Raw genomic sequence first — 288,358 nt, forward strand, 5'->3', positions numbered from 1 at the left:
TTATATCATTTTGACAGTAAGGGTAGTTTACACCCCTAAAAATAATCAACGCCCTTGAGCATGATGTAGAATATGAAGTACAGGGTAAGATAATCCTAACCCCAAATTTTTATGTAAATTGATGCAAGCCGAAATTATTCTTTTATAATAAGTAAACTTTTCATATATAGCTCCAACAAGGGTGGTTTTAAGTGTTGAAATATTGTGATATTATATCTTAAAGCACAAAACAATCATTATGTAACTAATAAGAAGCAAATGTTGACAATATTAAAGTTTAAAATCTTATTTTATTATTTTTTACAATTAGGGGTGGTTTTCACCCTTAAAACAATAAAAGCGTACAACACCTTAATACAGAAAATGAACTAGAGGGTGAAATGAGCCTAATCCCAAATCTTTGTACAAATTGATGCTGGACGAAAAAATTGCGAGGTTTTGCCATTTTTTCAGCTTCATTTCCTCGACTATAAAGAGTATCAGACGCGATCGCAAAGGAAAAAATAATATCAGAAAATAATTATTATTGACAGATTCTTCTTCTTTTAGTGCCCATTCGTTTCGAATATTGGCGATTATTCTGGCTATAATTATTTTATTAACTGATGCTTTAAATATATTAGTTGTTGTTGTGGAGAACCATTTCCTTGGGTTCTTTAACCTAAAGGACAGAGATACCACAATGAAATAAAATTAAAAGGGGCAGAAGAAAAATTCAAAAACAAAGAGGTGAGGTCATTCTGTCAAGTAGTTAAGAAGATGGCAAAAGGTTACCAAAGTCACTGTAGTTATAATATGAAACGCAAAGAGGTAAATTTAATTAGTAATCCGATAGAACAAATGACGGAGTGGAAAAAACACTTCGAAGAGTTATTTAGTGGTTAGGTGGAGCGCTAAAAAGTAGTTGACTGGGCAGTTGAAGAAGATGAGATAGTTAAAAGACAGTCTACGTGATAACAGCGTGATTGTTTGTGTTTGTGGTAAAAGAAATGAAAATAACAGAAGTCCTGGGAAAAATTACATGGGCATAGAAATGGCATGGGCATAGTATGGAAAAATGAGATAATGCCAACTGATTGGTATGAGGCCCACATATGCTTGCTGCATAAAGAAGGAGACAAACTGAAGTGAAACAACTATAGAGATATAGCCTTTATACACTACATTTTTCACCTTACTGTTAGATGCTGATACTTATATGCATGGCGTTTGCTAATGATCTAACGATTTTAGCAAGAACCGCGAAAGAATTGAGAAAAATGGTGAAGAAAATTATTGAAGAACAACAGAAATCAGAATTCTAAATGAAGACAAAACCAAATATACGATCATGGGAAGAAGAGAAGAAACAAAAAAGAAAATTTTAGTGTAAGGTCTGTAAGTTGTAACGGTTATACACAGTTTTAAAAGTTAGTTTACACAACTCAATTCAAAACAGGTTTCTACACAAGGCAAACTTTAAATATATAAAATAGTAATTAGAACCACAGTACGATATATATGCAAGGGATGTACATTAAATAAAAAGGAAGATAATATCCTGGAAATAATAGAAAGGAAAATCTTGAGACCTATACTCGGAGGAAGAAAGACAGAAGATGAGTGGGAGAGAAGTATCAATAACGAATTACTGGCTTTGTATAAAAAACCTATTATCACCGGGTTGGGCAAGTCGCAAAGAATCAGATGATTGGGATGTGCAGAAAAAATGGCAGCGAATAGAGATAAACTAGTTATGACCAGAAAACTAATCAATCCTAAAAGAAAAGTTAGACTTAGAACGAGGTTTGTGTCTCATAGTCTCATAGTCTCAAGTCTTCATATCTTCAAAGTAAAAAAGCGTGGTTATTTTCTATAGAATGCTTGACTAAGGCTGTAGTGTCATCCAAGCATTCTATAGAAAATAACTATACTTTTGACTTTTAAAATGGTCAGATTTTGGAAAAAGATCAGAACTACAACAAAAGATGTATATTGGAGATTATTCACATAAAGAAAGATCAAAATTGTATCATTTACAAGACCAATATCAAGGATATCTCCAATATATATCACAATTTGTTAAAATTAGTTTTCTAAATGCACAATTGATAGATATTTTAAATACGATCCTGAACCGGCAATATTTTGAAGCACCTTTCATGTGGCTTTAAGGTTAAATATCAAAGAGTGCAAACATAAATATAAAATGTATTATGTAATGTTTATTTAAGTGCTTATTGAAGATACCATATAGCGAAACGTTTATACTATTATGTATCACTTTATCAATCAAAGATAGAGTAAAAATTTTAATTTTTAATTATACCGCGGGCACATAAATTTGATACACCCTGTATATTGATTTGTAACTATTTAGTAGAAGGTAGCTTTTACTCAGTGGGTTTCTCCTTAATGAGTTTTTCCCTGAAGACTTAAAGACATTTGTAAATACAGTGAAGTGAAATGACAATTTATTTCGGATTACAATTTAAAAATATTGTTTGTTACGGGAAAGGTAAGATCCACAGGTAGCTATAATTATTAGTTTTTAGGAAAATAAAGGTAGAGAGATTTGGAATTTTAACTCTGTTTATTAAGCACAAGAATATTTGTATAATTTCCGGAAAGTGATTAGGATGAGTAGAAGTATTGTTTGAAAGAATGCCTGGGTTTTTCGAATGAAAAGAGAGGAATGTGGAAAGAGAAATGTTTCTGATTGGCTTGGCAATTTAGAATGGGGAAAGGGAAGTTTGAATGTTGAGACAGTTTGGAAACGAAAAATTATTGTGTGGTTGGCATCCGAGAAAGGCAGTCGAAAGTTTTCGCGTATAGTTCAGAAGCAAGTACTAGTGGATGTTTGATAGTGGAGAGTAGCTGAAAAGTGGCACGAGAGACAAATCAAATTGAGAAGAAAGAACCTCTTTGATTCTGTAAAGTCCAAGAGAGTAAGTTACAAGAACTAAAGTTATTAAAATTAATTATGACACCAAGTAAAAAAAAAGATACTTGGGGCTCAGGAAATTATTATTTAGAGAAAGAGAGGAGAGAGTTTTGGAGTTTATTGAACGAGTACTGGCTTGTGTTTTGGAGAAATAGTTGCTGGTATGCTGCTGGATTGATGCTGAGAACGGAGAGGGCTTTGATTGGTAGCCTAACATAATCAACAAGGAGGAGCTGTTTGGGTCAAGAGGAGACATCATTGTGTGTGAATTAAAAAGGTCAGTCAATAACTTATGTGATAGATATTTTTTATAATCAGAAGTTAAAATATTTGCGTAAAAGCATATGAATAAGGATTCCAACATTTCAATAATTTAATGGGAAGTATAAGTAGTTTTGCAAATACCTAAATTTGTTTGTTTAGTTTATTTTATAAATGGTATCAGGAACAAAGCGATAAATATTTGTTTAAATTAGATTAATTATATGGTAAAAGTTTCATTTGGACAATTATGTCCACAGGATTTAATTGATAGATTTTCAGAGCATTGCTTTTGATAATAAAGGTATTTGTATGTGCTTATTTATGATTTTTCTATTTATTTCCTTTTCCTATTTTATCCCGATAAGGATCAACTAAGAGATACTGAAGCCACGAGAAAGAATAAGTATAACCTAGGATAATTTTATTTAATTTTTATGACAAAAAGGAACCCTGAGATTTTTTATTAATTGTTTATGTATGATTTGCGTCAATTCAATAATTAATTAAATAAATACTAATTAATATAAAAGTAGTAGACAGCAGATCATAACAATACATAACAAACATAATTGGAAAAGTTAATCAAACTGTTTGTATTTGAACGGTTACATTCAAAACCTCAATTCCTAACAAATAACCGTGCTACAAAAAATACTTATAGAAAAAATAAATTTAATAATTGGGAACTCTTACTACGAAATGTTTCCCTAAATTTTACAGCAAAACGGTCCAAACTCTAAGGAATAGAGTTTCCTCTGCTAAAACTCTAGAGCCGGGACTGTTTGTAAAAGGCCAAAGAAGACAACACTTCCTACTCGCGATTTATTGATATTTACGTTAAGAAAAACGTCAAATATATTCTAATTCAGTATACGCTGCAAATGCTTTGTGTTCTACTCTTACGAATTCCTGAGACGACCTAATGTTTCAGTGAAAGGAGCCGTCAACATTGAAGACAAAGAATAGCATCTAATGGGTATTGCAGAGAATTTTCTTACGCTCATTAGTTTGTCGAGTAACGAGCAGAAATAAGAGGTATATTGAATATCCAAGATATTTAGTTGTATTTGTATTTTATCTTTGGCTCTTTGTGTTATCCGTTAATAAAAGAGATAATTTATTTAAAGGAACAATTTTACAGAAATTTATATCTAAGTAGGTAATATTGGTAATGAGTATCAATTACATAAAAACTAGTACTTTTGTCATAACTGTCTGAACAGAACTTTCTTAACCTGGGATCGGTTGCGCTGTTAGAAAAAATATAACATTTTATGAGACAACTTGATGAAAAATTTCGCAACACAGCTTTCCACTCGTCATTGCCTCGAGGAAGACTGTAGCAATCCACATGTAGAAGAATACCGGACAGTATAACTAAATATGAGTAGAATAATTGACTTTTGTTAGATAAAATCTGACAAGACTGATAACTTAGGTCAAAATTATAAAGTATACCTACTCTTCCAGTATAATTTCCTATTATTGTCACTAAGAGTCTTTGTGTACTGAGATATTTTCTTCTTTGCGTGCCATCTCCGCGACGAAGGTTGACAATCATCATCGCTATTCTAACTTTTGACACTACAGCCCGAAAAAGTTCAGTTGAGCTGCATCCAAACCATTCTCTGAGATTTCTCAGCCAGGACATTTTCCTTCTACCTACGCTGCGCCTTCCTTGAATCTTTCCCTGTATTTTTCCTATTATAGCACCATCTATCCATAACACAATTCGAAACAATGTGTGTTCAATTTTCACATGTCAAAAATATTATTATATTTTTTACCTTGTTAAAATTCTAATTACATCCCTTAACTTTAAAAAAGTACCAGACCAACCCTGCTCTGTCCAGCACCACCTAGTTCATCCACCCTAATGCCATCCCTTCCAATAGACAATATTTGGACAATTTGCGATTGAGAAAAATTCCCTTCTCCTACACCCGTCGAAGGGTGAGGTTCTCTCTCGTACCTCTCGCCACACGTTTTTTCTCTACGACCTTTCGAAAGGGTCATCTCGGGTACCGCTCATCTCCTGACGGTACAGCCTTTCTTTTGGGCTGAAACGAACAATAAAAATCGTACACGAACAGTTAATTCGGGAGTGACGCCATACACGATCTGGGACGTGGCACGGTGACCGGGAACAGTCAACTCGTGTGTGACCGGCTTCAGTGTTCTGGACAAGTGCCCGATTTCACTAACGATACCTAAACAGTTGCCTTCTTAAATAATTCTTATCGATAGAAACTTCCTAAGTCAATACTTAAAAACAATAGCGTTTCATAACTAAAAGGACTGCTTATCTCGGAAATTCTTTCCTAGGTATTAATTCGGGTACGTTTGAACTATTTTTGATAAATAAAAAGAAGAATAAGATGACATTTCCTTACTTTTTCGATTATTTGTCATTATTGTTTGTTTGCCAATTTGGCTTTATTCAGTTTTGTACTGTTATAGTTATTTTATTTAGTAGTTAATTATTTGTGAGTTAAGTTTGTATATAATAAATATAGTCTTGTATGTTATTTGTATATTTACAATGAAATGGAGGAAAAGAAAAGCGTCGTAAATTTCACATATGACGAAAAATTAAAGTTAGTTGGATTGTCAATAATGAAATAATTTTAAAATAAGTAATATGTTGAAAATTGCTTTTTATTATTAATTTTTAATGACACACTTTTAGTAATACCATGAATGGGTTTTTGAAACACAACACTAGTTTGTTAGGTAGTAGGTAGACTACATAATTTTGTCAATAGACCTGTAAAAAACTCCAAATGATTTTCGGTATTTTCCAACACATACTATATTATTAATATAAAAGATAATATAAAATTACAACTAATATACTAAGGGCCGGTTGTTCGAACGCTAATCAAAAATGATCATTATCAAATATTTAATTACTGTCACAACTGTCAATGTCAACTTTGATTTTGTTGCTGAAAACATAATTATTGATTACAATTATGAAATTAGTTAATCAATTATGTTAATAATTGTTATGTTAATTGATTAACTAATCTCATAATCATAATCAATTATGTTTTGAGCAACCCAACCAAAGTTGACATTGACAGTTGTGACAGTAATTAAATATTTGATAGTGATCATTGTTGATTAGCGTTCGAACAACAGGCCCCTAATATTACAGAATAACAGAAAAGTTAAGGTAAGAAGCAAATTATTGACAAACGTCACAAGTACATTAGTCAAAATTGTAAAAATATAACCTGACTGTCAACGATAAGTAATACCTAAAGTTTAGGGAGATCGAAAACCGTATCCTAACGTAAGGTAATGCTTAAGCGGTTTAGGCAATTCTTATCGTATGGTGAAATCCGTTTTAGAGTTAGGAAGTATCTAAACCCACTTAGGTAATTCTTAAATATTTAGGTATCGTTGCTGAAATCGGGCAAAGTCTCACAGCTTGGTAAGAGTCTTTATCTACATATTAATATTGTCTGTATAAAACCTTTATACTCCCACTTGAACCAGTAAACTAGCAATCCTAACTACAGTCCACAATCATACCCTCTGAGAATATATTCATAATCTCACATATGTACAAGTTATCGTACCTACAATGTGTGTGTGTGTCGGATATTAGTCCATTGAGTCACGGTTTTTGCTCCAAATTTTAATGATCCGCCTGGATATTGTGCCGATGTGTGCTTTTGTCCAGGGGTGAGTTTCATCCCTTCTCAGGGTGAAAAAAATTACGCCCAAAGTAAGGCCGGAATTTGATAAAATGACTAATTATAAGCAACTTTGGTTCTATCGAATGTTTTCACTAATTTAATACTATTCGAGTTATTTGCGAGCAAAAACGTTAATTTTTCAACAAAAAAGCCACGTTTTTAAACGGTTTTTCGCAAATAACGTAGAAAGTATTTCATCGAAAAAATAACATTCTTAACAAAAATATAGCATATAAAAAATTATGTATGAAGGAGAGCTCTAGATGCAGTAGAAGCAGTCAAATTCGACAAATTCCAAATCGAATATTTCAACGCGAAATAACCAAAAAATGAAGCACTTTTTGGGGAAAACTCATTGCAAGTTTTATTTTTATTTTTAAAGAAGCTTTATTTTTGTTTTTCAAAAAAGTTTGTAGCATTAAAATTAAACAAGTTACGCTCAAAATAAAGTTGGTCCCTTTTTTTGGTAAAGAAAAATCGGGAAATCATTCCCTACTTAGCATCTCAAACAAAATTGATCGTTACTGCTTCACAAGTTGCATTACATACCTATGTTTTATTTTTATGATTTGTACGTTTTATCGATTCAAAGTGCTTATTTTGAAAAATTATTGGTTTTGAAATAAATTTTTTTTCAAACTTTTTCTTCAAAATATCTAAAAAAATTTTAGTGATACCAAAAGTCTCAAAGAGTAAAAAAAATTTAGGTTTTGCTTTTCTGAATATATTGGTTTTTTGTTTTGCTGTAAGACAAAAATTGGTTAAGATATAGCTGTTCAAACTTTGCATACACTCGTGATTAGTGACTAGGTTAAGCCCTTTCAACTACAGCCCTTTCAAATATAAGCACTTTGAACCGATGAAACTTACAAATCATATAAACAATACATACACGAGTAAAGCAACTTGTGGAGCGGTAACGATTAACTTCATTTAGGATGCTAATTTGGGGGTAATTTTCACGATTGTTTTATCAAAAAAAAGGGACCAACTTTATTTTGAGCGTAGCTTACTTACTTTGATGATAGAATATTTTTTTAAAAATAGAAATAAAACTTTTTTTAAACACTTTAAAAAAGTCGTAATAAGCTTTTTCCAGAAAGTGCTTTGTTTTTTGGTTATTTCACGTTGAAATATTCGATTTGGAAATTGACGAATATGAACCTATTTTCCATTAGCTGCAGCTCTGCTTCTACTGCGTCAAGAGACCTCATAGATACACCATTTTTTATATTTTTTTATATAATATATTTTTGCGAAAAATGTTTGTTTATATAAAATATTTGCACAGGTGGGCACAATGGTCACAGACCAACTGAACTGGCAAGTACCTAGCATTTTCGAGCAGGGAACCATGTTGCCCTTTGAGCATGTGTTCTATTATATCTAACAACATCGACTTGTAGCTCTATTAAAATAAGATATTTATACCATATATTATGGGGTTACCACTTTAAATAGTGTGCTAGTTTCAACCTACCCAACAGAATGCACTGAAGATGTTCTGAGTTAGAACGAAAACGTTTTGCAATCCATTTGGATGACTTTTTAGATAGTTTTTTAATAAACGATTTTATACCAGAATACAAGTTGAAGTTTTTACTTCTGTATGAGTTTTTTAAACTATGATATACAGCCAACTATTGGGTTTTCCCATTGATTTTAAATAAAATATTCGTTCTTCTCGAGATACAGAGTGCTTTAATACAAATATTCTAAATTGATTTTAGCCCATTGTGTTAACACCTTCCAATATTTTTTGCTAAAAGTTGATTAACAGTTTACACATGTTAGGATACTTTAACTAGCTTTGAAAGATAGATTTTAGCTGTTACCAGAGACTTGCTATAACGATATACACTTTCTTCTTCTCGCTTTTTTCCCTCACAATCTACGCCACTGTCTTAATAATCATTTCAGCATGTTTTTTTTTATTCTTCGTTACCTTTTACGTAAATATTATCCTCTTGTCTCAGTACCATAGAGCAGTTATTGCGTATTTTTCAAGTTATTTGCATTGCAGAACATTTTTTTTCTAAATGCATTAAAAGATAGGCAAAAGACATAATAAGATACAGCAAGAAATAAATTTTTACAGGTTAAAAAATTTTGCAATTAAGAAAAATTGGTAAGTTTTCACAAATTGTTATTTAGTTAGCAAGTGAACAGTTAATTAACAAACTTAAATAAAATATCTACACTATCAAGATAATATATTCTTTACTTCTTGTATTAGCCCTGGTCATAAATAGATTTTTGTAAAAACTATTTATTTGTTTATTACACTGTTTTAAAAGATATATACAATGCATCAAACATCGGCAGAATAATACTATGAATTTACAGTGTTCTTTAAATAAATAGCCTTTTTGGTCAATTTGCTAAGTGCACAAGATTAAGTGAAGCTATATCTTTTACTACTAATTGCTTTTTGCTTTCAACGAAAATAACTCTTGAGTTATAATGAAGTTTATGACAGTTCTTGGCAATTCTTATTGCGTGTGCCTTATTTTATTCATCTAGGTAAAAAAAAAAAATAAGGATATTATTTATCGTGAGTGATGTCCGACGATCCAATTAAATGGTCGTTATGTTATCACGAAACCAGAAACCAAAAGTCGATTAATAAGTAAGTTTTTACTTTTATTTTTATTAAAAATAAAGGAACAATTATTATTTTAAAATGTTTCCTAATCAGACTCCAACTGAGTCAATATTAGTCCAGGAAAAGAACGTTTTATTTTCAGAAAATGCACAACGTTCGAAAAATGAACAAGCATTATATAATGCATGGGTTCAATCAGAAAATAATGTCAAAAACTTAATATAGATAATCAGCGCCTAAATCAAATAATTATCACAATGGAGCAAAGATTAGCAAAGCTTGAGAATACCCAACAAGATATAGGGTCAACAGCAAGCGCCGATAAAACAAAAACCAAAACAGACAAATCTGAATATTTTACCGATGAAGAAGATTTAGCCAACGAAACGGAGTGGATAAGACAAGAGAACAGGAGGACCAAAAAACGCAAAATGGATATTTCATTATCTCCTCCCTCTCCAGAGAAAGCAACAGCTGTAAAGCAAATTCAAAAGCCAAAACTGCCACCTCCGGTTGTAGTAGAAGGTTTCGAAGATGCTGCCAACTTAAGTAAGACTCTAGTCGATGCTAGTATTAAATTCACCATGAAAATAATAAACAGTGAAGTCATAAAAATCAATACACCCGACAGTAATGAGTATAGAAAACTAATAAACAGTTTAAACACGAGTAAACTTTCCTATCACACATATGAAAATAAACAAGAAAGACCAATCAGAGTAATGGTTAAGAAACTACATCATTCCTATCAGCTTAATGACATAGTAAATGAGCTACAAAGAAGAGGATATAAAGCTATACAAGCTGATAAAAAATTGAAGTGGAGAACTAAAAATCCTCTTGATATGTTCATCCTGACGTTCAGACAAGATGAAGATATAAACAAAATCTTTGGAATAACTGACATTTTGAGCATGAGAGTAGAAATTGAACCACTAAGGAGCTTGAAGCTGGTACCACAGTGCAAAAGATGCCAGGCCTATGGTCATACCTGGAAATATTGTAATAAGGAACCAAGATGTGTTAAATGCATCGGTAAGCACCTTACCAAAGATTGTCAGAAACCACTAAAAGAGGAACCAAAGTGTATCCATTGTGGTGAAAATCATCCTGCAAGCTACCGAGGATGTTATGTAGCCAAAAAAATACAAAAGCTGAGAAATCAGAGAACAAATAAGGCCAGTCTACCAAAACCACCACAAAGGGTCAATGAGAAGGAAAAGCCAAAAGCACAAAACGTCACTGCAAATAGAAAATACAGTGATGTAGTTAATAATGTAAAACAAACGGACCAAGAATTGGAAACCGAGAATACATTGAAAATAATATTAGAAAAACTCATCAAGATAGATGACAAAATAACACAAATAGATATACGCGTTACTAGGTTGGAACATAGCGCTAAAGGAGCTATACCGAAAATTCGAAATGGCTAAGCAACTACGAATCATGGAATGGAATGCCAATGGGCTTCTACAACATAAAAATGAACTGCAAACTATCCTAGATACAGAAGAAGTTAATTTATGTCTCATAGCTGAAACACATTTCACGAAACAATCTTTTATAAAGCTTAGAGGATACAGGGTATACCACACTATACATCCTGACAATGCAGCCAAAGGAGGCAGCGCACTAATAATAAAAGATAACATTGAACATTATGAGGAGCTAAAATATGAAACAGAACACATACAAGCAACTACGGTATGTGTCAAACTCAAAACTAATTGCGAAGTTAATGTAAGCTCAATTTATAGCCCCCCTAGGCATTCCATTAAAAAAGAACATTATGTAGAATACTTGAAAAGTTTGCGAAAAAGATATATCATTGGAGGTGACTTTAATGCAAAGCACACCCAATGGGGATCAAGATTAACAACAACTAAAGGAAAAGAGTTACTGGCAGCCATAAAAGAACAGAAATGTGAAGTAATATCAACAGGTAGACCGACTTATTGGCCAACAGATACAAACAAAATACCGGACTTAATTGATTTCTTTGTTATTAAAAATATTTCATCCAACTATGTAGATATTAATGAAGGTTGGGATATGAATTCAGATCATTCACCCATAATACTCACTGTGAGTGACACGATTATCAGAAAGGATTGTAACCCAATACTAACAAATAAACTAACAGACTGGGAAAGTTTTAGATCAATCCTTGAAGATAGAATTGAACTAGCAGTACCATTAAAAAAACCTGAACAACTAGATGAGGAAGTTGAGTTGCTTGTACAAAATATACAAAAATCAGCATGGGAAAGTACTTCTACTATAAGATCAAACGTCAAAGGAAACAACTATCCGAAAGAAATTAAAAAGTTAATTAAAGAGAAAAGAAAACTTAGAAGGAAGTGGCAACAAACCAGAGCACCCCAAGATAAAACAAATTTAAACAATGCTAGTCAAAAACTTAAAAGAGAGATTCAAAATATAAAAAATGAGTCAATCAGTTATTACCTGAGAGAGCTGACGGATAATAGTAGCACAGAGTACTCTCTATGGAAAGCTACAAAAAGGCTAAAAAGACCAGTAACCCATTCTCCACCCATTAAACTAGAAGATGGTAGCTGGGCTAGAAGTAATGAGCAAAAGGCAGAGAGATTTGCCACATATTTAGAAAATACATTTAAACCGCATGATGACCAAAATAATGATCAAATATCGATAGAGCCTAATCAGACAGAGGAGAGAATCAGACCAACATCCCCGAAGGAAGTAGCTGATGAAATAAAAGACAATATAAATCCTAAGAAGGCACCAGGATATGATCTAATTACTGGAGAATTACTAAAAAACCTGCCTCGTAAAGCCATAGTCAAATTGACCAACATCATCAATGCTGCATTTAGATTGAGATATGTTCCAAATTTATGGAAAATAGCTGAGGTTATAATGATACCAAAACCAGGAAAATCACCAAATGAAGTGTCTTCATATAGACCATTATCACTTTTATCAGTGATGTCGAAGCTTTTTTAGAAACTTCTGCTAAAAAGAATAAAACCAATAATAGAAGAGAAAAAAATGATTCCAAACCACCAATTTGGCTTCAGAAATAAACATTCTACGATTGATCAGGTACACAGAATGACTAACATAATTGAGAAATCATTAGAAGAAAAGAAAGTCTGTTCTACAATCTTTTTAGACGTAGCTAAGGCCTTCGACAAAGTTTGGCATGAAGGTTTAGTCTACAAACTCAAAATTCTTATGCCTAAACAATATTCAGAAATTTTACAATCATATATATCTGACAGATATTTCAGAATTAAGCAAGAAGACGTGTACACTGATCTAAAAGAAATCAGAGCAGGAGTCCCTCAAGGAAGCGTATTAGGTCCTGTTCTCTACCTGTTATACACATACGATATACCTGAAATGGAAAATGATACTATAGCCACATTTGCAGATGACACCGCTATCTTAGCAGTAGCTGATACCAGCGAAGAAGCAGCAGAAAAATTACAGTTGGCAATCAATAAAATACACAACTGGACTAAAAAATGGAAAATCAAATTAAATGAATCTAAATCTATTCATATCAATTTTACAAATAAAAAAATCGAAAACATTCCAATTAGAATAAATGATGCCCAAATACCATATGCATCTTCTGCAAAATATTTAGGTATCACACTTGATGCAAGGCTTCGCTGGAAAGTCCACATTAAAAAGGAAAGGGAAGAATTAGGTATCCGTTACAAAAAAATGTATTGGCTGATGGGAAGAAACTCTGCATTGTCCACATATAACAAAATACTTTTATACAAACAAATACTTAGACCAGTATGGATGTATGGTTGCCAACTCTGGGGCTGTGCCAATTCAAGTAATATTCAGATTATCCAGAGATTCCAGAATAAAGTATTACGGAACATCGTTGATGCTCCTTGGTATATCCGAAATGTCGACCTCCACAAGGATCTTGAGATGGAAGATGTAGACAAAGTTATCAAGAAGATGGCAGGTAGTCACGAACAACGGCTCCATAGTCCTGTAAACATCGAGGCCATCCAGCTCCTCGATAATACTGGGCTAGAAAGAAGACTCAAACGAAGAAAACCATTTGAGTTAGTGTAAAGTGTTAGTGTAAAAGCAGAGCATAGTGTTGTATTGTGTGTTATTTTTAGTTTAAAAATTTCATACTTGTTAAAAAAATAAGAGGACACCATAGGGTTAAGATCTTAGATTATGTATCATTTAGTAATATAAGTTAAAGAAGAACTGATAATTGGTCAACTGATGACCAGATTTCAGTAGTCTAAACACAGCTTGTGTTTAATAAAAAAAAAAAAAAAAAAAAATCTAGGTAAAATAGAAACACCTTTGCTTTCAAACATTTTTTTCATGGAAAATCAAGTATGTCTTGTTTACAGGGTGTTATTTTTTCTATGAACACAACGAACTTATTTTTTAAATCCGAACATGAGTTTTCTGGTTTGAATAAATTCGTCGATTAGTGGTAGTAGTTTAACGTTTTTGTCCAAAATATGAGACATATTTAACTTACCTACGCGCTACGGCTCAAAAGTTAGGACGAATAGAAATTACAGTCAAAATGTACCGGGTGTCCCAATAAGAATGGCTCTCGGCCATATCTCAGGAACCGTTTACACTACAGCTTTGGGAAAAAAAATTTTATAACAAAAGTTGCCCCGAGAAAAGCCTGGAAATTATTTTCATAATTGTAGGTCCACCGCTAGAGGGCGTAATTGGATATCAAAAATTAAAAAATCGAAATTTTACAAAATTTACCTAATTAAAGGGCACTGGAAATCCAATCATCGTATTCTTCATACAATTCTGTGCATATTATATTTCACAAGTTTAAGTCATCATCATCATTCTCTTTGCCTTATCCCTATGCGGGGTCGGCTTCCCTAATTGCATTTCTCCACACAATTCTGTCTTGGGTCATATCAATGTTAATCCCCTTTACCAACATGTCCTGCCTTATCGTCTCCCCCCAGGTCTTCTTTGGTCTTCCTCTCCTACTCCTTCCAGGAATCTGCACTTCAGCTATTCTTCGTATTGGGTGATTAACGTCTCGACGTTGAACATGACCGAACCATCTTAACCTATGTCTCTCATTTTGGCATCAATTGGTGCCACACCTAGACTTCCCCTAATATACTCATTTCTAATTTTATCCTTCTTTGTCAATCCACTCATCCATCTAAGCATTCTCATTTCCGCCACATGCATTCGTTGTTCCTCTTTCTTTTTCACTGCCCAACATTCAGTTCCGTACATCATAGCCGGTCTTATGGCTGTTTTATAGAATTTTCCCTTCAGCTTCATTGGAATTTTTCTGTCACACAACACACCACTCGCTTCTTTCCACTTCATCCATCCAGCCCTAATTCTACTGCATGCATCTCCATCTATTTCTCCATTACTCTGTAATACCGATCCTAGGTACTTAAAACTATTGCTTTTCACAATCATTTCGCCATCCAAAGATACCATTTTATTTGTAGTAGCTCCATCTTTAAATGAACATTCCAAATACTCTGTTTTTGTCCTACTAAGTTTTAAACCTTTTTCCTCCAGAGCTTGTCTCCACTGTTCCAGTTTTTGTTCTAAGTCTCTTTCACTATTTCCTACTAACACGACATCATCAGCATACATTAAGCACCATGGAATGTTACCCTGTAGTTTCGCTGTTATCTGGTCCAAAACTAATGAGAATAAATACGGACTAAGCACAGAGCCTTGGTGCAATCCTACTTTCACATGAAATTTATCAGTCTCTCCCACACCTGTCCTAACACTAGTCGTTACTCCCTCATACATATCCCTCACAATCTTTACATATTCACCAGGGACTCCTTTCTTATTGAGTGCCCACCACAGAATCTCTCGAGGAACTCTATCATATGCTTTCTCAAGATCAATGAATACCATATGAGCGTTTGTTTCTTTACTCCTGTATTTTTCCATCAACTGCCTTATAATGAAAATTGCATCTGTTGTTGATCTACCCTGCATAAAGCCAAATTGATTCTCGGATATTTCGGTCTCTTCACGTATCCGTCTGTCAATTACTCTTTCCCATATTTTCATGGTGTGGCTAAGCAGTTTTATAGCCCTGTAGTTTGTACATTGTTGTATATCTCCCTTGTTTTTGTAAACAGGTACCAGTATACTGCTTCTCCATTCGTCTGGCATTGGTCCGACTTCCATAATTCTATTAAATAGACCTGCTAGCCACCTTGTTCCTGTCTCTCCCAATGCTCTCCATACTTCCCCAGGAATATCATCTGGTCCTACCGCTTTTCCTTTCTTTATTTTTTGAAGCGCTTGAGCCACTTCCTCGTTGGTTATTTTGGTGACCATTGCTGCTACTGTCTCCGTTGACTCTACAGGCTGTCTGTCAAATTCTTCATTTAATAAGCTGTCAAAGTACTTTCTCCATCTCTTTTTGACTTCCCTTTCGTGAACTAGTATTTTATTATTTTCATCTCGGATACATCTAATCTGATTAAAATCTTTTGCTTTCCTTGCTCTCTGTTTGGCTATTTTATATATCTTCGTTTCGCCTTCCCTGGTATCAAGTTGATCATATAGGTTTGAATACGCTTCTGCTTTGGCTTTTGCTACTGCTACTTTCGCTTCCTTTTTCGCCACCATATAGTTTTGAAGATCTGTGTCGGATCTGGTTTCTTGCCACTTTTTATATAATTTTCTCTTCTCTTTTATTTTTCCTTGTACTTCGTTTGACCACCACCAAGTCTCTTTATCCTCAAACTTTTTTCCTGACGTTTTCCCAAGTATTTCAATAGCAGTCTCTCTAATACTACTGGCCATTTTTCTCCAAATTGTATTAGGGCTTCCTTTCATGTTCCAACATATTTTTTCTACTATTCTTCTCCTGAATAGACCTTCTTTCTCATCTTTCAGCAGCCACCATTTGATTTTTTGTGGTCCTCTCCGATATTTTTGTTTAGTTTCGCTTTTTACTTCGATGTCCAGAACAAGCAGCTTATGTTGTTGGCTTACTGTCTCACTCACTATTACCTTGCAGTCCTTGCATTCACGTATGTCTTCTTTCCTTATCATGAAGTAGTCTATTTGGGATTGATGTTGTCCACTTTTGTAGGTAATAAGTTGAGTTTCTCTTTTTATAAAGAATGTGTTAACAATCGCCATATCCAATGCTGTTGCTAATTCAAGCATGTCATCTCCAGCTTCATTTCTAGTTCCAAAGCCTAATCCCCCATGTATTGTTTCATATCCTGTCTTGGTTTGGCCCACATGTGCATTGAAATCACCTCCTATTATAACTTTCTCCTCTGCTGGAATATCACTCAGTACGTCTCCTAATTGATCATAGAAAGCTCTTCTTTCATTCTCACCCAGACCTGTTTGGGGAGCATACACACAAACAACATTCAATACCTCTTTATCAATTACAAATTTCACTGACATCATTCTATCACTCGTTCTTACAACTTCTACTACGTTACCTTTCATTTCACTATCAGCAATTATACCAACTCCATTTCTAGTGTTACTACTCCCTACATACCACAATTTGTATCCTTCACCTAGTTCTTTCGCCCTTTGTCCTTTCCACCTAGTTTCTTGAATACAAGCAATTTGAACTCTTCTTCGTTTGAGCGCATCCACTAACTCCAGACTCTTACCTGTAAGACTACCAAGATTCCAAGACCCTATCCTGATTTTTCTAACCTGCAATGGTGTTCCCCCTGAGATAGTCCTCACCCGGAGATCCGAACGGAGGCTCATTTTACTTCCGGAACATTTTACCTCAGGAGATGCCATCATTTCAGTATAAGTTTTTACTGCGTTTGGAGAAGGTCTTTTCATTATTATGGCCTGAAAAGATTTTTGGATATTTGATGCCTGAATGCCTTTTCTATCAGCACCATACCCTGCCCTGCACGTTTAGCCAATACACCACCAATGCAACCAAAGTGCAGTATTACCCCACACCCGCCTGCATTTTTCTGTATAGGCCAGGATCCCTACTGTAAGGACTGCCCTATAAGCCAATGTATTGTTGCCCGTATCCCGCCGCTAGGAGGCACGTACTTTGGTTATTTCGGGATACATTTCACAAGTTTAAGTCTACCTGTGAAAATAAGAGGTGGGGGTGAGTGGGAACCTTGTTATGAAAAAATCGCTGTAAGTCCGGTTCTGCTTAATCGTTTTTTACAAGCTTGGCTTGTTGAAAACAGCTCTTTTTCGTCAATGTAATAGTTATAATTTGGAAACAGCCTATTACGTAATATGCCGGCTAGAAGGCACTATTTATTTTTTTTTTTAGAAATCTAGTTTTCTTTGGAAAATATTAAATACGAGTATGTATTTTTTTCTTGTATTACAAAATTAGACCAAATTATCAACAGAATACCGAGAACCGCATGTCGATAATTTTTCTCGAGATATCTTAAGAAACGTGTAAATTTTAAACATAACTGTTGCTGTCATATAAGTGGAAATATATAGAAGCACGTAGTGCGCTATGGAAAAAAACAATGGAACATTGTCCAGATGTCACCGTATATAATGAATCAAAACAACAATAAAACAAATAACACTGTAAAATACAACAAAAAACGAGTGTATATACTTTGTATGCGAGTAAGAAGTTATACTTCTATTATTATGATTTTAACGAAATAAATATATTTTAAACAGTTTAATTTTATTTTTATTTAAATATTACACTAATTTTAATACTTAAAATAATACCAAAAAATAGAGTTAATATGTAAATTTTTATGAATTGTTGCCTCCGCGCATTTGCTTTTCTCTCAATGAATCATAGAAAATGTAAAAATATCAGATTATCTACACAAATTTTTAAGTTTTATTTCATTATATTTTAATATCAATTATCCTATTCAAAACTAAGATAAATACATAACTTTTATTGTCACCGGTAAACTAAGTTAAGGAAGTCAAAGTGGAAACAAGTAGTGTGCTATGGAAAAAAATAGAACTATTAGAAGTATTAACTTCAAAAATTAATCATGTATCAAATTATGTGTCAAATCAGTAAAACATGAAAATTGGTTCATTGATGGTTTGTTGCGGTCTGTTTCTATTAATTTTTTTTGCATAAGAAATGCAACTGTTGCGGCTAGAATATATGCAATGAAATATCCCCAAAGACGTCACCCCAGTAGTAGAGTTTTTCATATTTTGTTTTGATTTATTATATACGGTGTAATGATAGGCTGACGCTCCGACCAAAAATCGACACTCGGAACCGTGCGATTCTCTCAAATCGCGCAGGTGCCCCCACTAAGTTCCACCTCTCCGAACCAACGCCGCCAGAGGGATATTTAAGAGCATCGCAAGCGACGATCCGGCAGTCCTGAACGACCGTTCTGGGCTCCATAACCAGCCAAGCGAAGTGAGCGAGGCCGGCCAACCTGAATCGCGACGTGCACCGTTCGTGAGGTGAACTCAGGCAGGCCAACTCGAGACGAGACGCACGGTGTACCGAAGTGAGGTAATGTGCGACTGGTAATTCAACGGAGGCAAGCGTAGTGAGCGAGCCCCGATAGATATAATATATTTGAATACCGCCGTTAATTTTGTTCTTCTGTTACAGACGCCCATCCGGAGGAGGACTTCGCTGGGACGAGATTGAATATTAAATTATTATTTTGCGTTATATTGTTTATAATTTAGAATTAATAGATTTGCTTTGTTTTCAACCTGTGTTTTACTGAGTCTGTCGTCCTGAAAGAACTACCCGTTACAACGGTAACAACTGGAAAATGTTTGCTTGTTTTTTTCCATAGCACACTACTTGCTTCTATATATTTTTACTTATATGACAGCAACAGTTATGTTTAAAATTTACACGTTTCTTAAGATATCTCGAGATAGAAAAAAGGTATAATGCGGTTTTCGGTATTCTGTTGCTAATTTAGTCTAATTTTGTAATACAGGAAAAAAATACATACTTGTATTTAATATTTTCCAAAGAAAACTAGATTTCTAAAAAGAAAATAAATAGCGCCTCCTAGCGGCATATTACGTAATAGGCTGTTTCTAAATTATAACTATTACATTGACGAAAAAGATCTGTTTTCAATAAGACCAAGTTTCCGAAAATCGATTAAGCAGAACCGGACTTACAGCGATTTTTTCATAACAAGGTTCCCACTCACCCCCACCTCTTATTTGCATAGATAGACTTAAACTTGTGAAATAAAATATGCGCAGAATTTTATGAAGAATACGATAATAGGATTTCCAGTGCCCTTTCATTAGGCAAATTTTGTAAAATTTCGATTTTTTAATTTTTGATATTCAATTACGCCCTCTAGCGGTGGACTTACAATTATGAAAATAATTTCCAGGCTTTTCTCGAGGCAACTTTTGTTATATTTTTTTTTTCCCAAAACTGTACTGTAAACTGTTCCTGAGATATGGCCGAGCGCCATCCTTATTGGGACACCCGGTACATGTCGCGCTGTATAAAGGCTTCTCATATGCTTTTCTGCCAAGGATTCTGCGGAAACTTAAAACAGTTGCAATTATCACTTTTTCTTCTTCTTCTTCTTCTTATTTTTCTTCTTCTTCCTCTTCTTATTGCGCCATTTCCTTTCGAAGGTTGGCGATCCAAATGGCAATTGTAGCTTTGGAAACTGCTGCACGAAAAATTGCTGCGGATGAGCGGTGAGGCCAGGTCTTTCGGCCACGAGTTCTGACTTCTTTCTACTGATCTGTTGCCCTGTACTTTACCTTCCAATTAGCCCAGTCGGGATAGCATTTGACCTTGCATTCCGAGCTGCCCAAATTTTATTTTTCTATTCTTTAGGTGGGATTAATAGTAGTATAAATTTAAAATCTCGACTGATGGCGGCTAACTCCGTTGCGTTAGCCGCCATCTTGAGTTTAAACGAGAACTATTTTTGCTCAATATCTCCGCCATTTTAAACTTTTTGACAAAAAGTGTAAAAACTTAAATTGTTGAAAATGCGATTTTCTATAATTTCGTTTATTATAATTTTTTTCGTGCGGTCGATATTTTCCGAGTTATGGGGAAAAAACAGTGACAGTTAAAGCATAATTATTGATTTATTGAATTATCTCGTTTATTGTTAGTTTTACAACAAATTTGAACCAATAAAAAAATGAAGAGTATTAAATTTTATACAATTTTGATCTCTTTCATTTTTTTGACAAAGTCGATATTTAAGGTAGTATGTATGCGATAAAGGCTCCAGCGTAAAACTACCTGATTGATTTTATAGCAATGGTTTTTGTTCAATATCTCGCCATTTTCAACTTTTCAACAAAAACTGTAATGACCGAAATTGTTGCAATTACAATTTACTACAATTTTTTTAGAAAACCAGTGGCGGGTCTACGAGTGGGAGGGAATGGGAAAATATTCCCCAACAGGGTCCAAAATTTAAAAAAAATTGTTGAAATATTAAAATATGTTAGCTGACATGAAACCTAATTATCGATAGACAAATTCAACCAATAAAACCCGCTAGTTAACACGTTCGCTAGAAAGATCTTAAAATTTTGGACATTGAGGGACCACACTTTTTTTTATTATTTTGAAATAAAATTATTTTAATTGTGCTGTGAATCAATGTAGTAAATATCAGTTGCAGAAAAAAGACATTTGAAAGGATTTTTGAACCCGACTCATATATGAGACATTGGTCTATTATATAAATTTTTCTTTGATAGACCATGTGTCTCACTTATGAGCTACTCCAAAAATACTAATTTCGACTGATTTTTTTTTATTTTTAATTTCTGTCGTTACAAAACGAGCATACATAATGTTAAAAAGAAATTAGATCTTCGATTCGTGATATTCACGAAAACAAGGGTCTACACAAAGTCCAACAGTTTCTCCATATTTGTCCTTTTACAGTCTGCACAAAAAATACCTTTGAGTTCCCTTCTTTTTTGAAGAGCAAACAAGATTATATTTTCCTCTTCTCCACCTTCTTTGGATAATGTGGCTTTTCCGTATATGTCGGTTTTTTTAATAATGGAGCACGTGTGTTTGTGTTTGCTTTTAAATATTGAAATACAAGCAACTCTCTAAATTTCAAATAAGTAATTTTTTCTTTGCACTTTATTATACAGGTACGTGCTATTCCAAATGCAAACATCCAATAAGTGGAAAAACACTTTCAGGTACCAACGGACTGTTTTCCGGGGCGTTGTGTAGTACGACACCATTTGGTCACTTCGATCTATGCCCGACATATTTATGTTATAGTCTAGTATGACATTATAATCAACATGTATCAATACCAAAACAGCGATTTAAATCAATAAAATGTGTTAAAATAGCAAAACATAGCAGAGCAGCAAAACACGTGTTGTTTGTCGGCAGTTACAAATGAAATTGGTTAGTGACTGAGAGACCATCCGACACAATCACGAGCCAGACCTTACTATAGACCACTGAAAAATATGAAACCTTTACAGTAGACGGGTACAACTGAAGTCGAATAAAATAGTAATATTGCTAATGGCTCATATTTGAGACGGCAGTCCAGCAGAAAATTGTGAGTGGCTCTTATATGGGACGCTTGGTAGCGAACGAGTTAATAAAATTAAATGAACTTCATGCATATAAGTTATCATTTATGCCTTTTATGTAATTAGTTTGGTTGGTGTTTCATTGCAAGTTTCAAAATTTGTATAAAATATTATTCTCTTTATTTTTTGTTTATGTACAATTATTGTTGTTCTGAAGCTATTTCCATATTTCCCATTTAAAATAATTCATTATGTACAATTATGTCGTAAAGTTAATAATAAATGAGACAATTCAATAATTATGCTTCCCCTCCGCTTCCACTATTCTCCCCCCTAACTCGGAGAATATTGATCGCATAAAAAATTGCGGAAAAGAAATTGTATTAAATTGCGATTCCAACAATTTTAGTTTCTACCGTTTTTGTCGAAAAGTTGAAAATGGCGGATATATTGAACGGTATTTACACTACTATTGACCTCCTGTAAAGATTAGAAAAATAAAATTTGGGGCAGCTCCTAATGCAAGGTTAGGCCTGTTATTCGTCTAACCCGACTGGACTAAATATGATTTGAACTAGGTCATATTTTTCCCCTCTCAACACATGGCCGAAGAATTGTATTTTTCTTTCTTGGATTATATTTAGTAATTCTTTTTGTTTGTTAATGCGCTAAAGTACCTCATTGTTAGAAATTGTTTGTACCCGTGGATTTAACTTTAGTGTAACATCATCATCATTAGCAGTTTTAAGTCCACTGCTGAACATAGGTCTCTCGTAAATAATTTCATTTTATCCAATATTGAGATCGTGAATCCAGTTGTGCTTCTTCTTCTTCTTAAAGTGCCGTCTCCTCAATGGAGGTTGGCTACTACAATTGCAAACTCTTCTCTGTCTTTAGCTGTTATTATTAGCTGTTGAAAATTTAGCCCTGTCCATTGTAGGATATTTCTGAGCCACGATAGTCTTTTCCTTCCTAGTCCTCCCCTTTCCTCGATTTTTCCTTTCACTATAAGTTGAGCATATTGGTACTTATTATTTCTCAGTATGTGGCCCAGTTATGATGTTTTTCTGACTTTCACTGCGTTGAAAAGTTCTCTTGCCTTGCCTATTCTATGCAGAACTTCTTCGTTTGAGGTATGCGATGTCCACGAAATTTTAAGAATTCTCCGGTAGATCCACATTTCAAAGGCCTCTGACTTATTTATGGTTGATGTTTTAAGGGTCCATGTCTCAACTTCATAGAGAAGAGTCAACCAGACGTAGCATTTGGATAAACGTAGTCGAATTTCGAGATTTATTCGGGAATCACAAAGCAGTTTTTTGATTTTTTCGAAAGATTTTCGGGCCTGTTCTATTCTCGATCTTATTTCTAGATCAGGATTTAAGCTGCTATCGATCCAACATCCCAAGTACTTAAATCTATTGACTTATTCTAAAATGTGCCCATTTATTGTGCAAGGTTGAGGTACGTTTTGGTTTTTTCGGATTGACATCACTTTGGTTTTTTTAATGCTTATTTTCATACCAAACTGCTCACAGGTCAAGTTGGTCTTGTCGATGAGTCGTTGTAGACCCAAGTCGGAATCCGCGATCAACACCGTATCATCGGCGTATCTGATGCTGTTGATATTTAAGCCATTCACCTTGACTCCATCCTTTGAGTCCTCCAGTGCCTTTTTAATTGAAAATCGGAGTAAAGATTTAACAGCAGAGGCGACAGAACACATCCCTGTCTAACTCCCCTCCTAATTTCTACTTCTGCGGATGTGGAACCCTTGATCCTAACTCTGGCGTTTTGGTTTCAGTACAAGTTCTTCAGTAAATTGATATCTTTTCCATCTAACCCGACGTCTTGCAAACGTTCTAATAGTAGGTCGTGTCTTAATCTATCAAATGCTTTTTCGAGGTCTATAAAGCATATAAATATATCTTTCTGTTGGTCGTAGCATTTTTGCGCGAGAACTAGTAAATTGAAGAGGGCGTCTCTCGTTCCCATGCAGGCTCTGAATCCAAACTGATCGTCTCCGATGATTGTTTCGCACTTTCTATAGATACGATTATGTACGACTTTTAACAGGACTTTTACTGCATGACTCATAAGGCTTATCAGACGGAACTCATTGCAGTGTTGTGGATTTGGCTTTTTTGGTAGTGGGATGAATATTGACTCTAGCCAGTCTTGGGGTATTTTACCTGTATTATAAATGCCATTGAATAAAAGGACAAATATTTCGATATGTTCTTCACTGATTAGTTTCAACGTTTCTGGGTATATTCCATCTGGACCTGGGCTTTTATTTGTTTTGAGTTGGTTAATTGCATTTATAATTTCAGATTTCAGAATTGCTGGCCTTCGTTGTTATTTTCCAATATTGGTTCTTCTCGTATGTCATGAAAAAGAATTTTAATAGAGTTTTCCCACTCTTTCAGTTTATCTTCCGTTGATTCTAGCAGATTGCCTTCCGTGTTCAGCATGGTGTGAAAAGTTGATTGCTTGGTAGTTGATGTAAATTCTTTTACCTTTTTATGTAAATTAAAAAAATCGTGCTTTTGTTGCAGTTCTTCTATTTCGACGCATTTTGTTTCCAGCCACTTTTCTTTTGCTGTGGTTACTTTTCTTCGAATTATTCTATTTAGTCTTTTGTATTCTCCATCCTGATAATCTTTTCCTTTAGATTCTCTTCGTTTGTCCATTAATATTGTAAAATCTCATCTGTCATCCATTTCTGTTTGTTATTTCTGGATGATATTTTAGATGTTTTTCTATTGCATTTTTCATTAATTTGTTCTTTAATAGTTTTCCAAAGAACGTTTATGTCATCGGACTCGGTAATTCTGTGGTGGTCAATATTTCCTAAATTTTTATTCAATTCTTTATGTACTGAGTGTTGTATAGTGTCGTTTTTCAATAATCGGATGTCTCGTTTGTGTTGAGGTTTTTGTTTCTTTATTATTTTCCATCTTGCGCGCAATTTTACAACAACAGGATTGTGATCAGAATTGATGTCAGCTCCAGGATATATTTTTGCATTGATGATAGCGTTGTGATATCTTTTGTTGACCAATATGTAACCTATTTGGTTACGGATTATTCTGTTTTCATTGTGTTGTAGTGAAGTCCAAGTGTTTAATCTGCGAGGATGTAATTTAAACCACGTATTTGTCACTACCATGTTGTGTTGTTGGCAGAATTCGGTCATTCTATCTCCCCTGTCGTTCCGCACTCCAAGTTCGAAATCTCCAATCAATCCAGACACCTTTCCTCTACCTAACTTAGCGTTAAAGTCACCTAAGATAAATGTTAGGTCTCGTTTTTTGGTCATCTTTATAAGTTTTTCTACATCAGCATACCACGCATCTAGCTCTTCCATGGGTTTATCTGTCGTAGGGGCATAATTCTGAATGATGTTAATATTTACTGGCTTTCCGGATAGCTGAATAAGTAGACATCGGTCCGAAAATAGCACAAAGTTTGTGACGGCATGGTTGTATTTGTCTTCTAAAATTATTCCAACCGGATCATTATTACCAGAGTAATAGAAAGTTTTGTTCATGGTTTTAACTTTACCTGAACCTGACCATCTAACTTCACTCAAACCCAATATCTGCAATCCTAAACGTTTCATCTCTTGGCATGCATTTGCGAGTTTTCCTGTTTCGAACAGACTTCTAACGTTCCATGTTGCAATCTTAAAATTTGTATTCAAAATATTTAAATTATTCCTCCCGGGGATTCTTCGCACCCCTTGATCATCTAAGAATTGCCGGGGACTAGGGACCATTTCTGTTTGTGCTTTCATTGTAGTTTTCTTGGGAAATATATACCAGAGTGGTTTCTTGTCGCCTTCTCTGGTTTGTATTTTAGCCGATCCTCTGGATACAGACGCTATTTGCAGCCGTCCACTCTGGGTCAGACGCTGCGTGCTAGTTGATTTCATACAACCCCTAAAATCAATGGGTTGCCACTTTTGCCATCCATGTCGTACCAAAGGTGTCCTTCTCCGCCATAGGTGCCGTTGTGGTCTTCATCCGTAACCCTGGACAAGGGACCCTAAACAGGTACTAGTTTCCCGGGTCAGGAAACCCCTGGAATCTACGGGAGTTAGGGGTTGATTCATTTTCCCTGGTAGGACTATCCAAAGGAGTTCCTACCCGCTACCCGTTGTACTTGATGCGCTTAATGTTCAACCAGCTTGAATCATGTGTCATATGGGCAATTTATCGATCTAGTGTCCTATTTTTCGTTATGTATGAGCCAAGGTATTTAAATTCTCATACTCATCCTAATTTTTCTCCAAACAATTTTACGTCACTAACTATTCCTGTTATTTCCAACCATGTATACCCCTTTTTCAAACTGCTAACCTTAAGTCCTCCTTGTTCAATGACCCTTCTTCAACCATCCAACTTCTCCTTTAATATCTCTTTGCTCTCCTCTACTAATACGATATCATCAGTAAACAGCGTTGACCAAGGAACCTCCGTCCTTACCTTCTCTCTCAGTATATCCATAACAAGATTAAAGGGGTAGGAACTCAGTACTCATTCCATCTTTGCTTTATTTCAACTTCGGTTCTTAACACACTTCCATCTACACACTAAATTAATCTGCCGTGTATAAGTCTTTACCAGATGCTTTCTTAGCACTTCCTCTTCCACTTGTGTCACAACTTTGCTGTTGCTTTCCCACCAGTCATTGACCGTATCTTTTCCTCAAGCTCTTCCACCACTCTACTATTAAACACTTTTGCCTTATCTTTTATGTTCCACCACATTATTTTCTGGTGTCCTACATGCTTTTCTTTTTGCCTCGCTGTTATCTCCATATCCATTATCACTGGGCGGTGTCGACTAGCTACACACTCACCCTTTATAACTTTACAGTTTGTAACCTCTTTTGCTGACTTCATCTACACAACACAAAATCTATCTGACTTTCCTTTCCCTAGCTGCTATAGGTAACATACTGTTCTTCAGTCTTTATAAAGACAGTAGTAAGCACAGGCAAATTCCATGTCACTGCAAAGTCAGTCACGCTATTTACTTCATCATTTCTTTTTCCTGCCCACCGTATGAACCACCAAACATATCCAAAAACCGCCATAAGAACTATTATTCTTCCCGCTATCTCAACAATATATGTCCATTCTAATCACGTCAAATAAAATACTTTTCTTCTACGTCTACGGGAATCTCGACCATCTCGCAATCAAGGACATTTCAAAATTTTTCCTTTTTCTTTTCTTCAAACCCTACCACCTCAGGGGCACATGATTTTAACGTTGGGGTTAAATGCATTCAGTTGGACACTCATTATTCTATTATTTTTTCTGCTGGTTACCCTTACACGATATTCCTTTCCCTAGTTGTTCAGAATAATACCTACTCCATTTCTGCCATGAACGTTCGAACTACTATGTATTAACTTGTATTCGTCTCCAAAACCTCTCGACTTATTACCTTTCCAATGAATTTCTTGCACACAGAGTAGACCAATCCTTTTCCTCGGTATAAAATCGGCGAGATTTTTGGTCTGGGGCTCGTACACCAAAGCAATATCCAAACGCAATATGAAACACTCAACGTCCCATAAATTTCAGCGGTTATTATGTATCCAGGCCTATGTCAGATTATGCGTTTTGACCGCATGCGTCTCCGCCGCATCCGGTCAAAACGCATAGTGTGACAGATCGGTCCGGTTGCATTGGAAACGGATGCGGTGGAAACGCTCCGGTTCGATGGGATGATGACAACTCATGTCATGAGACTTGTTACACTATACGTTCTTGCCGCATCCACCGGACATCGCCGCAACTACCTGAGGCGACACCCACAGACCAGAAGACCGAAATGCATCGACAACACAAGCATTCTTATGAAAGCAGTCGGCAGTTTTACCAGATCTCCTGTTTTAGAAGGAGATCTACTGTTTTCATACTTCTCCTGTTCTCCTGTTTTCAATCTCAAATCTTCTGTTATATTTTCCACTAGAATACGGTATGTTGGTATTACATTTGAGAGATTATTTAGCGTTATCAGACAACAAGTTTAAACATTTGTGAAACCTGAATTTAAGCTTTGTTCGTGGAGACAGTCCATCACTGGTTTCTGACTGATTCGCATGCGCAGTTCCGTTTTCAAGCTCGTGAAAACGGAACTGCGCATGCGAATCAGTTAGAAACTAGTCATGTACTGTCTTGTTTCACTTCTATTAATTACTGCTTAATTAATTAAATAATTAATTACTTAATTAATGGCCTTGAAAAATAGTTACTTGGTTCAATTTAACTATATTTTATTGTTTTATTTGAAATTACTAAAAATCTCCTTTTTTCTACTGTTTTTTTATGTCCTATTCTACTGTTACGAGAAATTTTCATCTGGCAACACTGGCAGTCGGACTGTGCGGTTCAAAGGAAGCGGTAGGAATAATATAGTGAAAATGTTCGGCACCGATAAATTTATTACTTTCATTCAAGAGTAGCCAGCACTTTGGGATAAAAGTGCAAAAGAATATAGTGACAAGAATGCAAAGCGTGGATAGAAGTTGGCTTAACCTATTCATCCGGGGCCATTTTCTTATCATATTGTCCCTCATAATTCCCAGCTATTACTAAGATTGTGAATTCCAAAATTCCAACCCTTTTATGAATCACGGTATTCAAGGTAGCCTGATTTGCATATTTTGATTATAGTCCTTTTGTTTTGAAAAATCCTTTATGAAATGAAATACCTACAGAAATTTACCAATAAAGTTTATTAACAGAGAACTACATACATAGACATACTGGTAGAATAACTATTCACCGAAATTTACTATAGATAGGTACCGGGAAAAATCCGAAAGAATTGCTAATACTTATCTGATGCATGGAATGGCTTTGAACACAAAAAAAATCATGATTGTCAGTAAGAACAAAATTGAAGACGAAACAATCTAACTTAATTAAAAAAAACATAGGAGAAAGTACCCAGATAAAATTATTTGGGATGTGAGCTAAATGAACAATGGCACCGCAGCCTTGAAATACAACGATGCATTGAGATGAACAGAAGCCAAATAAAAAGCTCTTTCAATAAAATTAGTTCAGTGCATATTATGTAATGAAAAACTGTGTGTCGAAATTAGAACTAGAATATTGAGAGGTTACGATGTAATGTTATTGAAGAATGTGGAAAATATCATGGACACAACACGTAACAAACAGGGAAACACTAATCATGAAATTTCAAACAACTTTTCATAATATGTAATAGTTTTCAATTGTTTCAAACTTTCTTTCGTAAAATTAATAATAAACAAGTTTCCCATATGTGTCTTAAGTCTAACTTAAGTAGACACGATGTATATCGACTGATTTCTACGTACCTGAGTGTTACTGTCAATCTTTCCTCTGCACTTATGGAGTTTCTAAATGTAGTACATATTTTCTGTCGATATGTGAGGTTGTAAGATTTCCACCAACTCCCTAATTTCCTCCGTATGAAGGAAATAAAAATGAGTTACTTTGGTCACATACTAAGACATGAAATTTCAAACAACTTTTCATAATATGTAATAGTTTTTAATTGTTTCAAATTTTCTTTCGTAAAATTAATAATAAAGAAGTTTCCCATATGTGTCTAACTTAAGTAGACACGATGTATATCGACTGATTTCTACGTACCTGAGTGTTACTCTCAATCTTTCCTCTGCATTTATGGAGTTTTTAAATTTAGTACATATTTTCTGTCGATATGTGAGGTTGTAAGATTTCCACCAACTCCCTAATTTCCTCCGTATGAAGGAAATAAAAATGAGTTACTTTGGTCACATACTAAGACATGAAATTTCAAACAACTTTTCATAATATGTAATAGTTTTTAATTGTTTCAAACTTTCTTTCGTAAAATTAATAATAAAGAAGTTTCCCATATGCGTCTAACTTAAGTAGACACGATGTATATCGACTGATTTCTACGTATCTGAGTGTTACTGTCAATCTTTCCTTTGCACTTATGGAGTTTCTAAATTTAGTACATATTTTCTGTCGATATGTGAGGTTGTAAGATTTCCACCAACTCCCTAATTTCCTCCGTGTGAAGGAAATAAAAATGAGTTACTTTGGTCACATACTAAGACATGAAATTTCAAACAACTTTTCATAATATGTAATAGTTTTTAATTGTTTCAAACTTTCTTTCGTAAAATTAATAATAAAGAAGTTTCCCATATGTGTCTAACTTAAGTAAACACGATGTATATCGACTGATTTCTACGTACCTGAGTGTTACTGTCAATCCTTCCTCTGCATTTATAGAGTTTCTAAATTTAGTACATATTTTCTTTCGATATGTGAGTTTGTAAGATTTTACCAACTCCCTAATTCCCTCCGTAAGATTTCCTCCGCGTCCAATACAGAAATTGCTAACAATTTATTTTTCACAATGTTTCGAGACATCGTTACGCGCTTACAAACTGCAAGAGACCAAACGCATAGTGTGACAGGTCAGTCCGGTTGCGTTGGATACGCATCCGATTCCACCGCATCCGGTCAAAACGCATAATGTGACATCGGCCGGTTTTTAACCGTTAACGCACTTAAAAACTACCTAGGATTCCTAGAACTTCATTCACCGACGCAACGGGGATAAGGATCGTCCACCGAAAACCAGATGCAACTCTCGCAGTGCATGTGCATATCTTTCCGCAATATATTATATCTTTCTGTAGGATATTGCTGTATTTCTGTAGCGATTTCTGTAGGATATTGCTTTGGTGTACGAGTCTGCATATATGATCGTTTCAATCCTCGTGACTAGCTTCTTTAGCCCGGTTAATTCTCTAAGGGGTGGCCCCAGCCTATTTTTGCATTCGAAATGCAACAATAAGCTAATTCAGCCAAAAAAGTAATTTTAAATATTGCAATAAAACAAAATTGCTGTGACTAATAGTACAAATAAATTTTAATATAAAACAGTAAAACAGTAAATTAGTTTTGTTATTACCGTTGAAGTAAATTATATATTTGACATTAAATTAAAATAATTGAATTTGAATAATTAGATAAAATATTCGAAATATGAGAAAGTACCTCTTTTTATCTCCCAAATAATTTAATTACTAGTGACATTTATTTCAATATTTATAATATTTTATTATAACCAAATTTATTAAAAAAATGGATTTTAATTTTGCCCCAAAAGATATTTACATTAAAGTTAGGAACATAATTATTTAATTTGCAGTTATTCAAGCGTTATGGGGACTTATTGGGTTGTGAAGAGTGGGTTTAAAACCAAAAAAAGTTAAGTAAAGTTTTCTATTTAAGTGGGGACTTTCCATTGTTTAATATAATTTTCCGTTTTCAACAATCTTTTTTTTTATTATAGCGCCATCTATCCATTATTCGAAAAATATCTCGAATAAAAGTTGCTTATTTTCACGTACAGAATTCAAATCTGCAATAAAAATTGGGGTATTTTATTTAAAATTTTAAAGTAACCCCTCACCCCTCCTCGGTGGGGGGTCGTGTTTGGTGCCATTAATATCGCGGGGTTCGTATTTTAAATTTTAAATTTACCCCCCACTCCTCTTTGTGAGGGGTTGTGTTTGGTATCATTCGATAAATTTTTGAAAAATATTGAACACATATTTTTTAGTTTTTCGATCTGACGTTCATTTCGCCCATTTCCTTACCCCCGCTCTAATCGTCAGAGTTTTGAAATTTACACTCTTTTTCATATTGTTACTTACCTTATCTTAATCTGACGATTTCGAATCTTTCTAAGGTTTTTCTAAGCATAGATTTTTTTTTCGGACCCCCCTTAACGAACTTTCTTACATTAAGAGGCATATGGTAGAGCTCCATTTACAGGGTGCAAGGTTTCTCCCAATGTGATAATCTGACGCGCTCGAGTAACTGAAAAATCCCCGCTTGGGCTCTCCTACCATAATGTTTTCAAAGCATTTCAGCTTACTTACTGTTTTCTCATGTATATTGGAGACTTCCATAATCACCACTACTGAGGAAAATATTGGAAAACCGATCAAAATGGGAAATTTCTTCGTGTAGGGGAGAGCGGGTAGGATTTGTACAAGTTTAGTCTTAGCCGTATAAAAGAAAAGCCTTAGAAAGGAAAACCCAATTATTGCAAAATAACTTACAGGTCTGGATCCCGCGTATGAAAAAAAGTTGATTAATAGCAAGCTGAAAATTTTTTAATAGCTTAAGGGTGTCTAGTCGGATAAACTTTGGTATATGGGAACACTTTAACACGGGCAGTTTTAACTGTGGAACAGGTTAAAAATTTGGAACGGTCAGACCACGAAAACTGCACATTTATTTTGTCAGACAGAACAGACTTAAACTCTCCGAACAGAGATTAAACTCTCATTCAAAAATCAGACTGTTATTTATCACCTGTCATTTGACATATTCTACATGTTCCACTCATTAAAACGCCCATTTGGTGATAAATAGCAGTCTGATTTTTGCATGAAAGTTTAACCTCTGTTCGGAGAGTTTAAGTCTGTTCTGTCGGACAAAATACATGTGCCGTTTTCGTGGTCTGACCGTTCCAAATTTTTAACCTGTTCCACAATTAAAACTTCCCCTGTTCCAGTGTTCCCATATATCAAAGTTTGTCCGACTAGACACCCTTAAGCTATTATTAAATTTTCAGCTTGCCATTAATCAACTTTTTTTTCATGCGCGGGATCCAGACCTATTAAATATTGTAAATGAAATAAAGAAACACAGACGTACTCATAATCATTTAATTTACTTCGAGATCGGTTTCGATCTCTACAATATACTGTTATGCCCTACTTTTTCTATTTATTTAGATTAATTAGCAAATTCTTAATTTAATTGATTATTCAATTATTTTATTTCTTGCCTATGTAAAAACACAACTAAATTCCAATTAAATTTTCCAATCAATTTTATTCTCAGGGCTAATCTTGTATTTGATACAATACCTGTGATCTGTGGCTTCTAGTATTTCTGGTTGCTTTCTTCTTCCAGGGTAGAAACAGGGAAATTGAAAACACTCAAAATCATATAAATGTAATCTATTGTTTTTATTAAATAAGCCGTGTACATAAGATTCAAAAAATATTAAAATTTACCTTTGTTACAACAATCTCTAACTTAACAAACTCTAACTCTGATATCTCCTTGTTTTGAAAAAATATTTATTTGATTAATTTCTTATTTACTCATACTAAATTGAATGAATTTTACTTTTCTTCTTTTGAATTGATATCTCAAATTTGAAATGACTAACTGCGTTAAAAAATTTGTTCAATAAACAAATAAACAAATATGGTTTTGATATAAATAAATTTTCTTAATTCCGACAAATGATTTGACTAACCTTTTATTCTTCACTCCCTCGTTTTCTGGATTGCGCCGTTTTTGATTCTCCCAACACGTACTCTCTGGATGTTGCGAAAAAGTCCCTCTCGTCCAAACTGCTTCCAAGAAAAACACACAGGACTTGCTCGAATATCTTGTGCAGAAACGGATAATAATCAGCTACTCGTTCTAGACAAAACAAAGGAATCTCCCTCGGACCAGGAAAATTAACTCTTCAACCGGTCGACGATTTGGTTTTAACTTGATTCTGCTCGCAAAGGCCGATCACACCACTCTACACTGATTCTACACTTTATAAAAAAATGGACTGCTCTCTCCCGATGTCAATTACACAGTGTCTTTATTTTTCTCTCAAATCCATACTCTCACAATCATTATCCCTTCTCCTGATATTTTCCATCCAATAAACAAGAACCTCTCTCAAACCATTTATTTCTTAAGAAACCAAATATCCTTCCATATAACTTTCCCAATTTGTCAAATTTCAAAGAATATCATAATTAGTTTTTTACTACTTTCTACTTTTACAACTAAAAACTAATACAGATTGTTTACTACATTAAAATGCCTTCCCGGAAGGATCTTAAAGCCGTCTTTGTTTTCGTCAACGATGTCCAACTCTCTAATCACCGAATTATTTTGTTCATGTCCCGTGCATTTCGTCGAATCATTAGTCGTTTTACTTTTTCCCAAAACATTAGCTTAATAGCAAATTAAATTCTAAACAATTTTGGTGATAACTGTTAATAATTTGACAATTTGTCATTTAACTTAATGAAGTTAAGTGAGTTGAGTGACAAGAGTGGATTACTTAATTTTTGCGTTACCTTCCATAAAAATAAAAACAGATGTAAGACAAAAGTTCTGTATCGGAAACAGATTAAATATAATAAACGATAATACTTTTACTTTTCGGACCAGACTTTTGCTAAACAATTTACCAGTACATAAAATGTATTGAATATTACAATACAGACAATATTTACCTCAAAGTTTGTATAAAGGTACAGAGAAAGCAAGAGAAACCAAGAGAAGGCTTAAATGTATGAATCCATTATAAATGAATTCAAACGAACAGCTCTAAATCCTGGGCAGTTATTTTCTGACCTTATGGAGCTTTATAAATAAAAGATACGGTCTACTCAACATCAAGTTAAAATGTCGGATACCTGAAGGAAAAATTGTAGTGGGATGCCTCAGGATAAATGACTAACTCCCAAAACGTGACATTTGGGCACGGTGGTAGCTTCGGTTAGCAGATAATTATGTAAAACAATTTCAAAGGCAACCGCGTTTTAAATGTGAGCAGTGCTGTTTTAGATGCATGCAAGGGAAGTCTGTTTGTAAAACAACTTCAATATGATATTTAATTTTTATAAAATTAAATTAAAAGTTATGTAATACAAATTATGCTAGTTTTTTTCTTTATCAAAAGCAGAATTCTCAAAATATTTTTCACTTGGTACTTCTTGCACTGAATATTTGATACCTGGAAATAATCCACAATTAACAAGCTATTGGGCTTCGTAAATCCTAGGTTTTCACCCAACATGACCGGAACTAGAAGACCATATTTGAACTCTTCTTATAACTTCGCCTCGATTGATATACGATTGCATTAGGAAATACGCATACACGAGGAAATAATCCAGGAAGCACGAGAAGAACTAACTACGGGAATAAAAGTAAATGGTCGACCAGTCAATCATATACGATTTGGCGACGACACTATTTTATTAGTGGAATGTCTTGAAGATTTACAATAAATGGTTGACAGAGTGGTAGATGTCAGCGAAGGAACGGACTGTCCCTAAACAGAAAAAAGACACAATTTATGATAATAACAAAAGCCTAACAGCGCCAAGAAAGCACAACAATATATGGAGAGCAAATTAAAATAGTTGAAAAATATTAATATCTGGGAACAATAATTAATGAAAATAATGAACACACAGAAGATATTAAAGCAAGAATGAGACAGGCAAGAAATGCCTTCAACAAACTGAAAAAAAGAATGTGTGTGTATTTTGTACACACGTAAGGAGTTATACTTCTATTATATGATTTCAACGAAATCAATATACTTTAAACAGTTTATTTATATTTTATTTAAATATTAAACTAATTTTAATACTCACTACTTTCCAAAATTTTTTATTAAAACAACACCAAAAGTTAAAAAAATAAAACACACGCAAGCACATTGAAAAATTAAACAAAGAAATGATTTCTGAACAATAATTGTTGATAAAAATTTTAACTAAATACGTATTTTCTGAAAAAAAAATACAATGAATATACTTACAATCATAAAATGTATAAAAAAAATAAAAAATAAAAATGTGCATTGGAAATTGAACCTGCGTCTATAAGGTTGTTAGATCTTGAACTCACCGCACGCAGAACTTAACTAGCGAGACATTTGAATGATGTGGGAAGATATAGCAACTAAACGTTTTAAACTTTTTTGACAGTTACTTATTCTCTTTGTTTAATTAAATAAGTTTGATTCTTGCGGAATTAAAAAAAAAAATAAAATACAACAAAATATAGACTAAAAAAGCAATTTATTGGATATGAAGATTGGTAGACATTGTATTGTTAATCAAATAGCTAGGTAGTAGGTAAATACTAGCTAGGTACCTACATTTTCCAAATAGGTATGTAGGTCCTAATATTTTATTACAATATTTAAACATTTAAAATTACGTACCTGTTGCTTTTAAAAACTATTTAAAAAGTCACTACAATTATAAACATGCTTTTTGTGTCTGTGCTCACAACAATAAAAACTAATATACTACATACAATTTGTTTACCCATAACCATTGACGTATTAATAAAATAACCGACATGTTGAACAATTGTTGACAGGTCATTATAATTACCCAATCAGAGGACGTATAACGTTTAAGCTGCGCCGGGTACCAATATTTTGATGATTTAGAGCACATATAAATTTACTCCCAACGCGCCTAAACAAGTATAACTTCAAAAAGTATTCTGTAGCAGGAATGTTACAATTTCTTTAAGATAAGACTTCTGAGATGCTACGTGTTCTCCGAATTAATTATTCGGTTGGAGGCTTGGGCATTAATAAAAGATGTTTCGGACAGATTAGAAGCCTTCGAGTTATGGGCCTACTGAAAGGTATTAAGAATAAGTTGGTTGGATAGAGTCACGAATGTCGAGGTGTTGAGAAGAACGAGAAAATGAAGAGAGGTTTTAAATACCATTAAAGTTAGAAAACTGCACGATCTGGAACATGTCATGAGGGGTGATCGTTATAACTTGTTGCAGGTAATAATAGAAGGAAGAATACAGGGTAGAAGGAGTCGTGGAAGAAGACGGATCTCCTGGTTAAACTATTGAGAACTTGGTTTAACTGCACTTCTGCTGACCTTTTTGGAGCAGCGGTATCGAAAGTGCGAATTGTCATGATGGTTGCCAACCTTTTTAGAGGAGACGGCACATGAAAAAGAAGAAGACCGTCTGAAGGTGCGCACCGCGTGCAGCTACAATAAAGATAAGTGCGCATTTCACCGAATCGGCCGGCCACGGAACGCACCATTACAGCCCGGAACTAAATGCCGTAACGCGCATTTATCGGCAAAATCACGTCAGAAGTCAGTGGTTTTACACATTTCATGGAAGATGAATAATTAAAAAACTAGTATTGTTAATTTATAGTGCGAGCAAAATGAACAATAAAATAAATTTACAAAATGGAAGCTTAATAAAGGGATGCATGAAAGTCGTAAAAAGCGAAATACGGAAAGTGAACTTATTAGTTTACTTCCTGATTTAATTGATCATCAAGGAAAATTTGATCAGTACTTTAGAATGAGGTAGGAAAAATATCCAGAACCCTTATCTATTGTAAAAACTGATGTCACAAACACAAAATACAACATTTATATACTCTATTTATATTTGAGGCGTCTAACAGCCAATGGGTATATGTGCAATTTTGGTCAAGTTGGACATAATTACAGTAATATACAGTCAATCTCCATTTTAATGCTGTGGACAAAGGATACAAGTGAATTTAAAAATCAGTAGTGACATCTATAAGATGCCTAGACGTTAATCAAGAAGTACATGCATGTTTTATCGATTTTGAAAAAGCGTTTGACAGAGTACGCCACGACAGGCTAAGAGACATTCTTGAAAGAAAAGACATAGATAATAAAGATCTGCGAATAATTCTCAACTTATATTGGAATCAGAAAGCTAACATCAAAATAGAAAAGCATCAAAAGCAATAGAAATACGTAGAGGAGTAAGACAGGGATGCATTTTGTCACCACTGCTATTTAATGTATATAGTGAAAGCATCTGTCAGGAAGCCCTTTTGCAAGCAAATGAAGGAATCGTAATCAATGGAGAGGTTGTAAATAATATTCGATACGCAGACGACACTGTACTAGTTGCAAGAACAGTAGAAGAATTACAACGATTACTTACAAACATAAATATTGCTTGCAACAATTATGGCATAAACATTAATATCAAAAAAACCAAGTATATGGTATTCAGTAAAATCATGACACAACCAGCACATATTAGTATAAACGGCATTCAAATTGAAAAAGTATCAAGTTATAAATACTTGGGAACTTTAATAAACGAAACTGGAGACCAAAACAATGAAATAAAAAGACGTATCGAAATTGCCAGGGCCACCTTCATAAAGATGAGAAAATTCTTCTGCAACAGAGATATAAGCATCCCTCTGCGATTAAGAATGCTAAGTGGCTACGTATTTAACACGCTATTATACGGTGTAGAGTCCTGGACTCTCAAACAGAACAACATAAAAAATATTGAAAGTTTCGAGATGTGGTGCTACCGTCGAATGCTGAAGATAAGTTGGGTTGAAAGAATCACAAATCTTGAAGTAATACGAAGGATAGGAAGAGACCCAGAAATTTTATTAACGATAAAACGAAGAAAACTCGAGTATTTGAGTCACCTGATGAGAGGTCATAAATACGCATTACTTCAAAATATAATGCAAGGAAAAATAGAAGGAAAACGGAATCCAGGCCGTAGAAGAATGTCGTGGATGCGGAATTTGAGAGAGTGGTTTGGCTGCACCACTAATGAACTTTTTAGGTCAGCTGTAAACAAAGTCAGGGTAGCCTTGATGATTTCCAATCTCCGATAGGAGTGGCACAAGAAGAAGAAGAGTGACATCTATGGATATTTCACTTATATCCTGAAATTAGTTTGTTTATCGCAATAAAACAATTAGTAAGATTGAAATAAAGCAATAAACAATATTTTAACTCCAAGTCTTTTCGTCGAAAGAAACTGCTTTCTGGTTACATCCTGAATCTCTAGTTTAGGGACTGCATAGCTAAACTGATGAAGCGTAAGATGCAGAAATAACTATCTGTAGATTGTGGTCCAACTCTGAGTCAAATTAAAACAAAACTGCCTTTTCCGCTTGTTCTTCTTTACTCAGAGTTTTAAGTACTCGAAACTGCCTTTCGGCACTTTTTCCTAGACAAAAAGGGGGTAGATACGTGACCGTTTTCCTTTCTACTTTCTTCTTATATTCTTCGTCTCCGTGCTTATAAAGCCGGAGATTCAGGATGTAACCAGAAAGCAGTTTCTTTCGACGAAAAGTGTTGGATTTAAAGTATTGTTTATTGTTTTATTTCAATTATTTTAATTGTTTTATTACAGTAAACTTTGCATCTGTCTTTTCGTCGTCTTCCTAGTTTTACTAGATATGTAGCTGTTTTGCATCTCAAAGGTGGAATTACTGCATCGCGGTGATTTCCCTTAAAAGGCAGGCTTGTTGATTTTTGTTTCAGAGTTGGGACTGCATAGCTACACTGATGAAGCATAAGATGCAGAAATAGCTATCTATGAGTACGCTTATATCCCTTGGCCTCCAAACAAGTGTTAGTTATATCGTTTGCAACTAACTCGTTAATACTTGTTAGTAATTGTCTTGTAATTCTAGACTAAATCTATTGTCTATAATACCTATCTAGAGTAATTTTAGTAATTATGTTTTTGCGAAGTTAGTTACATTTTAGACGTGGCTGGAAATTACTGCACAACCAAGCACACCTGTTCATAACCAAAATTAAGAGTAAACAAACTTACCAAAAATCTTACTTTGATTAATAATATAATATATAAAGATCATCCTGATACATTGTTTCTCAAGAATAGTGTAGGGACTGAATCTCTTTTCGAAAATTTGAGCATGAAACCGAATCATCGGGGAAAACCTCAAATATTACAAAATAATTTACCACGTGAAACTAGAAAGCCATTATTAAAACAGGCAACATATGGTAATCTTATGAAATTAGTGCAGTTTGTACCTCCCATCCATCTCAACTTCTACAGAAATTTGCCTTACCAACAACGGGAAAGACAACAAATCCGAGATCAAGGTACTCAGGATAATATTCAGGAATAACCCGACGAGCCAGATAACTTCTTTGAATGCGATCATGACTAGTTAAGTTTATTTCTAGTGTGTTTCCTACTTTTTTACATTTTATATGGCAATTGTTCACTTTTTTACAAAAATTCGGTGTTTCGTTAATTAAATTGTATTTAAAAGAATAAAGGTACAAGTACCTACAGTCCAAGTATTTAATTGGAAGACAATGGGTATAAGTGCTGTTTCTTATTGTAAAATTTCGTATAAAATTCTAAGTTTGTTTAATCTGATATAAATAAATATACTACTACATAAAAGATTTTAAAGTTAAAAAGACCAGCCAATCACTAACTATTTTGAAAATCAAGCGGTAGAATTTAGGAAAGGTGTTAAACTTCAAACTTTATTTTCTCAAATGTACCAAAAATGCACTTCCCTTGGCTTCTACACGCCTTATTTATAAACTATATTCCATTTCCAGTTTTCGACGCGTTTCGACGTGAATCGATGTGTTTCATTTCCGTAAAGTGCTCGCTGATTCATTTGAATACACGAAGATATTAAATTCCGATCGTCGTAGTGCGTGTCGTTGCATGCTGGTCCGGACAAGTGCACGCTTACCTTAAAAGAGCGCATCCATTATTTATTTTATTAACTACTATACAGACGCTATGAATGGTTTAACGCTGTACGCGGATTAAGGCGTTTATTGGCGACCACCGCCGCATTACATTAATAACATTTTCTGCACACGTGTGCTTCTAAAAGAGTAAATTTAACTATTCTGATGTCAAATTTGACATTTCTGTTCCGATGTAGCAACACTAATAGCTTAATTAGTACGCGTTGAACCTTTTGCATGTTTGGAAATATTTTGAAATGTTTACTGTTTTATTCTTTCTTCTAATTAGACTCACGTATGTACAATTTAAATATTTCTCTCTGTTTTATATTTTCTGTGAACATTCATGGGCGATGTACGTTAATTTTTAAAACTATGTATGTTCAAAAGATAGAGTTTTTTATCAATCTAAATCTATTTATTTTCTCTATTGTTCCGGGACAAAGCATATTCTCGCCGTCTCTCCCGTGTTTTCTTTTCAATTTATTGTATATTCCTGACGCTCCAGGTTTAAACTTTTTATTTGTCTGTTTGACTTCCGACTAAAAATAACTGGAAGAAAAAGCGTCGACATCACAATCCCCTGTGACACGGACACGTTCCAGATTATTGATAAGGTTCTATACAACTTCGGCCGGATCCGATCGGATCGGATCAGTTATGGAATGTGCCTAAAATGGTGCTAACGGAAGGTATTTATTTATTGCTAAGATTCGTGAAATAAATATAAATGCGGATGGGGAACTGGGTCAGGCCGTTTAGTGTCGGAAGTTACAGCTGTTGAAATCTCTTATCGTTCTTTATAGTTGTCAGAAGTTGGGGTTCATGTTATGTTTTTGCTCGAGGATATTTGTGATATCAATCGGAATTTGTTTTTGGGTTTTTGCGACAAAAAACAAAATAAACAAAGAAAAAACAAGAACAAATAATATCCACTTTTATGTTACATAATATTTATTTATATACATATTTGTGTGCCCACAAAATTCAGAAAAGTCGAAATAGAATGTCGCAAAGATAAAAACTTATAGGATATAATATTTATTATATTATATAAATATTATGTATAATATATAAATATATGTATATGTTACCGGTCAAACCCAATTTGAGAACAAACTAGTTTGGCGTAGGCCAAATTAGTTTTATTATTATATTATAGATTATTATTATTATTATAGATTATTTCATGAATAAAACTGTATTAATTTATAAATAATTTAAACTAATATTTTATTGATATCTTTGTCTGAATCTTTGTAAACTGTGCTGGTCATTTTGACAAGTTGAAAAATGTGTCTCATATTAATCGTGATAAATGTCAATGAATGTTTATTTACCAAGACTTGAATTTTGTGTGTAAGTGTTAAAAATTATCCGTCGAATATCACACGACAGCAAGAATAAATAAGAAAATAATGCTCCAATTTGTGTCTCAAACTTGTTTCCATTCGTCTATTGCCAGGCAACAAGTTCAAAAAGTTGTGGAATTTTTGTCAATTTATTCTCACTCTCTTATGATATTAATGTTGATAGTATTACCTAATAATGTTTTATTTTAGGTATTACCTCGTAATAGCTAATTTCTTTAAATGCTCTGAGAGAAAGGTGGAACTATTCCCATTTAGGTTCAACGTATTTCTGAAATGATGAAGTATTGTCTAATATATAACTGTTCATGGAATTATACATAAGTGATCCAAACTTCTAAGTGGTATAACAACCCTCATCAAAAAGTCTATAGTTTCGCAGCAACTTTCCAACAATTATCCTTGTGTTGCGTATTAAATTGTTTGCTATCCAATAATACAGGATAAAGTGGATTAGGCATAAATAAAATTGAGAAATGCCACAAGTAATTATAACTAAGTTTTGAAATACGGCGTGGGGTGTAGTTTAATGACGCGACTAAATTTTGGAAACAAAAACTTGAGTGGGAGATTGTAAATTATTTGGGTAGAAGTTGATCATGCCATATGAGTTGCTTTTGAAATAACCTCAAAACAATGCTATATTGGGTATGTTTTTTTATTATTTTTAAAAGAACATAAAATAATGGTAGATCTCTAAAAATAGTCAATGTTTTGAAAAATGTTAAATATCGTTTTCTCAGGTTGACCATTTATGACTTGTTCCCTTTTTCACGCCCAACAGCGATAAGATTAATCCATTCTCTTTTGCTTCGAAAAATATTTGTTCTCATGAGCCGACAAAAGGAACTTAAAATGTAGTTTACCATAAAGATAATCTGTTTTAAATGTCAAGCGATATTTCGGATAAACATTTCTTGGAAAGTTATGTTTACATAATAGATTTTGATCACACACTCACACTTTGGCGAAATTGATAATCATGAAAAGAAGTTTAAACCAACGTGCTTTGCTCAGTTGCAAAGTGTGGATGAAATTTGTAATGCGACAATGGTTCAGTGGTGTGTATCTGAATGTGATTGGCTGGACTAAATGTTTCGTCGTCTGTTTGGGGGAAATATTCAGTTACATATAGAGGAGTGCATTTAGATTTTTACTTCGGAAAAATCAGACAAGATAAAACTTCTTGTAATTTCATTAAGAAATATTTAATAAACAACATATTATATCAAAAAGTTATACTCGAGAATTGGGTGCTTCATTGTTTATTAAACAAATAAACTGCGGAATTAGATGTTTTTAAATAACTCTACATGTAGTTTCCATAATTTTTTATTTATAACGCTAAAGTCACCCTCCTCACAAACATTGGCGCACTGTAAACTAGCGTTCGTCGAAGTGCACGGTTAAGTTATTTTAATGTAATTCTTTAACTAATGGATCAAATGAAATTTTACAAAATTGGACATGAAAGAAAAACAATTTAGCTATCTTATGGTTATAATAAAAAGAAATAAAATGTATAGGGATATGTACGGTGCGGGCGGAAATTGAAACTTACAAAGTGAGTTTATTAACTAATTCTTTATACTCATTTATGTAAACTGTAGGTATATTATATTCTCCCAATATTTCTTTTGCAAACCAGCAACGCAACAGCCGCCATGTCAGCAGCATTTAAAAGCAGTGTCAATAGCCGTTAGTATATGGGCATGTATAGCCACTACAAAAGCTAGCTGGTTTCAAAACTCTGATGTCCTAATCTGTTAGTATTTTTGTAAATGTATTGTTTTTCCAATCCCCAACTTATTTCATCACCCTGCGTGTCAACACACGCTAGCATCTGTAAATGTACTGTTTTTCCAAACCCTAACTGATTTCAACACCCTTGTGTCTACACACGCAAGCATCTGTAAATATACAACCTAGTTCATTGAGATGTTACATTTAGGGTTGAATTTCTTAGAGGAGTCAATTTTTTTAATCTGTAGGGGGGGTTCAGTAGAAGCTTAAGTTTAAGTTTTTGGGGTCGCGACTCTTGTCCCCAGCCGCCCTCTTGGAAAAGGGGGTGCAAAGGGCTTTTGCTCTGTATCCCCTAAATTACACTTAAAATGTAGTAAATTAAATTTTCTACAATTTTATATCTATCACTTTTTATCGTCACAAAAAAGTTATAAACAAAAATAAGAAAAAATTTTGTAAGAACTTTCCTTTTGGAGGTTATAACTTTTTTTACGTTCATTACATAATAAAATAACGTCATAGCGATTTTGTAGAGAATTTTTCGACGAATAATTTCCACTTTAAAGTTGTTTAATTTTATTTATTTATCTAGGTTTTACAGCGCTCCAAACTTGACCAGGTTCTCGAATTCTCATAGGAATACGATAAAAACCAAACCTCGGGCTTAGGTACTTTTCTATATATATATTTATTTATTATAATTTTAACATTCCTATGTTATTGTTAAGCTATCTTTGACCCTTTTCCCCGCCGCCTATAAGGTAAAGTCTGGAGGCGCGTTTTTTGTGGTATCCCAAACAAGCCTCTCACAATATATCCACGGACAATTTCTAGAGAAAATAATATAATTTACTATTACATCTTGAAAAAGATCTATCGTAGTTATTATTTTTTCATTTTTTTTTTCGATTGTCCAGGCTGAGAGTCAAGATCTGAATCAGAATCCGAGGTGAATTTTTTTGGTATAATGAGAGTTAGAGTTGGCGTCATTGTCGGTAATTCATCTTCCAATTCATTTTCTTCAATAATTAATGTTGATATGTCCACGATGTTGCTGCAACTTTCAGCACCACAATGGAGGCACACTGCTTAACATTTGAGGTCTGCTTTTTGGCAACCACATGCACTTCCAATTTCCATGGCATCTGTAAAAGACGAATTTATTAAGCTCAGGGGTACTGGAGGCTTGAAAGTTTGAATTATTATTCAAAATTTTTCATGCTTTTTCCAGCCCCAATCTTCTGGATATCAATGTTTACCAAGTCATAACTGAATCTGGTGATACACTCGGAGTCTGAATCTGGTGATTAAATGTATTTTTTGTCACTGTTTTAGTGAATCGTCCATATGTCAGAGTTTCCAGAGAATCGTCTTTATTTCCGCCATATAAAGAGACGAAAAACGTTCGCCCACAACAGTAAGTAAAGATGGCTCGAATTTCCCACTGACAAATAAATATCCCCAGAAGTTTCTTAAAAACAAAATAACCACAATTCATCATACGTGATTACAAAACACACAAAATGCATATCTAATCACAAAAATATAAATTTTACCCACAAGACTCTCAATAGTATTATCTATAAAACTCAAAATTATTTTCATAAGTTTTAATACGACTTCACGCGGCCAAATAGGTAGCACAACTGTAGTAAGAATAAGTAGAGGGGAACCAACTGCTGTGCCACCTAGGATAAATTATAATAATAAAAGTGATAGTTACAGTTAAGAGTTATTCAGTCCGGTACCGAAGAATAATGACGTAACTTCAAATTTTGTCAATTCCTGTTTATTGCGAAATAACTTCTAAAATATTATGTACAGACGAAACAAAAACGACCGAACTCTAAAAATGTACTGAGCCACTATAGGGCAATTGCGTCGTTACTGAAATACTCACTACGTTAGACCTTGTTTCAGATGCATAATGACGCAACTGTAGATAGGGTTGAAAATGCGGCGAATAAATTAAGATAATGAAATTCGCACCAATATCGATGAAAATAAAAGCCATCGTTGTAAAGAAACAAACGCCATATCGATGCTCCTGGACGATTACTCTTAATTTGGTCCCTATTTTAAATATTCAGAAATCATTTTTCTCTTCTGAAGAATTTAGCATTTGTCGGTTGCGTCATTCATCTTCTGGACCGGCGAATTTGTCCTCAAACAACTTCTTGTGCCTTTTCTATATATGCTTAGGGTTTAAAGTTTCATAGTGGAGAGAAAGGTCAAAAATATATAAATAATAGCATTTTCCTTCTTGTAGTTCCTTCTCCTATCGGAGGTTGGCTATCATCACAGCTATCCGTACTTTATTGGTGGCTGCACTGAAATGATCTACTGAGCTGCAACTATAACACTCTCGTAAGTTTCTCAGCCAGGAAATTCTTGTTCTTCCTATAGATCTTTTATTCTTTATTTTACCTTGCACTATGAGCCCTAATATCTGATATTTCGCACCTCTACTAATGTGGCCTAAATATGCTAGCTTTCTTGTTTTGATGTTCTTTATCACCTCGCAATCCTTTTGCAGCCTTCTTAACATTTCTGCATTTGTAATTCGTTGGATCTATGGTATTTTCAAAATCCTTCTATAGCACCACATCTCAAGGGCTTCCAACTTCTTTATATTTCCTACTTTTAGTGTCCAGCTTTCCACTCCATACAACAAATAATAGCATAGGAATGTTAAAATCATAATCAATTGTATGAATAAAAACTATATAAATAGAAAAGTAAGCCTAACGTTTTATTTTTATTGTATCCCTATGAGCATTCGAGAATCTGGTCAAGTTTGGAGCGCTGTAAAACCTCGAAAAATAAATAGAATTAAACAATTTTATAGTGGAAATTGTTCGATAAAAAAACCTCTACAAAATTGGTATAATGGCATTTTATTGAAAAACAATTATAACCTCCAAAAGGAAACTTGTTAAAATTTTTTTACTTATTTTTGTTTATATCTGTTTTGTTGGTCACTTGACAATAAAAAGTAATAGAAACAAAATTGTAGAAAAATTAATTTGCAATATTTTATATTTTATTAGATTTCCAGCAGGGTTGATAGTTTACGAGATATAGCGCGAACTCCCTTTGCATTCCTTTTCCAAGATGGCGGCAGGGGGACAAGGGTGGCCACCCCAAAAACTTGAACTTAAGCTTCTACTCATCTCCTCTACACAGTAAAAAAAAGAATGTGTGTGTACTTTGTACGCACGTAAGGAGTTATACTTCTATTATATGATTATATGATTATAAACGAAATTAATATACTTTTTATTTATATTTTATTTAAATATTAAACTAATTTATACTTACTACTTCTCAAACATTTTTATTAAAACAGTGCCAAAAATTAAAATAATAAAAGAATAAAATACACACACAAACACATTAAAAATGCCACAAATAATTTCTGAACATTAATTGTCCAAAAAATTTTTAACTAAAGACGTATTTTCTGAAAATAAAATTATATAATAAATATACTTACAATCATACAATGTATAAAAAAATTAAAAAAATTAAAGATTTCTATTGGGATTCGAACCAACTTACCAGCGCGGCTGGTATTGGCGTTGTATTGGGGTTCACTCGCATTAAACGCTTCGCCACGGAGACAGTGTGTCATTATGTGCGAAGATCGACTAACTAAACGGATTAAACTTTTGACATTTTTGAATTATGTAAATCAAATTATTTTGATTTTGAATTGAAATAATTTAGAATTGAAAAAATACAACAAAACATAGAGTAAGAAAACAATATATTAGGTGAATATTGATAGAAATTTTGATGGTAATAAAATTATGTAAATAAACGTATTACATACTATGTACTTTGGTAGGTTCAAATAGGTAGGTACCTATGATACATTTACAATTAGTACGTACCTGTTGCTTTAAAAACTGTTTAAAAATCACTACAATTATAAACTTATTTGTTTCTCTCCTCACAACAATAAAACTAATATATTATACATTTGTTTACCTTCATATTGAACAATTATTTATTATTGACAGATCATTTCACCACCCAATCAGAGCCCGTATAACGACTAATAAATTTCGCAATCACTTGCATCGTTCAAAGTGGCTATGTTCAAATATCATTACAAAATTTGATCAACTATTTTTAAAACACTTACCAGTGTAAGATTCTTTAGCTTTGAATAAGCGAGATCGTAGATCGTCCCGGTTGATTGTTGTTATCCACAGTTCTCTACGCGTTCGAGCTAATAGGTTTTTTATCAGTAATTTTGCGGCACTCATACTAGTCACAGTTTGATGGGCTTTCACATTGGCATGCAACAATCACCTCTTCTATGTTAATAAGTCCAAAAATATAAAAAATGAATAACCATTTTCATTCTGGTGGGATATGTTATGTGCCATTAGAGTGAAAACTTAGTCTTTTCCAAAAATATAATATGAAAACTATTTAAAAAGGCAGTATAACCATTAACTAACTTTTTGTTTGTTGTTTCTGGTAGGGGAGCAAAGTATGCTAAATGTGCAGTCACTCGAGCGCTTTGGTGACCTATTGGATTGTGAAGAGTAGGTCCTAAAACCAAAAAAAGTTAAGAAAAGTTTTCCATTTTAGTGGGCGCTTGCCATTTTTTAACTTAATTTTCCATTTCCAACAATCGTTTTTTCCGATTATAACGCCATCTATCCATAACTCGAAAAAATGTTTCTAATAAAAGTTACTTATTTTTACGTAAGAAATCCAAATCTGCAATAAAAATGAGGGTCCCCACTTAAGATTTTAAAGTAACCCCCTACCCCACCTCCGTGGGGGGTCGTGTTTGATGCCATTCGATAGATTTTTTAAAAATATTGAATAAGTGTATTTTACAGTTTTTCGATCTGGTGTTCATTTCGCGAAATATCGTGGGATTCGTATTTAAAATATTAAATTTACCCCCCCCCCGTGGGAATTCGTGTTTGGTATCAATCGAAAGGTTTTTAAAAAATATTGAGTACATACTTTTTAGTTTTTCGATCTGTCATTCATTTCGCGAAATATTCTCTTTTTTCTTGTGAAACTTTGGGACCCGCCCATCTCCTTACGCCCGGCTCAAATCGTCAGATTTTTGAAATATACACTCTTTTGCATGTACTTAACTTACCTTATCTTAATCTGACAATTTCGAGTTTTTTTAAGGATAGATTTTTTTTCGGGCCCCCCTTAGCGAACTCCCCTGTGTTAAGAGCCAATATATGGTAGAGGTACATCTACAGGGTACCAGGTTTCTCCCCATATGATAATCTGACGCGCTCGAGTAACTGCAAAAATCCCCGCTTGGGCTCCCCTACCATTCTCTTCCTACAAATTTTAAAACGCAACAACCATACATAACCAAACCACAGTCCCATAGCTGTGCCACAGCTGTCATATTGGATAATTTTTGTCATGTCATTTGAATATCTAATCAGAACAAAGTTGTAATGCGACTGCGCCGGGATCAAAGGTTTTAATCCTATTAAAATTCACCCTCATATCGCGCGTAAAGAAGTATAACTTCAAAAATAAAATTGACTCCTCTAACAAATGCAAGGTACGGCCTAAAAAATGTAACATTTTAATGGACTAACCCGGTATCCTGCGTTTTAAAAATCACCCGGAGCTGTAAATGTTAATTGTTCTTATAATTTCATCGAAAAGATTGCTAAGATTATGTTTATATGGATTATTCTAAAATTTTTATAACATGTTTTAATATTGCCTGCACTTTAACTTTTAATTTCCTTTTGTTAAATTTTGCTAACCTAGTTCTTTACATAAGAACATAAATTCTACTGCTAAAATATACCGCTTTTCTACAGCAAAGCTAACATTTATCTAAAATAAAGAAATTTTTTGCTAACATAAATTAACGGTATCCTGAGACTACAATGAAGATAATCATCTATAATTTATAAATCAAAAATTACCCGGCGAGAAATTTTCGCCTTCTGACACCTCTCCTGATTAACAAGACAGCACAGAGATCGCTTGAAGGCAATTAAACAAAAGTCGAATAATTATTTTAAATGATTTAGATTTAGCATCAAAATTATTTGAATAATTAATGCTTTACGAATAACAGACATAATGTGTTTTTGGTTGTTTCGGTTTACGTTGTTGTCTGGCATGACAGTAATAAATTTATACCTATTTGAAATATTCATTTTATAGAGTGACGTATAAATCTGACATCTGAAATCAGGTTTATCGCAAAATGGCTTTTGTTTTAAATGCATTTTGTTAATTAGTCTCATTGTTGTTCAATTATCCAAATATTTATTGAATTTTTAGACACTCTCTATGTAAAATTTTAACTCTTTTACTCTTTGGATTTTTGAATATGATTGATATAAATACAACAAATACCAGTCTGGTCTTAGGTCTAACAGACAAAGTTGAAGTACTGTTTTAAATCCGCCTAAATAATATAAGCGATATATTATTCGAATACCCTTAGCAAGGCGAAATGAAATATTATATAATTCGGGTATCATGTCTACATAATATATGGGTCCATCTGTTCATCCATAAATACAACTCCACCCTTAATAAAATAGATAGAATGACAAATAGTGACATGATGTCGAATAAAAGCCTACAACCCAAATATAATATTAAAGATGAGAAATTTGACCCTTACCCCTGCTACTAGAGTTGCAACCGTTTTAAAGTCGCCAAAATAGTACAAGCATATTATTCGACACGCCTTAACTACATACATCCGTTTTTGAAGTTATACTTCTTTACGCGCGATATGAGGGTGAATTTTAATAGGATTAAAACCTTTGATCCCGGCACAGTCGAATTATAACTTTGTTCTGATTGGATGTTCAAATGACATGACAAAAATTATCCAGTGAAAGCCCATCAAACTGTGACTAGTATGAGTGCCACAAAATTACTGATAAAAACCTATTAGCTCGAACGCGTAGAGAACTGTGGATAACAACAATCAACCGGGACGATCTACGATCTCGCTTATTCAAAGCTAAAGAATCTTACACTGGTAAGTGTTTTAAAAATAGTTGATCAAATTTTGTTATGATATTTGAACATAGCCACTTTGCACGATGCAAGTGATTGCGAAATTTATTAGTCGTAATACGGGCTCTGATTGGGTGTTGAAATGATCTGTCAATAATAAATAATTGTTCAATATGAAGGTAAACAAATGTATAATATATTAGTTTTATTGTTGTGAGGACAGAAACAAAAAAGTTTATAATTGTAGTGATTTTTAAATAGTTTTTAAAGCAACAGGTACGTAATAACTGTAAATGTATCATAGGTACCTATTTGAACCTACCAAAATACATAGTACGTAATACTTTTATTTGCATAATTTGATTACCATCAAAATTTTTATCAATATTCACCTAATATATTGTTTTCTTACTCTATGTTTTGTTGTATTTTTTCAATTCTAAATCATTTCAATTCAAAATCAAAATAATTTGATTTACATTGTTTACAAGTTTAGTTAGTCGATCTTCGCACATAATGACACACTGTCTCCGTGGCGAAGCGTTTAATGCGAGTAAACCCCAATACAACGCCAATACCAGCCGAGCTGGTAAGTTGGCTCGAATCCCAATAAAAACTTTAATTTTTTATTTTTTTTATACATTGTATGATTGTAAGTATATTTATTATATAATTTTATTTTCAGAAAATACGTAATTAGTTAAAAATATTTTCGACAATTAATGTTCAGAAATCATTTGTGGCATTTTTAATGTATTTGTGTGTGTATTTTATTCTTTTATTATTTTAATTTTTGGCACTGTTTTAATAAAAATGTTTGAGAAGTAGTAAGTATAAATTAGTTTAATATTTAAATAAAATATAAATAAAAAGTATATTAATTTCGTTTATAATCAATATAATCATATAATAGAAGTATAACTCCTTACGTGCGTACAAAGTACACACACATTCTTCTTTTATATCCTTTCCAGTTAAAGTGTTGATACCTATGTTGACCTGATACCTATATTAATTTACGCATACTGAAAAAACAAGCTCGAATATTTAATTCCGGTTTTGATCTCATTTCTGGTTAAAAAGTTATGACGGGAAGTTGGAAAAAATTACTCAAAATTAGTCAAATTATATTATCAATCGACACAAAGTTACACGAATACTTCAAATATAAACTTCAGGGTCACATTTGGTGAAAACGTAGGACTCACTAAATCCAATTGCTTTTTTAATCGTTTCTTCCCGGATAAATTACTTAGTTCAGGTACTTTCTGGTATTGGTACTGTTTTGATTGTTTAATATTCCTATGAGGTCAATTATAACCACTAAACAAATAACCACTAAAGATTGTACAAAAAATGTGAATTGAACATCAGTGATTCTCAGTTCGGGATTAGGCAAGGTTTAGGAACAAGAGAAGCAATATTAACAACACAGGTTCTGGTGCAAAATTGTTACGATCAGACGAAGGACTTGTGATTATGCTTTTCAGATTACGTAAAAGCATTTGATCACGTCCAATACCACAAGCAGATCCTCAGTAAACTTAATATAGACGAAAAATGCATAAGATTCAAACTTGTACTCGTACCAAATGGCACAATTAAAAATAGACAATTCTATATCCAAACCGATACATATACGAAGGGGTGTTCGACAGGAATGTGTGCATTCCCCTATTTTATTTAACATTGAATCGGAAGAAATATTTCAGAAATATTTGGAAGATGCAGGGATGGGAATTAAAGTGAATAGAGTATTGATACAAGATAGCAAGATAGAATTTTGAAACAAGAAAGCCGTTGGTCCCGACAACATACCTACAGAAATGTTAAAGCTCATAAATGAGGAAAACATTGGAATACTAGTCAAACTTTTCAATGATGTTTATTCGACTGGTGATATCCTTGAAGATTGGTTAAAGTGCGAATTCCTAACCCTACCAAAAAAACAACGTCCAAAAAACTGTAGCGATTATAGAATGATAAGCCTTATGAGCCACACCTTGAAAATCTTTCTACGTATCATCCACAGTAGAATCAGAGATAAATGTGAAGAAGACCAGGATGAAACACAATTTGGCTTCAGAAATGGACTGGGAACCCGAGACGCACTCTTTGCACTCAATGTGTTATTTCAGAAATGCCGAGATCAAAGGAAAGACGTCTTTGCTGTATTTATTGACTATGAGAAGGCCTTTGATCGAGTACAACATCACAAATTAATTAAAATATTAAAGGATAAAGGAGTTGATAGTCAAGATGTACGAATCATAAAAAAATTATACTGGCGTCAAACAGCGACAGTGATATGAATGGATTACAACACCTTTTAAATGCCATTGACACATTGGGAAGAGAGTTTGGCCTAAATATAAACTGCTCAAAAACAAAATACATGGTATTTAGCCGTTTAGCCCATCAAGATTCACGGTTATATGTTGATGGTCATATAATTCAAAGAGTACCCAGTTTTAAATATCTTGGTTGCCATATTACTGAACAACTAGATCCAGATAAAGAGATAAAATGTAGAATCGAGATAGCCCGCACGACATTTTTAAAAATGAGGTCATTCTTCTGTAATGATACCTTGCAATTTCAACTTCGAAAGCGCATGATTAAATGCTACATTTGGTCAGTCCTCTTGTATGGTGTCGAAGCATGGACATTAAAAATATCCACCATTAACCGTTTTAAGGCCTTTGAAATGTGGCTGCACAGACGTATTCTGAAAATACCATGGACGGCTATGCTGACAAATGTGGTATTAAATGCCTTAAGAGAGCAAATGCTACCCGCGAGCTGCATGATAACATCAAATATAGAAAGATGGCCTATTTTGGACACGTAGTGAGGAGAGACCGGTATAATATTCTTCAACTTATTATGATGGGTGAAATCGAAGGACGCAGAGGAATTGGTAGAAAGCAGGCCTCTTGGTTGAAGAATATCCGGGAGTGGACAGGAATAAAGAAAGCAGAACACCTATTTAGAGTAGCTCGAGACAGAGACAGTTTCGCCATGTTAATCGCCAACGTCAAGGGGACTTGATAGGGCACGTTAAGAAGAAGAAGAGTATTGATCAACAACATACGATGTGCTGATGATGGTGTCATCATACGTGACAATATAGTCGATCTTCAACAACTTTTCACTATAATCGGAAATTACAGTAAGCGAACGGGATTAGAGATTAATACCAAAAAAACCAAATTCATGATAATCTCCAGAAACTTGGATGAACTTGAAAACTCCACCATAACACTGAATACCAAGTCCACAGAAAGAGTGAGCAAATTTAAATATCTGGGACGTGCCTTTTTGAAGACTGGTCATCGGACACAGAAGTAAAATGTTGGAATGAGCAAGCTCGACAAGCGTTCGTAAAATTTGGGAAGGCACTCACCTGCTAAGGGTTCGATTTTCAACTGAGACTAAGGTTTACAAGTGCTACATGTGGTCAGTGTTAATATATGGCGTAGAGGGATGGACAGTATGGACACTCAAAACGAGGGATATAAACAGATTAAAAGCTTTCGTAATGTGGCTTTATCCCCATATCCTAAAGGGACCATGGACGGCAAAACTCACAAATTTAGATGTCCTTAAAAGAATCAACCAAGAACGCCAACTTTTCGAAACCATCGAGAACAGGAAAACTGCGTATCTGGGTCACATCATCTCTCTCGCGGACGTAAGAAAATGTCCTGACTACGAAACATATTAATAAGGCAATGGACAGGGATTAACGACATACAATATCTGATACATAATTTTAAGAAACAGAGAGTTAATGAAAAATGTAATCTGTAATATCCATTAGTGGACTTGCATCTGAAAAAGAAGAAACAAATATTTAAACGAAAAATGGTAGAAAATAAAGGGTGATTGCAACTTTCCTGCCTACCAGATTATTTATTTATTTAATAATTAAAAAAAAATTCAAATACAGATAAGTGTCAATCAAGTATCAAAAAGTAATATATATGCACCAAAATGAAATATTGGAATTCAAAAGTCAGCAAGAGTGATTTCAGTTTATTTGCATCCGCATAAAAAGTGTATTTCCATAAAAGCAGATTTGGATTTGCACCTGTAGCGGTAAAAAGGAAAGTTGATTTTTCCAGCGAAATAAAAATAATAGATCCAAAACGATCCCACAAAGAACACAGCTTATTTAAATCTACTCTCCAAAATAATAATAATCACAATTAAGTGCAAGAGATTAAAACAAAAATTATTTTAAAAATTTTTGATCTAAAAATGTACAGTATGGTGCGAATGAAAGGAACAAATTCGATATTTCGTAAACCGGCGATTTGAAGGAAAAATCCAAAAACAGGTCGATTATTTTTTTTTATTTTTTTTTCTAATGCCTCGACAACTATTGGCCATTCGCATGGTAGGTACGGTAAATTTTTGCAGTTAGGTACCTAGTATCATGTGTAGTGTGTGTGTTGAGTAAGTGTCTTGTTACTTTGCAAAGTCGACGTCATTGTCTTTGCAAAGAGACGCTAATTTTATCCGAACATCTGCGGTCCCTCCGGTGAGTACCGAGCCCACAAGGGCAGAAACTATTTTCATTTATTAATTTATAATAAACGAAAAATTTCTGACCCTGGTGAGATTCGAACTCACGACCATTCGGACCTTTCGATCCAAAGGTAGGCGCTCTTACCACTGAGCCACAGAGGGGGTTTGATTTTTTTTTAATTATAATATTTTGGCAAATACGTCGTATTAGGGACGTCATCTTTCTGGGTGTGATGACGTAATCGACGATTTTTTTAAATAGGAATAGGAGTCGTGTGCTAGCTCATTCGAAAGGCCATTCAATTATTTGTACAGGATGTTGGTTAGGTCAATATTTTCCTCTACTGCAATTTTACATTCATCGTCATACCATTCCGCATTTCTTCGTCTTTTGTCTTTTCAAAAAATGTTCTCTGCAAGATTCCATCTGTATTGAAATTATATCAACTAAACATAATAAATAGAGCCGTTAAAAGCTTATAGTAACGAGAGTATTTATTAACTCAAACGCTGCTACCTAGTTCTAGCAAACATCAATACTCGAACGTAATACTCACCCACACTATTTCCCTCATTAACGAACCAAAGATCCCTCAGAATTTCCAATCGAAACTTGTTCTAGTTCTGTTCCGAAACCGATTTCACCAACAACAGTTTATGTTTAATTGCCACACGATAGAAATTCATTGAACTAGCTTTGGTAATATTTCCATCTTTGTAGCTCTACTTGAACTATTATTCGCAAAGGTATTAAAAGTGAACGCCCCAAGTCGTTTGTTTATGAACTGAAATTGTATGAAATTGAAACAACGATTAAATCAAAGTAAGACTCAAGGACACAATTTACGAGTTTATTTAGGTATTTATCAAGGTATCAAATCGACTACAAAAGTTATTCCTATTACAAAAATGCCGTGACCAAAGAAAATATGTATTTGCATGTTTCGTGGATTTTGAAAAAGCATTCAATAAAATACTGCATGTAAAATTAATGCAAATACTGAAAAATATCATAATAGATGACAAGGATATTCGTGTCATTAATATTTTGTACTGGAATCAAACTGCTATCGTAAAAATTGGAGATAACTACACCGATGAAATCTTCATACAACGAGGAGTCGGACAAGGTGTATTTTGTCGCCAACATTGTTCAGTGTTTACTTGGACCAGCCATTTAAAAAAGGAACTTGCGAGACAGCTATATGGAATAAAAATCAACGGAGTACTACTTGTGATTAGATGAATGTGATTAGATATGCAGACGATACAGTAATTCTGTCAGATAATATTGAAAGTCTCCAAATTCTGCTTGATCGTATTCACGAGGTAGGAGAGCAAAAGGGCAATAAAATAAACTTAAACAAAACCAAATTTTTAGTGTTTAGTCGTGACCCACATCCCGATGCAAAGCTTCAATTAAACGGAGTCCATGCTCAGAAAGTTCACAAAATGACATATCGTCCGTGATGTGACAATACCTCCTATCTGTTTTTTCATAAGTTTTGTAAGAGATACCAAAACTTTATTTAGGGTCACCTCCTGTTTTTATATGATATTTTTTGACTTGTTTTGTAGTAAATTCAACTATCTATTTACAACAAAACAAGTCCAAACTTACATATAAAAACATGAGGTGACCCTCTAAAAAAGGTTTTCGTCTCTCATACAAAACTCATGAAGAAGCACATAGGAGGTATTGTCACACACCGACGATATTTGGAAACTGTGACAATGGACCAACTAGATCCAGACACATAAAACCTAGAATAGCAATGACTAAAATTACTTTTATGAAAATGAAGCCATTTCTTTGAAATAATCATTTCACATTAGAACTAAGACAAAGAATGGTTAAGTGCTATGTTTGGTCCGTACCTACTTTTGTGTAGTGTAGAAGTGTGGACGCTAAAAGTATCAATCATGAACAGAATTGAAGCATTGGAAATGTGGATTCATAGACGGATGCTGAAGATCCCTTGGACAGCAAGAAAAACTAATGAAGAACTACTAAGGAGGGTAAACAAAGACATAGAACTGCTAAAGACTGTTAAACATCGAAAAATGTCTTATCTGGGATATGTAGTGAGGGGAAAATATCGATGGCTTAGTGTGAAAACCTCGTATCTCAATAAAATACAATTTTACAGGAGAGGCAAAAAACTGATTTACTGCATATTATAACATAAAAACAAAAAACTATCTTTACATATTTTTAATTTGGACACATTTCGATAGTTACACATAAATTTTGCCCATATATTATTATTATTTAATTTTTTACCTGACCTAGAGGTATTCATTCTTAAGTTCTATATATACGTGGTTTTCATATTAGATATTTAAAATATACGAGTTTTTCATATTAATTATTGATTCATGTATATCTGTCTAACATAATTTTGAATACTAAAAGGGTTATATAAAAAAAATAAAAATAATTTATTTATTTAGTTTATTGACATATTTAACAAAATTAACATTAAACTACGAAATTATTATATATTGATTTTTGAAACAATAGAATCATTGACTTTTAATCTAAATAACAAACTCAATGCTGTAATAAAATGTATTAATTATCTCAGTCTTCTAATTATCTCTTAATTATGTCAGTCTGTACTTTGTTTGGAGTCCACTCTTACCTGAAGAATACAGGAGCACTCATTATTTTTGTTAGTCCTACATAGTTTTCCTCCGGACTTATGAGGTAGTGTGTCATAGAAAAGATGAACATCTCTGGGTATTACCGACTTCATTTCTTGAAGATGCTTGAACTTATTTGCTTCCAAAGGAATTCGGGCTTTGTAGAGAGAGGGAACAACTACTTCATCATCGGGTTTCCGTACTCTTCTCGGAAGATCAGTAAAGTTATCTTCAAATTCTAATTTCACTTGCAACGACCAGTCTGATTTATATTCGATGCAACGGAGATCTGTAACACCGGGGTCTCCTTTTTTTGTTCCTGGTCTGATCGATTCAATGAATTTGAGGCTGCTGTACTTTTTAAAGAAGTCATGGTAGATATATCGTACTTTGTATGGCTTAGGATGTAGTCTGGCTGATCTGATAGCTGCTTCGTAGCTTGAAGGAGAGTAGATTTCCCTATTTTTAAGGTTCCGTTCGATAGTTGCGTGCATGGAATCACACTCCATTTGAGTGTGTCCTTTGACCAAGAATTTTTGTGTAATAGTTATTCCGATTTTATGAGAAGCGAGCAGGAGGGCATTAGCTAGTATACAGTTCCGGTTTTGGTATGCTCAGCCATCACTGTATAAGATTACATGTTCGTAGGTATTTCTATGGATTTCAGTTGTTATGAAATTGTAGATAATGGTTGCAAACTCATCTGCGTTTAGACCGCCTTCACACTCATCCCACAAATAGCAGTGTCCATCCTGATTGGTGAGATTGAAGATCGTAAAATTGTGGACCTTTAGCTTTGTGCGATAGTACAACGCAGAAGCGTTTAAGTATGGACTTAGCAAAACTGATTGTAGGTCCATTGTACACACAGCCGTTTTGCTGTTGGTAGAGTTCGCATAATCTTTGTCTTTGTGTTTTTCTTGCCTAGCTTTTTTCTTCTGTTCAATGTGAGCGTTATACTTATCTTCGCTTAAATTTCCCGCTGTAAATGTGCAACAAATATCGCATTGATCTTTTTTTGGTTGAAATAAGCTCAGATTGCACTCATCAAACATTTCATAAAATAAACATATCGACGATAAAAAGTTAGCTTTATTTTGAGACTCACAGTATTCTTGGTACAACCGATACAAACGTGCCTTTGATTGCCACTTTGGTTCTAAATACATATTTTTGGTATCTTTTCTGCAGTAATGAGACTCAAGCTTAGGCAAAGTTTCAAAAAAGGATTTTAATAAATCTTTTTTAGCCTTATTTGCTGCACTTTTTCTTGTATCGATCAATTCTTGCTGTTCCTCCTTTAATTCTTCTTCATTATAATTTTCAACTTGGCCTTGGCTTTCTTTAAATTTACCCACCCAATTTGAAACTGACCATTCTCCAACCGATAAAGTGTTGAGAAACATTTTCTTACAAATTCTTACTTTTTGTAGACTGTTATGCGTAATCAGGTGATAAAATAACGATTGATTTCTCCTAGTTGTATCGTTATCCCCCGTTCTTTGAGCCACAGATTTTTTCCCAACTAAACTTTGCACAAAGAATTTTTTTTCTCCCCGTGATAAAGACCAAAACTGATCAAATACCTGTTTTCTAGATTCTTCAGTAACAGTGGCACATTGAAATACTGTTTTAGAGTTAGCTCTACAGGTACAACGTGGTTTCATTTTTTTCATTTCTTTTTTAATATCAAAAACAATTTTTCCCGCTTCAGTTTTTCTCCTGCCAAAGTATTCTTCCCCCTGTAGCCTTTTAATTTTGGTTTATTAGTTTTATTTTAGGTTTGGTTTATTTAGAACATTAGTTTTATTTTCTGTGGGTTCTACGTCAGAATCAGTAGAACTATATTCCACTAAGGGAACATAGTCAGTGTCAGTTTCGTTCGCTAAGCTCTCGTCGATGTTTTCAATTTCAATATTATTTGCGATGTCAAATTCCATTGTAATATTTTCAGGCTCACTTCTAGCGTTAGGTTCAATATTATCATTAAACAAGTCATCAACTTCGAAAGTAATGTCATTTGTTTCATTGACATTGCTGAATGTAATATCAGTTATTGCTATTGCTTGAAGGTCATTCTCGTCACATCCTACAAACTCTATTGATACGCCTTTTTGATTGTGGTATTCAGCTTCAGATGTTTTCTCCTGGAGACAGTTTCTATTTGCAGTTGAAGAAGCCTGGATTTGCATGGATTCCAATTCCTTATTATACAGATCCGGCAATTGATTTTCTTCGTCTGAAACAATTAAAAACTATAGTAATAATAATAAGGAATATAATTATTCAGTTAAGATGTAGCAAAATAGCCTATGATTTTTTTTTGATAACATCATACACATTTAGTGCATAAGTAGGCTTATTACTGGGCCTATTAGTTTGCAACTTACCTTGAGTAAACTTTTTGTTAACTGGAATATATTTAGAACTGCTACGAACACGATTTGCGTTAACTGTTTTCCCTTGGAGGGCAAGGTTTAACATTAAGCTTCCTCTTGACTTTATTACCTATAAGACAGGAATATTAGATTAGAGCATATAGATTTTTCTGATAACAAGTAACATACCTTCATAATATATTATTGCTTCCTCCTGAATCTAGGCTATAAATCAATCCAATTTCTGAACGAACAAAAGTCAACTGACACAGCTCCCGTATTCTTAATCAGGTCAGTTACCTACTGTCGACACTGAGATAAAGTTTGCGTTTTAAAAATATTCCAATGACTGTTAAATGGGATTATTGTGAAAAGGATGTTATTATAGGGTCGGAGATTTAGCTTAGGTATTGAATTATATCGAATTGGTGATGGTTTCTATATTACTGTATTATATTGAGTTTCCGGTTGTGCTTGAAGAATATAATTGTTTTGTCAACATCTGAACCATCCAAATTAAATTTTATTTCTTTCTGGTCGGTTAATTTTTAGTTACAATAAATGCATTTAAATTCCTAGGGTTTATTAGGTACCGTAAAAGCGGTTTATTACAGAAAAAATATTGTTATATTTTATGATCCGTTGTCAATTTCAGCTGCGCTTAGACCACTAGCGTTTATTAGGCGCTGTAAAAATTGGTCTATTGTAGATAATATTTTGTTACATGGTTCAAATATTGCGTTTAAAATGAAGACACAACTATCAACTATGAAAAACTCGTAATTTTTATCATTGCAGTGCATATAGACGTTGTTCAAGTAACTATGATAACCTCGTATATCTTGATATACGTGTTTTTTATAGATAGTTATGCTGTGTTCATGATTATTTACGAGGTTTTCATTTTTAATATCTTAGTGGACACCTCCAAATACTAGGTTAATACAAGATTAATCTTTTGAATTAAGATTAATAAAATGTTTCTACTTGCATGACAACTTATCATTGTTCACAAAAAACATTTCTCCAAGTCAAAACTCTCAAACAAACACTCCAAATTAAGTACCACATTCTTGATTATATACGTGGTATTCACACTAAATCAAGAAATCACCTGATATACGTGTTTTCTTTTTATGGCTCTAGAAAATAGCATGGTGTATTTGGATTTTTTCTAACAGCTGTAAACCGTGAGAGACAAAATTTTCAAACTAAAACAACAAAAATGTCATTTTCGAAAAAAAATTGAGATACGAGGTTTTCACACTAAGCCATCGATATAAAATATTACAACTGATCCTTAAAGGCAAAATAGAGGGCCGTAGAGGTGTACGAAGAAAACAAGTTTCTTGGTTAAAAAACATTCGTGAATGGACTCAGATATCAAATGCAGGACAACTATTCCATATTGCAGAAGATCGAGAAGTCTTCGCAATGGTGATCGCCAACGTCGGATAATTCTGATATGGCACGAGAAGAAGAAGAAGATCAAATCGAACGAACTAAAGTATGTAGGAAAAGACCTGACTAAACAACTATTAAAACTAATACAAAAATAATAGAACAAGACAGAATACCACAAGAATGGAGATCAAGCATTATAACATCTCTCTTCAAAAAGGAGACAAATCGGATCCGGAGAATTACATATGAATTAACTTATTAGTCACAACATTAAAATTAACAACCAAAGTGATAACAAACAAACTGAATGAAATTATAACACATGGCGAAGAAGGTTTTAGGTCGGTATGAGTAAGATTCATGCACCGACGCTATATTTATAATGAGTCAAGTATAAGAGAAACTTTGCAAACTTCCCACGCACCTGTTTCCTTTTGCTATTCGTAGATCTATTTCATTTTCTTCTTCGCATTTATTTGTCACAAGAACTCCCAGATACATGTCCCATCTCTTCAATTTCTATAATTTCTCTCCCTAATGCAATTTCCATCTTAAGTTTTCTCCTTTCCTTTTTCTGATTGTTTAGCTCCATGAATTTTGTTTTATTTATATTTATCTGTAGTCTCCGACTTTTTGCGGCCTCTAGACGATTCTTAGCTAGTTTTTCTAATTATTTTGTACTCTTAGCCAAAAGTACATCATCAGCATTGGCTGGACACTGGTGACTCTTATTAAATATTGTTCCTGTTCTATTTACATTGCTGTCTCTTATTGTCTCTTCAAGGGCCAAATTAAACAGTGCAGTGGACAAAGGATCACCTTGTCTTACACGTTTCTGAACTCTAAAGTATTGCCTCTTCTTTCCATTAATCTTAACTGCGCTTGTAGTGTTCTGAAGCGTCATATGTACCAGTCTGATTATCTTAGATGGGATTGTGAATTCCTGTAGTATCTTCATCAGTTTTGAGCTACCTACATAGACCAGAGCCCATCTGTAAAAATATTAGTACATTTGGACGTTGAGAGGTGACTCAAATTTTTTTGCAGAAATTGCTTGAAAATAAATCAAATAATAATATTTGAGTTATCCTCCCTCTCAAAAAGGTCCGGAACATTGTTTAAATAATCAAAATGTCAAAAAATTAAGGAAAAATTCGATTTTTTTCTTGGTTTTTTGATTATAACTTTAAAAGTATTCATTTCCGAGAAAAAGTTGTACTAACATAAAAGTTGCATAATTAAATTTCCTACAAGATAGAATTGGTTAAAAATTTAAAAAATAGTCACCCTTGTTGCAAAACAGCAATAATTGTGAAAAAAAATACAAAAACAAGTATTCGTATTTTACGTTTTTCAACCATTTATGCTACACTTAGGACCTTCATATTTCATCCTGAAAAACATTATGATACATTAAAACAATGCTGTAAATTTCATTAAGATCAGTTCAATAGATTTTGTAAAATACATTTTGCAATCCGTCTTTCGTAAAAAAAATTCATTTTTTCAAAATGTTACACGACTGAAAATAAAGCAGATAGCAAGTTGAAAATTTTTTTGCTTATAGAAGTGTACTGTACCTTTCATTTTCAATTTTGAAAAATTAAAATCGATTAACACCACGGCGTCAGGAATTTTTTTAAATAAACATTAATTATTGGTGCTACGCGCAGGACAGCGGATAGTTCGCTCTGATTGGGCATTCCAATGACCTTTTATAATGATTGATACATTTTAATTTTTTTACATTTCGATATAAATAAATAAATTTGTTTATTTCAAAATAAAAACACCTACTTTATCCTTTGAAATAACACTTTTATCAGCAAAAACTTTCTTTGCTCATATATTTTAACTTAAATAATAAAAGTTTATTATTTTTAAACATATGCAATTGTTTAAACAATATTTCACAAACAATAATAAAATTAGTTTGATTTTTGTGGAGTTAAAATATTAAAATACAACAAAATATAGAGTAAGAAAATAATATATTATATAAAGATTGGAAGAAATTTTGGTGGAAATCAACTTGTGTGAATCGAACACCGCTGTCCTGCGCGTAGCACCAAAATTATTTTTTATTTCAAAAATTTTCTGACGCCATGATAATTAATCGATTTTAATTTTGAAAATTGCAAACGAAAGGTATAGTAAACACCTATAAGCAAAAAAAAATTCAACTTGCTATCTGCTTTATTTTCAGTCCTGTAACATCTTGAAAAAATGAATTTTTTTTGCGAAAGCTGGATTGCAAAATTTATTTTGCAAAATCTACTCAACCGAACTTAAAGAAATTTACAGTATTGTTTTACTGCATCATAAAGTTTTTTTGGGTGAAATATGAAGGTCCTAAGTGTAGCATAAATGGTTGAAAAACGTAAAATGCGAATACTTGTTTTTGTATGGTTTTTTCGCAAATATTGCTATTTTGTAACTAGGGTGACTATTTTGAAAATTTTTAACCAATTCTATATTGTAGGAAATTTAATTACGCAACTTTTATGTTAGTACAAATTTTTTCGGAAATGAATACTTTTAAAGTTATAATGAAAAAATTAAGAAAAAAATCGAATTTTTCCTTAAATTTTTGATATTTTGATCATTTAAACAATGTTCCCGACCTTTTTGAGAGGGAGGATAACTCAAATATTATTATTTGATTTATTTTCAAGCAATTTCTGCAAAAAGATTTGAGCCACCTCTCAACGTCCATCTCAAAACAGATGCGCTCTGGACTAACATTGTCATGTCAATTGTCATTGTCAATTTTATTCAACTTTACACGACTTTCTAGTAATATATTTTATTGTATATGTTACTGTGTCCGAAATTGGTGGATGTCGACATTCACCGGTGAATGTCGACACACACCAAATTCCTTGGTGTAAGACCGAATATTTATAATTTTTTTTATAGTTTCGGACTATCACTGGTGTATGTCGACAACCGCAAAAGATTTTCGGTGAATGTCGGAAATAAGCGGTTGTAACTAGTTTTAAATATTGTAATATTGTTTTAAATATTTGTTAATAATAGGTATATATTGAAACTGAGGAACAGCTAGAGGCCTATTTGAATACTTTTCCAGAAAATCCTATTGGAACAGATCTGCAAACTAGTCCGCCTATATCTAAAGCTGTGTCTAAAGCATCGGCTGATTCGCAGGGTAGCACTTCTACATCTCAAGAAATAGTCAAGAAATATAGAAATAGTAACATAATAATATACAAATACATTGCAAATAAAAGAAAGTAGAGAGATTATAACTTTTTTCACCTACTTTTTGAAAGATCCTGATATTATAATAATGGTGAAAATATTATCTCTAATAATGTAATGTTTTGGCGCCAGTGGCGGTGGTATTACATCTCGTAGCAGTTAAGTAATAATGAAACTGTTGTGGAAATCAAGTAAACATAAGAACGGAACATGTCTGCATCGGAAGTGGCGTGAAATCCTAACGCGAGAACATAAAATAATGGATAGAATGGAGCCGAAATATCAGCTCCGAGTGGAAGTCGTAAAAGAGGCGGCACGTAACGAAATATCAGCTAGTACTTATCAAATGAAATTCCGAAAAACATGAAGATAAAATATTTGAATATCATGTAGCTTTTACGTTACAGTAGAAGTAAAAACTACAATAATGTAAACTAAAATGTGGGAGAAACTTATGGAGAGTTTTATCATTTATTTCACGACCTACTCAAAGATGACGAAAAGTTTTTCAAATATTTTCGAATGTCTAGTGTTAAATTTTATTAACTCGTTGAGCTTTTACCCCTTATAAAGCAGAACACAAACTTTCGAAAATCAATATCTCCTGAAGAAAGGCTAGCGTCCGCTCTAAATTATCCCAATTTTCATCTAAAATAAATTAGTCTGAACGATGTGAGGTCGAACTTCACGTAGCTATTTATCGGATAAAAATTATGGGATAATATGTAATTTAGCATGTAAACAATTACAAAAAACAAGGGGTGCCCGATCTAATGTTGATTTAACTATAATTAATTAGGTAATAATTAAATAATGACTTTTTTTTATAAATTCGATAAAAAAATACGACCCGGGCAGATATTGTTTCAGATTGTTTAGATCATTCTAAAGAAAAAAGGTCTGTTGTAATTTTTATTCAGAGTTTAACGTTTTCGAGTTATAAACAATTTAAAATTGAAAAAAGAAGGAAAGATGACGACTTTCAAGGCTCAAATCCATAAGCAAAAATATCATTTTTGAAATTACGATGTACCTAAATTCAAATTCAAACTTTATTCAATCAGTTCTTGGTCTCAGCATTAGGTAGGATCGAAAAAAACGTTTTTTCGAATTTGATAATGGCCCGGGTGGCAAAAGTTGCCATTCATAAAAGTAAGTTTTTTGCCAAAAAAATTTTTTTTTAAATCAACCCCTTCAGGTGCCCCAACCCCCTAAAAAAAAGTTTTTTTTTTGGAAAAATTTTTCGATACGGCCCTACGTGTAAACTCTTCTTGAATGTTTAAAAAGTGTGTGTTCAAAAATTGGAGGCACTCGGAACATTTTTGGAGGTGCCCCAGTTACGTAAAGAAATATGTGTTTTCATTTATTTTGACTTTCAAATATATTTTGGTTACTTTTCACATTATTTCGTTTTATTCAAGTTAATTAAATTTCTATAGTTAAAAATATTATAATAGTTGCTTTTGTTTCAGATACCAAACAAAGTAAAATGAGCGCAAGAACACCTACCAGGAAAACCACCCTTTGTCCTATCTTTGCAACCCTTGCCGAGATGTCCCAGCTAAGACTTCCCACGAATGCGGATATAATTCGACACTACTTGTTTGTCAGGAATGAGAAAAAAGGCATCATGGCAGGCAAAGATCCACCAGCTTCAATAATAGCAACAGAAACTGCAAACACTCTAGTGAACATCTGGAAGAAGTCATCGGTTCCAACAATTACATTTAAAAAAGTTACTGAGAAAGTAAAAAAATTGAATACTGACTATAGGACTCTACTCAAACCATATAAGGGCAGGCAGCAATCTGAAAGCTACACAAAGAAGCTTACAGATTTAAAACTTAGCTGGGAGGAAACTCTCTTTGATATTGCTAGTTGTAAATGTAAAGACCTCAACGATTGCCATTGCTCCAAAGAGAAGAAGATTCCAGCACAAGAAAGGGAATATGTAATAGATCAGCGAACTACCAGAAACCTAGTCATAGGATCAATTGATGTAGCATCATCCAGGAAATTAGCAAAAAGAAACCAAAGAATGATGGAACGATCTCAAGAACATGAAGAACAATTTGAAAAACGCCCAAAATTAAAGTCTAGAGGTACTGCATCTGAGCCAGGAGACTCTGAGAATGAGACTAGGACTGATCCTGGAAAGTTGTCTGACTCTGATCCCCAGCCCTGTTGTTCTTCCACATCTGAAAACGTTACAAATTTGCAAATGAGGGTAAATCTCACAGCTTTTGCTAGGGAGTGCGATCGTTACGGTGTTTCAGACAGAAGCGCTGCATCACTTTCTTCCGCTCTGTTACAAGATTTGGGCATCATTAATGAACAGGACACTTCCAAAATAATAGATCGAAATAAAGTTCGTCGGGAAAGGGAAAAGCACAGGAAAGAATTGCAAAATGGGAACATGGAGGTAGTAGAAGCATTATATTTTGATGGACGGAAGGATAAATCCCTGACACAAACTAAGAAGGGCGATAAGTATTACTACAGTATCATCACAGAGGAACATATATCCTTGGTAAAAGAGCCAGGTTCCATTTACCTCGGCCTTTAAGCCGTATCGTCTGGATCAGCTGTCGTCATCAAAGATGCAATATTGGATTTCTTTAATAGAAAAGAAGTATCGACTGAATCGTTAATAGCAGTTGGATGTGATGGCACCAATGTCAACACAGGGACAAACGCAGGAATAATAAGACTACTAGAAATTGCCCTAAATCGCCCTCTTCAGTGGTTTATTTGCATGTTACATCTAAACGAACTTCCGTTACGCCACCTTTTAATCCAACTTGATGGTGTTACTCAAGGTCCGAAAGCTTTCTCTGGTGCCATTGGAAAATCAATACAAGCTTGTGAAACCCTCCCTTTAGTCAGATTCTCGAAAATTGTGAGTAACACTATTCCTGATTTAGATAGAAAGATTTTGAGTACTGATCAGCAATATTTGTATGATATGTTGCATGCAGTATCATCTGGAGAATGCAGCGAAGACCTTGCGAGGATTAAACCAGGACCAGTCGTACATTCAAGATGGGTGACAACGGCGAGTAGAATCCTTCGGTTATATGTCGCATCGGAGCATCCCTCCGAAAATCTGGTACACTTAGCTAAATTTATCATGAAAGTATATGGTCTATTATGGTTCAGTATCAAATGTAAGCCATTGTGTACTGAAGGTCCACGACATTTGTGGAGATTGATTGCATATTCAATATATATGCCGACTGATTTAAGGAAGATAGTAGATGGGGTAATACAAAGGAATGGCTATTTTGGCCACTCAGAGAACCTGCTTCTAGCGATGTTGGCAGATACCAGAGAGCACATCAGCAAGTTAGCCGGCCGCAGAATAATTGCTTCTAGAAAAGAGAACAAAAATTCAACATCTGTCAGACAATTTCGCGTACCTCCTTTAAACATGCAGGCAGAGGATTATACAGATATAATTTACTGGTATGAAACAGATAGGTCAGAACCACCAATAATAAAGCACGTCTCCGACGAGGACCTGGAAAGTTTTGTATCTGGTCAAGAAACTGCAGCACCCTTTCTAGATTTGTCCAAGTTCCCCTGCCACACTCAGGCCACTAAAAGATGTGTACATTTAGTTACAGAGGCATCATCTAAAGTTTGTGGAGAGGAAAAACGAGATGGTTTCATAAAATCTCGAATCGAGTCCAGGAAGCTAATGAAATCATTTAATTCTAAGTCAGAATTTAAGTTTAAATAACCTTTTGTTCCTTTTAATAATAATGTGCGTTATAAGTTAAATATTTGTTAATAATAACATATTTTTTGTAAATCGGTACACGTTCCTTTTAAGGTAAATACGTTTTGGCAGCTTAAGTGTTTTGTTGAATTGTTAGTTTTATTTTTCTTACCTACATTATTGTTCCTACACTCACTTTTAATATTTAATATTACCTTATAGAAATGTAACGAGTCGTATTACCGTCAATAAATGTATTATTTCGTTAATTTGTTTAGATTTCAGCTAAAATTGTATTATCTACATGAAATAGGATTTTTTTATTTTCCGTTAGGTCTTTGGGGCACCTCCAAAAATGTTCCGAGAGCCTCCAAATTTTGAACACAGACTTTTTAAACATTCAAGACGAGTTTACATATAGGGCCGTATCGAAAAATTTTTCCAAAAAAAAAAATTTTTTTTAGGAGGGTGGGGCACCTGAAGGGGTTGATGTAAAAAAAAAATTTTTGGCAAAAAACTTACTTTTATGAATGGCAACTTTTGCCACAAGGGCCATTATCAAATTCGAAAAAAAGTTTTTTTCGATCCATCCTACTCAGCATAGGAAAACTCCCTAGTTAACAATTAATTTCTCATTAATTCCTCATTAACAATAATATTACATATTCCCGAACCAGAGTCAGGCAAATATGCAAGCTGAAAAGCAAGATATATGCGCATATACAGGGTGTCCAGAAACTCTACCGACAAACGAAGACAGGAGATTCCTCAGATAATTTTAAGATAATTTAACCCAATTCACCTAGTCCGAAAATGCTTCCTAAGGGAGCTAGAGCTCTTTGAAGATAGCGTCATGTAATTAGTTTTTCTTAAATACCTCCAGAAGGCTTCTATTTAGAAAAACGAAAATTGGTATACACATTTACTTTCCAGAAATGAATCGATTCCATCCATTGCTAATTTCTAGTACCGGTCATAGGCGTCCGTTTTTGGGTAGGGCAACGGTTATTTTATCGCCTAACTTTTTTGTCTTTAATTTTTAAGCATTTTTGACTCTGAATTATTTAATTGTGAGTTATTCTAGTACTAAAAGGTAATCTTAGTTTAAGTCGATAGGACACACCGTTTTCTAGAAAAATCGATTTGAAAATTTTTCGTTCCTTGAAATAAAAAAAAAAAGATTAAAAAAAACTATTTAGAAAGATGAAAACTGGTACATTTATTTATATTCCAGAGATTAATCGATTTCATTAATGGCTAATTTCTAGTACCGGCCATAGGCGTCCGTTTTGGGTAGGTTACCAGTTATTTTATAGCATACCTTTATTGTCTTTAATTTTTAAGTATTTTTGACACGAGATTATTCAATTATGAGATATTCGAGTACTAAAAGTTACTCTTGCTTTAAGTTGGTAAAATACATCGATTTTTTTTAAATTTTTTTTATCTTTATTTTTCAAATTCCCAAAACTAAAAACTTTCAAATAGATTTTTCTAGAAAACGGTGTATCCTATCGACTTAAAGTAAGATACCTTTTAGTACTAGAATACCTCACGATTTAATAATCCAGCATCAAAAACGCTTAAAAGTTGAAGACAAAAAAGTTATGCAATAAAATAACCGTTGCCCTACCCAAAACGTACGCCTATGACCGGTACTAGAAATTCGCAATGGATGGAATCGATTCATTTCAGGAAAGTAAATAAATATGTTAATTTTCGTTTTTCTAAATAGAAGCGTTCTGGAGGTATTTAAGAAAAACTAATTACATGGCGCCATCTTCAAAGAGCTCTAGCTCCCTTAGGAAGCATTTTCGGACTAGGTGAATTGGGTTAAATTGTCATAAAATCATTTGAGGAATCTTCTGTCTTTGTTTGTCGGTGGAGTTTCTGGACACCCTGTATATGCAAGTGAAGTTTCTAGGTCCAAGAACAACGTTTTTAAAAAGAACTTTATTGACAAGGGACTACTTACTACAGTTAAATGCAAAATAAGAGTGACGCTATACAATGCAAAAGTTTATTTATAAGCTCGGTGACGCCGAGGTGTGGTCGAGGTGAAGCTTGCTGACGCTGTCCTTTTATTATTGGTGATTTAGCAGTTCTGGTTTCTTAACTCCTCCGGGGCTAGATGAGAACTATGGGGTAGCATAGTTCGAAGAAATGGAAAATTTTCTGGTACCTTCTTTTCTTGTTCTGTGGATTCCTTTGGTGATTCTGGATTCGTATTTTTTCTGTATATTTGCCAAATGGTGTAGACAAGGAAGATGATTGCTATGACATATAAAATTATGGTATAAAAACTGACATGTTGAAAATGAATGGGAACTGTGTCTAGATTGTCTATTTTGTTTTCTTGATCTGCTAAAGCACTTTGAACATTATTTAATTCGTCTAATTTTATTGAGTCTATTTTTATTGTTTTAAAGTTTAGATCACTGACCGGGGTTTTTAGTAACACTTCTAAATTTGGCAGTTCCATTTTAACAAAGTTTGGAGTTTTTAGTTCAAATGATTTTAAAACGTAATTGTCTATATAAATTTCGCACGCACTATTGAGTTCGATTAAGTAACTACCGTTTAATGGAATATTGTCTGAATTTTTGTCGCATTTTTGAATACTAATCACTTTGTTTAGAGTTATTACGATCCACTTATTGTTTTCAAGTTTTTGAATTTTTATATTGTTAATTTCTGTTGGCACTGATTGACATTGATTTACAAATTTTGAGTACTGTATTAGTTGAACTTCGCAAGGGGCTGTTGGTGTTACTTCAATGGACTGGACATCGTGGCATAAATATTCTTCTTCTAACAATTTTTGACATTGAACGTTGGCAAGTGCATATTGGTATCGATTGGAAAGTAGGAACTTGGATTTTGGAATAATTGTTCTAAAATGAGTTTGGTATCGGGTCGGAAAGGAATAAAGATGATAATAATCATAGTCATTGATCTCAACAATGGGTAATTCAAGTACAAAAATTATTTGATTTGCTTTACTATAACTTTTTATTTTAATTATTTTTTCGAACAACAAAATATTTTGCAAAGATAATTCAAAAGGGAATTTGTTATTTTTAAGGAATTTACTAACGTTTAAAATTTCGAGAAATAGTTCATCTGGGTCGGCTATCGAATTATTAAATGTATTTAGTTTCGAAAAGCTGATAGCAACTTCGATTTTTTCTAGTAGATCATAAATAATTTGGAAACTAGTGTAAAATTGTGACACAAGTCTTTCTAGTGCAAAATAATGAAATGTCTCAACTTTTTCTATCTTTATATCTTTAATTAAGTTTTGAACTTCTGTTATGCGTGAACTTAAAATTAACTGGTTATGGGCTAAGATTTTTGTATTATTTTCAAAATTCTTTATTGAAGACCTTAATAAGGTGATTTGATTTTTAACTATAGTTTTAATATTATTTTGATTATTTGTTAGAGTTGATATAGCGCCGTCGTAACGTTTTGCATCGTTTTGGTCTAGGTTTCCGGTTATAAATTTTATTGCGGAACCTACACCATCAAATAGAGATCTTTTAGATCTGGTATTCCAAAAGGGATTTAATTGTCTTAATTTGAGATAAATTTTGTTTTCTAAAATTTGGATTAAATGATAGGAGTCTTGAAATTCTTTATTAAAGCTTAGAATTTGAGAAGTATTTGAAAGGGTTTTTATCATGGAATCATATTGACTTTGTAGAGTAAGGAAATTTGTAGTAATGTTTGTAATTTCATAGATATGTATAAAAGTCCAAACATCTGTCTGAATTCGGGCTGTGCCTAAATGAAGGGGTAAAAGTCCGGGATTGTCGTTTAAGTTATGGAATTTGGATGTGTCTCGTCTTGCGTCGACGTTTGTTGTCCAGAAGGTGAACCTGCAACGGGAGGTTTCTTTAGTTCTTTGATATGTATAATTTCTGTCTGGTTAATATCTTTTTTATATTTAATTTTTTGTCGTACAAGTTCTACTCGGTTTCTGTCAAGAATTTTGGTTATTTTGTAGGGACCTAAGTATGGTTGATGTTTTTTGTTTCGTTTTTGGGTATTAACTTTATAAACTACTTGTCCAGTTTTAAATTCTGAATTTATTTCTCCTTGATCATTTCTTTTATCAATTACTTTAGTTTTGTTTTGTGTTAGGTTTTCATGTACATTTTGGTAAACGTGTTTTAGTTTGTCTTTATGATTATTTATATATTCTGAATAGAAATTTTGAGAAAGAAATAGTTCGTTGGGGTTTCTAGGATCCGTATGTCCGAAAGTTAGTTCAAATGGGGTAAATTTTGTGGAACTATGAATAGAATTATTGTAAGCTATAAGAGCATAGTCCATTAGGTCATCTTCGTTAGGATACGTTTGTTTTAGAAGTCTTAAATGTTCGATTAGTGTAGAGTGTATTCGTTCAGCTATTGAATTTGATTCATGGTGGCCAGGAGTAGTAAAATGAACTTTGATTTTGTGAATTGCTAATAAATCTTTTATTACTTCATTATTAAATTCTCTACCTTTGTCTGCTACTATTAATTGGGGAATGCCGAAAGAAGTGAAGTATTTTATTAAGGATTTCGTAATGTGAATGGCGTTTTTACCTGGAATAGAATAAGCTTGAGCAAATTTAGTAAATGCGTCTGTGAGGGTCAAATATTTGTTACCGTCATATGTAAAAATATCTATATGAATAATTTGAAAAGGTTTGCTGGCGGTTTCCGTAAGCATTAGTGGGACATAAGGGGTGTGTCTACCATATTTATTTTTTTGGCAAATAGAACATTCGTTAATGTAATTAGTAATAGTTGTCTTCATATTTTTCCAGTAATAATTTTGACGTAATTTTTCAAATGTTTCGTTAATTCCTCTATGGTTAGTTTTTCCTTCGTGGTAGTTTTTTAATAAAATTATTTGTTCCTCTTCGTTTGCTACTGTATTAATTAATCTAGTGCATTTAATTAGTTTCGGACCATTTTCAGAAAAATGTTTTAGGTAATATTTATTAAAATCATTATACAGGTTGTCTTTACTGAAGTACAAATAAAATGTAGTGTTAAGGTCTGTGTATGCCATAAGAAATTCAAAAATATCTTTTTCATTATCAGTTTCAGGGATTTTTACTTTAATTATTTTATGGTTTTGATAAGTTTCATGAGTTATATCGGTTTTTGGGTAAACGTTAGGGTATACTAAGATTTGGTGAACTTTGTTATTTATTATTTCGTCTAAAATGGGTATTCCTTGATTCGTTGTTTCGTTTGCGGTTGTATGTTGTGTAGATTCGTCTGAGCTTTCGTCTTGTGTATTTATTTTGTCTGGAGGTATTCTTATATCAGAAATAATGTTAATTTTTCTTGAGTCGTTATTGTTACTTGTTGAAGGTTGTTGGTCTAATGGATTCTCTGCAAAATTTTGGAGGTACTTTAAAATATCTTCGTCTACGTCTCCAGGATTATTTACTATTGATTCATCTTCTAATGCGTTAATTGTAATTCGAGATAAACAGTCTGCGTTTGTATTATGTTTTCCTTTTTTATAAATAATTTTATGATCGTATTCTTCTAGTTTTAGACGCCAACGTATTAATTTTGAGTTTGGCTCCTTTAGACTAAAAAGCCAAGATAATGGTTTGTGATCCGTGTATATGAAAAATTTTCTTCCGTAAAGGTATGGTCTAAAATGTTTACAGGCCCATACAATTGCTAATAGCTCCTTTTCTATAGTTGAACAATTTGTCTCTGATTTATTTAGTGTTCTTGAGGCGTATGCGATGGGTCGATCATTTGGTACATTTCCTTGTGATAATACGGCTCCAATTGCATAATTGCTAGCATCTGTCGTTAATATAAATGGTTCGCTAAAATTTGGGTATTGTAAAATAGGGTCATTTGTTAATATTTGTTTACAAGTTTCAAAACAGTCAATAAAATCTTTATCGTGGTTTACTTTCGAACCTTTTTTCAAACATTTGGTCATTGGTTTATTAATTTTTGCAAAATCTTTTATAAATCGTCTATAGTAACCTAGTAATCCTAAAAAGCTTTTTATTTCAGTTTGGGTTTTTGGAATGGGAAATCTTTTTATAGCTGCGATTTTATCAGGGTTTGGTTTTACGCCTTGAGGGGTAATTACATGTCCTAAATACATAACTGTTTTTTGTAAAAATTCTGACTTGTCTAATTGTACCTTTAAATTACTTTTTCTAAGTCTTTCGAAAACCATTTTTAATTTTTCAAGGTGCTCTTGTAAAGATGTGCTATAAATTAAAATATCGTCTAAATATACTATACATGTTTCGTCTGTTAGTCCTCTTAAAACATTGTCTATTACTCTCTGAAAAGTTGAGGGTGCATTTTTCAAACCAAAAGGCATTCTTTTAAATTGAAAGTGACCTTGTGGGGTACTAAAGGCTGTTTTTTCAACATCTTGTGGGTCTACTTCTATTTGGTGGAAGCCACTTGCAAGATCTAGTGTCGAAAAATAATTTGCTCTTCCTAATTTATCTAAAATTTCTGTTATGTTTGGTAATGGGTATTTATCATCTACGGTTCTCTCGTTTAACTTTCTGTAATCTATTACTAGACGCCATTTTCTTTTTCCTGTAGCATCTTGTTTTTTCGGGACCACCCAAATGGGACTTGAAAACGCTGAATTGCTATCTTCTATTATACCTTCTGCTAACATCTTATTTATTTGGGATTTAACTTCTTCTCGGTGAACTTCCGGGAAACGATATGATTTTGTATATATTGCAGAATCATCAGTAACTTTAATTTTATGTTTAATACTATTAGTAAAACTTAAGGGTATGCCTTCACAATAAAATATGTCTCTATATTGGAAACAAAGATTTCTTAGTAATTCTTTTTCTTCTTTGTTGCAATGATTTATCCTTATATTTTTTAAATTCCTTTTTAACATATTATCATCATTAATAGACGTTTTTTCGTCAGTTTCCATCTTTCTTATAAAATTAGTATTTACTATATCTAATGGTTCTATATCTAAGGGTTCAATATTACTTAACGTTGTCTTATATTCGCTCATATTCGTAATAGTGGTTATAGCAAAATTATTTTTTACGTTAACTACTGCTTTAGGCATTTCGATTCCTTTACCGAAATTTTTATATTCTAGTATACCTAATCCTTCATTTAATTTTACCGGTATTTTGACTATTTGCTTAGTTCTAGGGGGAATAATTATTGTATGATTAAAAGTTGCTTTGGGATATAATATATTCTTTTTACTGGGTTCAAAAATTATGGTTATAGTTACATAAAGCGTTTTCATTTGTCTCGTGTTGACATTAACTGAAGCTTTTAATTTTTGTAATAAATCTATACCAATTAATCCATCAAAATTTTCGCTAAATTTAAAAACATAAAACTTATTATATTGGTTTACTTTAAAAATGTTAAAAGCTGGAATATTAATTATTTCATTGTGAATGGAAATTCCGTGAGCCGTCTGTATATTAAAATTTTCATAAGAAATAAAATTTTTATAATATTTATGCGCTAACTGTGGAGAGATTAAACTTTTGGAAGACCCTGTATCTAATAAAAATCTTGCATTGAGTTCTGGTATAATAATATGTGGTAAATCTGCTATCGTTGTATTTAAGTATATTATGTCGGATTGTAATTTTCTTGGGTCATGCAAAAATTTACGTTTTCAACATTTTGAGTTGGACTGTGATATGATCTTTCATTTGTGTTGTCTTGAGTTTGATAAGGACTGGATTGAGTTTCATAATTGTTCTCGTCAGGCGGTAATGAATAGGGTAATGAACTTTGAGTCGGATATTCGTAATCAGTGGGAATATTATTATTTTCAAAGGGATTTTCGAATTGTATTTGATCGTTATTTATTTGTTGATTAAATAATTGCGTGGAAGTAAAATGTGGTTTAGATCTTAAAGAAGTATTTCGTGAATTTGTATCCATCGGTTCTGGCTGGTATTGATTTTGATTTTGGGGTTGATTATTAACATTTCTTTGTTGAAAATTAGGATTATTATTATGGAAGTATCTTGGTCGAAAATTAGAATTATTATTGTCGAAATTTCTTGGGTTGAAGTTAGTATTATAATTATTGAAATTTCGGAAATGATTTTGGTGTGGTTGAAAAGTATTGTTAGGATTAAAATTATTATTCTGGTGTTGCGGTCTGATATTTTGATATTGGTAAGGTGGAAATCTCATATTAGGGCGATTTTGTTGAAAATTATTTCTAGGAATAAAAGTTTGATTAGTATTATTGTTTCTCATAGGAGTATGTCTCGATGAGGGTCTAAAAGAATTTTGTGAGTTTAAATTATTTCCGCGTTGTAACGAATATAGAAAATTCTCTTCTTCGATAACGAAGCACATAGCTTTCTCTAAACTGTCTGGGTTTCTCAATCTAATATTTGTTTGTAACGATAAGGGTAAGCCTCTAATGTAAGTTTTTATACATAAGTCATCGTAACTTTGTATTCTAATTAATTTTTCTGGTGCTTTAATATTAAGGGTATTTAATTTTTGTGCTACTAAACTACGTGTTTCTTGGCAACGCATGCCAAAATTATAAGGGGTTTCATTTTTAAAAGGCCTCAACGTTATCAGGTCTTGGATAAGGCAATCGAGATCTCTCTGATCTCCAAAACTAAGATTAAGGGCATCCTTTACAAGTTGCCATGTATTTAATTCTGTCCTAGAGCCTATTAACATTTGAGCTCTTCCATTTAATTTACCTAATATAGCTCGAAGTAAAAATGTATTCAAAGTGCCATCTGTTTGGCTAGCAAAATTAGTTATTAAATTTTCATAATTTTCTATAAATATAGTTAAAGTATGTGGATTACCATCATATGCTGGGATAGAGTCTAAGTATAGTTTTAACAATTGGTAGTTTGTTTGAGCCATTTCGTTATCTTTATTACTATTTGGTTCTAAAATTGAATTTAATTCTGCTACATCTAATTTACTATCAGTTTCACTCATTAAATAGTTATTCTTTTTATTCAGATACTATATCAACTTGCAATAAAATATAAAATATGTTTCAACTTCAAAATAATCAAATATTTTCAATATAATAATATAATATAGTAATAATAATATTTTTCTTATTTAAAATAAAAATCTTTGTAAAATCATAGAATCTTAAAAAAAATCATTTACTGTCGTTAACTCTCTGACTATAAGTATTCTCAAATATGTATAGGAAAATATAAAATGGAATAATAAAATGGAAAAAATAGGAAACACTTACATTAAAATGTAGAATTTCAACATTTCTGCCTATAGGATTCGACGATTTTGTTCTTCTCCCAGGTCTCGTTGAACTACTGCTTAAATCTACTGCCTCTAGGGTTCGACGATTCTTGTTCTCTCCCCAGGTCTTGGTGATACCTTGTCTAAAGCTGATCTTGGACACTTTCACAAAAAGTTCGGTTTTCCGGTAAATCGTTAAAACGAAAAACTACTCGCGAAATCGTTCGATTTTTGTAACGTAATTTTGCGACGTAATTCCCGAAAAATCCTACTGACTGCGCCAGTGAAGTTTCTAGGTCCAAGAACAACGTTTTTAAAAAGAAATTTATTGACAAGGGACTACTTACTACAGTTAAATGCAAAATAAGAGTGACGCTATACAATGCAAAAGTTTATTTATAAGCTCGGTGACGCCGAGGTGTGGTCGAGGTGAAGCTTGCTGACGCTGTCCTTTTATTATTGGTGATTTGGCAGTTCTGGTTTCTTAACTTGCATATTATTTGTGTGAAATATGCATGTATATGCATTTATTTATGTCAAATATGCATGCATATGCATGCATATGATGATAGTATAAAATAAAACAAAGCTTTTAAGCAATTAAAAAATCCACGAGGAAAATAAACTTCCTGTAGCTGGCTGTATACCATAAATCACAAAAATACTAGATTGGTTGTAAAAGGTATATTTTAAAATAGCCTTAGATTTTATTAGATTTAATTTAGATGAAGAAAACCCAAAACGTTTTGTCTTGTGACCCTTTTTTAGGCTATTTTAAAATATACCTTTTACAAAAAATCTAGTATTTTTTAAGCAATTACTTTAATTAGATAAATATATATACATACATGGTTATTTATTTAAAAAAACCATATGTGATATATTATTCAAAAATTTTGTAACAAAAAGTTATGTCGTCTATCTGTATAGATATGTTTATATATAGAAAAGCTCCGTTCTATATCCACCGAATTTATGAAAGAGTATTTAAAATTATTCTAAACTTTAGCCTCTACATTTAGTGTTTCATCAAACACCCCACTTAAAACATTTACAACCTTAAGCGGGCTCCACACTCTCGGCGAAGTTACTTCGCCAAAGTTGGCCGAAGTCCAAAGTACCTCTCTACACACTCGTTCTACTTAGCGAGGAACACATTTAAGCGGTGCGATACCGACAAAGCTCCCTTTGACTCGGAGGCTCCAGACCGACAGAGAACGGAAGTAGAATGAATCGAGGCAAAGTTGCACAAGGTTGCCGTCTACACCTTCGTACTTGTTGAACCTCGATCGACTTCGGTGAGAGTGTGGAGATCACATTAGATAGAAATATGAAACCAGTATTTTTATCGATGACTGAATAAAATTTTTTAAAATGTCTTTGCACCAATTTGACCCTTAACAATTTTTCAAGATAGTTCCAATTTTTTTATTAGTTTAACTGCTTCAATTAAAGATTAACTTGTATCCTGTAGCTAAAGGATACAACTTAGCACAAAATCATAATTTGATTTTATGTATGAAAAGTTGTGGTACCTACTATTTTATTTTCAACAATTATTTTGAAAGTGTAAGTGGTTCAGAAGAATCGTCAGCTAATTCCATTATTGATGGCTACAATCCAGCAAAATTTTCTGCATAAAACGTTACAGCCTCTAACCGAGTTCCCTACCTAGTAACAATATTCGCTAAACTGCTAAAGGACATCGCACACATCTTATGGAAAATATAATGTCACTCAAATTCAATAAAATGTATACCAATAGATTCGTTTTAAATTAACGATTAAATCTTATCATTGCGCCAACTCTCTATTTTCAAAAATAAGAGCAGAAATTGATATAAATAAATCTGAAATCAAATGGGTAGGTACATAAGTTAGAGAGAGAAAAAATATTTTAAAATACCCAGATTTTCGGTACTTCATAAATCAGCGGATTAGTTTCACTAATCCGCTTAAGCCCAGCGGGATTTAAGCTGTTGTGAATAGCACTCAGAGCAATAATGATTGTAAACTAACATTTTATGGACTCCAAAAATGTGATTTTGATAAACTTTAATTGCAATTTGCGCCGTAATTAATCATAATTAAGAGTTGGCGCAATGATAAGAATTGATCGTTATATTAAAACGAATCTAATCGTATATATTTTATTGAATTTGAGTGACATTATATTTTCCATAAGATGTGTGCGATGTCCTTTAAAATATTTAGGTTTACTCGTTAGTTGTAATTGTATTTACTTATAATTTTCCTGCATGGTGAGCAAAATACTTTTCCCATATCAATGGCTAATTCTGGATATGCCTTGATACACGCAGACACATTCGGTTCTTTTGATATTTTAATTACACTAGATAAAATTTTTATCATTCTGTACACTCCAAAATGCAAAAATAACTGCTCAAGTTCAATATATAAACTACATTGAAATTTTCCTTACCTAAGTTAATAAAAGGTCAATAAGAGGCCCCAATTGGCTAATTTTGGGAATGTTTACTTTCCATTTTAAGTAGGTACCTATTTAGAAATTTTTAACGGATTACGATAAGAATAATATTATTTTGGAAATATCAGATACGAAAGGTATTTGAACCATGAATCAACAAATAAATTCGTTTTGAAAACCTATTATATGCACTTTATTTATAAATATACCAATATATGCAAAATTCAAAAGAAAATACAAAAATATGTAAATGCATATGCATATGCACTCTTGCATATTTGCCTGACTTTGCCTAATATGTAATTTAGCATGTAAACAATTAGCATGTAAACAATTTCAGATTGTTTAGATCATTCTAAAGAAAAAGTCTGTTGTAATTTTTATTCAGAGTTGAATGTTTTCGAGTTATAAACAATTTAAAATTGAAAAAAGAACGAAAGATGACGACTTTCAAGGCTCACAACCATAAGTAAAAAATATCATTTTTGAAATTACGATGTACCTGAATTGAAATTAAAAAATTGTTTTTTAGTTGTAGTCCATTCTTTCACGGTTTTTGCTCTAAATTTTAAAGAACTGCTTGGATTGACATGAAATTTGGCATACGCATAACTTACATGTCAAAGAAAAAAAGTGATATTGTGCCAATGTGTGATTTTGCCCTGGGGGTGACTTTCACCCCCTCTTGTGGGTGAAAAAATATGATTGTAAAATAAGTCCGGAACTGGATAAATTGACTAATTTTAAGTAACTTTTTTTCTATAGAGCTTTTTCGCCAAGTCAACACTTTTCGAGTTATCTGCGATTGAATATGTTCATTTTTCAACAAAATAACTACATTTTTAGACGGTTTTTCGCAAATAACTCAAAAAGTAAGTATTTTGTCGAAAAAATGTTCTTAGCAAAAATATAGCCTGTAAAAAATTAAAAAAAAATGGTGTACACGTTAGGTCTCTGGGCCTCGTAAAACCAGAGTTATAGCCAATGAAAAATAGATTCATATTCACCAAATTTCAAATAGAATATTTCGAAGTGAAATATCCAAAATATTAATCACTTTTTGGGGAAAACCGTTAAAAGTGTTTGAAAAAAGCTTTATTTCTGTTTTTATAAAAAGTTTCTAGCATTAAATTTAAGCAAGTTACTTCAAATAGAATATTTCGAAGTGAAATATCCTAAATATTAATCACTTTTTGGGGAAAACCATTAAAAGTGTTTCAAAAAAGCTTTATTTCTGTTTTTATAAAAAGTTTCTAGCAATAAATTTAAGCAAGTTACGCTCAAAATAAAGTTGGTCGCTTTTGTTTTGGTAAAAAAAATCGGGAAGACCACCCAATAATTAGCAACTTAAATGAAATTAATCGTTACCGCTCCACAAATTATTTTACTTATGTTGTGTTTATATGATCTGTAAGTTTCATCGATTCAAAGTGCTTATTTTAGAAAAAATTTGGTTTTAAAATAAAATTTTTAAAAATTTTAATTTTGAAAAATATTCTTTTTTTTTCAAAATAACTTAAAAATTGTTAGAGATACCAAAAATCTCGAACAACAAAAAAAGTCAGCATTGCTTTTCTGAATATCATGTATTTTTTTGTTTTTCTGTTACACAAAAATTGATTGAGATTTGGTGTTTCTAAATTTGCATACATTCGTGATGAGTGACTCGTTCAACCCCTTTTAACTACAGCTCTTTCAAAACTAAGGACTTTAAACCGATGAAACTTACAGATCATATAAGCAATACATACACGGGTCAAGAAACTTGTGAAGTCGTAACGATTAAGTTCATTTGAGATACTAATTAGGGGGTGAATTTCCCGATTTTTTACCAAAAAAAGGGACTAACTTTGTTTTGAGCGTAACTTGTTTACTTTTGACGCTAGAAATTTTTTTTTATTAAACAGAAATGAAGCTTTTTTTAAACATTTTAAATAAGTTGTAATGAGTTTTCCTCGAAATGTGCTTTATTTTTGGTTATTTCACGTTAATTATTCCATTTGAAATTTGACGAATATGAACCTATTTTTAATTAGCTATATCTCTGCTTCTACTAGGTATAGAAACGTGATATATACACCATCTTTTTAAATTTTTTACAGGCTATATTTTTGCTTTGAATGTTTTTTCGACAAAATACGTACTATTTGAGTTATTTGCAAAAAACCTTATAAAAGTGTGGTTATTTTGTTGAAAAAATGAACATATTCACTGGCAAATAACTCGAAAAGTATTGACTTAGTGAAAAAACTCTATAGAACAAAACTTACTTAAAATTAGTCAGTGTATCAATTTCCGGACTTACTTTGGACGAATACTTTTTCACCCCAAGAGGGGGTGAAAAGCACCCCCGGGGCCAAAGCACATATCTGCACAATATCACTTTTTTTCTTTGACTTGTTAGCTATGCGTATGCCAAACTTCATGTCAATCCAAGCGGTTCTTTAAAATTTAGAGGTTTTGCAATATTTTACCGTTAAAGAACGGACTATTGTTAATACCCGTCTCAGCATAGGAAAACTTCCTGGTTAACAATTAATTTCTCATTAATTCCTCATTAACAATAATATTACATATTCCATAACATATTACATAACCCATAGTGCGTTTATTTAAAATCAGACGTGTACCTTTCAATGCATAACCTACTAATAAAAATCACAGCACACTCCCGCTACCTGCTAAAATACACAAAGGCATCGGAACGTTCGGCGGTTTTTGCGTCTGCTATCATTCTCCGCCGAAGCCGAAGCGATCTGACCGTTCCGAGTCGAACGTTCTTAGGCGGTGCGCGGTGGCTCATTTATTTCCATGTACAGCAAAATCTGCCAATTGCTCTTAGCCGAGCCGACCGGCCCGAACCGATTCAGTGCGCGGCCTCCTTAAGCCGCACTGTGGTGCCAAATGCCGAAAAGGTGGTCATGAACCTTTAAAAGCGTATATTGTTCATAAACTTCGGAAATATTTTCGTTCTTAAGGGTTTTGGCATCTCTGATTACGAATCTGACAATATTTTTTCTGAAAAACAAAATGGCGCACCGAACATGGCGGAAAGAAATTGAAAATATCAATCAAAAAGGAACATTTTTTGTCAAATTTGGTAGTTTAAGGTCACTGCTTACAAATCTATTAATTTTTCTTAAATCAAAATGGCAGATTCAATATGACCGAAAAAAATTCGAAAGTTTTATTTAAACGCATATTCGTTTAAAATTTTATATAATAAGGGACATTTGAAACTGCTGATTACCAATACATTTTCTTTATAAAGTACAATATTCATAGCCTTTTACTTACGTACAACCGCCCATACATACTCAACAATCGCCAGAATCATGTAATATGCGTCATTTCCCCCTTTTGTATTCAAACAACTGCCAGCAATGCATAGGCAGTTAAGGCTACTTTGCTAAACCACAGTGACTGTGTATCTTCTTACTATATATTTAAGGATTAATAAACATTAGTCGCAGAATTATGCAGAATTTTGTACTTTTTGAATGTATTGTGTATTTTCACTATTTATGCATTAACAAATTTAAGGCATTTATTGTTACTAAATCTTAAGTTAACGTACATCTTACATTACTAAATACTTAAAAAATAAGAATCTGCTTTACAGCGATAAAATTGATAAACTACAAAACGTTTTACAGCGTTTTCAATATACAAGTTCTTTTTCACTTTCTCTGCCGGCCAAAATAACCCCGGACAATGCCGGATATGTCTCACTTGTTCCTGAGCTATGAACCAGAATACATCCAGTCTGGTCCTTATACCTGCGTATTAGGACTCTACGACAGTATGAGAAAACCACTGTACACATGAAAATCCCTAGATATGGATATTTTTTTGCTTCATGACCACGTTTTCAGCATTTGGAACCACTGTGAGCCGGCGCGATGAACTAGAGATTGGCGGACCACTCTCGATTTTTCTATAAATACAGTATTGTAATATAAATAAGGACGCTGTTGTTAGTAGAGTTATTTAATAAGATAATTCCGAAGTGTAACCTTTCTAAAATAAATAGTTGTTATAGGAATTCGAAGTGCGAGTTTTATAATAATAATTAATATCTTTACAATACAACAATACAAACAAACTTATAATCTCTAATTGTGCTTTTAAAGATTAGTTTTCTCATAAACGTTAAAATGAGATTATTAGTCATATAAAAAAAAAGAAATAATTAGGTAGTTTACTTGCAAATAAACATGAGATTTTATGAACCTTAGATTTTATGACTCACTCAGTAATTAAATGATAAGAAGTATTTACAAGCAAAACTCCAACAAAGATTCACGTTCCTCCCTAATTCATTTGTTTTCCTTCTCGCTCTATCGAGTTATCTGAGCTAGTCTAATGGCTTTGTTCATTCTAAGTTCATAACTGCATTCGACATCAGCACGTTAATGCGCTACACCGCTTCCTTTGATTGAAACTGGTAGAGTAACTCCCATCCTGCCGTGTTTTGCAGATTACTGGTTCAATGGGTCTCCATGGCGTAACAATTAAACGTAAACAAAACTAGTGTGGCAGAAATCAAGTGGAAATAGGAATCTGCATTGGAAGTAGTGCGAAATCTTAATGGGAGAATTGTAGAGCGACAAACTTGGGAAATGGAGAGGAGAAGCGATACTACAGCGTTGTAAACGAACTATTAACTGTTTTGATTCACCAGCCAAGTATAAAATCAGGTGAATTCTTTTTTTTTATTATTTTATAATGGCTTTGGCTTAGCCTAGCCAGACTATTTGTTTTTTGTATGGTATTAAAATAACAATTAATTTAATCATCTAAGCCTACTTATAATATTTTACAGTGTGTTTTAATATTCATGGATACATTTTTCAATTTTGTGTGATATGTTTACAATTATTTTTAATTTTATTACCTAAGCCTAATTAAAATTTAAATTTACAAGACGTTACATATCTGTAAAGACATTTTAACGTCTGCTTATTATTTGAAAAAATAATTTCATTTAAATTAATAGGTTAAGGGCCATTTAGATCAACTAACTCTTCATACATTATTTTAATATTTTGTCTGTACTGTCCACACTCCAATATGAGGTGCTGTAGATCTCCAATTCCACCACAGGCAAAATGTGGGTTATCACTGATACCTATGCTATGTTTGTATGCTGGGGTTAGTGCGTGATTTGTTCTTATTCTATTTAATATTTTTATAAATAACCTATTGGACTCATTTTTAAACCATCTCTCATTGGGAATTAGTGGTTGGCAATTTCTAAAATTTATTCCCGTTGTACTTTGGTTGTACAAACGTTGCCAATTTTTTTTGCAATTGTTTTTACTGGTATTATCTATATCCGTTACGGGTAGAAGTATGTTGTTTATGTTTCGTGTTTCGTTTGGTTAATGCTGCAGATTTAGCTAATTTGTAGACTTCTTCATTTCCAAATATTTCAGAATGTCCTCTAACCCAACAAATAATAATTGAACTGCCCGAGGAAGTAAGATCATAATATAGGCTCTTAATTTCTATCTCAATGTGGTTTAGGTTTTTTGTCGACTGGATAGAGTGAGTTTGTCCACAATGCTTCTACAATCGGTGAAAATGATATAACTGTCCATACCAATAGAGGCTATATTATATTTTAACGCAAGTAATAAACCTGATAATTCGGCAGTATATATTGAAGCTTCATTGGGCAATCGGCATGATTCTTTGTATTCAGAATTCCAGTGATATATTACACATCCGGTTTTATTCTGAATTTTGGAGCCGTCAGTAAAAATATATTGAAACATAGGCCACCTGTCTTTAATTATTTTGTTGATAATACGGCCTGGAAGGTTTGAATCCATGTAATATGTTTGTATTACCTTGGAAAAGAGAGTTTCAGGAGGTTTAGTGTAAATTGGAGGTATTTTATTTTTGTACATTTGGTCTTCATACATTGTCAATTTCCTGTAGCTTTCAACATGTATAGGGGTTTTTTTAGTACACCAATATTTGTGGCTTAAATCTAATATATTCAAGTTACGAATAGGTCTTAAGTAGCTGACGTTTTTTGAGATAGCTCTAGCTACAAACTTATATGTACAGAACTGTCTGCGTAGAGTAAGTGGTGGTTCCTTAGCTTCAATTTCAATAATAGTAATAGGAGTAGATTTTAATTAACCAAGACAAAGTCTCAAACATTTTTTCCTTTGGATTTTAACTTTATTAAGATATCCTGTTGACGCAGACCCATATAAATGACAACTATAGTCGAAAATTGGTCGAATCATTGAGCGATAGGATAGCAATGCAATATTCGGGTCAGCTCCCCAACCGGTTCTACAAAAGGCTCTAATGAAATTCATAGAATTTTCTGATTTCTTTATAATAGAATGAATTTGATCCTTCCATAACAATTTACGATCCAAATACGTCCCAAGATATTTAACACAATTTTTGATCGGAAATTCTATTTTACCTAATTTGAAGGTGCTTTGAGGAATTTGGCGTTTTTTTGAGAAAAAACAAATTTCAGTCTTTGTGGTTGATATGGATAAACCTAGAGAATGGTAATCATTTTTTACACAATCTAATGTAAATTCAAATTGACGCCTACAAATGTCTAGGGAAGAATGGGTTATGTTAATGGAAGAACGCCTACAAATTCTTTTTTGAAACTAATATTATACGTGCACTACAAAAAGTAAAATAATTTACGCTTACGGACGATTTGAGCTCTGGGAATGGAAGGGAGTGAGTTTTTTAAAGCAAATCATAATTTATTATAATTTTTGGTAAAACTTCAAGTCCATAAAAATAATGGCAATTAGCAAACAATAAAAAGGTCTATAACTTTTGTATTTACCTTTTTTCCCGTAACCACAAAATGTATCTGAAAAAGTGTTTTGTTTTTTATTTTTATCTTCCTCAAAAAAAAATGTTTTTTCACAAAATTTGGAGGAAGTTTACTTTTTACACTAATCATTATTTATTTATCTAACATATTTATTTTTCCCTTATTTTGATTTTAATGTCGAAAACAATAATTTCCGACCTCATTTTCGGCCTTACGTCAAACTATCTGCTTTTTTAAAAAGTCGGTGTGATTTTCGTTAGCTGAAATTTCTACTTTCTAACAGATAAGGAAGTAATGCTTACTATGACGAATTTTTACAGAAAATGCAAATGCAAACGAAACAACTCGAATTCGATTTTGTTTCTATAACATTAGTATTGCTGTCGCCAGGAGGGGTACAACAACCACCTTTATTTAGATGGACTTAGTAGAAAGGATAGAGGAACACAAACGGCACGGCACCGTCAATGAACTGTCATGGCCCTTAGTCAAGACTGAAACCATATATGAAGTAATGACGTCACACTACCTTGTAGTTTTAATTTCAATACTTTTTAATTTTTCTTAACCGCGCAGTCTCGCACATTTTTTTTAATTATTAAAATTTTTAAATTAGGATCTGCATTACCGGCCAACACGCAACTTAGCATGGTTCAGAACCTTTTAGGTTTCGGTCTTGACTAAGGGAAATGACAGTTCATTGACGGTGCCGTGCCGTGCCGTTTGTGTCCCCCTATCCTTTCTACTGGACTTACCCAAGACTTTTTATGTATTTGTACCAGTAAAACACAAATTTTTTGGGTAACAGTTGGTCTGGATGTCGTTAAGACTGTTATAAACAAAAAACTTGCAAAATTACAAAAAAAAAAAGATTTTTCGCAAAACAAAACATTTTTTGTATTTTTGGGACATTCTGACAAAAAATATTTTTACAAGTTTTTTCGTATGATGCATAGTTTTCGATATAAACGTGGTTGAACTTTCAAAAAATGGAAAAATTGTAATTTTTCAACCCGAATAACTTTTTATTAAAAAATAAAATGACAATTCTGCTTGCAGAATTTGAAATTTAAAGTCACATAATTTGGCTTGAACTTTCATCAGTATAATTTTGATATTTGATTTTTCAGTATAATATTAATGTACTCGTTTTAATTATTGAAATTGCTAAAAATGAATTTTTTATCGTTAAACAAAGCTATAAATAAATAGCGATATATGTATTACGTGATAGAAAAATTCTAATGAAACTAAATTAAAAAGTTTATGACACTACCTTGAAATTATTTATGATGTAGAGAACTGAATTGTTGACCTATTAAAATGAAAGAGGAACTACAATTGCATATTATGCCAGACATGGAAATGTTTATAATATGCAATGTTGAGAAAATTTCGAGATTAGTCTCAAGGTGTTGTCCATTTGAGATCACTTTCGGTTTCGAGATCTGCTTTTCGAGACTTTAGTCTCGAGACCAAGACAATTCCGTGTTGACTAGAGAATCAACACACAACCCACTGTGTGACTTCATCGCGATTATACATAAATATATGTTATTTCCATTCTATAAAATGGATTCGCAAAATTTCATCATCGGTACTAAGTCACGCACTCATTTTTTTAATAAGTACCAATATTTACATTTTCACTAACCAACCCGAGACTAGTCTCAGCTCTTCTGGCATAGATATAAGACTGGAGATTACATCTTGAGATCATAAAAATAAGCATGTCCACTTGTGACAAGCGCAGTCTCGGCGACAAGTCACAGCTTGTTTCAGAGAGTTCTCTCAGACCAATATATACATTTGTGTGTGCAATGTCGAGAATATTCTCGAGATTATTTTGTGTCAAATGGACACTTAGCTTAGAAGTGAAATTATAAAAAAATGTAAAATTAAGAAGGTAAAAACATGTTAGGGAAAGTATAAGAATGATATTATATGATGCTAAATTAATATAAAATATTGATGGATTCGACCGTTATTTGATGGAAGTTCATATTATCTAACAATAAAACACTGAAAACTTCTGTTTTCGTTACTTCCACAAAATGTATTTTTAAAAACTACAGTGTTTTCAGTGTTTTATTGTTAAATAAAAATGTTGTTAAGATGGCAAAGATATGTTGAATAGAAAGACGCTAATCAACCAAAATGAAGAAATAACGCGTTGCAAATTTCTAGAAGGGGTAGGGAAGGACGACATATAAGAAGGTCTTGGAAAAGAAATATCTATGATATGGACTAATGTTTTTATTTCCCTCTACTATCTTCCCTCCTTAAGGAGCGTTGGGCGCTACTGCGTTTCTTTCTTAGCCAAAACTGAAAGATGGCTGATTGGCTGGATCAGGAGATCCTCTTCTGTTTCATTTATTTGAAATTTCCTCTACAAGTATTGTAGATAAAATGTTTTATTAATTTCTTCTCGATCTCTATTTGATCTATCTACATATCAGCCAATTCTTTCATGATCTCCTTTACAGTTCTTCTCCAGCTATTATTCTCTCTTCCTCTTCGTCTTCTTTCGTCTGGTTGGTATTCGATTATATTATTTTCGTCTTTCCTTAATTTGCTTTCAATCCATTTCCATTTTTAAATCTTGTTATTTTCAGAACCTTCCACATTTGCTCTCTGTTTATAGCATTGAAGGCCTGTTTTGAAGTCAATACACATTATATTTACATTTATTTATCATTCGCTAACATGTTCCAAGGTAATTCGTAGATTACAAAATGTGGTCGATAGTGGAGAGTTTAGCGCGAAAACCTGCTTGGCTGGTTTCTAATTTTGGACACTTAGCTGTATAGTCTAAGAGCTAGTGAACCCTCCGACTAACGGTCGTCCTGTAAGGCTAGAAATTTGTCTAGTGATAATTCATAGCACACCAAGGCTAAAAACCATGACGTTACAGGCATCAGCCGTGCACGTGTATCTACCAGGTGAATCGAAAAGTGCAAATTTAGGGGGTAAAATTAACTTTCTCCTGTAAAGTTTAAATTTAAGTATGTGCTTGAGTAAGTCATTTAGAAGAAATGTGTACAATGACAGGCGATTCTGAAGAGCATAAGACCTTGCCAGGCGAGGGAACAGATTATAGGTTTTTCCTAAAATTATTTTTTTTGCATCGAACAAAGTTTTTTAGGTTTTTTGAATTATTCAAAACAGAAAAGGTATTTGGAGATTTTTCTCGTAAGTTAATAATTTTTGTTATATAAGCGATTAAAAATTTTGAAAATTGCGAAATAGGCCATTTTTAACTCTAAATCGGATATTTAACTAAAAATTTCAATGTTGCCAAGGTTGGTAAATATTCTTTAAACATTGATTGATGAAATCCCGAAGATTTTTTTGCAATACAATATCGAAAATCTCTTTGTTTTTTAATTGATAATCAAGCGGGCGCGACACTGTAGTATAAATGAGGACGTTTGAGTTTGCATAAATTCATTATCTCGAGAATGGGCAAATTTGAAGAGAAATCCTCAGACAGGTCGATTTTTATTTTTAAATTAGGACTTTTTGGCATATATATATATATATATATATATATATATATATATATATATATATATTTATGCACAGATATCAAAGTGAGGTCCTGACATTACGCGCACTTAGTGAGGACCGGTAGAAAACGTAGACATAATCGTTTCAACTCTTCATAGTGACCTTGACAAGTAAATAGCAATTAAAAAATGACGAGTATACACAAAAAAGATTACGTATATGTGCCCCGTATTGTTCAAGTATATTGCCACCCAAGTGAGGCCATTACACGCAGCTATTAAAGTGAGACTGTATATACTTTTTCGTTATGCGCACAAAGTGAGGACAACTTTACGTGTATATTTCCTTACAGCTCATCAAGTGAGGACCATACAGTGTTGTCGATAAATATGAGATTAATCGTTTCTACTGCCTTTTTCTGTATAACACAGTAAGAATTATTATTGTTTCGTTGTTTCAGTCACTTGTAGTTATAAGAAGGATGTGGACTCTTTGTTCTTGCTCGTACTGTTTGTTAATTTTATAACATTTTAGTACCTCAGCATTAAATCACGGTAGCCTTATCGGAGACTAGCGTTAATAAAGAAATAGTTTTATATTTTTTAATAATTTACGTTAAAGATGGATAGGAAAGCAAGAATTTTGAAAATAGCGTTAGTTGAGAACAATAATAATCAAAATGGAGGATACAGTGATAGTTCAGTTATGTGAAATTTATATTGAACTTAACATATAAATATAAAAGCCCGACTTTTGATCTAAGGGGAACACAGTTTTTACGGTACATATATATCTGTCATTTTTCAACCCCCTCCCTTCCATTTCCACCACCCCTTATTTTTAAATAGGGAATAGGGGCGTGTGCTAGCTCATTTGAAAGGATATTCAATTCTCTATCCAGCATTATTAACATTGACGTAATTATCTATACAGAGTGTATTTAATATAGGTACTGTTGCCCCTGTCGATTTTCATTTTGAAACGACAATTTTCCAACCTTAATTTTAGTATACAAGATGATTTACTTAATTTAATTAAACTTAATGTACCTTTTTTACTGACTTAATTTTACAGTTATTCCACTAGATGGCAAATACAGTGAATATGATCATATGTTTTATTTCGAATAATCATTTTAAAATAGTTTTAGTTTTCTATTTTCTCTGAAAATTGTTGCAAGCTTCTTGTTCTTATACTTAAAATCATGTCACTACAAATTTATACGAGACTACATATTAAGAGTATAGAAAGTATTATAATATATGACATACATGCTTTTTTCCATTTATTGAAGATATTTCACCTTATCCTGAAACAATGCAATGTGAACAAGTGTCCTCAACTAAAAAAATATATCAGACTATTTTAATACTAAGTGTATAGTTTGTACTATAAACCGTATTGAAATATATTGCAACATGTGTGTGTGGTTGGGATATTGACTGCGAAACCTAAGGCTTCATTCGCCTAATCATATTTACCTTTGATTCTTATAACAATAAATAAAATTGATTAACATTTTATATCAATATTATTAGTGTTTTTAAACAATATCAGTATGATAAAGTCAAGATAAACAATACTATAATAGAAAGCTTTGAGGTCAAACAATGACTGCGGCAGGGTGATCCATTATCGTCTATAATGTTTAGCATATTACTAGAAAAGGTTATACAGGAAGCAAACATTAATAGAACAGGTCTGATCTACCACAAAAAACATCAGTGCTTGGCATTCGCAGACGATTTGGTAATCTTGGCTAGGAGCAAAATAGAACTTATAGAAACAGTCATGAAACTCGAGGAGAGGGCAGCAACCAAAGGATTGTATATAAATGAAGCAAAAACAAAGTATATGGAATGAACAAATAAGCAATTCGTTCGGGGGCAATACATAACAATGACAACAGCGAAGGGAACACAGTATAAATTCGAAGAAGTTTAGAGATTTGAGTACTTAGGAACTGTCTTCACAAGAGATCCTAACTGTGAAGAAGAAATACAAAAGAGAATTATGTCGGGCAACCGCGCTATATTTGCTTTTAATGGGTTGTTAAGAAGTAAACATATATCACGAAGAGCAAAACTAAGAACTTACAAGACCGTAATAAGGCCGATAGTAACGTATGCTTCTGAAACATGGGTCACAACAAAAAAACATCAAGAGTTGTTTTTCCACCCGGTGGGAAACTGAGCTCTATCAAGATCCTAACATACTAGCAGTAATTAAGGCGCAAATACTTAGATGGTTGGACCATGTGCAGAGGATGATTCCATCTAGAATTCCCAGAATGGTACTATCTAGTGCATTGGCAGAGAAAAGACGAAGAGGAAGACCGAGGTCACGATGGAGTAATGGAGTTAGAGAAGATATGAGAAGAGTTAACTTAAGGAACTGGGAAACAAAAGCGACTGACAAAAGGGAGTGGAAAAGAATAGTACATCAAGCCATGGGCCTACTAGGCTCGTACTGCTTACATATTATAATATCAGTTTTCTAATATTATCCAGTTCCATATCCAGTTCCGAATCCAGTGGTTATATTTCTTCCGTATTGTTTAGTTTCGCTTCCAGTGATTGTATTTTTTTTTCTTGTTTTTTTTTTTGAAATATTTATTTATTATTTTATTACTATATTTTTTTATTGTGCTCATAATAGATTGCAACATTGTCTACAGACATGAATGCAGTAACAATAAATAAAAAAATCGGAGATCCACACCCCGGATTTGAAATCGAAACCTCTGCTTTACGAATCCGAGATCCGAGGTCTACCCACTAGGTCACTAGGCTATCGCTCTTAAGACAATATTTTTTCCTGAAACGGGGAACTTCTAAAGCCGGGTCTAGACTATGTAACAAAACATGCTAATAACAAAGTTGTACAACAAATTTGTTGTACAACTTTGTTATGTAACTTGGTATAATATAGCATGAGTATCCAGACTATATAACAAAAAACAAAACAACAACATGCGCATAAATTTTGCAGCATTTTAGATGGATAGCTGGTAGGTTAGGTAGTATATAGAATTGCGTCATATAAGTATGGAGGATCTCTTCATAGCAACAGCAGCTTGTGTAATATTGTGGAGGCGACACCGGCGTGTTAAATTAATATTTTGGATGTGTCCTTCATTAGCAGCTCGAGCAAAATATAGGTAGTGGTACAGCTCTTTTAGCTGATCTGGAAAGAGATAACATAGACCCATCGACAGGAGACATTAAATGTGATGGCAGTTTTAAAAACTTCTTAAGAATAGAAATAGAAAGTTCTGATTTTGAATTTCTTATAAATGACATCGGCCATAAAATAGGCAGGAAAGACATTTCGAGATGCAATTCCAATAAGAGAAAGATTAACAGTTATATTATTAGCAAAGTATATTTTTTAAACTTTTTACTCATTGTTTCAGAGAGGAAGTATAACATTTGTGTAAAATTTAATTCCTCAGTATTATCGTCTTCACCTGTTCATGATTGAGTGTCACTGTCTGTTTGAATTGGTGTAGCTGGAGAAGTAGCGGATGTAGGTGTAGTGGACGGAATAGAAAGGCTCAGATATATTGTATGATTGAGTGCCTGTTTGAGTAGCTGATGAAGCAGTCTGCATCTGTGTAGCGAATGAAGTGAATGTTACAGGTTTTATGTCTGAACACTCTGCTCTGTAGAGAATAGTATTTATGTCAAATTTAGAGTTGATTTGCACCGATTTGCTGTTAAGGTTCCGCGTACTGCTTTTCTTTTGTTGGCTTGAGTTATAGGCGTACGTGCATTAGTTTTAACTACAGTTTCTGTATCTATTTTCACTTCTATTTCAGTCTATTCATCGTGTTTTTTATTTGTTTTTTAAATCAATAAATGTAGCTCATCCCATAGCAATCCCATAATACTCGTTACTTACGAAATAGCTCAATTAAATGAGTAGTCAGTTCTTTCGACAATTTCATCGCGTAAATGACCCTACGTGAACAGAGCAAAGAAAAATCTAGCACAATCACTCCAGAATGAACAAGGCGATATGACTCCAACGGTTGCTGCTCGCGTAGGTACTATGCCAGAGAATGTTTCAATAACATGTTTTTAGGTGTAGATCAGTCGCGGTGCGGTTTTATAACTTTCTTTGATGTTTACCGACATCTGTTGGATAACATAAAACATGCTATATAACCAGAAAAATGTTATACAACACTGTGTTTTAAAACTTGTTTTTTTAAAATTTTGTAACAAGTTACAAAACTTTGTTATTTAACATGTTTTGTTACATAGTCTGGACCCGGCTTAACGGTAACTGCTTATAGGTAATACACTACAATTTCTGAATATTTTTTCTGAAATCTATCGAATGGTACCAAACACGACCCCCACGGAGGTGGGGGGGGGGGTTACTTTAAAATCTTAAATAGGAACTCCTTTTTTTATTTCAGATTTGGATTCTTTGCGTAAAAATAAGCAACTTTTATTCGAAACGTTTTTTCTAATTACGGATAGGTGGCGCTATAATCGGAGAAAACGGGTGTTGGAAATGGAAAATTAAATTAAAATATGGAAAGTCCCCACTAAAATGGAAAATTTTACTTAAATTTTTTGGTTTTAGAACCTAATAATCACAACCCAATAGGTCCCCAAAGCGCTCGAGTGACTGCACATTTAGCATACTTTGCTCCCCTACTATATGTATTATAAATAATATGCGAAGTAATTATTAACCCAAACAACCATAATTCAACTTTTATTTACTAATAAAGAACTGGACGAAAGTGTCACATCAGCTTTTATGAATTACATAAAAAGGTATGTGATCTGCTTGAAATCGATATTCCCAAAATCATCTAAAAATTGTTTATACATGAGTACTTTGAGACTCTTGTATGAAATGTGAATACCGAAATACGATTAGGAATCTCCATTATGTAATTTTTAAATAATACATAATTCTTAGGAAATGAAAGGTATTATACAAACGTGTTAAAAAATACTACCTACTGAAATTTTTTGATGGCAATAAATGATGAATTGGTTTATCGAATTTATTTTGAAGGTGATACAGTAGCGATCAACAGGTAGCCAAAACGCTTTCCAAGATTGAGGCTGTAATTTTGAATATTTTTTCGAGATATTTGGCACACGTATTTATAATATAATAAAGAATGGCGGTACAGAGCCCAATTTGAAAAATATATTAATATGTGGAAATTACTCTGTAAATAAATACAATATTAAAGAAACGAGTCTGTACCGCCATTAAGAAGAACAAAAAAATACACTTTCTTCAAATAAACTTTTTTATCAGATGCCTAGATTTTGTGTCATTTTGGAACTACTAATGAAATAAAAAATTTTAGTAGTTCCAAAATGACACAAAATCTAGGCATCGGATAAAAAAGTTTATTTGAAGAAAGTGTATTTTTTTGTTCTTCTTAGTGGCGGTATAGGCTCGTTTTTTTAATATCTATTGTATTTAATTACAGAGTAATTTCCACATATTAATATATTTTTTAAATTGGGCTCTGTACCGCCATTCTTTATTATATTACGAATACGTGTGCCACATATCTCGAAAAAATATTCAAAATTACAGCCGCAATCTTGGAACGCGTTTTCGCTACCTGTTGATCGCTACTGTTTCCTCTTAAGTAAAATATGTCATTTGGATATTTTTTTAAACTCGATAGATCCTAGGGACATGTCGGTAGATCGGTAGGATCATCACTTTTGGGAGTTTTGGGAATATCCCAATTGACAACGCAATATACACCGACGCCGTCTACAACGAGCGACGAATCAGAGATGCCAGATTGGGGTACTTTCGCCCATTTTTAGGGTAATTTGAAAGCACATGGGAAAATTTTTATAGGTTGAATTGGTTGGGGAATTTTTCGGGAGGAAAATTGAGCAAACTGAATTGCAATATAAATGTATGTAACATATAACATTATATTAACATTATAACCTATCGAGTATATAAGAAGGAAGAGAGACAGACCCCGAAAATCTTTTAGAGATAAAATGGACGAAGCAATATTAGAAAAGAAACCTGCAGGACTGGAAAAACAGAAAGAACTGAAAATAACGGTCAAGTGAAATAATACAGGAAAAACTATGGAAATCCAGGGTGGTCAAGAAAAAACAGGATGTTTCTAAATAAATGCGACAAACTTTAAAGGGTAATTCTATATGAAAAAATAATGACAGTTTGCTCTATAAGCATATGTCAGCAAATACTTCGTTTCCGAGATATGAGGTGTTGACATTTTTCTTACAAACTGACGATTTCTTTATTGTTCTAAAACCGGTTCAGATATGCAAATGAAATTGGATGTGTTTTAAGAGGTAATTATTGCGCATTTTTTGACATAAAATTAATAATTTTATATCTACTGTTGAAATGGTGTGAATTTTTTTAAAGAAAAACATAGTACGCCACTGAGATATTTCAAATAACAAATCATTTTGGAATTACTCGTTCAATTTATGATATATACAAAAATCTATTATTCCTTTTTTTCATACGTCGTTCATGCCGTTTTTATGCAAAAAGTGAAACATCTTAACGCGTACAAAGTATTCGAAATAAATTTCTATACAGTAGAACCTCGATTATCCGTCAGGGCACCGGACCAAGGGTATGACGGATAATCGAAAAGACGGTTAACAGAACATTAAAAAAAGTTAATAATTGATAATACAACTCTCAAATTTTATTTGTTTGTTTTGTTTGATAATACAATAAGAGGAATATGTGTTTGTGTTAATATTGTCGGATTTGGTTTAAAATATTCTGAAATCTTTGTTTCGTTTTACTGATGCTTCACATTTTGCAAGGGCTGAATTTCTTAACCGGCTTAAGATCAAGCAATCTACTGTATTGGATTCTTTTTGTCGAGAATACCACTCGATGAATGGTTGCATGTGCGATGCAGCTTCTTTAGGCAAATCTTTGTCGGTTGCAAAGGCATCATCGACATCGCCCACCGTCAAATTCCAAGTTTGTGTCAGCTTCTGAAGCTGTTTCGTCAGCCTCTGTTTTGCCGTTTCAAAGATTCCATCATTTGTCAGCAATCGATAGTCGCTTGCGTCCTCATCACAAATTAACCATTGCTTAAAGTCATCTTTAGGCAACGAAAACAAAACAGTAGATTCAGCCATAACTTCATTTGTTACCGCATTGTACGTTTCAGCGAATTTCGTTTGGCTTATCGCAATGCTAAAAGAATAATTGATGACTCAAATTTTTTCTTATGTAGTCAATACAACTTATATACGGACCCTGACGGTTAACAGAAGTGACGGTTAATGGAGAGACGGATAATCGAGGTTCCACTGTATATTCATATTATGAAAAAGAACTTGTCAATTCTAATTCATATAGATATACCTGGTTTGTTTTTTTTTATTTCAAATTACACACCCACGGACACACGACAATGTTGATAAAGCAAAGTTTACAGAACAGGAAGACAAAACTATTTAACCATTGAGGCTATAATGACAAGCAGCAGTATAATAATATCACTGACTATTCATAAATTTGTTGATACTTCGTAAATCTGATCTTCGTGTATTTTAAGTATGTATGTATAACATTGTAATACCATAAAAGTGATAGGTATTACCTGACAAATGACCTTTAAAAGCCATAACAATTTTTAGGTTGCATTATTTTTATTAGAGAATTTTTGTGAGCTAGAAATAGTTTTCTTATTGTTACAATTATTTAATATTAATTGTCTTAGGAGTAATCTTAGCCCAAAGATAATCTATAAAGTCCAAAAAAATAATGAATGTAAAAAATATTATATTTTTTTTTTGTTTAGCTAGTGCCTCGACAACTAATGGCCATTGGCATGGTAGGTACGGTAATTTTGAACAGTTAGGTACCTAGTGTCATGTGTAAGTAGTGTGTGTTGAGTAAGCGCCTTGTTACTTTGCAATGTCGACGTCATTGTCTTTGCAAAGAGACGCTAATTGTATCCGAACGTCTGCGGTCCCTCCGGTGAGAACCGATCCCACGAGGACAAAAACTATATTCATTTATTAATTTATAATAAATGAAAAATTTCCGACCCTGGTGAGATTCGAACCCACAACCTTTCGGATTTTTTAGATCCACAGGCAGGCGCTCTTACCACTGAGCCACGGAGGGGGGCAAATATTATATTTATATATCAGCGTCTCTCAAAATTTGGCGCCCCCAAATTCTGGCGCCCCGGGCGGTCGCCCGGCTCGCCCGCCCCTTTATCCGGCGCTGCTTTAAGGCACTAGTGCTTTAAAATTTTTATGGCACTGCAATTCGTATTGATCGTATAGGCAATTTTGATGTAATGTCAAAAAAATATAAAAATGGAATGTCAGTCAAGTTCAAGTAAAAGTTTTTGTAGATATTGTCCTGTAATTACGTTTGTAGAAAAAATATTGCATGATATGTCTGTTAAAAAGTGCATTTTTAAGGCACTCATGTGAATTGCAGAACTCGCTGTCGCTCATTCTGCAAACTTTCACATGCGTGCCTTAAACGTGTACTTTTAACACTTATATCATAAATAACTATTGAAATACTGATTACAAAAATTTATAGTATTTTAAGCCTTTCTGAGAGCATATGCGCAAAAATTTCGCTCGAATTATTTTTAAATGCGTTCATTTTTTTCGAATACTGAGAAAACCTTAAGTATTTTTAAAAAATTTAAACGCAGAAAGAAATATTACTGTATTATCCATGGTCGAAAAGCCTTGAGAACTTCTATAAATATTTATTTTAATAAGTCACAGGGGTGAAAAAAAATAGTCTGATTTTTAATTTTAAATATATCATTCAAAAGAAACTTTTTGTTCATTATAAGGGACTTACTGCCCTCGGGAATAATGTAGTTTTCTATTTTGCGTTTAAATTTTTTTAAAATACCTATTAGTTATCTCAGGATTCGAAACAAATAAATGCGTTTAAAAAGAACTCGACCGAAATTTTGCGCCTAGGCTCTCAAAAAGGATTAAAGTATTAAACATTTTTGTACTGTTTGAATTTATGCGACGATTGACGATCCACTGTTTTAAAGATTGGTTGAACAGATGTTGCCAGTTGTATGGTCCTCACTATGTGTATCGTAAGTTATTCAACAGGGCATAGAATATACATGGTTAGAAAATATACGCCAAAGTCAGCGCCTCTATGCGGAAAATCTCTGAACTAAAAATTGATGTGGACCATACAAAGTGAGGTCCCACTTTTTTTTGTAAAAAAACAGTGTTTGCTATCAGTACATGTCTACGAAAAAGTCTTACATTGATTGACTAAGTGAGGTCCGTATACTGGACCTCACTTTGTACAGGACCTCACTTCAACCGCAGTTTCTTTTGATATGTGGCTCACTTCATACGCTGGGAGTAAATATATATATATATATATATATATATATATATATATATATATATATATATATATATATATACATCATACTATCAATTTGGCATCGATACATTATGCATTTACCATCGATTTGGCATCGTCTTGCAAAGTGGCATCTGTATATCGATGCCACTTTACACTACCTTAATAACTTTATTCCTGTACTTGCTACCAGAAGTCTAATCAGCTCGGTAGTTAGAGATTTGATTCCTTGATGTTACTTTAATATATCAGCTTTCCTTGTTTACCTCTTACTAAGTTATATAAGTTTATTCCATAAAATGTTTGAGTCCAAAATGATCGTACAGTGAAAATATTATATACATTTAGTTCAGTGTTTTACCGTTTTGTCGCTGCCGTTATATACATGAAAACGTATATCCCACTTTCATTATCAATCATTTTGGCATCAGAAATTTGGCATCACTGTTGAATACAATATTATTCACAACGAAAAATAGACAATTTGAGAATGTATATATTATTTTCATAAAGAAATCAGTCTGGCATCATGTTTTATTGTTTTCACCCAATTTTGAAAAAATGTGAAAACTTTGTATTATCCACGTCCGTCTGTCCGTCTGTCTGTAACCACAACTCCTCCGTCAATATACCAGCTAGAATGACAAATGAGGTATCAAATGAAAGCTGATAATCCAAGGATGGTACTAAAGGTGAGATATTTGACCTTGGCGGCCGGCCGTCGGTCTTTACGACCGCGAATATAACTCCTCCATCATTATACCAGGTAGAATGACAAATGAGGTGTCAAATGAAAGCATATAATCCAAGGATGGTACTAACGGTGAGATATTTGACCTAGGCTGTCTTTCCGTCGGTCCCTCCGACCGCAAATATAACTCCTCCGTCATTATACCAGGTAGAATGACAAATGAGGTGTCAAAAGAAAGCTTATAATACAAGGATGGTACTAAAGGTGAGATATTTGACTTAGGCGGTCTGTGACTCGGTCCCTCCGACCGCGAATATAACTTATCCGTCATTATACCAGGTAGAATGACAAATGAGGTGTCAAATGAAAGCTGATAATCCTAGGATGGTACTAAAGGTGAGATATTTGACCTAGGCTGTCTTTCCGTCGGTCCCTCCGACCGCGAATATAACTCCTCCGTCATTATACCAGGTAGAATGACAAATGAGGTGTCAAAAGAAAGCTTATAATACAAGGATGGTACTAAAGGTGAGATATTTAACTTAGGCGATCTGTGCGCCGGTCCCTCCGACCGCCAATATAACTCCTCCATCATTATACCAGGTAGAATGACAAATGAGGTGTCAAATGAAAGCTTATATTCCAAGGATGGTAATAAAGGTGAGATATTTGACCTAGGCTGTCTTTCCGACGGTCCGTACGACCGGGAATATAACTCCTCCGTCATTATACCATGTAGAATGAGAAATGAGGTGTCAAATGAAGGCTGATATTCCAAGGATGGTACTAAAGGTGAGATATTTGACCTACATGGTCTGTCCGTCGGTCCGTCCGACCGCGAGTATAACTCCTCAATCATTATACCAGGTAGAATGATAAATGAGGTGTCAAATGAAAGCTTATAATCCAAGGATGGTACTAAAGGTGAGATATTTGGCCTAGGCAATCTTTCTGTCGGTCCGTACGACCGCGAATATAACTTCTCCGTCATTATACCAGGTAGAATGACAAATGAGGTGTCAAATGAAAGCTTATATTCCAAGGATGGTACTAAAGGTGAGATATTTGACCCAGGCTGTCTTTCCGTCGGTCCGTACGACCGCGCATATAACCCCTCCGTCGTTATACCAGGTAGAATGACAAATGAGGTGTCAAATGAAAGCTGATAATCCAATGATAGTACTACAGGTGAGCGATTTGACCTAGGCTGTCTTTCCGCCGGTCCGTACGACCGCGACTATAACTTCTGCGTCTTTATACCAAGTAGAATGACAAATGAGGTGTCAAATGAAAGCTGATAATCCAATGATGGTACTACAGGTGAGCGATTTGACCTAAGCTGTCTTTCCGCCGGTCCGTACGACCGCGACTATAACTTCTGCGTCTTTATACCAAGTAGAATGATAAATAAGGTGTCAAATGAAAGCTTATAATCCAAGGATGGTACTAAAAGTGAGATATTTGGCCTAGACAATCTTTCTGTCGGTCCGTACGACCGCGAATATAACTTCTCCGTCATTATACCAGGTAGAATGACAAATAAGGTGTCAAATGTAAGCTGGTAATACAAGGATGGTACTAAAGGTGAGATATTTGACCTAGGCGGTCTGTCGGTGGGTCCGTCCGACCGCGAATGTAACTCCTCTATCATTATACCAGCTATAATAATAAATGAGGTGTCAAATGAAAGCTTATAATCCAAGGATGGTACTAAAGGTGAGATATTTGAGCTGGGTACTCTTTCTGTCGGTCCGTACGACCGCCAATATAACTCCTCCGCCATTATACCGGGTAGAATGACAAATGAGGTGTCAAATAAAAGCTTGTGGGTGAAAACCTAGGACTTACGAAGTCCAATTTAAAAATAGGGCATATCAGAGATATGCCTTAGACATCATAGAAGACAATGTCACAGAAAAATCAAACAAGCAATATGTCAAAAGGGCCTTAGTTATGTATCTTCGGTCCTGTTGGTCCAATCGTGATGTATAGCACCTCAAATGATAGGATGTGACAAACAGAATACAATGAGAGAAAAATCAAATACAACCTCATGTCAAAAGGGCCTTAGTCGCGTATCTTCGGTCCTATAAGACCAATCGTGACGTACGGCATCTCAAATAATAGGACTTGACAAATAAAATACAATGACACAGAAAAATCAAATACAGCAACAAGTCAAAAGGGCCCTAGTTATGTATATCTAGTCCTATTGGTCCAATTGTGACGTACAGCAGCTCAAATGGTAGGGTTTAATGAACAGAATACAATGACACAGAAAAATCAAATACAGCAATATGTCAAAAGGGCCTTATTTACGTATCTTCGCTCCTATTGGTCCAATCGTGGCGTACAGCACCTAAAATAACTGGATTTGACTAATATAATACAATGACGTATGAAAATCAATTACAGCATCATGTCAAAAGGGCCTTAGTCTTGTATCTACGGTTCTATTGGTTCAATCGTGACGTACAGCGTCTGAAATGATGGGATTTAACTGGCAGAATAAGATGGTGTAGACAAATGAAAATGACGGCATGTAATAACACTTTAAAATTGTAGAAATAAAATGGATTAACACACATGGTATGACATATTAGGTGAGAGTATTTAACAAATAGAATACGATTACATACGTCCAGTTTTTGACAAGCGACTTCTCTACATATGATAAACGCGAAAGGGCCCCAACGTTCACTGCTCGACATAGGCCTCCCGTTCACTGCATATACCCACTGCTTTCTGACGCTGTGACTTGAGAGGATAGGATTTAACGAATAGAACGACAAAGGAGACTAAACAAGGCAGCTCACGGGAAAAACACAACTGTCCGTTTTATACTCTACAGGGAAGCATCAAATATTCAACGTAAGAATATATTAGAGTATAACGGTATGATAAATCTTTTTCTTCTTTTTTTCATTTAGTGCATTCCGTACGTTTTTTAAACATAATCAGGAGAAGTTGTTGAATTTCTGAAGTCTATAAAAGAATTTCTTAACAAACCTTTTTTTAATTGTGTTATGGATTATTTTTAAGAATGTGTTTAAAAGGCAGTTCGCAGGCTTATTGTTCAATGGTCTTATCACTTTCAAGCGCCTGTCTTTTTTGTAGGACTATTAATTGTTACTTGTGATTTCAACCATTCTAGCGGGGCAATGCCTTTTCTATAACTGAAATGAATATTGTTATCCATTTAATTTTTTTCCTCAATTAATTGAATGCCTCCTACTGGTGTTTGGTCTAAGCTTACCGCTTTTCCCCATTTAAGCTAAACTGCTCGTCAAAAGTTAGGGATATAGAAAATTATGCTCATTTTCATAGCTAATTTTTTCGAGAACAGATTAACGGATTCCACTATTTTTTTTTAATATTTTAGATTTTTCTTTAGTATTTACACAGTTGTGCAAAGGTTTACACAAACTTCTTTTTTGTACTTATACCGAGTGGTAGGTATAAGTACAGAAAAGAAGTTTGAGTAAACCTCTTGATAGGTATTAGTTACGTATCTTCACTCCCATTGGTCCCAACGTGTCGTACGGCGGCTCAAATCATTGGAATCATCCAACATAATACAATGACTAGGGAGCGGATTTATATGCGATCAATTTTGATGAAATATTCGCATATATATGCGGTAAAAAATTACGAAATATGCGCAAGATATGCACAAAAATTCAAAAAATGCGCATTTCGGGAAACCACAAATTTTCTGTCTTATTTAGTAATCTTATTTATTATTTTTCAAATAAAATCATTTTTTATATATGCAATTTATTCACAGTTTTTACAAAAACTGCTACCAATAGTTACCTATTTAAAATAAAACAACAATATCACTATAAATATATCTTCGATTATAATTCACTACAATGTGTTTTTCCAAATTCTTTACGAGGAAACATATTCTTTGATCAGACAAAATATTTTTATAACTTGAAAAACTCCTTTCAACATCGATAATTGGTGCGTATTTAAAATAACTTGTTAATTTCCGTTAGAAAATCGTAAAACTTTGGCTAAAGGTGTAAATTCTCTTAACAATAGAGGATTTAAAAAATCACCAGAATTATAGGTAGGTACCTACCCTAATAGCACAAGGACGTCCAATGGACGTCCTTCACGGACTTTAGGGACGTCCATTGGACGTCCGTTTTCGTCCGAGGAACGTCCTTTATACGTCCTATTTTGGTCCAAATGTCGCGCTACCGAACGTCCATTGGACGTCCATCTAATGTCCGAGGGGACATATATTGGATCTTAATCGGACGTAAATTGGACCTTAATCGGACGTCCTAGGGGACGTAAATTGGACCCTAATCGGACGTAAATTGGACCTTAATCGGACGTAAATTGAACCTTAATCGGACGTAAATTGGACCTTAATCGGACGTAAATTGAACCTTAATCGGACGTAAATTGGACTTTAATCGGACGTAAATTGGACCTTAATCGGACGTAAATGGGACCTTAATTGGACGTAAATTGGACCTTAATCGGAGTAAATTGGATCTTAATCGGACGTCTTAGGGGACGTGAATTGGACCTTAACAGGACGTCCAATTTTGGTCCAAATTCCACGTTGCCAAACGCCCAATGGAGGTCCACCTAACGTCCGAAGGGACGTTCGGTGGACGTCAATTGGGCCTTCATAGGACGTCCCAGTTTGGTCCAATGTATTGCTGCCGATCATCCATCTAACGTCCTGGGAGGACGTTCGGTGGACGTCTAGAGACGATATTTATACCTGTGGAGAATGTATTGTGGGAAATAAAAAATATATTTTTTAAGGAACTTATATTACATCTTATATTAATTTACAATTATTGGATATTAGATTATTTACATTAAATTATAATTACATTTCTCCAAGAAATTAACGCACCACCTTAAAAATGTGCCATTTTTGATGTCTCGAATTTCCTAAAGCCATTGTCCCATCTAAGTGATTTTTTTAATAATATTATAGCCTAGGCTATATGGGCTACCTCCATAAGCTTGTCATGCACGGGGAGCTATACTGTAATAATATTATATCACATCGCTGAGGGAACTCTACATTACATATACTTTTCGAATCAAAACTTTTATTCTCTTAATATTATTACTTAAAAAATATATACTACATTCGTCTCGCTAAACTCGAAAAATAACTTATAAACCATAAAAATCTCCAAAAATATAAATGACATAAATGAGAATTGGCACAATTATTATTATGGTTTTAAGTTGATTTTTCGGATTTAACTACAATATTATACAAAAAATTATGTTATATCGCAGATTTAAAATGGGTTTATCTCGAAAACAGTTATATTAAGTTTAGCGAGATGATTGTAGTACACTTTTTTTAAGTAAAAATATTAAGAGAATAAAAGTAGACTGGTACGCAGTCTGATTTTTGCATAAGAGTTTAATGAAATGGTAACAAATCAATTGGAAGTTCTGTCCGACAAAATACATGGAACGTTTTCGGTAGTCTGATGTTCCAAGTTTTTAACCTGTTCCACAATTAAAACTTCCCCGGTTCCAGTATTCCCGTACATCAAAGTTTGTCCGACTAGACACCGTGAAGCTATTAACAAATTTTCAGCTTGCTGTTAATCAACTTTTTTTATTACGCGGGATCCAGGTCTGTAAATGAATACAATAAATAAGTAGGTAGGTACATATTATACACTTATTTATACGAGTACAATTAATAGTAGAGCTGGTTTTTGGGATGTTACAAGCAGCATTTGCATTTCCACAGAGATACTTATGACAGAAATAATAAAATACCGAGACGGACTATTATTATAATAATTTACAATAGGACCCGACGGCCGACGCTATAGGGACAGGTAAAATTTATGACTGAACAATGCACCGAGCATCGATACAAGCAATATGTACCGGTCGAAGGTTATTTTTTATTGTGCCAAATGGACGTATATAGTACCTACCGTTAAAAATCGAATACACAAATTAAAAGATATTTAACAACCATAAAGATTTGTCAAACTCTATCACCGACTTCATGAAAACAAGTATTACTACATTCTTTGATGGTTTTTGCTGTAAATTTTAAAGGATTGACATGAAATTTGGCATACGCATAGCTAACATGCCAAAGAAAAAAAGTGATATTGTGCCAATGTGTGCTATTGCCCTGGGGTGAGTTTCACTCTTTCTCTGGGGTGAAAAACGTTCAAAATAAGTCCGGACTTCGATAAACTGATTAATATTAAGCAACCTTTATTCCATACTTACAAAGTATGTGTACTTACAAATTAGTATGTGAATTTGGGGGGTGAGTTTCACCCCGAGGAGGGGTGATATACAAAATATAGATAGATACACAAAAGATATACAAAAATGTTTCAAAACATCGAAAAAATGTGGTAAAATGCAAATATACATATCATATTATGATAAAATTGCGATTTTGGCGATTTGCCTTTTTGGATAGAATGATGATGATGTTGATTAGGATAAAACTGCGAAGAATTTTTTTATCGAAATATAGTAAAAAATATGAAAAATATACCAAAAAGCTTGAAAAAATATGTAAGTATGTAAGGAAAAACATAAATAATTAAATAAACTTTTGACAACACAACACAAAAGTTTGAAACACTCACTATTTGGATTGGTTGTCCTGGCTTGTGATTTTCTTCTTTGCAGATGACGCTCACGGATCGATGTCAATGTCCAAAGGACGTTCATATTTATTCAACACGTAAGTACGTCCAACGTCGGACGTCCGAAGGACGTTCATTTATAGTCCATCCGCATTAGGACTAAAACTGGACCTATTTTGGGCACACGTACGCTCAACTTCAAAAAGATGCTCTCAATATTCATCTGTAGTAAGGATACATTGATAAAAATTATATTTTTGCTTATTAGAATTAACCACCAAACTTCTATCATCTTGGTAACGGGAATAATAAAACATTATAAAGTCCACTTTACATCAACAATAATTGAACAAGAAATTGACGACAAGTTATTCAAGGTCAAATTTGGCTTATACAAAACACAATTCTACTTCCAATTTTGCCGTGAATAAACAGAAAATAAAGAAATTTGACAAAATAAAACATATCCAATTGTTCTATTTCATCAAATTCCTTCATTTTCTTTTACAAATCATACATTTTGTACTCGTCAAATTTGGCCTTGAATAACTTAGTCAATTTCTTGTTCAATTTATTGTTGATGTAGAGTGGACATAACGAATAATTTACCGATCAGATTTTCACACTTTACATAAAAACAAAAACATGTATTAGATATTAAACTACATATACAGTTTTGAATTAAATATGATTTATAATCTTTTCCATTTAAACTATTTTATTAACATAATTAAGTTAATATTTTATTAAATAATTTTGCTGTTTAATCCCCTTATTGGTAGAATATGTCCAATATGGACGATTGGAAAAGGTCCGTATTTCGTCCGAGTACGGACGTCCAAAGGACGTTCATATTTATTCCACCCGAAGGACGTCCAACAGCGGACGTCCGAAGGACGTACATATTTAGTCCACCCGAAGGACGTCCAACGCCGGACGTCCAAAGGACGTACATATTTAGTCCACCTGAAGGACGTCCAACGCCGGACGTCCAACGCCGGACGTCCAAAGGACGTACATATTTAGTACACCCGAAGTACGTCCAGCGTCGGACGTCCAAAGGACGTCCGTTTATGGTCCATGGACGTTAGGACCAAAAATTGACCTATTTTGGACGTCCAAAGGACGTCGTGTGCTATTAGGGTATTAAATATAACAAAAGTATATAAAATTCGGATTTCCGGGTAAAACATCCTTCGTCATTTTAACATCCTACAATCATTTCATAACGGCGGCGTATTATCCTATAAGTACTTTGTGTAGAGATCGTTTATTTTCTAAGAAAAAATGAAAGGCGGTTAATGAGCTGTCTCTCTTGGTTCTCGAATTAATACAGACCACAGCCTGTGCGTGGAAATATTTTGTCGAATTAAAAAATTTAAATTTTGTTTTGGACTAATGAAATAAAACATTTTAGTAGTTCCAAAATGACACAAAATCTAGGCATCGGATAAAAAAGTTTATTTGAAGAAAGTGTATTTTTTGTTCTTCTTGATGGCGGTACAGGCTCGTTTTTTTAATATTGTATTTAATTTCAGAATAATTTTCAAATATTACCTAATATATTTTTCAAATTGGGCTCTGTACCGCCATTCTTTATTATATTACGGATACGTGTGCCAAATATCTTGAAAAAATATTCAAAATTACAGCCGCAATCTTGGAACGCGTTTTGGCTACCTGTTGATCGCTACTGTATCACCTTAAACAATTTTTTAAACAAATTCACAAAAATAATTTTTTCATTACGAACGATTTTTTAGATAAGTTGGGTTATTCTGAGCAAAAAAGGTATCTTGAGATTTTTCTCTAAAATTGATTTTTGTCGAGTTATATGGCCATTTTCGCATTTTTCAGGTTTTAAATCGCGTATAACTCGACAACAATCAATTTTAGAGAAAATTGACAAGAGACCTTTTTTGTTCAGAATGTCCAAAATTATCTAAAAAAAATTGTTCAAAGTGAAAAAATTATTTTTGTGGATTTGTTTAAAAAATTGTTTAAACAATTTTTCGACCACGGCACCTTGTGAATATGTTATAAGGACCTCTTTTTGAGTAAGTTTGTGCAAAAAAATCGAATCGGAATAATTTCACTAACAGGGGCGACGATAAATCCGGGACTATAGCGCTAATTATTAATAATTAAAAATAACAGCTTTGTAATAAAATAATGACAAAAATCTCTTAAGGACCTTGAAGCAAGGGTTTGAAACTTGATCTGCTCACTTTTTAATTTCATAATAATAACTTTTAATCGAGTTATTAAGACTTAAAAATGGCCATTTTCGCATTTTTCAAATTTTTAATCGCATATAACTCGACAACAATCAATTTTAAACAAAAATGGCAAGACACCTTTTTTGCCCAGAATGACACAAGTTATCTAAAAAAAATTGTTCGAAATGAAAAAGTTGTTTTTGTGAATTTGTTTCAAAAAAATTTTTTAAACAATTTTTCGACCAATGCACCGCCCGGCACCCTTTGGATATGTTATAAGGACCTCTTTTTGAGTAAGTTTGTGCAAAAAAATCGAATCGGAATAATTTCGCTAGCGGGGGCGACGATACTGCCCGGTCTACTTTTGATGCTGATGGTGATAGAATAGATACTTTTTATATAACAAAAATAAAACTTTTTTTAAACTCTTTAAAAAATTTGTGGCGGGTTTTCCCCGAAAAGTGCGTTATTTTTTGGACATTTTACGTTGAACTAGTCGATTTGGAATTTGACGAATAAGAACCAACTTTTGATTAGCTCCAACTCTGTTTTTATTGTGTGTCCAGACTTCATACATACATCATTTTTTTTACTGTTTTATAAGCTTTATATTTGCTAGGAATAGTTTTTCGATCAAATACTTACTTTTTGATTTATTTGCGAAAAACCATCTAAAAACAAAAGTTACAAGGAATTTAATTAGTTTATCCACTTACGGACTTATTTGGACCTATATTTTTTCACACTCGAGAAGGGGGTGGTACTCATCCCCAGAAAAAAAGCACACACTGGCACTCTGATGTTCATTTCGCGAAATATCGCAGGGTTCGTATTTAAAATTTTTAATTTACTCCTCACCCCTTTCCGTGGGGGTTCGTTTTTGGTATCATTCGATAGACTTTTGAAAAATATTGAACACGCATTTTTTAGTTTTTCGATCTGACGTTCATTTCGCGAAATATTCGCTTTTTTGTGAAACTTTGTGACTCGCCCATCATTTCTTCAGATTTGGGAACACTTAATAATCGGAGGGGGCCAAGTCAGGAGAGTAAGCCGCATGAGAAAGTAATTAGAACCCCAACTCGAATTTTTGCTACTGTCACAACGCTCTTGTGAGTCGATGTATTGTCTTAGGTCTTGAGAACACTTTTTTCTTCTGCTTATGGAGTCGTTTTTCATTCATCACATACCGGAACTCACCACATAAATTTTGAAGACCCTGACATCAAAACTGTATTAAATTATATGTGATCTAAGTAAGTTAATGAAAAGTCAGAATAGATAGAGTAGAACACTTATAAAAAAAATTGTAACAAGCAATTGGACATCGTAAGTTCTAATTTTTCATAAAAAGTGACCGGAAGTTGAACCGGCAGTCGAAATTTGAACCCTTCGTGTAACTTTTTGTCAGCTGATATGACGGATGAATTTTGTTCACCTACAGATATGGACGAACAGACAGGCATGAAACCGGAAGTATGTATTTGTTCTGGTCTTTCTTAGTCGTGTTGACCAATAGTTTGTACTATTTCGACGAATTTAAAACAGTACTTTCGGTTGCAACTCTGGAACAGGCAGTCCGAGGTCAAACTTCTCACATGTAATATCATATTTTGGTTATAGGCTTTCATTTGACACCTTATTTGTCATTCTTTCTGTCCTACTAATAGACGAGTTGTGTTTATTGACGGACAGACATGGATAATTCTAGGTTTTCACATTTAATGATAAAAACAATAATTATACAATTCAGTTAACCTGACTATATCATTGTGATAATGACTTCTTATCTAAAAGTGACAACGGCAATAATTGCCGTTGTAATAATTATTATTCCATTCACTCACGATAAAATATCGCAAAACCTCCAGATTTTAAAGAACCGCTTGGATTGACATAAAATTTGGCACACACGTAGCTAAAATGCCAAAGAAAAAAGTGAGATTATGCCGATATGTTCTCTTGTCCTGGATGTGACTTTCACCCCTTCTTGGAGGTGAAAAAACATACGTGCAAAATAAGTCCGGAAGTGGATAAACTGACTAATTCTAATTCTAAGCAAATTTTGTTCTATAAAAGTTTTAGGTCAATACTTTTCGAGGTATGTGCGAGTGAATATGTTTATTTTTCATAGAAAAACACGTTTTGGACGGATTTTCGCAAATAACTCAAAAAGTAAGTATGTACATATTTCATCGAAGAAAATATTCCTAGCAATAATATAGCTTATGAAAAAGAGGTGTCAGTATAAGGTCTGTAGACCCAGTAGAAGCAGGGTTGCAGCTAATGAAAAATAGGTTCTTATTCGTCAAATACCAAATCGAATATTTCAACGTAAAATAACCAAAAAAATAAAGCACTTTTCGGGAAACACTCATCATAACTCTTTTAAAGTGTTTAAAAAAAATTTTTTTTGGTGTTTTTAAAACAGTTTCTAGCGTGAAAAGTAAGCAAGTTACGCTGAAAATAAAATCGTTCCCTTTTTTTTGGCAAAAGAAAGTCATGAAAATTAATTGTTACCGCTTCACACGTTACTTTAGATAAATGTATTGTTTATACAGGGTGTCTCCGAAAATAGTGCGTTCCTTTAAGGTGTGGATATAATACACAATTTAGAACAAAAAGGTGTTGTAACATTTTTTCCTAAAGTTAACCGTTTCAACAAAAATTACGTTGTTCTCCATAAGAGTAAATTTTTATTTTCATAAATTTATATGACCTGGCAACATGGCGTAGAAGAACCTGTGACTGTGAAATTTAATCTAATGGGACCCCTTGTTTATTTACTAATTGAGTATCAATTTGCATATCAAAATGTATTTTCGTTTTTTGGTCAAACGGCTGAATTTAGAATAAAATGTTATAAGACTTTTTTGCTCTACATTGTGCTTTCTATCTATACCTTTAAGGAACGCACTATTTTCGGGGAAACTCTGTATATGATCTGTAAGTTGCATTGGTTCAAAATGCTTATTTTTGAAAGGGGTTTTGTTGAAAGGCCTCGAACGAATCACTAGTCACGAGTATGTATATGCAAATTTTGAACAGCCATATCTTAACCAATTTTTGTCTTCCAGAAAATCAAAAAATTCCAAATATTTAAAAAAGCAACACCTACATTTTTTACTCTTTAAGATATTTGGTATCACTAATAATTTTTAAGTTATTTTGACAAAAGTCTTTTTTTCAAAATTAAAGATTTAAAAAAATTTACTTTAAAACCGGAGTTCGAGTTTGGCAAGCGAGGCGAGAGGTCGTGTGGCAGGTGTATTGGCGATAAGGTAATTTCGAATTCGAAACCTATCACAATAAAAACACCGGTTTTTTAAAAGACCTATCGTTATCGATAATCGTTAAACTTAAAAAGCGTTCTTGTGCGAAATAAAAATAAACTTCTAAGTGTATAATAATAATATTTATATTAGTGCTGAGGTTAACATTTAATTTAAAATGGCCAGTGGCGGAACAGGAACAATCCGAAAGGAAACCTATAGAAAGAATGAAGAACTATCTGATAGTGGCGACGAAGAATCTAAGAAGAAAAAATATAAAGAAGATAAATTATATTTTGAAAAGAGTAACCTGACGAGACGAACACCGAATAAAAGCAACGACACAAATGAAGAGATGATAAAAATGATGCGGGAAGTTATGTGGAAAAATGATGAAATGATGGCAGAAATAAGAACCATACGGAAAGACCAAAAAGAAACGATGGAATATATTAAGGAGCTGAAAGAAAAAAACGAAAAATTGGAAGAAGGTTTAAAAATGGCAAACAATAGAATAGAACAATTGGAAAAAGATAGACGGAGAAATAATATAGTATTAAAAGGCCTAACACTAGATGCTACCGACGGAAAGCCTGTAAAGGAGTCAGTAGAACACTTCATAGGAAGAAATCTGAAATTAGAGGTCAGACTGAGAGGAGCGGTGAAGATCGGCGACCAAATCTTTGTAGCAGAAATGGAAAACCTAACGGATAAGATGAGTGTACTAAAAAACAAAGGAAAACTGAAAAATCTACAGGGACAAAAGGTGTATATAGAATCAGATTTAACAAGAAAGGAAAGGGAAATACAAGCAAAAATTAGGAAAATGGCAAAAGAAGAAAAAGACAAAGGTAATACTACGAAGATAGGATATATGAAACTGGAGATTAATGGAAAGGAGTGGAAATGGGACCATAATAAAGAGAAACTTATACTAACTCACAGAAATATCGGGGAAGGGACTTCAAAAAACTAAAAGAAAATAATGAGACCGGACCCACAACAATGACAACCAAGGCAATGAATGGGAAAAGCGATAGGGAAAAAGATGATGCAAAGGTAAACAAGGATGAAAATAGGAAAAAGGGGAAAGCTAGATTGCAGAAAAAAGGAGAGATAAAAATGGGAACATGGAATGTGAGAAGCATCAATGGAAAAGAGGAAGAACTGGTAGAAGATATGATAAGACAAAAAATAGAAATACTAGGAATAACAGAAACGAAGATGAAAGGAAAAGGTCTTAAGAAAATACACAAAGGATATTGGTTACTTTGGGTAGGAGCAGATACAAAAGAGAGAGCAAAAGAAGGAGTCGGGATAATAATTGCACCGAATAGACTACAACACGTTATAGAAGAAACATATGTTAACCAGAGAATATTATCGGTGAAAATTAAACTGATGGACGAAGAAATATGGACAATAATAACAGCCTACGGAGTAAATGAAGATGCAAGAAAGGAAGAGAAAGATAAATTTTTCGAGGAGCTCCAAATGCAAATTGATAATGGGGAAGAAAACATAATTGTAATGGGAGATCTAAACGGTAGAGTCGGAAACAACAACAGCGGAATAGAGGAGTGCATGGGAAAAGAAGGAGAAGAAATGCTAAACAGAAATGGTGAAAGAATAATAGAAATATGTATGGAGAATAAACTAGTTATAACAAATACAAAATTTAAACATAAAGAAGTACACAAATACACGAGAGTACAAGACAGCAGAAACGAAAAATCAATCATAGATTACTTTTTGGTAAGCAGCAACAAATGGAAAAGAGTACAGGATACGAAAGTGAAAAGAGGCTCGGAGATTGGCAGTGACCACCATCTAGTAATAATGAGAATGAGAACAACAGAGGAAAAAGAAGAAAAGAGAAGAAAGGTAGTAAATGAAAAAATAAAAAGTTACAAATTAAAAGAGGAAATATATAAGAAGAAATTCCAAGAAAACTTAGATAATACTTTGAAAGGTAGGGCAAAAAATACAAATATAGAAAAAAAATGGGAATATCTAAAAACCAGCATAATCAAAGCAGCTGAGGAAACTTGCGGGAAAGCAAAAATAGCAAACACTAACATGAGGAGAACAGAATGGTGGACGGAAGAAATACGAGAGAAAATAAAGAACAAAAAAGACAAATGGAAAAGATACCTAAGCACAAAACACCCGGAAGATTACGAAGCATATAAAGAAAAAAGGAAAGAGGTTAAAATAGCGGTGAAAGCAGGAAAGGAAAGGTCATGGGAGATATTTGGACAAAAAATGACAAAAAATTATAGGGAAAACCAAAAACTCTTCTACGGCGCATTAAAACAACTCAGACAAAAGAAAGAGCACACGATGCCGAATATAAAAGACAAGAATGGAAACGTACTAACAGAAGAAAAACAAATAATGGAAAGATGGAGAGAACATTTCAAAGAGCTAACTCATGTAGACAAGGACAACATAGGGGAGATACAAGAAAGGAATGAAGAACAACAAGTGGAATCCATAACAAGAGAGGAATTAGAGAAAGCAATAGAAAGAGTAAAACTGGGCAAAGCACCAGGCAAGGATCATATCACCCCGGAAATGATAAAATTCATGGGGACAGAGGGAATGGATAGCATGAAAGAACTAATGAATGATATCATAAATAGAGCAGAATTACCAAAGGACTGGAAGAAAGACATTATATTACCAATACACAAAAAGGGAGACAAGAGAAACTGTAATAATTACCGAGGTATCACCATATCAAGTATCCCTGGGAAGGTATTAGCAAGAATACTAGAGACAAGAATAAAAACACAAATAGAAACAACTATGGAAGACACACAGTGTGGATTCAGGAAGGACAGAAGCACGCAAGACCTAATATTCACATTAAGACAAGTAAGTGAGAAGGTAATCAAGAAAAATAGAGAGATACATATGTGCTTCATTGACCTGGAAAAGGCGTTTGACAGAATCCGAAGAAAGGACGTTTGGAAGACACTAACAGAAAGGGGAGTCGACAGACACATAATAGAAGTAATAAAGGATATGTACAAAAATAATACAAATACAGTAAGAACCAATAACGAGGAATCCAGAGAATTTTCTACAAGTCAAGGCGTCAAACAGGGATGCGTGCTGAGTCCACTGCTATTCTCAGTGGTACTGGATGAAGCGATAAAGAAAGCCAAGAGAAGAATGAGAAAACTAACATTAGGATACTGGCAAATGAAACAGACTCAACTATCGGAGCTACTATTTGCAGACGACATGGTATTGATAGCAGAAAACAGAGAAGACTTACAGAACAATCTTGAAATCCTAGAAGAAGAACTATCAAACATAAATATGAAAATTAATACAGAGAAAACAAAAACAATGATAATTTCAAATACGAGGAAGACACACGCAATAGAATTAGACGGGAAACAACTAGAGCAAGTGGAATATTTTAAATACCTAGGAGTAATAATCGAATCAAATGGTAAACAAGACATGGAAATAAACGAGAGAATGGGACGAACAGGAAGCTTATTTAACACTATGAAAACAACATTTTTTGGGAAAAAAGGGATACCGGAAAAAGTAAAAACGGCAGTCGTTAAATCAGTAGTTAGACCAACAATCATGTATAGCAGCGAGACATGGACATTGACGGGGAGACAAAAATCCAGAGTCAATGCTATGGAAATGAGGTTCCTGAGGAAAATAGCAAACAGAAAAAGGACAGACAAAATACGAAACGAAACAATTAGACAAAACCTAAAACTAGAACCAATCAATGAAAAAATAGTAGAAGGACAACTTAGATGGTTCGGGCACGTGTGTAGAATGTCGAACGAGAGGCTAACAAAACGAGTGTTCGAAACGAGAGTGCAGGGGAAAAACAAAAGAGGGAGACCAAGAGTTATGTGGGTAGATGAAATCAGGAAAGAAGTCGAGAAGAAGGGATTGACATTGGAAAGTGCAAGAAACCTAGCGCAAGATCGGAAAGCATGGAGACTACAATGCCAAACTCAACTCCACCAGCCTTACACCTAAAGGTAGAAAGGCTTAGGACTAAGTAAGTAAGTACTTTAAAACCAAATTTTTCCACAAATAAGCACTTTGAACTGATGAAACTTACAAACACAAACAATACATAAAGTTACTTGTGAAGTGGTAACGATTAATTCCATTTGGGCTGTTAATTAGAGGGAGTTTTTAGAATATTTTTAACCAAAAAAAAAGGAACAACTGTATTTTGAGCGTAACCTGCTTACTCTTGCTGCTGGAAACTTTAAAAAAAAATAAAAATAAACGTTTTCTTAAACACTTTAAGAAAGTTGTAATAAGTTTTCCCAGAAAAGTGTTTCATTTTTTTTATTTCACGTTAAAATATTCGATTTGGAATTTGAGATATAAGAGCTTATTTTTCACTATAGTCTGTTTTTAAACAAGAGGAGTCATTCAAATTTCCCGCGCCGTACACCTTGTTTGTAATTGGTACAACCTCAGGCAATTTTACTCATATCAAATTTTGACACTATTGGCATTTCATAGGTTAGTTTATTTATTTTATCAGCAATTTTTGTATTTTCTGCGTTCTTCCTTTTATTTTTAGATTTTTAGTCAAGATTACCGTCAAAGGCCGATATGATCAACCAAAAAAGAAGATTTATCTGATGATATTTCTAGTGACTTTCTTGGGTGTGAATCTGCCATTTAGTTTACCTACTCCTCTTGGTTTTAAAACAAAGCTTAGCAATAGCTCTGCTTCTACTGGGTCTACAGACCTGACACATATACCATTTTTTCACTTTTTTATAAGCTATATTTACTATTTGCTAATTTTTTTTCAATAAAGTACCTACTTTTTGAGTTATTTGCGAAAAACCGTATAAAAACGTTTTTTTTTTTTGTTGAAAAATGAACATATTCACTCGCAAATATCTCTAAAAGTATTGACTTAGTGAAAAACGCTATAAAATAGAAGTTGCTTAGAATTAGTCAGTTTATCCAATTCCGGACTTATTTGAACGTATTTGTTTTCATACCCTATAACCGACGAAACTCACCTCCAGATCAAAAGCACATATCGGCACAATATCACTTTTTTTCTTTAACATATTAGCTATAGGTACGTGTCCCAAATTTTATGTCAAACCAAGCGTTTCTTAAAAATTCTGACCAAAAACCCTAAGTAAATTAAACGAAAATATAAAATGAATTTTTCAAACAAATATTTTAAGTCGGTATGAGAAATTTTAATTTAACAGATGAAATCAAATAAACACAATTCAACTCGTAAAATATTTAGACCCTTGCTTGGTAATCCAGCTGAACAGGTAAAGAACCTACCTTTTATGTAGTTTATAATCTGAGAGGATGGAATATTTTACCAAAATATTCCATCCTCTAAGTTTACAATAGACCTTTTCTACCTGTCCTCAAAAGATCGGTATTTTTAACTCGTGGCAACGTCGAAAAGCGGCAAAATGATGGGAAATACACATTTTTATGTGGTGGAAGTCAAAATGGTTATGAAGTGTAAAAATTTTTGTATATAATTTAAATTTTTAAAATTAAAATTTTAGAAAACTGAGAACGATACAGGGCGTTAAAAAATGCGCTCAACAAACATACACGAATTAAAATTCGAAAATGATAGTATTTCTTGGTGATGCCAAATGACTGCAACATGAAAAGATGACATAATGATAGCGGGATGTATATATATATATATATATATATATATATATATATATATATATATATATATATATATATATATATATATATATATATAATACTAGTGACGTCATCCATCTGGGCGTGATGACGTAATCGATGATTTTTTTAAATGAGAGTAGAGGTTGTGTGTTAGCTCATTTGAAAGGTTATTTAATTCTCTATTCACTAATATAAACATTAACATAATTATTTATACAGGGTGTACAAAAAAATTTTTCTTCTTTTTGTCTAAATTTATTTACTAAAAAATTTTTTGTACACCCTGTATAAATAATTATGTTAATGTTTATATTAGTAAATAGAGAATTAAATAACCGTTCAAATAAGCAATCACACAAACCCTACTCTCATTTAAAAAAATCATCGAATACGTCATCACGCCCAGATGGATTACATCACTAGTATTATACATATGCCACAAAGTTCTAATTTAAAAATAAAAATCGACCTGTCTGAGGATTTTTCTTGAAATTTGCCCATTCTCGAGATAATGAATTTATGAAAACTCAAACGTCCTCATTTATACTACAGTGTCGCGCCCGCTTGATTATCAATTAAAAAACAAAGGGGTTTTCGATATTGTATTGCAAAAAACTCTTCGGAATTTCATCAATCAATGTTTAAAGAATATCTACCTAAATGGTAACATTGAAATTTTTAGTTAAATGTCCGATTTAGGGTTAAAATTGGCCGATTTCACAATTGTCAAAATTTTTAATCGCTTATATAATAATAACTGTTAACTTAAGAGAAAAGTCACTAAAGACCTTTTCTATTTGGAATGATTCAAAAAACCTAAAAAAAACTTTGTTCGATGCAAAAAAGATAATTTTAGGAAAAACCCTTAATCTTTACCCTCGCCTGGCAAGGTATTATGCTCCTCAGAATATCGCCTGTCATGTACAAATTTCTTTTAAATGACTTACTCAAACACATACCGAAATTTAAACTTTACAGGAGAAAGTTTATTTTACCCCCTAAATTTGCACTTTTCGATTCACCTGGTAGACACACGTGCACGGCTGATGCATGCCAGGTCATGGTTTTTAGCCTTGGTGTGGTATGAAGTATCACTAGACAAATTTCTAGCCTTACAGGGCGACCGTTAGTCGGAGGGTTCACTAGCTCTTAGACTAGTAGGGCTCAGCCCTGTTATTACATGCCAATTGTCGCATCTACTTAGATCGATCTTTTTGGTATTACAATGGTACTACACCCTCGTTCCATTCCTTTGGTAGCTGCTCGTCTGCCCTTAACTTATTAAAGAGTTTGTGTAACATTTCTGCTGATTCTTTTTGCATCGGCCTTTATTAACCCTTAAGTACTAACACCCCGTCTCTCAGACGGCATCGCTGGTCGAAAGTGGGATATTTCTCTTCCTAGAAAATTTTGAAGGTCACCCGTTTATGACTTTTTAAGTTGGGTTGTTCTTTAATAGTATTGAATTCGGCAATTTGCGGCAGATTGTTATTCGAAAGATATTTAGGCTCAAAATGTGATTTCCGTCTAATAGACGGGGTATTAGTGTTTGTGCCCAGTTCGTCATTACACACAATGTGCCCCAGTTCATCAAAAAACATCAAATAAGGAAATAGAGACCCTGATAAAACTCTTTTGAAATGGTTTGATGAGGTAGAAGATGATAGAAGACAACATAAGCGAAGTGGAATCAATTTGTGATGAAAATGTTGCCACTGACTACCATTGCTACACTGTTCTAACTATAGTACCTGTCAGTTTTTTTTGTTTTGACATTTTTTAAAAACCTTTTTTTTTCAGTTTTCTTACGCTTTGTATATCTCGATTATAATTTTTTAATAAGATTCTCTAATTCGTTTAATTTTTATCACAATTTTTTCAGGAGTAAAAAGGTACACAAACAATCCTTCCATTCTTATTATAATGTTTTTTATTTTAATAAACACAGAAAGACTAGATTAACTACGGTATTTTTTTTAGATAATCAATACTTTCAGTAAGTCATCGAGATTTTTTTTTCATTAAAATATTTAACAAAAACAAAAATTACGGCTGTCAGGCGGTTAGTTAGTGTTTACGTCATGGATTTAAGATGTTACTACTTAAGGGTTAAATCTATCATTGTGTTCTGTATTTTCTTCTTTCGTAATTACAACTGTACCAACGTTTCACTCCTATAAATATTTTATTTTCATTGTCTATATCTGGTGTTTTCAGTATACTTCTTCAAAGTGTTCTTTCCATATTTTTATATTTTTCTGATATTGGTAAAACCCAAGATACAATCTTGTCGATTAATATAATTAGTGAAGTCAACTGCACCTTTGAATAAAGCAAAAATAATAATGATGACGATGGATCGTGTAATCATAAACTACAGTCAATTAATACGTTATAGTAATTATTTTAGTAAATTCTGTAATTTATAATTGGTATTTGAATACATATTCCTTCCACATAAATATTAGTGTAGGAAACAGAAGTTGAACCTCGCAAAATGGACACAAGTCCAGTTTTATTATTTTTCTGGTATATCAAGCAATGCTTATTATGAGACTAATATTTTCTTAAAAAATTTCGCCCCGGAACCCCCCTTTTCATCCTTTTAATGGGGGTAATTTGCGGTTTGTGCGAAACGTAGCCCTTGCTGTAGTTGCGTTTTACAAAAAATTTACTTAATTGTAAAATGAAGAGGACTATATTTCCTACTATTTATTTCCCGACAGCATCATGCCTATCACCCACTGTTTAGCGGGGGTGACGCACCAAAGTTGACAAATTTTTAAAAAATATGTTTTTAAATTTTTTTTTTTCTAACTGTAATGAAAATTAAGAAGAAACGCTGCGACAATTATTCACAAATGAGTAGCTGATTTTTGGGGCAGATTGCAATTGCGCGCAGCGGTCAGGATTCTCAACAGGGTGTCTAAGCCAATAGTGCAATTGCGCGCACGTCTTTAAAAAGGTATGCTGTGATTGCGCGCAAAGTCCTAAATTATAGTAAACTGAAGTTTTATTTACTTCTTATTCCTTTTGAACCGAAATTTTGCTAATTTTAAAAAATTAAGATACATAATAACAAGTGAATACTAGATACATTGAAATAGTTGTGATAAAAAAAACTAAATAGTGTTTCTTTTATAATTAATATTTATTGTATTAATTAATGTTCATATGTAGACATTTAATTTGAACATGCCTTATAAAATATAGTTTTAACAAATTCTATTCTGGATATTTCTTTATTTTTAAATTTCTCTATCAAATTTGTTACATATTTTAATGTTCTTTCATAATTAATATTTTTAATTTTTTTTGTAAATGTAAGCTATTTAATTGCACATAATTAATTAAAAAATTAATATATTATATGTATTATATATTATACAGTACAATTTTCAAAGGAGGAAGACCTAACCCTTCGGTCCAAACGTAACTTTCGGGTATTAGAGCTGCTGATATATACCGCTGCGCGCAATCACAATATACCGTTTTGTTTACCTGCCTTAATCCTTCCGTTGCGCGCAATCATAGCAACCCTCTTAAAGGTAAATTTCAGTACCCCGGGAGGTATTTGACCGCTGCGCGCAATCACAACCCACCCGATTTTTGGTGTAGGTGTCATTTAAAGGGCAATTGCAAATTTTTTAATTACAAGGTGATATATTCTAAAAAAACCCCATCTGAACCACCTATGCTAGAGTAAAAAAACTTTCAGCGATTATCCATGTACTGGTGTTATTTAAAAATTTGTATAATACACCCCCATATTTTCCCTGGAACCACCCAAAAAAAAGGAGAATTAATAAAGAAAATAATCAAAAATTTATTTTGGGCCACCACTGTGGCTTTAGGGTGCAAAGAAAATAAAATATGCATAGGTCATAATGTGTAGCAGACAGTGTGTTGTTTTATTTTCCTTAGGTACGTTATCAATAAAATGAATAGGTGACGAAATAAAAACAAAAACTGAAGCCCGAAAAAGCATTTCTGAGGTTTACGGCGCCACTGTGTTATAACGGTTGCTTATACGAGCTTACATATTTGTAGCGAATATAGTGGTCTTTAGTCCTGTTTTCGTAAAAACATGCTCTCCAATGGATAGGGGTAGTTTCTGCAGTTTATTTTCAAGAATATGAGTATTTTCCGCAGGGATGTTGCAATAATCATATATATTTATGAAAAACCCTATTGATGGAGCATATGTCCATATGGGCCAAAAATAAAAAAATACAATATTTTTTTTTCAACCCCCCATCTATATATTTTTTTGGCTACAGGGTTTGCATCAAGAAAGCGCTTGTGGTGTCCGTGTATGGGTAATAAGAACGTGCATAAAATAATATATGAAGTATTTTAATAAAAGGCATGGTGTGTGAAGGATTGCAAGAAAATCACTTTCTTTATTAATTCTCCTTTTTTGGGGTGGTTCCGGAAAAAAAGTGGGGGTGCATTATAGAAACTTATAAATAACACCAGTAGCCGGATAATCGCTGAAAGTGTTTTTACTCTAGCATAGGCGGTTCAGATGGTAAAAAAAGTGGTTTTTTAAAATGTAACACCCTGTAATTTGACATTGCCCTTAAATGAAACCTGTACCAAAAATAAGCCACTTATTTGTGATTAATTGTCGCAGGGTTAATTCTTGATTTTCAGAACAGTTAGGGAAAAATATTTTTTTAAACATCTTTTTTAAAAATTTGTTAACATTGGGGCGCCACCCCCCGAAAAACGGTGTGTGATAGACGTATGCTCTCGGGAAATATATAGTAGGAAATATAGTCCTCTTGATTTTACTGTTAAGTAAATTTTATGTAAAACGCACAGGAAGGGCTACATTTCGCAAAAACCACAAATTACCTCTTTAAAGGGATGAAAAGGAGGGTCTGGGGCGAAATTTTTTAAGAAAATATTAGTCTCATAATATGCACCCCTTGATATACCAGAAAAAAAAAGTAAAACTGGACTTGCGTCCATTTTTCAAGGTTCAACCTCTGTTTCCTACACTAATATAATATGATTAACTAAATTACTTTATAAACAAAAACCATATCGAAAATTAATGAATATAATATAATATGCTATTGAATTGCTAAAGAAAAAGACGTAAATAAATTCTGACAATAATTACTTTACCCTAGCTTTCAGAAGTTTTAAAGTTTAACCATCGATGAATTATGTGACAGCAAGAAAGCTGGAATCGAAAAATTCCGTCTCACAATGTCACAATTCCGCTTCCAATTTTTACTTCAAAATTTAAGATTCGATCACTTCGATACACGATCAGGCGAAAAGTTGATATGTTTTCAGCTATCTAGGTCAGGGATGTGTTCGACACATTTGTCATAAAATGTAAAAATGCATATCTACACTTTCAAAATATCAGTATGATTAGAAATTATAATTTGGGTAAAATTTTGAATATATAGATATTAAAAAAAACTCACCTTTTGTAGAGAGTTGGATGCGAAATCTGAAACAAAAAATAAGAGAATTTTAGCCAGATTTTAAGATCGTAACATAAATTTAATATTTTTATTCTATTTACTTATATACCTGTACCTTCTGTTCCCATATGAATTTAGTAAAAAACTCTTAGGTGCTTGTTGAGTAATTACATAAATATAAACTAATTATAAAAATTTGGTATATATAACTTTTATGTAATATTATTTCATAGTAAAACTTACGCATTGACAAATATTGCTAATCTTGATAAAACCGTCTAAACATGTCCTGACAACCTGCTTCAAGAGCTTCAAATGACAAACATTTTGGCGCAAGAAAAATTTACCTATATTTTATACTTTTGTTGTAAGTGGCGCTCAACTTTGAAATCTGTATCTCGGAGACTATCGAAAATAACCTAACTTTTTTTAAGAATCGTTTTTTAAAGACCTTTCCAATGAGGTTTTATAAATTTAATTTTATTTAATCTTAAAAGATTAATTTATTTGTTTATAAGCAAAACAAATTAATCTTTATTTAAAAAAATTCCTGACGCAGCGCTCCTTGCTAATTAACCGATTTTAGTTTTGCAAATTGTAAATGAAACAAAAATCAACTTGCTATCTGCTTTATCTTCAGTCCTGCAAAATCTATTGAACCGATCCTAATGAAATTTACAGTATTTTTTTTTATTAAAGAAAATTACCGCATCCACCAACAGGTTATTAGCGGCATTACTTGATAAACAAAGGTTAACAATTATTTTAACAAGTAAAAAAAATAACTAGATTTGATACAAAATATTGATAGATATTAGATAGTTGAGTAAGTCTTTTACTGGACAGTTTTCTCCTAATAAAGCTAGTAGAGTGTTTGATAGATTGTTCATTGAACGTTCACGTTGATATTTTGGACACTCGATTAACAGATGGGTGACGGTAAGAGGCGTAGCACATAGGTCACACATGGGACGTTCACTGGCCGAGAGTAAATATGAGTGTGTAATCTTGGTGTGCCCTATACGTAGGCGCGTTAGAACCGTTTGAATAAACCTCGAACTAATACTTGTTTTCCACTGTCGTGTATCTGGTTTAACCGATTTTAGTTTAGATTGCGATAGAAACCATTCGCGTTGCCACTGACCGATCACTTTTTGTTTAAAAAACGTTTTGAGATTTTTAGATACACACTCGCGCACTAATTCGGACATCGCACTTGTTGCTGCATTACGAGAACTTCTGTCTGCCTCTTCATTGTCCATGATCCCTATATGTGATGGGATCCATATAAATTTCGGAGTTGTGTTGTTCTCTTGGGCAATTTGTAGCTCAATTTTTATTAGTTTCTCTAAAGGACTTTCAGGATACAGATGCTGGATTGCGAGAAGAGAGCTGAGCGAGTCGGTGAGAAACAGAGGCTTTGAAATATTTGAAAGGTTTGCATGTTTTAGGGCGCGATACAAAGCAAATAGTTCAGCGGTGAAAACGCTTGAACTAGGCGGTAGTTTAAATTGAAAAGTAGACGTTGGAGTTACAAATGCACAACCAATACCTTCACTGGACTTAGAGGCATCGGTGAAGATGTTTGTGCAGTTTAGGTAGTCTCGTTCAAGAATCTCGTTCAGTTTGTTTTTTATAAGTAAGGTGTTAGTGTATTTTTTGGAGAACTCTAGTAAAGAGGTGTTGCAATTTGGGATGTCTATTAACCATGGAGTGGGATATTGGATGTTACAGTGAAACACGTCTGGAATTGTTGCATCGAGTTCATTTTAAATTGATCTTATTCGCATGTAATAAGGTTTTCCGGTACGAGGTCTATTGGACAAAAAGTCGTGATTATTTTTGGAAAAGGTATTTTCAAATAGTGGATGATCCTTATTGGCAGCTACGGAAGAAGCATGTGAAAGTGTTAAAATTGTCCGCCTATACTGCAATAATGGTTCTCCAGTTTCGGAATATATGCTTTCTATTGGTGAAGTGTGAAAAGCTCTGAGAACGATCCGAAGTGCGGCATTGTGGATTGTATCTAGTGGTTTTAAGGTAGTCTTAGTTGCGGAGGCATAAACAATTGAACCGTAATCGATTTTGGATCTAATTAGTGTTTTGTACAGAAGCAGCAGGGTAGAAATGTCGGACCCCCAGAAACGATTTGATACGGTTTTAAGCAAGTTGAGTCTTTTGTTGCATGTTAGCGCCAAGTGTTGTATGTGCTTTTTTCAGGAAAGTTTTTGATCTAACCACATACCGAGGAATTTCACAGAGTTTTCGAAGGGAATGACGCTGTTGTGAAGATAAAGGACTGGAGCAACGGGTGATTTTTTCGAAAACAGCATCCCAGTTGTCTTTGTAACGGAGAATTCGAATCCTGTACTTGCTGTCCATTCTTCTAGCCGAGTTAAAAATGACTGTATTATTCGGCACAAAGAGTCTTTTTGTGCTCCTTTAATGTACACCACTAAATCGTCTGCATAGAGGCGAGCTTTGAGAGGTTTAGGTAATTTATTTAATATGTTGTTTATGGCAACTAGGAATAGGGTAGGACTGAGTACTGAGCCTTGTGGAGTACCATTTTCTGCAGTATGAAAATCTGAATAATCGTTGTTGACTCTTATTTGGAAGGAGAAGTTTTTTAAGAAATTTTCGATATAGGCTAAGCAGTGTCCTCGAATATTGGATGCGTGCAGTTTTTCGATGATGCTGTATTTCCAACACGTATTGAAGGCTTTCTTTAGATCGAAGAAAATAGATTTGATTCATTGCTAATGCTTCTGGGACATCACTTTGTAGGTCTACAATATTGTCGACTGCTGACCGGTTACGTCTGAAGCCGTTTTGCTCTGGTAAGAAAAAATGAGTGTTTTCCAGTGTCCACATAAGCCGGGCGTTGACTATTTTTTCCATTAATTTAGACATGCCACATGTTAGAGAGATGGGCCTGTATGATTCTGGGTCAACTCGAGGTTTTCTGGATTTTAAAAACGGTAAAATTGTAGCCTTTGACCATGTAGACGGAAATTGCCGACGTTGCCAAATTTGATTGAAAATTAGCAAAAGATGTTGTTTTGCCAATATTGACAGTTGCTTAAGAAAGAGAACAGGGATATTGTCGGGTCCTGGACTTGAGTTTTTCATGTCCTGTAAGGAGCTATTCAGTTCCACGATAGTAAGAGGTTTAGATAGGGGGTTTTCGTAGGATTCTTCTATAGACAAGATAGTGCGTTCTTTGTCTTGTTTGTAGTCTCTAAAGTTAGTGTTGTAGTTTTCGCTAGAGGAATGTTGTTCAAAGGTGGAAGCAAGGGTTTCAGCAATGCCTTGTGAGGTAGAGACTATAGTATTATTAATTTTAAGAGTGTTAATTGATGAGGAATTCTTTAAGCCGGAGATTTTCTTTACTCTTTTCCAAACTTCACTCATTGGAGTAGAACTGTTTACTTCAGAGACGTATTTTGACCATGAGGCTTTTTTTGATTTTTTTATAACTATTTGGGCTCTGGCTTTTAGGCGCTTGAATTCAATTTTGTTTTCTTTGGTTTTGAAATTTACAGTATTGTTATACTATATCATAAAGTTTTTCTGGGTGAAATATGAATGTCCTAAATGTAGCATAAATGGTTGAAAAAGGTAAAATGCCAATACTTGTTTTTTTATGTTTTTTTTTTCGAAATTATTGCTATTTTGCAACAAGGGTGACAATTTTTAAAGTTATTAACCAATCCTATCTTGTAGGGGATATAATTGTGCAACTTTATATTAGTGCAACTTTTCTCGGGAATAAATACTTTTAAGTTGTAATCAAAAAACCAAGAGAAATGTCGAATTTTTTCTTTATTTTTTGTCATTTTGATTATTTAAACAATGTTCCGCGCTTTTTAAGTGGGAGGATAACTTAGTTATTATTATATTATTTATTTAAAAGCAATTTCTGCAGAAAATATTAGCCCTGGACTATCTCTCATTTCTTCCTTGTCGATAAACTAACTGCATTAATCGCAGTAAACCAATGTAACGTTCCAAATACTATCGGTAATGCGCCATTCACATAATACTATTATATCCCTCACATAAACCACGGATACACAATTAATATATAATGCTAATTTTATTAATATATAACTAGCTTTGATATAAATTTTCTGGTTTCCATTTAATCTTAAATTTATGGATACTATTTAACAGTGTTTATATTTTAGGATGCATAATTAGTTCTCATTTAAATCGCTGTAATAAAATTGGTAAATCGTGCGTGTAAATATGCCAATTTGAAAATGTAAAATGTTCATAACATTTGACCTATACAGTAAAGCACCTATCGGAAATAAATGAAAGTGATACACTATTCTTTTCTGAAATCATGATTTCAAAAGAAGCAACAAATGCCCTAATAGAGTGGGAAGCCATCTACGAATAGAATAATAATGGCTAGATTCAAAGCGAGATATAAAAGTCTAATAATTGTTAATGTATATGCACCAACAAATGAAAAGGAACAGGACATAAAAGATGAGTTTTACCAACAGCTACAGATGGCATACGATACACTATTCATCATTATCACGTAGCGCTACAACCTGTAACGTTACAACGTTCCATCTCCTTTCTATAATTCATCCTTTTGTCTTCCTTTGTGTTTTACTTCTCATATATAGATTTTCCCTTTATTTTGTTTCTTTGACATTTGAATTAGTTTTCGTTCCAAACCTTTTCGTTTCAGTTAACATTTCATTCTGAAGTCTTTCCATTCAAATTAAGTTTCCATTCGCTATGCAAAAATTAAGTTTCGCACTTCAATTGTTCTAGCTCCTGTCCTATTCCCTTAACGCACTTCAAATAATAATTTTCTGAAACCTGAACTATTTATTGTAATTAGCGAGCATTAAATATTCGTCAGTACTAGTTTTTCTCCAATATGTTACCCACTTAAAAATGAGTGCCTTCGGAAATTTGCTCTCTTTTGAATAAAACTTGAAATAAGTAAAACCAATGTAGTATTATCTGTAACAAGAGGTGTTTCCCAACTTATTTGGGGTGAGTATTTTTTTTTTATTATAATTTACCTTGTGCTTTTCTGATGTTTTGAAGAGCGATCCTTAGCAATGCTTGAGTTTTTTTATTTATTATTATCTTTATATTTTTTACACTTACTGCCATTATTAGCTTTATTCAAGTTTCAATTACAATTTTTTCTTTGTGTACCCTCGTTGGCAAGGAGATTATGTTCGGTGGTATTAGTTGCGACCGTTTGACTTTCGTGGGACGGTCTACTTATACGCGAACTGGGTCTCCTTGCCAAACGTGGATCTCATATGTGCTATTGACACCTAGTAATACGCACTGTTTCTTTTTATTTAGTCGCTGGGAAGAGCCCATGTACCAGGCTATACAAATCAAATACCATCTAGCCGCCGTTTTGCACCGGTGACTATGAAACTACAGTAAAGGCCTGCACCCTAACACCTTCACCATCAGTCAACAGGGCTACGTGGAGCCGAAGTTCCTCCAAGACCAGAAGACAGCAACGGAGATCCCTCGATACCTCGACGATCGCATAACATAAGTAGCCTCTTGCAGTTAGATGTTCGCAAAGTGCTGCTAAATGAACTATTTTCTTGACAACAAGTCTTTTTATCGTTAATAAATTTCAATTTTCCTTTATTCAATATTTTGAATGGCGATAATGTGTATTTAATAGATTTAATAAGGTCAATAAATGAATATGTGAACTTTTCGAATTTTATTGCTTAACCTCCTTTAGATTCTTGGAAGAGTGATCCTTTCTTGCACAGCGCAGAACCTACGACAGGCTGAGCTAGCCAATAACCTGTGTAAGGGTTACATTAGGTTACACTTGGCGCCTCAACGTTAATAAGGGTTGCATTTTGACACCCTGACATATTGTGCTGGAGAATCCTTTTCTGAGTGTCGGGTTGGTTGATCAGTAAAATTTGAAATATTCACCTTTGAAATTAATATTTCTACGGTGTAACGAATTCGCATGTTCGTTTATTGATTGAATTTCAAGTTTTCACTTTCATTTAATATTTTTATTCAGATATAATTTTCTATTTCAGTAGTATTCTGCCCATCTGTTTTTTATTTTTTTTTTGTCGAACATTGATATGCTATGTATTTTTGGAACGTATTTGCCTCGTATCGGATAGCGACACAAGTTTTTGTATCTAGTTTTTACTTTTACTTATCGATATGTGCCTTATTTTACTTCGATTTTTAAAATAAAACTTGATGTTTGATTACTTTACAGTTTGATTATAATTTAATTTCTTATAATTATTGACTTGCACACGTAAATCGAAGATAATTTTAAAATGGTATTTAACGATTATTAGCTTGTCAATGCCGACAAAATAATATTTGTTTCTTTTAATATTGAATTTCGTTCGTATTAATAACTTAACATTTTATTATACCGGTTGTCTCAAATTTTGAGTTCGTACAGCCTCAATAATTTTATTATTAACGTTTTATGCATAACTATTTTGGGTTAACTGCTGTCTACGAATAATAAGTTTTCTCGTATCTTGTATATCTTGTATATTTTATATTTAATATTTGATATTTTCCCTACAATTCCTACCTTTTCATTATGTCTTTACCGTTTAACCCTAACCATTTACACTCCGACGATTTGGAATACGAGATTTCAATCAGGGACGTAGAGGTTCCATCAACAATTGAGGGTAAGATAGGAATTCTTACAATTCTGGGTGGGTCCTGGCTGACTGTACAAATTTTTTCCAATTTATTCGGTCTTCCATCAAGCTAGGGCCAAATGGAATGTCCATTTTCCGGAGATCTGATTGGATGTTATCTCTCCATCGCGTTCTGGGACGTCCGAGTGGTCTTTTGTCTCTATGAGTCTCCTCCCATACCAGTCTTACAAGTCTCTCGTTATGAATTCTGTGCACGTGGGCTGCCTATCTGGAAGTCTTTGTGATTTTTTGTCTTGAACAATATCGGTGTCATTGTAGAGTGCTTTTAATTTGATATTGGTTCTGATCCTTTATAGTCTAAGAGCTAGTGAACCCTCCGACTAACGGTCGTCCTGTAAGGCTAGAAATTTTTCTAGTGATAATTCATAGCACACCAAGGCTAAAAACCATGACCTGGCAGGCCTCAGCGGTGCAAGTGTATCTACCAGGTGAATCGAAAATTGCAAATTTAGGGGGTAAAATAAACTTTCTCCTGTAAGGTTTGAATTTAAGTATGTGCTTGAGTAAGTCATTTAGAAGAAATGTGTAAAATGACAGGCGATTCTGAAGAGCATAAGACCTTGCCAGGCGAGGGGAAAGATAAGGGGTGTTTCCTAAAATTATTCTTTTTGCATCGAACAAATTTTTGATAGGTTTTTTGAATCATTCCAAACAGAAAAAGTCTTTAGTGATTTTTCTTTTAAGTTATTAGTTTTTGTTATATAAGCGATTGAAAATTTTGAAAATTGCGAAATCGGCCACTTTTAACCCTAAATCGGACATTTATCTAAAAATTTCAATATTGCCAAGGTACGTAGATATTCTTTAAACATTGATTGATGAAATTCCGAAGAGCTATTTGCAATAAAATATCGAAAACCCCTTTGTTTTTTTAATTGCTAATCAAGCGGGCGCGTCACTGTTGTATAAGTGAGAACGTTTGAGTTTGCATAAATTCATTATCTCGAGAATGGGCAAATTTCAAGAGAAATTCTCAAAAAGGTCGATTTTTATTTTTGAATTAGGACTTTTTGGCATATACATAATACTAGTGACGTCATCCATCTGGGCGTGATGACGTAATCGATGATTTTTTTAAATAAGAGTAGGGGTTGTGTGATAGCTCATTTGAAAGGTTATTTAATTCTCTATTTACTAATATAAATATTAACATAATTATTTATACAAGGTGTACAAAAAAAATTTTTTTTATTAAATTAACTTTGATTAAATTTGACAAATAGAAGAAAATTTTTTTTTGTACACCCTGTATAAATAATTATGGTAATGTTTATATTACTGAATAGAGAATTAAATAACCTTTCAAATGAGCTATCACACAACCCCTACCCTTATTTAAAAAATCATCGATTACGTCATCACGCCCAGATGGATGACGTTACTAGTATTATATATGCCAAAAAGTCCTAATTCAAAAATAAAAATCAACCTGTCTGAGGATTTCTCTTTAAATTTGCCCATTCTCGAGATAATGAATTTATGCCAACTCAAACGTCCTAACTTATACTACAGTGACGCGCCCGCTTGATTAGCAATTAAAAAAACAAAGGGGTTTTCGATATTTTATTGCAAATAACTCTTCGGGATTTCATCAATCAGTGTTTAAAGAATATCTACGTACCTTGGCAACATTGAAATTTTTAGGTAAATGTCCGATTTAGGGTTAAAAGTGGCCGATTTCGCAATTTTCGAAATTTTCAATCGCTTATATAACAAAAACTATTAACTTAAGAGAAAAATCACTAAAGACGTTTTCTGTTTGGAATGATTCAAAAAACCTAAAAAAAATTGTTTCATGCAAAAAGAATAATTTTAGGAAACACCCCTTATCTTTCCCCTCGCCTGGCAAGGTGTTATGCTCTTCAGAATCGCCTGTCATTTTACACATTTCTTCTAAATGACTTACTCAAACACATACTTAAATTTAAACCTTACAGGAGAAAGTTTATTTTACCCCCTTAATTTGCACTTTTCGATTCACCTGGTAGATACACGTGCACCGCTGAGGCCTGACAGGTCATGGTTTTTAGCCTTGTTGTGCTATGAATTATCACTAGAAAAATTTCTAGCCTTACAGGACGACCGTTAGTCGGAGGGTTCACTAGCTCTTAGACTGTTACTGGTTTCACAGCCTATTTTACTTCAAGTCAGGCCAGAGGCATTACACAATTTTCGGGCCCCTAAATATATTTTAATAATAATAATAACTGTTTTAAAAGTTATTAATTACTTAATAGAAATATAGTTGCACCACACATTTAAATTTTTATTAACAATAAATAAAATTTATATTTAAACCATTAAACACTGTTTAAATATATAATATTATGTTATGTTATCTCCTTTTGTAAATAATTTGGTGCTTGAACCCTAAATGATAGACCATTCTTGAACAAAAATTTAATGGTTGCTATTATTAGTTGAAAGACGGTTCTACAATGTTCCTTTTTTTTCAATATTTTTTTTCATTAATGTTACAATTTGTCCTGCTGTACTACTTTTCTTGACTAACGTAACAATTGATTAAAAATGCTCAGGGAATCGCTCAGGTTTCATGTTGAATAACTGTCCTAGTCTTGTTAATATTTTTTCAGTGTTATACTCCTCGGAAGTTAGAACAACAATTTTCATGGAAAACAGTTTATAAACGTAACAATAAACACGGCTACATTTAGGACTGTACCCTAACCACTCGCGAAGAATTTTTCCCCATTAGCTTTCCTTTTATAAAAAATCACACTTGGCAAATGTCTGGTTTTATTATTATCTAATTGTGTAACATACTATTTATCAATATTTTGATTATGTCGATTATTTATAAAATATTGTTAAAATTCCAGATTTAAATGTTTTGACCAATATTCTATATCTCTAGGAAAAGAGTTCTTGACATTGTCTTTTCTATAGGAGATGACGGAGATGTGGGGTAAGGAAATATATATTGGTGATAAAAATGAAAAATACTAATAATAAAGGAATTTGATAGCTAAGCAAGAAATAAATTTTGCTTTATTATGTTACATATTATTGAAGTAAATATTTAGAAAAGTTAATTTAACAAAACTCACAAAAACTCCCTAGTCACATCTGATAATAACGTAGCAGAGGAAGTGAAGAGGCGAATATTTATTGCCAATAAAAGTTATCATGGCTTAATTCGGCAACTAAGATCAGACAACGTCGCAAGGAAAACAAAATGCCAAATATACAAAACCCTAATAAGACCGGTACTCACATACGGCTCAGAAACCTGGACACTCACTAAAAGAGAGGAAACATTGCTAGCCACCTTTGAAAGAAAAATCTTGCGACACATATATAAGGGCACAAAAGAAAATGGAATTTGGCGAAGAACGTACAACTTTGAACTATACGAAATATACCAGGATCCAGATATCATAACATTCATTAAAATAGGTCGGCTGCGTTGGATGGGACATGTAGAAAGAATGGAAGAAGGCGAAATACCAAACAAAATATTCAAACAGATGCCAGTAAGAAAAAGAACAAGAGGAAGACCGAAGCTGAGATATTTAGAACAAATAGAAAATGATATAAAAACCTTAAAAATAAAAAACTGGAGAAAAAAAGCACGAAACAGATCAGAGTGGAGAAGAATCCTGGGCAGAAAGGGCTGTCGAGCCAATGATGATGATGAATTTAACAAAAAATTAATAATAATGATAGTAAATGTCAAATTGACATACAAACTTATGTTAGGTAAGTTGGTGACACGGTAAGGTATATTGGTGATAGTCGTTAGAAATTTTTTTGGAACAACCGCAATTTAAGGAATTTAACTTACCTTGGCTAAATCACGAATTCAATGCAGCTTTTTTTATTTACAATTACTTTATTTAATGGTTTTATAAAGTTTTATAAAGAAAAGAGCAATTATTCCAATAAATATGTAATTCAGTGTCTCTCACATGCAATTAGAAATGGCTCCACTGTCGACTGTCGCACAACGCAACGGTCAAAACAGTCTGTTTACTAAAAGATGGTGCGCGCATTGCGAAATCGTAATATATGTTTGTCCTGCTTATAATTTTAACAACTTACTAGCGCTGTGTCATGAATGTGCTTGCATAGGGAACTGTGTGGTAATCTAATTAAAAATTATCACCAAATTACCTGTATCACCAATATACCTTTCCTTACCCTACTTGTGCCAGGGAAGTCGCTTGAAAATCAACAGTGGAGTCATCATATTTGTCATTTCCTGTTCGTAAAATGAAAGAATTTTGAAAATATATTTTGTTATTGCAATAAAATTAAAAGTGGTACATTTCCCACCAAACCCTTCATAGAGACCTAAATATCCCGTTACTCAGCACAGTAGTTCAAGAAAGAGCCAACAGACACCACGGGAAATTGGAAGGCCACCCCAACAAATTAATATTACCACTACTGCAGCCACTAAAAAATAGAAGATTGTAATTCTAATTGTTAATAAATGTTTACAAAAAAAAACACTCCAATGACGCTCCCGAGAATGATTAACGAGGTCTTCGTAATGTTCTTTTGTTACGGTCGGCTTATTACCACGTAAAATCAGATTTTGGCCTAATCTTCTTGTCTTTTTCTGCATTGGGCTAATTATTTATCGCTTTATAGTAAAAGTTGATAATAGTCGATAAGAATCTTTTTATTTGTGTAATATATCTGTGAAACATGTTGTGGATGTCAAAAAATACTTAAAAGAAAACCTTTTAATTGCGATTTCTTACAAAATAAGATAAAACTCATCACAACCAAGTTTAGTCACTTAATGTAATTTTCAGAGTAGTAGGAATAAACTAAAAATGCAATATTAAGAGAAACCTAGTAAACTTTTTCAAAATTAACCGACTAGCTAATTTAAATTCTTCAAAACGGGAAAAATATACATTAAGTGACTTAATTAAAGCTTGTTTTGGCCAGTACGATACCAGCGTGTTTTCCATTTTTCATCTAAATGCGAGAAGTTTTCAAGATATATTGGGAACATTAAAAATGTACGCCGAAATGTCGCAGTAATTTCACGAAATGTCTCAATTCCGAATGAGTTGCTTAATGAGTCGAACGAAAGTGTTATTTATTAAATCTTATAATGGAGGAGCAACTGAAACTACGGTCTGAAACTACGGTTTTAGTGTTGAACTACAAACTTTGAAAAGCATGATTAAATATTTTACTCTGAAACTGTAGGTAAATCAGAATGGGAACAATGATAGGGTAGAATGTTGGCAACAAAGTTATTTAAATGTTTCTGGTTTTTTAATTATTTTTGGCTTTAATCGAAGATATAAATATTGTATTAATTTTATGATTTTTCCGGTGTGTAGCCGGCGGCTGCTCAGTGAATTTTTCCTGAAACTTTAGGCAATTGTATGCAATAAAGATATTTATTGACCGAGTAGAATATCTTACTCTCAAATATTTAAACCTATTTGTAACAGGGCATTGACCAGTTCCAGATGACGTCAGGGAAAAAGCTACAATGAAAAAATGGCTGGAAACGCATAACTGCATTTACAGTGTGCAATGCATTCAAAATTGAATGAAATTTTTGGAGACATGTCAAGTTTTATGAAAACATGCCAAAATCAGTAGATTAAGTACCACAGATTTTGTTACACGAGGGGTTTTTGGGGTCGCCGGCTACCGGAGTACCTATAGTGTCCAGGGTTACTAATAAGGTACAGCTGGTTCCTAAAAAAACTGATATGACTCTTAGTAAGATTTGATCATTTTGAGCAGTGCATTTGATTGGTCTGACATTATATTATATCTATTATGACAGACAAATAATAAAATAAACGAACAAACAACTGTTGTTAATTCATAAATTGTAATAATTATTAAGTTCTAAATTTTGGTATTATTTTGAATTCCTGCATTTTTAAAGAGTAAATAAATGATAGTTTTTACGTAAAATGGGGTTATTGTTATTATTTTTATTATTATTAAGGAATAAAACAAACGACTTAAGTCAACAATATATTAAAGCAAGAATTCTAACAATCTTTTATTAATATTAAAAACTGTTGTTCTGCTTACGTTAAAATGGTTCGCTACGGCAGATAGTGACCAACCATCTTCTAATTTCGTTACAATTCTTGCTTTTAGTTCTTTGCTAGCAAGTGGATCTATTTTTTGAGGTTAAACAGAATAAGTTATCTGACAAATTTTAAGATTTGGCAGTGAGAGTGACATTATGTAAATAATATGTATGTATCTTTCAAAATACATTCAAATCTTTCAATCAAATGTATCTTTCAATTGCCTACAAAATATGCTTTAAAAGTCGTATCAGTTTTTTTAGGAACCAGCTGCACATCATCTAATGGAGCTTCAAGTGTATTCGGCACTAAATTATTTGACGTAAATAGATTACTCAAGGTGTTTTAGGAATCGCTGAAAATGAATAAATAATCAAAACCTACTCCCGGAGCACCTGTTGCCTAGAGTACTGCTAAGGCACGCCATCTTCTAAAGTTTTTAGTGTTTTTACACTGTAAAGTTGTCCAGATGAACTTAAAGACGAGGGTGACCATTTACTGTTAAAAATTTACTTATTATCCTTGAAATGAAAATACTGCCACAAATTGTATGAAAATCGGCCAACATTCAAGAGTCTAATATCAATTTTCTTGAGGATCCTCCCCTAGAGAAGATCAGTAGGTTCAGAAAAATATACATTTCTGTGACAATGAAGATTACTATCCTAAAATACATCCGTGGCCTAAATTTAACAAAACATGGACTTTAATTTTTGAAAAACATAGACTGATTTGACAGAATGAAAATAGTAAATGTAGTTTATTTTATACTCCCTTGTAACAACATAATAACGAAAGAAAAAATAAGACACAGATCGAGATGTTTGGATGACGCGGAAGACGACCTGAAAATTGTGAACGTACGACAATGGAGAGGGGTACGGAGGCCTGAATAAAATGACATAGCCAGATAGGGAACGACCCATCGAGGGTTAAAAAAATCAAAAGAAGAAGAACATGGTCTCAATTAATTTGTTCCGTGATTCATCATTTAATTCACTTGTAACCGCTGACCTGATGATGCTCTGCAAATTTTAGAGAGCAAAACCGGTCGTTAAAGTAAAAATAAATGATTTCTTGTCCTGGAAGCCGTCTGTTGTGAACCGGTTGTACTGCAGCCACTTGGCTTATTGTACATCTTCCATTCGTTTATGAAACCTATTCCAGAATTCTGGAACCTGTACCAGCTTGTACAGGTCTGGTGGGTGGGTACCATATATATTTGCAGTCACTTCGATGTCTCCGAAAAGTGTTTGCCGCCTCCGATCCAATGCCTCACAGTCATGCAAACTAGGGTTGACTGTTTCAGGTTCTCTGTTACAGAGTCTGCAGCTCAAGTCTCCATGAAGCAGCCCCATTGTATGCAGGTGACCCTTTACTGGCGCATGTCCAGTGCATGACTCTGAGCGGATTCCTGCTTGTTTTCAGCAGTAACTCAGCCCTACTAGCACATGTCCGTCCGATATATATTTTGCCATGCGTTTGACCGGTTACACTCTCCCAGTGTGAGTTGTGTTGGCTTCGGATCCAGGCTTTTTTTCGTTCGCGGACGGTGCTTTTTGGCACTCCCTCGACGGGCTCTGGACCCAGGTATTTTTTAGCTGATGCTCTCTTGTCAAGCGCATCAGCTCTTTCATTGCCGTATATGCCCCGATGACCTGGAACCCATACCAGTATAACACTGTTATATTGTGCCAGTCTGGCATAACAAGTTAACACCTTAGAGTTTATAAGAGCCCCAATGGCTGCTTGGCTATCTGTGCATATGTTAACCCGCTGCAGTTCGAATGCCCTTAGGTTGTTTTCTCTTGCACATTGCAAAATTGCAAAAATCTCTGCCTGAACTACCGAGGTATATTCTCCCAGTGGAATAGAAATGTTGAAATTTCCACCACTACAGAATATTCCTGCGCCCGAACCGTCTGCAGTTTTAAATCCGTCCGTATACCAGGTGTAACCTTGCAGCATGTGTCGAGAGTTTTCTCTGTCCCATTCGTCTCGTGGGCAATTGTCCACTTGAAAAGGTACTTCAGGCTTGTATCTTGATGTCATGATAAAAATAAATGATTTCGAGTACGTCTATCATTCATTTCATTTTAAAAATATTAATTCCATTTATATTGATAATACACATACGTAAACTTATATGAAATCACCGTGTATTTCAAAGAAATATTGCGTCCAAAAACGAAAATATGCCTCATGTGGGGTTAAAGAACTTACAACGGGGAAATATTATTGGTCTTGTGAAGCAAGTAATGTTCTTAGAGGGACATAGCTGCAGAGCTATGCGTAATTTAGGGCGTTCTGTCCAAAACATATGTTAGTGAATAGCAACTAGGAAAGTTCAATAATAAAGCAAGAGAAAGTCGCCAAAAATTAGGAAAGGCTCCCCCCGATCGTTTGATTGTCAAATCAGCTGGAAGACACCCAACCATTTCTCACCTGCAGCTCCAAATGCAGCTTTTGGAAGATACAGGTGTAACTGTTTCAATTGAAACAAGAAGAAGAAGAGTTCGTGCCAAGAAGTATTCAGCAGGAGACAGTTATGGATTCCCGAGTTATTTAGGCAGCACAAGATCGATTGCCTAAATTGATGTCTAATTTGGTGGTGATCGTCGTCACCACCAAAAATGGAATATTGGGAATTGACAAAATGTGATATTTTCAGAAAATGTCAGGATTTGTATAAAATCAGATGACCCATGAAATCGTGTACTTGGGGTCGAGAAAGATAAGCAAGAATGGAAACTGTCAGATCTGTTCACAAATATACAAGTGGAAGTGTAATGTTCTGAAGAGGAATTGTGATCCGTAAAAAAAATCCTTTAATTTTCATCAAATCAAGTTTACCTGTTCACAGGTACGTTAACAACCTGTAGCTAGGCTCTGGAGAGGTGTAACTGGAGAAAATTTAATTTTCATGCATGATAATAGACCTCCACATACCATTAGAGTGACTAGATACATCATTGAAGCAGAAGGTGTCCCTTGTTTGGAGTGGCCTGCTTGCTCACCAGAGTTTAACCCTATAGAGGATTTGAGGGATATGCTTAAAAGAAAAATTAGAGCTCGCCAGGATAATCCACAAAACACTGCACGGCTAGTACAAGGTGCTCTTGAATAATGGAGCAACCTATTAGGAGCGTGCCCAAGCAAACTGAAACTTGCATAAGGACTAGAGGTAATAACACTGACTACTAAAAAAAACAAAAAAATAAAAACAATTTAAACATTATTCGTTTTACACTAAAAAATTTTATGCTCTTGACTTTAAAACAACTAGTTTCAATTTGTATTTTAAATACTTTATTATCATTATTTAATTGTTATGTATTTGTTATTAAATTGCTTTAGATTAAAAATATTGTTTCACTTCATGTGTTCGTTTTTATTTTAAATTTGCACGAAATAATAAGAAATATCAGATAATTCCATATTTATAAGTTTGGGTGTGTGTACTTTGAATCATATCCCGGACAAAACAAAATCTTTCTAATCCCACAAATTAATGGTGTCATATTAATTAATTATGACATTAGCAACTCATAGCGAGAATATTACCGGGAAAATAATGATACTCTACAATATTATAGTTGCCATTATCGATACATCCGAAGTAGGTAGAAACGGTTTCTTAGCCGATTACAATAAGGTAGGAGGATGTTATAAAATCAATAAACGGTTTCAGGATTTTGAAATTATTAAACGATTAAATTTTATGTTTTCAATATTCAATAACTGCTGTAAAAAACCTTTCGAAATTGGACTAAGAAAAGGGATTTTAAATTTAGAGTAACAAATAAACGTCAAGCAGTTATGAAAAGGCAAAAATAGTCAATAGGCAGAGAATATATGCTAAATATAGGCAAGAAAGTAGATGAATGTACTATTTAGATGAAACTTGTAGACCAGGGTATTTAGCATATAGTAAATCGATTTTCAAACAAAGGACCCAGAGACATGCAACTTTTTGCATTGTGTTCAGCATGACGTCATGAAAAAAGACTACTACAGAAAAATGGGTGTAAATGCATAACTGCACTTTAATGTGAATAAAATTCATTCAAAAGTGCATAATCATGTAATTGAGGGCCAGATTTAGCTATTCAGGGATTTTTGGGGTCATTGAACACGAATACGCAATCAGAACCGACCCCAAATGCACCTGGTGCTGAGAGTTACTGCTAAGGCGCCATCTGGAGTTTATAGCGTTTTCGGTACTCAACGAATGCAAACAGATTCTCCGGAAGTTTCTGGGATCTCTGAATACGAATACCTCATCAGAACCGGCCCTCAGAAAACCTGATGCTCAAGGTCACTACTGAGATACGTTATCTTCTGGTGTTTCAAGGGTTTTCGGCACTAAATTTATAAAAGCAAAATACTCGAGGGATTTTTGGAGTTGCTCAACACGAATATGACATCAGAACTAACCATCGAAGCACGTAGTGCCCAGGATGACTGATATGAACAATATTTTTTGGAAATTTGAAGCGTTCCGACATTAAATGGACGCAAATTAATTATTCGGAATTCGAAATTTCGAATAATTCGAAACCTAAGTGAAAGGGGGTCTTGCCCCCCCCCTCCATAAGTATTTTTTTATTTTGTTGGCAAACTGTTTTTTCTTAATTTTATATGATGTAAAACCAAAATATACATTCAACCCTAAATTTTCACTTTTCCACTTTTCTATCTCCAACCGTTATTTTTAATAGCCGTCTAAATATTTGATATAAATAAGTCTTTGAAATCATACATCAGTTCCCGTTTTGATTCATCTAAATATTGCCTCTCCTATATAAATAAAAATGAATGTTTGTATGTATGTATGTATGTACCTTATAGACTCGCAAACTATGCATTTCATCATATGATGACCTAAGCAAATTTGTCGTTTCTAGGCGGGGCGGGGGCGGGGGCGCTGGGAGTTTTGTCTACAATCGACGAAATTAACGAATTAGAATTAAATAAATTGTGCGATATTGTAAGATTTGTGAAAAGTAAAGACGGCTATAGCTGGCGTATACCTAGAGACAAGAAGATACAAAGACAATACCACAAATATTACAATAGAAGCTAACAGGCAGCCGAAATAAAAGGAAGGTCCAGAACCAGATGGATGTTTGACGTAGAAAACGACATGAAAACTATGAATGTAAAACGATGGATAAGAAGGACAAAAGGAAGGTCTAAATGGAAGGCAGGCAAAGACCCATCCATGGTTATGATATCAAAAGAAGAAGAATAATTAAAAATACATACACCACTTAATTTTCTCACTTTTATCACCTACCCCTATTTATTAATAGCCATATTAGTAATTTAATAATTTTTAACCGTGTTCGATAAATTGACCGATTATGACTAGACCAGTAATCCCCGCCAGGCGTCTATCGTTGTCACTTCTTACTCAGTAAACAGCAATATATTTGTTTATGTATGTATCGAGCGTAGTTGTGACGTTTTTAATCGCTTAAAAGTTTTTTGAGGGTTTGCGGAATAAACTTTTAGTGTCCATGTTTCAGGCAAGGAAAATTAATTGTGCATTGACAACCGCCATCGTTTTACATGTACGCACGGCAAAAAATATTGTTTATCAGAATGAATTAAATTGATACTTTTATTGGGTAATACTTAATATTTCTTAAGTATTTTTTTGATTTACTGTTAATTTTTATTTTTTGAACTTAGACACATTTTTGATTTATTTCTCATGTGGTACGAATAGTTTAAGAGCTGGGAGCGGATTTTGTGCGTGATAAGTAATATGGAAAAACTATACGGGGATATGTTGAATTAGTTGTGTACACGACTTTCACCAACGGCCGGAAACCAGAGTGGGGGCAGAGGGTAGTTATAAGGGGTCAAAGTCGCGGTTTTTATTATTTTTTTATGACGCTCATGATCGAGATAGTGCATCAAAATTTGGGAATAAGTAGGTCATGACGTACCTAAGTAAAATCTCTAGGGGCGCAACGCTGCGTGGCCGACAAAGGGGTGGGGGTAGGGTGAATATAAAAAATATAAGTGGTTTTTTGCGACGTTCGTGATTGAGATAATGCACCAAAATTTGGGTATAAGTAGACCATGACATAAATAAGTAAAATCCCCAGAGGCGGAAACCAGAGTGGGTTAGGAAGGTAGTTATAAGGGGTAAAAGTCCCGTTTTTTATTTTTTTTTTACGACGCTCATGATGGAGATAGGCACCAAAATTTGGGAGTAAGTGGGTCATGACGTAACTAAGTAAAATCTCTAGGGGCACAACGCTGCGTGGCCGACAAAGGGGTGGGGGCAGGGGTGAATATAAAAAATATAAGAGGTGTTTTGCGACGTTCGTGATTGATAGAGTGCACCAAAATTTGGGAATAGGTAGACCATGACATAACTAAGTAATATCCCCAGAAGTGGAAACCAGAGTGGCGGACGAGGGTAGTTATAAGGGGTAAAAGTCCCGTTTTTATTATTTTTTTTTTGACGCTCATGATGGAGATAGGGCACCAAAATTTGGGAGTAAGTAGATCATGACGTAACTAAGTAAAATCTCTAGGGGCACAACGCTGCGTGGCCGAAAAATGGGTGGGGGTAGGGGTGAATATAAAAAATATAAGGGGTTTTTTGCGACGTTCGTGATTGATATAGTGCACCAAAATTTGGAAATAGGTAGTCCATGACATAACTAAGTAATATCCCCAGAGGTGGAAACCAGAGTGGCCGACGAGGGTAGTTATAAGGGGTAAAATTTGCAGTTTTTATTATTTTTTTTGTGGCGCTCATGATGGAGATAGTGCACCAAAATTTGAGAGTAAGTAGGTCATGACGTAACTAAGTAAAATCTCCATGGTCGGAACGCTGCTTGGGGTACAAAGGGGTGGTAGGCAGGGGTGAGTATAAAAATATATGGAGGCTTTTTTGCCGTTTGTGATCGAGATAGTGCACCAAAATTTGGAAATAAATAGATCATGACATTACTAAGTTAAATCTACAGCGGAACGCTGCGTGGGGGAGAAATGTTGTGCCAGGTCAAAAAAAAATAATACACACTGCGATTTTGACCCCTTAAAACTACCCTCATCCCCAACTCTGGTTTCTGGCTCTGGGGATTTTACTTAGCTAAGTCATGTTCTACTTATTCCCCAATTTTGGTGCACTCTCGATCATGAGCGTCACAAAAAAAAATATTAAAAACGGCGACTCTGACCCCTTATAATTACCCTCTTCCTTAACTCTGGTTTCCGGCTCTGAGGATTTTACTTAGTTATGTCATGGTCTACTTATTCCCAAATTTTGGTGCACTTTCTCAATCACGAACGTCGCAAAAAAACCCTTATATTTTTTGTATTCATCCCTGCCTGGCCTCTTTGTCGGCCACGCAGCGTGCCACACCTGGAGATTTTACTCAATTACGTCATGACCTACTTATTCTCAAATTTTGGTGCACTATCTCGATCATGAACGGCACAAAAAAAATAATAAAAACGGCGACTTTGACCCTTATAACTACCCTCGTCCCCCACTCTGGTTTCCGGTTCTGGGGATTTTACTTAGTAATGTTATGATCTACTTATTCCCAAATTTTGGTCTACTATCTCAATCACTAACGTCGCAAAAAACCCTTTATATTTTTTATATTCACCCCTACCCCCACCCCTTTGAAGGCCACGCAGCGTTCCGCCCCTAGAGATTTTACTTAGTTATGTAATTACCTACTTATTCCCAAATTTTGGTGGACTATCTCGATCATGATCGTCACAAAAAAAATAATAAAACTCCGCGACTTTGACCCCTTATAACTACCCTCGGCCCCCACTCTGGTTTCCGGCCGTTGGTGAAAGTCATGTACACAACCAGTTCAACATATCCCCGTATAGTTTTTCCATATTACTTATCACGCACAAAATCCGCTTCTATCTATCCGACGTGCAAAACTTTTATTGTCCCCTTGGTAGATATAAATATATTCGTCTATTTAAATGATATCCAGTAAGGAATTTCTTGTAACTTTTATTTAACGAATTCAATACTCTAAAAAAATTAAACATGAAGAGCTAAAATAAAAAAGTTGTTTGTTATACGATATATCTTATTAAAAATATATATGGACGAGCTTATTTTGTAACTTTTTGTGGCGCATGAATAAATGAGGGTATTCATTTTCCCATTTACGAATTCGATGGTATTATCGAAGTATTTATGATAAGTTCCTCTCTCTTTGTAAATGTGTCTTGATTTATTCATGAATTTATCTTTCTTGTATGATGGTTAGCCAGCAATTTTTGGTCTATCCAAAAACTGCTGGATTATTTATTATCATCGATCATCTGAGTGCTTATGATGAATGCATTTATTATTTTATTCGTTAGAGTGCTAAAAAACAAACTTGTTAAATTAATAGATAAAATCGATAGGAATAAAAATTGTAATCAATGTAGGCCATGAATTACATATTTCGTACATCCCGATGTAAACCGTATTAACCCAAAATATTAAAATTTTACAGGAGAGCGAAATCAAAATATTTCCTTTTTCTAATATACACATAGTTTCAAAAAATGTGCATCACCTAAAATTACGCTCATTTTCATAGTTGATTTTTTCATTAATAGATTAACGGATTCCGCTATTTTTTTATTTTAGATTTTTCTGTGGTATTTACACCGTTAGGCAAAGGTTTACTCAAACTCCTCTTTTGTGCTTATACCGTGAAACATCATGTAGGGAGAAGGAGGTACACGTACACGTATGAGTATTGAGTATGCATCAACATTGTATTGTAGTCTTATGTTTTGTGAACATTTTGTTTTCTTAATAGACCAAAAGGCAGCGCTGAAAAATCTCTTTGAATTTACTAAAGCTAGATTTTTCACAGTTGATTACTGTGAGTGTGTAGAGAAACATACTGCGGTCGGTCAAGCGAAACGTTGAACAGGGGTTACTGAAAGGGTATCAAAGTTGCTTTCCTACGAAGGTAATTATTTCCATTTACTACGGCTGAAAATCAGTACACCCATTCTAAATTAATATAAATAAAAGTTATTATAGACGGTCAGCTGTATGACGGGACCGAGCCGATCGGTCGGCCCCAATAGTCGATTGAGGAACTGAAGCATTTTGGCTCGCAATTTTTTCGTCAAGCATGGATTTACTTGAAATTTTCACAGAAGGTAGGGAATAGTCCAAGGATCATTTTATGTATCATGCCGCTATCATACGCTTACGTAAAAATTGGAGTTTAAAGGGAAATTGATTTTTTGCTATTTGGTGCTTTTCATCCCTTATTTCAAAGTATCTCCGAAAATACTGAAGATACCGAAAAAATGATAAACTACTAAATTGTAGCTTTTTTAATGACTAAAATTACTTTTTGCATAGATTTTTATTACAGTGAATAGTTAGCCAAATATAGCTGCTGAAACCTGTATTTACCAGCAAACACCCCCTTATTCTAGCCCTTTAAACCCGCCCCAATTAAAAACTAATAGATCTTACGGAATTTAATTTACATAGTCTTATAGCTCCTTAAAAATCCTACAAAATTATGTTTGAAGAAACGTTTTATCGCCAAAATATATAGAATGTTTTTCGAGGTATTCTCAAAAAACCCTCTAAAAAGGTTGATTTTTTCGTCTAAAAACTGTTATTTTCAGGCGCAAATAACTCGAAAAATATTATTTTTACGAAGAAAATGTAAAAAACATTTTTTCTTAGAAACACTTTTTCCATCGAATTTCATGGTTAAAATGTAATAAAAAATACCGCCCCCGAGATTGGGTGACAACCACCCCAAAGGTTTTAGCGTATTATAGCGGCATGATACATAAAATGATCCTTGGACTATTCCCTATTGGGGCCGACCGACCGGCTCTGTCCCGTCATACAGCTGACGACTATAATAACTTTTATTTATATTTAATTTAGAATGTGTTTACTGATTTTCAGCCTTAGTAAATGGAAATAATTACCTTCGTAGGAAACGTATTTTCTTCGTATTTACTTCATATTTTTTAACATGTGTTTTAACTGAAACAAATGTTTTAGACAACTTGTAGAGAGGAAAAGGTACAAAGGTCGGTATATATCGAAATTATATTGTAGTCTCATATTTTGTAAACATTTTAGATTTTAGTTCCTCTGATAGCTTGAACAAAGGAACTAGACCGTTTTATTTTTTAATTTGTATTTTAACTGACGATGTGCGATACGTGAGGATGAGGAGGCCATATCTTATCATACCGCTAAGATGAAATTATTTCCTATATCTAGTGCGACAGGAGTATAGTGTTCAAAGAAAGAAAATATGTGCAATAATATACCTGTCGCTATTTAAAGACCCTCCACGTAGACACTAATTTCGTATTTACTAGCAAGGAAATTCCACCCACAAACGTCACAGAGCCTCCGTTTAACAATCTCGTGTCTTTTATGTTGTGCTGTGCATACCGCTCACTTGGTCGACAAATAACTCGACAATCAGAATTGTTAACGCTATACGCATTTCCATTTTTAAAGAATTGTTAACTGTTTTTTTATTGTTAATTTAGACTTCTTTCAGTTAAAACACGCTTTGTTTCTAAATATATCAGGAACATTCAAAAACCAAAATGTTCAAAAAACGTAAGACTACAATTAATAACATTTCGATGTATACCCATACTTATACCTCGTCCTTCCTACAGGTTGTCTCAAACTTAAAATAACAAAAACATTTTTTTCCTTCCACCCGGTATAAGTTTAAAAAAGAAGTTTGAGTAAACCTTTGCCCAACTGTGTGTGTAAGTACCAAATAAAAATCTAAAATAATAAAAATTAGCGGATTGTGTTAACCTTTTTACGAAAAAATCAACTATTAAAATGACCATACTTTTTAGATGATGAATAACTTTTAAAACTATGTGTATCTTTTATTTTAGATAGTACCTATAGTCGAGGAAATGAAGCTGAAAAAATGGCAAAACCTCGCAATTTTTTCGTCCAGCATTGATTTGTACAAAAATTTAGGATTAGGCTTATTACACCCTCTAGTTCATTTTCTATATTGAACCGTAATACGCTTTTGGTTTTTTAAGGGTGAAAACTACCCCTAATTGTAGAAAAATTATACAATAACATTTTAAACTTTAATATTGTCAACATTTGGTTCTTATTAGTTACATAATGATTGTTTTATCCATTAAAATATACTATCATAATATTTCAACCCTTAAAATCACCCTTGTTGGAGCTATATTATAAAAATTTACTTATTCTAAAAGAATAATTTCGGCTTGCATCGATTTACGTAAAAAATTGGGATTAGGATCATCCCACCCTGTACTTCATATTCTATTTCATGTTTAAGGACGTTGATTATTTGTAGGGGTGTAAACTACTCCTTATTGTCAAAATTTATATAAAAACATTGTAAACTTTAATATAGGTGAAATTTGGTTTTGATTGGTTAAATAATGATTGTTTCATACTTTAGGACATAATATCATAACATTTCAAGCCTTAAAAACCACCCTTAATAACATTACAGTTTTTATAGTTGATATTTTAATAGATTTATACAGAAAAAAAGTAGAATTAAAGAATTACAAAAACATTTATTTACACAAAAATACGAATTTAAAAATATATACAAATACAAATACAAATAGTTTTTTAGGCATCTTCCAGTATACGAACCGGTTCTGTGGTATTATACATACATTGAACATTATCCATAAGCGGACTATCTGAATTTTTCGGAAAAAAAATTCGTTTTATATACATAGCTCCTTTATTTTTGGCAGTAAAAAGTTTCTTCAAAAATGACTGTAGGATTTTTAAAGAGTTATAAGACCGTGTAAACTAAATTTCGTAAGATCCCTTAGGTTTTAATTAGAGTGGGTTTAAAAGGCTCGAATAAGGGGGTGTTTGCTCGTAAATAGAGGTTTTAAACAGCTATATCTCGCTAACTGTTCACTGCTATCAAAATTTATGCACAAGAGAATTTTACCTACTAAAAAAGCTACAATTTAGTAATCCATCATTTTTTTCGTATCTATAGTATTTTCGGAGATATTTGGAAGTAAAAATGAAAAATGGGAAATTCCTAAAAATTCATTTGTCTTTAAACTCCAATTTTTTTAAAATTAGGCCTTTTAAATAGGTCAATCTTTTTGGGTGTATTGATAATGCAAATATAAAAGGAACTACAGAAAGGTGAAGACCAATTTTTTACTTAGGAGAGTAGTTAGGGGATTGTTTTCACTGATTTTTTCATAGAGAAAAGCAGGTACCGACATTGTTTTGATCATAAGTCGCTTAATTTTTAGGCTAGATACTTTTCATTATTTTTTTTGAAAGGCCTAACTGCATACTTTGAAAAATATTACTTAAGTTTTCCTCGAAAAATGCAAAGTTTTTCTGTTATTTTCCTTTGAATATTTCGAATTATGCATTTGACGAGAAAAGTTAACTTTTAACATGCCGTATCTCGGTTTGTATTGGTCTTAAAGATATTATAGAAAAAGAATGGTTTGTGTTACTAAAAGATACAATTTTGGTATCCACAGTTTTTTTATTAAATGTATATTTTTCAAGGTATTCTCAAAAAACTCTCTAAAAAAGTCGATTTTTTCACCGAAAAACTGTAAGTAAGTAAGGTATGCTTTATTGTCATAAAATTTTACCAATTTGTGGACAAAGCTTATACAAAATAAAAAAATACGATAAAAAAACAAAAAATAATAAAAAACTACAGACAAAACAAAAACAGAAACAGACATCAAGTAAATGGCGTGAGTTATACTACTTAATATAATTTTACAGTTATTAAGTACACATTAAAAAGTTAAACATTTTGCAAACCATATGTATATAACGTCAGAGCAAAAAGAAGGCGAACAAGGAAAAGGGAAAGGGAAAGTAAATCAAAAGTTATATGCCGCTGCAAATATGTACAAAAGTACTCGAAAGTAATAATCCTGCAAGTCAATTTGCTGAATTTAAATCGTTTATAAAAAAGTCATTCACTGTATAAAAAGCTCTCTCTAGCAAATAGGCTTTCAAGGCCTTGCGAAAAGCGGGAAATGCTGCAATAGATTTGATGTTAGATGGCAGGTGATTGTGCATTTTTCTCGAATTGTATAGTATAGAGCACTTAACCAGCTCAGACCGTGGGGTTGGCAGATAAAGATTATGCTCCACGTTTCTAAGGGATAGTTGTGAGTGGGTCTCTCTGAACCTTCTGATGCATGTTTGCGGATTAAACAAACGGATTCAAAAACAAACAAAGGAGGAAGAGTTAATATTTTAAATTTTTTAAAGAATTCTTGGCAATGAACTCTGCTATTGAGTCTCAGGGAGTAACGAAGAGCTCTCTTTTGTAGTTTAAAAATACGCTCAAATTTAGTCGCACAACACGTACCCCAGAATGGAAGGGCGTACCGAAGATGAGACTCAAAAAGGGCATACGGTCCTAGATATTGACAAATTCATTTCCGTAGCAACTGATCTTAGCGCAAAACAAGCAGAATTTAATTTTTTGTGTAAGGCATCAATGTGCAAGTTGCATTTTAGAGACTTATCCACAATAAGCCCTAAGAACTTCACCGATTCAACTACCTCTAGACTGTTGTTATTAAGTACTAAAGGTTGCACCATACTGTTGTAAGGTAGGACTTTGGTTTAGAAACGTTAAATAACAGGATATTCGAACCGCACCACGATTTAATGGTGACTAGGTCTGTAGTTATGGTATTGCGAAGATCCATAATATCCGTGTTACTCCAAGTAATACTAGTATCAACTGCAAAGAGACATATTTTACCTTTAATGTTCAGAATAGAGATATCATTTATGTATATCAGAAACAATATAGGGCCTAGAACTGAACCCTGAGGTACCCCACATTCTAATGGCATGCAAGAAGACGTCTTCATGTCAACCCTTACAAACTGACTTCTTTTATTAAGATATGATTTAAGCCATTTAAGAGCCTTTCCCCTAAATCCATAGTGCTGTATTTTGTCAGTCAAGATGTTATGGTTTACACAATCGAATGCTTTAGAGAAATCACAGAAAATTGTTGCTGTAGAGTGATGGTTGTTTAGACTGGAGTAAACATGATCGAAAAGGAAAAACATAGCATCATTCGTGCATTTGTCACTCAGGAATCCAAATTGATGTGGAGTAAGCAATTTGTATTTCAACAGAAAAGATACGATTCTTTTTTTTTACCAGACTTTCAATTATCTTCGACACCGTGGGCAGGAGTGAAATAGGGCGATAATTCGAAGCAAGAACTTCATCGCCTCCTTTGTGTATAGGAATAATTACCGCGGTCTTAAGGCAGCTTGGAAAAACTCCAGTTTCGAATGACCTGTTTATTAAGGTAGTAAGATGGTAAGATTTAAAGTGCAATCAGGTAGAGCAGAAAACATTTTAAGAGTGAGGCCATCAGTCCCAGATGACGAATTATTTTTAATGTCATTTATTGTAGAGCGTAGTTCACCTAATACTATGGGTGTAAAAAAGAAACTATTTACATTCTTATGCGAAAGATACGAAATCGGATCCTGAGAAGGAGGTATAGTATTTGTTAAATTTTTTGCCACATTTACAAAGTAATTGATCAGGGTCTCAGGAGAAGTCGGGATTGTGGTGGGAGAAGAAGTCTTATCTCTCAGTTCATTTACGATATACCACGTTTCCTTAGCAACATTACCTGATTTAGCCAGCCTCGCATTATAATAAATTTCCTTGGCGGCCTTTATGGCTTTATGCTAAATTTTCCTGTAAAGCCTAACGTAATCATGGAAGGATATGTTGTCCGAGAATTTTTTTAGGTACGATAATGAGCGCATGTTCTTTGCAGATATACGTAGACCTCTAGTTGACCAGGGTTTACGATGTTTAGTTTTGATGGGCCTAAGAGGAAAGGATTCGTATGCCAGACCAGACAATAGCTTTATGAATCTACAAAACTCGATGTCGACATCAACAGAGCGGAAGTCTCAGTCAGTTGTTTGACATAGGTGATTAAATGTTAGAAAATTTTGTTCTCCAAAGACACGGAACAATTTTCGTTGCGTGTTTTCACTATTATTTTTTGATTTTAACCAAAATGTAGTCAATACTGCTTCATGATCAGAGAAACCTGAGTTGAAAACAGTATAGTCCTGTTACTTTCAAGCGCGAATAACTCGAAATTTTTTTTTCGTAGAATTACTTTTTACATCGATTTACATGGTTAAAATGTAATAAAAAATTCCCGCCCCGAGATGGGGTGGCAACCATCTCCAAGGTTTTAGCGTACAGCGACATGATATAGAAAATGATCCTGGACTATTCCCTACATTCTGTAAAAATTTCAAGTAAATCCATGCTGGACGAAAAACTTGCGAGCCAAAATGCTTCGTTTCGTCGACTACTACACATTTTAATTTTTGTATCAATATTCGACTTGGCTAGAGTACCTAAGACATGGCCCCCACATTCCATTGCGGGCCCTGTAACCAGGATCAGGCTCGGGCCCCCCTATGTTCGCGTGCTATGCTATGTTTCAACAATTTACATGGTAATTTTTTAGTTTACAAATTTTATTTAAACTGATGATTATTGATATTAAGGAATAATTAAGGCTATTATTTTAATCTAAAAACCAAACTTTATTGACAAAATTGTTGCAAACATAAAGTAAATCATTTATATTTTACTGAAAGTACAGTACATTTCCATTTTGAGATTGATTTCCCTTACTGACCAAGAATAAAATTCAAGTTGACAAAATACTAAGAATGAGATTATAAGAAAGTTAGGAGCTAAACAATTAAAATGTTTTATAAGTGTTTAATACACTGACAAGAAAACGCTTACTTTGATGTTTGATAGTCTATTTAATCATAGATTTCCTAGCTTTCTTTTCACTAAAATCATTTATAACATCAGAAAAGTCAACAGTTTTGGCCAATTCATTCTCAATTGCCAACATTGCCAGATGGTTCAGACGAGTTTGGCCAGTTGTGCTTCGTTGCCAAGTTTTAAGTGAATTAGACAACCTACTAAAAGACCTTTCAGCCGTTGAAACTGTCACTGGGATTGTACAGAAAAGTCGTATAGCTGTGCACAGGTTCAAGAAAATGGGCTGGAGGTTTTTCTCATATATTGAGTTTAGAAGCTTTAATGGGTCCTTTTCTGACTGGAACACTGTTACAAATACATTCTTCATATGAAGAGTTTCTTCAAATAGGGCTTCTGGATCAGCAAAGTCTGAAGGGTAATATGCAACGAGATTGGCAGTTTTAAGTTTCAGTTCCTCGTTGTCTAGATCCATGAAACCTAACACTGGAGCAAACAGGTTACAAATTTCTTCACAGCTTGCAAATCTGGTTTTCAAATCAGTCATGATGAAATCCAAAACAGGAAAGACCACAGAAGATTTGAAGTCCTGTGAAGCTTGTTGCTGAAGTTGCTCGGGCGTATTTTCAACACTAGATTTTCTTTTGAGAGAGAATTCTGGTATAATGCCAACTGCACCGGCGACGTGTTTTGCTTCGTTAAGAATGGTTTCCCATGAATTTCTTAGGGTCTGCAATTCAGTTAACAAATCTTTAATCAGTTGAGTTTCTGTGTTTAAGGACATTCCTTTCCTTTGTATGATCTCATTTCTTTGATCAATGGAGGCCAAGATTTTGTGCCAAAACAATGATGTCAAGAGGCCTTTAAAAGATCCAGAGTACCTCTTCAGCGCGAAAACTGTGTTTCTGGCAGCTGGAGTCAAAGTAGGCAAATGATTTTCTTCCAGGAGCAGGTCCAAAACCTTGAGGATCGAAGGATAATGTTTGACAATTGGTCGTACAGCTTGAATTCTTTCACTCCAACGAGTCTCGGAAAGGCTTTGTAAAGACAAAGGGACGTGTTGCTTTAATAATTCCCAACGACCAGGGCTGCTGGAGAACAAAGAATAGAAACTATCAATGTTACCAAAAAATGTCACTACGTCGTGGTTCAGTTTTGCAGCATTGACACCAACTCTGTTGAGCGAGTGTGCTCCACAGGGAGAGAATATAGCAGACTGGTTTTTTTCAAGTATTCTTGATTGTACACCTTTAGTGTGTCCCCGCATGTTAGAGCCGTTGTCATATCCCTGAGCTCGACAGTCAGAAAGCACCTAATTCCTAATTATATCGTAAATAACCAATAACCTAGAATTAATAATTATTTCACAACACTCTGACTTTGTAATAATTATATAGGCCTATTTGAGTTTTTAATCTATGATCCCCTGTAAATATTCTGCAATTAAAAAAAAACAGGGCCTGGGCCCCCCAGGAGCCCGGGCCCTGTGACAAGAGTTGCACCAGCCCCACCCTTGTGGGGGCCATGACCTAAGATAGGAACATTTTTATTAAAAGATAATAACAACTAAAAAACGATACTTTGATTGGAAATAATACAGTTCCTCTGAAAATTTGATTTACTACACTTTTTCCTGAATGAAACGTAAAAATACATTTTATTATATAGGGTGTCCCAAAAGTAGCGGAATGGTAGAATATTTCGCGAACTAAACATCGGATCAAAAACTGAAAAATACGTGTTCAACCATTTTCAAAAATCTATCCAATGACACCAAACACAAATCCCCACTACACCCCCTGGAGGTGGGGTGGGGAGTAACTTTAAAATCTCAAATGGTAGCCCCCCGTTTTTCTTGAAAATTTAGATTCGCTACGTAAAAGCAGGCAACTTTTATTCAAGAAATTTTTTCGAACTGTGGACAGATGGCGCTATAATTGGGATAAACGATTTATCCCGATACCATAGGTAAATTATAGAAACGATCTAATATCTTACGAAATATACTTCCAAATGAGAAACCAAAAAATAGATTTTTAATCTTTTTCGAAAACCTATTGAATAGCACCAAACATGACCCTCCAACCCACCCCCTGGAGTTGGGGTGGGGGGTAACTTTAAAATCTTAAATAGCAACCCCCACTTTTTATTGCAGATTCGGATTCGCCATAAAAAATTAAGCAACATTTATTCAAAACATTTTTAACAATTTTTGATAAATGGCGCTAATAAATCGTATTTTTCCAATTAAAGCGCCGTCTATTAACAATTCAAAAAAATGTTTCGAATAAATGTTGCTTAATTTTTTGTGGCGGATCCGAATCTGTAATAAAAAATGGGGGTTGCCATTTAAGATTTTAAAGTTATCCCTCACCCCACCCCCAGGGGGTGGGTTGGAGGGTCACGTTTGGTGTTATTCGAAAGGTTTTCGAAAAAGATTAAAAATCTGTTTTTTAGTATCTCATTTGGAAGTATATTTCGTGAGATACTAGACTGTTTCTATAATTTACCTATGGTATCAGGATAAATCCTTTTTCCCAATTATAGCGCCATCTATCCACAGTGCGAAAAAATGTCTTGAATAAAAGTTCCTTACTTTTACGTAACGAATTAAAATCTGCAATAAAAACTGGGGGTTTCTATTTAAAATTTTAAAGTTACCCCCCACCCCACCTCCGGGGTGTAGTGCGGGTTGATGTTTGATGTCATTGAATAGATTTTTGGAAATGATTGAACACGCATTTTTCAGTTTTTCTATCCGATGTTTAGTTCGCGAAATATTCGACCGTTCCACTACTTTTGGGACACCTTGTATATGGTATTATACGGTCGCTGTTTTAATTAGGTAATACGTTTTTAATACGTTATTCACTGGAAACTAGCGCACCTTTTTGTCACAAGTTCGAATGATACAGATTTATCGGACCATGAGCTTTAATTTTTGTGACATATCGTTTCGCTCCATCAACTGAAATATTTTTAAGTATTTCAGTTTTCTGAGGAAAAAGATGATGTATAATAATCCATTTTGTTGGTGACATAAACACAAAAATAATTTTTTTTTGAGATCATGCAATTTTGAACAGTATGTGCGATTTATACTTTTTGTTGTTAGTTTAGTTACGTACCACTAAAAACAACGTGATATACAGTGATGACGTTTAGGTTGAAATAAATTAATTTTCTCACTAGTATGGTATATATGCCAAAAAATCGTATTTTTAAAATAAGAATCGATCTGCTTCGGTAGTTATCTCCAAAATGACACATTCTCGAGGAAATGAATTTATTCCAACCTAAACGTCCTCACTGTAATATGGGATTCTCATTGTAAATATAGTTTGTTAATAATCCTCTCTTTTTATGTAATATTTGTTACATTTGTAATATAAGTTTTTTTATCATTAAATTTAAATAATGGTGCTCAATAGAGAGAATAAAAAGAAGGCTATTTAGGTAGCTGTAGCTATAGGACATTGCGTTACACAAAGTGCTAACAAAAAATTTAGGTTGATGAGGTACTATTAATATGTTTTAGAAAAAAATAATTTTCTGATCTTCTTTTTGCATAAGAGTTGAAATCTTTCATTAAAAATTACTAATTTATGTTCTTTTAAAAATAATATATCCATACATTTTTAGATACGCCACTTTACTTTTATTAACTATTACATTTTTTAATAAAAAGGACACAAGAATTATAAATTTAACACTTTTGTGATATTTAACATCAGCAATATCATTTATCTACTAATATCATGTTTTGTTGTTTAGTAAATTAGGTATTTTATTAGGAATCAATGATTTATTTATATCTGTCTGTGTTAAACTAAAATTATATAGATTATCATTAAAAATTTACAATTAAATCGTTTTATTAATTTAATTTGTTCATAGTAAATCCTTTAATATACAGCTCAAAATTATAAATAATGGTCTGACCATATTCAATTAGAGAGATATTGCTATCAATTATCCGCAAACACGGTTGTTGCACTATTGAAATGTAGTTATATCCCAGGCTGTGTGTGAAAAAACGTGATATAATTCAGAAATTTTTGGAACCTATCAGGTGTTGTAAAGGACGATGGCAGGAATAAGTTGTACTAAAATGTAACCAAACATTTTAGGAGCTTTTTTATTTATGACGTTTTTAATTTGTTAAATTTGCAATTTTTAAAGATTTTTAATTTTGCAGCTTAGGATATCCATTTTAGAGAAAAACTTTTAAATAGAAAATTGTAGTGAATTCCAAAACCTACAATTTGAGCTAAACCAAGTTTAATTTTGTTAATACGTTATTGCAAAGCAGCCTGCGAAAATTCGAAAATGGCCGTTTTTTGCAATTGCATTATTTATTGTAAAATAATTTTATTTACTTTTTAAGGCTTTAAAATGAAGATATTTTACTACCAAACATTAAAAAAATTTATAGAGCCCGATTGGTAAACTTGTTGCTTAGATATTATAACTTGTTTATCCCAAGGGGTCAAATGTCGAAGGCTATAACTTTTTGAAAAAGAAATCGTAGAGAATTAATCCAAGATCCACTCTCCTTCTAAAGACTTATATTTTCATATTCTGATGTAAATAAATGCGTAAAACATTTTTTAACCTCTTATTTCGGGTTTGAAAATAAGTGGCAAATTTCGTTATAAACATTTAGAACTAAAGCCGCCCCTGTACATTATACGAGTTTCTAACTTGCAGATTATTATTGCTGAAAACAAATTAAAGATTCAAAACAAAATAAAAATTCTCTACGACCAATTGAAGCCGAGATAATTGCTTTTGTTTTCTTAAATCGTAATGACTGTATTTATAACAATTAAGAAATTATTTTACAGTCATCAACTAAAGAAAGACTTATATTATCTTAAAATAAAAATTATTTTAAAACAAAATTACATTAAATTATTAAAAATGATTTTTAAAATGTAGAGGAGATTTATTTTTCTATACGAATGTGATTTATTGTGTCGGTTGCCCTTAGCAACGGTTAGAAACTTCTAGTAGGTACATTGAATCACGGTTTTTGCTCGAAATTTTAAAGAACCGCTTGGATTGTGTTGAAATTTAGCTAACACATAGATAACATGTTAAAGAATAAAAATGGTGTTGGGCCTCTATGTGCATTTGCCCTGGGGGTGACCTTCACCCCTTAGAGAGGGTGAAAAAATATAAGTTCAAAATAAGTTAGGAAATGGGTAAAACGTCTAATTCTAAGCAACTTTTGTTCTACAGCATTTTGTCATTTAGTTAATACTTTTCGAGTTATTTCCGAGTAAATACGTTTATTTTTCAACAAGAAAAAACCCGTTTTTAGGCGGTTTTTGGCAAAAATCACAAAAAGTAAGTATTTTATTGAAGAAAATATTCCTAGCAAAAATATAGACCATTAAAAATTAAAAAAAATGGTGTATGTATGAACTCACTAGACTGAGCAGAAACAAAGTTCTAGCTAATGAAGAATAGGTTCATATCCGTCAAATTTCAAAGTGAATTACCCAAAAAATGATGCACTCTTTGGAGAACACTCATTAAAACTTTTTTAAAGTGTTTAAAAAAATATATGTGTACCTATCTGTTTTTAATAAAATTTTGTAACATCAACAGTAAGCAAGTTACACTCAAATCAAAGTTGGTCTCTTTTTTTTTGGTCAAAAAACTCGGGAAAGTCACCCCCTAATTAGCATCAAAAATGAAATTAATCATTTTTACTTCATAAGTTTTTTACTCGTGTATGTGTCGTTTATGTCTGCAAGTTTCATTTGTTCAAAGTGCTTATTTTTGAAGGGACTATAGTTGAAAGGACTTGAACTAGTCAATAATCACGAATGTATGCAAATTTAGAGCAGCCATATCTAACCATTTTACCATTTTTGCCTTACAAAAAAAAAACAAAAAATCCAATATACTCAGAAAAGTAGAAACTACAGTTTGTTACTCTTTGTGATTTTTGGTCACACTAATAAATTTTAAGTTATTTTGAAAAAAAAAAACATTTTTTTCAAAATTAAAAATTAAAACACATTTACGTTAAAACCATTTTTTAAATAAGCCGTTTGAACCGATGATACTTATAGATCATATAAATAATACATGAGCAAAATAACTTGTGAAGCGGTAACGATTAATTTGATTTAAGATGGTAATTGGGGAATGACTTTCCCGAGTTTTTTTGATAAAAAAAAAGATATCAACTTTATTTTGATCGTTACTTGCTTACTTTTGATACTAGAAACTTTTTTAAAAATCAAAAAATAATATTTTGTTAAAAACCTTAAAAAGATTCTAATGCGTGTTCTCCAAAAAGTGCATTATTTTTTGGTTATTTCACTTTGAAATATTCACTTTGAAATTTGACGGTTATGAATCTATTTTTCATTAGCTAGAACTTTGCTTCTGCTGGGTCTAGTGGGTTGATACATACACCAGTTTTTTTTTTATTTTTAATTGGCTATATTTTTTCTAAGAATGTTTTTTTTTTCAATAAAGTACTTACTTTCTGAGTTATTTGCCAAAAACCGCTTAAAAACGTGTTTTTTTTTCTTGTTGAAAAATGAACGTATTTACTCGGAAATAACTTGAGAAGTATTAACTAAATGAGAAAATGTTGTAGAACAAAAGTTGCTCAGAATTAGACGTTTTATCCTATTCCTAACTTATTTTGAACGTATATTTTTTCACCCCTTGCAAGGGATGAAGGTCACCCCAGGGCAAAAGCACACAGAGGCCCAATACCATTTTTAGTCTTTGACATGTTATCTATGTGTTTGCCAAATTACAAGTCAATCCAAGCGGTGCTTAAGAATTTGGAGCAAAAACTGTGATTCAATGTACTATAAGTTGCTAACCGCTGCTAAGAGCAACCGACACTAAATCACTTTCGTACAGAATAATAAATCTCCACTACACTTTTAAAATCAGTTTTAATAATTAAATGTAATTTTGGTTTAAAATAATTTTTATTTTAAGATAATATAGGTCTTTCTTTAGTCAATGACTGTGAAATAATTCCTTAATTGTTATAAATAAAGTCCCTACGATTTAAGAAAACAAAAACAATTATCTCGGCTTCAGTTTTTCGTAGAAAATTTTTATTTTATTTTGAATCTTTAATTTGTCTTCAGCAACAATAATCTGCCAGTTAGAAACTCATAGGATGTACAGGGGCGGCGTCAGTTCTAAGTATTTATAACGAAATTTGCCCCCTTATTTACAAATCCGAAAAAAGAGGTTGAGAAATGTTTTACGCATTTATTTACATCAGAATATGAAACTATAAGTCTTTAAAAGGAGAGTGGATCTTGGATTAACTCACTACGGTTTTTTTTGAAAAGTTATAGCCTTCGACATTTGACCCCTTGGGATAAACAAGTTATAATATCTAATCAACAAGTTTACCGATCGGGTTCTATAATTTTTTTGTATTTGGTATTGAAAGGTCTTTATTTTAAAGCTTTAATAAATATATAAAAGTTATTTTTACAATAAATAATGCAATTGCAAATACGGCCATTTTGGACATTTCGCAGGATGTTTTTCAATAATGTGTTAACAAAATTAAACTTGTTTTAGCTCAAATTGTAGGTTTTTTAATTCACTACAATTTTCTATTTAAAAGTGTTTCTCTAAAATGAATATGAATATCCTAAGCTGCAAAATTAAAAATCTTAGAAATTTCAAATTTAGCAAATCAAAAACCTCATAAATAAAAAAGCTCCTGAAATTTTTGGTTATATTTTAGTATAAGTTATTCCTACCATATTCCTTTACAACACCTCATAGGTTTAAAAAATTCCTAAATTATATCCTGAAACCGACCTATTTTTCACCCATAGCTTGGACTATTACTTTTTATGGTAGGGGAGCCCAAGCAGCGATTTTTGCAGTTACTCTAGCGAATCATAAAATCACATGTGGAAAAACCTTGTACCCTGTAAATATACCCCTATTATATAGACTCCTAATAGAGGGGAGTTCGTTGACGGGCTCCGAAAAAAATAAATCTATAAAAAAGAAAGTTTCACAAAAAAGCGAGTATTTCGCGAAATTGACGACCGATCGAAAAACTGAAAAATACCTGTTCAATATTTTTTTTTAATTTATCGAATGGCATTAAACACGACCATCTACGGAGGTGGGTTGGGGGGATACTTTAAAATCATAAATAAGGGTTCCCATTTTTTATTGCAGATTTGGATTCCTTGCGCAAAAATAAGTAACTTTTATTCAAGGCTTTTTCCGAGTTATGGACAGATGGCGCTATAATCGGAAAAAACTATTGTTGGAATTGGAAAATTAAATTAAAAAATGAAAAGTCTCCACTAAAATGGAAAACATAACTGACCTTTTTTAGTTTTAGGACCTAATATTCACCACCCAATAGGTCCTCATAACGCTCGAGAAACTGCAAATCTAGCATAATTCCCTCCCCTACATTATGGCTGCCTATTTTGCTTCATATTTTATACGAATTTTCATGAAAGTAGCTTTCCAGAAAGCTCACGTGATATCACATGAGATCATATTTCCGATTTTATTACACTATTATGATTTTAATTACTTAAAACTAGCTCCGGTAAAACCTACATCATTAAAAAATAGGATAAAAAAAACCTTGTGTAAAATCTAGACAGCCTACATACACTAAGCGCCAAAATTAACGCACCACCTTAAAAATGGGACATTTTTAATGTCTCATATTTCCTAAACCTGTTGTCCTATTTTAGTGATTTTTTTAATATGTTATAGCTTTATTCCTCAAGAATATCGATGTAATAATATTGTTGCTAAACAGATAAGTGTCATTGTATACCGGGTGTAAAAATGATAGTGTGTTTTTTCCTCAAAGTTTGGAACATCCTGTGGAATATTTTAGCTTATATAAAATATTGAAATTAAAACTCAACTGTAGCCTTAGGCTTTCTTAACATTTGTTTTTGATTCATTCGCTTATGTTGGATAATAAAAAAGTTAGGTACTTTAACAACTAGCAACGTTTTTCATCAATACAGGGTGTTTCTAAATAAGTGCGACAAACTTTAAGGGGTAATTCTCCATGAAAAATAATGACCGTTTCCTTTATAAACATATGTCCGCAAATGCTTCGTTTCCGAGATACTGGATGTTGAATTTTTTCGTACAAACTGACGATTTATTTATTGCTCTAAACCCGGTTGAGATATGCAAATGAAATTTGGTAGGTTTTAAGAGGTAGTTATTGGTCATTTTTTGGCATACAATTAAGAATTTTATATTCACCATTGGCGTGCATACGGGTAATATGACCGGGTAATATGACCCGTATGCACGCCAATGGTGAATATAAAATTCTTAGTTGTACGTCAAAAAATGCGCAATAACCACCTCTTAATACCCACTAAATTTCATTTGCATATCTCAAACGGTTTTTGAGCAATAAATAAATCGTCAGTTTGTAAGAAAAAAAATCAACATCCCGTATCTCGGAAAGGAATCATTTGCGGACACATGTTTAAGTATACGGTCATTATTTTTTCATGCAAAATTACCCCTTAACGTTTGTCACACTTATTTAGAAATACCCTGTATTAATGAAAAACGTTGCTAGTTGTTAAAGTACCTAACTTTTTTATTATCCATCATAAGCGAATGAATTAAAACGCAAAATGTTAAAATAGCTTAAGGTTACAGTTGAGTTTTAATTTCAATATTTTATATACGCTAGAATATTCCACACGCTGTTCCAAACTTTGAGGAAAAAACACACTATCATTGTTACACCCGGTATACAATGACACTTATCTGTTTAGCAACAATATTATTACATCGATATTTCTGAAGAATAAAGCTATAAAATATTTAAAAAATCACTAAAATCGGACAACAGGTTTAGGAAATATCAGACATTAAAAATGTCCCATTTTTAAGGTGGTGCGTTAATTTTGGCGCTTAGTGTATATTATGATGACTGTCCAAAAACTAACATTGGCCTAACTGACAAAACTCTTGACTAATGCCTAGCAAAACATAAAAGGGCTTTCAATAATAGAAAACAGATTCTAGTCTACGTACTCACTTTATCTTCTAGATCATAATCAGTATTTAATGAACAGTTTCAAGTCCTTCATATTCAAAATAAAGGCTTAAAGCTAGGTATGTTTTTTATAATCTATGGAAATTAATTAAATAAAAATTATCGATATAATAATGAATTACCAAGTTTAGACGAACCATTTCCACTCCTGAACCCACTTATAAGCCAGTTAATGAGAGGAAAAATAGGATATTATCTCCGAATTCTATCCTACTGCATGGATTTTAATGAAATTTTGGGATTAGCCTCTCGTTATCTCCTAATTCAAAGACTACCTTATGCCAATGTGCGCTTGTTTCTTGGGGGTGGTTCCCACCCCTTCTCGAAGGCCGAAAATTTTTTTATCAAAATAACCACGTAAGTGGGTAGAGAACCTAATTCTAAGCAAAAGTTGTTCTATAATTTTTTTTATCGCCAACCGTCAATAAAGTCATTCATTATTGTACTCATTTGCCGCCATTTGCGGCAGTAAAGTAACACGTTATTGTACTGAAAGAAGAATTTTACTGTACCTGCCGCGATTAATCAAATTAACTGAGATTGAATGTAAGTGGTCGATGGCAGTAATCGATTATTTATTTGAGTGACCTTAAAATTTATTTACTTTAATTATTAAAAATATTGTACAAAATTTACGTTATTATTAATTAAATTTATGTCAGAAAATAAAATTCTGTAGTTTTTGCAATTATATTTATAAAACATAAATCACAACTTTACAGATTTAGTAATTAGATATTCAATATTGATACCTAACAACTATCGATTAAAAATCGAAATCGCCCATCATGCAAGCAAGAGCCTTCTGTCATTACTGTCATATGAAATTTTTATTTTGTGTAAAACAGTGTAAAAGTAAAAGAATTCTTAAATCTTTTAAGTTTCGTATTAATGCGGATATAGTATGAAATGGTGTTTTTGTTAATTCTATTATATATAGGACGGTGATAGATATGTAGGTACTGATAATTTGTTAGCAAATATATTTATTTAGATTGTCTACTATTCATCACGGCAAATCAACTTCGCTGCGGCAGGCTACACTACACTTCATAAACAATGACGTAACTATTAACGGTATTTTTAATTTTTGGTATTTTACTTTCAGTATTAAAATTAGTATATTATTTAAATATAAATACGATAAAATTGTTTAAAACATATTTGTTTCGTTGAAATCATGATAATAGAAATATAACTTCTTCGGTGCGTACAAAGTACACACACTCTTTTTTCATTAGAAGGATATAATTAAGTAAGTGTTAAGTAAGTGTTAATGTTTTTTATAATTGGCGATAAAATTTTGTATACACCACGTCAGTGAAGACTCTTGATCGAACTCGTCTGTTATTCGCCTTGGTCGCTAGGCTCGCTCGGCTCATAATATCAGACTCGTTCGATATGGAGTCACTTTACTGACTTGGTACATAAATAACTATTAAAATTAATACTTTTTGAGTTATTCGTGGTTGAAAATTTGCCATTTTCACTGAAAAATGTCACCTTTTCGGACGGATTTTTGCGAATACCTTAAAAATTATGCATCTAACGAAAAAAACTGTATAAATTATCTTTACAACTCTTCTTGTTATAATACAAAAAGAGATATGGTAGGTGAAAAGATATTTTTTTGGTGCATGCCCAAATCAATGTGTTCAACTTAAAATAACAGAGAAATGGTCGATTTTAGGGGTATAATGCTACAAATTCCTTTTGTGGTGGTTGAAAAGACCTTTAAAATGAGAAATGTTAATTGTCGATTACATTCAAACTAAGCGAGATATGGTGTAAAAAATTGATGACTAACGTATCTTAAGGAAAAATGAGAAGTATATTTAACCTCTCATCCACCAGAATTTACGTACCTATATCGTTTTCCTTCTACAATACCTTTTATTATAGTATTATTTCTATGTTTGTAAAATTGGAAGGGAAACTAAATGGTTTTTGAAAAAAAAAATAAATCAAATTATATAGCGCATTTTAAAATTTTTTAAAAATCTTTCTTTTTCTCCATGTACCTAACTCAAAAATGACAAAGAGATACAGTAATGAAAGACAAAAAAAATTATTACCTGAAAAAACCCTACATTTTTGTACGGTATATTTTATTCATATCTCTTATCATTTTCGAGTTTGGAGAAAAAGGAAGATTTTTAAAAAACTTTAAAATGCGCTCTATAATTTGATCTCATTTTTTTAAAACCATTTATTTTAAGCCCGTCCAACTTTTTGAACATAGAAATAACGCTATAGTAAAAGGTATTTCAGAAGGAAAACTATGCATTCAAATTTTGGTGGATAACGGGTTAAATTATACTTCTTATTTTTCCTTAAAATACATGAGTCATCATTTTTTGCACCATATCTCGCTTAGTATTAATGTAATCGACATTTAACGGTGCTCATTATTAAAGTCTTTTTAACTGCCACAAAAAGGTATTTGTAGCATTATACCCCTAGAGTCGACCATTTTTCTGATATTTTAAGTTGAACACACTGATCTGAGCATGCACCAAAAATTTTTGAAGTTATACTTCTTTAGGCGCGATTGAGATTGAGGGTGAATTTATATTGATCTGCGCGCATGCGCACACTGACAGTTTGGTATTAGTCTTTATACGGGCTCTGATTGGGTATTGAAATGATCTGTCAATAATTGTTCAATATGGAGGTTATCGGTAAACAAAAATGTTGTATAATATATTAGTTTTTATTGTTGTGAGGCCAGAACTAAAATCAAATTTATAAGTATAGTGACTTTTTAAATAGTTTTGAAAAGCCACAGGTACGTAATTCTAAATGTTTCAGTTGTATTCCAATAAAAAATTATCTTTATACCTATTTGGAAAATGTAAAAAAAATAATGTATTTACCTAGTACTTGCTATGCTATACACCTAGTAGGCAATGCTTTAATTTACATAATCTGATTACGAACAAACTTTCTACAAATTTTCATCTAATGTATCGTTTTCTTACTCTATATATTGTTGTATTTTAATTCGACAAAAATCAAACTAATAAAAATTCATATAAACAAAATGTAAAAAAGTTGTTCAGTTTGTGTATATTCCCACATGACGTATACGCGAAGGTGGTGCAGTTTGAAATCGCTTCGACTCTCGTACGGCGTGATACACGGGAAGTAGGTTCAAGCCCAATGCAAGTTATATTATTTTTTTATTTTTTTTTTTAGATTTTATGATTGTAAGTATATTATTATATAATTTTTTTCAGAAAATACGTATTTAATTAAAATTTTTGGCAACAACTATTGTTCAGAAATCATTTGTGGCATTTTTCAATGTGTTTGTGTGTGTTTTATTCTTTTATTTTTTTAATTTTTGGTATTGTTTTAAAAAAAATTTTTGGAAAGTAGTAGAGAAACTGTTTAAAGTATATTGATTTCGTTGAAATCATATAATAGAAGTATAACTTCTTACGTGCGTGCAAAGTACACACATTCTTTTTTTTTCACCTACCTTATCTCTTTTGTATTATAACTAGAAGATTTATGAAGAAACCAAACTGTTTGATTTTTCATTAACTATAAAAATGTTTTATAAATTTTTTTCCGTTAGATGCATAATTTTTAAGGTATTCTCAAAAAAACGTCCGAAAATGTGACATTTTTCAATGAAAATGGCTAATTTTCAACCACCAATAACTCAAAAAGTAATGAGTTTAAAAAAAAATTAAGAAACGGTTTTTGCTTATAATTAGCTTGTCTAGCCAGTTCCGTGATCAGTTTGATCAAAAATTTGTCCGCCCCCTTGAAGGGGTGGGAATCGCCCCCAAGAAAAAAACGACATAGTATATAGGAAAGACTTTGTTTCTTGAGCTATTCCATACTTCCTGTGAAAATATTAAGTAAATAGATGTAGTAGGACGGAATTCGGAGCCAAATACCCTCACTGACTGCCCTATTAATTAAACGTGAAAATGACACAATATTAAACTAAATCACTTGATAAAGGCACTCAGCCGAAACAGATGTAGTGCCATTAAAATGTAATAAATTTTTTGGTTGTATTGAAAACAAAAATTTTCAGTGTTTTATTGTTAGATCAATTATTTATATTACAAAACACCGGCACAACGGCAGTAGCATAAAACATATTATTTTTATATTTCGTACAATAACCGATAAAGCGAAGGAATTAGTAGTGGCGATCAGAATCAAAGAACAAAAGAATCGTTTATTTGAGAAATCACACATGTCAATAAATATGATAATATTTCGACAATTTTAGCTTAGCAATATATCCTCACATAGACACAGAGTTTAAATATAAATCACATTTAAATCCGACCCATATAACAGTTTCAGCGCTAGTTTAAAATATATATTTTTTATTTGACAAACGCCACAAGTCCTGGACATGTAATGTTTCTCGAATAAACGGCATTTAACGTTCGAGGACGATCGTTATGTGAAAGTTATTGCTAAAACAGCAGAAAGGGACTGAAACAAGTTATTCATAAAAAGGAAGTAACTAGAAGTGCACGATGAAGTATGTGTCAAAGATGAAGTCGATTTAAGAGTTATTCCAAACAGATGCCATGTAGTTAGTATGATACAGTTGATCCAAATAATGGCATAACCCAGACATCCAAAGTGAAAGTTATCCTCCAACACCAAATTGTTCTATATAGTCCACGTAATGTTCATAAAAAAGTCACACCATTTTTAACGTCGGGGTTGGGGGGGGAGAGGGGGTAGAAATCGGTCAATTCGTAGTTTTTTACGTTTTTCTTCAATATTTCTAAAAATATGTGGTTTAGCATGAACAACACGGAATGGGACGTTTCGGCGTCGCCGTTTCGGCGTGGCCATTTCGGCGTGGCCGTTTGGGCGTAGAGCCGTTTCGGCGTAGGCCGTTTCGGCGTAGGCCGTTTCGGCGTCGGCCATTTCGGCGCCTGCCGGTTCGGCGCCCGCCGATTCGGCGCCCGCCGATTCGGCGCCGGCTGATTCGGCGACAGATACTTTGGCAAAGTGAGAGAGAAAAAAAATAGTTGTTAATGTATGATAGTCTGAAATTTTCTTTAACAAAAAATGTAGAGTCAGGAGAACAATTTTCGACATTTTAATTTTAGAAGATGTAAAATAATACCCGAAAGTTAGGTTTGGACCGAAGGGTTAGGTCTTCCTCCTTTGAAAATTGTACTGTATAATATATAATATATATAATATATTAATTTTTTAATTAATTATGTGCAATTAAATAGCTTACATTTACAAAAGTTGGAAAAAATAACATTTAATATATTTTTTTAGTGTGGTATAGATATAAATCAAGAGCCTCTTAAATTTCTAAAAAAGTAACGTAGGTATAATCTAATGTCTTACTAATAGACTCCAATGTAGGTATTTAGTCAACTAAAATAAAATCTCTGACGCCGAAATGGCCGACGCCGAAACGGCCTACGCCGAAACGGCTCTACGCCCAAACGGCCACGCCGAAATGGCCACGCCGAAACGGCGACGCCGAAATGTCCTAGACCCTGAACAACATTCTATACAAAAATGTTCTACATTGAATTTGAAATAAAAAAGGTTTTATTCATAATCCTTTTAAAATGAACAGTTTCAAAGTTACAGAGGTAGTAGAGTATAATTGGTCCAAAAAGGCCTAACCCAAACATCTAAAGTAAAAGTTTTCCTCCAACACCAAATTGTTCTATATGGTCGACATATTGTTCAGTAAAAAGTTACACCATTTTGAGCGTCCGGTTTGGGGGGAGATGGGGAAGAAGTCGGTAAATTAGTAGTTTTTTTTTACGTTTTTCGTCAATATTTCTAAAATTATGCTTTAGTGTAAACAATGTTCTATAAAAAAATGTTCTACATAAAATTTAAAACGAAAAAGGTCCGATATATAGTTGTTATAAAATCAAAGGTTCCAGAGTTAGGGAGGGTGAAAATTGGAGGTTTTCGACACTTTTTACATTATTTGAGCAATTGATGATGATTTTGGGTGGTGAGGTTGACGTTTCTTCAAGGGCTTATCATTAACATACTATCGGCAACTGAAATAGAAAGAACTGTTAAAGAAAATTTCTTTTATCAGTAATAATATTATAAATTGCCCAAAATATATAAAAAGTATCGAAAAGATCCTCTTTTCACCCTCGATTTTATAACAATTATGTATAAATTTTAAATTTATACATAATTTATGTATTTTTTGTTTTGTTTTTTGTTTTAAATTTTATGTAGAACATTTTTGTATAGAACATTGTTTACGCTAAAGCATAGTTTTACAAATATTCACGAAAAACCTAAAAAAACTACTAATTTACCGACTTTCCCCCATCTCCCCCCACACCAGGCGGTCAAAATGGTGTACCTTTTTACTGAACAATATGTGGACCATATAGAACAATTTGGTGTTGGAGGAAAACTTTTACTTTGGATGTCTGGGTTAGGTCTTTTTTTGGACCAATTATACTCTACTACCTCTGTAACTTTGGAACCGTTTATTTTAAAAGGATTATGCATGGAACCTTTTTTATTTCAAATTTAATGTAAAACATTTTTGTATAGAAAGTTGTTCGTGCTAAACCGCATAGTTTTATAAATATTGACGAAAAACCTAAAAACCACGAATTTACCAATTTTTCCCCCTCTCCTCCCCAAACCCGACGCTCAAAATGGTGTGACATTTTGCTGACCATTACGTGGACCATATAGAACAATTTGGTGTTGGAGAATAACTTTCACTTTGGAACATGGCTAGTTGTTAAAGTACCTTTTGTATTATCTAACATAAGCGAATGAGTCAAAAAACAGAATGTTAAGAAAACCCAAGGCTATAGTCGGGTTTTAATTTCAGTAATTTATAAATGGTAGAATATTCCACAGGGTGTTGCGAACTTTAAGAAAAAAACACAGTTTGATTCGTACACCCGGTATACAATAAAAATTTACCTTTTTAGCAACAGTATTATGACAGCGATATTTCTAAGGAATAATGCCATAAAATATTAAAAAAATTACTTTAATTGGACAACAGGTTTCGGAGATTCGAGACATCAAAAATGACCCATTTTTTTGGTGCGCCCGTTTTCTCCGACGCATAGTGTATATTGCAGTATTTGCGTTCATGTATTTTTAAATTGTTTTTAAATAAAACAATTTTTTTAACTTTTCTTAAAATCTTAATTTTTGGAGATGTGGGGTTTCTCAAATAAGCGATTCAAAAGCAAAAAATTGCGTTCGTTTTGAAATAAACTTTATGTATACTCCTTCTATAATAAATCTTCATTACGTCATATAAATATTGTGCCATCAATTATTTCCAAAGGATTTGCTTTAATAATCTCATGTTAAATGACAAAGCTCGGTCTTTTGGACCCTTCTTTAAATAATCGATTCCATGTAAAACAAAATAATCTGTCTGTTAATCATAGTTCTACGATGCGTGTTTATACATGATGCATCTCATCATTCACGAAAGCTTGACACAAAACATCAACATCCATCTTGATGACAGTAATCATATCTCGCGTAATGGAGATTATATCTATTTATCTGATAAACTACCGACGGCTACGTGGGTATCTGCGATGCAGCATTACTGTAAATACCAGGCATTACTTTATACAAATTGTACCTGTTGTGTTTGCTGTCTATCAATTAATTGCAGATGAATTTGTTAAATGGAGATATCATGGTTTAAAACCGGTAATAACACAATAACGGAATATCCGAATATACGCTCTTGTTCATATGGCATCAACTCTGTGAGTTTAATACGTTATAACAAATCATCCGTATGAAACATTCGTTAACAGAATAATACTTGGACAAATTTTCACTATACCGTCAAATCTTTAAAACACAATAATAATTTCTACCAACTCTATTACAGAATACCGTGAGTCCATTTTTTTCGAAAAATCGGATTTTACGTCAAACAGAATCAGTTAACACAGGGGTTCCCAAACTGTGCGTCGCGACGCCCTTGGGCGTCTCCGAGTTGTCCCAGGGGCGTCGCGTGTCAGAGCGGACTTTTAATACAGAAAATATATTTATTACAATTACTCATATCCTGCAATTGGCAGATAAAATTACTGGGTTTCAGAATAAGTTGTTCTTATGGGAAAGAAAATTATAAGATCAAGAAATTGAATGTTTTCCTGCTCTACAAGGTATTCTACAAGAAAAATTGATAGAAAAAATCTCGATCCCTCTTTAAAAAATATGTTTACACAACACTTGTTATCATTGAGCGAACAGATACTTTCCTGAAGATCTGGAGTAATATGACTGGGTCAGAAACCCTTTCCAGTTATCCACATTGTCGACACTTTCAACAGAGGAAGAAAAACAACTGACAGAATTGTACTGTGATTCCAGCCTAAAGCTTCAATACGACAAGGACACACTGTTTGAATTTTGGAGCGCAGTTTCTCATGAATATCATGCCATCAGCACTGCAACATTAAAGGTTTTATTACCATTTGAGACTTCATACTTTTGTGAAACGGAATTTTCTGCAGTGACAGTAATTAAAAACAAGTACAAGTCAAACATATACTTAGAAAAAAAATGAGAGTGGTAATTTCCAAATTGGAGCCCCGGTTTCATAAGCTGTGCTCAAAAAAGCAAACAGATCCCTCACGTTAACCAGCCAGTTACATTAAAAAATATCCCTTTTTATTTTTGTGCCTTGTGCCTATGTTTTGAATTCGTTCTTAATTTCTTATAAAAATATAAATGTTCAAATAGTTTTTTTGTTAAAACTATAACCTGTTACTAGGCTAGTACTTACTAAAATTGGTAAATTTTATTGGAGGTTGGGTTGAGGGGCGTCGCAAAAAAATACCAAAGTCTCAAGGGCGTCACAGTACCAATAAATTTGGGAAGTCCTGAGTTAACATATTGTGACGAGAATATACTTTCATCATTTAGAATACGCCTATGTTGTTATACTGTATCTGACAGTATAAAAGAGCGAACAGAAATCCATTAGCTCATTAGGCGTGTTTAACAAAGAATAACTAACCATCAAAATAGGTGTGCGAATCCTTCAGAGCCCCGTCAATTTGGTGTCTTGAGCGAAATCGACAAATCCCTATGCCTTATATTATCCAACAAGCAGTATGTATGTTAAACATAGTTTCCATTATCTTCCCATCTGACACGTTGAGCCAGATGTGTCCTTTGTTTAGATCTAAATAAATGTCTTACCAAAAACAAATCTTGTCTCTGACTGAAATTTACTACCCGAGATTATAACAATAAGTTCTGCAGAAAACGAAAGCAGTCTGCTGATTTTTATAGGTAATTTTAATCCTACTCTTATAACCTGATGTAAATAATGTTGATGACAGTGACCTTTTTAATATTATAATATATCAGATAGAAATATTTTCGATTTGCAAAGCACAAATACGGATATTTTAGAGGATTTGTTTACGTTATAGGTATTAGTACACAATCATTATTTAGTATTTCAAATTGATACGGGTAGTAGTGTTTCTTGTTTGTCTAGAAAGTGTTATTTAAACTATTTTTCTAATATTTACATAAAACAAACAAATAGACGTTTTATTTTCTATAACTGGGTACAAGTTGAGCCCCTAAGGGTAATAAATTTAAAAATTTCATATAAAAATAAAGACAATTATTTAGATTTTTTTATTATGGAAAATGGAGGTCCACCTTTACTTGGTAGGGATTTTCTCGTAATGTACAATTTAAGCTTATCAGTCATAAAAATAATATTAAACAAGGTAACCTAAATAACAAAAATATTGAAAGTTTAGTAAAGAAATATAATGATGTATTTTCGCCTGGATTAGGTAATTTTAAAAAAGGGTTAGTGAAAATTAATTTAAAAAACCCCAATTTTACTCCAAAATTTGTAAAGGCAAGGCCTATACCTTTTGCCATTAGGCAACAAGTTGAACAAGAACTAAATCTTCTTTTGTCTTTAGGTATTATATCACCGACGGATTACAGCCCCTGGGCTATAGTCGGAAAAATATAAGCGGATTTTGTGCGTGATAAGTAATATGGAAAAACTGTATGGGGATATGTTGAACTAGTTGTGTACATTACTTTCCCCAACGGCCGGAAACCAGAGTAGGGGCCGAGGGTAGCTATAAGGGGTCAAAATCGCGGTTTTTATTATTTTTTTTGTGACGCTCTTGATAGAGGTAGTACACCAAAATTTGGTAATAAGTAGGTCATGACGTAACTAATTTAAATCTTCAGGGGCGGAACGCTGCCTGGCCGACAAAGGGGTGGGGGAAGAGGTGGATATAAAAATTATAATTGGGTTTTTTGAGACGTTCCTGATCGAGATAGTGCACCAAAATTTGGAAATAAGTAGACCATGACATAACTAAGTAAAATCCCCAGAGCTGGAAACCAGATTGGGGGACCAGGGTTGTTATAAGAGGTTAAAATCGCGGTTTTTTTATTTTTTTTTTGTGACGCTCATGATCGAGATAGTGCACCAAAATTTTGGGAATAAGGCCTACTTATAATACTTTGGGAATAACGTAAAGAATTAAAATCTCCAGGGGCTCAACGCTGCGTGGCCGACAAAGGGGTGGAGACAGGGGTGAATATAAAAATTAAAAGGGGATTTTGTGACGTTCCTGATAGAGATAGTGCACCAAAATTTGGGAATAAGTAGACCATGACCTAACTAAATAAAATCCACAAAGCCGGAAACCACAGTGGGGGACGAGGGTAGTTATAGGGGGCCAAATCGCGGTTTTTATTATTTTTTTCTGACGCTCATAATCGAGAGAGTGCACCATAATTTGGGAATAAGTAGGTCATGACGTAGCTAATTAAAATCTCGAGGGCGGAACGCTGCGTGGCCGAAGACGGGGTGGAGGCAGGGGTGAATATATGAATTATAAGGTGTTTTTTGTGACGTTCGTGATGGAGATAGTGCACCAACATTTGGGAATAAATAGGTCATGACGTAACTAAACAAAATCTCTAGGGGCGGAACGCTATGTGGGGAACAAAGGGGTAAGGGCAGGGGTGTATACAAAAATTATAAGAGGTTTTTGTGACGTTCGTGATCGAGATAGTACACAAGTACACCAAAATTTGGGAATAAGACGTAACTTAGCAAAATCTCTAGGGACGTAATGGTGCGTGGTGGAACAAAGGGTGGCGGGCAGGGGTCAATATGCGAAGCTTTTGGGTGATGATCGTCGTCGAGAATATGTCCGCAAAAATTTCGAGAAAAATGATTATAATTATTTGCATAAATCAATGTTATAAAATTTTTTTTAAAAATATAAGAAATTTTAATTTTTTCTCTACATTTCTTATGAAAATATTGTGACACCATTTTTAACAACGCTAGCTGACCCCACCTAGCTGTCGGCCCTTTTGGATTTTGATTCTAGAATGAATCAATTGTGCAAATTATGGACATATTCTCGATGACGAGCATAACCCACAAATTTTGCGTATTCACCCTTGTCCGCCTCTGGAGATTTTATTTAGTTCTTTTATGATCTACTTATTCCCAAATTTTGGTACACTATCTCGTTAACGAAGGTCACAAAAAACCCTATATTTGTATATTCAACCCTATCCACCACTCCTTTATACTCAAGCAGCGTTCCGCCTCTGGAGATTTTAGTTAGTTTTGTCATGATCTACTTATTGCCAAATTTTGGTGTACTATCTCGATCAAGAACGTCACAAAAAAACCCTTTATAATTTTTATATTCACCTCTGCCCCCACCCATTTGTTCCCCACACAGCGTTCCGTCTCTGGAGATTTTACTTAGTTATGCCATAATCTACTTATTCCCAAATTTTGGGGCGCTATCTCGATCACGAAAGTCACAAAAAACCACGTATAATTTATATATTCACCCCTGCCCCCACTCCTTTATCGGACACGCAGCGTTCGCCCTTAGAGATTTTACTTAGTTACGTCATGAACTAGTCATTCCCAAATTTTGGTGCAGGATCGAGATCATGAGCGTCAGAAAAAAAAATAATAAAAACCGCGACGTTGGTCCCTTATATCTACCCTCGACCCCCACTCTGGTTTCCGGCCGTTGGGGAAAGTAATGTACACAACTAGTTCAACATATCCCCATATAGTTTTTCCATATTACTTATCACGCACAAAATCCGCTCCCAGCTCTTAGACTACTACACCGATAGTACCGGTATTCAAGAAAAATGGGCAAATTAGGATCTGCGGTGACTTCAAAGTAACAGTCAACCCTAAAATAGAGATCGATCAGCACTATATGCCAAGAATAGAAGAATTGTTTGCAAAGCTTCAAGGAGGCAGGGAGTTCACCAAGTTAGATTTGTCACAAGCTTTTCAGCATATAAGTCTGGATGGTTTAAGTCTATTCTCCTTTTCATGAACATTTTTCAGTGCGTCACAAATTATAGAAAAAAAGGTAAGTCCGTGATAATACACATTTATGACATTTATTCTAACGTGACATTTTAGTTAAATCTGACAGTTGTCAAATTTTATTTTCAATTTGGAATAAAACCAAATCAATTGTGTCTATTGCATTTATAAAATGGTATTTTCTTTCATTTGTATAGTCTTATAAATTGTACAGATTATATTGATAATATTATTATTTTATTTAATAAATAATTCTTTTTTGATTATGGCGCCATCTATCGACAACTAGAATAATCACCGAACTAGAATAATTACCGAAGTATTCCCAGACGTGCCTTTTTTTCTGTCACATACAATTTAATGCGTTAGAGAGAAATCGAAAAACTGTGACGCACTGAAAGATGATCATGAGAAAAAGATTATCATGGTTTAAAACCGGTAATAACACAATAACGGAATATCCGAATACACGCTGTTGTTCATTTGGCATCAACTCTGTGAGTTTAATACGTTATAACAAATCATCCGTATGAAACATTTGTTAACAGAATAATACCTCGACAAATCTTCACTATAGCGTCAAATCTTTAAAACACAATAATAATTTCTACCAACTATTTTACAGAATACAATGAGTCCATTTTTTTTTGAAAAATGGGATTTTACAAACAGAATCAGTTAACACAGTGTGGTCCAACCGCAGGCACGCGGGCCGCATGCGGCCCGATGCTCGTTACCCTGCAGCCCCCGCAAACACATTTCAAAAATATTGCCATTGATAACTTTACCTGTTCCAACCCTGTCTAACTTACCGTAATCTTAAGAAAAAAGTTAACCTTTCACACCCACTCCCGATGAGCCGGCAGTTAGCTTCAGATAGCTGCACGTGTCGTGTTGAATTAACAGTGGCGATTAAATTTAATGTTAAATTCAGAATGAGTAGTGCCAAAAAACGCAAAATTTTCGAAGGGAATAGTACGTTCCAAGGAAAATGGGAAAATCAATATTTCTTCATCGAATTAAAAGGCAAACCTCAGTGCATTATTTGTTGTCAAGTACTCGCGATATCAAAAGAATACAATATTAGTAGGCATTATGAAACCCAGCACAAAACAAAATACATACGACAAATATCAAGGTGAAGCTCGCATACTCTTGTAAAAGAACTTAAAACTAAATTGAATGACGAAATGAATGAAAAATAATTTCGACCACGAGTCAGTAATCTGTTAACCGAGATACAGTAGTACCAAGCGGCGCCGCTAGGTGAACACTCCAATAATGCATCGCAGATTACTTTAACCTTTAACTACACGCGTGGGCGTATTTTGTACGCCAAATATAAGAATTCTACTGCAAATATATTTAAAAATTTAATTTTTGATCTTGTTTATCTCTCTAACCTATCACTGGAATGTGCTTTACAATTGGTTTTAGTGTGGTTATAATCGGCGTTCTGGGAAGATCGTAGTTTACTGTTTATTATTTGTTGTTTCCGGTGCTGGACAATATACGGCACGATTATTGTAATATAAGTAGTAATATAAGTACATCTTTCAATTGTTTTTTAGTCATTATGGCAAAAAATATACTTTTCTTTATAAACAATACTTATTCCTTGTAAAAAATCACATTTATAAAAAAGTTTTTCGTATTTTTATTTATCATGGAATCATATTCCAGTTCTAAATCGCAATTGGCTTACTGAGAAGGAACTCAAAGGATTCACTGATGCCGAATAAGGTCTATAACCAACAACTAAGTATATATTTTCAAAAAAAATAAACAAATTCGCTGTTTTTAAGTGTATTTTCTTGTGGCGTATAAAGTACGCCACGAGTGTAGTTATGTTATAACTTGATGCGCGGGTAGTTAAAGGTTAATGAAGCGTGGTCATTTGTACTCTTAAACCGAGTAAGGTATAACAAAAAACAAAATAATCGTTTCGTTTTTATTCAATTCGAGTCTCTTGCCATCCCCTGACACCTGGTGTTTCGGAATGTATCCCTTGTCAAAGAGGCTTTACAAGAAGACTGAATTGCACCATAATGAAACGAAAAATAACTGCAGATATTAAAATTGATTGTAAAGCCTCTTTGACAAGGGATAGATTCCGAAACACCAGGTGTCAGGGGATGGCAAGAGACTCGAATTGAATCAAAACGAAATGATTATTTTGTTTTAAATTGAATGAACAAAAATCTCCATTTACAAAACCGACAGCTGTTCAATCATCAGTTTGTGATTGTTTGTACTACTCCTTAGCCCTAGACGAATCTGTTGATACTTCTGACAAAAAGCAGCTATTAAATTTTATTAGATGCATCAGTGAAGATTTTTGTGTGACTGAGGAACTTCTAAAACTGCACCACATGGAAGACGGGACCAAGGGTATAAATATATTTGAAGCAGTTAGTGACCCTGTGAAAAATATAGGCGGTTTTCAAAAGTGCTCTTGCGTTTGCACCGACGGAGCGAAAGCAATGACGGGACGCATAACGGGATTGGATGGACTTTTGCGGGAAAATGGTGTTAACTATGTTATGTTTCATTGCATTATCCATCAAGAGGCTCTCTACGGAAAGATAATTAAAATCAGCGTTACTATGAAAACTGTAGTGCAGAGAGTAAACAGCTCAAGATGAAGAAACAGAGCTCAGCGACACCGAAAATTCATCTCATTCTTGGAGGAATTAAATACTGAATATAAGAACGTGCCCCTACATTCAGAGATACACTGGTTGAGTGCAGGTAAATGCATTAGAAATTTTTTTCTTAAAGAAAAGAGATCTTACTGTTTTTTGAAACGAAAATTGTTATTAGCACGGACGTATTTATAACAAAGCTTAAGAACAAAACATTTCTTCGTGAACTGGCATTTCTAACAGACACTACCGCTCACTTGAACACATTAAACCTACAACTCCAGGGTAAAAATAAGACAGTATCACAGTTGGTTGGTCAAATTGAGACATTTCGCAAAATACTTGATCTTCTCGAGAACTGCATGAAAATAAACGACCTTACACATTTTCCTGCGTGTTTCGAAATAAATCAAGAAGAAACCATGGTCGATTTCTCGAGGTTTGCCAAAGTTCTTACAGAAATAAAAAGAGAATTCGATGAAAGGTTTTCGGAATTTGATGCACTAAAACCCGATGTTGAGCTTTTTAACAATCCAATGGGAGTCAACATCCAGAACCAATCAGCAGAATACCAATTAGAGCTGTGCGAACTACAGTCCGATTCGTTTTTTCAAGCAAAGAAAAATGAAGACATTAGTACCTTTTGGAAGTTAGTCTCAAAGGATCGTTGTCCTAAACTTCGTAACTTTGCGTTGAAACTATATTCAATGTTTGGTAGTACGTATACATATGTGAAAGTACATTTTCTGCTTTGAAGCATATTAAATCTAAAACACGTAACCACCTGGAAAACGATTCTCTGGAAGCGTGTATTAGACTCACTAAGACTAGCTTAGATATAGATGTGCAAACGTTAGTAGAGGATAAACCCTTGCCTCAAATATCCCATTGATTTTTTATTTTATGTTTAATTTTAAACGTAACGTGTAAATTGTAAACCATAATAAAATAATTGTAAATAATATTTCGTTTGTATATTATTTTTTAAAATAAACTTTTTTGAACCAGTCGAGTTCTCTGGACCTTCATAATAATTTCAAATTTAATACAGCCCGCAACGTCTAAAAGGTTGGACCACACTGAGTTAACATATTGTGATGAGTATATACTTTCATTATCTAGAATACGCCTATGATCTTATACCGTATCTGACAGTACAAAAAACCGAACCTAAATCCATTAACTCATTATGCGTGTTGAACGGAGAATAACTAATCATCAAAATAGGTGTGCTGAGCGTATTCCGAATCCTTCGGAGCCCGTCGATTTGGTGTGTTGAGCGAAATCGACAAATTCCTATCCTATCCAACAAGAACACTACGTTGAACATAGTTTCCATTATCTTTCCGTCTGACGCGATGAGCCATATATGTCTTTGTTTAGATCTAAGTAAATGTCTTAACAAAAACAAATCTTGTCTCTGACTGAAATTTATTACCCGAGATTGTAACAATAGGTTCTGCAGAAAACGAAAGCAGTCCGTTGATATTTATAGGTAATTTTAGTCCTACTTTTTCTTGACTTCACTGGGTCCTGTGTAGCTAGTTAATTGACCCATTCATTCTGACCTATTCATGAAGGTTTCGGAGGCAAGAACTTTTTCTAAGTCCCACGCTTCTGTATCCATCTATCCTTCCTTACATTATCATTATAAGGCCATAGTCGTCCACTGCTGAACATAGGCCTCCTCGAAAAACTTCCATTCAGATTTATCTTGCGCTGCTGCCATCCAGTTGGTACAAATCCTCTTTATGTCGTCAGTCCATCTTTTGGGTGGCTATTTCTCTGTCCTTACATTATAAGTTGCAGTAACTCATATATTGTGTCTTTAGAGAGGTGGCGAGGAAACTCAGAAAGTTTTTATCTTCTTTGTAGTTAAAATTTTAGGTTCAATATTCGGTCCTTCCAGTACTGCCTGATTTGTGATCGAATTGAGACATTTCGCAAAAAACTTGATCTTCTCGAGAACTGCATGAAAATAAACGACCTTACACATTTTCCTGCGTGTTTTGAAATAAATCAAGAAGAAACCATGGTCGATTTCTCGAGGTTTGCAAAAGTTCTTACAGAAATAAAAAGAGAATTCGATGAAAGGTTTTCGGTATTTGATGCACTAAAACCCGATATTGAGCTTTTTAACAATCCAATGGGAGTCAACATCCAGAACCAATCAGCAGAATACCAATTAGAGCTGTGCGAACTACAGTCCGATTCGTTTTTTCAAGAAAAGAAAAATGAAGACATTAGTACCTTTCGTAAGTTAGTCTCCAAGGATCGTTGTCCTAAACTTCGTAACTTTGCGTTGAAACTATATTCAATGTTTGGTAGTACGTATACATATGTGAAAGTACATTTTCTGCTTTGAAGCATATTAAATCTAAAACACGTAACCACCTGGAAAACGATTCTCTGGAAGCGTGTATTAGACTCACTAAGACTAGCTTAGATATAGATGTGCAAAAGTTAGTAGAGGATAAACCCTTGCCTCAAATATCCCATTGATTTTTTATTTTATGTTTAATTTTAAACATAACATGTAAATTGTAAACCATAATAAAATACTTGTAAATAATATTTCGTTTGTATATTATTTTTCAAAATAAACTTTTTTGAACGAGTCGAGTTCTCTGGCCCTTCATAATAATTTCAAATTTAATACAGCCCGCAACGTCTAAAAGGTTGGACCACACTGAGTTAACATATTGTGACGAGAATATACTTTCATTATCTAGAATACGCCTATGATCTTATACCGTATCTGACAGTACAAAAGACCGATCATAAATCCATTATCTCATTATGCGTGTTGAACGAAGAATAACTAACCATCGAAATAGGTGTGCTGAGCGTATTCCGAATCCTTCAGAGCCTCGCCGATTTGGTGTGTTGAGCGAAATCGACAAATCCCTATCCTATCCAACAAGAAGTATGTATGTTGAACATAGTTTCTATTATCTTTCTGTCTGACGCGATGAGCCAGATATGTCTTTGTTTAGATCTAAGTAAATGTCTTAACAAAAACAAATCTTGTCTCTGACTGAAATTTATTACCCGAGATTATAACAATAGGTTTTGCAGAAAATGAAAGCAGTCCGTTGATTTTTATAGGTAATTTTAGTCCTACTTTTTCTTGACTTCACTGGGTCCGGTGTAGCTAGTTAATTGACCCATTCATTCTGACCTATTCATGAAGGTTTCGAAGGCAAGAACTTTTTCTAAGTCCCACGCTTCTGTATCCATCTATCTTTCCTTACATTATCATTATAAGGCCATAGTCGTCCACTGCTGAACATAGGCCACCTCGAAAAACTTCCATTCAGATTTATCTTGCGCTACTGCCATCCAGTTGGTACAAATCCTCTTTATGTCATCAGTCCATCTTTTGGGTGGCTATTTCTCTGTCCTTACATTATAAGTTGCAGTAACTCATATATTGTGTCTTTAGAGAGGTGGCGAAGAAACTCAGAAAGTTTTTATCTTCTTTGTAGTTAAAATTTTAGGTTCAATATTCGGTCCTTCCAGTACTGCCTGATTTGTGAATCTAGCTATCCAGGACACTCTGAAAACTATTCTGTAGTCACAACTTTCAAAGGACTATATTTTTATAAGTAGTTCCTTATTTAGTGTTCAGCTTTCTACACCGTATAGAACAAAGCAGGCCACGCACTGAATCGGCATAGAGCGATCGGCTCGGCTAAGAGCAATCGGCAGATTTTGCTATACATGGAAATAAATAAGCCACCGCACACCGCCTAAGAACGTTCGACAGTCGAGCGTTCTTAGGCGGTGGGCGGTGGCTCATTTATTTCCATGTACATATAGCAAACTCTGCCTATTGCTCTTGGCCGAGCCGATCGCTCTATGCCGATTCAGTGCGCGGCCTGCTTTATGGTAAAAAGATCACATCTTCTATTATGATTGAGAATTATAAAAAATAAGTGCAATGAAAAGATAAATGTCTACCGTTTTTTCATTTCTACAAACGCAGCTCGTCCTTTTTCAATGCCTGTACAATTTTTTTCTGAATGTCTCTTAGTCTCGTTGACAATAATTTTAAGATATATGTACCAAGAAACCCCTCAATGACCTATATATTAAGAACGCCATTGACCTGAATTAAGAATTGTTATTAATTTTTTTTAAACGATTATCAGTTTTGTTTTATTAATATTGATACTTAAACCAAGCGTCTTAATAATAGTGCAGGTACTGAAGGTGGATGTGAGCTATTACCTCAGATTTCGTTGAACCTCAGCCACCATGAAAATTGGTGACTGGTTAGAGGATACCTCAAAGAACAAAGGTGACATGGTGCCAACTTGCGCTTCTACACTGGGGGTGGATGCCACCCCTTCTCGGGAGTGAAAATTACCTTATTAAAAATAACCCCATAATTCGATAGAGGTACAAATTCTAAGCAAAATATATTATATAAAGTTGTTAAAATAAATCAAAACTTTTTGAGTTATTAAAGATCCAAGATTTTAATTTTTCGTGAGAAAAATGCATTTCACAAATAACTCAAAAACTATAAGTTTCTACAAAAAAATTATGATTACCAAAATTGAAGCTAATAATGAAATAAACTTCTTACTAGAAAAACCTTTTAGTGTTAACTCAAAGTGAGTTATAGGTAATCGAATGTATATTTTCTTCGGCGACTACACAAATCTAAGTATTCAAGCTTAAATAAAACGGGAAAATTATGCATTTTATAACATAAACTTATTAAACATTTGTCAAAGTACTTAAAAATTTTATCAAACGAGCTACCGAACGAGTCGATAGCATTAAAATTTATGCTCCAAGAATTGGTCAAAACTTATCTTTCCAAAAATGTTATTGTGTTTTTTTTTTTTAATTACTTCGACCATTTTTACGATAGCAAGTTCACCTAAAAACGATTTGTAAGCTAATTCCAAGGTCTATTAAAACGCGTTAAATTTAATCTTTTAAGCTGTTTACTTTTTTAAAAATAGAAGGTTAATTGGCCCCGTTTACATGGTACTGGCAGCAAAATTTAGGCTTTAAACGTTTCTATCTCGGTTACTTTTACCCTAAGAAATAGTAAAACAGGTAGAATATTTGGCATGGAAAAAACAAAAATTTAGTTATATATCATTTTTTACGTGTATTAGGTATTTTTGGAGTTATTATCAAAAGAATTTGAAAATTACGATAATTTTAAAAATTCTGATTTTTATAAATTATTATACCTTTTTTTCAAACATATGCATTTTAATTCGGTCAAAATTGTTGAAATAATTACTTATGCCCATATAAATATATTTTTGTAAGGATTACTATAAATTATAATTTTTGTGGAGATGGCATATGCTTTATTTTTCACTTTTTCCTAAAAAAATCGAAAGGGTTGTCTTATTTTCATCATAACTTGCTTAATTTTGATGCTATTACCTTCTTTTCTTAGAATTTATCCCTCTATGGACGTATAGTATTATTTTTAATTAAATAATGTTTACCCCGAGAAGAGGCAGCTTCCACCCCAGGGTAAAAGCGCAAGTTGTCATTATGTCACTTTTGTTCCTTGAGGTATCCTCTAACTACTTACCAATTTTCATGAAAATAGAAATCGGAGGCGAATAGCTTCAATGACTGCACTATAACCAACTTTCCCAAAAAGTTAGCTATTATGGCTGTATCGTCAACATATCTGATGTTACGGAGAAGGATTATATTTATCGCTATTTAAACTCCAGTGCTTCACGGAATATATAAAATATGTAACTATTTAGAGTAGGGATGGCGGTTGTTGACAAAACACCGGTTTTCGGTTATACCGGTTTTTTTACCTACTGTTGAACCTACCGATTATAACCGGTCAAAAAACCGGTTGTTTCAAAAACCGGTGTTCGGTTCTTTTATTCACAGCCAATACCTAATAGGTTACATTTACATTGCGCTTCAGTTTGCGATACTCCATTTGAATGGATATCAGTCCATATCAGTATAGTAATCAGTCATGAGTGTTGTGAAATCGGTTTCAGTCAGCTTAAAATTCTCATTTTTGCGCGGTGGGCGAAAAATTTTCACATTTTTTCTCTGAATTCAGTATTTTTTCCACTTACCCGGTTTTTCACCTATTACTTTAAAAATAAAAAACCGGTTATAACCGTGACAAAAAACAACCGGGAAAACCAGTTATTGCAGAAGACAAAAACCGGTTTTAGGTTATAACCGGTAGGTTTCTCCCATCCCTAATTTATAGAATCAATTGGATAGCAATGGAGAGCGAATACATCTCTGTCGTACTATATTCCTGTGGATACTTATTTTCTCTGACAGGAAGCCTTCAAGTTGTAGCATTACTGTAAATGCCAGGCATTACTTTATACAAATTGTACCTATTGTGTTTGCTGTCTATCAATTAATTGCAGATGAATTTGTTAAATGAAGATATCATGGCTTAAATCCGGCAATAACACAAAACCGAAATATCCGAATATACATACGCTGTTCTTCATTTGGCATCAACTTTGTGAGTTTAATACGTTATAACAAATCATCCGTATGAAACATTCGTTAACAGAATAATACCTGGACAAATTTTTACTATACCGTCAAATCTTTAAAACACATTATGTAGTAATTTCAACAAACTATTTTACAAAATCCCATTATTTTCTCAACAAATCGGTTTTTACGTCAAACACAATCAGTTAACGCATACATATTGGGACGATAATTTACTTTAATCATCTAGAATATGCTTATGTTCTTCTACCGTCTCTAATAGTATAAAATATCGAACAGAAATCCATTAGCTCATTCTGTGTGTTGAATTGAGGATAACTAACAATCGGAATAGGTGCACTGAACGTTTTCCAAATCCTTCCAAACCGCGTTGATTTGGTTAGGTGAACGAAATCGATGACTCCCTATACTATCCAACTACTACGCGTGTTGGACATAGTTGTCATTGTCTTTCCATCTGACGCGTTAAGCCAGATATCTCCTTCCTTATACATTTATTTTACGTTGAGAAATGAATTCGATTCCTAATTAATTATATCAATCGTCGGTCTATTACACATATATCGAATATCGTCACACTAACCTTCTCACGTTTACGAAAGCCCTATATGTACCACATAATTATATTAAATAACGAAGTTAATAATTATTTAAATATACTTCTATTTTTTTGTATGTTTAGATCAAAATAAATTTCTTTACAAAAACGAATCTTGTGTTTGACTGAAATTTATTACCCGAGGTTATCACACGTCCCTGAGATCTGCAGACCAAAGAAATCCTCTATATTTATCATTTTTTTCTTGCATTCACCGGGTCTTGTGGAGCTTGCTAACTGACTCATTAATTCCGAACTATTAACGAAGGTTTCGCAGGCAAGAAATTCTTTTAAGTTTCACCTCTTTTCGTCCAACTATATTTCATTGCAGAAGAATGCTATGCTACAAAAGCTTAAGGTATAGGGAACTCATATTTTATCTACCTTATCCAAGTCCCTAGACACGTGGCCTTAATATTCAATGTATTCAACACTGTCCAATTTGTGACTTTATCCGTCCGTAATACTCTAAGGACTCTTACCATAGAGTTATAGAGTCAGAAAGATACGGTGCTGTCTGCAGTTTTTTTCAATTAGACGAAAGCAGCTCGTGCCTGTTTAATCCGTGAACGAATTTATTTGAATATTGTTTTGTCTTGTTGACAACAGTTTCAAGATATTTGTACCAACAAATTTGCTTAATAAACTGTTTATTGATAACTAACTGTCCACAACTTTTGTTAACTTTTTTGAAAGTACCATCATTTTTATTTTCCTGATATTGTTAAACCGCGCGTCATACAAACCAACTTTTTTAAAAGTTTCTGTATGTCTTTTGTTCTGTCTTCCAAAATGTTGGCTCTTATGGCTGTATCGTAAACAGTATATATTTATAAAATAAATTGGATAACATTCGAGAAGGAATACATCCCTGTCGTACTACACTGTTGTTGATACTTATTTTCTCTGACAGGGAGCCTTTGAATAGCCTTAAAAGACAGAACAGAAATCCATTAGCGCATTCTCTGTGTAATGAACGGGGCATAACTAAGCATCGGAGTAGGTGCGCTGAACATATTTCGAATTCTTCCAAACCCCGTCGATTTGGTGAGTTGAGCAAAATCGCTTAATTCTTATCCTATCTAACAGTTATGTGTATTTAACTAAGTTATTATTTATCATAGTTATCTTTCTACCTGACGCGTTGAGCTAGATATCACTTTCCTTACACATTCATTTCGCGTTACTCAAACATTATCAAATATTCGGAGTCTTGAACACTATTCCATAACTGAAAATATTCTTCAGAGTAGAAGAACGAGTTCAAAACTTTAGGTTAAAGAAGTTTTGGAGTTTTTTTTAATATAAGTTAATGTCGCAGCCGTGTGAAGTTGGCACCTCTAAATACGGTTTTTTCAAAAAAAAAATTATTTTTTATTTGATTGTCCGTCGAATGTCCACCATTGTCCAGCAAAAATTTTTTTGTCCACCTTTTGTTTACGAGATACTAAAAAAAACGTGAAATAAGGCCCAACACCCCGAAGTCAAAAAAACGTCGTAAAAACTGATACGTTTGATTGTCCAACTGTTGTCCACACTTGTCCAGGCATTTTTTTTTAATTGTCCACCTTTTGTTTATTTAAATTAGCAATAATTATTGTTTGTTAGTAAAATGCCAAAAATGATAAAATTTTGGAAATTTTTTTTCACGTTTGATTGTCCGTCGAATGTCCACCCTTGTCCAACAAAATTTTTTTTGTCCACCTTTTTTGAAAAAAATAGTTGAAAAAAATTTTTTGGACAGAGAAGAAGTACAAGTTTCCGAATTCGAGAAAAAGTTGTCAGGACTAAAAGCTTTAGATTGTCCAATAGTTGTCCATTCGTGTTCAGACATTTTCATTACTTGTGAAACATTGGTTTTTTCTCAGCAATATTCTTTAGTTTGGTAGCAACAATGGATCATGAATGCGAATTCCAAAAAAAGATATTTTTATTCAACGCCGTGTAGGAAAGGTTACTTTTCTACACGCTCGAGCGATGCAATATTCGCATTTTCACACATTGTTGAACAAAATATCGTTCTTAACTAGTGTGGAACAGTTTTTTTAACTCATCTGATCACAATGCTCGCCTTCGGCTCGAATGGCAACCCTTAGATTCGTTTAAAAAAACTTTTCCACACTAGTAAAGAAATATATTATTGTTTGTTTGATGTTTTTAACTTTTACTATTGCTTAGCAAGACAATTATTTTCGTTGTCCATTTTTAGCCTAAGAGATAATTAGAAAATGATACATATATTTGACCCATAATAAGGCCAAGCACCTGGACTTTGAAAAAAGGTCGTAAAAACTAATAGATTTGACTGTCCAACTGATGTCTAGACATATTTTGGCATTTTTTTATTTGTACACTTTCTATTTTTCTTTTTTTTTTTTTTTGTTGATCGCAGTTGCGATCATAGCGTAAAAGCTATGAACAGGCAACTTGCTCATCAGTTATAATTATTTGAAAAAGTGTTCAATTCATTTTCTAAAATATACAGGGTGAGTCATGAGAAACTGTACATACTCCTAGCTCGTATAGAGGCCCCTATAGGTAATAACAAATGACCATTAAAAAGTGTCTGCTCCCATTGTCTAATAATATACAGGGCGAGTTTCGCATTTTGACAGAAATTTGTATTCGTCATAATTTTTGAACGGTCGGATCGATGTGTCTCTTATTTTGGTCAATCGTTACACTATTACCACCTAATCAACTGATTTATTCAAACTAGAAAAAAATCAGGTCCGGCTTTAAAAAATTAGTTCGTTTGGGTCTTAGAAACAATTTCACCCTGTATACATTTTTTGAAAACACTAATATGAATTTTACAAATTAGACAAATAGGCAATTAAAATGGCATATTAATTTTTTTCCCCACACGATTATTTAATTTTTTATAAAAAAATAAAATTTGACTATGAATAATTAAGAGTTTGGTAAAGTGAACCATAGATTTAAAAAAATTAACTTTTATTACAAAAATAATTTTTTTAAACAACTATTTAATTTATGTTACCACTCAATCAACTGATTTATTCAAACTAGAAAAAAATCAGGAAATCTAGAAAAAAAAAATTTGCTGGACAAGAGTGGACATTCGACGGATAATCAAACGTAAAAAAAATCCAAAAATTCTCATTTTTTGGCATTTTTGCTAACAAACAATAATTATTGCTAATTTAAATAAACAAAAGGTGGACAATTAAAAAAATGCCTGGACAAATGTGGACAACAGTTGGACAATCAAACGTATCAGTTTTTACGACTTTCTTTGACTTCGGCGTGTTGGGCATTATTTCACGTTTTTTTAGTATCTCGTAAACAAAAGGTGGGCAAAAAAAAATTTTTGCTGGTTAAGTGTGGACATTCAACGGACAATCGAACGTGAAAAAAAATTTCCAAAAATTCTTATTTTATGGCATTTTTACTAACAAACGATAATTATTGCTAATTTAAATAAATAAAAGGTGGACAATTAAAAAAAATGCCTGGACAAGTGTGGACAATAGTTGGACAATCAAACGTATCAGTTTTTACGACGTTTTTTTGACTTCGGGGTGTTGGGCCTTATTTCACGTTTTTTTAGCATCTCATAAAAAAAAGGTGGACAAAAAAATTTTTGCTGGACAAGAGTGGATATTTGATGGACAATTAAAAAATAATTTTTTTTTTGAAAAAATCGTATTTAGAGGTGCCTACTTCACACGGCTTAATGTCGGTATTTCTAATCGGCGCGAAATACCATCATATCTTACTCAGAGAACCTACCTAATGAAAAATGATTTTTACATGGCCAACTCCTCAGTATAAATAGCCAAGAATTTATCAGCAATACAGCGTCTAATTATATTGGTTGACATTAGGAAAGTTTTTCGGAGAAAGTGAGTTTCCTACTTGCCATTCAGAATTAGGTTATTCCAACTAAAAGATACTTGAAATATATCGTCTATGACCCTCAGGTTCAATCAAGAAATTCCGTATGGATGTTTAGCCCACAAAGCCTGCCAACATCTTACCAGGTGCTGTCAGGCGTTAGTCTGAACTGATTATTAGACGATTATTCAACAAGATCTAGCTAGCAAACTAAGACTTCTCCAAACAGCTGAATTTAATCACTGTAAATAATTGCTGTGTTCAAGTTCCTGACAAAAGGAGAAGAGGAAGTAAAAAAAAATCAGGTGAAAAACGGTAAAAAAATTTGAATGGAATTATTATTTTTTTTATGGCCTTGGCATAGCCAATTGACCAGACTATTTTGGAATTTGTATTCACAGATCTACAATCAGAGTTCGAGTTAGTATAGTAGAGTATAGTTGATCCAAAAGATGGCATAACCCAGATATCCAAAGTGAAAGTTATCCTTCAACACTAAATTGTCATATATGGTCCACACAATGTCCAGAAAAAAGTCACACCATTTTGAGCGTCGGGTTTGGGGGGGGGAGAGGGGGGAGAAATCGGTAAATTCGTAGTATTTTAAGTTTTTCGCCAATATTTCTAAAACTATGCGGTTTAGCATGAACAACCTTTTATACAAAATTTTTCTACATTAAATTTGAAATAAAAAAGGCCCTATGCATAATCTTTCTAAAATGAATGGTTCCAAAGTTACGGAGGTAGTATAGTACAATTGGTCCAAAAAAGGCCTAACCCAAACATCCAAAGTAAAAGTTTTCCTCTAACACCAAAATGTTCTATATGGTCCACATATTGTTCAGTAAAAAGTTACACCATTTTGAGCGTCCGGTTTGAGAGGGAGATGGGAGAGAAGCCGGTAAATTAGTAGTTTTTTTACGTTTTTCGTCAATATTTCTAAAACTATGCTTTAGAGTAAACAATGTTCATGTTCATGTATACACAAAAATGTTCTACATGAAATTTAAAACAGAAAATGTTTTATACATAATTGTTATAAAATCAACGGTTCCAGAGTTACGGAGGGTGAGATATCGAGGTTTTCGATACTTTTTATATTTTTGAGCAATATTTATGATATAACTATACCAAAAACCCAGACATCCAAAGTGAAAGTTATCCTCCAACACCAAATTGTTCTATATGGTCCACATAATGTTCAGAAAAAAGTCACACCATTTTGAGCGTCGGGTTTGGGGGCGAGAGGGGGGAGAAATCGGTAAATATAAAAAGTATCGAAAACCTCCACTTTTTACCCTCCGTAACTCTGGAACAATTGATTTTATAACAATTATGTATAGAACCTTTTTTGTTTTGAATTTTATGTAGAACATTTTTCTATAGAACATTCCTTACGCTAAATCATAGTTTTAGAAATATTGACGAGCAACCTAAAAAAAACTACTAATTTACCGACTTCACCCCCATCTCCCCCAAACCGGACGTTCAAAATGGTGTTACTTTTTACTGAACAATATGTGGACCATATAGAACAATTTGGTGTTGAGGGAAAACTTTTACTTTGGATGTCTGGGTTAGGCCTTTTTTGGACCAATTATACTAACTTTGGAACCGTTCATTTTAGAAGGGTTATGCATAGGGACTTTTTTATTTCAAATTTAATGTAGAACAATTTTGTGTAGAGGGTTGTTCATGCTAAACCGCTTAGTTTTAGAAATATTGACGAAGAACCTAAAAAACTACGAATTTGCAGATTTCTCCCCCCTCTCCCCCCCCCCCCAAACCCGACGCTCAAAATGATGTAACTTTTTTCTGAACATTATGTGGACCATATAGAACAATTTGGTGTTGGAGGATAACTTTCACTTTGGATGTCTGGGTTTGGGTCTAACTATACCATACTAAGTAGTAAATTATATTAAAAAGTTTGACTTGTTTTGACTGTTACGAATTAATATTAATGACCAAAATAGAAATTGTTGAAGCTAATCCTGCGTAGCGTATAGATAATATGTGTAAAGAAAATGTTAATGATTATTTTTTTAATTTGTAGAGATTCTGACTAATAGAAAGCTACAGAATAAAAATTACAGCGGTATTTTTTTTTCGATAATTTTCCGTCGTCAATTAGTTTATCAGATGCCCTTCGTTGCTACGCAAAAATACAGTCAGTGACATTAATGAAAATTAATGTTTTACAACTTGTCACAGAGGACACCAAGAAACAGGTTAAGTAAATATTTAGGTGAAGATATCAATAAAAGATTAGTTAAAATGATTTAAAAAGACAGTTTAATTCATGAAATAATCTTACCGGATTACTCTCGGGCTCTTAAAAATTATTTGTTTTGCCATCATGACACTGACATAATGTCACTCCCCTTCGGGTCGTAAAATTAAAACTATTTAAATTGTCACTCGGGATGCAAATCGATAATTTTAGAGCTCTCGTGTAATTAGTACAGATAATTTTTGATAATTTCCCGTCGTCAAGCATTACGTCAGATGCCCTTCGTTAGTACGTAAAAATGAACATTGAGTGACATTAATGACAATTAATGTTTTAAAATTTGTCACAGAGGACACCAAGAAACAGATTTATCAAATATTAAGGTGAAGATATCAATAAAATATTAGTTAAAATGATTTAAAAAGACAGTTTTGTTCATGAAATAATATTACCGAATTACTCTCGAGCTATTAAAATTTATCGACTTGTTTTGCCCTCGTGACACTTTGACATTATTTCACTCCCCTTCGGGTCGTAAATTTAAAACTGTCAAAGTGTCACTCGGGAGACAAATCGATAGTTTTAGAGGTCTCCTGTAATTGCCATAGACGTATCGAAGTGTGTAACAAAAATACAGGTCAAAAATTAAATCACATATTCTGGGATCAAAAATAGTTCGAATGAACCTATATTATTTTAGTACAAAAATATGCACATAAAAAAAGTTGAAAAAGTTGAAGTTACAAAATGAAAATCGATTTTTTCGAATATATCGAAAATTGTAAGAGATTTTTTATTGAAAATGGACATGTGGCATTTTTATGGTAGGAACATCTTAAAGAAAAATTATAGTGAAATTTATGAACCCCATAAAAGTTGTATGGGGGTTTTGTTCCCTTAAACCCCCCAAGCTTTAGTCTATCTCAATTAAATTATTATTGTGGTATCATTATTTAAATTCAATATTCTTAAAACTTTTTTGCCTCCTAGCATTTTTTCGATAAGGCAGTTTTTATTGAGTTGAGGCTTATTTTTTAATATGTTTACATAACAATTTTATGGGGGTTTTGTTCTTTTAAACCCCCCAAATGTTTGTGTAAGTTCCAATTAAAATATTACTGCGGTACCATTAGTTAAACACAGTATTTTTAAAACTTTTTGCCTCTTTGTATTTTTTCGAGAAGGCACCGTTTATCGAGATGTGTTTTTTTTATGGTTCAAAATATACCTAAAAATGTAAATTACACATACATTTTCATATTATTACCAAGTCTCCATAATCGTACTAACCATATACAAATATGTGGTGAATTTGACAAATATTCAAAATATCTCAATAAAAACTGACTTTCCTAAAAAGTACTAGAAGCCAATAAGGTTTTAAAAACATTGCGTTTAACTAATGGTACGACAACAATAATTTAATTGGAACGTACACAAAAGTTTGGGGGGGTTTAAAAGAACAAAACCCCCATACAATTTTTATGGGGTGTCCAAATTTTACTATAATTTTTTCTTAAGATGCTACTGCCATAAGAACACCGCATGTCCATTTTCAATTAAAAATACTTAATAGTTTTCGATATATTGGAAAAAATCTATTTTCATTTTGCAAATTTAAAGGGTTGTACCTTTTTTATATGCACATTTGTACTAAGGTAAGTTAGGTTCAATCAAACTATTTTTGGTCTTAGATTATGTGATTAAATTTATGACCTGTATTTTTGTTGACCTGTAAATTTATGACCTGTATATTAACATACACTGAGCCTACCCTCCGCGCTTCCTGACGACATGATCTCTTGGGCAGGTTTGCGGTATCTCTTTCTAGCACATTGTATCGAGAAATTAACATGAAACTGAGTGGGGGTATAGGCACGGAAAGAGAGGACTACTGTCGCGTCGCAGCTTTACTATGCGTAAGAGTGAAACAGCACTGAGCCCGAAAGAAAAGATTGTGTCGTCATTTCGCTCAACATGACACTCCGTGTATGATAATAATATATACGTCTATGGTTATTACTGCTGAAAATATTGTAGGTATTATACAAATCCATCATCAGTAATATTATATTTTTGCTTGTCTATAGTAGATACCAATTCTTTTATATATTTTTAGGCACAATACAGCCGCGTTAATTAATTAATGCCGCATTTTGTCGTTTTTTGTTCGCCATATCCAATTTGTTATTTTTTAATTAAGCCAACAAATTACAAGCCGGAAATTAAAAATATTAATTTATATTGTTAGCTCCCACCAATAATAATATGATTTTAAAAGTACTTCCAATCATCAGCCTGCAATGTAATTATAAGGTAAAAAGGGTTAAATTAAAGAAATAACCCAGATTCCAGTAATCAGATGAGAAAATGTTAAAACATACTCGAATAACTGGCGTGCAAATTAGAAGAGCGGATTTGTAATTAAATTACAAAATTCCGTTTTGCAATATCAGCACTCGAATCATTTTTTTATCCTATTGAGACTTGTTATTTGAAATAGGGCTGTCTGTGGATTTGATAAAATAAATGAAAACAGGCCAACACGGTAATACAGTTACCGTACTGGATTAACTAGTTATTGATGGAAAAATATAATTAAATTTTTTACATCATCGCTAGATAAAATTATTCATTAATTGTATAAATAACGTTTACACAGTCTCCTCTATCACCTCAGAATTTATGATGTTCTTCTAAATGTCGATCTTTTAAATGTCTAAATGTTCTACTTTTCTCGAAATTTACTTCATTTATATTTTAACACTTACATTTAAATAAAAACACTTAATTTATATTCTTTTAATTATACGTACTAATTATTTTTAAGTCATTTAATGTGTATCATAAATTATAATATACTAAAACATATACTAAAACTAACAAATAATTTGTCTCTATATGTATAATTATTACAGATTATTTGCCACGCGCGTAACATTAAAAATTAAACTCGTGCATTCAAATTGTCCCTTATTTACTACCGAAATAAATAGAGAATCTTCCTTTTGTAGACAAGTCGTGTTATGAATTATCCAAACATCTTGTTTGGCCGGTAAACCGAATTATCTCGAATGAATCTACCGTAGACAGCAGGTAACTAGTTGTTTATGTGGTAGTTATAAGAAAAATCATCTCGTACCTTTGACCGCAGGTATATTTTCTGGTCATCTTCTAGCGCGGAGACTGGGGTCACCGACTTTTGAGGTAACATAACATTGCCCCTTCCTTAACAGATGGTTTGTCCTGGAAGATTGTAAGGACTTATAGGTCAAAAAGGGTGAAATTAAAGAAATAACCCAGATTTCAGTAATCAGATGGAAAAATGTTAAAGCACACTCGAATAACTGGCGTGAAAATTAGAAGAGCGGATTTGTAATTAAATTACAAAATTTCGTTTTGCAATATCAGCACTGGAATCAATTTTTTATCCTATTGAGACTTGTTATTTGAAATAGGGCTGTCTGTGGATTTGATAAAATAAATGAAAACTGGCCAACACCAACACGGTAATAGAGTTACCGTATTGGATTAAGGCTATGGGTACATAATTCGCAAATATTTTACGTGTATCCCTACTTTTTCTGTCTTTACACGGCAAATTACGTGTAGTAAAATTCACACTGGTATGGTTATGTAAACATTACTAGAATGTCATTCTACTTGAAAATGTCATCATTAATTTAAAGAGATGGGTTTTGAATCTTCTTGGATAACTGTTATTTTTATAATTGCAAATTATTAATTCAGTTAATAAATGTGATAATTTTTTCACTAACTATGTATTCAGTGATTGTAATAATTTATTTGTACAACAAAGACTAATACTCAATCGAGAAAAGAGGAAAAGTGTTAAAGTGATTTTTTAATAATATATTGTTATGGAACGCTTACAATTTTGAACATCTTTAACAACAAAATACTTGGATCACAGAATATATTATCCTGATGTATTCTCTGCTTGGATCTTCCACAAATAATACACAATAGATAACTTTTTATTAAGTTCACGTTTTAAATCCATTATTTATCAAATACACTACATATCAATAATATTTAATCAATAACTCAACATATTCCCGATGCAATGTCAAATATTTAAAATTGTCACTAATTGTCAGTGTCTGACTGACAGTATGCTGACAATATTATATTCGGCTGAGTGCGTTGTAAGACAAAGATAGATTTGGAAAATATTACCACGGCATTGTGTTCATTTTTTTCAAATCCTGAAAAAACCAATAAATATTTTTGAAAAATTTAAACGCAGAATGAAGGACTAAATTATTACCGAGGGCCGAAAGTCCCTTAGAATAAATAAAAAGTTTATTTTGAATGATATATTTGAAATTAAACATCACACTAAATTTTCTCTTAGTTTTTCACCCCTGTAACTTATTAAAATAAACATTATAGAAGTTCTCAGGGACTTTCGGCCCTCGCTAATAACGTAGTCTTTCATTCTGAGTTTAAATTTTTCAAAAATATTTATTAGTTTTCTCAGGATTCGAAAAAAATGAATCCCCATTTGAATAGCATTGCAGCCGAAAATACGTACCGATCCTCTTAAGTTGTTATTGATGCAAAAATATAATTAAATTTCTTACATCATATCTAGAAAAAATTATTGAATAATTATTAATGTATAAAAATAATGTTTACACAGCCTCCTCTATCACCTCTGCATTTATGATGTTCTTCTAAATGTCGATCTTTTAGATGTCTAAATGTTCTAAATGTCTCGAAATTTACTTCATTTATATTTTAACACTTACATTTAAATAAAAACACTTCATTTATGTTCTTTTAATTACACATACTGATTATTTTTAAGTCATTTAATGTGTACCATAATTTATAATACACTAAAACACATGCTTAAACTAACACATAATTTGTCTCTATATGTATAATTACAGTTTATTTGCAACGCGCGTAACATTAAAAACTAAACTCGTGCATTCAAATTGTCCGTTATATACTACCGAAATAAATAGAGAATCCTCCTTTTGTAGACAAGTCGTTTTATGAATTATTTAAACATTTTGTTTGGCCGGTAAACCGAACCATCTCGAATGAATCTACTGTAGACAGCAGGTAACTAGTTGTTTATGTGGTAGTTATAAGAAAAGTCATGTCGTACCTTTGACCACAAGTATATTTTCTGGCCATCTGCTAGCGCGGAGACTGGGGTCAACGACTTTTGAGGTAACATAACATTGCCCCTTCCTTAACAGATGGTTCCTCCTGGAAGATTGTAAGGACTTATAGGTCAAAAAGTGTTAAATTAAAGAAATAGTCCTGATTCCAGTAATCAGATGGGAAAATGATAACACATACTCGAATAACTGGCGTGCAAATTAGAATAGCGGATTTATAATTAAATTACAAAATTCCGTTTTGCAATATCGGCGCTCGAATCAATTTTTTATCCTATTAAGACTTGGTTTTTGAAATAGGGCTGTGTGTGGATTTCATAAAATAAATGAAAACAGGCCAACACGGTAATACAGTTACCATATTGGATTAACCAGTTATTGTTGCAAAAATATAATTAACTTTTTTACGTTATAGCAAGCTAAATTATTATAAAGTGTATAAATAATGTAAACACAGTTGTCACTGTCATCTATAAATCTACTGAGTCTTCTAAATCCCCATCTTTCTCTTCTGACTTCATTAGTTTCTTCAAACTTTTCCCTGGTGGATATAAAAATACAACATTAATGCCCGGTTGCACCAACAGATCTTAAGCTTAAGTCGAGAATATCATAAGAATTAAAATAATATAATTATAATATATTACAATAAGAATACCATAATATAATAATAGATATAATTGATAATAAGGTAAGAATCTAAAATTATGGTGCAACGTAAATGATACTCAAGGAGGCCCTATTTATAAGCAGAGCTTAGCTAATCTGGAACTTAAGATCTGTTGGTGCAACCAGGCATTAGAAGTGCGTTCGCGGATACCTTGGTCAACTTGTTGTTGACAACTGCTAACCTCACCTAATATAAATTATACCGTTAATAGATAAATATACAAGATAAATTTACTTTTGTTTCTTCTTCTTCTTCATCATCTTTTTGTGAAGGCATGACTCTGTGACATTCCATCGTTTTCGTGGTCTCCCCACTGATCGTCTTCCTATTGGGGAACCGTCTCTCGCCGTCCTTACTACTCTATTTGTTGGCATTCGGCTTATGTGGGCGTTTCATTCTACTCTTCTGTTTTTCAGCCAGTTATTATGTTGTCCACCTTGTATCTCTGTCGTATATCTGCACTTTTAGCTCTATCCCATAGTATCTTACCATCGATTTTTCGAAGTGTTTTCATTTTTACTGTTTCTAGCATTCTTTATATCCTTTCTATATGTATCAGGTCGTGTTTCTGCCGCGTATGTCATTTTTGTCTGATGACTGTTTTGTAAATTCTGCCTTTCACTTCTTTTCCAATATAGGTCTGGATACCGCGTATGAAAAAAAAGTTGATTAATAGCAAGCTGAAACTTTGTTAATAGCTTAAGGGTGTCTAGTCGGATAAACTTTGTTATATGGGAACACTGTAACAGGGGCAGTTTTAATTGTGGAACAGGTTAAACATTTGGAAGGGTCAGACCACGAAAACGGCACATTTATTTTGTCCGACAGAACAGACTTAAACTCTGCGAACAGAGATTAAACTCTCATGCAAAAATCAGACTGCTATTCATCACCTGTCATAATTCCTGTCATTTGACATATTCTACATGTTCCACCCATTAAAACGCCCATTTGGTGATAAATAGCAGTCTGATTTTTTTCATGAGAGTTTAATCTCTATTCGGAGAGTTTAAGTCTGTTCTGTCGGACAAAATACATGTGCCGTTTTCGTGGTCTGACCGTTTCAAATTTTTAACGTGTTCCACAATTAAAACTTCCCCTATTCCAGTGTTCCCATATATCAAAATTTGTCCGACTAGACACCCTTAAGCTATTAACAAATTTTCAGCTTGCTATTAATCAACTTTTTTTCATACGCGGGATCCAGACCTAATATTTTTATTTCTCCATATTATGTCAGCGGCTTTGTTTGCTTTATTCACCTGATCTTCCACTTAGGTTTCGAGATTTCCTTAGCTAGATAGTGTGATGCCTAGATATTTAAACTACATAACTCTTTCTATTATTTGATCCTCTAGCTCTAATTTGCACCTTATTAGATTTGCTGTTATAACCATGCATTTAGCCATTTTTGGGGATATTAACATGTTACATTTTCTAGCGGATATATTAAAATAGTGCAGCATACGTTGTAAATCATCCTCACTTGGAGAGATTAGTATTCCGTCGTCTGCATAGCAGATTATTTTAAGTTGTTTTTCTCCCATTTGGTATCCATTCTTGTTCTTAGCTTTTTTTTTATTTCATCCATGATAAGGTTGAACAGTAGAGGACTCAGGGATTCTCCCTGCCTTATCCCATCGCCAGCTTCAATTGGATCAATTAGTTCTTCATCTACTTTTACTCTCACTGTGTTGTTCTGGTAGATATTTTCGATCGTTTTAATTGTTCCTAGAAGTACCTCTCTCGCGTTCAATAAATGGATAAATTGGGCCCTACCAAATGCCTTTTTAAGGTCGACGAAACATAAATATGCCGGTTTGTTGTATTCTAACGATTTCTCTTGAACCTGCCTCATTATACTTACTTAATTATAATTATTATATTATCCTTACTTACATAATTAATATTAATAACTTTTATCTTTTGTTTCTTAATAGTAATTAAGTATTTCTTTGTCGTATCTAAAAATATATATAATTATATGATAAAGTTCTGGCCTCGCCGTATTTTCTTTAACTGAACTTTATTCTTTTTATCGCGAAAACAAAAAAGATAAAAGTAAGTTATCAATCGAAGTAGCACAGAAAACGACAATAAATATCGTTCCCATACCACCAGATTGACAACAGGTGGAATACTTTCTTTGGTTACAACCTCCCTAGATTTTCAAAAATTATAAATCATACAGGTTGCCGAGGAAATAAGATGAGAGAATTTTAAATAATTCACAACCCATCTGCTGAGCATGGTAAAAGTTCCAATAAGAAAGATTCCTTAGTACTCAACAAAAGACTAAATGAATTAAAATGTATAAATATTTTCAATTTCTTTGAAACACGAAAATTCATCAGCTGCATAATACTCTGGTTAAATCGGAGAGTGCAGGAAGAGTCTATACCGGTTTCGGAGTTTTTTCCTCCTCATCATTAGTCCCATATCCTCTTCTCTCCGATTTCCCCAGGTATCATACTTTGGGCCTTTCCGAAGTGCAAAGAACGAAATGCCACGGATGAACTATGCCATCTATCGGTAGATGGCTCTAGTTCATCCGTGGCATTTCGTTCTTTGCAATTGGGAAAGGCCTAAAGTATGATACCTGGGAAAATCGGAGAGCAGAGAATATAAGACTACCGATGAGGAGGAAAAAACCTCCGAAATCGGTATAGACTCTTCCTGCACTCTCCGATTTAACCAGAGTATGATGCAGCTGCTGCATTTTCGTGTTGCAAAAAAATTTAAAATGTTTATACATTTTAATTCATTTACTCTTTTGTTGAGTACTAAGGAATCTTTCTTGTTGGAACTTTTACCACGCTGAACAGATGGGTTGTGAATTATTTATAATTCTCTCATCTTAATTTTCTCGGCATCCTGTATGATTTATAATTTTTGAAAATCTCGGGAGGTTGCAACCAAAAATAGTACTCCACCTATTGTCAATCTGGTGGTATGGGAACGATATTTATTGTCGTTTTCTGTGCTACTTAGATTGATAACTTAGATTGTTTTTCGGTAGATGGCTCTCGTTCATCCGTGGCATTTCGTTCTTTGCAATTCGGAAAGGCCCAAAGTATGGTGCCTGGGGAAATCGGAGAGGAGAGGATATGGGACTACTGATGAAGAGGAAAAAAGCTCCGAAACCGATATAGACTCTTCCTACACTCTCCGATTTAACCAGAGTATTATGCAGCTGCTGTATTTTCGTGTTGCAAAGAAATTGAAAATGTTTATTCATTTTAGAAAAGGTAAAGTTTATTTATGTGTATTTCACTTTAGTTTATTTGTAACTTTTAGTCACTTCGGATTGATTTTGAGTTATCGAAAATATTTTGTCATTTAGGCGACTTCGGAGAAGGTCGCCATGTTGGCATGAGAGAGGCCGGTTGTGGTTTACAGGAAAATTCACGACGAGTTGAAGCTAATCCATCAAAGATTAAAAAAAAGGTTGGAGAAAATGGCCTAATAATGAGACTTATCAGCCTTGTGGAGTATCTGGACGGTCTATAATATTACAAGGCCGTGATTTGCGCCATCTTAAACTTCTTGCTTTTAGAAATAGATGGGACAGTGTACATCAAGTAAAAGATGATTTTGTTACAGCTAGAGGGAGAGCAGTCTCAAAAAGAACAATCAATCAAATTAATATTACTTGGAATGGAAATGAGAGCGTATCATCTGCTTTTGGTGTTATATTTGACACCACAGCAAGCATGCTCGACGCTTAGAATGGTGCAGAGCTCGACAAAACTGGAATGGGCAATGGAATTTTGTCTGCTTCAGTGATAATTCTAGGTTTTGTGAGGGTGGCTCTAATGAGCGCATAAGGGTAAGACGTTTTTGAGGTGAGAGACGAAACATAGAGTTTACTGTTGAACGTCATACTGCAAGACAACCAAGCATTATGGTATGTGGTGCTATATGTATTGGAAGCAGATCATCTTTAGTTCTTACTCATGGTACTCTAGCTCGACGCTATAGTGGTAAAGTACTGCAAGATATATTCAGAGTTCAAATATGTTTAGAGTATGGGGGACAGCACTCACCCGTGTTTGCCCTTAATCTATGGATTTTGTCTCTGTTAACTGGTAATGTATATTTAACTACGGTACATCACCTGTTATTTGCCAGATAAGTTCGGAAAATTGGAAAAGTCATAGTCTAACGTCAGTAGGTCCTTCTCCTTCATGACAATACATATTATGCTGGGCAGGTTTTCTGAGTAAATTCAAAAGTAAGCACGGGTTTGTCGTGATATATTTTGTTTTCAACAAAATTTGTTTTCGTCACATATACCTAAATATTAGAAATTTTGTTAATGCTCTAAAATCCCCGTAATAAATTAACCTTACCTCCCTGTTTTAGATAGATTAAGCAAGAGAAGTTTTTTTCAACCGCGTGTATTATTATACTCAAGATTTTTCCTTTTCGTTACATCCTTTAGTAGAAATCTATCGTAACCGAGCCATTACCTCCATGTTCGCATTCCAGACTGGCCTAATAGATTAAAAGTATCTGTTGGACCAAACAGGTTTTTATATCATTAATCATTTCCAACAATCCGTAACTCTGGTATACATAACAATGTTTTCAGTGTGCTTTACTCTAGATTTTGGCTAATTGAGTATGCAGCTGTTACTCATCTGCATAACAGGCATAATTTACAGTGATTATGACAAATCATATTTTGTTTATTTTAATCAGCAGGACAAATAATTTTCCAGAGCGAATGATTTAATCTCTCCAAGTTCACAATAATACCAAGTTGCAAATGTTTCTAAAACAACAATATTTTTGTATGTATTCTACTGTGTTATATAATGCTGCTATTATTTAGAGAGTGACGAACTACTTACTAGTCTGGGCACAAACTAATATAAAGGATAAACTAGTCGTATGCGAAAATATTTGTTGAATGATGTAAATGGCTACGTATACCTATGATAATTAGCTAAATCAATTTTGCTCTCAACAAATATGCTCTCAAAGCAAAAATGGTATATTTAGCACATAATATAGTTCGTTAACTGCAAAGGAAATATAATAGGAAACATTTTCAACAAGAACATTTCGTTTATAAATTAACAAAGTGTGTTCATTCGTGTGTCGCCGCTCCTGCAATACCTAGAACCGATTTACCGATGGATTCTCATGTAGTTTTGTCTTCTGAATCCAGATCTGAAAACAACATTTCGATATCTCTAACCATCTTCGAGATAACCGTCTTCCAAGTCAAAAATGTGACGTCACAATCCTTCAAATATTTCTTTTCTGCCGGAGCAGCTAAACGTCAACTCAAACCGTTGCTAGTAGGCTAGTAATTAGTAGTTTTACAAATATTTGACGTTTACCTCCCAGAATGGAGGCCATGAGAGCCAGAGTGGCCTAACTGATTTTAACATTATTTTACATAGGTAAACAAAGAAAATGATCAGAAGCTAGCAATGTCCGATTGTTTTAGTAGATTTGTCCGATTGTCGGATTGTCCGATTAGTAAAACAAATAGACATGAAAGCTTTTGATCATTGTCTTTGATTATATTATAAAGAAATGATAAAATCAGTTAGGCCACTCTGGCTCTCATGGCCTCAATTGAACGAGTGCATTTGAAGTACATTCTAAATAAAAAAATTTCTTTACATTTTTCTCAAAAGTTAATAGTTTTAAAGTTACAAGCGATTTAATAACCGAAAATACTTTTTTTTTTGTCATTTTTCGGATTTTAAATCGCTTATAACTTTAAAACTATTAACGTTTGAGAAAAATGTCAAGAAACTTATTTTATTTAAAATAGCCCAAAGAATGTAGAAAACATAATTTTCGGAGGAAAATAGGAGATTTTTGAAATAGAGCGCGCCGCACCGGCAAAAAAGTCGGATAAACATGCATTAACAATTAAAAAACAACGGTATATAAAGTAATATGCGAACATTCTTCAGAATCTTGAAGCTGAATGTTTAACCTTCAAATTAACTATCTGGAAACCTTAAAAAACAATTTAAATATGAGTTATTTAAATACGAGACGAACATACACCTCGAAAATGCGTATTTTCGCGTTTTTCAGATATTAAATCGCTTATCACTATCAATTTATAACTATCAATCGCTTAAAACTATCAATTTTTGAGAAAAAAATACAAAATACCCTTCTTGTTTAGAATGACACCAAAAACCTAAAACTATATATTTCAGAGCAAAAAAAACGTGATCTTTTTTATTTGTTTAAAAGATTGTTTAAACAATTTCTGCCCAAAAATTCCGCTCGGCACCCTTCAGATTTGTTTAAAGGGGACATTTCTGAATAGGAATCCACAAAGAAACCAAATCAGAAATTTTTTCAGACGGGAGCGGTCTCACCACATGGACTATTACTATAAATAGGTTATCAATAAAATGAATAGGTGACGAAAAAAAAAAAACTTAAGACCGCCAAAGGATTTCTGAGGTTTACGGTGCCACTGTGCCGTAACGGTTGCTTATACGAAAAAAATGAAGCTGTTTGTCTCAATTTGGTCATTTAGAATTATGTATATCTATATTTTTTAAAACAACTAATTTTCAAATATTCTAATTAGGATAGATTAATGCCCTTATTTTGAACATGGGGAATTTGAAAATGGTCATTTTCGATTTGAAAATGAGAATGATCTAGAAGGTGAAGTGGGTACGTAGAATTTGCTTTTCTATTATTGAAAGCTTTTTGTTATTCTAAGTTCTTCAGTTGTACCAGAAAGGTTCTACCAGTTTGGCCGATTTAAGTTTTTGGACAGTCATCATCTGTAAATTTGTATACACCACTGTGTAAGTACTTTTTTTGGCCCTTGTTGTTTATACTATATACTTGCTTACGTTTTTGCTTGTCCCAAAAGGTGATTTTATTTCTTTATTTTTTATATAGGTGGTGAGACCGCTCCCGTCTGGAAAAATTTCTGATTCGGTTTCTTTATGGATTCCTATTCAAAGTCTCCCCTTTAAACAAACATAAAGGGTGCCGGTCGGAATTTTTGGGCAGAAATTGTTTAAACAATTTTTTTAAACAAATACAAAAAAACACGTTTTTTTGCTCCATAGCATATATTTTTAAGTTTCGTGGGTCATTCTAAACAAGAAAGGTATCTTGTAAATTTTCTCAAAAATTGATAGTTTTCGAGTTATAAGCGATTTAAAATTTGAAAAATGCGAAAATACGCATTTACGAGGCTTAAAAACTCATATTTAAATTGGCATTTTTGAGGTTTCCATATACTAAAAAGTTTAAACATTCAGCTTCAAGATTCATAAGCGTGATGATCGCGTATAACCTTAATATAAATCGTTGTTTTTTAATTGTTAAATATGCATGTCCATCCGATTTTTTTGCCGGTGCGGCGCACTCTATTCCAAAAATCACCTATTTTCCTCCGAAAAATATTTTTTATAGATTCTTTGGGACATTCTAAATAAAAAAAGTTTCTTGACTTTTTCTCAAAAGTTAATAGTTTCAAAGTTATAAGCGATTTAAAAACGTAAAATACGTTTTTTGTCATTTTTCGGATTTTAAATCGCTTATAACTTTAAAACTATTAACTTTTGAGAAAAATGATTTTTGAAATATAGCGCGCCGCACCGGCAAAAAATCGGATATACATGCATTCATCATCATCCAACCAATTTACGTCCACTGCTGGACATAGGTCTCCCCCAATTGTTTCCACACTTCACGGTTTTGTGCTGATTTTTGCCAGTTTTTACTAATCCGCCTGATATCATCTGTCCATCGTGTAGGCGGCCTTCCTCTACTTCGTTTATCTTCTCTTGGTCTCCACTCCATCAGCCTTCGTGCCCATCTTGAATCTTTCAGCCTGGCGACGTGTCCTGCCCAGTTCCATTTGAGCCTGGTGATACGTTCTACAACATCTGCGATACCGGTTGTTTGTCTGAGATCTTCATTTCTTATTTTATCCCGTAGAGTTTCGCCCAGCATGGATCTTTCCATGCGCCTTTGAGCAACCCGCATTTTCGACGCTGTTGCCTTGGTTAGAGTCAGTGTCTCTGCTCCATATGTCATTACCGGTAGCACACATTGGTCAAACACTTGTCTTTTTAAACCGATCGGTATACTGCTCCTAAATATGTCTCTCAGAGCTCCGTAGGCTGCCCAAGCAAGAGTTAATCTTCTTTTTATTTCGCATGTTTGGTTATCTCTGCCAATTCTAATTTCATGACCCAAGTAAATGTACTTTTCCACTAGTTCTACTTCTTGTTCGCGTATAATCAGCTGTCCGCTAGGAATCAGATTAGTCATAAATTTAGTTTTAGAAAAGTTCATTTTCAGGCCTATTTTCCAGCAGATAGCGTCTAACTCATCTAGCATTTTCTTTACTTCTCCTAGGTCATCAGTTATAAGGACTATGTCATCTGCAAAACGAAGATGATTTAACTTTTCTCCATCTATTTTGATCCCTTTATTGTCCCAGTTGAGCATCTTAAAGGCATATTCCAGAACAGTTATGAATAGTTTTGGCGAGAGTGTGTCGCCTTGTCTTACGCCGCGTTCTATGCTTATTTGTTTGGTTTTATCATGTAACTTAACACTCATTGTTGCCTCTTTATAAATATTATAGATGAGTGTACTGTAACGGTAGTCAATGCGGCATTCATTTAGAGCTTCTAAAATGCTATCCAGCTCTATCGTGTCAAAGGCTTTATGAAAATCCACGAATGCTAGGACAAGGGGTTTATTATATTCTATTGACTTCTCAATTAGTAACTTGACTGCCTGCAGATGGTCGTTTGTCCCAAAGTTTGATCGAAATCCAGCTTGTTCTTTTGGCTGGTAAAAATCTAGCTTCTTTTCTACTCTTGATGTCACTACTTTTGTAAAGAGTTTGTATAAGTGGTTTAGCAGGCTAATGGGTCTATAATGTTCTAAGTCTGTCTTATCTCCCTTCTTATGCAAAAGTATTGTTACTGCGTTTTTCCATTTTTCAGGTATCGACTTTTGATGAAGGCATAAGTTAAAGAGATTTTTTATTTTACCTATAAGAATGTGGCCTCCGTTTTTAATGGCCTCTATTACGACTCCATCTTCACCTGGTGCTTTTCCATTTTTCATTTTTCTCAGTGCTTGATGGATTTCGCTAGTGGTTATCTCTGGTAGTATTTCGGAGCCTTGGTTTATTATTTTCTTTGAAACCGCTTCCCTCAGATTATTTTGATTCAGCCTTTGGCTCCTATATAGTTCCAAATAAAATTCTTCTACGATATTTAGTAAATCTTCTCTGTTTGATGTTATTTCGCTGTTTTTATTTTTTAATTTATGTATTTCGCATTTTCCGTTGGTCAATTTCCTTCGTAAAACTTTCAAACTTTTATTTTCTTCTATGGTTTTCTGGATGCTTTGAGTTTTATACTTCCTTAGATCTTTTCTGATTTCCTTTGACACTTTCTTGTTGATGTCTCTTAACGCACTTTTTTCAGTATTTTCGCTTCCTCTCATTTTACTTCGCGTTTTGATTAGTTCTCTAGTTTCTGGGCTTATTTTTTCATCTCTCTTCTTTTTTGGGCAGTTTTTTCGTTGGCATTACATGCATTAACAATTAAAAAACAACGGTATATAAAGTTAGACGCAATCACTTTTCAGAATCTTGAAGCTGAATGTTTAACCTTTAAATTAACTATCTGGCACCTCAAAAATACCAATTTAAATATGAGTTATTTAAATATTAGGCAAAAATACGCCTCAAAATACGTATTTTGGCATTTTTCATATATTAAATCGCTTATAACTCGAAAAAAATTACAAGATACCTTTCTTGTTTAGAATTACCCAAAAGACCTAAAAATATATATTTCAGAGCAAAAAAACGAGATCTTTTGTTGTTAAAAAAAATTGTTTATACAATGTCTGCCCAAAAATTGCGCCCGGCACCCTTCAGATTTGTTTAAAGGGGACATTTTTAAATAGGAATCCACAAAGAAAGCGAATCAGAAATTTTTTCAGACGGGAGCGGTCTCACCACATTGACTATTGCTATAAATACGTTATCAATAAAATGAATAGGTGACGAAAAAGAAAAAAACTTTAGATCGTCAATCGAATTTCTGATGTTTACGGTGCCACTGTGCCGTAACGGTTGCTTATACGAAAAAAATGAAGCTGTTTGTCTCAATTTGGTCATTTATAGAATTACTTATATCTATATTTTTTAAAACAGTTAATTTTGAAATATTCTAATTAGGATAGCATAATGCCTTTAATCTGAACATGAGGAATTTGAAAATGGTCATTTTCAATTTGAAAATGAGAATGATCTAGAAGGTGAAGTGGGTAAGTAGGATTTGCTTTTCTATTATTGAAAGCTTGTTTGTTCTATGTTCTTCAGTTGTACCAGAAAGGTTTTATCAGTTTGGCCGATTTAAGCTTTTGGACAGTCATCATCTGTAAATTTGTATACACCACTGTGTAAGTACTTATTTTGGCCCTTGTTGTTTATACTATATACTTGCTTACGTTTTTGCTTGTCCCAAAAGGTGATTTTATTTCTTTATTTTGTATATAAGTATTTAGCTATTTTAGATAATATTTTGACTGTATAATGTAATCGAGCAAAAGGAACTAGATTTTTTGTCTGGTGGACTATTATTATGTGTAAGTAGGTGGACTTTCTAAAATATTTAATGCCATTATACCTAAATTAAAGTAATTGAAAAAAAAACGAAAATTAACTCTGGGGATGAAATAATTATCTGGGGATCTGGGGATATTATGAAATAATTTCAGTTTTGTGAATCCTTAAAACGTTTTAATCTTGCTTGCTCGACACAAAAAAAAAACAAGAAACAATTTCCTAACTCAAGTGAACAATCGTATTTCTTAATTTCCTTGGTTCCTAATAATGGCCATATTATTCTTAAAAGATACTTATATTTCTTTCACCACGAGGAATTTCTGGTTCTCTACATTCGACACTGAAGCAGTAAATAATAGCTGGGAGTTCTCAGTAAGATATATTGCTGAAAAGATATTAGAAACAGATAATTTAATTCCACTGCTGTGCAATAGATTAGAAGGGAATTGATAACATAACAAGAAAGCAATTACAGTATAAGCGGAAAATGGGTCAAAGAAATAAATGAAATTTTTAAATTGCGGGATAGAAAATTAAATAGGCGATACAATATTGTGGGTTATTGAAAAATAGTTTTTTTTTTCATTAGTACAGTAAATCTAAACTTATAAGTGTTTTAATTTACTGTGATCGATTTTAACGTACATCCGTTGATATTCAGGAGGAGACAAAATATTCACACTTCCAGTATGTTCCAGCTATTTTTTCTATGTCATCTACCCATCTTATCTGTGGCCTTCCTCTTGATCGTCTCCCTTAGTAAGGTCCCCAAGATTGTATTGTGGCATTCCAACAATGGTTTTTGTATCTAGCAGTATGGCCTGAATAGCTCCATTTCACTTTGGCATTTTTTGTTGTTATATCCTCGAAATTTGTGTTTTTGATCTTACCCAGTCGTTCCTCTTTTTATCTGATGGCCCTTTCTGTTGTGGCTAGTTTATATACAGTGATGAGCGCACTAATAACCGGCAAAATAACGCAAAAGATGGAAAACATATTAAGTTGTGAGATAAAAAGTGATGAACCTAGTGGAGGTGTTAAATTTAGCGATAGTAACTTATAGATTGACATTATATTGATTGTTTCCCACCTTTAGACGTATCGAACGAATTTGAGAAATGCCACTGTCACAGTGACAGTTTTAATTGACATACTCCTTTGATACGTCTAAAGGTGGGAAACAATCAATATAATGTCAATTTATATGTTACTATCGCTAAATTTAACAACTCTACTAGTTTATTTCTTTTTATCTCTTAGAACCTACCGGTCTTAACCTAAAGCCGGTTTTTTTACTTCGCAATAACCGGTTTTACCGGTTGTTTTTTTTGTCTCGGTTATAACCGGTTTTTTCTTTTTAAAGTAAAAACCGGTTATTAGGTTTTTACGGTGATTAGGATTAGGTTAGGTATTATTTTGGGTCCCAATCATAATTATTATTCTCAAGTAATTATTCCAAACAAAACCATAATTCAAATTTTATTTTATAAATAGAGAAGCAAACTGAAAGTGCAAACTCACATCAGCCAGAAACAGTTAAGTTTTATTATAATATTTCGTTGAAAAGTTATTTGTAATCATAATATTTACATAAGAAGTGATCTGGTTGAAGTAGACGCAAACATCATCTATTTTTCACACTTGACTCTTGACATTGAAAGTGGGTGAATGACTTTTCTGATTACCAAAACTAATGTTCTGACTATTATTATCGAATTACCGATTACGAATACGAATCTCCAAGGATTTCCTACGTTTTCAAAACGATACACCCATACAGAAAGTATTAAATGAGTTAAAATGTACCTATTATACAAATATACAAACGTGTTAAAAGAAATACATGATAATTTTTTTTGATGGTAGCAAAAATAAAAGATAAATTGCATTATCCAATTTATCTTTAAGTAAAATATTTATGTTGATATTACTTTTTTTAAATCCCATTTGAAAGAGTCTGTGGAATATTTTATAAGTTGAAATGGTTGGGCTAAATTGTATATTATTACAATATGTATACAGGGTGTAAAAAATACAGGTCATAAATTAAATCACATATTCTAGGAGGAAAAATAGTTCGAATGAACCTAACTCACCTTAGTACTAATATGCACATTAAAAAAGTTACAGCCCTTTGAACTTACAAAATAAAAATCGATTTTTTCAAATATATTGAAAACTATTAGAGATTTTTTAACGAAAATGGACATGTGGCAATATTATGGCAGGAATATCTTAAAGAAAAATTATAGTGAAATTTGTGCACCCCATAAAAATTTTATGGGGGTTTTGTTCCCTTAAACCCCCCAAACTTTTGTGTACGTTCCAATTAAATTATTATTGTGGTACCATTAGTTAAATTCAATATTTTTAAAACTTTTTTGGCTCCTAGTATTTTTTCGATCAGGCAGTTTTTATCGAGTTACGGCTTCTTTTTTAATATGTTTACATAAAATTTTTTTGGGGGTTTTGTTCCTTTAAACCCCCCAAATGTTTGCGTACGTTCCAATTAAACTATTACTGCGATACCATTAGCTAAACACAGTGTTTTTAAAACTTTTTTGCCTCTTTGTATTTTTACGATAAGGCACCTTTTATCGAGATGTGGCTTCTTTTTTAATATGGTTCAAAATATACCTAAAAATGTAAATCATAAATAAATTTTCATATTATTACTAAGTCTCCATCATAATCGTACTTAACCATATACAAATATGTGGTGGATTTGACAAATATTCAAAATATCTCGATAAAAACTCGACTTTTTGAAAAAGTACTAAGAGGCAAAAAGTTTTTAAAACATTGTGTTTAACTAATGGTACTACAATAATAATTAAATTGGAACGTACACAAAAGTTTGGGGGGCTTAAAAGAACAAAACCCCCCTAAAACTTTTATGGGGTGTCTAAAATTCACTATAATTTTTTCTTAAGATACTACTGCCATAAGAATGCCATATGTCCGTTTTCAATAAAATATCATAAATAGTTTTCGATATATTGGAAAAAATCGATTTTTATTTTGTAACTTCAAAGGGCTGTAACTTTTTTATGTGCACATTTGTACTAAGGTAAGTTAGGTTTAATCGAACTATTTTTGGTCCCAGAATATGTGATTAAATTTATGACCTGTATTTTTGTTACACCCTGTATATTAATCTTACGCTATATTATATTTCATAATAATCAATAAATATATAATAATAATAAAATAATAAATAATTATAATAATTAAAAGAATAAAATGGTTTTATTAAAAATTGTGTTTTATTTATATTGATATTGATGTTCTTTCGATAGTACCTACTAGTTTTGATCATATTGATATCGAGTATCGAGCCGAGTGGAGTATCGCAAACTAAAGTGCATTCATTATAAATGTAACATTGTAACCTATTGGATTAAAAAAAAAACGAAAACCTGTTTTTGGAAAAACCGGTTTTTTTTGGCCGGTTATAACTGTCAGGTTAAACCCTAAGCAAAAAAAACGGTGTAACCGAAAACCGGTATTTTATCAAAAACCGCCATCCCTAGCACGCTCATCACTGTATAAAATTGTTTCATATTAGCCTTGGTTAGGGTCCATGTTTGACATCCATATATTATTATGATAGGAAGAATTAGTGATGTAAAATTTCAGGGAAGATTCGAACACCGGAAAGTTTCCAGAAACTTTCCAGGAATATTGGAAACTTTCGGAAACTTATGGAAATATTGCATTTTTATTAAAATTCTTAAAATAAACTATACAAATCAGTAGTTAGATTTACTTATTGTTGTGGTATTCCATGTGGATTTAGAGTCTTGCCCTGGTTCCAACAGATGAGTTATAGAAAGACTTTCATCACATATTATTTTTCTATGTTTATGATCTTTTAGGAGTTTTTCATTATGAGCTATTATACATTAACTTCTCTGCTCTATCTATAGTCAATCTATCTCTCCTTTTATTATGTATGAAAGAGTATGTTCTATAACTACGCTCTGTTTCGGCGTAGGAAGCTGGTAACCACAGTAGGTATTGTAATTGCTAAATCTTTTAAAGAAGTTTTTGTGCACATTATTTGTCACCAGCGTTTACAATCTACTGATCGTGCTGAAAGTCAAATAAAATCCATTGACCAAAGGTCTGCTTTTGCACAGAACTTTGTTAGTTCTGTTTCTTTTTTGTCAACGAACTTGGGATGATTGGTTAATAACTTGTCTATACACTGTATAGCTAATATAATATATTTTGGTGAAGAGTAAAATATTATGCTCCAATGCTTCCAACAAAGTACCTAATCCATTTCACAATTGGTGTTAGCACGACTGCTACTTTTTGTAATTTTATCCAAAATATTTCATCATCCAGACAGTTCTGTTTCAACATTCCGTGAACATTTTAAATTTTCTCCCTCTATGACCATAAGCATTGGTAAAGCACTTTTAAAAGCAATACGGTTATTTATACAATTAAGGATTGAACCCCATCTAGTTTTTACAGGAAGTTTTAATGATATAACCTTATTGTAGTTTTGAATTTTTTCTCTTTATTTATTATTTCACTTTTGAAGTTTATACATTGTAAATCATAATTCGGAAGTACTCCTCGTAACATTCAACATGTCTTGGTTTGTTTATTTGTAGTGCATCTTTATTGTGATTTTAATATAGCTTTGGGCATTTTTAGTATAAAAATAATGAAGGTAATGTTCAAAACAATGTTACTTTTGTACTTGGCAGTGGTAGCATAGGTTTGCCGGCCGTTTGAATTAAATAGCGCTATTTCCATGAAAATTCAAATTACGTCACTGACTCTATCCAAAAGACTCTTGGAAATATTCTGAAAAGTTCTTGGAAATATTCTCAAAAGTTCTCGGAAATATTCTCGAGAATTTTCCATTAAAAGTTTCCGGGAATATTCGCGGTCAGGAGAATATTTCCATTTTTTATAGGCGAATATTCTCGGAAACTTTCCAATGTTCGCGAATATTCGCTTGGAAATATTCTCGACTCACATCACTAGGAAGAATGCATTGGATGATCGCTATATGCTCCTCAAATATTGAAATATTTTGCGGTTCTTAAAATCCAACTGATTTTTTTCTAAATCCTGCCCATGCCAGTCTTGCTCTTCTAGTGATTTCCGCACTTTGGTTTTCTTTGTCAATTTTCAGAATTTGACCTAGGTGGACATGGGGTCCGATCTGCAGCTGGGTCTGGGATCCCCTCTAGGCGAGCCTCATGAGCTAATCGATGAAGTTATCGATAGCAAGAGAGACTTCGACCTGATCATTGCTTTTGTCACCAAGACAATCAAGAACAAAGAGGAAAACGAGAGGCGTTTGCAAGCGGTCATTCTTTATTTTTTTATTCATTTTTTTAACATGTTTGTGTCATGCAAGGCAGTCAGCGGGAGAGGACCCTTTACATCCAATCTACGCTGACTGCCCTTATTTTATTTTATTTTATTTTATTTTATTTATTATGTTTTATCGATCTATTTATTTATTTATCAATTTTATTTATATAACTGTGGTGCATGTCTCAAGAGGCATTCAGTAGGGGACTTTTACCTTCTACTCAGGCTGAGTGCCTCTTGTGTTTCTCGTTTTGTTTCTGTTTTGATTTCTATTTTCCTTGTTCTACCCGTGTCCGTCCTGGGGCAGCTGGCGGGGTAGGACCTTTTACATCCAACCTACACCAACTGTCTCCTTGTTTTAAGTCAGAGATTTTTAATGAATGTGTGTATTGAATGAATGAATTGATGAAAGCAAGAATGTTTTGGTGTTACTCGTAACTACCAACTGGTTCTGTTTTGCTAGTTCCATCATGAGGGGGAGCACCCTGGTCACCCCACCCGCGGGAGGGTTGCGCCGGACGGTTGCTTCACCGGCAGGTCTGGCGTGAGGCTCTTGCGGGGGGGAGGCTAAACTCATGGAATGCACGCGAAAAATGCCAGAGGGGAGTTAAGAGTAAGGTCGGCGGGTCAGATATGCACGCCAAGTGCAGTTCCAGACCCGTCGGCTGGAGAAAGAGGGGGTGAGTTTAGTAGGTAGGCGGCCTGAATCCGACACACCTGGGACACCTTCCCAGATGGTCTTTTGAAGATTATCACCTCCAAAAAAGAAAGAAAAAGGGGGAGACATGGGGTCAGCTATGTTTGTCATTGTTTTTGTTTTTTTCATATTCATGTTTCGACCAACGCGACGTATAAGGAGCTCTCTGCGAGTTTCTTCATCATAGTTTGTAGTTCTTCGAATGTGCTCGCTACAATCACGATGTCGTCAGCGAATATGAGGTAGTTGAACTTGTTGCCATTAACATTATTACCATATTATGTTGACCAATTTGTAGTTTTGAAGACGTTTTCCAGGACTATATTAAAATGTTCTGGTGATACTAAGTCTCCTTGTCTAACTCCTCTCTTAATGGACGCTTACATTTCGGAAATAGTTATTTTGTGATCTTGAATATGTGACTTAAATCTAGAAAACTTTTTGCCTCTGTATCCAGTAAAATCACCATTTTTGCCTATGACTTCAACGATTTAAGCAACAAAGTATCCCTAAGAGCGTAACCGCAAAATTTCGGGGCAATACTTTTTAAATGCATTATTTTTTTTAACACTGAGAAAACTAATAGATATTTTTGAAAAATTTAAACGCAGATGTTCTGAAGTTATTTCCTTGTGGCATTTTCATAATTAACTATTTTGATTAGGATATAAACCACAATTAAATTGAAAAAATAATTTTATTAAAGCTTCGACGCTCAAATCGGATGTCGTTGTTAAAATACAAAATATTATTTAATTAAACAAAAGTGTTGTTGCTTAGTAAAAAATTCTTCTAATAATTTATTTAAACTGACTTATTTATATCGGCAATTCAGACAAATATTATACATTTTAAAGTCGAAGACTTTAAAATTATATTGCCAATATTTATGAGTTAATGATATTCTTGATTTGTGGTTCATTTTATGTAATCGAATGAATTATCTTTCAGTAAAGTCGTCCCAGGAACGCAACTCATAAATATTGGCAATATCATTTTACAATCTTCTACTTTAAAATGTATAATATATGTCTGAATTGCCGATATAAATGAGTCAGATTAAATAAATTAGATTAAATAAAATTAGAAGAATTTTTTACTAAGTAACAACATTTTTGTTTAATTTAGTAATATTTTGTATTTTGAAAACGACATCCGATTTGAGCGTCGAAACGTTAATAAAATTATTTTTCTACGACCGTTTAATAACATGCTCATTATTCGCTAATTTTTCATAGATAATAGCACCCATTACTGTACCCGTGAGTAATAATTCATTACTCACTGGCTGAAGTTACGCACGGGTCATTACTCACGGGCTGAAGTTAGATTCAAGTGGCGCATGCCACTTTTAATATTAATCGTATGTAAACTGCAAATAAAGTTACTTAAACTTGTTTATTTAATACAATAATTATTGTAATTTATATCAATAATTAACGTCCAAAAAATTTTTAAAGGAATTTTTAACTGTAACAATGTCATTATATTTGTTTACGTTTATAGCTTGATTACTAAAAATTTTGACGTTTATCATTTATTTTAGTGACAGTGACACTAGCGCATTTTGTTTATGTTAATTGGAATTTATAACTAATATTGTGGTTATTTTTCAAGTTATATTGTGTTAAATATGTTATAACATATTAGTATAGTTATATGATTATATTTATATATAGTTAAATGTAAATATACATTTTAACTATATATATGAAGTACATCAACCGACAACAGCCATTTCCTGTTTATTAGATTCACTGACAGTATGTACAAATTTAAACTTATAATTTTTCGGAAACGAATAGAACTTATATTGACTATTTCTAGTTCTATTTTTACAATAAATAAGAATTTGGTAATAGTAGGCAACTAATTATTCAGCCACGTATTAGGGGTAAATATCATTTAGGTATTTTTGTAAATTATTATAATTTAAATCTCGAGTAGTTGATAATTAAATTTTTACTAATTAAAATAAAAAAAGGTCGTAGAAAAAGTATAGTATTCTACTCGCATGTAACGGCTATCATTACATGCTCGTTGAATAATATACTATTTCTCAATTTAATTGTGGCTTATTTCCCAATCAAAATAGTTAATTTAAACGCGGAATGAAAGATTACGTTACAAACAAAGGCCGAAATTCACTTCGAATAAAAAAAGTTTCGTTTAACCTTTAACTACCCGCGCATCAAGTTATAACATAACTGCACGCGTGGCGTACTTTGTACGCCACAAGAAAATACACTTAAAAACAGCGGATTTGTTTAATTTTTTTTGAAAAAATACACTTAGTTGTTTGTTATAAATCTTACTCGGCAACAGTGAATACTTGGAGTTCCTTTTCAGTAAGCCAATTGGGATTTATAACTGGAATCATGGAATAACTGGATTCCATGATAAATAAAATTACTAATAAAAAATTTTTTGAAATGTGATTTTTTACAGGAGAAAAAGTATTGTTTACAAAGAAAAATATATTTTTTGCCATAATGACTAAAAAACAATTAAAATATGTACTTATATTACGACGTATAGTAATATAATCCTGGGGTATATTGTCCACCACCGGAAACAACAATTAATAAAACGTAAATTACGATCTTTCCAGAACGCCGATTATAACGAAACTAAAACCAAATTGTAAAGCACATTCCAGTGATAGGTTAGAAAAATAAGCAAGGTCAAAAATTAAATTTTTAAGTATATTTCCAGTAGAATTCTTATATCTGGCGTACAAAGTACGCCAGCGCGTGTAGTTAAAGGTTATAAGATATTTGAAATTAAAAACAGAGAACAATAACCACAGAGAAACGACACGCCTTTGATCTTTCGTGGCTAAGCCGACAACAACACTTAAAGCAACCAGAACGACCATCGAAGCAATAGTCAATGGGCATATCACACAATATAAATTCGTAAATAAAATTAAACATTTATCGTTCATTTATGTTGACTTTCAATAAATATAAAATATCTCACCGAGAAAAAAGTTGCGTACAGGGCCGGCTTTTGTTGGCATTCTTTATAATAATGGAATTATTTTTGATTTACAAAAGGTTGCAAATATATCGCACAATGAAAAGTAATGGTGAAAATCATATGGATTGGAACCATAAATGAAAATACCTTTTTGTTTATCCTGATTTTGGCATTGAAAGACCAATAATAAAATATATCTATTTATTACGGTAGGTGTGACATTCACTGCTTGTTTTTGGCTTGGGCTGATACAAGATATAATTTGTTCGTCGAGGTATTTCCTAATAAATTATATTTTTTAATATAGGTTATCGAAAAAAAACACAGCCATTGTAACGGCCACGGAAATGTCACAAACTCTGAAAGTTCCAATTCTCTTTGGGTGACAAATGTTCGTGATCGATAACAAGAAACTTTATGTTGAAATTGAATGTCAATATTGTTCTTGTCTTGGAAACGTATCAAAAGTACATTTTTCCTTTAAAGCCGAATATCGGAGCAAATGAATAAAAACCCAAGAAGTACTGTAAGAGTATATTTCTATAAATATAAATATGCAACAATCTAAACAATAATCAAAAAAGTCTTATACGAATCGTTACAATTACACCGATTTGTAACATTACATACACTACATACATTCAGTATCATTGTAAATCCAAGATGTCCACCGCTATAAAATGGCGGATTACATATTTTTTCACAACTACTTCAATATGGGTATCAAATGAAAGGGCTTGACTATTAATAAAGAGTTCATTATAGAAAATCCAAAAGGGCCGCCAAAAAAAAACAGAGTTTGATTCGTACAGCCGGTATACAATGAAAATTTACCTGTTTAGCAATAATATGATTACAGCGGTATTGTTTAAGAATCAAGCTATAACATATTAAGAAATCACTTAAATCGGCCAACAGGTTTAGGAAATACGAGATATCAAAAATGACCCAATTTTTAAATGGGCTGATTTCTATGCACGCAAGTTTATTTCTCCCTCGCTTTTTTGCGGCACTCCCCATCGGCTCGTGCCAACAAACTTCTGCGCTCGTGAGAAATATGTGTTGTTTCTCACTTGTTGTACAATATACTATTTTTAACTGAAATGTACACAAACCTAAAACGATAATCTTTTTTGGTGGTTCTTGAATATCTTCACCGTGGTCAATTATATTGCTTATATTGCATGGAAATATTGTAGGTACTGCGTCAGGGACTAATGTTTTTCTTGTATTTCCTTTTAAAATAAGCTTGTCTTCAAAGTACAGTTCACAAATCCTATAATAGTCCTGTCGCCAGGGGGGGTACAACGGCCTCGTTAATTCAGATGGACTTACCCAAGTTTTTTTTATGTATTTTGACCCGTAGAAAACGAATTTTTTGGGTAACAGTTGATCCGGATGTCGATAAGATTGTTATAGACCAAGAACTTGAGGAATCAAATAACAGCGATTTTTGGCAAAACAAAACAATATTTTGTATTTTTTGGGTCATTTTAAGCAAAAAATATTTCTACAAGTTTTTTAGTAGGATGCAGAGTTTTCGAGATAAACGCGGTTGAACTTTCAAAAAATCGAAAAACTGCAATTTTTAAACCCGAATAACTTTTGATTAAAAAATAAAATAGCAATTCTGCTAAGCGCCTTTGAAAGTTCAAGTCAAATTATGTCGGTTTTGATTATTTGCATTGCTAAAAATTTATTGTGTTATTGTTAAACAAAGCTACAAACAACTAGTGCGTGAGTGATGTTTCTATGATTTCTCATTTAAAATCGAACGAGTAGGTAGAATAGGTACTAGTGCAATCAAGACTATTTCTACGTTACATGCGTTAAAACGCATGTAAAAGCACGGGAAACCCTACGTGTTTATAGCTTTGTTAAACAATAAAAAAATAAATTTTTACCAATGCAAATAATCAAAACCGATATAATTTGACTTAAACTTTCAAATGCGGTAAGCAGACTTGCTATTTTATTTTTTAATCAAAAGTTATTCGGGTTCAAAAATTGCAGTTTTTCGATTTTTTTAAAGTTCAACCGCGTTTATCTCGAAAACTGTGCATCCTACGAAAAAACTTGTAGAAATATTTTTTACTTAAAATGGCCCAAAAAATACAAAATATTGTTTTGTTTTGCCAAAAATCGCTGTTATTAGATTCCTCAAGTTCTTGGTCTATAACAATCTTATCGACATCCGGATCAACTGTTACCCAAAAAATTCGTGTTCTACGGGTCAAAATACATAAGAAAACCTTGAGTAAGTCCATCTGAATTAACGAGGCCGTTGTACCCCCCTGGCGACAGGACTATAACTATTATATAGTGAATCCATTTTAAATAGCAAATCTTGTCTGTTACAAGCTTTTATCCATGCTTGGGCACTACAAATGTTAAACAAAGAATTTATAGATTTTTAGATAGAAAGATATTTTTCAATTTTATGGACTATATAATATGGACTCTGATATATCTTTGGAGCAAAAGTACGAAGACATTTTACATTTAATTCTCTCAATGTTTCATAATTTGACAATTTTTCTTGAAGTTGAATTTTATCTCTGTATTTTAAATAATAGTAATAATAATAGTTTTAATATTTTAAATAGCTCTAAGCAGTACAAATATTGCCGAACGTCAAGAACCTAAAGCTTGTCACGCACGGGGACCTATACTATAATATTCGGTGATAAGTGCGCTAATACCAGAAAAAATAACGCAAAAAACGGAAAACATAATACGTTGTGAAATAAAACACAAGACTACAATATAATATCGATGTATCCACCTTTGTACCTTTGCATCCACAAAAGACATGTTAAACTACAAAATCGTCTATTTTCTTTGTTTCTAAAGATATCAGGTACATTCAAAAAACAAAATGTTAACAAAACATATGACTACAATACGATTTAGATGTATACTCCGATCGATATATTTAATCTTTGTTATATTTAACGAATTAAAAGTTGACAATATTTTTGTATACTGCACTGCAGAAGATAGATAAGTATTTAATTTTTTCATAATTTAATGTAAGTTTGTTAATTTGCAACCGTGTTTTTGCAATTTTGAAGTCTTGTTCTGCTATAATTTTAAGATTTTCAAAATTATTGCCCCAATTATGTCTCCAACAATTTTTAGTTTGAATAGTATTTTTTTGCGTCGTTTAAATCAGATCAGAAATTGTCGTGTATATAGAACTCTTTATATATTTTTATTTCATAAAAATAGGATATCTTGGAATGCGATGACACCCGGACAACATCTGTTTTGACCTGGTTGGCCCTTTGCAGACTTGCGTCTGTTATGAAATACATGCACTGACACCAAATTTATTATTTTTTGAAATATCCGTTGCTTGGCAGAACGAAGTTTAGTTTTTTATGCATTACTTAGGCCCGGTTTTTCAGTGAGCGGTTAAAATTTTGGTTAGCTAACCTAGTTTAAATTTTAACCAATATTTTAACCCTTATATCGTTTTTCAGTGCTTTATACCAAGATGTGCAATTCTATAGATTTTTGACAGAAAAATAAACAAAATAGAATTTCATAACCTATTTTATAAATAACAAATAACATAACATTACAAAAATTATTAATGCATTTAAGTTCCGATTCTTCATCTGATGATGAAGATATAATTAAGAATATAATAATACATAATACAATATTTCCCGCGATAACACAAAATGTCATAATTTAACTAACCTCTTCTGTCAGCAAATATAGATAAACGTCTGTCGGAAAATTCGGAGTTAAACCACCTATGATAGCGAGTATCGGTTAAAATCTTGGTCAACTTAAACGGGTTTAAGCGATAACCTAGTACTGAAAAACTGATTAACCATAAAAATTTCGTTGACCGAAAAATCTGGGTTAACCCAGCACTGAAAAACCGGCCCTTAGGGGTAATGTATACAAAAAAATGAATCACTTTCGTCATGATTTATTATCAATAATATTTAATCAAGTCAAATTAAGACTATTAGAAACCTAATAACTAATATGTATAAATTACAAAGCAATAACAATTACCTGTTATTATTCTTAGGAAATCTAAATAAACTTATTCCTCTTCCTGTCGCAGAGGAACATCCGTGAACCACACACAAGTAACCAGACATTTTAACTATTATGTATAATTATTATATAAATGCTCAAACAAACTTGTTAAGTCGAGTATTTACCATACACGCCTACGGACTATCGTAAAACAACCAGAGCGACAGAATTAGCTGGAATTAGCATGTGTTGGGAACACTTAAAGCAACCAGGTTCGCGCATGCGTCTACAAAAACAGTACACGTTTTAAGTACGGTCGTGACGCTTCTCTGTAGTTATTGTTCTCTGTTAAAAATCACACTCAATTTTCTCTGCCTTTTCAGCCCTGAAACTTATTAAAATAAACACTATATAAGTTTTCAGGTACTTTTGGAACTCGGTAATAATGTAAACTTTCATTCTGCTTTTAAAATTTTCAAGTCTACGCACTTCAAAAACATCCTGCACATTATTTAATTGTCTGGCAAACGCATTAGTATCCACTAGCATTCGTTCACAGTATTTTACACGAAAATTTTGTATGGCTTCTTTCACGGGTTCTAGGGGGATGTCGTGTTGAATCACCTCGTTGGATACATAGTACGACGCATTGACTATGGCACGCAGCACGTTATTTTGGAATATCTGTAAGATGTTTGTATTGGAGACGCTAGCAGTGCCCCATAGCTAAATCCTATGGGCAAGTCCATATGGGCTTGAGGATGGACTTGTTATACAAAGATAGTTTTAATTGCGTCCAATGAGCCAAAACATAATAAATATTATTTCTCAATTTAAATCCAAGCTGTTTTCGTTTGTTAAGGATATGTTTTTTCCAAGTAAGACGAAGGTCCAAATGCATGACGAGATATTTGGCGTCCTCGAATTGAGGAATTAAGACAACTATCAATATATACAGGGAAGCACGTGTTTCTACGTAGTTTGAAAGTTACATTTGCAATGATTCGAAAAAACAAATGCATTTAAAAATATTTGCTCGAAATTTTGCGCCTATGCTGTTAATATAATCGACTTAAATAAACGTTTCAAAATGCAGCTATCGTATACCACCAAACACTAAAAATCTTTGCATACTTTTTGTTGACTAAAGGTATTACAACATAACCGAAGTGGCTTTCTCGGTTCCTTCTGTATTAAACTTTAAGTCGAGCGGGGCTTAAACTCAAACAAACGACTGAAAACATGACTGTCAGCAAAATCGGATAAACACTGGAACTTTCCAGTATCCTTGATCAGATTACCCGAGACAAAATTACCTTCAACGAAAGCAAAATCAATGTAAATTGGAATAATTTTCTGCGACATTATTTCTATTTAAAGGGGTGTCAAGCAGTTGAGAGCGAGAGGAGAAAGCAGACAGTTCCAGGCTAATGGGATTCGGAGAAAGATTTTTGTTTTGTATAATAACGATGTCATAAAAAGATTTCGTCAAATAAGGGATTTTAATATTAATGATCCTAAATTCGTTGAAAATGTAAAATACGGCAAAATGAAAATATGTTTTATAATAAACCAAGAAACATATAAGGAAGGACACAAAAAATAAACCAGTCATTTGAAATATGGTACTAGATGAGGATGCTTACAATATTGTACTATAATATTATAACACTCAGTATAACCTCACGTTAAACTCTACTCAACGTCAATAATCAAGTAAACATGAACTCGAGTGACATTGACCGGAGCCGTACGGGATGCATATTTACAGATGCTAGCGTGTGTAGATATCAGGGTGTTAAAATCAGTTTGTTAGGGTTTGGAAAAACAGTGTATTTACCAGTGGCGGCTCGTCAGAGGAGGCAACGGAGGCTTAGCCTCCCCATAAATTTTTTACACATTTTATGTCATCTCTGGGACATAATATTTCTATAATTATTGATGAAATGTCACTGTTTTGTTTATTTTGAATCACGAGAAACAACAAGCGCTCGTACTAATACAAAGTGTAAATTATTGCACACTTGTAACTAACGCATCTGGAACGCATCTATATGTCCACCTATACGCTGTGAGCAGCTCCTCATCACTACCACACTACCAAGGGAGGCAGAAACCAGACTCGACTCCGTTGTGTTATAAGTTACGACAAACTTCTCGAAACCAGCAATATAGTTTCCTATGCGTACAATAATACTCGATAGAGAAACGTAATATTATATCGCTTCACGTCATACTACCCAGAAATATAAGGCAAGGGAGGCTAAACCAAAATTAGGCTCACTTGTGTTATTACTTATATTCTATAAGAAAGTTAAGAGTCAGGGTATTTCTTGGTGTGATTTTATCATTTTATTTTTTTTTATTAGTGTTCGGTGAATTTTTGTATTTCATATATTTTTATTTGTGTCGTTATTGGCTTGGTAAGGTTATTTTTACAATTTATGTACCGTTGTTTGTTTATATAAAATGGATAAGTTAAACGAAATCAAAATATCTGAAGATATAATTGACTGGCTGCTCAGGAATAATGTTAATACTTTAAGTATATATAATAAAGCTTATATTATTAAAACATTAGGAAGACCACAGCCAAATTTAACTATTATTAAATCCTCAGGTAATCGTCAAAATCGTGCATTTAATATTAATTGGTATAACAAATGGGACTGGTTAACCGGGTCTATTAAGAGGGAAACAGTTTTTTGCTATCCTTGTATCTTATTTTCAACACAAACCGAACATACAACGTGGTCTAAAATAAAAAATTTACCCCGTTCAACTGAAAGACATTCCAAATCTAAAGATCACATATTTTCGTCGTGTAAATTAAAACTTTTTGCTAAACAAAATATAGTAACTGCTTTAGATACAGCTCAAAAAGAGGGCATAATTACTTACAATAATCAGGTTTTGGAGAATAGGATGAATTTAAAAAGGCTTATCGATATAACAATATATTGGGCTTCGCAAGAATTAGCTTTTCGCGGACACGATGAAAGTGATGATTACATTAATCGCGGCAATTACAAGGAACTTCTGTCGTTACCGGGTAAATATGACTCAAAATTCGAAAAATTTGGTTAATTTTAGATTTAATCCTGTTGATGTAAATATGACTCAAAATTCGAAAAATTTGGTTAATTTTAGATTTAATCCTGTTTTTATAAAGTTCTTTTAGTATCAATAATTCTAACAATATTATTATTATTAATTACAAAAGCTATTCTACATCTCAGTTATCAATACAAGCATGCGGTAAGAGGGAGGGTCCCCGTAAGGTGAAATGTAAATAAAAATGGTCAAAAACAAATGGAGCCTTAAATTGCATTTTTTGGTGCATTTTTTTGCTAGTGCAATTTTGTCTAGATTTTTTATAGTTAGAGCCTCCCCTATTGTAAAACTCACGAGCCGCCACTGGTATTTACAGATGCTACCGTGTGTAGACACCAGAGTATTGAAATCGGTTAGGGTTTGGAAAGACAATGACCTATATTTGCTAGCGTGTGTAGACACCAGGGTGTTGAAATCAGTTAGTGTTTGGAAAAACAGTACATTTACAAATACTAACAGATTTGGACACCAGAGTGGTGAAACCACCTAGCTTTTTTAGTGGCTATACATGCATAGATGCTAACGGCTATTGACATTGATTTTATACAATATGGTGCAAATGTCTGGAATAAACTCATTATCTCGGAAGCCAGCGACTTTAAGGAAAAATCCTGAAACAGGTCGATTTTTAATTTTAAATTATGACTTTTTGACATAAATATATCAAATTAGTGACGTCATCCATCTGGGAGTGATGACGTAATCGATGATTTTTTAGATAAGAATAGGGGTCGCGTGCTAGCCTATTGGAAAGGTTATTCAGTTCTCTATTCAGTAATATAAATATTAACATAACCCATTTAATATTAACATAATTATTGACGTCAAATTAGTGACGTCATCCATCTGGGTGTGATGACTTAATCGATGATTTTTTAGATAAGAATAGGGGTCGCGTGCTAGCCTATTGGAAAGGTTATTCAGTTCTCTATTCAGTAATATAAATATTAACATAACCCATTCAATATTAACATAATTATTTATACAGGGTGTACAAGACCAAATTTTTTGAATTAAAATAATTGAACATGAAGAGAAGTATCCATTCTCAACTGTGGTCTCGCGCTAACGAAGTACGAAAACTCAAAGAAATACCACAAAATGTATATATTAAAAGGTCACACAAGGACGCGTTTCGGCTCTTCACGAGCCATTATCAGCTTAAAAATACAGGAACAAAGACAAAGGATTGACCTATAATGAAATATGAGAAATATAAGCATATGGTGACACGCTCACCTCAGTTAAGGAACTTACCAGACCAGAAAGGAGACAAAGGTCTAGTTACAAAGTTTACCACCTTAATGACAAATTTATCCTAGAGTACTACATGTCATCGGTCATCACTGACAGTAATTTGACATTTCACCAGAAAGTTCCTTACGCCTGATCTGTTCGCAAGATGGTTCCTCCCAACGTGAAAGTCTTACAAGAATTTCTTAAATTTTTATATTCAAATTACAACATTATGTCTATATAACTTATATAAGATATAATAATGAAGTCTATAGAACCATAGATAATGTAAACTAGTGGATTCTTTCTCCTTCCTGGTCTGGTAAGTTTCTTAAAACTGAGCTGGGCGTGTCACCATATGCTTATAATTCTCATATTTCATTATAGGTCAGTCCTTTGTCTTTGTTCCTATATTTTTAAGCTGATGATGGCTCATGAAGGACCGAAACGCGTCCTTGTATGACCTTTTAATATATACATTTTGTGGTACTTCTTTGAGTTTTCGTACTTCGTTAAAATAATTGACACAAAAAGAAGAATGTATGTAATTTATTTAATTCAAAATACACTCTACTGCTGTCACAAAACAAAAAAAAGTTTTTTCATAAATAAACTTTGCTTTTCGCTTAATTTTAATGTTCAAGCTGCCACCCATATATCTCTTGGCAGTTTGAACATTGAATTTAAGCGAAACGCAATGTTTTTTATTACATAAACAATTTTTCTGTTTTCTGACAGCAATAGAATGCATTTTGAATTTAACAAATTACATATATTTTTTATATTATTCTTCTTTTTGTGTAAATTAATTTAATTCAAAATAATTTTTCTAGGACATAATAAATAATTATGTCAATGTTTATGTTACTGAATAGATAATTGAATAACCTTTCAAATGAGCTAGCACACGACCCCTATTCTCATTTAAAAAAATCGTCGATTGCGTCATCACTCCCAGATTGATGACGTCACTAGTATGATATATATGTGAAAAAGTCATAATTAAAAATTAAATGAATTTATTCCATAAATAATGAATTTATTCCAGACATTTGCACTATACTGTATAAAATTAATGTCAATAGCCGTTAGCATCTATGCATGTATAACCACTAAAAAAACTAGGTGGTTTCAACACTCTGGTGTCCAAAGCTGTTAGTATTTGTAAATGTACTGTTTTTTCAAACCCTAACTGATTTCAACACTCTGGTGTCTACACACGCTAGCATTTGTAAATGTACTGTTTTACAAACCCTAACTGATTTTAACACCCTGGTGTCTACACACGCTAGCATCTGTAAATATACTCTTTTTCCAAACCCTAACCGATTTCAACAGTCTGGTGTCTACACACGCTAGCATCTGTAAATGTACTGTTTTTCCAAACCCTAACTGATTTCAACACCCTGGTGTCTACACACGCTAGCATCTGTAAATATGCGTGCGGCATAAAGCAAGAGTTTATTGCGCATAATAGAAACCTCCTGTGATATTGTTTATTCTTATATTTATTGTAAGTAGTATTGCAATATGCCTTGGGACAGGTTTATACATTGTTGGTGTTTGTATTGATAGTTCGAAGATCAGATAAATAAAGTATAACATAGTCAGACGGAGTAGAATTTTTTACACCAAATAGTTATTTATGAGAACTAAAAGCCACTGCACCTAACCACCAACATATTTATTTATGAAATGCCTATCCTGCCTGATATATCTATTTATGGCACAATATCATGGACACAGAGGAAAACAAACATAAAAGTACCTACTGCGAAAAATTGGAAATAATACTAAATAATTAAAACAATTAAAATAAGAAAGTTACATTATCTGGGACATGTAATGATGGGACAGCGATAGGAAATGCTGAGACTGATTGTACAGGGACAAATAAGAGGAGGAACGAGTATAGGAAGAAGGGGAGTGTCATGGTTGAAGAATTTAAGGGACTGCTTTAAATTGGGACACGACACTTAAAGAAGAAGAATAAATAATAATTGAGTACCTTGTACATGCGAATAAGATATTAACCATTGAGTATAATTTGAGCAATTAAAATTGAATAGTGATAAGATTAAGAGTTTTGAAAGACTGAAAAAAAAAGAAATAGTAATTGCGCATATGGATATGGCAACTTCACAAACAAGTCTATGTCGACAATATAGCGTCATATAATATGTCTAATTAACATCAGTAAAGATATTTCCCGAAGCAAACGGTTTATAGGAAATATATCGCTAAAGATAAAAAATGTAAATGCTGATAGGGGTGTCAAACCCAATAAACTATCAAATATCTTATCGAAGGCTGCCAAGAATTTATTGCAACGAAATACAGTGATGAGCGCGCTAATAACCGGCAAAATACCGGAAAAGATGGAAAACATAATACATTGCGAAACAAAAAGAGATGAAACTAGTGGAGGTGGAAATGATCGTTATTAACGTCAAAATTAACATTACATTACACAGTTTTCCACCTTTAGACGTCTGTGACAGGAGTATTTTATAAAATTATGCTGTCACAGTGACAGATGTTATACTCCTATGATACGTCTAAAGGTGGAAAACTATGTAATGTAATGTTAATTTATACGTTTACAACGATCATTTCCATCTCCACTAGTTTTATCTCTTTTTGTTTCCCAATGTATTATATTTTCCATCTTTTGCGCTATTTTGCCGGTTATTAGCGCGCTTATCACTGTATTCATCATTTCTCTGTGAAATACCTTTTTATGAGCTAAAATTTACCGAAAGACATTAATATATATAAAATTATTATCGTTTGTTATATTCTCTCCTTCTACAACGAGTTCCATTTTGCTATTTTTGTTTTTTCACTTTTTGTCATTTTCAAAGGTTTTGGCTGCATGAACAGACAAAACGGACATGATAAAATAGGGTAAAATGTTACGATAGATCCATAATAACTTTTAAAGAGTAGATACTTTTAAATACCTCGGAGCAACAATCACTGCAGATAACGAAAACACGGAAAAAATTAAAGAGAGACTTCAGGCAACAAACGGATGTATGTATAGCCTCCACATCATCATCATTCTCTTTGCCGTATCTCTATGCGGGGTCTGCTTCCCTAATTGCATTTCTCCACACAATCTTATATTGGGCCATATCAATGTAAATCCCCTTTACAAAGAGGATTAACCCATACCAAAGAATCCCCCAGATCTTCTTTGGTCTTCCTCTCCTATTCCTTCCAGGAATCTGCACTTCAGCTATTCTTCGTATTGGGTGGTTAACGTCTCGACGTTGAACATAACCAAATCATCTTAACCTATGCTCTCTCATTTTGGCAACAATTGGTGCCACGCCGAGACTTCCCCTAATATACTCATTTCTAATTGTATCCTTTTTTGTCACTCCACTCATCCATCTAAGCATTCTCATTTTCGCCACATGCATTCTTTGTTCCTCTTTCTTTTTCACTGCCCAATATTCAGTTCTGTACATTGTAGCCGGTCTTGTGGCTGTTTTATAGAATTGTCCCTTCAACTCCATTGGAATTTTTCTGTCACACAACACACCACTTGCTTCCTTCCACTTCATCCATCCAGCCCTAATTTTACTGCATGTATCTCTATCAATTTCTCCATTATTCTGTAATACCGATCCTAGGTACTTAAGACTATTGCTTTTCACAATCATTTCACCATCCAAAGGTACCATTTTATTCGAAGTAAATAACTCCATCTTTAAATGAATAGTATATTCATTAATAGTATACAGCGTGTCTACTTGAGTTGGAAACATATGGGAAACTTTTTTATTATTAATTTTACGAAAAAAAGTTATTCTTTATAAAAAGTTCTGCGTGCCCCAAAACCTAAGATTCAATTATCAGATATCAAATTTTCTCAATATTATACGAGGTATGTCAAAAAATATGAATTTCGGCTAAGGGTAAAGTACCTTTATTTCTCTCAATATCGAAAATTCTTATGATAAAAAGTTGTTTGGAATTAAAAACTAAGATGAAATATACAATTACATGCTTCTTATTGAAAAAAAAAATATTTTTCTCAAATTTATGGATACCCAACATCGTTTTTAATTATTACAAATATCATAAATCGTTTATTATTCATTTTACGAAAAAAAGATATTCTTCATAAAAAACTTTGCATGGTCTAAAATCTAAGACACAACCATGATATATCAACTTTTATTAATTTTATACGAGGTGTGTCAAAAAATATAAAATTCGCTCAATATTATAGCACCTTTATATTTCACAGTATTTCAATTAGAAGGATGTAATTGCATATTGACACATAGTTTTTAATTCTAAACCACTTTTTTTATAACCGTTTTCAATATTGTGAAAAATAAAGGTACTTTACTCTTGAGTGAAATTCGTATTTTTTGACATAACTCGTATAAAATTAATAAAATGTCATATCTGTTGGTTGAATCTTCGGTCTTGGGACATACAGAGATTTTTATAAAGAATACCTTTTTTTCGTAAAAGTAATAATAAAAGAGTTATCGTATGTGTAATGAATAAAAACGAAGTTAGTATCAATAAATTTGAGAAAAATTTGGAAAATATTTTTTTTCAATTAGAAGCATGTAATTACATATTTGAGCTTGGTTTTTATTTCCAAACAACTTTTCATAATAAGAATTTTCGATATTGAGAGAAATAAAGGTACTTTACCCTCAGCCGAAATTCATATTTTTTGACATACCTCGTATAATATTGAGAAAATTTGATATCTGATAATTGAATCTTAGGTTTTGGGGCATGCAGAACTTTTTATAAAGAATAACTTTTTTTCGTAAAATTAATAATAAAAAAATTTCCCATATGTCTCCAACTCAAGTAGACACGCTGTATATTTTTTTAAAGTATAGCCTCCACAATACTGCTGAATCTAAGAACCTAACACGAGCATCACAGATCAGAATATAATATAATACAGTGATTAGCAGAGTGCTCATGTATGGGTGTGAGACGTGGACTCTGACGAAAGCAATTAAAAGAAAACATAGATGTTTTCGGAGAAAAATCCTCAGAAGAATTTGTGGACCTTATCACGACCCTAATATCAACTAATACCAAATGAGGACAAATGCTGAGGTCAAGCAGATGTATAGGGCGACCGACGTAGTTCAAGAAATTAAATCTCAGCGTATAAGATGGGATGGCCATATCCATAGACTCCCTCATAACCGCCTTGCTAAGCTGATCTGGGAGGAAGCCCCAACAGGAAGAAGGCCCTTAGGACACCCACGAACGCGATGGAGAGATACTATATGATCAGATCTAAGAACAATGGGGCTACCCACTGACCCAACTATCATGGACATCCCTTCGAGATGGAAGCAAGTTGTGCAGTCAGCCTAGACCCACTCTGGGTTGTAGTGCTACCAGATGAAGAAAGATTTTGACCCTTGTTTATGGCCACACACAAAAATGTTTTTAAAATGTGTGCTGTTTCTTAAAAAGGACACCGAAAAAAACATAAGACGTCACAAAGCATCGAAAGAATTTCGTAACCAAGCACATTACATGTCTACAAAAAAAATATCTCAAACTATGTTGAATAGAAGAAAAGTATTGTAAAAAAAAAAATAAAAAGTGCAGGACTACCTACTACAACTAATTAAAACTAAAAATCACAAGCAACATTATTTCTGCAGTATTATTTTATTTTAAATTGGTAATTAACAAAAACAAATACGCCAACTTAAACAAGTTAAATCTAAAGTATGTAGTTACCTTACAAAACACAGTTATAAACAAAGTTTATACCTAGCCATTTTCAACTTCTCGTTAAATCAAATGCGATAACAAATTCTGACAGTTCTAAAATAGCAATTTTATAATTGAGTTTGCTTTTGTAGGAATGTGTAAATCCATTATACTAAAAACAATGGACTAACTATTTCTAGTAACTATAAAGTTTTTGGTTTGAAATTGTATAGTTACATATTAAATTAAAACTTATTCTGAGGGTACATTGTTTTAATATTTACTGGGAAAGAAACATTTAGTACTCATAAAATTCACAATTTAATAATAAGTACACAGAAATAATAATATACTATTCAACGAACATACAATAATTAAAGCAAATGGATGCTGCAGTGAAGACAAAAGGGAAGGAATTCTACACTATGCAATTAACAACCCCCGTCTGCAGCGTGGTAAGTTTCAACGGAAAATGGACCTAGTTACTCTATAGGAGTAATACTGATATAAAAATAAAAATGTATACCATTTTTATTCAGTTGAAATGCGAAGCCAAAACTGTCTTAATTTTTACTTAGATCAGAGAGTGCAGCTAGCACTCTTATCGACGATTTCACCTCTTGTTAGAGGTTCATCAGAGACTGCATAGGCTGCTTTCTCTGGTCCAGATAAAAATTTTCGACATATTAATCCCCCATTGCAACTGACGAGAAGGTAGTAGGTGCGTAGCGGCATCTGCTAAATAAAAGACTAAGTTTTTCAACCTAATGAAAATATTTGTAAATTAAATATTTTTAAAAGATTTTTAATTGAAAAACTTATTGGCCCATCTTCCTGTTGACACCTCCAAAGCTTCTACAGTATGCAAACCAAATGGATGCTGCAGTGAAGACAAAAGTCTAAAAGACTGTGTCTTCACTGCAGCATCCATTTGGTTTGCATATTGTAGAAGACTTGGAGGTGTCACCAGGAAGATAGGCCAATAAGTTTTTCAATTAAAAATCTTTTAAAAATATTTAATTTACAAATATTTTCATTAGGGTGAAAAACTTAGTCTTTTATACGATAATTAATTATATCTTTATCTAGGAGGGTCTTATTGTTCTAGATGAGTTCCAGAGAGCCATACTCAGTTCGGATTTCGAAACGGATTGGGAACACGATAAGCTCATTTTGCTTTAAATGTGTTAACACAACGATGCAGACACATGAATGTAGATGTATAGGAATGTTTTATTGATTATCGAAAAGCATTTGACTGCATTAATCATCAAAATACGATCGAAATTCTAAGAATAACTGTAATTGACGAGCAAGACCTGCGAATTATCTCAAAATTGTATTGGCACCAAACAGCAACAATTGAAATCGAGCACACAACATCCGAAGATATACAAATCTGACAAAGAGTACGACAGGGTTGGGTCTTATCACTGCTATTATTTAATCTGTATTGGGAGTCTATATTCAGAGAAGCATTAGACGAAATCCAAAGTGGAATCAAGATTAAGAGAATCAGCATAGATAACATCAGGTACGCCGATGATACCGTCCTAATCGCAAGCAACGCACAAGAACTACAAAATATAATAAATGCGGTAGTTCGACATAGCGAAATGTTTGGTTTACACTTAAACGTTTCCAAAACTAAAATTTTAGTAGGTATTCTCCAATACACCCATAAACGTACACTTGTATGCCAAGGGACAAACAATAGAGCAAGTAAAGTAACGTCCATAAAATAATTGGGAGCAAATGTCAACAGCTAGTGTAACCCAAACAAACAAGCGAGAAAAACACTCATGAACATGAAAACATTTTTTGAAGTTATACTTCTTTACGCGCGATATAAGGGTGAATTTTAATAGGATTAAAACCTTTGATCCCGGCGCAGTCGCATTACAACTTTGTTCTGATTGGATGTTCAAATGGCATGACAAAAATTATCCAATATGGCAGCTGTGGCACAGATGTGGGACTGTGGTTTGGTTATGTATGGTTGTTGCGTTTTAAAATTTGTAGGAAGAGAAACAACAAACAAAAAGTTAGTTAATGGTTATACTGCCTTTTTAAATAGTTTTCATATTATATTTTTGGACTTATTAGCACAGAAGAGATGATTGTTGCATGCCAATGTGAAAGCCCATCAAACTGTGACTAGTATGAGTGCCGCAAAATTACTGATAAAAATCCTATTATCTCGAAGGCGTAGAGAACTGTGGATAACAACAATCAACCGGGACGATCTACGATCTCGCTTATTCAAAGCTAAAGAATCTTACACGGGTAAGTGTTTTAAAAATAGTTGATCAAATTTTGTTATGATATTTGAACATAGCCAATTTGCACGATGCAAGTGATTTCGAAATTTATTAGTCGTTATACGGGCTCTGATTGGGTGTTGAAATGATCTGTCAATAATAAATAATTGTTCAATATGAAGGTAAACAAATGTATAATATATTAGTTTTATTGTTGTGAGGGCAGAAACAAAAAAGTTTATAATTGTAGTGATTTTTAAATAGTTTTTAAAGCAACAGGTACATAATAATTGTAAATGTATCATAGGTACCTACCTATTTGAACCTACCAAAATACATAGTATGTAATGCTTTTATTTACATAATTTGATTACCATCAAAATTTCTATCAATATTCACCTAATATATTGTTTTCTTACTCTATGTTTTGTTGTATTTTTTCAATTCTAAATCATTTCAATTCAAAATCAAAATAATTCGAAAAAAAGACTAAGTTTTCACTCTAATGGCATATAAAACAACATAATGCTATTCTACATCCCACCAGAATGAAAACAATGGGAACCTTCTCTGGTTACACCTCCGAGGCTTCTACAATTTGCAAGCCATACGGATGCTGAGACTAAGGAAGATGAGAGAATTCTACAATTAAAAATTCACGTCCCATCTGCTCAGCGCGGTAAAGTTCCAACGAGAATGGTTTCCTTTGTACTCTAATCAGAGTAAATGTAAACCAAAAATGAATAACCATTTTAAATTTCGTTGCAAAACGAAAATACAGCCGAACCATATTCTAGCCCCATCAGAGAGTGCATCAAGCACCTCTACCGGTTTCGAAACTTATTAGTCTCTCATCAGGAGGCACATATGCTGCTCTCCCTGATCAAACCAAAACAAGCCCCAGCGTGCAGTCCCGGATTGCAACGAACGAAATGGCATAGATGCCGTAGCGGCAACTGCTAACAAAAAGACTAAGTTTTCTAGCTTGCAAATTGTAGAAGCCTCGGAGGTGTAACCAGAGAAGGTTCCTATTGTTTTCATTCTGGTGGGATGTAGAATAGCATTATGCTGTTTTATATGCCATTAGAGTGAATTCTCTAATTTTCTCGTAAATAAATATTTACGTGGCCTCACACTTCGGTGTACGGAAAGTACTCTACGCCTCTGGTGGTGATTCGTGTGGTGAGAATTTTACGTTTTGCTCTGTGAAGGTGAAGTGGCGAGACGTAAGACTTCACTTAGCTTGTGGCTGTGGAGAAGGTCAGTATCATAAAACGGCGGATTGATTTCCAAATGAATTATGAAGACATATTTAACGTCTCAAGTTTAATTGCAAAGTGAAAAGTTAATACCAATTGTTCCTGGAGTAAGGATTAAAGTACCATCAATGGAAGCTGAATAAAAATCATTCGTTAAATACATTTTTTTACATAAAAGGTTATTGAACTTAAATCTTACATTATTTTTTTTCATTTAAAATATTCTTTCCAGTTCAAGTTTTCAAGTAAATTTGTTAATTAATAAATTTAGTTTCTTAATCATTCCAATGTCTTCAATATTTGTTCGGAGAAAGTTCTAATAGTCTGAATTTTTGGTTAGTAAAGTTTAAAGTCTGTCCACACCCAATATTTGATAAATTGTGAATTAAAATATCTAATGATATACTCATATCACACTGGCAATATAATTATCCTATAATATTTTGTTCTAAATATCGTATTCTGTATTTAAATTCTACATCAAGGCCACACACACTACCTCTTCACATCTGATAAGCTGTGCTAATAGATGTTTTTTTTATTGCTGCTTATTCTAAAAAACCCCTTCCTCATTACTTCTTCTTTTGTTTTTTTTTACTCACATATGTTCGATTGGAAATGGAAAAACTAAGACTGGGAAATGTATATTTTTAGCCATTTGGAAGGAAGATAGAACCCTATTGTGAAGTTTTAGCCCCTTTGAAAACTACAGCCACCGTCAAGTCACTCTGGGAGTATGTCACATTTAAGAAAGAGTTATGGAGACTTTCAGCTCCCGATTTCCTTTACACCTGGACCTACAGGAGGTACAGTTTTGCACCACCATGGTGCTCATTTTCTGGGACACAGCAGCGAACCTTTTGGGAGTAGGTCAAGAGATGTTTCGTTTTGGGAACAGTTAGTTGGGACATTGAGTAACTAGGGGGTGTCATATCACAGCCATTTGGTTGATGTACTATGTTATTAATTATCTTTTTTTTTTCAGATTTAGCTTATTTTTGTTTTTTATATAACAAAAGAATTGTTCTAGAAGCTCAGATATTGGATAGTTTATTGGACTTGATACCCGTATCAGCATTTACGTTATTGATCTTTAGCAATATACAGGGTGTCCCAGACTAATTTAGCCACGCTGTATCTTTTAAACGAATAGAGATTTTTGAATGGGACAAAAAGTGGTCCATTCTACTTGTAATACACTTTAATCGGGCGTAGAAAAAAATCATCCCCTAAATAGTAGTACCTTAGTTACAACCCCTAACTTTAATTTTTTTAATAGCACCTTATATATTTTTTTATAGTTTTGGATGTGGTCTTCTATCATCTATTCAACACATTTTTTGAAAATAAAATTGGTTCGTAAATAACCAAGAAAATATCAGTTTAGTTTTGTTAATTATGTGTCCCAGACTAATTTATCCAGGCTATATTTCTTAAACGAATAGATATTTTCGAATGGGACAAAAGCTGATCTATTACAGTTGCAATGCACTTTCATATGGCGCAGAAAGAAAAATATCCCCTAAATATTAATTCCTTAGTTACAACCCCTAACTTTATATTTTAAAATAGCACCATGTAAGTTAGGGATGAATATTTAGGGGATGAATTTTTCTCTGCGATATGAAAGTGTATTACAAGTCGAATAGATCAGTTTTTGACCCACTCGAAAATCTCTATTCGTTTAAGAAATATAGCCTGGATAAATTAGTCTGGGACACACAATTAACAAAAATAAACTGATAGTTTCTTGGTTATTTACGAACCAATTTTATTTTAAAAAGATGTGTTGAATAGACGATAAAAGACCACATCCAAAACTATAAAAAAATATACAGTGTGCTATTAAAAAAATTAAAGTTAGGGGTTGTAATTAAGGGATGAATATTTAGGGGAGGATTTTTTTTGTACGCCATATTAAAGTGTATTACAAGTAGAATATATCACTTTTTGTCCCATTCGAAAATTTCTATTGGTTTAAGAGATATAGCGTGGCTAAATTAGTCTGGGACACCCTGTATTTTCAATAAACATTTGCTTCGGAACATAATATCTTTACTGTTGTTAATCAGACATTTGACGCTATATTGTCGATACAGACTTGTTTGTAAAGTTTCCATCTCCATAAATATGCGCAATTAACCTTTTGATATTAATGTATTATGCGTATTTTTTATTTTCTGTTTATACTGCACAAATTGCGCAATGGAAGGTAGTCATTGTCTGATTCTGAAAGTAAGATCTAGCAAACTGTTTTTCTAAACCATTTGCTTCGGGACATATCTAGAAATTCTAGAAAATAGAATTCTAGAAAATTATCTAAACGGTAGATGTCAAAAAACTAAAGTAAATAATAATATTTCAGACGAAATAGGTACTATATATGGAGTTCCCCAAGGAAGCGTTCTTGGACCATTATTATTTGTTTTATATATAAATGATCTACATCTCTATCATAAAAATTCATTTGTAAATCTGTTTGCAGATGATACATTAATTTCTGTCTCTGGACAAGATTTTAATAATTTAGTTCAAACAGTAAATGATGAATTAGATATTCTTAATAATTGGTTGATGGCAAATAAATTGAAACTAAATGCTCAAAAAACTAAGTGTATGATTTTGGGTACTAAGATAAATTGTTCTAAATTTAATCAAGGAAATTTTAGTACTAAAATAGGTGAAGATATAATAAGTTATTTAGATGAAATTTAATATCTTGGAATTTTATTTGATCCACAGTTAAATATTACCAAACATATAAATTTTCTGTGTAAAAAAAATTGGTAAAAAAATCGGTTACTCCTCTAGAATATCTAAAGAGCTTTCCCGATGGTCTAGGAAGGTTGTGTATAATACAATAATATTTTCGCATTTTAATTATTGTATGTCACTGTTTATTTCATGTTCAAATGAACAGGTATATCGTTTGCAGTTGCTTCAAAATAAAGCTATGAGAATTGTCTTTGGATATAGCAAGTATACCTCTATAAACTTTATGCTGGAAACAATAAATTTTTTAGATGTTAATCAGCTTATTACTGAGTTATGTTTGGTGTTAATATTTAAAATTATTAACAAGCAAGCTCCTCAATACTTCAATAATTATGTAATTAAAAGGTCACTTTTGTTAGGTCAGTATAATTTAAGACTTGATAATTATCATATTGAAAGGTTCAAAACAAGTGCCATGGAAAAAACTCTTTTTGTTGAAGGACTAAGAATATTTATAACAGTCTACCATCTAGCATAAAAGATTCACCAAATGTTAAAGTCTTCAAAAGTAGGTTAAAAAAATTGTATTAAGAATTAGTTGATTTTTCGTTTTTAAGTTATATTTGTTTAAATATATGTAAATGTTTATTTGTAATGTAATAGCTAAAAAGCTAAATAAATCCTATTATTATTATATCTTTATTAATGTTAATCAGACATTTCACGCTATATTGTCAATATAGACTTGTTTGTAATGTTTCCATCTCCATATAGGCTATTGATTATGTTCAAAATAAGAGAGCTAAAAGGAACTACAACGTTAACGGGATTTTATTATCTCATATGGTCAATGGACCTCTAAATTTGAAAAAACCGTGGAGTGCTACCATTTAGATGGGTGCGTTTTTGAGAAAGGGGTGAATTAGTCCATAGGCACAGGGTGAATTAGGGTGAGTTCTATGCACTTTTGGTACAAACAAATCTGCAACAAAATAATTCCAGGTTATATTTACTATCGAAATATCACATGTTAAAGTCGAAAATATTTTCTTTTACAAAAATATACTCAAAAAAAAGCAAGAAAAAACACGAAAGAAAGCAATTTTGTTTTTTGCCCCATAACTTTTTTCCACAGGGATATAGGTATAGGCATTGCTTCAGCGAAAAACAACATTCATCCTTCCTCTTTGAAATGGCTTCTAGTAAGAGTCTCTAGAATTTGCAGTTACTGAAATATGATTTTTCAAAGTTCGCCGCTCACAACATTTTTGAGCCATTTTCCACATTATTTCGCAAACATTGTACCGTAACTCTTTTCTACGCATTTCTAGGTATATATAATGGTATATTTAGTAGAAAGAGAAGTCAATTACCTTTAAAACGGTCTATTGTATAAGGTTGTATGACTATTTTTAAGCAAGTTATGGTTTTCAAGGTTTACTTTAATGATTTTTGATATTGTTTATGATTATTTTTAAAATTTTTCATTCTGACTTTTTTCTTGTACATTTAGGTATACACATTGTGAAACAAAAAAAGCATATTTTCTTTACTTTAAAATGGAGTATTGCAAAAAAGTTTAAGGACTATTTGAGATAATATATCCGTAGAATATCCAAGAGTATCCGTAATTTGAGACAAATTTTAATTTTTTTTATTTTTTCAATTAGAAAAGTATGATTGTATATTGTAACGTAATTTTTAATTCCAAATAACTTTTCCTAATCACACTTTTCGATATTGTGAAATATAAAGGTACTTTACTCCTGAGCGAAATTCATATTTTTTAATATATCTCGTACTCTATTGATAAAATTTTATACCTGATGATTGAATCTTAGGTATTAAACTATGCATAGCATTTTATGAAGGATAACTTTTTTTCATAAAGTTGATAATAAAAAAGTTTTCCATATGGTTCCAACTTAGTGGGACCTATCTCATGTGTAAATGCCACATTTTGAAAAAGCATATCTCGTTTAAAAATAGTCCTAGACATAGACCACCATTTTAAAATAAATAAAATAAGCTTTCTTTTGTATTTAGCAATGTATATATCTAAATATGCCATAAAAAAGTTATAATGAGAAATTTAAAAATAATCGTAAAATATATCAAAAATCATTAAAAGTATAAAATTTTGAAAAACCATATATTGCTTAAAAATAGCCATACCGCCTTCCACAATAGACCATTTTAAGGGTAATCGACTTTTCTTCCTATTAAAGGTAACATTGAATATACCTAAAGCTGCGTAGAAAAAAGTTACAGAACAATATTTGCGAAATAACAAGGAAAATTGCCCAAAATTGCTGTGAGTGGCGAACTTTGAAAAATCATATTTCGAAAACTCTAAATCCTAATAAACTCTACCAAACAGTATTTTAAAGACAAAATTTGTAAGTTTTTTTTCTGTGAAACAATGTCTATACCTATATCCCCGTGGACAAAAGTTATGGGACAAAAAACAAAATTTCTTTCTTTTGGGTTTCTTTGTGCTTTTTCTTTTGAATATATTTTGGTAGAAAAAAAGTATCTTTGACTTTAAAAAGTTATATTTAGATAGGAAATTTAACCAGGAATAATTCTTATGTAGACGTGTTTTTACCAAAAGTGCATAGAACTCACCCTAATGTAACCTGTGTCCAGGGACTAATTCACCCATTGCTCAAAAACGCACCCCTTTAAATGGTAGCACTCCGCGGTTTTTTCATGTATAGAGATTCATTGACCATATGAAATTGTAAAACCCCGTTAACGTTGTAGTTCCTTTCTATAGTACATAATTAAAGGCCTAATATGTGCAACTAATCTTTCCGATATTAATGGATTATGAGTATTTTTTTATTTTCTGTTTCTTAGGTCTAGCAAACTGTTTTTCTTTCCATCTAGGTACCACAGTAATTTTGTTCTTTCAATTGTATTGCCACATGAAATATGGTTCCTCGATGGGAAGTGTTCTCAGTTTTTGCTGAAGATTTTGTAAGGCTACTGAAGTCCATTTAAAACCACTTTTGCTATTATCCACTATGGTTATTATTAATATGCAAGTGTTTTAGAAAACTGTTAGGAGAGGACCTATAACAAATATTGTGCATAATGCAAATAAAATTTGATAATTTTGCTTCCACAGCATTAAACAAAGATATTTATTTGCACAGCAAATACAATCGATAACCGCTCACATAGCAAGCGTCCATTTATCTCTATGTATATCTTCTTTGAAATTAAATACGAACTAGGTAAACAACTATACATATTTGTTTCATATGCTATTTAGAAATACGTCAACCGTCGTTGCATGAATAATATACAAACAGTGGAATTTATGCCAGAAAAGTGAATAAATATAAATTGCTGTTTAAAGTAACGGTGCAAAATATACATGGTGGCCCATACCCAACGTCATGTATACATCAGCCGGTCCGGAACTATAATGACGTGACTGGAAAAAGCCTACTTTTTTTAGAAGAGCAAGAAACGGTTTTTAAATATTTAAAATAGGGATTATATGAGGAATAATCATCAAGGAGCATCGGTATGGCGTTTATTCTTACAATGATGGCTTATGATGATTTATTTTTTATCCCTATTGGTGCGAATTTCATTATCTTAATTGAATCCCCCATTTTCAACCCCTTTTCCAGTTGCGTCATTCTTCATGTGAATACAGTTTAAATTATATTTTAAAAAACCTTTCAAACCACCTTTTTCGAATTGCGCAAGTTGTACTATTAATATTAATGTTAATAAATGAAATATAAATATTTTGACGTTTCACAATTTGACAATTCACTTTTAACTGCAGTGCCTTAAAATTTTTAAACCTTAAAATGCCTTAAAGTAGCATTTTTACCGCTCCTATGGAGTGCTAAAAATTGCATTTGTTAACACGGTTGAAGAAAAAAAATTATCTCCAGAAATAAAAAGAAGTCTCTAGCTCATAAATTAAGTGACTTATAATGAAAAAAATATAAATCCCTATTTTTTTCAGCGAAAAAGTGACCGGAAGCATCCTACTAATCACCACCCTAATTAAAATTAGTCATTGACCTTAGTTGGTCTTCTTTATTTATGTACTATTAATAAGTTCTAGAAGTTTGACTGGCTTAGAATGAGTAGTTTTTAAAAAAATGGAGTAAATGCGAATAACGAATTTTTGTACTTTGGAAAAAATGGCTTTTCTTCAGAATAGAAAGATTAGCATCAGAGATACGAAAATATTTCTATATATAAAAGTATAGGTATTTAATTCTCAAGAACCAAGTTTGCAAAAACTTTTTCTATGGCAAAAATTAAGTGAGCTATTGACAATTAAATCTTGTAATAACATGCAAAAACAACCTTTACCAACCCTTTCAAAGTTACATCTGTTTGCGACTGAGGATTTTAAGAAGATTTAATATTAACAGGCTTATAGATCTTGTAGCTACCTACAAAAATCTTTTTTAAGAAACTTTCTAAGATAAAAAATAAAAAAGTTACGGTTAAAAAATCAATATATTTTTTTGAAAAAAAAATGAGAAATCCAATTGGAAACATAATAATGTAAGTTAGCGGTGTTTTTATTCATTGGCCTTATTCATTCTTCTTTATTTATGTAATATTAATTCTAGAAGTTTGACTGGCTTAGAATGATTAGTTTTTAAAAACTGGAGTTAAAAGCGAAAAACGAATTTTTGTAATTTGGTAAACAATACCATTTTCTTCATAATAGAAAGATTTGCATCAGATATACGAAAAAATGTTTAAATATGAAATTGTAGATTAGGTAATTCCCAAGAACATCGTTTGAAAAAAAAATTTTTCTACGGCCGTGCTAAAAGAGCCACTTTCACGCACGCATTCCGTTTCCGAAAGTCGCACTTTCCCGCACTGCGTGAAAGTAAATTTTTCCGTACGGCGTGTGGGAAAGTAAAATACCTTGTAATATGGCATTATAATATATTATAATACATGCAATAAACTAATATTTAGATATGATTTACTAATTTATTTCAAATTTATCTTATTGTGTTCATGTTTTAATGAAATTAGCGCGATTATTTCATTCATAGGAGATTCTGACCAATAGAAAGGCTACAGAAATCTGAATTAAATCGATAATTTTTGATAATTGCCCGTCGTTAAGTATATTACGTCAGATGCCCTTCGTTGCTACGAAAAATTACATTCAGTGATATTAATAACAATTAATGTTTTAAAAATTATAAAAGTGATGACTTTAAATCGTCAAATATTTATAAAAACTTTGAGTTTAATTGTACTAATTTGTAGTTACATAAATAAATTACAATAATATTTTGGTTTTGAACAGTTTTATTCATGAAATAATCGCAAAAAATTGAACTTGAACTCTAAAACTAATATAGAATTTTAGAGCTCTTGTGCAATTACTACTGATAATTCGATGAAATAAAATTATTTTTACATAATATTTAAAAGTCAGATCAGTAGACAATAACAATGGTTTTGAATCGTCGTCATGGAAACCAATATCGTCGTCGTGGTAACCCGTTATATTGAAAGTTTGGTTTTGACAACCTTGTCAAAGAATTAATTTGTGTATTTTCACTTTAGTCCAGTCGAGTTAGACGAATAACAGGCCTAACCTTGAATTAGGAGCTGCCCCAAATTTTATTTTTTTAATCTTTAGGGGGTCAATAGTAGTGTAAATTTAAAATCTCGACTGAATATTTGTTGTAAAATAATAATAAACGAGGTAATTCAATAAATCCATAATTATGCTTTAACTGTCACTGTTTTTCCCCATAACTCGGAAAATCTGGACCGCACGAAAAAAGTTAAAATAAACGAAATTATAGAAACTCGTATTTTTAACAATTTCGGTTTCTATATTTTTTGTCGAAAAGTTGAAAATGGCGGAGATGTTGAGCAAAAACGGTTCTCGTTTAAAATCAAGATGGCGGCTAACGGAACGGTCAAATTCAGTCGAGATTTTAAATTTATACTACTATTGACCCCCCCTAAAGATTAGAAGAATAAAATTTGGGGCAGCTCCTAATGCAAATGTCAAATAATATCCCGACTGGGCTACTTTTAAATAAACATCGATATAACTCTATTTTTTGTGGCTTTTTTCCATACGTACGGCCGTAGAAAAAATATTGTTCCTAACTCATGCGGACTCCGCTATCGCGTCGTTCGGGTCAACGGCAGTCTCGTGCGTGAAAGTATCACTTTCCACACTAGTTAGGAAAATAACTATTCTACCGCAAAATTTGAGTGAATCGTAAATGTGTATTATCGAAAAACATTGATTTCTTCGATATATAAAACCTAACATTTTCGATAGCGAATAAATCGAAAAGTATTATTTTTATCAAAAAATACATACAACATTTTTTGCTTAGAATGAAAGTTTTTATCAACTTTTGCGGTCAAAATATAATAAAAAATATCCACCCCCATGATAAAAGCGCCTTTCGATATCATATAGATTTTGATCCTTGGACTATTCACTACTTATTCTCAAATTTTCAAGCAAATCGATCCATTCTGTAAAAATTGCGAGGTAAAAAGCTTCGGTTCCTGGACTATCATGTCTGTGGACCTACATTATAATGTTTACCAGATGGCGAGGCAAGCATAAAACCAAACAAATTGTTAAACTCATCAGTGAAGTTATTTCAACAAGCATTTTGCGTACCGTTGAGTCCAGGGTTCTTTACACGTGTGTTATCATTTAAAGCATACAAAATAATTCGGAAATTTACTAAACGCAACAGCAAGTGACAGAAAGTGGCTACTACCTCAATCACGGGTTACATTATAAAATTTGACGTTATAAATAGAATGTCAAATGTAAGTTTTGCTTTAAAATTTTGGTGCAGAATTACAGATACATTTGAAGTAGCTTAATAAATTCTTTTAATATCTTTAGGGATTAGTAAATAAATAAACAATTTATAAAAAAAATCAATAACATATTTTCTTTTTGTTATTTTATTAATTTTGGCGGAAACTTATACACAACCATTCCTTTACTGCGTGAATGAGGTTAGCTTTGTATGTTGTAAAACTTAATGGCAAAAGAAAACACATTTAGCCTAAAAAAAACATACTGTTATATAAAATTAATTGTGAAAACAACTGTTTGTGTAATATAAAAACTTCAAAATGCAAAAATTTGACAAAAAGCAAAAAAAAAATCAACAGACTAACAGCCACAAAAGTAAACAAATAAGAAACGTCACAAATTGTACTTAAAATCTGAAAATATCCACAAGCGTCTTTTTTGTACGTATCTCTTTTCAATGAACTGAGTCTAGAGCGATCATAATAGTTATTTGTGAAACAGTTCGTAAAGTATGCTTTTTGCGCACGAACGGTATGTTTAGAGCACGAGCGGGGCGAGTGCTATACATCACTTAAGTGCGCAAAAAGTACTTAACACACAGTTTCATACAATATTTTATCAAACGTTAAAAAGATAAAAAAAACTGCAGCTCTTCTTCACTGGAATAGATTTATACTCCAGAATTTTTAGAACTTTGATATTTAAAAATTCAAACTTATTTCAAACCACAAAACTGTCAAAATTTTCGTTGTAATTTATTGCTCACATGTCATCACCATGACAACGGGAAAGTTAAGGATATTTGATTATATGAAAGTATAACTAACTTAAGCTTTACTTTTAATATTAACAATACCAAAAATAAAATACTATAAAATACTAGTTCACAAAAAATATAAAAATAAAATAAAAACTATAAAAATAAAATAAAATACTAGTTCACGAAAGGGATGTCAAAAAGAGATGGAAAAAGTACTTTGACCTGTATAGTGAACGGAGACCGTAGCAGCAATGAACACCAAAATAACAAACGAGGAAGTGGCTCAAGCGGTTCAAAAAATAAAGAAAGGAAAAGTGGTAGGACCAGATGATATTCCTGGGGGAAGTATGGAGAGCATTGGGAGAAACAGGAACAAGGTGGCTAGCAGGTATATTTAATAGAATTATGGAAGTTGGACAAATGCCAGACGAATATAGAAGCAGTATACTGGTACCTGTTTACAAAAACAAGGGAGATATACAACAATGTACAAACTACATGGCTATAAAACTGCTTAGCGGCACCATGAAAACATGGGAAAGAGTAATTGATAGACGGATACGTGAGGAGAGATATATCCGAGAATCAATTTGGCTTTATGCAGGGCAGATCAACAACAGATGTAATTTTTATTATAAGGCAGTTGATGGAAAAATACAGGAGTAAAGAAACAAACGCTCATATGGTATTCATTGATCTTGAGAAAGCATATGATAGTTCCTCGAGAGATTCTGTATTGGGCACTCAATAAGAAAGGAGTCCCTGGTGAATATGTAAAGATTGTGAGGGATATGTATGAGGGAGTAACGACTAGTTTTAGGACAGGTGTGGGAGAGACTGATAAATTTCATGTGAAAATAGGATTGCACCAAGGCTCTGTGCTCAGTCCGTATTTATTCTCATTAGTTTTGTACCAGATAACAGCGAAACTACAGGGTAACATTCCATGGTGCTTAATGTATGTTGATGATGTCGTGTTAGTAGGAAATAGTGAAAGACACTTAGAACAAAAACTGGAACAGTGGAGGCAAGCTCTGGAGGAAAAGGTTTAAAACTTAGTAGGTCAAAAACACAGTATTTGGAATGTTCATTTAAGATGGAGTTACGACAAATAAAATGGTATTTTTGGATGGTGAACTGATTGTAAAAAGCAATAGTTTTAAGTACCTGGGATCGGTATTACAGAGTAATGGAGAAACAGATGGAGATGCATGCTGTAGAATTAGGGCTGGATGGATGAAGTGGAAAGAAGCGGGTGGTGTGTTGTGTGACAGAAAAATTCCAATGAAGCTGAAGTGAAAATTCAATAAAACAGCCATAAGACCGGCTATGATGTACGGAACTGAATGTTGGGCAGTGAAGAAGAAAGAGGAACAACGAATGCATGTGGCAGAAATGAGAATGCTTAGATGGATGAGTGGAGTGACAAAGAAGGATAAAATTAGAAATGAGTATATTAGCGGAAGTCTAGGTGTAGCACCAATTGATGCCAAAATGAGACAGCATAGGTTAAGATGGTTTGGTCATGTTCAACGTCGAGACGTTAGTCACCCAATACGAAGAATAGCTGAAGTGCAGATTCCTGGAAGGAGTAGGAGAGGAAGGCCAAAGAAGACCTGGGGGGAGACGATAAGGCAGGACATGTTGGTAAAGAGGATTGACATTGATATGACCCAAGATAGAAGTGTGTGGAGAAATGCAATTAGGGAAGCCGACCCCGCATAGGAATAAGGCAAAGAGAATGATGATGATGGCCAAAAATAAAATTTTATCAGAACGAAACTTTTGGTTACATCGTTCGTGCCTTCTAAAATTTGCAAGCCAACGAATCGCCGAAGCAAAGAAGACCGAGGGAGATCTATCAAGTTGCATCCCACAACTCGCCTCTCCAGCACGGTAAAATTCCATCAAAGATTAGCTCGATCAAAACTAAAATAAAAATAATAAATATTTATTTCGTTGTGAATCGAAACAAGAGCAGTTTTAATTTAGTTAGTTTAGAGAGCGCCAAAAGTGCTCGAACTAGTTTTAACTCTTGTTAGAGTTTCTTCAGAGAGCAAATATTTGATTCTCTCTGAACAACTAAAATTATGGCTGTCAGCCTCGATCCACAAACGAAAGATTATCATGATGTGGATGCCGTGGCGGCATCTGCTAAACACTAACGAAAGTTTTACTTTTAATATTAACAATATTAAAAACAAAACTTTATCAAAACTAATCTTCTGGTTACACCATTTGTGGCTTCTCAAATTTGCAAGCCAACGAATCGCCGCGCCGGAGCAAAGAAGGTCGAGGGAGATCTATCAAGTTGTATCTCACAACTCGCCTGTCCAGCACGGTAAAATTCTTTCAAAGATTAGTTCCCAATACTCAGAATAGGAGTAAAACTAATAATATATGAAAGTGTGCCAAAAAACCGTGCGAAAAAGTAAATCCCACTTAAAATACATTGTGACTTCACGCACACTTTAAACCCTTTCCGTACTGCTATATACAATAATCACAGTTTTCACAAACTAAAAACTTATACATAATATGAGATAGAGTAGATAAAATGTGTTTTTACTTAATAAAAGGCGGTAGCTGTATTGTCTTTAGTTTCATGCGTGGAAGAGAATGATGCTATATAAAAAGTATGTATGTATTTTATTTCGCCAGATATTAATGACGCACGGGTAAATAATCGCGGACTTAACTGTATAAAGAAGTGTGATTTGTTTGGTTAAATCTGTTTCGTCAAGAATTTTTGTTAAATCTGTGGACCCTTAAAAAAGCAAGTGTTCCTAATTTTAGATTTAGATTTGAGGTCCACACTATAATTAAAATACACACACCCAAAGTTTTATGGAATCACCATGTATTTCAAAGTAATATTTATTTATTTTGAAAAAATTTGTTATTGTTTCGAAGATTAAAGGTTTTTATTGAAAATAAACAAATATACAAGACAATCGGATAGTACAGCCCGGTACGGTATAGATTATTTGCTTGAGTTGCAAGTTGAACGAAAATAAATAAACTAACTTTTGCGTTCAAAAACAAAAATATGCCTCATGTGGGGTTATAAAACTTACAACGAGGAAAGATTATTGGTCTTGTGAAGAAAGTAATGTTCTCAGATGGACATAGCTGCAGAGCTAGGCGTAATACAGGGCGTTCTGACCAAAACATATGCTAGGTTACAGGAACTAGGAAAGCTCAAGAATAAAGCAAGAGAAAGTCGCCAAAATAATAACGGCTCTCCACGATCGTTTAATTGTCCAATCAGCTGGAAGACACCCAACCATTTCTCACCTGCAGCTCCAAAGGCAGTTTTTGGAAGCTACATGTGTAACTGTTTCAGTTGAAAGGATAAGAAGAAGAGTTCGTACCAAGAAGTATACAGCAGGTGACAGTTATGGGTTCCAGAGTTATCCAGGCAGCACAAGATTGATCGCCAAAATTGGTGTCTTCACCACCAAAACTAGAACATTGGGAATTGACAAAATGTGCTATTTTCAAAAACAGTCAGAATTTAATGTAATCAGATGGAAAATCAGATGACCCACGAAATCGTGTACTGAGAGGTCGAGGAAGACAAGCAAGAACGAAAACTGTGAGATCTGTTCACAAATATACAAGGGGAAGTGTAATGTTCGGGAGAGGAATTGTGATCCGTAAAAAAACTCCTTTAATTTTCATCCAATCAACTTTAACTGCTCACAGGTATGTTGATAACCTGTAGTCAGGCTCTGGAGAGGCGCAACAGCAGAAAATTTAATTTTATTGCATGATAATGGATCTCTACATACCATTAGAGTGACTACAGGCATCATTGAGGCAGAAGGTAGCCCTTGCTTGGAGTGGCCTGCTTGCTTACCCGAGCTTAATCCTATAGAGTATTTGTAGGGTATGCTTAAAAGAAAAATTAGAGCTCGCCGGGATAATCCACAAAACACCGCACGGCTAGTACAAGCTGCTTTTAAAGGATGGAGCAACCTACCACAACAAAATGTTGATAATTTGATTAGGAGCGTGCCCACGCAAACTGAAGCTTGCATAAGGACTAGAGGTGATAACACGGACTACCACAAAATACAAAAAGAAATAAATAAAAACAATGTTGTTCTGAAGCTACTTTCTTGTGGCATTTTTATAATCAAGTATATTCAAATGGGAAATAAGCCACAATTTTACCTAAAAATGATTTTATTTTATTAACGTTTCGACGCCCAAGTCGGGTGTCGTTGTCAAAATACAAAATAATACTAAATAAACAAAAATGTTGTTGCTTAGTAAAAAATTCTTCTAATAACTTATTTAATCTGACTCATTTATATCGGCAATTCAGACACGTATTATACATTTTAAAGTAGACGACTTTAAAATGATATTGCCAATATTGATGAGTTGCGTTCCTGGGACGACTTTACTAAAAGATAGTTCATTCGATTACATGAAATCAATCCCAACTCAAGAATATCCGCCACAAAAAATCATAGCATGTGATCTGTCTTTAAAAAGACAAATCAAAGACAAGTTAGAGATTCCATAGTAAATCACGAGGGAAAACCAGGAAAGACCTCGTGATACTATCCCGACATCGTAAGTATTTGGGTTTACATTTAGTTTATTCTCAAAAATAATACCAAATTCTGACTTGATATTTTAAATTTTAAATAATACTAAAATACTAAATATGTACTAACTCGATATGTTACTGATTTACTAATTGTGGTATTTCCTTTCTATTGACTTCCTCCTTTAATATGGGTAACCACATCCTACTGCATTCTACCGAGGAATTTGCGACACAATTGGTTTCATTTAGCATAATTAGAGCCGCTTCTTTGATTTTTCTCCTTTTACTATCTGCTTCTTTTAGGACTATACTTGAATCTCTCCACTGAACTCTATGTTCATTATCCCATGCGTGTTGACATATTTGAGATCTATTAAATTCTCTATTTTTTATATAGGACTGATAATCTTTTACTCTAACGTCTAATGGTCTTGACGTTTCACCTATATAAAATTGTTCGCATTCACAAGGTATTTTATAAATACAATTCTTTGTTCTTTCTTGTTCACTGTTAGGTTTAGTTTCAGATAGAATAGATCTCAATGTGTTTGTTGTTTTGAAGGTTGTTGATATGTTGAATTTATTTCCTATTGTTTTAAGTTTCTCGGATAGTCCTTTTATATATGGTATTGATATTTTCCTCGTATTATTTCTTGTGAATGTTGTAGTAATAAGGAATTGTCAAGATTGGATCGAATGGAACAGAACAACTTAGAACGGGATCCTACAACATTCACAAGAAATAATACGAGGAAAATATCAATACCATATATAAAAGGACTATCCGAGAAACTTAAAACAATAGGAAATAAATTCAACATATCAACAACCTTCAAAACAACAAACACATTGAGATCTATTCTATCTAAAACTAAACCTAACAGTGAACAAGAAAGAACAAAGAATTGTATTTATAAAATACCTTGTGAATGCGAACAATTTTATATAGGTGAAACGTCAAGACCATTAGACGTTAGAGTAAATGAACATCAGTCCTATATAAAAAATAGAGAATTTGATAGATCTCAAATATGTCAACACGCATGGGATAATGAACATAGAGTTCAGTGGAGAGATTCAAGTATAGTCCTAAAAGAAGCAGATAGTAAAAAGAGAAAAATCAAAGAAGCGGCTCTAATTATGCTAAATGAAACCAATTGTGTCGCAAATTCCTCGGTAGAATGCAGTAGGATGTGGTTACCCATATTAAAGGAGGAAGTCAATAGAAAGAAAATACCACAATTAGTAAATCAATAACATATCGAGTTAGTACATATTTAGTATTTTAGTATTATTTAAAATTTAAAATATCAAGTCAGAATTCGGTATTATTTTTGAGAATAAACTAAATGTAAACCCAAATACTTACGATGTCGGGATAGTATCACGAGGTTTTTCCTGGTTTTCCCTCGTGATTTACTATGGAATCTCTAACGCGAGAATTTCAGTGCCACCGTTGCATTTGGTTGTCTTTTTAAAGACAGATCACATGCTATGATTTTTTGTGGCGGATATTCTTGAGTTGGGATTGATTTCATGTAATCGAATGAACTATCTTTTAGTAAAGTCGTCCCAGGAACGCAACTCATCAATATTGGCAATATCATTTTAAAGTCGTCTACTTTAAAATGTATAATACGTGTCTGAATTGCCGATATAAATGAGTCAGATTAAATAAGTTATTAGAAGAATTTTTACTAAGCAACAACATTTTTGTTTATTTAGTATTATTTTGTATTTTGACAACGACACCCGACTTGGGCGTCGAAACGTTAATAAAATAAAATCATTTTTAGGTAAAATTGTGGCTTATTTCCCATTTGAATATACTTGATTAAAATAAAAACAAGTTAAACATTATTCGTTTTACATTGAAATTTTGTGTGCTATTGACTTTAAAACAACTACTTTCAATTTGTTTGCTAAATAAGTTATTGTTTTATTTAATTGTTATGTATTTGTTATTAAATTGCTTTAAAATAAATATTGTTTGACTTCGTACGTTCGTTTTTTTAAATTCGCCCGAAATAATAATAAATATCAGGTGATTCCATATAAGTTTGGGTGTGTGTATACAAAGTTGATTATATATCACAGTAAAAACCTTTTCTAATCTCAAAAATGTGATGTGAAGATTGTTAGTATAGCTATTTTCTTAACAAGTGCAGAAAGTCATTCTTTTCCGCACGCGACTGCAGTTTGCCGAACGACGCGAAGCGGGAGTTCGGCAAGCAGTCGAGTGCGGAAAAGAGACTTTCTGCAAGAGTTAGGAACAATATTTTTTCTAAGAGTCTTTAAAAAATTACCAAAATTAATTTAATTAATATGAAAATACATACACAAATTAATTCTTTGACAAGGTTGTCAAAACCAAACTTTCAATATAATTAGTTAGCATGAGGACGATCTTGGTTTCCATGACGATGATTCAAAACGACTGTTATTGTCTACCGATTTGAATTTCGAATATTATGTTAAAATAATTTTATTTCATCGAACTGTCGCGTTAATTTTATTAAAACAGGAACACAATAAGATATATTTGAAATAAATTAGTAAATAACGTCTAAATATTAGTTTATTGCATATATTATAATTACTTTAAGGCCATATTAAATATCTAAATTAACACGCGTGCGGAAAAGTAAAAACTGCGTGCGGAAAAGTAACACGCGTGCGGAAAAGTGAAACTTTCTAAACTAAAATGCGTGCGCGAAAGTAGGCATTTTTGCACGCTCGTAGAAAAACGTGTTTTTCACCACGTCCGTATATTTTTGTTTCCCGGACTGGTTTGTGACACTGTCTTTGACAGTATAATGTCACTGTCACCACACTGATAAAAAAAGACTTTACTTGCATTGAAAAAGTAGGGAGACGTTCCGTGATTTTCTAAAATCACATAAAATGGTGGACGTTAGTCCACCAAAAATTGTGTCACCGATGTTTTTTTCCTCCATTGGGCCAAATAAGATCTTAAAGAAGAAATTAAAAACGCAGACTAACGATATTGATATTGAAAAAACCTCTTTTAATGGAACATAAAAGTTAACAACACTTAATTAAATGTTTCAATCCAGAAATCAAAATGTGCTGCTTATTATACTGCAACTTGAAATCAGCAACATTTACGCCCGGTTGCACTAACAGATCTTAAGCTTAAGTCGAGAATATCATAAGAATTAATATAAAATAATTATAATATATTACAATAAGAATACCATAATATATAATAACAGATATAATTGATAATAAGGTTAGAATCTAAAATTATGGTGCAACGTAAGTGATACTCAAGGAGGCCCTATCTATAAGTAGAGCTTAGCTAAGCTGAAGCTTAATATCTGTTGGTGCAACCAGGCATTAAACTCTTAAATACTTATACAATATTTAAATTTAATTTCAAAACAATTACAGGTTATACCTTTCAATCCGATATTCAGATTGATATAATGGCTACATCATGTAACAAGGGCAATACCCGAATTGCAAACCCTCAGATTACTGTCATCTGGATGGGAATAGTTAATATTAATTATACTAGTTGTTAATAATAGTAATTTTTGGATGAAATACAAACCGCACAACTTCAAAATCGCATTAAAATAATCCGCATAAAAAGAGACTTTAATGTATAGCAAAATAAAAGCCGAAAATGCAACTACATTTCGTAGAATATTGGTCTTAATGAAAAAACTATATACACCTTCTATCCAATTCATACAATCCTCCAAGACTCGAATGCTGTAAAATCCTTTGTGTATTTGTATAGGCATACATGTATATATTTAGAAATATCCTTTCTTTTCTGAAATATTTTATTCTACTAATATTCCAGTCGGCTTTGTAAATATTTACGTGGCCTCCACAAAACCGCCTTGTAAGCTGAAAATAAAATAGCCCTTATTTTGCCCTAGCGGAATAAGATCTAGCAAAATCCTTACCTATTTCGAAACTGCTTTTGTATCGGAGCTCAACAAAATGCCACCAGGGATATTGGTTTTTGCATTTCATATTAAAAAGCTTTAATAAATAAATAATGTGACAGTCCATTCAGTTATAAATTTTATGTCAGTTTCCGAGCGAAAATATGCAAATATGGAGAGCTAGCTGCATGTTGTTGTGTTGCTTTATATCAGATATTTTATGGTGTCAGAAGTTTATATTCAAAACTAGTTTTATTCTGTAGTTTTTTTAGAGTTTTCAGTAGTTTGTTTTTGTGCCAATACCATGATCGTTTAATATTCCATTTTGAAATTATTACATTAGGAAGTTACAAAAATAGTTTTGAATTTTCACTAGTATACGATTTAGTTCATTTGATCTGTACAATTTCTATGGTATAGGAGCCCAAGCGGAGATTGTTACAGTTACTCGAGCGCGTCAGATTATTACATGGAGAGAAACCTTATACCCTGAAAATGTACCTGTACCATATACTGGCTCCTATACAGTAACTAGGTCCATTTTCGGTTGGAACTTTACCAAGCTGCAGACGGGGGTTGTGAATTGCATAGTGTAGAATTACTTCCTTTTGGTCTTCACTGCAGCATCCATCTGGCTTGCATATTGTAGAAGCCTTGGAGGTATCACCAGGAAAATGGGCCAATAAGTTTTTCAACTAAAAATCTTTTAAAAATATTTTATTTTACAAATATTTTTATTAGGTTGAAAAACTTAGTCTTTCATTTAGCAGATGCCGCTACGCACCTATTACTTTCACGTCAGTTGCAATGGGGGACTAATTTGTTGAAAAATTTGTACCTGGAGTAGAGTTAGCAGCCTATGCATTCTCTGAAGAGCCTCTAACAAGAGGTGAAATCCTCGATAAGAGTGCTGGCCCCGCTCTCTAACCTAAGTAAAAATTACCACAGTTTTGGCTTCGCATTGCAACTGAATAAAAATGGTATACATTTTTATTTTAAAATAAATTTAGTGTTTTTATTTATATAAATGTAAGTTATCAAAAATAGTAATTAAAGTCAATCGTATAACAATTAGTGTCTAAAAAGAAATAAGTAATTTTTTAATAAAATAAACATTGAAATATTATTTAATATTCCATATTCTAAAAATTATGGCAATTCAAATTGAATTTTTTGTATATTTAGTATAAAATTCTGCTGTGTTCTCGAATTTTTTTCTGTGTCTAAAACTCTAATACCTAATACTCTAAAGCGTTGTTTTAGTCAAGTTAGGGATTTTAATAAGAAAATAAGGGCTGCTTAATAAAAGGTTAATTACGCAACAAAAGTTGGGGCTTCATTAATACATACTCTACATATTTAAAACTAATTTGGCAAGAAAGTATAGACAAAAGATACATACGACGGGATTAGTGGGACCCCCTTTATACAAAATTAGCATAATTTTCAACGAATTCAAGAAGGGAGAGAACGCTTTCTCCGTAAGCAAATTTAATAAAGTAAGTTGGGTCGTTAACACGTGAAAAAAGTAAGCTTCAGAGTTAGACGACAACTTAAATATATTTAAAAACAAAATTTTCATCGCAGTAGACTTAAAACTTTTTACTCTAGATTCTTAAATATTTCGGGACACAACAAATATGTATTATAAAAATTATCATTAGGTACTAGATCACGATACCCCTGATTAAACATTATACCAAATACATTAGAAGACGAGATTCTTTTTAAACGTCAGAGAATTGTTATTCCAACTCAACTTTAATGACTGGGCCTATCAGAACTCCACAGAAGTCACATAGGCATTACAAAGATGAAACAACTTGCAAGAAAGTATTGCTATTGGAAAAACATAGACAAAGACATTGAAATTATGGTCAAGTCATGTCAACCTTGCGCTGAAATTTGAAAATCACCTTCAAAAGCCACACCACTGGGATACTCCAAAAGAAAATTGGGACCGCATCCATATTGATTATGCGGGTCCATTCCAAGATTTTAATTTTTTTGTTGTGGTTGACGCTAAATCCCGATGGGCTGAAATCAAAGTTCTTAGGGATGCGCCAACATCAGAAACAAACATCGATCTTCTGTTAGAGATATGTTCAACTCACGGATATCCTCAAGTTATGGTGTCCGACAACGCTACAATTTTTGAAACTGATCAATTTAAATTTTTTTAAAAAAATTATAGTGTTTTTCAAAAGTTTATTGCTACTGGTCATCCTGCTAGAAACGGCTTAGCTGAACGAAACGTTCAAAACCTAAAAATGAGACTAAAATCTATGTCTACTGATCGTTTACCCATGAGTAAGAAAGTACAAGAAATTCTTTTAAAATATAGAGCGACACCACTTTCCTGTGGAAAATCACCAGCTGAAATTTACCAGATGTTTAAGAATAAAACTCGACGCACTACGTCCACCAAAACTTACCAGATCAGAAAATCAACCCAATGGTGCAAGACAGTTAAATGTGGGGAAGAGATTAGGTACAAGTAAGGTATTACCAAGGTAAACAGAAACTTTGGAAATTTGGCACAATTGTTAAAAAGTATGGATTGTTACATTACCAAGTCCAACTTGATGATGGTTATTGTCTAAAACGTCACATTGACCAAATTTTTAAAACCATGGTACCTGAGGTACCTAAAAAGAATGTGACCTTTGTAAACGAACCGAAAGTAATTTTTATCAACAACAGTATCAAGAAATCCCCTGCATCTTCTGCCGTCTTTCCAACGTTCAGTTCCTCCAGTTCATTTACATCCAAACCCTTTCAACGAAAATGAAGATCCAATGGTAGAACCTGATCATCCTGATAATGAACTGGTGCCCATTAATGAACCTGCTGCTGAAGAACGTAATGCTCTTCCACAGTTAAGAAGAGCTGAAAGAGTTAGACTTCTCAATCTAAGATTTTAGATTTAGGTTCTTAATTCTTTTGTATATTGTAAGTTCAAAATAGCGTGGGAGACTATAATATCCTCCTCTATTTTATAGTAGTTGTTATGTAATGTTATATACTCTGGGCTAAATAGCAAAATACAAGGAAAAGTTATTTACCAGCAATTTTATTGCTGAAATCGAATCTTTTTATTGTATGTATTAATAATATAGATATGCAAAGTCCGCAGGTAGTGTGCTACTTTTTTTATAAACAAAATGGCGCCCGAAAATCGTGTTTTTTTCAATTTTTGCTCTATAACTCCAAAGATTTTAACTTTAGACCAAAAACACTCAAATAAAAATTCACCGTAATTAAATTCTGCATAGAGACGTGTTTTTTCCGATTTACTTCGACGAAAACTTTCCCCGAAAAAAGCGGGTTTTTCCAACAAAATTTTTAAACTTCAACTAAACTTTTGGATAAGTAGTTGTTAATCAATAATTAAATAACTTGGTAACGTAAAATCCCTTTCCGTATATATTAAAATTCCAGAAGACGATGGAAATTTAATGAACAGTTTAGCAACAATTAAAATGTTAATTAAAAATTTACGGTCGCTATAACAACGACAATAATTATGACGCGTAAGAATAACTATGATTTTTTCATAAAAAGACACCATACCTATCTAATGTACTTTACACAATTGAAATTGGACTATTTTAGCGGCCTCAGGAATATTTTAAAATTATAAACAATTTTTTGGTTTATAAACAAATAGAATATCTCGGGAAATATTAAACTAAATTAAATAGTAAAAACGGTATTCGAAAGACAGCGGCAGGACGCTTCTTTTGAAAGAAAAAACGTTTAATTATGACGAGTGGTTCCTGAGATGCAACCGGTCAAAATTGACCGAAATTTACGGCAAAGATATAAACAATAGGATCATAATTTTCAAACCATCACATTTTTATTGTTGTCCTCTTTGATGTATAAACTCAAAACAAATTTTCGAGAAGTAGGCTAGATTTGAAAGTTGAACACCGCAAAATATATTTTCAAGTTACTTCGTCGTGGGTAGTCTTAAACAAGTCTCTTGTTTTGATAAAGTTGGTAAAGTTGTATTACCATTCAATTACTTAAGATCTCTAAGAATCTCCCGTTTCATTGAAATTAAAATCTACTTATTTCTTATTACAAAAGTTTTTGAACGTTCTATTAATTATTAAATTTATGACGATGTTTATGAACGTTGAGAATAAATAAGAGGCATTTAGTATAGTGATAACGGTGCGTTTTAAAGGTATACAATAGCCTTAATTATTTCATTCATAGAGAATATAACCAATAGAAAGCTACAGAAATTAAAATTTAAGTGATAATTCTTGATAATATCCCGTCGTCAAGTATTACATCAGATGCTCGTCGTTGCTACGAAAAAATGAACATTCAGTGACATTAATGACAATTAATGTTCTACAGCTTGTCACAGAAAACAACAAGAAACAGGTTCAGCAAATATTCAGGTGAAGATATCAATAAAATATTAGTTAAAATTATTTAAAAAACAGTTTTATTCAAGAAATAATCTCAGCAAATTACACTTCATCTGTAAAATTGTTATCGACTTGTTGCCCTCGTGACACTTTGACATAGTTTCACTCTCCTTCGGGTCGTGAATTTCGGGTCGTGAACTGTCAAAGTGTCACTCAGGAAACAAATCGATAATTTTAGAGCTCTCGTGCAATTACTACCGTTATTGTATTACATTATACATTTTAAAAAATAACGCAAAAATAAACCTGAAAGTAAAGGCGCATTGTCACTGTTCGATTTAAGTTGATCAACTTTAGTGGATGAACTAAAATCGAATGATAATGGCTGTGAGAACAAAATGTTTTAAACAAAATCAATGGTAAAATCCCAGTAGCTGGCTGTGTACCATAATTAAAAATCATAGAGAACAAGTAAAATCTTCGTTTGTATATTGGTATAAAAAGTTTATTGAAAAACTATTAAAAAGTCATCCAAAAGGATTCGCAAAACGTTTTCGATCTAGATCAGATCATCTTCAGTGCGTTCTGCTTAGTACGCCTTATAGAATAGGTGACATCGAGAAATATGATTTACAATTCGAAAAACTGGTGTTAGTAACGACTCTAAGTCGATGTTATAAGATGAATTTAAAAGTGCTCAAAGAGCAATATGATTCAACGCTCGATGATAACGTGTGGTTCTTGCTAGTTCAATGGACACAGACCAACAAGAGTATAGGAGATGACCCCTCTATACTCTTGTTGGTCTGTGTCCATTGAACTGGCAAGAACCACACGTTATCATCGAGCATTCAATCATATTGCTCTTTGAGCACTTTTAAATTCATCTTTTAACATCGACTTAGAGTCGCTACTAACACCAGTTTTTCGAAATGTAAATCATATTTCTCGATGTCATCTATTCTATAAGGTTGCTAGTCTCATCTACTACGCAGAACGCACTGATCGAACTTCCCGGAGATGTGCTGAGGAGGCTTATGTCCTGTATTGGACAGGAGAAGAAGGATAATGACGATGATGATGATAATGATGATTGCTGATGGCAAGATAAGTCAATAAGTGAAAAAATTACTATACGCGGGTGTTTGACTTTTTTGTCACGTAGAATATAATATATTTAATAAAAAAAAGTATTTATAGCCTTAATAGTATTTAAATTAATTTAGTTAATCAAGTTTTTATGTAAAAAAGCAAGCTTTATTACTTGCTTTAAATTGTTATTATAAATATTTAAACCTAAATTGGCTCCGTTTCTGTATTGATTACAAAAGCTTTTATAATATATACATTTCAAAATAATTCTAATGTATATTTTTTTTATCCTAATTTCATTCCCGAATTTAAGAACAGGCTTGTATTAAAAACTCCTTTTCAGTTATCTGCTATTAGCTTCTCCCCTGTCGCATAAATAACGAACCAAGAAGCTAAAACATCAACAAATTTTCTTTCGGCACACATAAAATGTGAATTATGGAAAATTAGCAATATGAGTAATGCTTCTTACAGAAAGTTATCGTATGAGCCGAACTTTTTTGATAAAATGAATTTTCCAAAGTAAATAGGCAATCTAAAATTCCATTAAATCTTCATGACGAGTATGACGGCGGCAACTGCAGCAAACTTTACATAAATAATAGACGGAGAGGCAGCGCTGAAAAATCTCTTTGAATTTACTAAAACTAGATTTTTCACAGTTGATTGCTCTGAGTGTGTAGAGAAACATACTGCGGTCGGTCAAGCGAAACGTAGAACAGGGGTTACTGAGAGGGTATCAAAGTTGCTTTCCTACGAAGGTAATTATTTCCATTTACTAAGGCTGAAAATCAGTACACACATTCTTAATTAAATATAAATAAAAGTTATTATAGTCAGTCAGCTGTATGATGGGACAGAGCCGGTCGGTCGGCCCCAATAATCGATTGAGGAAATGAAGCATTTTGGCTCGCAATTCTTTCGTCCAACATGGATTTACTTGAAACTTTCACAGAAGGTAGGGAATAGTCCAAGGATCATTTTCTATATCATGCCGCTATCATAGGCTAAAACGTTGGGGGGTGGTTGCCAGCCCATCTCGGCGTTGGGAATTTTTTATTACATTTAACCATGAAATTCGATGGAAAAAGTGATTCTAAGAAATGCTTTTTACATTTTCTTTGTAAAACTAATATTTTTCGAGTAATTCGCGCTTGAAAATAACAGTAGTTTTTCTACGAAAAAATCGACTTTTTTTAGAGGGTTTTTTGAGAATACCTAGAAAAATATTCTATATATTTTTGGCGATAAAAGTTTCTTCGAAAACGATTTTGTAGGATTTTTAAAGAGCTATAAGACTGTGTAAATTAAATTCCGTAAGATCCGTTAGTTTTTAACTGGGGCGGGTTTAAAGGGCTCTAATAAGGGGGTGTTTGCTGGTAAATAGAGGTTTTAAAGAGCTATATCTGGCTAACTATTTACTGTACTGAAAATCTACGCACAGGGTAATTTTAGTTATTAGAAATGCTACCATTTAGTAGTTAATAATTCTTTTCGTATCTTCAGTATTTTCGGAGATATTTTGAAGTAAAAGGTAAAAAATACCAAATTGTAAAATAATCAATTTTTCTTTTAACTCCAATTTTTCCAAAATTAGGCATTTTAAATAGGTCAAACTCGTTGAGTGTATTTACAATATAAATATAAAAGGAACTACAGAGAGGTGGATAACAATTTTTAATTAGGAAGGTAGTTAGGGGGTTGTTTTCACTGATTTTTTCGTAGAGAAACGCAGGTACCGACATTTTTTGATTATAAGTCGCTTAATTTTCACACTAGAGACTTTTTATTATTTTTTTAAAGGTCTAATTGTATACTTGAAAAAAAATTATATAAGTTTTCCTCGAACAATGCACATTTTTCCTATTATTTGGCTTTGATTATTTCAAATTATACATTTGACGAAAAAATCTAACCTTTAATATGCCGTAGTTTGTGTTGCTAAAAGATGCAAATTTGATATGTATAGTTTTTTTGATTAAATGCATATAATTTTTCGAGGTATTCTCAAAAAACCCCTTTAAAAAAGTCGATGTTTTCGTCGAAAAACTGTTATTTTCATGCGCGAATAACTCGAAAAATATTAGTTTTACGAAGAAAATGTAAAAAACATTTTAGAATCACTTTTTCCATCGAATTATATGGTTAAAATCTAATAAAAAAATTCCCACCCCCGAGATGGGGTGACAACCACCCCCAAGGTTTTAGCGTATGATAGCGGCATGATATAGAAAATTATCCTTGGACTATTCCCTACCTTCTGTGAACATTTCAAGTAAATCCATGCTGGACGAAAAACTTTCGAGCCAAAATGCTTCATTTCCTCAATCGACTATTGGGGCCGACCGACCGGCTCTGTCCCGTCATACAGCTGACCGACTATAATAACTTTTATTTATATTAATTTAGAATGAGTGTAATGATTTTCAGCCTTAGTAAATGGAAATAATTACCTTCGTAGGAAAGCAACTTTGATACCCTCTCAGTAACCTCTGTTCTAAGTTTGTTTCTCTACACACCGCAGTTTGTTTCTCTACACACTCACAGTAATTAACTGTGAAATATATAGCTTCAGTAAATTCAAAGAGATTTTTCAGAGCTGCCTCTTGGTCTATAACCTCAACATAATATGAAACATTTAAAAAGGTTTGCAATTTTATTAAAGTACGTTTCCGCATTTATTTATACACTTAAATGAGAAACTGTAAGGTTCGGAAATGAATAAAATTCACGTTCTAATTAACTTTTGAGTTATTTATTAATAAAGTAATCTAAATATGCGCCATTTTGTTATAAAACTAAAAACCGCTATATAAATTACATTTGCTTGTTGTTGTGTGACGACACTAAAAGCTTAAAAGTGTTTTTTAGCTACAACACAGATATTCAAAACTGAATTAAATATAATTAAATATTAGTACGGTAAATATAACTGTGGTCCCTGTTCAGTTTTTCGTATGAGAAAGACAACGATATATTTTTCGCTTTATCAAATCCGAAAATACCATCTAGTGCAGCCGATATGTGAAAGAATTGTGCATTTAATGATAGAAGTATATAATTTGGATCATATACTACACTTATAAAGGCTTAAATTTGGATATGAGGCCATCTTAGATTTTGACTTTTACAAAAATGGCGGGCATTCAAAATGGCGACTATACATTGTGACTAATAGCACGATAACTTTTGAACAATACGTCAGATTTCAACCCAATTTGGAATATAGGTTCCCTTTTTGATGTATAAGACCAAGGTCTTAAACCGGAAAAATCGGTTTACCAGGAGTTATGTTTTTCCTGGTTTTTATTTAAAATATGTTATTTTTTTTTCAATTCTTTCACCCTGTATGTATTAGTTTTTCAAAAAGATAATATCGCCATTGAAAAGAGCGTAAAATATTTTTTAGGAAATATTTTGAAGATTTTAGTTATGTTAATTACCATTTAATAACTGCATAACGTATCTTCACTTGTACCTTTGTGCGGCAGATTCGTGCAAATATTATAAGAATTATTGTGTACTTAATGGTAGAAGCATATAATTTGGACCACATACAGCGTGTGTCAGCCAAATTGAATAAATTCAATAGTTCAAATAATAATTGTTTTTTTGAAAAACGGTTAATCCTGTCGATTAGTATTTCAAACGGAAATTTTTTTCGTAAAATAATTATGTATACAGGGTGTCCCAATTTAGAGATATGACGTTATCATTGATTTTCTTAAATGGCAACACTATCATTTTGATAGCTATTTTGATAGGGTGTGTAAAGTTATACATAGCTGAAAAATATCAAATTTTTATTCCTTACCGTTTACAAGATGATAAAAAATATAAAAGTTATGTCTGTAATTTGGAATAAATTCAATATTTCAAATAATAATTTTTTTTTTGGAAAAATGATTAGATCTATCGATTAGTATTTCAAATGAAAATTTTTTTCATATAATAATCATGTATACAGGATGTTCCAATTTAAAGAAATAACGTCATCATTGATTTTATTAAATGGCAACACTATCATATTGCTAGCTATTTTGATAGGGTGTGTAAAGTTATACATAACTACAAATATTAATTTTTTATTCCTTAACATTTACAAGATAATAAAAAATAACATTAAGTCTCTAAATTGGGACACCCTGTATACTTTATTTTGTATGTAAAAAATTTCGATTTGAAATACTATTCGACAGGTCTGAACATTTTTCAAAAAAACAAAATTATTATTTGAACTATTAAGTTTATTCCACATTACAGACATAAATTAATTTTTTATTATCTTGTAAATGTTAGAAAATAAAAATTTTATATTTTGCAGTTATGTATAACTTTACACGCTCTATCTAAATAAAATAACAGCGTTGCCGTTTATGAAAATTAACGATGACATCATATCTCTAAATAGGGACATTAGTATACATTATTATTGTATGTAAAAAATTTAGATTTGAAATACTAATCGACAGGTCTCAGCATATTTCAAAAAAACAATTAGTATTTGAATTATTGATTTATTCCATTTGGCTGACATACGCTGTATACTACACACGTAAAGGTTAAAATGTAAATAATATGAGGTCTTCTCAGTTTTTATTCCTTTTACAAAAATGGCGGGCATTCAAAATGGCGACTATACATAATATGTGACTAATAGCACGATAACTTTTGAACGAGACGTCAGGTGTCAACCAAATTTGGTCTGTAGGTTTTTTTTTGATGAGTAAGATCGAGGTCTTGAACCGGAAGAATCGATTTACCAGAATTTGTGTTTTTACTGTTTTTTTATGTAAAATAATGTTGTTATTTTTGAAAAAGAAGTGAAAAATGAAAAGAGTTTAAAAATGTTTTTTAGGAAATATTTTAAACTTTTTAGTTATGTTAAATTGCCATTTAATAAATGCATAACGTATGGGCGGCAGATTCATTTTGCATGCCCGCCATTTTCGTAAAAGACAAAATCTGAGATGGCCTCATATCTAAATTTGAAACTTTGTATGTGTAGTATGTGTGGTCTAAATTATATGTTTCTACCATTAAATGCACAATAATTCTTATATTATTATTTGTTCGAATCTGCCGCATAGAGGTACCTACATATATGAAGATAGGTTATGCATTTATTAAATATTAATTAATATAAATAAAGAGTTCAAAGCATTTCCTAAAAAATATTTTTACGCTCTATTCCACGTCGGTATTACCTTTTTGAAAAATTAATATATACAGGGTGAAATAATTAAAAAAATAAATAAGATATTTTTACAAAAAAATCGGGAAACACACAACTTCTGGTAAACCGATTCTTTCGGTATAAGAGCTCGATCTTATACATAAAAAAGAACCTATATACCAAATTTGGTTGAAATCGGACTTGTTCAAAAGTGAATTTGAGTTCAAAACTTATCGTGCTATTAGTCACATATGTATAGTCGCCATTTTGAATGCCCGCCTTTTTTGTAAAGGGCCAAATCTGAGATGGATTCACATTTAAATTTCAACCTTTGTATGTGTAGTATGTGTGGTCGAAATTATATGCTTTTACCATTAAATTCCCAATAATTCTTATAAGATTTGCACGAATTTGCCGCGCACAGGTACATGTGAAGTTAAGTGATGCATTTATTACATGGTAATTAACATAACTAAGAAGTTCGAAATATTTCCTAAAAAATATTTTTTCGCTCTTTTCGATGCCAGTATCACCTTTTTAAAAAATTGATATATACAGGGTGAAAGAATTGAAAAAAAAAACAACATATTTTTACATAAAAAATCAGGAAAAACACAACTTCTGGTAAACCGATTCTTGCGGTTCAGAAACTCTATCTTATACATCAGAAAAAGAACCCATATACCAAATTTGGTTTAAGTCGAACTTTTCGTTTAAAAGTTATCGTGCTATTAGTCACGTATGTATCGTCGCCATTTTGAATGCCCGCATTTTTGTACAAGGTAAAATTTGAGATGACCTCTTATCTAATTTTGAACCTTTATATGTGTAGTATATGTGGTCTAAATTATATGCTTCATTAAATGCACAATTCTTATAATATTTGCACGAATCTGCCGCAGTAATCCTCAATTTCAAATAATTACTTAAGCCTATCCTTATTAATAATTCCTACTAATAACTGTACCCACTCCTTTGAAAATACAGACATTTCTTAGACAGCGTAAATGAAAAACTCTCTCTGGTTTTGTTTCTCGAAGAGAACACATGTCATGGTTTCTCAGCTCTTAGTGATAACCACTAGTTACCACTTGGTGAAATACTTCGAATCTCTCTTGGCTGTGGACTTTCGCAAACAACAGAAATACGAACAGATCTCACTGATTCCTCCTCTTGAAGTGAAAAGATGCAAATTGTTCCCTTTGACTTTGATTCCCAAAGAGCACACACATATTGTTCTTATATCCTCTCTCAGTGAACAGTGAACAACTAGCTCAACAAAAACAGTAACGAGCTACTCGTGAGAAGGAACACGAAAGTCTCTGATTCCGCCTCTCGTAATAAACAAAAACCGTCATTTTGTGCATGTTGTGTTTATAATTTTGTGTAAAAAAGAATTTTGTCGTGAAACGAAAACAAGAGGTGTACAAGAGGTGTAATCATCAAAGATTGTGTATAAGAAGATCTCTGAACAAACCAAAATAAACACAGCCGACCAGTATCGAATCACGATTAACAAATAGAAATGGATGCCGTAGCGGCATCTGACTACAAAAATTCAAAGTTTTATTTCCGAAGAAATAAACTATAAATTAAACCTATTTTCTGGTTACACCCTCTTGGTTTCGGTTATTTGCAAACCATAAGCATGCTGTACAAAAGAGGACAACGGGGAGATCTAAGATTTGCATCTCACTACCTGTCTATCCAACGTGGAAAAATTCCAACGAAAAGTAGGTCTCGATACTCAGATAGCAGTAAAACTAATACAAAAGAAAATCAATGGGAAAATCCCAGTAGCTGGCTGTATAGCATAATTAAAAAATCATACAGAAGTAAAAAACTTCGTTTGTATAATGGTATAAAAAAGTTTTATTAAAAAACATTAAGAGTCATCCAAAAGGATCTGCAAAACGTTTTCAATCTGGATCAGATCATCCTCAGTGCCTAGAACGAAGTATTTCCACGTTAGAATGAATGCAAAAAGGTTAAAATTGTGACTAGTTAAAGAAAAATGTGATAATACTTACGTTCTGCATAGTACATGAAACTAGCAACTTTTTGAAAAAGGTTAATTGAGATTTATGGTTTACATAGTAATTGTACGATACTTATAGCGACTCCCAAGTCGATGTTGAAAGATTTAATATGTTAGGAGTGCTCAAATGGCAACATGGTTCCCTGCTCGATAAGAACTTGTGGTTCTTGCCAGTTCAATGGACGCAGACCAACAAAAGTGAAGGAGATGACAATCTAATTATCAGACCGAAGTGACATGACAAGACAGGTAGTCAATTTTTGGTTATAAACTTCAAATTATTAGTGTTGTTTGAAATTTGGATTATATAGTAGTAACTGTATAAAAGTGAAATTTAAATTATAATAGATTATATTTTATTGTAAAAGTCTAAAAGGCATCTCTCTACACTCTGTTACAGAAAGAACTGTTGTTAGTGCTAGGTTGATAAAAATACTAGTCATAGTAGAGTCAATGACGTCAATGGTGACAATTTTGAGAAAGAAGACGAAAATTTGATTTAGTTTGAAATAAAAGAGAATAAAATAAATTATATGTGCACAAATTATATACCAAGATAAGATTTATATTAATGTTGTAAAAATAACAAGAGTAATGTTGGTTGCCTATTATTGTGGTTGTACAACCACAATAATAGGCAACCAACATTACTCTTGTTATTTTTAAAACATTAATATAAGTCTTATCTTGGTACCTATATAAGTTGTGCACATAGAATTAATTTTCTTCTCTTTTATTTCAAACTAAATCAAATTTTCGTCTTCTTTCACAAAATTGTCACCATTGACGTCATTAACTCTACTATGACCAGTATTTTTATCAACCTAACACTAACAACAGTTCTTTCTGTAACAGAGAGTAGAGAGATGCCTTTTAGACTTTTACAATAAAATCTAATTTATTATAATTTAATTTTCACTTTTATACAGTTACTACTATATAATCCAAATTTTAAACAACACTAATAATTTGAAATTTATAACCAAAAATTGACTACCTGTCTTGTCATGTCACTTCGGTCTGGTAATTAGATTGTCATCTCCTTCACTTTTCTTGGTCTGTGTCCATTGAACTGGCAAGAACCACAAGTTCTTATCGAGCAGGGAACCATGTTGCCTTTTGAGCACTCCTAACACATTAAATCTTTCAACATCGACTTAGAGTCGCCATAAATATCGTACAATTATTATGTAAACCATAATTCTCGATGTAACCTTTTTCAAAAAGTTGCTAGTTTCATGTACTATGCAGAACGTCAGTATTACCACATTTTTCTTTAACTAGTCACAATTCTAACCTTTTTGCATTCGTTCTAACGTGAAACTACTTCGTTCTAGGCACTGAGGGTGATCTGATCCAGATTGAAAACGTTTTGCAAATACTTTTGGATGACTTTTAATGTTTTTTAATAAAACTTTTTTACACCATTATACAAACGAAGTTTTTACTTCTGTATGATGTTTTAATACAAAAGAATATTGTGGTGAAACGAAAACAAGAGGCGCATTATATTTGAATTTGTTCAGGGAGTGCCTTAAACAATCTTACCAGTTTCATTATTATTAGAAATCATTCTTATTAGTCGTTTATATTAGTTATACTCCTATCTGAGTATCGAGATCAACTTTTCGTTGTAATTTTGCCACGTTGGATAGACAGATAGTGAGATGCAAATCTTAGATATCCCATTTGTTCTCTTTAATCCAACATTCTTATTGTTTACAAATAATAAAAACAAAGAAGGCATAACCAGGAAATTTTTACCCATTTCTTTCTTCAGTAATCAATTCTTGGTTCGTTAGTTACACATTTTTTTTTTCTGGTTCGCTCTGAAACAAGTTACACTTTTTGTTTGGTAAAATGTGATGCAAACTAGTTCAATTTGATTTTTATGATTTATGGCTCCACATCTTTTATATTCCTTGCAGTTCTGAAGTAAGTAAACTTAAAATAACTGGATGCTCTTTTCTGGAAACAAAGTTTCTTGTCGACAGACGTACAATTGTAATACCAAGATTTTATCTGCATAAGTTTCAGGATTAGTTGGAACTAGATATTGTAATACGAATTTTATCTCAAAATAACTCAGGAAGTTTTAACGAACAAAAACATTCACTACTAGCTGGTGTCATTTGATTCCCAGTTATTTAAATCTTATATAACTGAAATAATCTAATAAAAGTTTTAACATCGCTATTTGTCTTCTAGTTTTTATAACCTTTGTACTTACCTTTTAGCGTAGAAATATGATGAAATATCTTCCGTTTATGCTACATGAAAATCAGTTCATTTTTTATTACTATAGTCAACAGGGTCTGCTTATTACTATAATCAAAGTATTGTTTATTACTATAGTCAACAGAGTTCAATTTGCAGTTATTTTAACAAATAAAATAGTGTTAGCTAATATCCTCCAGCATATTAGTTGCATAAATTAACTGACAAGTTATTATGAGAAGAAATATTTGGAGAAAAGTCCAAAGCTACGGTAAGTAAAAATAAGATGTAAAGTTAGTAAGGAAAGCTGTATTAAAGGTATCACTTGCACAGAATAAAATGCAAGGTATAATATGCACTTTTAACCCTTAACTTTAGAGACCTAATTTTAATATAGGAACGGAGATATGCCGTCTGACACACTGCCGTTTTGTTAATGAGATAATAACTATGTAAAGCAATTATTATTTATAAATTTATTTGTGAATATTGTACCGTATACATATGTTGATTATAAGGTACAGTAAATAAGTTTAAAATGCATTGATAAGTTGAAAGATTATTCACAGTAACTCATATAGGTACTTAAGCGCTTAAAATGCGTATGTAGCTTTTCATTTATTGCTGCAGAAAATAAAAGGAAATACTTTTAAATATGTATCTATTTAGGTGACATAATAACTTTCCTTTAAGCCATATTTCTAAAATATTAGTTTTTAATTTTTTTTTCTCATTTAGTACAAAAAATCGAAGAAAAAGTAAACAGAATGAAACGTGATGCGAAGCACTTTATGATGATTTAATTATAAGAATTATGTATGATAAAATTGGATTAGGATCTTCCAAAATGAAAACTGGGGATAAGGTATATATATACACATTATAATTTATATCGAGAGATTAGCGCGCGAACTTTTTCGCTGTGAGCCGACTTGCGCCCCAGAGAGCTCTATTAAAATGTTGATATCTTAGCCAAAAGTAAACTTACAAAAATTTTCCTAAGCTATAAATGTTCCTTTTGAGTTCTTCTATCATTCATGCTAATTAAAATATAAAGGTTTGTTGCTCAAATGTGCCTAAAATCCTTATAAACAAATTGTTGTCCAATTTTTTTAAGAAAATTATAACTTCAAACGGATATAACTTGAACACAAATAAAGATAAAGTAATTTAACTCACTTTGTTTGAAAGCCTATGAATAAACTTTAAAAATGAGACTATGTAAATCTCATTTGCATGCCTACACGCTGGGTTAGTATCGAAAAAGCTTCGAAAAATACTAATTTTGCAAATTGCAATTTGCATTAGGCACTAATTTTACAATTTACCCGCTGTGTGGCTCGGTGGTAAGAGCGCCTACCTTTGGATCGAAAGGTTCGAATGGTCGTGAGTTCGAATCTCACCAGGGTCAGAAATTTTTCGTTTATTATAAATTAGTAAATGAAAATAGATTCTGTCCTGGTGGGACCAGTACTCACCGGAGGGACCGCGGACGTTCGGATACAATTAGCGTCTCTTTGCAAAGACAATGAAGTCGACTTTGTAAAGTAACAAGACACTTACTGAATACACACACTACACAAGACACTAGGTACCTAACTGCAAAAGTTCACCGTACATACCATGCCAATATCCACTGGTTGTCGAGGCATTAGCTAAAAAAAATACAATTTCTTGGGTTATAATTATTGGATTTAAGTTTAGTAAACGCCATTTTCATTAGTTTTTATTAAGGAGAAAGGCGCAAAATGTCGCCTGTAAAAATTTTCATGGTATTTTAAATGTATGCATTTTTTCAAGTATTTTTGAAAGATGTAAAGGCGTGAGGAAAGATTACATTATTACCGAGGGCCTAAAGTCCCTTCAAATAAGTAAGAAGTTTCTTTTGAATGAAATATTTGCAATTAAAAATCATACTAAATTTTTTCACCCTGTAACTTATTAATATATTCGCTCTTTAAGGTAAATTTGTAAAAACAAAAGATTAGTTATCACAGTAGACATATACTTTTGTGTATGCAATGTTATATACCCGGTAAGCCAAAATAAACCTACAAAAATATTCCCAAGCTCTAAATGATCCTTTTGAGTTCTTCTATCATTCATGTTAATTAAAATATAAAGGTTTGTTGCTAATATTTGTCTAAAACCCTTATAAACAAATTAATGTCCAATTTTTTTAAGAAAATTATAAATTCAAACGGGTATAACTTGAACACAAATAAAGATAAATTAATTTAACTCACTTTGTTTGAAAGCCTATGAATAAGCTTTAAAATAAGACTTTGTAAATCTTATTTGCATGCCTAGACGCTGAGTTAGGATCGAAAAAGCTTCGAAAAATACTCATTTTGCAAATTGCAATTTGCATTAGGCGCTAATTTTACAATTTACCCCCTCTATGGCTCAGTGGTAAGAGCGCCTATCTTTGGGTCGAAAGGTCCGAATGGTCGTGAGTTCGAATCTCACAAGAGTCAGAAGTTTTTCGTTTATTATAAATTAATAAATGAAAATAGTTTCTGTCCTTGTGGGATCGGTACTTACCGGAGGGACCACGGCCGTTTGGATACAATTAGCGTCTCTTTGCAACGACAATGACGTCGACTTTGTAGAGTAACAAGACACTTACTGAACACACGCACTACACATGACACTAGGGACCTAACTGCAAAATTTCACCGTACCTACAATGCCAATGGCTATTAGTTGTCGTGGCATTATCTAAAAAAAAATTACAATTTCTTGAGTTATAATTATTGGATTTAAGTTTAGTAAACGCCATTTTCTTTAGTTTTTATTAAGGAGAAAGGCGCAAAATGTCGCCTGTAAAAATTTTCAATATATTTTCAATGTATTCATTTTTTCAAGTATTTTTGAAAGATGTAAAGGCAGGATGAAAGATTACATTATTACCGAGGGCCTAAACTCCCTTCAAATAAATAAAAAGTTTCTTTTGAATGAAATATTTGCAACTAAAATCATACTAAATTTTCTCTTATTTCTCACCCCTGTAACTTATTAATATATTCACGTTTAAAGGTAAATTCGTAAAAACCAAAAGATTAGTTATCACGGTAGACATATACTTTGCAAATCTAAGGTTATAGCAAGTATAGATTATTTACTGCAGAGAAATGAATTTTGAAATGGGTCAAAATTGGAACGGCCGCGCTTCTAGTGTTAAGGAACTTGTTTTCTTTCCTCTTATAATTTATGAGCCAGAGCGTTATAAACAATTTATAAACAACTAAATTGTTTACAATAATTTTTTGACCACTGCAAAAATGCATAAGAAACCGTTGAGTTTCCCAGTCAGAATTGCAAAGGCCACAGTGACCTAGCTGGTGCTTAGACTAGCAACCCATTCATCATTTTAATAAATTTTATTATAAACTTAAAAGGATTCAGTGACACTTTTTAAGCCTATATAAGATTAAATATTTGACAAATTTGTCAAGTTATTTTTCGATCACAATTATTATGAAATAAATAACTTTAAAACAAATAAAATACTCATTGTACGCCAAGCAATTTCAAGTTTAATTTAATCTATATGTCGAGAATAACGCTATGAAAAGTTCGCAACGAAATAAACTTCTGTTAAAAGCACTAACGCAGTTCGAATCCTGCACACAGGAAATGAATTCTGAGCTGAATTCACATCCACTAAAAGAACTTGAGTCTAAGGAATAAGTACTTTTCTAGTTTGTATCTCAAGCTTAATGTGGCGTTCAGCGGGGAATTATTACTTTATTTTCAATAGGATTAATGGTTTAATAGGAAAGAGAAACTAATATTTATTTAAAAATCCACAAGGAAAAAAGTTTTCCTGTAGTTGGCTGTATACCATGTGATACAAAAACAATAAATGCTGTATAAAAGGTATATTTAAAAAAACCCTCAAAAGGGCCACATCAATTCACATAACTAGTTTTCGACTGGTTTACCAGTCATCATCAGTGCTTACGTGCAATGTACATGTTAGCCACCAAAATGCTATTTTACAAAAATATGTGGGCCAAAGCCCATTTCAAGTAGTCCGTTAAGGAAACATAAGTATAAAAAGCTACCTTAAGCCTTGATGTTTAAAATATAATTTAATTTGCCCTAGGTAACATCTGAAATTTGGGTGTGACTTCAAAAACTTCCAAGTTGAACTTTCAAGTTCAAAAACTTCCAACATGTGAACAAGTCACACCCAAATTTCAGATGTTACCTAGGGCAAATTAAATTATATTTTAAACATCAAGGCTTAAGGTAGCTTTTTATACTTATGTTTCCTTAACGGACTACTTGAAATGGGCTTTGACCCACATATTTTTGTAAAATAGCATTTTGGTGGCTAACATGTACATTGCACGTAAGCACTGATGATGACTGGTAAACCAGTCGAAAACTAGTTATGTGAATTGATGTGGCCCTTTTGAGGGTTTTTTTAAATATACCTTTTATACAGCATTTATTGTTTTTTTTTAATATTTATTTCTTTCTAAAGCTTGGCTTACTCTAACAAAAATTTTATAAAGCTAGATTATTTTTTAATATTCTGAATTGTAACATAAATCATTATATATTAACCCATTAATGCCCTGAACTATTTATGCTTATTTTTTTTTAATTTCTGAAAAATTTATGTTCTAAAAGTTACACAATTAATAAAAATATACAGAATGTTTGGTAAAGAATGGGCCATAGCTTAACCTTAGATTCCTGAGGTTAAAATAGGTCGATTTAAGCTAACTTACCTCAGTACAAAAGTTGATCTTCTTCTTCTTTTACATAGGCAGTACTGCCTGTTTTTCTTCAACGGTTCCTTTCATTCTGCCCCTAAGTTGTCAATCCATCTTTTCCTTGGGCGTCCTATACTTCTCTGACCAACGGTGACTTGTCCCTGGCTATTCTTACTATCCTTGATTCAGACATCCTGCCTATGTGCTCGTTCCACTATTCTTTTCTGTTCTTTACCCAGGTATTTATATTGTCTACCCCACATGTACGTCTGATTTTCTCACTTCTTACCCTATCCTGTAGTCCTTTTCCAGCAATCCTTCTTAAGATCTTCATTTCGTTGGTTTCCAGATATCTTTGTGTTTTGTCTGTATCTGGTCTTGTTTCGGCCGTGTAAGTCATAACTGGCCTAATAACTGACTTATATATTCGGGCCTTTGTTTCCAATCTAATGTTTCACAGTTAATGATAAGTTCGAATGTAATAATTTGTTTCCAAACAAAAGTTGATAATAACCGAAATACAGGATGTCAAATTTTAATTTTTTATTAAGGATTTTACAATTTTTTTCTGCAAAGATGGAAAAACAGTGTTTTATATGAGACTTACTAAATTAAATTTGACCCTTAATTTATATAAATATTTGTTAATCAAAGTTGAAAAACAAATTTCCAAAAAAATATTATTTGCAATATAAATAAGCACTATAAAATATTTTGTTTTGCAGAAAAAGTTGCGCTTCGATATCGCTATAAATCGACAAAAAAATTGGTTGATAAATATTAAGTAGTTTATGAGATATTTAATTTGTTTATAAAAAATTACCATTTCTTCAATTGCAAAAACGCGGTTATTGCCGATAGTGTGTACAAGTTTTAAAGGTATCATTTTGTTTGTCTGTATCTATATTTTCGATTAATGTCTTGACAAATTACAATTTTAATTAAACAGCCCTTCAAAATGGCGTTTGAAAATTGGTGTAATTTGTTTAAAAATTGTTTTTTTTTTAATAACATCACCGGGACTAAAAATGTTGAAATTATTTTTCGATATTCGTGTTCTGGGTAGTTGTTGACACACTTACAAAATAAAAAAAATTTCTAGATCCATTTTTTGCCGAGATAGCTTCTCCAAGTTTAAAAATTCATAATTTGTTTATTTATCAATTTAACATTTTAAAGTTTGTGAGTACATCTATCAACCCTACTACTTAACAATGTCATTATATACATAGAGGTAAAATTTTAGAATATTTTAATAAATAATGATTTTCATAGCGACTGAAAACTTTTTGCATGAAGAGTGGTGCAGTAGTATTTTGCAATATATTCGTTAATAATGGACCAGTTTCAATGTTTTTTTTATTAGTTTATGGCAGCTTATAAAAATAGTAACATCGACACTTTTAACACTAAATATTCGTTAATTTGTTATAAACAACTTTTTTTTCATTTTTTTTCTCTAGATGTTATAAATAAAAGTTGACACAAAACATTTTTTATAAAAAAATAATAGTGAATTAGCATTAAAAATTTGTTTAAAGATTTTTTCTTTGTACAATATTAAAATGTACACAGTGGGCCAAAGAAAAGAGTCCACCTCGGTATTTGGCAGTATTTATTAGATTTTAAGGAAATGACAAACCAAGTCGATTTTTGATCTAAGGTACATATTTTTACGGTACATGCATCTGTCATTTGTCAACCCCCTCCCTTCAACTTCCCCCACCCCTTATTTTTAAATAGGGAATAGGGGTCCTGTGCTAGCTCATTTGAACATAATTATTTATACAGGGTGTCCAAAAAATTTTTTTAAATTAAATTAATTGACACAAAAAGAAGAATATATGTAATTTATTTAATTCAAAATATATTCTACTGCTGTCACAAAAGAAAAAAAATGTTTTTTGATAAATAAACATTACTTTTTGCTTAATTTCAATGATCAAGCTGCCACCCATATGCCTCTTGGTTGGTTGAATATATAATGTAATCAACAAGCAATGTTTATTTGTCAAATAAACATTTTTTTCTGTTTTCTGTCAGCAGTAGAATGTATTTTGGATATTAAATAAATTACATACATTCTTCTTTATGTGTCAATTAATTTAATTCGAAATAATTTTTCTTTGGCACCCTGTATTAATAATTATGCCAAGGTTAATATTACTGAATAAAGAATTGTACAACTTTTCGAATGAGCCAGCACACGACCCCTATTCCCTATTTAAAAATTAGGGCTGAGGAGGTGGAAAGGAGGGGGTTGACAAATGACAGATGTATGTACCGTAAAAATGTGTCGCGCTAGATCAAAAACCGACGTGTTTTGTCATTTCTTTAAAATCTAATAAATACTGCCAAATATCGAGGTGGACACTTTTCTTTGGCCCACTCTGTGTTACCGTTTTCATAATTTAATTTAGTTTAATATTTGCCGAGATATTCTATTTGTATATAAGCCAAAAAATTGTTTATAACTTTAAAATATTCCTGAGGCCGCTTAGAATAGTCCAATTTCAATTCTGTAAAGTTCATTAGATAGGTATAGTATCTTTTTATGAAAAAATCATAGTTATTCTTATGCATCATAATTATTGTCGTTATTATAGCGACCGTAAATTTTTAATTAACATTTAAATTGTTGCTAAACTGTTCATTAAATTTCCATCGGCTTCTGGAATTCTAATATATACGAAAAGGGCTTTTACGTTGACAAGTTATTTAATTATTGATTAACAACTACTTATCTAAAAGTTTAGTTAAAAATTAAAGATTTCGTTGGAAAAACCCGCTTTTTCCGGGGAAAGTTTTCGTCGAATTAAATCGAAGAAAACACGTCTCTATGCAGAATTTAATTGCGGTGAATTTTTATTTGGGTGTTTTTGGTCTAAAGTTAAAATCTTTTGAGTTATAGAGCAAAAATTGAAAAAAACACGATTTTCGGGCGCCATTTTGTTTATAAAAAAAGTAGCACACTATCTGCGGACTTTGCATATCTATATTATTAATATATACAATCATAAGATTCGATTCCAGCAATAAAATTGCTGGTAAATAACTTTTCCTTGTATTTTGCTAATTAGCCCAGAGTAAAATGACATTGTTAAGTATTAAAGTTAGTAAATGTACTCACGTACTTTTAAATGACAATATTGATAAATAAACAAATTATGAATTTTTTAAACTGGGAAAAGCTATCTCGGTCAAAAATGCTCCTAGAAAATTTTTATTATTTTGTGGATATGTCAAAACTTACCAATAATACGAATATCGAAAAATAATTTCAAAATTTTTAATCCCGGCGATGATATTAAAAAAATAAGTTTTAAGCAAATTACACCAATTTTCAAACGCCATTTTGTAGGTGTGTATAATTGAAATTTTGACTTGTCAATACATTTATAGAAAATGGAATGGGAGGTTTCATCGCCACCAGTTCATCGCCGGCCGTTTCATCGCCGGCCGTTTCATCGCCGGCCGTTTCATCGCCAGTTAGTCAGTTGATCTTGTATTATGGGAGATGACACGACACAACGATAAATTCAGTTCAAAACTTATGACAAATAAATAGATAAAAAATATTATTATATTAATTTACTGTTATATTTCTATTTCCCCTAAATTTGATACTAAACAGTATTAAATTTGTAGTGTTGAATTATATTTAAATTACAAAAATTTAAAAGTCTATTAAAAGATAACGTATGGCAACGGAATGGTCATATCTCGCATTTCCTAGAATTCCTAATTAATACTAAAAATAAATAATAAATATAACTGTCGAAAATTGGTCGAAAATTCGGAAATATATCAGCTAGCGATTAACTGACTGGCGATGAACCGGCGGCATCGAAACGGCCGGCGATGAAACGGCCGGCGATGAACTGGCGGCATCGAAACGGCGGCGATGAACTGGCGGCGATGAAACGTCCTAGACCCATAGAAAATATGCATAAAATCAAAACAAAAAAGCCCTTAAAAACTTGTATAATCTATCGGCAACAACCGCATTTTTGCAATTGAAAAAATGGTAATTTTTTTTAAACAAATTAAATATCTCATAAAGTATTCAATATTTATCAACCAGTTTTCTTTTTCAATTTATAGTGATATCATAGCGCAACTTTTTCTGTAAAACAAAATATTTTATAGTGCCTATTTATATTGCAAATAATGTTTTTTGGAAATTTGTTTTTTAATATTGATTTACAATAATTATTTAAATAAATGAAGGGTCAAATTTAATTTAGTAAGTCTGATATAACAGACTGTTTCTCCATCTTGGCAGAAAAAAATTGCAAAATCCTTAATAAAAACAAGAATTACCGCAGCAGTTAAAAAAGTAAATTTTGTGCAAAAATTACCCATTTTTAATTATTTAAACAATGATCCCCTTATACGAAACATATACTTTTTTGAAAATATCTTTTGTTTGGATATACACTTTGATCAAAATTTTATTCCAACTTGTACGGAATTACATTTTGATTTACATGTATTGTAATTTTATTTGATCAGTCTATAATGTGAGAATGACTTATTAGCATAGTAGTTATGGTAGGGGAGCCCAAGCCGGGATTTTTGCAGTTACTCGAGCGCGTCAGATTATTACATGGGGAGAAACCTTGTACCCTGAAAATATATCTCTACCATATATTGGCTCTTAATGCAGGGGAGTTCGTTAAGGAGGGGCCGAAAGAAAAATATATCCTTAAAGAAACTTGAAATCGTCAGATTAAGATAAGGTAAGTTAAGTACATTATACAGTGTATGTATATGTATTTCAAAAATCTGACGATTTGAGCGGAGGAAATGGGTGAGTGCCAAAGTTCCACAAGAAAAAAGCGAATATTTCGCGAAATGAATGACAGATCGAAAAACTAAAAAATACGTACTCAATATTTTCGAAAAATCTATCAAATTATACCAAACACCACTTCCCCCGGAGAGGGGTGGGGGGTAAATTTAAAATTTTAAATATGAATCCCGCGATAATTCGCGAAATGAACATCAGATCGAAAAACTGAAAAATACTTATTCAATATTTTTGAAAAATCTATCGAATGGTACCAAACACGACCGCCCAAGGAGGTGGGGTAGGGGGTTACTTTAAAATCTTAAATGGTAGGCCCCGTGGCCCCATTTTTTATTGCAGATTTGGATTCCTTGCTTAAAAATAAGTAACTTGTATTCGAGACATTTTTTTGAATTATGGATAGATGGCGCTATATTCTAAAAAAACGATTGTTGGAAATGGAAAATTAAATTAAAAATGGAAAGTCCCTACTAAAATAGAAAACATTACTTAACTTTTTTGGTACTCTTCACAACCCAATAGGTCCCCACAACGTTTAAGTCACTGCACATTTAGCATATTTGCTCCCCTACCATTAGTACACTTAGCACATTTTATTGCCGTAACATTCACATATTATATTGGCTCTATAAGGATACTTTTTTTAAATTTTAAATAATAAATATTGTTTATTTTAAATTATCACTGGTTTTATTTACAAAATTTTGCACAATTCTGTGTATCTATGTGTTGCCCTTATCCATGTCGCTGGACTGGTCTTAATTTTTAATCGTTTACCATTCAACACGATACAGGAATGTTCCAAAACCACTGCCTGTAGATGTCAATCAAAGCTGATCACTTATTGACACGGGACGACCACATCAAAACCGAAGCACTGTTTTTAGACAGAAACCTTTATACTTTTGGTAGCCATAACAGTAAAATAATCATACCTGCTTACATGAATTAATGCTACTCTGCTTTTAACGGTTTTAACTATTCATTCCAATATTTGCTTTTGATTGAAAGTAAACACGAATATCTTCTATCGAGCTTGCATAATTTAACTTTTATCGGGTTTAAATATTCCTCTGGGATTTTTGGTGGGAAAATTTACACCAAACCGTTTATAATCGCCCTAGGGTCCTATTTTAGGAGTCAAATTTCAGGGTCCTACGCCTTGACCGATCCAATTCATTCCAGCGTAAAAATTAGATTTCTCAAAAAAGTTATTTAAATAATATATCTACCTCTACGGGTATTTTCAAATCGGTTTTACTAAAATAAAATTGTACAAAATTTTGTTAGGGATTTATTGACCATTTATTTAGTAATTTGAAGTAAATTACTTCTTTGATTTACCAATTTTGTTTTGGCGCCTCCACCATCATACTGGCAGCCGTATGAAAAATATAATTCTTAAAATCTGATTAATTTGTCTTGGTTAGAAATTTTACGCTTTTAAAATCCTTTATTAATGGAGTCACTGAAGGTTTTCACCTCCGATTTCGTTGAACCTCCATCGATTTTTATGAAAAGTGGTGAGTAATTAGAGGATACCTCAAGGAGCAAAGGTGACGTGATGCCAACTTGCGCTTTTACCCTGGGGGTGGATGCCACCGGTTCTCGTGGGTGAAAATTATTTCATTAAAAATAATACCACAAATCGAGAGAGGGACAAATTCTACGTAAAATTTGGTATATAAAGTTATTAATATAAATTAATACTTTTTGACTTATTAAAGATCAAAGATTTTATTTTTTCGTAAAAAATGCATGTTTTAAAGCTGTTATTCACGTAAAACTCAAGAACTTTAAGCTTTTGAAGAAGAGTTATAATTACCAAAATTAAAGACAAAAAAAATTGAATACAATTTCTATTTAAAAAACTACACTAATGTTAAATCAAAGTGAGTTATGGGTAATTGAAGGCATATTTTTTTCGACGATTACGCAAATCTAAGCATTTAAACTTAAATAACGGGAAAACGATGCGGTTTATAAAATATACCTACTAAACCCTTGTCAAAGTACTTCGGAATACCTATCAAATGAACTCCAGAAGAAGTTAAGATTAAGCAAGCTATGACGAAAATAAGAGAACCTTTCGAATTTTTTTTTTGAAAAAGTGAAAAACAAAACATACGCCATTTCCACAAATATTAAAAGGAACCCGCACAAACCTTATGGAAAATAGGTCCCAGTGGATTTCGTTCATACTTTGGGAAAATACTCTGTGAAGCATCCTGATAAAAAGTTCTCATGGGCACAACTCAATCGTATGTAGGATTTTCAAGATATAGAGGCCCAAACTCGGGAAATTATAAGATTTACGGGGTATTCCAATTCCGTGAGTTACTGGTTATTTGGCAACATGTTGAAGTTTGGATCAAGGAAAAGTACTAGTAGTCTAGGATTTTTCCTGGCTATTCAATGGCGACCTTTACTTTGACCTTGACCTTCAACGGACGTCATCTTCTAGAGTTTCGAGGGTTTTAGGCATTCAATTGATATAAACAGATTACTCATGGGTTTTTCGGATCGCAAAACACGAATATGCCATCAGAATTAACCTCCGGATGAGGTGGTAGCCAGGGCCACTGCAAGGGACGTCATCTTCTAGAGTTTCGATGGTTTTCGGCATTTAATTGATGCAAATGAATTACTGGAGGGTTTTTTGAAGTCGCTAAACACGAATATGCCACCAGAACTGACTCCCGGAGCACCTGGTTTCCAAGGTCAATGAAAGGGGCTCCTGGAGTTTCGAGAGTCTTTAGTACTACATTGATGCAAACGGATTACTCACAGGTTTTTGGGGCTGCTGAACGTGAATTCGATATCATATCCGATCCACGGAGCACCTGATGCCTAAGGCAGGTCTTCTTCTGGAGTTTCGACAGGTTTCGGTATTAAATTGATGCAGGTGGGTATTACTCATTAGTTTTTGGGGCTACTAAACACAAATACGCTATATAACAGACACTGGAGTACCTGGTACCTAAGATACGTCATCTTCTGGGGTTTCGAGAGTTTTCTGTACTAAATTGATGCAAGCGGATTACTCTTGTGTTTTTGGGGTTGCTGAACACGAATATGACTTAGATAAAAGACTGGAGTATCTAGGAGTATCTGGAGTATCTAGTGGCCACGATGAATACCACTATCAAAATGGAATGTAATAAATCGATATTAAAATAAATGAAGGAAAAACATTGTCAGATATAAATAGAATTTTATATTTTTATAAGTTTATATTTTTTATAAATAATTAAAACAATAATTGAGCACTTAAGTTACTCACTTAGTGAGTATACACACCAAAGAGTAATTCAAAAGAGCAATCTCAAAAACCTAAGAGAAATCTATTTGATTCCTCCGAAACTCCAGAAGATAACCTGTCTTAGGCACTAGGTGCTCCTGTGTCTGTTCTGATCACGTATTCGTGTTCAGCAGTCCCAATAACCTATAACTAATCCGTTTGCATTAATGTAGTACCAAAGACCCTCGAAACTGCAGGAGCTCCTTTCATTTACCTTGGAAATCAGGTGCCCCTGGAGTCGGTTCTGGTGGCATATTCGTGTATAGCGACCTCAAAAAACCCACCAGTAATTTATTTGCATCAATTAAATGCCGAAAGATGACGTCCCTTGCAGAAGCCCTGGCCACCAAGTCATCCGGAGGGCAATTCTGATGACCTATTCGTGTTTAGCGATCTCAAAAACCCATGAGTAATCTGTTTATATCAATTGAATGCCGAAAACGCCCGAAACTCTAGATGATGACGTCCGTTGAAGGTCAAGGTCAAAGTACAGGTCGCCATTGGATAGCCAGGAAGAAATCCTAGAATACTAGTACTTTTCCTTGATCCAAACTTCTACATGTTGCCAAATAACCAGTAACTCACTGAATTGGAATACCCCGTGAATCTTATAATTTCCCGAGTTTCGGCTTCTATATCTTGAAAATCCTTCATACGATTGAGTTGTACCCATGAGAACTTTTTATCAGGATGCTTCAAAGTGTATTTTCCCAAAGTATGAACGAAATCCACTGGGACCTATTTTCCATAAGGTTTGTGCGGGGTCCTTTATAGAAATCCTGTCAAGAATTTCTTTATATTAGCATAATTAATGATTTTAACAATTCACCGGTTTAGAATGCATATTTTTGAAAAAAAAAATATATCATTTAAAAATCGGAATTTTTCAAATTATCGTAATTTTTATTTTCTTTTAATAATAACTCAAAAAATACTCCATATAAGGAAAAAATGATATATAACCAAATTGTATTTTTTCTGAATAAAATATTATACCTGTTTACCATTTCTCTAGGGTAACAAATAACCGAGATAGAAACGTTTAAAGCTTAAATTTTGCTGCGAGAACCATGCAAGCGGGGCCATTTAACCTTTTATTTTTAAAAACGTAAGGGGTTTAAAAGATTAAGTTTAATATGGTTTAACAACCCATAGTTTTGGCTTTCAAGTGTTTCTTAGGTGAATCTGATATCTCAAAATTAACGGAGTTATTAAAAAAAAACAATAACATTTTTTAGAAAAATTTTTAAAAGATAAATTTTGAAAAATTTTTGGAGTATATATTTTAATGCTATCAACTTGTTCGAGGACTCATTTGATAGATATTTTTAAATACTTTGACAAATGTTTAATAAGTTTATGTTATAAAATGCATCATTTTCCCGTTATATAAGCTTGAACTAATATAATTCACTTTTAATACTAAAGGGTTTTTCTGGTAAGGAATTTATTTCATTTTTTATTAGATTCAATTTTGGTAATAATAACTTTTTTGTAAAAACTTAGAGTTTTTGAGTTATTTATAAAAGATCGGTTAAAAACATGCATTTTTCTCACGAAAAATTAAAATCTTTAATCTGTAATAACTCAAGAAGCTTTGATTTATTTGAATAACTTTATATAACAAATTTTGCTAAGAGTTAGTCCCTCTGTCGAATTATGGGGTTATTTTTAATCAAATAATTTTAACCCCCGAGAAGGGGTGGCATCCACCCCTAGGGTGAAAGCGCAAGTTGGCACCATGTCACCTTTGTTCCTTGAGATATCCTCTAACCACTCACCAATTTTGATGTAAATCGATGAAGGTTCAACGAAGTCGGAGGTAATAGCCTCATATCCACCTTCAGTGATTGCACTATATCTTGATCTGTTTTTTGTGTCCGAGTATACGGATCTTTTTCTTTCCTTGAAGTCGTTAGTTGGAAAACCGGTCGTACTCCAGCGTATTGGCTTATTACAGTAGGAAAAATGAAAGAATACCCATGAACGAACATATAAAACACGCTGTGTTTTCCTGTCACCGTGTCACACAAAAAATTGGCCAGCGCAAGTACATGTAATAATTATTGTTACATGTACTTGCACTGGACAATTTTCTTTGTGACACAGTGACAGGAAAATACAGGATGTTTTATATGTTCGTTCATGAGTATTCTTTCATTTTTTCCGACTGTATATATATTTTATTCCTTTATAATACCCATTACCCATTCCAGAATTATCGTTATCACCAAAAAGTTTGAACCGCCTGCGATCCAATATCTTGCAGTTAAGCAAGATATGGTCGAATAGTTCAGATCCTCTGCTACAGAGTCCGTAGCCTATGTCTCCATGAAACAGTCCAATGGTATTCTATGTAAGTATCCCTTAAATGGCGATGTCAAGTAAGTATAACTCTTATGACTCTGAGATGACTCTTGCTTGTTTTTCGTAGTACTTCAGCCCCATTAGCACATGTCCGTCCAATATACATGGTGTTTGGTAAAGAATGGGCCACAACTAAACCTTAGATTCCTGAGGTTAAAATAGGTCGATTTAAGCTAACTCACCTTACTACAAAATATGGTTGATAATAACCGAAATACAGGGTGTCAAAGTTAAACTTTTATTTTATTTATTTTTGAATATTTCCTGACAGGTATGGGACAACAATACGGAATTTGGTAAGTGATACTAGTATTGTACAGTCTACTAAATTATGTTAAACAAACGTTTCTGGCTATTACCAGAGGCGTACTATGGGGGAATATGAATGGTTTACCCTTCCCAAAATCTACGCCACTGGCGAAATTGCTATTTTAGTGCAATTTTTTAATTCTCCAATACTTTCTATGTAAAAAACATACTCTTCATTCGTAACGATAAAGCCATTAGTTTTCGAGATATTTGAAGCTAAAAACGAAGGAGCATACATTAATCAAAATAAGTGTGCCTTTTCATTTTTAACTTCAAATACCTCGAAAACTAACAACTTTATCGTTACGAATGAAGAGTATATTATTTACATAGAAAGTATTGGAGAATCTAAAAATTATGCTAAAATAGCAGTTTCATCAGAGGGCCTATGAATCCCTTTGGCGTTTTTTCAATGATCACCAAACTGTGTGTGTCTACAATTTAGGTCGCCCATCAATATCGCTTTTCCGAGAGTTGAAAAATACTCTAGCAAATCTCTACTGTGAGGCAAACCCGGATGTTTGTAGTAAGCGATTATCATGAGGGTCTCGTTGTTGGGAATGTGCACGTCAATTGCCAGCAAGTCCACTTCTATTGGAAGAATATTTTGAGGGAATGTGTGTATGTTGTGCGGTATTCCGTGTTTGACGAGAATACCATTCCCGCGTGAAGGTTTCAAGCGGGAGACAGCGGTTTCGATGGAGAGTTGAATATCCTGCGAAAGTTGGATCACGCTTAAACAGAGTATCTGTTATTGCAAGGATCTGGATATTGTGTTTCGACACAATAGGATATTCTTGATGAGGGGTCTCCTTTTTGAGAGGCCCTGGCAGTTGACTGCACCTATGGTGAAATCCATAAGGGTGGTGTTTAGTTGTTGGGGCGCAAAGCCAGTGAGACCATGTTTCCTTTACCATGCATGACGAATGAATTGTCGACGATTTGGCTAACTAGGTTAGCGGTGATGTCTGTGATTTGCTCACGTAGTTCGGGCAACAAGTTCAGCAGCAAGGTGGTTTAGATGGTTAGAATGTTTTTTGTGTCGGTAGATAGATCGAATGGTGCGGGTACAAGTTGCGGGCACTTGTTGGAATAGGCAGGGTGGTCACCACTGCAATTCGGGCATTTTGGCTATTTCTGGGAAGTACAGACGCTTGATTTGTGGTTGCCGCCGCAGTATGGACAGACGTAGTATGCTTTTTGACGGCATTCGTCGATAGTGTGGCCGTTCGTGTAGCATTTGATGCAGTATTTGGGGGTCGGTCTAACAGGATTGGATCTGGTTGGGGGTTCGACATTATATATAATGCCGTCGAAAGTGATGCCTCGGCTCAGAGCGTCTGTATACTTATCGAGGGAGGTGGTCAGCACCTTGATCACTTTGAACTCCCGGTTAAGTCTGAAAGATTTTACTCTCCACAGCTCAACAACAGGGAAATCTTGTTCGTGTAGCAAGGCAGTAACCTCCTCCTCGCTGTAATCCAGATCGATACCGGTAATGCAGAAGAGATATGATTGTTAGCATTCGGTTTGATTTGAATTGGGTCTGTTACGGCCCAAGACCGTAATCATGGTTTAGCCTGTCACCTTCTGGATAGTGGATTGGATTTCTTATTCATTTATGGAGTGGAAAAGTCGCAAGTGAGCGATACCGTGTGACAAGAATTTTGGGGAGTGGATTTTATACCGTGTGACAAGACTTTTAAAAATTTAAACAGAAAATGAAATCACGTTTTTTTAATTAAAAATTGCACCATCTTTTGTCTATAAAATATTTTATTTTTTGCACATTATATTTTAACATAAGCTTGATTAGAAAACTAAATTTCAAAGTTTGTTCCGTAACTTTTGCGATTAAACTTTGTAAATCAGGAATCTGCACATTTTTCTTTAAACAATTCATAACTTTTATTATAATAAGACAGAAAGATTGAAGCAGGCACCATTGTCTTCAGAAAGGTAAGAAATATATACTTTAAAAAGTTGAGAAACAATAATTAAAATGGAACATATAGCCCAGCAAATGAACGGGAAATTCGGCGATACCGTGTAGTTTTCAGGGGCAACTCCGAATTGACTGAAAATTTGGATTTAGGTTCTACTTACACTCCACTTCAAAGTTGCAATTGTGCCGTTGATTGCTTTTACTTGGGGGGTGACAGTCACCCCTTCTCGGGGGTGAAAAACATACGTTCAAGATAAGCCCGGAAATTGATAAATTGACTGATTTTAAGCAACTTTTGTTCTATAAAGTTTTTTACCTAAGTAAATAATTTTCGAGTTATTTGCCATTGAAAATGTTGATTTTTCGACAAAAGAACTATGTTTTCAGACGGTTTTTCGCAAATAACTCAAAAAGTAAATATTTTATCGAAAAAAATATCCGTAACAAAAGTGTAGCTTATAATAAACCCAAAAAAATGGTGTATCATTAAAGTCTATCAGTCAAATAAAAACAAAGTTTTAGCTCATGAAAAATACGTTCTTATTCGTCTAATTCCAAATCGAATATTTCAAGATGAAATCACCGAAAAATTAAGCACTTTTTGGGAAAAACCCATTTAAACTTTTTTAAAGTGTTTATAAAGAGCTTTGTTTTAATTGTTAACAAAAGTTTTAACAATAAAAATAAGCGAGTTACGCTCAAAATAAAGTTGGCCCTCTTTTTTTCTGTAAAAAATCATGAAAATCTCGCCGTGTTTAGCTCCCCAAATGAAATTAATCGCTACCGCCTTACAAACAATTTACTAACCTATCTATTTTTTATATGATCTGTCAGTCTCACTGGTTTAAAGTGTTTATTTTTGAAAGGGTTATAATTGAGAAAGCTTGAATGGATCACTAATCACGCAAATTTTGAACAGCCATATCTTAACCAATTTTTGTCTTACGGAGAAACAAAGTGAAACTAGCATATTTATAATAGCAAAACCTACATTTTTTTACTCTTTAAGATTTTTCTTATCACTAATACTTTTTAAGTTATTTTGAAAAAATTAAATTTTTCAAAAATTTTTAAGAATTTTTTTTTTACTATAAAACCAAATGTTTTCAAAAATAAGCACTTCAAGCCAATCAAACTTACAGATCATATAAGCAATACGCATACAGTTAAAATAGAGGGTAAAGCCAAACGATTAATTTCATTTAGGGTGCTAAATAGGAGGACGTTTTCACGATTTTTTTTACAAAAAAAGGGGCCAACATTTTTTCAATGTAACTTGTTTATTTTGATGCTGCAAACTTTTGTAAAAAACAAAAAATAAGCTTTTTTTCAATACTTTAAAAATGTTAATAAGGTTTTCCCGAAAAACTCTTCTATCTTCGGTGATTTCGCGTTGAATTATTCGATTTGGAATTAGACGAATAAGAACGTATTTTTCATGAGCTACAACTTTGCTTCTACTCAATTTGTAGACTTAACTGGTACACCATTTTTTTCGTTTTTTTATAGGCTACACTTTTGCCAAAAATATTTTTTTCGATAAAATATTTACTTTTTGAGTTATTTGGGAAAAACGGTCTGAAAACGTAGTTTTTGGTCGAAAAATCAACATCTTAAATCGCGAATAACTCGAAAAGTATTGACTTACTTTATAGAACAAAAGGTGCTTAAAATAAGTCAATTTATCCATTTTCGGCCTTATTTTAAAGACTTGTTTTTCACCCCCCGAGAAGGGATAAATGTCACCCCCCAAGTAAAAGCAACCAACGGCACAAATTCAACTTTGAAGTAGAGGGTAAGTAGAACCTAAATCCAAATTTTCATGCAATTCGGAGTTGCCCCCTGGAAATTACACTCCAAAACAGTCATTTATTGGGCTAATAGCTGTAGCGAGTTAAACCCAAATAAATGTTATTTCATTTTTTTTTATTTTTAGGGTAAAATTGCGATTTTGCCAATGTTCCCCCACGTAAAATTCATAATAAACCTAATTTTTGTTTTCAGCACCATCAAAAACATAAGGTGTGACCAAAATTAGCCATTTACCACACCGTGGTCATCACACCGCACAATGTCTCGAGCAATAAGCGTTTTTTGGGGTGTGCCGCTTGTTTATAAAGTCACATAACTTCCTATTGCATATTTTGACTTAAAATTTTACAGAAAACTTCTTAATGAATTATGTTTTATTCCTGTGTTGGTTAAAATTATAAACTGAAAAGTTTCTCTTCTTCTTCTTCACGTGCCATATCAGAATTATCCGATGTTGGCGATTACCATTGCGAAGGTTTCTCGATCTTCTGCAATATGAAATAATTGTCCTGCATTTGATATCTGAGTCCATTTACGAATGTTTTTTAACCAAGAAACTTGTTTTCTTCTTACACCTCTACGGCCCTCTATTTTGCCTTTAAGGATCAGTTGTAATATTTTATATCGACTTCTCCTCACTATGTGCCCCAGTTAAGACATTTTTGGTGTTTAAGAGTCTTTAGCAGTTCTCTATCTTTGTTGACCCTCCTTAGTACTTCTTCATTAGTTTTCCTTACTGTCCAAGGTACCTTCAGCATTCGTCTAAGAATCCACATTTCCAATGCTTCAATTTTGTTCATGATCGATACTTTCAGAGTCCACACTTTTGCACTATACAAAAGTACGGACCAAACATAGCACTTAACCATTCTTGGTCTTAGTTTTAAACTGAGATGATTATTAAAAAGGAATGACTTCATTTTCGTAAAAGTAGTTTTAGTCATTGCTATTCTACGTTTTATGTCTATGTCTGGATCTAGTTGGTCCGAGTTTCGGACTCAGAAAAAAGTTTCTCACTCAACTTTTTTAAGTAAACATGAAACAAATTAAATCTGACGACAAAATGTTTAAGGCCGTCCGCACATGGAGTGACGCTCGAAGTTATTGACTCGATTCCAATCGCGTAGATCTCTTCCCGTTACTTAAGTTCCTTCGTTGTGGCATTGAGCTCCGTACACGGAGCGTTTAGGATTGCAAAATCTCCTCGTCTTGTACGACTCTCGTTCCGTGCGATCCGCAGCGCACGAGAAAGTTCGGGTGAGACGCACGTTTACAGTAATTATTTTATTTGTTTGCTTCGTTTTTGTTGATTTTTGCCCTATATTAAATTTTAGTCTTTTTAACGATCGGTGAATGTTATATTCGTTGATTGTAGTACTACTAGCTTTGTGGAAATATATTGTTTGTAATGTAAAATTCTGAAAATATTGAACTTCTATTTATAGGTGTTTATTATAAAATTCGTTGAGGAAGTAGAAAAACACCCTCAACTGTATAATGCAACTGTATAAAAATGTAATAATACCGTACTTTTCACAGATCGAAATAGTCGTGCCGCGCGAACTAGCGCGAAATAGCGAGAACTTCGAGAACGTGTCTTCGATCGACCCATGTGCGGACGGCCTTAAAGTTAACAACTCTTGTTTTAA

Source organism: Diabrotica virgifera, chromosome 3 (assembly GCF_917563875.1).
Source record: "Diabrotica virgifera virgifera chromosome 3, PGI_DIABVI_V3a".
NCBI lineage: Eukaryota > Metazoa > Arthropoda > Insecta > Coleoptera > Chrysomelidae > Diabrotica > Diabrotica virgifera.